This window comes from Rhododendron vialii, chromosome 3a, assembly GCF_030253575.1.
Source record: "Rhododendron vialii isolate Sample 1 chromosome 3a, ASM3025357v1".
Lineage (NCBI taxonomy): Eukaryota > Viridiplantae > Streptophyta > Magnoliopsida > Ericales > Ericaceae > Rhododendron > Rhododendron vialii.
The window spans coordinates 5,575,032-5,849,992 of record NC_080559.1 but is presented as its reverse complement, the minus strand read 5'-3'; the positions used below and the strand labels follow the sequence as shown (position 1 = coordinate 5,849,992).

Here is a 274,961-nt window from a genome sequence, read left to right as displayed (position 1 = left end):
CAAAAGTATTGATTTTGTTGTATCTTGATTTTAAGTCATAGTTTCATTTTCGCCTTCATCAAGTTGAAAGTGGAAAGCCAAACAAAAATATACATGTGTCTGTGTTTTCGCATTGGAGTTAATTTTTTTATTTAACTTAATTTTATATAGTACATAACACAAAGATGTAGGGCCCATACATACTTAAAAAATGACAAGTTGTTGCAATAGATGATTACTTTGATCCGATGGTTTAGACTCATTTTCGTCCTTTCAGTAAAATGCTCACACTTTTTGCACATATTACACAATTGCATGTGGGTTTATTTACTCCTAACAAGAAAAAAGAGAGAAGAATACCAAAACTTTTTAGATTATGTGCTAATTTGAAATATATATATATAGTGGAGCTTTCCGGGGACATAAAAAAAGACATTCCATCTCAACCATTGAAGCCAATGGCTGAGATTAGAAGTTTATAAATAATTACTCTTGGCAGCAAAGAATTACATTTGGCCGCAAAAAATTACTTCTGGCTGCGAAGAATTACTTTTAGTCGCAATGAATTACTTGTGGTCGCAAAGAATTACTCTTGGCTGAGAATTACTCTTGGACGTATCAAATTGCACTTGGCCACATCAAATTACACTTTACCACATCGAATTACTTTTGGCCACTTTGAATAGCGAGACCATAAAGTAATTCAATGCGGCCAAGTGCAATTCTATAAGGCCGAAAGAAATTTGATGCGGCCAAGAGTGATTCGTAGCGGCCAAGTGTAACTCAATGAGACCAAGTGCAATTCGATGAGGCCAAGTGTAATTCAACGCGGCCAAAAGCAATTCGTAGCAGCCAAATGCAATTCGATGCGGCTAAGAGTAATTCGATGCAGCCAAGTGCAATTCAATGCGGTCAAGTGCAATTCGATGCGACCAAAAGAAATTCGATGCGGCCAAGTGCAATTCTTTGCGGCCAAGAGCAATTATGTGCGGCCAAGAGTAATTCTTTCGCGGCCAAGAGTAATTTTTTATGGCTAGAAGTAATTCTTCGCGGCCAAGAGTACTTCTTTGTGGCAAGAGTAATTTTTCATGGCCAAGAGTAATGTTTTGCGGCCAGGAGTAATTCTTCGCGGCCAATAGTAATTCTTCGCATCAGATTCTTTTTCTTTTTAACTAATAGGTAAGAGAACAAAATTGTTGTTCAATACAACTTGAGCTATTGGTTTTAATGATTTGGAGTTTCATGATCTGTCTAGGATTGAAGATATATAGATTTTTTGTTAGAACTTTTTGGGTAGAGAGAGTCTCTACTCCTTACTTGGTTATATGTAATTTTGGAACTATTTTGCTTTTCTATTTTTCTAGGTGAGTTAAAGAAATAAGTGTGATAGGGTTGTCACTTTTGAGTGAGTGGACGTTTAAAAAATTGAATTCGAATGATCATACATTCTTAATATCTTCGATGATATCACATGCAACTAACAGAATTAAATAGATTTGGTAATATTTGTTGTGTTGGACTATTTATGAACTTAGTTAGAAGGACCATGTTTGAAGCTTATTTTTAAAATGAAAATTTTCGAAAAGTAGATTTTGTTGGGAGAAGAAATTTTTTTTCTAATTTACGATTATTTGTAATGCTCATCCCGCATGAGGTGGGACCATACACATATCTAAGACTCACCTCACGTGAAATTGCATTAAAAAGAACTATTGTATCTACACACAAAACTTCGAAAAAGTAGGATTTGAAACTTCATTTAAACTATATTTAAAAAGCATAGCGCCGTACCTAAAGGTACGGACAATTATTAGTTATTCATAAAGATAGAAACATAACAAGTTTCTTCTTTTATCTGAAAAAACATCTCAAGTCACAATTACTATACTTTGAAAGAAAAAGAATTTCCATATCAAAATAGTTTATGGGGTAAAAATGACATTGGGGCCCCCAAGAAAATTAGTTTTCAGGAAAATGATTTTTAAAATATTTATCTCAGATTACTATTCCAAATAATAATTAAAATTTGGACCACTTGAAAGATTTTTAGAAATTGTTTTGGACCTATTTCAGTTATTTTTGAACTTCAAATGGAAGTAGTACAAGCCCAATGAAGTCTAAAGAAGCCTAAAAGGCCCAACTCGAAAACCCAATTTCTGACCCAAAAGTTCGACATTGCATCCATGAGGTTGTACTTTGCGGCCGAAGTTAAAAGTTTGTGTCTCATGTGTAAAATTTTGCGGCCTTGACGTAAAAAGTTTGAGGTCGGAGTGCAAAAGTTTGCGGTCGGAAGGTAAAAGTTTGTGGCCAGTATTGCAAAACATTACGATCATGACATAAAAGTTTGCGGCCGTGACGCTCGAATTGGAATGATTCCTTCAAGAAGCTGCTATCATGATTCATGAAGCCACCGACACCACCTCCAATGGTTATGCATGCAATTCAACCTCTTTTTTTATAATCGGATGTCCGGGTCAACTTACACGCACCTCGATTCATTTTAGGACCTTGAAGTTAACGACAGGATAAACCCTCTAACGGCCCCACGGTGTGTATATGTTTGGCCTCTGTTGGATTCAAACATTCAACATCATGGAGGCCAATCACTTATTAGCTTTTTTACGTTCGCTTGTCAGAATCCCTTGAGATTAGTGTTATGTTTTTTGCAGCAAACACTATCAATTTTTACGAGAGTTTAATTATAATTTTACATCTGTAATAAGCACATTTATCCGCTTCTACTAGAATTCGTAATCTAAAACACAAAACAAAATTTAACCTTATAACTCAAAATTTGTTCCCACAATTATCGCAAACATCTCTATAATTAACTAATGGTTTTAATCAAAAAAAAATTTTGTTGCTATTTTTTAACCAAAGAAGGTGCTTGGTTTTGCTCCATGTGATGTACAGATGTAGTGTTAGATATGAAGAAATCACGTGCTGGTTTATTTTTGTCGAATTCGACTTCATGTTGAGAGTGAAAGACGGTGTTGTATATATTCGGATTGTCCGTCTCGATAACCAACGTTCTAGATTGCATGGTGCTGTGCGTAATCTCAACCGTCCATGCGCCTCGGCAATCCGAACCGTTGATTGTCGAGACGGACAGACCGGATGTGCACAACACCACCCCCAATCCAGGGGTGCATATAGAAGCTTCTTCTTTTCTTTTTTTTTTGGGAGCTAGTGGCATAAAGACGTTGATGTTGGAAAAAATAAATAATATTATTCTAATGTGCTCGTGCGCCCTAACTTGTTCAAAAAATATTCAATTCAATTGTTATTGGTAAAGTAATAGATTGCGTTCTTGCTAGTCAATTTATGCGATTTTACTTGGAAGCATCTAATTTTTCTATTGGGTATAGTAGTTTTCCAATATTATTTGGCAGGATTAAATCCCAACCATCCATTTTCTAAACTTTTTCCTGATGGGAAGGAAAACTTATTGTAGAGGAGTAGTCCCCTCTTAGATTATTTCAAGTTGTTAATTATTTGTAAAAAGGGGCTTATGATAAAGTAGAATTCCGTCGGTTCTGAATGTTTGGCGCCTGTATCTGAAATCGACACTTGTAGGGAAGTAGCGTAAAATTGTGTGAGAGATTTTTTTTAAATTTTTTTTGCCATTCATTAATCCTAATCTATTCAATCCTAGGGGACTTGGGGAGAGGGATATGTGCTTACGGGAAATTTTAATACGAGAGAAAGTTTGAAATTTTTTTTGACCTTTTTTATTTGACTTATGGTATAATCAATAATGTGAAGTGTAGAAAAGAACAAAAAAAATATTTATGAGAAAGTAGTCAAGGAAGTACTTTCTTTCTATCTACTCCAATAATACATACAATTATTTGTTATGTACATATTACATTGGGATGCGAGACAACTCTCCAGGTTTTCTTGCTTGAAAAATAATAGAAGATGAATTTCTTTCTACTTGTATGTGAAGAATTTTCCTCCTCCTTCTTTCATGGTTGATTTTTGTGAGATATCTCTAAGATTATGGGAGGAAGAATATTTTAAAATTCGGACCGGAGAGAATCCGCTCCCCACAAATCATTAAGGAGTGTACATGGATCAATTAACCGGTACGGCATGGCCACAAGATTATTACTAGTACTACTTATTGGTACTTAAATAAGAAGAGAAAAATTTCTTTACGGAGTAACCCGTAAATAAAGCTTACGGTGTTCAATTGCGCGAGTTTCAAAAGTATTTTGGACGGTTCGGATTTAAAAAAAAAACGATTCGCTAGAATAGTTAAACTCTTCTAGCAAAGTTTTTATAAAATTCGGACTATTAATTGCAAAAACGAACGACTGAAATTGCACGAAGAGGTGAAAAACTTATTCACGGTACCGTGAATAAGTTTCTCTCAAATAAAAACTCAAGCTAGGTTAGAAGAAACTTAAATCCTGTACATCACTTTCACACATTACTACTCTCTCCACCTAACATGCATGCATGGGTTGGGTCGGCATGTGAAATAAAAGCCACCTCCTTTTTTTTTTTTTTTTATTATCGGTAAAAGGAGGATTTTATTATAGTTATGATCATCATGAATAACCAGTTTCTCCATAGTTAAAAAAGGAAAAAAAAAAAAAGAGACAAGAAAACAATATTATAGTTAGGGGACCATGAAATTAAATTCACTACTTGGTACACCTAAGATCACCTAGACTGCGTTCTTGTAAACTTTTAATTTATTTATTTTTTGTTTTATGTGTTTTATTCGTCTTTGTTGAATTTTTGTTAGATTTGTGTTATATTTTTTGGATTAATCATCCGTCTCGACGAGAGGAATTTGATAAGTAAAAAATTATGACAAAAAAAGACGTCCACTAAAAACGAAAAAAGATCAAACAACTGTCTTTTTCGTCTAAGGTGCCATCTCATATGAACTTTTTTCAACATCGGTCCATAACTTTATGTTTTTCTGACTCTTCTTGTCGAAATGGACGATTAACCCCATAAATTACAACGAAAAGCTAAACAAAAAGGAGCAAAAAATAAAACATACCAAAATCAGTTCTGGACAAATAAATTTATAAGAATGCAATCTTATTGAGTCAAATGGGACACGTGGTGCATGTACAAGGCTTGCTGGGCGAACCTTTTATTGATGAATTATGATGGCCTAAGATTAAAGATATAAAATGTATGTCGAGGCTCTGCATGTGCATGTATGTAGTGCACTAGTGCGTATGTATATTCAAGAATTGTATCGTTAAGCATTCTATAATTAACCAATTGGGGTTAACTCAGTTGGTCAGAACTCTTGCATCTCACTAGGAGGCTCAGGACTTTCAGTCGTTCCACATGCGTGCAGTGTGGGTGTTCTTTCCTTTGTATTTTTTAAATATATGTATATCCTGTATATCTTTTCACTATTAATCTCGTCGTAAGGCCAAAAAAAAATAAAAAAATGTTGGCAATTAGCAATCGAAAAACTAGACAAATAGAAAGTCTACACACAGCAAATCTGTGCACATATTTTGTTGTGGGATCCACTACGGGTCCCACACAAATCATTCTAGCCGTTCATTAAATGTAAAATATTTTTTCAAGGGTCTCAATAAAAAATAAGCTTAATCCGATACCTATAGGTACTCGATCCAACCATATAACTTTTCATTATCCGGAAATTTGAGTGAAAAGTTAGATGATTGGATGAAACACCTATAGGTATCGGATTGAGCTTATTTTTTACGGAAACTCCTGAAAAAATGTTTTACATTTAATGAACGGCTCGGATGATTTGTGGCAGACCCGTGGTGGACCCTACAAAAAAATTTATGTACAATCTGTGCATAGATCTGCTGTGTGTAGGCCGTAGCAGGACTCCTAGACAAATGCTTTGCAAGCATGATTATTTCCCAATCACTTATGATCCCACTGCTTTCAATGCCATTCAAGTTTGGTCATGTCTTACAAAACCAATCAGTGCACCTCATCTCTCTCTCTCTCTCTCTCTCTCTCTCTCTCTCGTACCACAGACTCTCTCTTGTACCACAAATCAACATCTGTTCATTAATACAATAGAGAACGAAATGGGTTTTCTCACTACAAATTATGGCCTTCAAATTAGGCTCAAGCTCACATGGGCCATTTGTATGTGACGTGATAAATATCATTTGATCATTATTTCCTCATTGAAACTGACCTGTCCTATAAAAGCACCAGGGACCATATACTTCATTTCTAAAACAAATGAGAAAAACTTTTTTACGGAGAAAGAAGATTTACGGCGCTGCTAAATCTCGTGTGTTCAAAAGCTTTTTGGACGGTCCGAATTGAAAACCAATTTTGATCCGTTAAAATTGAAAACACATTTCAACTATTGATTGCGCGAATAAACGTGTAAGATTGAGCGAAGCCGTGAATAAATTTCTCTCAAAACAAATACTACAATAGACCAACTTATGCATATGGGGAACTCATTGATGATAACCTGTACTATACAATCCACTACGAGAAATACATCACTTACGAGAAAGAGAAACCACTTAGAATGCCTTCCTAGATCATTGCCATTGATAGAAGGCCACAACCCAGTGAAATTGAGAGCAGTAGTCCTTAGGAGGAAGAATATTTTAAAATTCGCACCGTCCAAAACACTTTTAGACAGTAAAATTGAGAACGGTGAATGAAGCGATCAATATTAAGCGGTGGGCGTAGACTCTTTGTATAAGCTTTCTAGAAACGATGCATGTGTTTGTAAAGCTAAAATTGTCCTCCTATCCCGAAAAGCTGATAAACCACTTATCTAAAGGAGAAAGGGTAACTGTTATAAAAGGAACAACTTGGTATGCTGTGACCCTTGGGACAAGCCGAAGTAACCACCGCCCTGAAGAGGAATCGAACCCTGCCCACTTCTAGGCAAAGCCCTTGCCCTTCCGCTGAGGCAAGCCCACGGGTGCCCTTCATATTTGGGAAAATATAAAATTAATCATGTGTCATAACAAATTATTCCCTTATTGTGATGTAATCGATAGAAAATTCGATAAAATCTGTCTGACATCATCAAATCTTAATTGCAGAGGACCACACTGTCCTTTTGTGGCTTGTGAAAATATCCTCTCACAGGCTAAAAAAAAAATAATTCGGTCCGATTTATGTAATTAGGATTTAACGATGAACCCAGTTTTTGTTCTGTGCATATAAAATCTGAGTCTAATCCAAAAACGAGGACAAAGTAGCCGAGCAAAAAAAAAAAAAAAACGAGAACAAGTAATTCTTCAGTTCATCATCTTCTCTCTCTCCCTCATTTATTTCGTTGGGATCCATCAGAGATCTGAACGACAGAAATATGTATCCCTCTGACTAGGACTGTTGAGCAAATGAATCGGAGTGTCCAATTCGCACCAAATCGAACCAAATCGAGGCATGCTATGGACAGATACGAATCTAAAAATATTAATTCTGACGGATCTAGATCGGTTTGGTTCGGTTTCGCTTAATCCGCCTAATCCGCAATATTCCTATTTCTTTTTCGAAGATTATGGATAATGTTGAGTAATTTGAACAAAATATCATAGGTAATAAAGTAACAAACATGTATTCTATGTTGTTTCTATGTTTTATGTTGAAAATGAATAACCTTCTATGTGTTTTTGGTACATTAGAATCTGAATCAAGTTCATGGTCTAGTCCAGCTCCAAGTTCGAGTGTTATTGACGTCTAATAGTTTATCTTTAAACTTAAGGGGGATAAAGGTAACTTAATTCTAAGTAATGTTAGTTTAGACTTTTTTGAATTTGTGGCGGATCGGACTTGATGTTTTGGGACTTTATTTTTTAATTTTTTGGTGCATATAAAAAAAATAAATTGCATTCTCAAATCCGCTAAAACTGCCCAAACCGATCCGCCGAAATCGCTTCCAAACTGAACCAACCAAAAAACACTACGGACGGTAGACGGATGGAGAAAACGACAATCTGCCGCGAACGGATCGAATTGGGAACCGAACCAATCCGTTTCAAACCGATCCGCGGACAACCCTACCTCTGACTCTTTGCTCGGCAAATTAACGAAAAATCGATTAATTATTGTACAGATGCCAAAACATTATTTCTTAAATGGGTGTCAAAAAATACTAAAAAATTATATATATATTGAAAATACTTTATTTTTTCTTAATAAAAAAGGGTCCTTCTATGCTCCGCTCAGGAGGCGGACGATTGGCGTGAGTTCCGTGGCATAATGGACAGTTTTTTTTAGAATAAAAGCTGAAGACTTCAACTAAGAAAGTAAATGACCAAAGTAGCCCTCCAACTTTACCCTGTATTGACCTCCTTTGTTTATATTTGTAAAACTTTCTTCTTCTTTACCACAAACCACTCGGTGCCGCCAGCCGGTGGCAGACCCCTCTCCTCTACGTCTTTCCCCTTTTGCCTTTCACTACAAGAACAAACCCTCTCTCTCCCATTAACCTTCTTTAAAAAAGAGTGAATATTGTCCTCTTTTTTATTGATTGAAATGATGTAGATCTCATTCATGGAATACACTTTTTAGTAAGTATGACATTTTTTTTGGTCAAACGAAATAGAAGCATACATTTCTTTGGGGTGAGATCCAACTTACATTTTTTACTTTTAGAAAAAATGTGCATTAATTTTTTTTTTTTACTTTTTTTGATTCGTCTCGTTGAGACAAATCAATAATCCTCAAAAAAATTGGCACAAAACTAACAAACATGAAAAAATTGAATAAGGACAAAACGTGCATTTTCTTTTTAAAAGTAGAACGATTCTTAGCTGGTTTTTTATAGAGATTTTTAAATAAATTCAGCGTCTCTGATCATTAGTGTGAGATCCCGATGTCACACAATAAATATTTTAAGCAAATAAGTCAAGTGACTTGTTTTTTTTGTCTTTATTTAATTTTTTTCGCATATGTTAGTTTTGCGTCATTTTTTTTACATTATTGGTTCGTTTTCCGAGAAGAATAAAACAAGTAAAACATTATAATTAAAACTCATAATTTTTTTCAATGAAGAAAAAAAATTGAGTCGAATCAGCAATTCATACAAAATTAATGCAAAATTAATAAATAGAAACGAATTTTGAATAAGCAAAGTGGTGGTTTTTTTTTCAGCGTCGCATGCCAAAACACCCCTTAGAGGGGATCTATCAATTACTTTGGAGTAATTTCCAAAAAAAACTACTTTGGAGAAATTCATATAGAGTTTTACTCTATGTTAATTGTGAATTCTGCAATAGAGCAATGTGATTGATCTATCAAAATTAGTCGAGAAACGTTTAAGCATGTTTGGATTTCTTCGTTCTCTTGAACTTAATTTAAACGTAACTTAAATTTGAAAATTGTCTTTAATTGAATTTTTTTTGCATTTGTTAATTTTGCGCCTAACTTTTGTGAATTATTGATTCGTTTTGACGAGGAGAATCAGAAAAGTAAAAAATTACTGTCTTTTTTTGTTTTTTTTGTTTCTTGTGCTGGCATCAGGTTTGACATCAGGTTTCACATCAGGGTTTGCGTTGCTGCCAAGTGCCAACTAGCAGCAGGATTATTTTATTCAGAAACAAACAAATCATTTGGAGCTGATCTATGGCTGCACGTCACTGTGCATGTCACGGCCGGAAACTTTTGTCGGCCTCTATGGCATTTTACTTGCTTAAACAAAAAAGCTACGAGTAGAGACAATTCGCAGAGACAAACGCGTTTGGCCTCATTTGGATTTCGAAAAAATCTAAAAAAATATTCATAAATTTTTGAGTATTATTTTATGGGGCTCTGTAAAAAATTAGCTCTAGCGGATATCGGTAAGTATTACTTTTGGATAAGTAGGGACAAAATTGCTCAGTTCGCCCCTACGAATCCAAAAGTAATACTTACTGATATCCGCCGCTGGAGTTGATTTTTTACAGGGCCCCATAAAATAATATTCAAAAATTTATGGATATTTTTCTAGATTTTTTCGGGATCCAAATGGGGCCAAACGCGTTTGTCTCTGCGGATTGTCCCAGCCTAGAATATCTATAAATTTTTAAATATTATTTTATGGGGCCCTGTAAAAAATCAGCTCCAGCGGATATTGGTAAGTATTACTTTTGGATTCGTAGTTTCGCCCTTACTTATCCAAAAGTAATACTTACCGATATCCGCTGGAGCTGATTTTTTACAGGGCCCCATAAAACAATATTCAAAAGTTTATGGATATTTTTCTAGATTTTTTCGGAATCCAAAATAGGGCCAAACGCGTTTATCTCTGTATGGTTCTCAGCGGATTGTCCTGCTGTTAGAATTTTTGTCAAACAATCTAGACGATGAGATATTTGATGATCACCTTTTCAAATCCTGCTTCTGACTCTTTAAAATATACTACTCCAGTAAATAAATGTAAAGACTTTTGAGATCATACTATTAAAAATTAATCAATAATGACTCGGGAGGTCCTTCGTATTATTAAGTGGTTATCCGTTCCACCCCAAGTAACATGGGACTGTATTTCTTCAACATCTACCTCACGTGCAATCGCGTTTGAGATGTGTCACATATAGCCTCATTTTGAATTTATTATCGAGTAACTTTTTTGCTAGTCTGTCATTATGGCCGGGATGTAGATTGTGAAAATTTAAAACGTGAGATAGAAATAAGCCCCGCTCTAATACCTTGTAGAAAACTTTATATTTGACTCAAAACCAATTAGCTATTAGTGGAGTTATATGTCTTTCATGGTACTAAATAACACATTCCATTCCTAAATAATGTGAGAATTTATTTTCTTAGCAAGCCATGCACTCGTTGGCAGCAACAAGATTTTCTTAGTAAGAGCTTGTTTGAGCACTTGTTTGAGCTCGACCAGTAAGTTAATAAACGAGATTGAACCAGAATTTTCTAGGCCCCGGCATTTTGTAATCGAGCCGAGCTCGAGTTAGCCATAACTTAGCTCGAGTAGGATCGTGAATACAAAATTGTCTTCACGACATTTTATTTTACAGTGTGTAGAAATTTACACTAGCTATTTCCTTATTTTTCTCAGAGATCGATCTCCAATTTGAGCTCGAGTTTAGCTCGTTTACCTTTCTTCGACTCGAGCTAGATATATCAGAGCTCAAATTTCACACACACTAACAACCTCGAGCTCCTCACCTAATATTAAACTAGTCGAGCCAGAACACTTGGAGGCCTACCAGTTGCATTCCCTTCCTTTTTCAATGCTTTATATTCTCGTACAAGAAAGCAAAATACACTCTGAATGGTCAATTCTTATAAATTTCTTTCCAACGATTCTTATTTAAGGAGAAAGATACGTATATTTGCGCAGATGCGAAAGCCTTCTTTTCCTTCTCTCTCTCTCTCTCTCTCTCTCTCTCTCTCTCTATTAAACACCACTAGTTGCTGGGTCAGGCTGCTCTCTCTCTCTATTAAACACCACTAGTGGCTGGGTAAGGCTGCTTCAGCCTTCTTTTTGTTTTCTCTGTTTCATTTTTTCCACCTCTTCTCTTCATCTCGTGTGAAGATCAAGACGATTGAATTACCAACAAAGAGAAACTATACACCTTAATATTACTATCAGCTTTCTTGTACGTAAGTCGCTCTCCTTTTTCTTCGCCACCATTTTTTTTTACTGTTTCTAGTACTCTATCTTCACGTACGTATGCCTGTTGATTCAACTTATAATTTGTGTTGTTCTGTACATTTTACGTTGGTGTTCTGTGCCTTTGGTGTTTGCATCTCCTTCTATTGGAGTTTTCGGTCGGCATCTTACCAACTTAGCTTGTTGGCAAGGCCGGCTTTGCGCTAAGCCGGACGAGACCGCCGACTTAAGTCCCGAACTTTGGCTCAAAATTAGGACCCCAGATAGAAATGCAATATATATTCAATATAGCGCTAATATAACAAATGACCACAAGGAAAAAGCTTAGTTTTGTTATCCAATAGGTACATGATTCAGGTCTTAGGGACCTTTTTTTTCCTTCCTTGTGAGAATACTTTTTTTCCCCCTCACAATTTCATCTTAGTCCTCGAGATATTAGAGTCGGCCCTACCTATTAGATTAGCTTTGGTGAGGTGGTGTGTCCTTTTTATGGACATATCTCTCATGCATTGTTGCTTTTACTTTCATCCTTTTTTCACATTGTATTTTTGCTTTGAGTTAATAAAATTTATTTTGCCGAGGAAAAAAAAACTTATCAAATGACATGAAAAATATGCAGAAAGTACCTTCATTTTACTCTATTAAGTTATCTTAATCTTGGGTTTGCACACAACTACCATAAGATTTGATTGTAGCAATAGCTATTTTCCATACAAGAACAGACCTACCAAAAATAAAGCTTGCGTTGCACATTGATTTTAATATTGTTAGAACATCTGTAAACATTAACTCTCACGTCAGATAAATAGATAAAAGCTTGTACCTTAATATAAAATTAGGTGACTCGTCGCTTGCAAGACTAGCCTTTTAAGCGAATATGAGTAATACATTAATGGGTCCAACTCCAAGTAATGCGGTAGACTTTCTCTCGTTACTCCCAAACAAATTTTGCCTTTGACCACGAGAGATTTTTCTTTGCCGGGTGGGTATATCCCACGTGGTACTCGCTCGGCACATCCGGGCCGTCCAAACCCTCTCTCTCCTCTCACACCAATATTTTCTCTCCCCAAATCTGAGCTGTCCAAAAACACAATGGATGGCTCGGCTCAAATGCGCTGAACGGGCACCACGTGATACCCACCCGACACTGAAATTTTTTCCCTTGACCACGCAATGAACAAGTATAAATTATTTCGAGCTGCAACCCACACAGACATTTTGCACACATATTGTGCATAAATCACTGTGGATCCCACACAAAATATCCGAACTGTTGATTAAATATAAAATCTTTCTCCCAGTGATCGGAGCACGATATGTGTTCAAAATGTTTGTGTCGGCCGACTTTCTGGAAATTATTTTGAAGAGTTTATTTTCATCCTTCTGGGTCCTCTCTTAATAGATTGGCAGCTCTTCTGGGTCCTCTCATTAATATATTGGCAGCATGTGGTCAATACCTAACAGAGGTCCCAAGCTGACTGTGCGGTTCCTAAATAGAAAGTCTACGCACAGCAGATCTAATCACAGATTGTGCACAGATTTTATTGTGGACCCACCACGGGTCTCACACAAATCATCCGAGCAATTCATTAAATGTAAAACATTTTTTCAAGGGTCTCAGTAAAAAATAAGCTCAATCCGATACTTATAGGTACTCGATCCAACCATATAACTTTTCATTATCCGAAAATCTGAATGAAAAGTTAGATGATTGAACGAAGCACCTATAGGTATCGGATTGAGCTTATTTTTTACGGGGACCCTTGAAAAATATATTTTAAATTTAATGAACAGCTCGGATGATTTATGTGGAACCCGTGGTGGGCCCCATAATGAAATCTGTGCACAATTTGTGCACAGATCTGTTGTGTGTAGCAGGACTGGTTTCTAAATAGGAGTAAACTGCAGACAGGGCAGATAAATTTCTTTCATTAGACTTTTTCTCTGAACAAAAACCCGTCTAAGAGCAACAACACCAGTCTCGGTATTCATGGAGTTTGAGTTACTTTAGCTATGGGAAACAACAAAACCATCTTGCACCAGATTCGGTATCAAGCTCGGTAGAGTTGCTCCAACAACTTCAGCTCGGTAACTGTGACGAGGAATTGTTCAGAAGGTATTCAATAGTTTATAATTTTTTGGCCAGGTGTCTCCTCTTTCTTTTTCGTTTGCTTTAGTTACATACAGAAAAATACTACTGTGTGTAATATATTATAATATAATTGGATAGAGAGAATAGGATGGAGAGACTGTTGTATGGTGGGACAAAAAAGTGGATACGTAAAATGCATTTTCTACCATTTTTAGTAGGTATTTTGACTATCTTTGATGTACATGCTCTAAGCTCTCCGTTGTAAAGTCTGTCTTTCCCATTTTCCCATGTTTCTTTTAAAACGAAACCCACATCTAAATCCACATTTATACAGTTTTTTTTTTTCATACCAATTAGGATTTTGATTGGTCACCCAAAAAAAATTGACTGACGTCTGTTTATTTTGCATTTTGGAAAGTAACAATTGCAATATAACTGTTCTGCTCCACAGCAGCTACAGTGTTCGTATTTATGTTGCAAGTGACAGACTGCCCCTTGTCGGCGTGCCTACCGATTTGTGTGGAGGTGAATAATTTCTCTGACTAGAAAAAGTTTTCAGGTCAGAAAATATCTTTTTGCGGGAAACTAAATAGTTGAGACATAACCCTCGGTTTGTAGTGTCTGCTTAAAGATATTGGAGCTAGCGAAATTTTAATACGAGGCCCTATACACATTTTTTAGCAAAAATTTGCACAAAAAAAAAATTCAATTGAGAATTCAAATTTCAGAGAAAAAGTCTAATGAAAGAAATTTTAGAAAAATTCAACGTCTTCTACTTCGGAATTCAACAAAATTTAGTGATAAGATATAGTTGAGTTAGTTGACACTTCAAAAATAAAAAGGGAAAAAGTTGCGCTTTCTGCACACTCTTCAACTCAGTCCATATTGATAGCAAGAAGGGGTCCTTTGCTGAAAAAGGTTGACAAAAGGGGCCGAGATTTGAACCGAGATCCTTAAGCAATGAAAGAGCTTCGACTGCCACATTGCCAAGTAGAAGTTATTTGAAGGATATCGGAACTCTTTACCATTTAATATTTTTAATAGTTTAGTATAAGCTATAGTTTTCAGGGCCCTCCCTTGGCTAAAAAATTGGGGACCCGAAGCGATTGTTTCTTTGGCTTCTCCTCTAAGTTGGCTCTATCGGTTTGGTTTGGTAAATAGTGGACTGGGGGGAGCTGCTGTCCCTTCAAGGGACAGCAGCGTGCTGTCCTGGCCGAGGGGGCCCCGCTCCGGTCTTGTTTCGACGATCGAAAACGTTCATTTCATAGAGCTCGTCGAGTTTAACAAGTATGCAAAAAATCAATTTGATCGGATATCATTAAGTGTTTCATCGGAACACATATAACTTGCCAATAATGGGTTCTAGTAGATTTGATCCAGTGTTTCTGATCCATTCTTTTCAAGACAAAAAGGTTTCGATTAGGCACTTAATGATATCCGATCGAGCTGATTTTTTCATACTTAAACTTGATGAGCTCTACGAAGTGAATGTTTCCGATCATTGGAGTGAGACCAGAGCATGGCCCCCTTGGCCGAGATAGCAGGCTGTTGTCCCTTAGAGGGACAGCAGCTCCCCCAACTCGGTAAATAGTAGTGCAGGTATGGTACTTGTCACCTCCACTAAGGGTATTGCCCCGTCACATCACACCCCAATAAATATAACCCTATCACAGCTATGTTGGGGCCGAAGCTAAAGTGGCATTATTAGCCCAATAAAGGGCTATGGGACTCCAACGACCTTGTCCAATTAGATTACACGTTTCCACCACTAGGCCAACACCTCATTTGGTGGGTAAGAAATTACTTAAGCTGTTTGATAGAGTCCATCAGGTGAGGAAGTTCTAAATCAATAGTGATTGTTGGATTGGTAGCTTTCTTTGAACAAATGTGATATTTGCTCAAGTAACTCAAGTTGTAGATTTCTTAGTTGCAAACAAATGCTAGTACAGCCGAAATAAGATCCTGGAGTGTGTGTGTTTTGTGTGATAGTAAAGGACAAACTTAAAAAGAAATGTCACATTAAATATAAGCTCTATTATTAGAACAGTACGATTGATGATTCAGATAGTCCGATTCGATTTGATACACCAAGTTGTCGGATTGAATCTACGGGGCGAATCACTAGAGCACGAAAATCATACGATTCCCGATATGCAACGAACAACGCGGTTCTAGACATCTAAAATTGATTCACTTTAGCAAGAGTTTGAGGAGTTCTTCGAGTATTTTACAACGTAATTCTTTAACAACTGATTTACAAGTTTCCAATAGTCGCCAATGGTGAAAAGACATCCGTTTGGTTGGATGAGACACCATGCATTCAAAACATTTAGATAGGTTCAGGGAAATGATCTGTTCACAACACACAAAGTTTTTCCCTGGACACCTGAGTGTCAGATTCAACGTTTAACTATCGAACATAAAACCTTCCAAAACACGCAACTGCAATGCCCATTGTTTTGATAAGCCTTAGGTAACCGTTGAGACATTTGGCCGACCAACATCCCTCTATGTAAATCCAATGGACATTCAAGCATTGGCCATCCCTCAGACGGAAACCATCTTTGCTCATTCTTTCTTATTTAGACACATAGTTCAATTCTAGCATGACTTAAGTACAAGCTCGTTCTCAATGTGCTTCTCTAATGAAAAATCCCAATGGAAGTTCAAAGTCAACGTAGAATTCTTTTTCAGTTTGTAGGAGCTGCTCTCTTCAAATGGTAACTCAGGAATTCTTCCTAGGTTCTATGTGCATTTTTTAATTTAGCTCAATCGCCTCGCGTCAAGAAATGGCAATAAGTTGATAAAGAGGACCTTGTATAGTATTACTCACTGCAAAATGATCGTGGGTTGTGCTAGTTTGATATTCATATCTTCTTTTTTGCAGCACGTTTGGAGGCACCAGAAGAATTGGAGTTTATCAAAATGGATCCTGATATTCATGAGAATCTATTGACGAATGGTAAAGGACAAAAGGGTGTTCCTAGTGAGGAAAAGCTGAAGGACAGGTTATGGAGTGAGAACAAGAAAATGTGGGTGGTGGCTGGTCCGGCTATATTCACTAGATGTTCAACCTTCGGTATTAATGTCATTAGCCAGGCATTTGTTGGGCACATTGGAGCTACAGAGCTTGCTGGATATGCTCTTGTTGCAACTGTCTTCCTGAGGTTTGCTAATGGTATCCTGGTATGTTGCAAGCGTAACCTTTCTCTAGTTTGTCATCTTTGAAGTGAAGTTTGTTTCTCAAAATAATTAAATACTCCCTCTGTCCTTAAATAAGTGTCCGATACGCAAACCTATGCCTTCAAAAAGATGCATTTATATCATTAAAAAAATCAAATTTTTTTCACAAATCAATAGATAGCAATGAGTTATATTAAATTGTGAAAAAAATTTAAATTTTTTAATAAAAAACATGCATATTTTGTAAGGCTTAGTTTTGCGCGCCAGACACTTATTTAGGGACGGAGGGAGTATCATGGTTTCCAGGGATTTAGCTTATTCAGGAAAGATTTCTAATCATGGAGGCTGCATCTTGGGGCCATATATGATGTCGTAAAGGACCCTCATCATTTCTCTTATGTAATTGGTTTACCAAAAGATAACAGAAAAGGCAAAACAACTATATAAATTTTGATAGTCAATGTTGTACACTCTTAACTTGGTTTATAAAGCTACGGTTTTTTTCCCTTTTCTGTGAATTTTCTAACAGTATGATGTTATAAGCTTAATCATAGACAATTTCACAACCTTAGTGTAAGCAATTTCTGTTTTGGTTTAACAATGTAGTAAATGTTAGAATTTTGATGTTTGGGGTTGAATCTCTAGTTGGGGGATTTTTCCAAGCAAAAAGTATCCAGGATAATGTTCAAATTCCATATATAGAATATGGAACACAGAAACGGGTGGTAATTTATTTGTTTTTGTTTCTTATGCGAAACGAGATGGAAAAATTTCAAAAAATGGGTTCATGTGGTTGTGCAGTTGGGAATGGCTAGTGGATTAGAGACTCTATGTGGGCAAGCGTATGGTGCAAATCAACTCCACATGCTAGGCGTGTATCTTCAAAGGTCCTGGATTGTCCTATTCACATGCTCGCTTTTCCTTGTCCCTTTGTTCTGCTTGACCACTCCGATTTTGAAAGCTTTAGGCCAAGATGAAGCCATTGCAGAAGAGGCAGGCGTAATTGCTCTCTGGTTTATCCCTGTGGTGTTCTCCTTCATTCCATCCTTCACCTGCCAGATGTTCCTACAGACTCAGAGCAAGAACATGATTATTTCATACTTGGCATTTTGTTCACTTTCAATCCATATCTTTCTCTCATGGCTTTTGACAGTGAGATACAAATTTGGTATTCCTGGGGCCATGATATCTACCATTTTAGCATATTGGCTTCCTAATATGGGCCAGCTTTCCTTTGTTTTGTGTGGAGGGTGCCGAGACACGTGGAAGGGTTTCTCATTCTTGGCTTTCAAGGATCTGTGGCCAGTCATCAAGCTTTCTTTATCATCTGGTGTCATGCTTTGGTAAGCCTTCTTCCATCCATTGCAAGTTAAGTTGAAAGCACTTAAATTGTATCCCAGTTGGTCTATAAGTAGTTGGAAGTTATTGATAACCTTTTTTGTTTCATATTGATGAGTTATGATGACCGGTCCAATAATGTTATGGAGGGAAAAAAAAACTTGGGCACCACTTACCTTACTTCTTGGTTTTTGACCCTACTTTGGGTTTCCATGATCTTCTTAACCTCTGGAGCTAATGACGGGCCATTTGATAACTTGCCTATTGGTGTCTCATTGCCTATTACTTAAGAAAAATTCGGAGTAAGAAAATTTGTTTGCTGCCAAGTGCTCATTTGCTTATTGGATTTTATGAATTAAAGTTGTTTTGCATTAATATGTCATAACCAATTTGGTAGCTGCCAAACAAACTCATTTGCTTATTGCATGCTTTTAAAATGAGCAAATAAGCGATGTGAACCAAACAAGCCTTGAATTGTATGGGTTTTTTTCCAGAGCTTGACTAGACCTCGAAACTAGGCTACTTATTTATTTTCACATACAGCGGTGAGTTGTGTCTCGAATTCTGCAGGCATAACGTTTTCGACCCTCAGACCCAATAGGCATGACCCGTATATTATTATTGCCTATTGGGTATTCTTTTTACCTAATCTGTATGCTGGTTTTCCTTTACAAAGGGGTATTTAGGGCAACAGTATTTCTGGGAGAGTGTAGGGTTACAGCCCTTGCAGTCTCATAGTGTTTCTTCTCTTTCATTGTGCGTAGGCCATAAGCCAAATCCTACAAATCCTTATGAATTTGTGTGCTTGCTCTTTTTTGAAGTTTCATTTTCATGATTTGTCATATTATGTGTATGAGTATCAGTACACTCACGAATGCAGAAGCTTTCTACTTTTCTCATAGTCTGGTTTGTTACTTATTTATTTGTCAATTTTCACAGTGGTAGCCATAAAGAAGTACACCACATCAATATCCTGTGGACCGTATACCATTTCACTTAAAGTAACGTATTGATATATATCATATTGCTTCTTTGAGATGACAAAACGGTGCAATTTAAACCTGTGATTTACCTGACAGTCTGGAACTATGGTACAACACAGTCCTGATTCTTCTAACGGGAAACATGGAGAATGCTGAGGTTGAAATAGATGCTCTCTCTATTTGGTAACACTCTTTTCCTGTCCTTCCATCGAGCTCTCTTCCCCTTTCCCCCTTGAATGTTCCAAAGCCTTTTATCATCCGACTGATCACATGCATCTTTCTGCAGCCTCAATATTAATGGTTGGGAAATGATGTTAGCTTTTGGTTTCATGGCTGCAGCTAGGTATGATCAGTAGTTTTATTGTACTGTGGTATTTGTTATTTGTTGTGAAGAATGCTGTTTTTGTTATTGCTTGTCATTTTTGTAGTCACATCTTGGTCCTTGGATGACCCTGAAGTCCAGCTCTTTTCCTTTTTATTCGCTTTACATTCTTTTTTCTCACCGTCAAGCATTATTGCACTTAGCCTTGTACCGCTTTTGTCTTTGGAAATTTCTAGCGTACGGGTCTCAAATGAACTTGGAAGAGGGAACTCAAAAGCTGCAAAATTCTCAATCGTGAACATAGTGCTAACATCATTTGTCATCGGATTCACGTTATTCATTTTCTTCCTGTTCTTTCGGGGCCGCCTAGCTTACATATTCACAGATAGCAGTGAGGTGGCTGCTGCAGTTGCAGAATTATCGCCTCTTTTGGCATGCTCCATTCTTATGAACAGTGTTCAGCCTGTTCTTTCTGGTATTCTTCTCCTTTCTGTACAGTAACTCTACCTATGGTTGTATCACGATGGCAACAAATATATATGAGAAAAGAGATCAATGAATGATGAGAAGCAGTATGTTTTGTTTTGTTTTTGGAAAAGGAGAAGTAGCATGTTATCGGGAGTAATATACTTACTTTTGTCCTGCATACCCACAAAACTTGCCTAGGATTTTACTTAGCTCTGATATCATGTTAAGCATCTAACTCAAAACCAATTGGCATTGAGATGAGAGGCCGCCCACGCTTATATACTAGTTTTCGAGGTGATAATTAACCGATGTGGGACAATTTCCAAAAGTGTCGACCAAATTCACTCTTCGAGTATGACCCACACTACACCACGTTTGAAGCCACCCTATGCACATCCATTTCTGGGTAAAATTTTGGGATACCTAAACTTTTCAGTTTTCTGGCCAAGGAAGAATTATTCACCTTTAATGAATGGTTGGTGCAATTTCAATTCATTCTACAGGTATTGCTATTGGGGCTGGCTGGCAAAGCATTGTCGCATATGTTAACATTACATGCTATTACCTAGTAGGGGTTCCAGTGGGAGTAGTGCTCGGTTATGTGTTCCATATGCAGGTCAAAGTGAGTTACGTATTTCATTCCTCATTTTTTATGTTGGAAAACGAAGTTATCAAATCTCATTTTACGTCCCTAGTGCTAATTATACTTACTAAAACCATGTTTTGGTCTTCTTGTTGTTGAAACATACTAAACAGTAAACAAAAGTAGGACAAACAAGAGAAGTAGATTTTTTTGATAACTACATTTGCTTCTCATTTGTCTAATGTCACTAAACAAAAGTAGGACAAACATCTTTTGCTTTAGTTTGTTTTTCTATCTTTTCGACTACTTATACCTTTTCCTCGCAAATCCATGATCCATGCGTAGTCATTAATGTGGTCGTTCAATACGCTGACAAGTGAAAATACACTTGCGATACTCTCCTTGATCTGTTTTCCGTTATTCTTAGTCCTTTCAATCCCTCTATATCACTCACAAAATGAGTAAGTTGTTTATTCAAGCAACTTATGCAGATTTGTTTTGTAGGGCGTCTGGATTGGTATGTTGTTTGGCACATTCGTTCAAACTATTGTGCTCATCATAATCACTTGCAAAACTGATTGGGATAATCAGGTAAGGGGGTTTTCATGGTTCTTGACTTCCGAAATTCTTTACTGTTTTTGATTCTATCCTAGCAGGCTGGCAGTGATTTTTTCTCGATTAACTAGAGTTCTCGTTAAAGTGTGTTTTTTTTTTTTTGCTTGTGCTTGGTACGTCTTAAAACAAGTCAACGAAGTACGTTTTTCTTCGAGGTCGATGGAAATGAGAGATTTTGATAGATAATGTTTCACTATAAAGAGAGGAAACATAATTTGTATTTTTTTGCAGGTATCCGTAGCTCTTAAACGAGTTAACAGGTGGTTTGTGGAAGCTGAGGAACCCAGTGCTAATCAACAAGGTGTTTGAGATGATATTTTCATTCTTTTGCATTAAAGCCCAAGATGTGGGTTGCAACTTCCTAGTAGGTAATGTTCATAGGCCCCATTGTTGTAACATCGAGATACGATTTGGATGAATGGACTCAGTATCTACAGGATTTGGGATCACTTATTCATCAAGACTGTTTGTTTTGGCGTAAGACATTTTGTTGTTTGATTTATGTGAAATCGTTTTGCGGAAAGTACTTTTTTCCGGTTTATTTTCTGGTGTTTGGCTGGCAATGGAAAACAATGTCCAGAATTTTTAGATAAAATTGTTTACAAAAAGAGCGCAATGAACCCGACTTCATCGTAAGGGGTACATAGAACTGTCTAAAATTGGCCACCTTGCAAGCCAGGTACCGCGACCTGTTATATCAGAATGGTGTAAACGCCCTGCTTGCGGGAGACCAATTGAAACCACCCAAGCCAGTAGTTCATGCAAATATCCTTCGAGCATTTTCTCTAGGATGTGAACCTCGCAAGACATTCATGCAAAGATTGTCTTCAGTGACTTGTGCTAGTGTTAATATAAGCAGTCTTTTCCTTCTCAGACTGAGTGTAAAATTCGAGAATTCGCTTAGTCTTCTTGGCGCCGAGATCCAAGCAGTGGCTGATTGAATAGAAATCTAAGCAGAGGTCTGTCGTTTCCAGGATTTCTTCTTTCTAAGAAAACCCAGTACCCAAAATCCCTTGAACAATGGACACAGATTTTCGAGTCTCCTAGACGTCATCGACTTGATGACCCTTTGAACCGTGCAAAACCGACCTCTGCCTGACGGAAAAATGATCTTATAAGTTCTTCAATCCGGTCGCCATTAGACTTCGCACCTGAAACATAATCAAGGCAAGAAGCCTAAAATATGGCAGAATGATTGAAATAGAGATAGGATCAACAAACGATGGGCACAAGTCAAAATGGAACCAATCTGGAACAATATTCATAACAAGCTAACAAAGCCTCGTACCAAGTGATAAGTGCCAAAATGTTCACATTTAGGCTATCCAACATCTTAAACAAGCTAACAAAGCCTCGTACCAAGCGATAAGTGCCGAAATGTTTTCATTTAGGCAATCCAACATGCCAAATAACCAAACCAAATGACAATGAAGCTTATACAAACCAATGATCAGTCTAAATGAAAACATTTTGGCACTCGTGTTAGTTAGGGATTGGAGGATGGCGGTATTGTGCACAACTGGACCGTCTGTCTCGACAATCAACGGTCCGGAGTGCACAGCACCATCACCCAATCCCTAACTAACATGAGTACTCTAAGGGCATACCTAAAAACATTTTGGTCATTCCAAAATTCAACCAAACATTATTAGGAACCATAACTATAGAGTACTACTATTGGTACCGATGGTACCATAGAGAAAATGCACCGACGGCCACCGGACGGCCGATCCGAGCCGTCCAAAAATTTTAAAAAACAAAACTGAGTGGGCCTTACGCAAGAATCAATAGCATCCGAGGTGTGTAGGGTACTTGATCCGAGCACCCCTTTCTCGTCTATATATGTATATACGTGTGTATACACGAAAAAGGGGTGCTTGGATCAAGTACCCTACACACCTCGGATGCCATTGATTCTCGCGAAAGCCCACTCGGTTTTATTTTTTAAAATTTTTGGACGGCTCGGATCGGCTGTTTGGTGGCCGTCAGTGCATTTTCCCTATGGTACCATCGGTACCAATAGGATTTTCGATAACTATACCTGGAATTGATAGGGTGCCGAACAAGTTGATTAGTAACTATTCAAGCTTAGTTTAAATTTAACGAGTTAAAAAAATATATATTGAAGCTTGATTTGCTAATCAGGCGAGCGATCTAAAACGAGCTTTAATCAAGTTAATCACCAACTGATCATGAGTAGCTTGATTTTTGTAATATACTATAAGCTGAACAAGCAAAGTAAAATGCAAGCTTGTTTTTTTTAGCGTAAGAGCATCTCCAACCCATTCATCTAAATTTTTACCATACATATCTTTTGGTGACCTATGTAGCATTTTGATGACTCATATTTATAGTTTTTGAAATTATGACTCCAACCCACTCCTCAAACTTTATTAGTTCATTCCTTTTAAAAAATCTTTTAGCTATTGCATTCTTGAATTGATCATTTGAGGAGTCACTATATCTGAAGAGAGAGAAAGTATCACCAGTTTTAATGCTCTTTTTTGATGTGTGGGTTGGAGAAGTTTTTTCAACATTGCTCCTCAAAAAACTTAAAATATAGTATTTGATGAGTGGGTTTGGAGATACTCTAACAAATCAATTTTGTTCGAATAAACTTTTGATGATCAAATACGAGTTAAAATATAGTATTTGATGAATGGGTTTTAAAATTTTTTTTTTTTGCTATTTTTTACCAAAGAAGGTGCTTGGTTCTGCTCCATGTGATGTAGTGTTAGATATGAGGAAATCACGTGCCAGGTTTATTTTTGTCGAATTCGACTGCATATTGAGAGTGAGGGATGGTGTTGTGCATATTCGGATTGTTCCTCTCGGCAATTAACGGTCCAGATTGCTTGGAGCTGTGCATAAATTATTTGGGTTCTTGCTAGTCAATTTATGCGATTTTACTTGGAAACATGCAATTTTTCTTTTGGGAATAGTAGTTTTCCAATATTATTTGGTAGGATTAAATCCCAACCATCCATTTTCTAAACTTTTCCTCTTGGGAAGGGAAACTTATTGTAGAGGAGTAGTCCCCTCTTATATTATTTCAAGTTGTTAATCATTTGTAAAAGGGGGCTTATGATCAAGTAGAATTCCATCGGTTCTGAGTGTTTGGCACCTCTATCTGAAATCGACACTTGAAGGGAGATAGCGTAAAATTGTGTGAGAGAATTTTTTTTATTTTTTTTCCATTCGTTAATTCTAATTTACTCAATCTTAGGGGACTTGGAGAGAGGGATTGGTGCTTACGGAAAATTTTAATAGGAGAGAGTTTGAAATTTATTTTGACCTTTTATATTTGACTTATGGTATAATCAATAATGTGAAGTGTAGAAAAGAACAAAAAATATTTATGAGAGAGTAGTCAAGGAAGTACTTTCTTTCTATCTACTCCAATAATACATACAATTATTTGTTATGTACATATTACATCGGGATGCGGGACAACTCTCTACGCTTTCTTGCTTGAAAAATACTGGAGTAGAAGATGAATTTCTTTCTAGTTGTGTGTGAAGAATTTTCCTCCTCCTTCATTCTTGATTGCTTTCTGTGAGATATCTCTAAGATTGTGGGAAGCAGATTTTCTCCGGTCCATGTTTGGGACAGGAAGAGACAGTTGCAATATGAACCTTTTTTTTTTTGTTTTGATAATCATAATATGAACCGTTCAATACTATACAATCAATGGTTCGGATCTGCTCAGAGACTCTTCGTTGGAAGAATTGAATTCTTCATGTGAAGATTCCCAGAAAAAATCCAAACTATTGAATTTCGTAGAGGATCCGACCCTTTTTGCTTAACGATTACGCCCGATTCAAAAGTATCCGATTCCGCGATACGTGGGTAACTACGAATCAGATGTGCTGTAGTGCACCCCAATGTAATGCGCGTGTAATATGGCACCCTAGTACACTACAGCACTCCGGATCCGGGTAATCTGGGTAACCAACCACCATGTGCAATTGTGCATCACATGTTGAGCCCAATTTCTCAAATACCCGAAACAGACCCCTCCTTTGGGTTCTACTCCACTAAAAATGCAGCCATATTTCCCTAAATGTGAACAGCTGATGTTTTAAAAAAAGGAGCAAAATTGAGGCTCACACATGCTTATAAGTTTCAGCCGTGCTCTGCTCAATATCTTACCATCTGTTTCGCCAATTAATGGTTTGGATTTTAAAATCTCTACCAAGAAAGAGTTTTTTAAAATTCGGACCATCCAAAGCATGTTTGGACAGTGAGATTGAGAGCGGTAGCCCTTGGGATGAAGAATATTTTAAAATTTGGACCATCCAAAATACTTTTAGACAGTAAGATTGAGAGCGATGAATGAAGCGATCAATATTAAACGGTGGGCGTAGACTCTTTGTATAAGCTTTCTAGAAACAATGCATGTGTTTATAAAGCTGAAATTGTCCTCCTATCCCGAAAAGCTGATAAACCACTTATCTAAAGGAGAAAGGGTAACTGTTACTGTATTAAAAGAAACAACTTGGTATGTTGTGACCATCCTGACAAGCTGAAGTAACCACAGCCCTGAAGAGGAATCGAACCCTGCTCACTTCTAGGCAAAGCCCTTCCCCTTCCGCTGAGGCAAGCCCACGGGTGCCCCTCATATTTGGGAAAATATAAAATTAATCATGTGTCATAACAAATTATTCCCTTGTTGTGATGTAATCGATAGAAAATTCGATAAAATCTGTCTGACATCATCAAATCTTAATCGCAAAGGACCACACTGGCCTTTTGTGGCTTGTGAAATTATCCTCTCACAAGCTAAAAATATATATATATATTTCAGTCCAAAGTAATTAGTATTTAATGATGAACCCAAACATATATGTCAATTTATGTACTACTAAGTTTCTGTGCATATAAAATCTGAGTCTAATCCAAAAACAAGGACAAAGTAATTCTTCAGCTCATCATCTTTTCTCTCCCTCATTTATTTCGTTGGGATCCATCAGAGATCTGAACGACAGAAATATGTATCCCTCTGACTACGGCTGTTCAGCAAATGAATCGAAGTGCCCAATTCGCACCAAACCGAATCAAATCACGACATGCTATGGACGGATACGAATCTAAAAATACTAATTCTGACGGATCCGATTCGGTTCGGTTTCGCTTAATCCGCCTAATCTGCAATATTCCTATTTCTTTTCCGAAGGTTATGGATGATGTTGAGTACTAATTTGAACAAAATATCATAGGTAATAAAGTAACAAACATGTATTCTATGTTGTTTTTATGTATTATGTTGAAAATATTAATAACCTTCTCTATGTTTTTGGTACATTAGAATCTGAATCAAGTTCATGGTCTAATCCAACTCCAAGTTCGAATGTTATTGACGTCTAATAGTTTATCTTTAAACTTAAGGTGGATAAATGTAACTTAATTCTAAGTAATGTTAATTTAGACTTTTTTGAATTTGTGGCGGACTTGAAGTTTTGGGACTTTATTTTTCAATTTTTTGGTGCATATAAAAAAAAAAATTGCATTCTCAAATCCGTTGAAACCGTCCAAACCGATCCGCCAAAATCGCATCTAAACCGAACCACCCAAACAACACTATGGGCCGTTGACAGATGGAGAAAACAACAATCCGCTGCGAGCGGATCGAATTAGGAGCCGAACCAATCTGCGGACAGCCTTGCCTCCCGAACCAATCTGCGGACAGCCTTGCCTCTGACTCTTTGCTCGGCAAATTAACGAAAAATCGATTAATTATTGTACAGATGCCAACTTTACCCGGTATGGACCTCCTTTGTTTATATTTGTAAAACTTTCGTCTTCTTTACCACAGACCACTCGGCGCCGCCCGCCGGTGGCGGACCCCTCTCCTTTACGTCTTTTCCCTTTTGCCTTTCACTACGAGAACAAATCCTCTCTCTCCTGTTAACCTTCTTTAAAAGAGAGTGAATATTACCTTCTTTTTTATTGATTGAAATGTTATAGATCCCACTCATGTAATACACTTTTTAATAAATACGACATTTTTTTTTGGTCAAACGAAATAGAAGCATACATTTCTTGTAGTGGGATCCAACTTACATTTTTTACTTTTAGAAAATATGCACATTTTTTTCTTAAGCAAGCGATAATCCAACTTACACCAAGTTCCACCCACACTTTTTTTACTTTTAGAAAAAATGCACATTTAAATTTTTTTTTTTACTTTTTTGATTTGTTTCGTTGAGACAAATCAATAATCCGCAAAAAAATTGGCAAAAGTTGAATAAGGACAAAACGTGCATTTCTTTCTAAAAGTAGAACGATTCTTAGTTGATTTTTTTATAGAGATTTTTAAACAAATTCAGCGTCTCTGATTAGTGTGAGATTCCAATGTCACACAACAAATATTTTAAGCAAATAAGCCAAGTGGCTTGTTTTATTGTCTTTATTTAATTTTTTTTCGCATACGTTAATTTTGCATCATTTTTTTTTACATTATTGGTTCGTTTTCCGAGAAAAATAAAAAAAGTAAAACATTATGATTAAAACTCATAATTTTTTTCAATAAAAACAAAAAATCGAGTCGAATCAATAATTCATACAAAATTAATAAATAGGAACAAATTTTGAATAAGCAAAGTGGTGTTTTTTTTTCGGCGTCGCATGCCAAAACACCCCTTAGAGTGCTATCTCAATTACTTTGGAGTAGTTTCTAAAAAAAAACTATTTTGGAGTAGTTTCTAAAAAAAAACTACTTTGGAGTAATCCATATAGAGTTTTTCTTTGTTTTAATTGCAAATCCTGTAATAGAGCGATGTGATTGATCTCACAGAATTAGTCGAGGAACGTGTAGCTCGGACTTTCCTGTTCTCTTCAACTTAACTCAAACTTAACTTAAATTTGAAAATTGTCTTTATTTGAATTTTTTTTCGCATTTGTTAATTTTGCATCAAACTTTTATGAATTATTAATTCGTAAGAGAAATCGGAAAAGTAAAAAATCATTGTCTTTTTTTTTTTTTGTTCTTGTGCTGGCATCAGGTTTTCACATCAGGGTTTGCGTTGCTGCCAAGTGCCAACTAGCAGCAGGATACAAACAAAGAGAGGCGAGCAAAGAGATTTGCCAAACAGATCACGTGGAGCTGATCTATGGCTGCACGTCACTCGGCATGTCACGGCCGGAAACTTTTGTCGGCCCGTATGGCATTTTACTTTATCGAGACGATGAGATATTTGATGGTCACCTTTTCAAATCCTGCTTCTCACTCTTTAAAATACTACTCCAGTAAATAAATGTAAAGACTTTTGAGAACATACTATTAAAAATCAATTAATAATGACTCGGGAGATCCCTCGTATTATCAAGAGGTTATCCATTCCATCCCAAGTAACGTGAGACTGTATTTCCTCAATATTTCTCTCACGTGCAGTCGCATTTGAGGTCTATCACATGTAGCCGCATTTTGAATTTATTATCGTGTAACTTTTTTGCTGGTCTGTTATTGTAGGGTGTAAATTGTGAAAATTTAAAACGTGAGATAGAAATGAGCCCCGCTCTAATACCATATATGTAGAAAACTTTATATTTGACTCAAAACCAATTAGCTATTAGTCGAGTTCTATATCCCTCATGGAACTAAACAACACATTCCATTCCCAAGTAATGTAAAAATTTATTTCCTTAGCAGGCCGTTCGTTGTCAGTAAGAGCTTGTTTGAGCACTTGTTTGAGCTTGACCAATAAGTTAAAAAACGAGATAGAACCAGAATTTTTTGAGACCGGCCATTTCGTAATCGAGCCGAGCTCGAGTTAGCCATAACTTAGCTCGAGTAGGATCGCGAATACGAAATTATCTTCATGACATTTTATTTTACAATGTGTAGTAATTTACACTATTTTCTTATTTTTCTCAGAGATCGATCTCAAATTTGAGCTCGAGTTCAGCTCGTTTACCTTTCTTCGACTGGAGCTAGATATATTAGAGCTCAAATTTCACACACACTAACAACCTCGAGCTCATCACCTAATATTAAACTAGTCGAGCCCGAACACTTGGAGGCCTACCAGTTGCATTCCCTTCCTTTTTCAATGAATATTCTCGTACAAGAAAGCAAAATACACTCTGAATGGTCAATTCTTCTAAATTCCTTTCAAACGATTCTTATTTAAGGAGAAAGATACGTATATTTGTGCAGATGCAAAAGCCTTCTTTTCCTTCTCTCTCTCTCTCTCTCTCTCTCTCTCTCTCTCTCGATTAAACACCACTAGTTGCTGGCACAGGCTGCTTCAGCCTTCTTTTTGTTTTCTCTGTTTCAGTTTTTCCACCTCTTCTCTTCATCTCGTGTGAAGATCAAGACGATTGAATTACCAACAAAGAGAAACTATACACCTTAATATTACTATCAGCTTTCTTGTACGTAAGTCACTCTCCTTTTTCTTCGCCACCATTTTTTTTTACTGTTTCTAGTACTCTATCTTCACGTACGTATGCCTGTTGATTCAACTTATAATTTGTGTTGTTCTGTACATTTTACGTTGGTGTTATGTGCCTTTGGTGTTTGCATCTCCTTCTATTGGTGTTTTCGGTCGGCATCTTACCAACTTAGCTTGTTGGCAGGGCCGGCTTTGCGCTAAGCCGGACGAGACCGCCGACTTAAGTCCCGAACTTTGGCTCAAAATTAGGGCCCTAGATAGAAATGCAATATATATTCAATATAGCCCTAATATAACAAATGACCACAAGGAAAAAGCTTAGTTTTGTTATCCAATAGGTACATGATTCAGGTCTTAGGGGCCTCTTTTTTTTTCCTTGTGAGAATACCTTTTTTTTCCCTCACAATTTTATCTTAGGCCTCGAGATCTTAAAGTCGGCCCAACCTGTTAGCTTAGCTTTGGTGAGGTGGTGTGTCCTTTTTATGGACATATCTCTCATGCATTATTGCTTTTGCTTTCATCCTTTTTTCTCAGAGTATTTTTGCTTTGAGTTAATAAAATTTATTTTGCCGAGGAAAAAAAAACTTGTCAAATGACATGAAAAATATGCAGAAAGTACCTTCATTTTACCCTATTAAGTTGTCTTAATCTTGGGTTTACACACAACTACCATAAGATTTGATTGTAGCAATAGCTATTTTCCATACAAGAACAGACCTACCTTATAAAAAAATAAAGCTTGCGTTGCACATTGATTTTAAAATTGTTAGAACATGTGTGAACATTAAGTCTCACATCAGATAAATAGATAAAAAGTTGGATCTTAATATACAATTAGGTAGGGGTGAGCATGGTTTAGATTGGTTCGGTTTTATAGTAAATTAATTAGAACCAAACCAATACATACGGATTGTGAATTTGAAAAACCAAACCAATTCATAGAATGCATAGAACCAAACCAATCCAAACTATAAAAAAATGGATCGGTTCCGGTTTGAACCACGGTTTGCCTAAAAACGGGATATCTATCTTCATAAACTATTTAAATTAGTATTGAGAGATATATTAAATCAGTCATTATTAGTATAAAAACCAGTTCTTTTCCTATTTAAGGAATATAGTAAAGAAAAAACTAATTAAGAGGAAAAATAGTGGCTAACAAAGAGTGCATATTACTGCCTAGGAAAGAAAGATATGGATGCAATTTGCCAATTTATGTTTATTACATTAGGTTTAAAAAGAATAGGAATATAGTTTCAACATAAAAATTTAGAGTATTAGATTAGGAAATTAATTGACTATGACTTAGACTAGTTTTATTTGGTATATCTAAATCGTGTATATATCAATAAATATACATACATATACACATACGTATACATACATGCATACGATTTGGATCGGATTGGAACTTGAACCGTTAACATAAACCCACAGACCAAACCATTGAACATGGTTTATAATTTTTTAAAACTGGAGCCAAACCACACTTCTAAAAAATCAGACCAAACTATGCGGTTTGGATTGGTTTGGACCGGATTTGCGGATCAATGGTTTTTTTGCTCACCCATACAATTAGGTGACTCGCCGTTTGACAATGCCTTGTTCTTTTTGCTACTTGAAAAGAATTTTTCAAAAGATTCCCTCTAGATTCCTTCTACTTCTAATATTTCTCTTTCTATCTCTCCCCACTTATTATCCCTACTATTTTTTAAAAAACTTTTCAAAACACAAACCAAACATAGCAGCATCTAAATCCACATTTTTACAGTTTTTTTTTTCCGTTCTACCAATTAGGATTTTGATTGGTCACCCAGAAAAAAATTGACTGACGTCTGTTTATTTTGCATTTTGGAAAGTAACAATTGCAATATAACTGTTCTGCTCCATAGCAGCTACCAAGTGTTTGTGTTTAGGTGCCAAGTGAAGTGACAGACTGCCCCTTTTCGGTGAGCCCACAGATTTGTGTGGAGGTGAATAATTTCTCTGACTTGAAAAAGTTTTCAGGTCAGAAAATATCTTTTTGTGGTACACTATTAATAATTGAGACATAAGCCTTTGTTTGTAGTGTCGGCTCAAAGATATTGGGGCTAGCGAAATTTTAATACGAGGCCCTATACACATCTTTGAGCGGAAATTTGCACACACAGAAAATTCAATCGAGAATTCAAATTTAAGAGAAAAAGTCTAACGAAAGAAATTTTAGAAAAATTCAACGTCTTCTACTTCGGAATTCAACAAAATTTAGTGACAAGATATAGTTGAGTTAGTTGACACTTCAAAAATAAAAAGGGACAAAGTTGCGCTTCCTGCGCACTCTTCAACTCAGTCCATATTGATTGCAAGAAGGGGTCCTTTGCTGAAAAAGGTTGAGAACAGGGGCCGAGATTTGAACCGAGATCCTTAAGAAATGAAAGAGCTTCTACTGCCACATTGCCAGGTAGAAGTTATTTGAAGGATATTGCAACTCTTCACTATTTAATATTTTTAATAGTTTAGTATAAGCTATATTTTTCGGGGCCCTCCCTGGGCCAAAAAATTAGGGCCCCGAAGCGATTGCATCTTTGGCTTCCCCTCTAAGATGGCTTTGTCGGTTTGGTTTGGTAAATAGTAGTGCAGGTATGGTACTTGTCACCTCCACTAAGGTATTGCCCCGTCACATCGCAACCCAATAAATAGAACCCTATCGCAGCTATGTTGGGGCAGAAGCTAAAGTGGTGTTAGCAGTGTGTTTAGCCCAATAAAGGGCTATGGGACTCCAACGACCTTGTCCAATTAGAATACGAGTTTCCACCAAAAGACCAGCACCTCATTTGGTGGGTAAGAAAATACTGAAGCTGTTTGATAGAGTCCATCAGGTGAGGAAGTTCTAAATCAATAGTGATTGTTGGATTGGTAGCTTTCTTTGAACAAATGTGATATTTGCTCAAGTTGTAGATTCCTTAGTTGCAAACAAATGCTAGTACAGCCGAAATAAGATCCTGGAGTGTGTGTTTTGTGTGATAGAAAAGGATAAACTTAAAAAGAAATGTCACATTAAATATAAGCTCTGTTATTAGAACAGTACGATTGATGATTCAGATCGTCTGATTCGATTTGATATACCGAGTTGTCGGATTGAATCTACGGGGCGAATCACTGGAGCACGAAAATCATACAATTCCCGATATGCAACAAACAACGTGGTTCTAGACATCTAAAATCGATTCACTTTATTGACATGCTTCGCCTGCAAAAGGATTTACTTGAAGTCATCTAGTGAGAAAAAAGTGTGGTGATTCCAGTGTCGAAAAAAGCCTTTTGATGTGAGTGTAGAGATATATAGTTCATCTTATTCGTGAATTCATGACCGAATAAGAGCAATTTCATGATTTGGAAAAGGACCATTTTGATTCACAGTTTGACAACTACGATTATAAGGCTCCATTTGGATAGATATGTATTCCCGTGAAGGGATTTGACATTACTGTTCAATGACTTTGTTTGAATCTATGTTCTATAGTCTGCACTTATCTTGAAACACTGCGTTTGAAAGCTTTATCATGATCTTGCGATGGATTTGAGTGAGTTATTTAATTTAGTAGAAGTGCGATGATTGTAATAAAACACATCTTTTCTACCTCAGCCATGTGCCACTCTAGCTTCTCCAGCCACCTATAGCTAAACTCTTGTATCTGTGTTCAAACTAGAGTAATGCCTTTTCCTTTGAAATCCACACATATCCATGCCAAATGGAGCCTAAATGTACTTGCACTTACACGGACGGAGCATAATTTCTGCCATTCAAAACATATCTTCCACTGCCCTCACTGTTTATCTTAGGTGGGCTGCGGAAGGAGTGCACTTGAGAAAGGGGGCTGTGGAATACGCTATGAATGTGAAAATAAAAGCTCCTTTGAAGAAATTATAGGAATATAGCATATCCAAGATATGTCCAAGGTGTTTTCTTTGAGATTTTAATGTATCCACTACAGATGCAGATGGAATCTTGGAAATCCAATCTAAGGATACATGACTTTTGTTAGGCTGTTCTGTTTAGCAGTCTTGACAAGATGACATGGAAACATGATGATACAACACTTCTGAGGGAAAAAGTGGTGAAATGAATAGACAAGAGTTTGAGGAGTTCTCTTCGAGTATTCTACAACATAATTCTTTAGTAACGCCAATGGTTAAAGACATCTGTTTGGTTGTGTGAGACACCATGCATTCAAAACATTTGGATAGGTTCAGGGAAATGATCTGTTCACAACACACCAAGTTTTTCCCTGGACACTTGAGTGTCAGATTCAACGTTTAACTATTGAACATAAAATCTTCCAAAGCACACAACTGCAATGCCCATTGTTTTGATAAGCCTTAGGTTACCGTTGAGACAGTTGGCTGAAATTGCACCCCATAAGAAATCCGACCAACATCCCTCTATGTAAATCCAATGGACATTCAAGCATTGGCCATCCTCAGACGGAAACCATCTTTGCTCTTTCTTTCTTATTTAGACACATAGTTCAATTCTAGCATGACTTAAGTACAAACGCGTACTCAATGTGCTTCTCTAATGAAGAATCCCAATGGAAGTTCAAAGTCAATGTAGAATTCTTTTTCAGTTTGTAGGAGCTGCTCTCTTCAAATGGTAACTCAGGAATCCTTCCTAGGTTCTACGTGCATTTTTTTAATTTAGCTCAATCGCCTTGCGTCAAGAAATGGCTATAAGTTGAGAAAGAGGACCCTGTATAGTATTACTCACAGCAAAATGATTGTGGGTTGTGCTAGTTTGATATTCATATCTTCTTTTCTGCAGCACGTTTGGAAGCACCAGAAGAATTGGAGTTCACCAAAATGGATCTTGATATTCATGAGAATCTATTGACGAATGGTAAAGGACAAAAGGGTGTTCCTAGTGAGGAAAAGCTGAAGGACAGGTTATGGAGTGAGACCAAGAAAATGTGGGTGGTGGCTGGTCCGGCTATATTCACTAGATGTTCAACCTTCGGTATTAGTATCATTAGCCAGGCATTTGTTGGGCACATTGGAGCTACAGAGCTTGCTGGATATGCTCTTGTTGCAACTGTCTTAGTGAGGTTTGCTAATGGTAGCCTGGTAAGTTGCAAGCGTAACCTTTCTATTGTTTGTCATCTTTGAAACTCTATTAATGAGTAGCAACGTAAGGAACAAGACCAGAAAACATACAGAAGTGAAGTTTGTTGTCCAAGGCAATTAAATATCTTGGTTTCCAGGGATTTAGGTTATTCAAGAAAGATTTCTAATCACGGAAGGCTGCATCTTGGGGCCATATATGATGTTGTAAACGACCCTCATCATTTCTCTTATGTAACTGGTTTACCAAAAGATAACAGAAAGGGCAAAACAACTATATAAATTTCGACAATCAATGTTGTACACTCTTAACTTGGTTTATAAAGCTACGGTTTTTCCCCTTTTCTGTGAATTTTCTAACAGTATGATGATATAAGCTTAATCATAGACAATTTCACAACCATGGTGTAAGCAATTTCTGTTTTGGTTTAACAATGTAAATGTTAGAATTTTAATGTTTGGAGTTGAATCTCTAGTTGGGGGATTTTTCCAAGCATAAGTATCCAGGATAATGTTCAAATTCCAACATGGAACTCAGAAACGGGTGGTAATAATTATTTGTTTTTGTTTCTTATGTGGAACGAGATGGAAAAATTTTCAAAAAAATGGGTTCATGTGGTTGTGCAGTTGGGAATGGCTAGTGGATTAGAGACTCTATGTGGGCAAGCGTATGGTGCAAATCAACACCACATGCTAGGCGTGTATCTTCAAAGGTCCTGGATTGTCCTATTCACATGCATGATTTTCCTTGTCCCTGTGTTCTGCTTGACCACTCCGATTTTGAAAGCTTTAGGCCAGGATGAAGCCATTGCAGAAGAGGCAGGCGTAATTGCTCTCTGGTTTATCCCTGTGGTGTTCTCCTTCATTCCATCCTTCACCTGCCAGATGTTCCTACAGACTCAGAGCAAGAACATGATTATTTCATACTTGGCATTTTGTTCGCTTTCAATCCATATCTTTCTCTCATGGCTTTTGACAGTGAGATACAAATTTGGTATTCCTGGGGCCATGATATCTACCATTTTAGTATATTGGCTTCCTAATATGGGCCAGCTTTCCTTTGTTATGTGTGGAGGGTGCCGAGACACGTGGACGGGTTTCTCATTCTTGGCTTTCAAGGATCTGTGGCCAGTCATCAAGCTTTCTTTATCATCTGGTGTCATGCTTTGGTAAGCCTTCTTCCATCCATTGCAAGTTAAGTTAAAAGCACTTAAATTGTATCCCAGTTGGTCTATATGTAGTTGGAAGTTGTTGATAACCTTTTTTGTTTCATATTGATGAGTTATGATGACCGGCCCAATAATGTTATGGAGGGAAAAAAAAAACTTTGGCACCACTTACCTTACTTCTTGGTTTTTGACCCTGCTTTGGGTTTCCATGTTCTTCTTAACCTCTTGAGCTAATGATGGGCCATTTGATAACTTGCCTATTGGTGTCTCATTGCCTATTACTTAAGAAAAATTCAAAGTAAGAAAATTCGTTTGCTGCCAATTGTTCATTTGCTTATTGGATTTTATGTATTAAGGTTGTTGTTTTGCATTAATATGTCATAACCAATTTGGTAGCTACCAAACAAACTCATTTGCTTATTGCATGCTTTTAAAATGAGCAAATAAGCGTTGTGAACCAAACAAGCCTTGAATTGTATGGAATTTTCCAGAGCCTGAATAGACCTCGAAACTAGGCTACTTATTTATTTTCACATACGGTGGTGAGTTGTGTCTCAAATTCTGCCGGCATTACGTTTTCGACCCACTGACCCAATAGGCATGACCCGTATATTATTATGGGAAAATTTCAGTTTGACCCCTTATGGTTTGGGCCGGGTGCAGACACACCCCTCCTGCTTTGAATATCATCACATAACACCCTGTGGTTTGTGGACTAATGTGCACAGTTAGAGTTTCTGTCCAATTTAACGGGAGGTGTGCAGGAGGTGTGCTTCACTCGCCTATTTTAAGAGTGACTATGAGTACGACTACAATTTATAACAAAATACCCTAATATATTCCCAAATTACAGAAATGCCATCTTCCTCCCACTTTCCCCAAATCGGCCCCTCCTATATCCTAATCTGCTCTACCCAGATCCGCTCCTCCTCTGTTGCATCCATCTTCCAAAGGTCAACAAACCCGCAATCATGGGCCACCGCACCACCAGCACCTCAACAAACCCACAATCATGGCCACCACACCCGCAGTGACTCCGCACCCACCATTCCTTCTAACCCACCACCACAACCCCGCCACCATAATGACGACACCGCAGCCGCCGCTGCCACTGAACCCATCGACCTCCCATGCCCTTTCGAAACTCTCGAAGGCCTCAAAACGCGCTTAATTACTACTCCGCCGCAGCAGTGGTGGAAGGCGGCGAAGACGGCGGCAGGATGGGGTCGCCGGTGAAAGGGTGGGGATGGCAGTGACAAGCAGGGTAAAGAGGGCATTGGGGCTGAAGATGTTACGACGGTCGCAGTGGCGGACGAGCTCGTTGGTGTTGGGCAGCCATGGTGGAATTCACTGAGGCTGCCGATTAGGATTTAGGGGCTACCGGAATTTATTTTGTGTGGTGGGGTGCAACGGTTATGGCCGGGTGGTGGCAGGTATGTGTATGGTGGTGGTGGTGGTGGTGGTGGTGTGAAATTTAGGGTTTTGATAGGAGTTTTGGGGAAGAAGACCTGGTGTTAAATTTCACAAGGGCATTAGAGTCATTTCGCAAGTTCTGTTAACAGAGTTGGATGTGCACATTAGTCCACAAACCACAGGGTGTTATGTGGTGATATTCAAAGCAGGAGGGGTGTGTCTGCACCCGGCCCAAACCATAAGGGGTCAAACTGAAATTTGCCCTATTATTATTGCCTATTGGGTATTCTTTTTACCTAATCTGTATGCTGGTTTTCCTTTACAATGGGATATTTGGGGCTACAGTATTTCTGGGAGAGTGTAGGGTTACAGACCTTGCCGTTTCATAGTGTTTCTTCTCTTTCATTGTGCGTAGGCCATAAGCCAAATCCTACAAATCCTTATGAATTTGTGTGCTTGCTCTTTTTTGTGGTTTAATTTTCATGATTTGTCATATTGTGTGGATGAGTATCAGTACACTCACGAGTGCAGAAGCTTTCTACTTCTCTCACAGTCGGGTTTGTTACCTATTTATTTGTCAATTTTCACGTTGGTAGCCATAAAGAAGTACACCACATCAATATCCTGTGGACCGTATACCATTTCACTTAAAGTAACGTACTGATATATATCATATTGCTTCTTTGAGATGACAAAACGCTTCAATTTAAATCTGTGATTTGCCTGACAGTCTGGAACTATGGTACAACACAGTCCTGATTCTTCTAACAGGAAACATGGAGAATGCTGAGATTGAAATAGATGCTCTCTCTATTTGGTAACACTCTTTTCCTGCCCTTCCATCGAACTCTCTTCCCCTTTCCGCCTTGAATGTTCCAAAGCGTTTTATCATTCGACTGATCACATGCATCTTTCTGCATGCAGCCTCAATATTAATGGTTGGGAAATGATGTTAGCTTTTGGTTTCATGGCTGCAGCTAGGTATGATCGGTACTTTTATTGTACTGCAGTATTTGTTATTTGTTGTGAAGAATGCTGTTTTTGTTATTGCTTTTCATTTTCGCAGTCACATCTTGGTCATTGGATGACCCTGAAGTCCAGCTCTTTTCCTTTTTATTCGCTTTACATTCCTTTTTCTCACCGTAAAGCATTTTTGCACTTAGCCTTGTACCACTTTTGTCTTTGGAAATTTCTAGCGTACGGGTCTCAAATGAACTTGGAAGAGGGAACTCAAAAGCTGCAAAATTCTCAATCGTGAACATAGTGCTAACATCATTTGCCATCGGATTCACGTTATTCATTTTCTTCCTGTTGTTCCGGGGCCGCCTAGCTTACATATTCACAGATAGCAGTGAGGTAGCTGTTGCAGTTGCAGATTTATCGCCTCTTTTGGCATGCTCCATTCTTATGAACAGTGTTCAGCCTGTTCTTTCTGGTAATCTTCTCCTTTCTGTACAGCAACTCTACCTATGGTTGTATCACGATGGCAACAAATATATATGAGAAAAGGGATCAATGAATGATGAGAAGCAACATGTTTTGTTTTGTTTTTGGAAAAGGAGAAGTAGCATGTTTTGTTTTGTTTTTTGAAAAGGATAATATACTTGCTCTTTTGTCCTGCATACCCACAAAACTTGCCCAGGATTTTACCTAGCTCGGATACCATGTTAAAGCATCCAACTCAAAATCAATTGACAATGGCCGCCTAGGCTCATATACTAGTTTTCGAGGTGATAATTAACCAATGTGAGACAATTTCCAACAGTGTGACCAAATTCACTCTTCGAGTATGACCCACACTACGCCATGTTTGAAGCCAACCTATGCACTTCCCTTTCTTTCTAAAATTTTGGGATACCCACACTTTTCAGTTTTCTCTGGCCAAGGAAGAATTATTCGCCTTTAGTGAATGATTGGTGCAATTTCAATTCATTCTGCAGGTGTTGCTGTTGGGGCTGGCTGGCAGAGCATTGTCGCCTATGTTAACATTGCTTGCTATTACCTAGTAGGGGTTCCAGTGGGAGTAGTGCTCGGTTATGTGTTCCATATGCAAGTCAAAGTGAGTTATTTCATTCCTCATTTTTCCCCCCTGCATACTACAATAACGAAAAATCTATGAGTACCGACCATTGGGGGAGAGAAAACGTACCGACGGCCGCCGGCGGGCCGTCTCCGGCCACCGGACGGCCGATCCGAGCCGTTCAAAAATTTTAAAAAATAAAACCGAGGGGGCCAGCGCGGGAATCAAGGGCATCCGAGGTGTTTAGGGTGCTTGATCAAAGCACCCTTTTTTCGTGTATATATGTGTGTGTACATATATACACGAAAAAAGGGTGCTTTGATCAAGCACCCTAAACACCTCGGATGCCCTTGATTCCCGCGTTGGCCCCCTCGGTTTTATTTTTTAAAATTTTTGAACGGCTCGGATCGGCCGTCTGGTGGCCGGAGACGGCCCGCCGGCGGCCGTCGGTACGTTTTCCCTCCCCGTGGTCGGTACATATAGCAACACTCCTACAATAATTGGGGTGGAGTTTAGAAATGGGATCTCAGTCTGAGTTCGCAGAAAACTTGAAATAATATTTCAGTTGGAAAACGAAGTTACTAACACCATGTTTTGGTCTTGTGGTTGTTGAAACATACTAAACAGTAAACAAAAGTAGGACAAATTAAACATCTTTTGCTTTAGTTTGTTTTTCTATCTTTCGACTGCTTATACCTTTTCCTCGCAAATCCATGATCCATGCGTAGTCATTAATGTGGTCGTTCAATACGCTGACAAGTGAAAATACACTTGCGATATTCTCTTTGATCTGTTTTCCGTTATTGTTAGTCCTTTCAATCCCTCTATATCCCTCACAAAATGAGTAAGTTGTTTATTCAAGCAACTTATGCAGATTTTTTTTGTAGGGTGTCTGGATTGGTATGTTGTTTGGCACATTCGTTCAAACTATTGTGCTCATCACAATCACTTGCAAAACTGATTGGGATAATCAGGTAAGGGGGGTTTTCATGGTTCCTGACTTCTGGAATTCTTTCCTGTTTTTGATACTATCCTAGCAGGCTGGCAGTGATTTTTTCTCGATTAACTAGAGTTCCCATTAAAGTGTGTTTTTTTTTTTTGCTTGTGCTTGGTACGTCTTAAAACAAGTCAACGAAGTACGTTTTTCTTCGAGGTGGATGGAAATGAGGGATTTTGATAGATAATGTTTCACTATAAAGAGAGGAAACATAATTTGTATTTTTTTGCAGGTATCCGTAGCTCGTAAACGAGTTAACAGGTGGTTTGTGGAAGCTGAGGAACCCAGTGCTAATCAACAAGGTGTTTGAGATGATATTTTCATTCTTTTGCATTAAAGCCCAAGATGTGGGTTGCAACTTCCTAGTAGGTAATGTTCATAGGCCCCATTGTTGTAACATCAAGATACGATCTGGATGAATGGACTCAGTATCTACCGGATTTGGGATCACTTATTCATCAAGACTGTTTGTTTTGGTGTAAGACATTTTGTTGTTTGATTTATGTGAATCATTTCGCGTAAAGTACATTTTCTCTTTTATTTTCTCGTGTTTGGCTGACAATGGAAAACAATGTCCAGAATTTCGAATAAAATAGTTTCCAAAAAGAGTTCAATGAACCCAACTTCATTATAAGGGGTACATAGAACTTTCTAAACGTGGCCACCTTGCAAGCCAGAATGGTGTAAAAGCCCTGCTTGCAGGAGACCAATTGAAACCACCCAATCCTGTACTTCGAGCCTATTCTCTAGGATGTGAACCTCGCAAGACATTCTTGTTGTCATGCTTGCTTGCTTGCGTTGTGCTCTCCCTGTATGCTATGCTCGAGTGTTCTCGAGAGTGACGGGAAGAAAGATCGTCTTCAGTGACTTGTGCTAGTGTTAATAAGGAGTCTTTTTCCTTCTCAGATTGAGTGTAAAATTCGAGAATTCGCTTAGTCCTCTTGGCACAGAGATCCAAGCAGTGGTTGATTGGATAGAAATCTAAGTAGAGGTCTGTCGTTTCCAGGATTTCTTCTTTCTAAGAAAACCCAGTACCCAAAATCCCTTGAACAATGGACACAGATTTTCGAGTATCCTAGAAGTCATCGACTTGATGACACCGCGCAAAACCGACCTCTGCCTGACGGAAAAATGATCTTATATGTTCTTCAATCCGGTCGCCATTAGACTTCGCACCTGAAACATAATCAACAAACGATGAGCACAAGTCAAAATGGAACCGATCTGGAACAATATTCATAACAAGCTAACGAAGCCTCGTACCAAGTGATGTGCCAAAATGTTCACATTTAGGCTATCCAACATCTTAAACAAGCTAACAAAGCCTCGTACCAAGCGATACGTGCCGAAATGTTTTCATTTAGGCAATCCAACATGCCAAATAACCAAACCAAATGACAATGAAGCTTATCCAAACCAATGATCAGTCTAAATGAAAACATTTTGGCACTCGTGTTAGTTAGGGATTGGAGGATGGTGTTGTGCACAATCGGACCATCTGTCTTGGCAATCAACGATTCGGAGTGCACAACATCATCACCCAATCCCTAACTAACATGAGTATTCTAAGGGCATACCTAAAAACATTTTAGTAATTCCAAAATCCAACCGAACATTATTAGGAACCATGATTAGTAACCGTTCAAGCTTAGTTTAAATTTAACAAGTTAAAAAAATATATATTGAAGCTTGATTTGCTAATCAGGGGAGCAATCTAAAATGAGCTTTAATCAAGTTAATCACCAACTGATCATGAGTTGCTTGATTTTATATACTATAAGTTGAACAAGCAGAGTAAAATGCAAGCTTCATTTTTTTAGTGTAAGAGCATCTCCAGCTCATTCATCTAAATTTTTTATCATACATATCTTTTGGTGACCTGTGTAGCATTTTGATGACTCATATTTATAGTTTTTGAAATTATGACTCCAACCCACTCCTCAAACTTTATTAGTTCATTCCTTTTAAAAAATCTTTTCGCTGTTGCATTCTTGAATTGATCATTTGAGGAGTCACTATATCTGAAGAGAAAGAAAGTATCACCAGTTTTAAACTTTTAATGCTCTCTTTTGATGTGTGGGTTGGAGAAGCTTTTTCAACATTGCTCCTCAAAAAACTTAAAATATAGTATTTGATGAGTGGGTTTGGAGATACTCTAACAAATCAATTTTGTTCGAATAAACTTTTGATGATCAAATGCGAGTTAAAATATAGTATTTGATGAGTGGATTGGAGAAGCTTTTTCAACATTGCTCCATGTGATGTAGTGTCAGATGTGAGGAAATCGCGTGCCAGGTTTATTTTTGTCGAATTCGACTGCATGTTGAGAGTGAGGGATGGTGTTGTGCATATTCGGACTGTTTGTCTTGGCAATCAACGGTCCAGATCGCATGGTGCTGTGCGTAAATTATTTGGGTTCTTGCTAGTCAATTTATGCGATTTTACTTGGAAACATGTAATTTTTCTTTTGGGAATAGTAGTTTTCCAGTATTATTTGGTAGGATTAAATCCCAACCATACATTTTCTAAACTTTTTCCTGAAGGGAAGGAAAACTTATTGTAGAGGAGTAGTCCCCTCTTATATTATTTCAAGTTGTTAATTACTTGTAAAAAAGGGGCTTATGATCAAGTAGAATTCCATCGGTTTTGAGTGTTTGGCACCTCTATCTGAAATCGACACTCGTAGGGAAATAGCATAAAATTGTGTGAGAGAATTTTTTATATTTTTTATTTGCCATTCGTTAATCCTAATCTACTCAATCTTAGGGGACTTGGGGAGAGAGATGAGTGCTTACGGCCTTTTATATTTGACTTATGGTATAATCAATAATGTGAAGTGTAGAAAAGAACAAAAAATATTTATGAGAGAGTAGTCAAGGAAGTACTTTCTTTCTATCTACTCCAATAATACATACAATTATTTGTTATGTACATATTACATTGGGATGCGAGACAACTCTCTAGGTTTTCTTGCTTGAAAAATAATAGAAGATGAATTTCTTTCTAGTTGTATGTGAAGAATTTTCCTCCTCCTTCATTCATGGTTGATTTTTGTGAGATATCTCTACGATTGTGGGAGGAAGAATATTTTAAAATCCGGACAGGAGAGAATCCGATCCCCACAATATTTAAATTTGGACTGGAGGGAATCCGCTCCCCACAACTATTGATTGGACAGTGAAATTGAGAGCGGTAGCCCTTGGGAGAAAGAATATTTTAAAATTCGGACCTTCCAAAACACTTTTGGACAGTAAAATTGAGAGCGGTGAAGGGAGCAATCAACGTTAAGCGGTGGGCATAGACTCTTTGTATAAGCTTTCTAGAAACAATGCATGTGTTTATAAAAGCTGAAATTGTCCTCCTATCCCAAAAAGCTGATAAACCACTCATCTAAAGGAGAAAGGGTAACTGTTATTAAAAGGAACAACATCAAAAGGAGAAAGGGTAACTGTAATTAAAAGGAACAACTTGGTATGCTGTGACCCTCCGGATAAGCCGTAGTAACCACCGTCCTGAAGAAGAATCGAACCCTGTCCACTTCTAGGCAAAGCCCTTGCCCTTCCGCTGAGGCAAGCCATGGGTGCCCCTCATATTTGAGAAAATATAAAATTAATCATGTGTCATAACAAATTATTCTCTTGTTGTGACGTAATCGATAAAAAATTCGACAAAATCTGTCTGACATCATCAAATCTTAATCGCAGAAGACCACATTGTCCTTTTGTGGCTTGTGAAAATACCCTCACAGGCTAAAAAAAATATAATTCGGTCCAAAGTAATTAGGATTTAATATTGATGAACGCAAAAATACATGTCAATTTATGTACTACTAAGTTTCTATGCATATAAAATCTGAGTCTAATCCAACAACGAGGACAAAGTATTCTTCAGTTCATCATGCTCTCTCTCTCCCTCATTTATTTCGTTGGGATCCATCAGAGATCTGACTGAACGACAGAAATATGTATCCCTCTGACTCTTTGCTCCGCAAATTAACGAAAAATCGTCTAATCATTGTACCGATGCCAAAACATTGAAATTTCTAATGGAAGCTGGTTTTTGTGCTCAAAAAAATCCTCAGGCGCTCAACCTTTTATCTTTATTAGGCAAACTTTCTGAATTACCCTCTCAATCTAAAATTTGTCGGTGAAAAAGTTCTTTCTTTTTCCTGGAAGAGTTCTTTATAGGTTTTCGCGCTCTACAAAACATCTCAAACGCTCCACCTTTTTACATATTCGTTCTTTTGGACTTAACTTAAATTTGAAAATTGTCCTTATTTGAATTTTTTTCGCATTTATCAGTTTTGCATCAAACTTTTGTGGGTTATTGATTCGTCTCGACGAGAGGAATCGGAAAAGTTTTTTTTTTTCACTTTTACCCAAGTATTTTGAGAAATAATCACTTTTTAGCATAAAAATGACATTTTTGCGCTAAAAAGTGGTTATTTCTCAAAATACTTGGGTAAAAGTGCCTAATTTTACTTTTCGGATTCCTCTTGTCAAGACGAATCAATAACCCAAAAAAGCTTGGTGCAAAACTAAAAAATACGAAAAAAATTCAAATAAAGACAAAATTTTCATATTTAAGTTAAGTTTAAGTTAAGGCCAAAAGAACGCTAAAGGATTTTTTTTGGGAAAAATTTTAGATTGAGAGGGTAATTCAAGAAGTTTTGTAACGCCCCGAATTTTGGGTACGTTAAAAAGACATTTTATTCATAAAATCAAATGGGGTCTGGGCGTTAAATAAGTAATTTTATTGAAAATAAACTGAGTCAAGCTCTTTATTACAACAGAAACTTAAAAGGAGTACTTTTATTACAAACGGAAGGGAACTAAGGTTCCTAACTACAGCTCCGCCTGCTCCTCCATCTGAGCCAGCTCTTCAGCTCCAAATGCCTCCAAGGTGTAAAGTTCACCCTGTTCATCTACAAAGTCTGACACATTATACCAGCGTCGCCACCGATATAATATGTCAGGGTCACCGAAAAGGCAACACCGTGTGCTACGAAAGCTCAATAGAAAAATCCTATACCCGCTAACCCATAACTAACAAACAACAGGTTATAACGTCACATCGATTTCCACATGATATGTGTATACACAGCTACAAAAGATAACATTAATAACACATCTGCAATTGCTATATAACTATCGTTGATGTCCAAGATTCTCCGAGTTTCTCCTACGCAACTCATCGTAGACCGTGTCAACATTTTCACATACCAATTTATCTTTTCAAAAACCATTTGTTTAACTCACACAATTTGCATTGGCTCCGTACCGCGGATAACCAAGCTACACACCCAACCTCGGTTCCGCCGTTCCGGACTCCCGAGTATCCTCACAATGGTTCCGCCGTCCCGGGTTCCCATTGGCACACAAAACTTGCATTGGCTCCTCTTCGCGGATAACCAAGCCATATTACCAATGAGGCTACCACGTCCGGCCGCATTGGAAATCTTCACAATGGGCTACCAAGTCCGGCCACATTACGAGTTTTTATACACACAACGGGCTACCAAGTCCGGCCACGTTGCGGTTTTCACAATCCACACGATGGGCTACCACGTCCGGTCACATCGCGGGTTTCCATACACACAATGGGCTACCAAGTCCGGCCACATTGCGGTTTCAAAACACATCTCATCATTATCCACACCCTAGGTGTCATGTCTCTACTTTCTTGATTCTCGTGTCACGTTATCATGCATAGACTCCGCGGTGAGACTTTTTCACATATGATATCATTCATTGTACTATTCAATCTAACAAGATCATCCATTTTAAAACTACTTGACATGCTTGAATCACTAATAACAAATATCATGCATTTCATATACTTTCAACAAAAGATAACATTATCTACTTTAAATGACATGATTAAAGTTTCTTCCTAATGAACTTATAATTGGGTACAAGACTATATTTGGAAAAATAGGTAAAAATAACTACTTGGGATGAAAGATAAGGATATCCTACCGTGCTTCTTGGCGGTAGTAGTCGGCTAAGAAGATTTGGTCGTCGGTTTTGGATTTCGGCGGCGTAACGGCGTCGGTTTTGCTTCGAAAGGAAAAGAGTTGTACTTTCTTTTCTTAGAAACAACTTCCTAACTTAACTAAGCTACTTTAAAAGATCTAAAGGTGGTTTTGAAAGTGGTTTGGTGGTTCCTCTCAAGAACACAAGAAAACTAGAACTTGGAAAGCAAGAACTTTTGGAATTTCTAGAGAGAAGTGAGAGCAATGGTTTGAGGTGTGAGTTTAAGCTTGGAGTGAGCTTCTATTTATAGGCAAAGGCTCTCCCTCTCTCCCTCTTGGCCGGCCCCTCTCTCTCTCTCTCTCTAAATCACACTTTATTTCACATGTCAAGGTTTGATTGAAAGGTTGGAAGCTAAATTGGTAGGCTTGCATGGCTATGTTAGTCCTTGGATGGGATTCTTGGAAGATATGTTGCAATGGAGGAGACATGGGTACAAGATTCTTGGTTTAAACAAATGAAATTGGTACAAAGGAGGACAATGGAGGAAGATATGGAAGATATACATCTTCAATCTTTGAAAAGATGAAGAATCACCAAGTACAAGTCCTATCTTTCTTCTCCTTCCTTCTTCTTTCCTTTCTCTTTCCCTCTCTCTCTCTCCCTCTCCCTCTCTCTCTCTCTCTCTCTCGGCCTCTCCTCTCTCCTCTCTCTCACGGCTCTCTCTCTCCTTTCTCCTCTCTCTCTCTCTCCCATGTACTAGCTATATATATATATATATATATATATATATATATATATATATATATATGTACTTCAATGCAAAAATACAAATAAACAATAGGTACTTTTGTACAAAAGGGCAATTTAGTCTTTAAAGGGTCAAGATTTTCTCAATAAACAATTAAAAGGTACGAGTACTTTAATTAATATAATAATGTACTTTTGTACTCCCGGGAATCTTAACAAAATATTATTTTAATGAAATAAGTACTTTGTTTGAAAGATGAGCCTATTACCCAATGGTTAATAGAATCCCTAATGGTTATTATCCAAAGGATAATAAGGTACGGGTACTTTAAATACTAAATTAAGTTTTTGGAAAAGACTACATGTCCTTTTTGAAAATACACACGTGATATATATATGTACTTACCAAATAAAATAAAGAAAAGGCTTTTGTCCAATGGGTAAAGATTACCCTAATGGTTATTATCCAATGGTCCATAGTTACTTGGGTACTTTTATTAGTAATTTAATCGAAAAGTACTTTTCAAAATAATTATAAATGTCAATTATAGTACTTTGTTTAAATCTTTCAAAAATCCTTTTAATATAAAGAAATGGGTTTCTTTTATTCAATGGGTAATAATTCCCCTAACATTTATCGTCCAATGGATAAAGAATAAAACTAAAACAATAAAAGAAAACAATTAAACCATTTCTAGTCTAGGGTTCAAAAGGTTCAAAAGGTTCAAGATGGGCAAAATGGTCCATCTTCGGTTAGGGAAACGTAACTAGGTGACTTCCTAGTTTGGTTACTCCATCGAGCCGGTTAGAAGCTAACTAGGCTTGCTAAGTAGAGCATATAAGTCAAGAAACGATCCTTGAGGGTCCAAAGTGCAATTAGGGTTTCTAGTCGAGAGTTAACTAACGACCAAAATCTAATTACGACGAAAATAAACAAGAAGTCATATAGCCATTCAAGAGAAAATAAGTAATTCAAATAAAATTCAAATTTTTAACGAAATTTTTATTGACCAAAATTCAGGGTCGTTACAAGTTTGTTTAATGAAGACAAAAGGTGGAGTGCCTTGGGCTTTTTTTGGAGCACGAAAATCATTCCCCATTCTAATTGGGTGTAAAAAATTCTAAAAAATTATAGATATACATGAAAATACTTTATTTTTCTTAACAGAATCCCCAAACAGAAAATTGGTGTAAAGTCCAAAAGTAGATATGCCTATTGGGCTATTTGGTACTGTACATGTTACCCGGCTTCGGATCCATTGATTTAAAGTCGTTAGAAACTAAGGTCCTTGATTTGACAAAAATGCCCCGTATCTATTCTCTTTCACGCGCGCCCCCCTCTCGCGCGAGCGGATCCTACTGAGACACTAGCGACTAGTAATTGTATGGGCTATACACACAGACAAAGCGGCACAGATCGTGCACAGATCTCGATATGGGGCTTACTATGGGTTCCACATAAATGATCCGAGCTGTTCATTAAATTTGAAAGATTTTTTTAAAGGCCCCCGCAAAAAATCAATTCAATTCAATACCTAGAAATACTCGATCTAATCATATAACTTTTCATTCAACTTTGAACCTGAATGAAAACTTATATGATTAGATCGAGTACTTATAGGTATTGGATCGAACTGATTTTTAATGGGAGCCTTTGAAAAAATGTTTTAAATCTAATGAACGGCTTGAATTTTTTATATAGGATCCATAATAAGCCCCATATTGAGATCTGTGTACGATCTGTGCACACTTTATCTGTGTCAACAGACTTACGCCTAATTGGGCCCCTGTGAATTCTCTGACTACTTTCTACTCCCATGTGTTCAACTTTATCTAAAAGCTACCACCATGTGTCCAACCTCAAAACAAAACAAAAAAAGCTACTGTTGTGCATGGTATCAAGACTGCTACCACGTGGTTCTGAAACACCTTTAAGAATTCAAATAAGTCTATAAATAAGTCTATAGTCACTGCACGCGAGCTGGTCCAATTTTGAATCCCGCATAAATGATTTGAGTAGCTTAATAATTTAAAAAAAAAATGAGTGGCTCCTGTGAAAAATCAGCTCGATTCGATATGTATAGGTGCTCGATTCAAACTTCAAAAAATATGACGATCCGAGCCATTCAAAAAAAAAAGATTAAATTGAAAAAAAAATTGATTGAAACTCATAATTTTCTGAATAAAGGCAAAACTAAGTAAAAAATAGTACATCTTTTCTTTTCTTATTTTTGTCTTTTAAGCAATTATGTCTAGTTAATAAGACCAACAAAAAAAAAGTGTGGGTCCATATTATGTTAACCTACTATGAATGATTATGCAGTGAAATTTAGCTTAATATTTGTTTAGCAAAATGAATTTTACCTCCTGATATGTTTGGTTTCCTAAAAAAAAATTTACCTCCACTTTTTTGAAACAGAAAATTGAGTCAAAAAATAATACACATATTGGTTTGAACAAATAATCATATCTATTGATTTTATTGTAATTATACAAAGTGCAAAATTCACAAAGATAACCAAATTTGTCTCTTTAAGTAATATACAAAATATAGATTTAGACAAATAACCATATCTGTTAGTTTTATAGCTATTATACAGAGAATATATTTTGCAAAGATAATCTTAGATTTTAGTCTTTTTGAAATAATACAATGCATAAACAAATTACCACATCTGTTGGTTTTAATTATAAAAAGCACATATTTCACAAAGATAACCCTAGCTATTTGTCGGTATTTTAAAATAATACAGAGTATAAATTTGTACAGATAACCACATCGATTGATTTTATTGTAATTAGGTACTAAATACAAGCCAAGTCAAGCAGTTGCTTGTGCTGATCAAAATATCTGCATACTAAGCAGACGATATTGCAAATCACTTACAGCAAAAGATTTGCTATACCATCCTGTAATGCTCTGATTTTATAAGGAATTTCGGGCGCATTACCCTTAAAATACGCTGAATTTACAAACTTTTAGGCTCCTATTTGTCCTTATACCAAAATTACAATCTCACAATAATACAAAAATCTACGTACAATTTTATTTATAAAAAAAAAAAACTCCAAAGCGACTCTAGTTTTGACATGGATTCCAAGTAATGTTGGCCCAGCGTCCGTTCCAGGGGTTGCACCTGTATCAACTGCTTCACTGTAGAATCCAGCATGCTATAACCAATTGATCGCCGAAGCAAACGATTGCCCAAGATACAAATGTATCCTGAATGATAATTCATTAAGCAGAAATCCTAAAATTCAATACCACAATTTACAATTTCAATGAAATAACACAAAATTATACAACAATCTTAACACGCAGTCACATGTAGCCTTTTATGAATTTATTTTGTATTTAACAGTTTCTACAATTCTCTTCCATCGAGAATTTTTTTCTCCCAATAATTTCCAACTATGACTGTCCCATGATTAAATTCCCTCTTGTTGTCCTGCAACATCACCAGTAGGGAAAACGAGTGAATTCCCAATCACTGTAGGATTGCATCAATGGGGGTCAGCATTAAGGAGGATATCCCATGGTGTATGATATTTGCAGATGACATTGTCCTCGTAGATAAAACCGCTAGAGGTGTTAATATGAAACTAAAAATTTGGAGGGAAACATTAAAGTCGAAGGGTTTTCGAATAAGTAGGAGTAAAACTGAGTATATGGTGTGCAAGTTTAGTGGTACCAGCAGTACGTACGAAGAAAGAGTGATGATCCAAGATCAGGAGATACCTAAGAGTGACTATTTTAGGTACTCAGGCTCAATCATTAGTAGAGATGGAGAGATTGTCGATGATGTGACTCATAGGATCCAAGTGTGGTGGCTCAAGTGGAGGAGCGCTATTGGTGTACTGTGTGACAAGAGGGTACCCATAAAATTGAAGGGAAAATTCTATGAAACTGCCATCAGACCAGCGATACTTTACGAGACAGAATATTGGCCTCTTAAGAAACAACAGGTGAACAAGATAAGTGTAGCAGAAATGAGAATGTTGAGGTGGAAGTGTGGTAAGACTAGAAGAAACAGAATTAGAAATGAAACGGTTCGTGAGATGGTAGGTATAGCACCCATAGAAGAGAAGTTAAGGAAAAATAGGCTAAGATGGTTTGGGCAAGTCTACTATAGACCAGGAGATGCAATAGTTAAGAGAGCAAATAGGATAGTTTTGGGTAGCAATGCTACGAGAAGGGGTAGACCTAAATTGATATTAGATGCTGTGGTGCGCAACGATATGAGTATAGTAGGTTTGTGTGAACAAGTGACCATTGACAGAACTCAATGGAGGAAAATGATTCATGTAGCCAACCCCAAGTGATTGGGACTTAAAGCTCGGTTTGATTTGGTTTGGTTTGTTGTCTTGCAACAGAGTCCCAAATGAGTGCATATAAGTTATTTACCTAGCAGACTTACTTATTACCATAGCAAGAGGTAAAGGTCCTACCGAAGTTAATTATGATTATCATAACCAGAAACCCAATCTCATATCCGATATCATCTCGTAACATCTCATCAACATCTCTTACATCAACTCATTCTCATGTACTATCTTTTGTATCAACTCATTCTTCCCCTTTAGGATATTGCACATACAGCACAATTCCTTTGGATGCACATACAGCGCATGAAGATGCACATACAGCAACACTCCTTAGAATGCACATACAGCGCATGAGGGTGCACATACAACAACACTCCTTGAGAACGCGCATCAACTCACGGGAATGCACATACAATACATTTCTCCCAAAATATCGCATACAGCGCACAATCTCTAATCATTGATCACTTTTCTGACAATTGCCTTATTAACGTCTATTCAGTTTCAATTCGGCCATGAATACCCCCAGGGTACCTATTGTTCAATTTCTACGTTCACGTAGCGATTCAAATTTCAATAATTCACGTAACAATTAACAGCATACAAAACTCACAAATACAATATCTGACATAACAATATTCTAATTTATTAAATATTAATTGACGAATAAGTCAAAATAAGTATACGGCGGTTTGAATAAAATCATTATCTTAAAAGATAATATGTTTTTCCTTTTTCTTTTACCAAACTGATAATATCAACTTATATAGTATTCTCGAAATCATTTATTCTACTTCTTCATTATCACAAAATAAATATTCAGTCAAACAGTTAATTACTACACTTAAAATTAAGTTTATTTCTCACATTTAGAATTTATAAAACATTTTCACTATTTTTCTATTTAAAATATTATCTTTAACTACGATATTATTATTCATAGATTTTACAAACTAATTTTTATTCGAAAGTGCATATTACTAAATTTAGTATTTACTTAAATTTATTTTTTTTAAAAACAAAATACGATAAATGTTTAATATTAGATCTTTATAATGAGGTGATATGAGACTAATATGGTCAATAATATATTTTGAGATTAGCTTATAAGTAGTAACTATTTTTTTTTTTTGCTAAAACAAAATATCTCCTCATTTACATTTTAAATCCAAATCCTTACGTATTTAATAATTAAATAATTACTACATAAACTACGATTATTCCGATAAATTTATTAATCGCACAATTCTTCACCTACACATGAATTTCAATACCACAATCCACCATAACTTCTCATCGACGCAATAATTAAACCATCCAATTTAATGCAGGGCTTGCCAAAAACTTTTCAATACAAATAGGACTAAATTTAATGAAAACAGGACTAAACATTAGTTAATAAATTAAATTCAGGTCACAATCTACATCAAACATTAAGTTTTGGTCCTATTTCCATTAAAATTGAGATTAAGGTTTCGGGTTTCCGGAAAACTATCTCTCTAACGCAATTCTAAGCTCGGGTAAGTGTTGCATGGTGTCCGTAGATCGCTGTGGTGGTTCCGAAATCTCGAGGCGGCATCCGGTGGGGCCCACAGCGGCGGCGTGGGTGTGAAACCCACTGTACGCGGCTTTTTTTTTTGTTTTTTAAACAAAGGAAAATAATATTGGCACTAGAAAAATTGATGGAGGCACTCCAAAAAATAAATGAAAGTGGCTTTGAAATTTCCCTGGTTTTGGAATGTTTGCATCAATTTTTGGAGTGCCAATATTATTTTCCTTAAAAAAACGCTGATGGAGTGAGTGAGTTGCTGGTGTTGTTCGCCAAGGCAAATCGATGGTACCGAAGATAGAGCACAAACGGTGAATTTTCCACGCACCCAAATCCGATTACCCGAAGCTCTCAGAACCACACCATGATCGCGAACAACACCAGCTGAATCGGAAGCAGGAGAGAGGAAGACAGAGGGCAAATCCCAGTTCGTTCGAGAGCACCAACCCTAGATCGTTTCCAGTTTACAAAGGGCAGAGCCACAGACGTGGGCATCCATCCAGAACACAGCGCACAATTACTACGTTTTCTGTTTTCCAGAGCAGAACCAAAACCCCTTTGCCTTTTTCTTTGTTCAGATTAAGCAAAACCCACTGACTTTTCTTTTTAGTGTCTTTACTTCCTTTGTTTGTCATTCTTTACTTCCTTTGTCAGTACAAAGGGGACACATGCAGAGCACTATAAAGTGCTTTTTCTTTTCCCAAACCTCCACTCAGGAGGGAACCCAACAGAGCCAAAGACGTTGCATCCATCCAGAACACAGTGGGAATCCTACGGCTTAGATAATGACTGCATTCAAAACCATGATTTTACGAAAATAACCCCAGCAGATAGCCTAGAGCCGCTCCAATCCGGAGACTTGATTGGAAAAATTAGGCAAAAATGGCCAAACCCTTTCAATGTTCTTTTATTACAAGGTTAGATACTCCAGTAAATAAAATGTAAAGACTTTGAGAACATACTATTATAAATTAATCGATAATGACCAGAGAGATCCTTTGTATTATTAAGTGATCACCCGTTCCATCTCAAGTAATGTGGAATTGTATTTCCTCACATCTGCCTCATGTGCAGTCGCGTTTGAGGTTCATCACATGTAGCCTCATTTTGGATTTATCAACGTGTAATCTTTTTGTTGGTCTGTTATTGTAGGGTGTAGATTGTGAAAATTTAAAACGTGAGACAGAAATGAGCCCCGCTCTAATATCATGTACGTACAAAACTTTATATTTGACTCAAAATTAATTAGGTATAAGTGGAGTTCTATGTCCCTCTTGGTATTAAGTACCAGCAATCTAACGTATTCCATTCCACAGTAATGTGAGAATTTATTTCCTTAACAAGCCGTTTGTTGGTAGCAACAAGATTTTCTCAGTAAGGGCTTGTTTGAGCTTGACCAGCAAGTTAATAAACAAGATTGAACCAGAATTTTTTAGGCTTGGCCATTTCGTAATCAAGCTAAGCTCGAGTTAGCCATAACTCAGCTCAATATGAAATTGTCTTCATGAAATTTCATTTTACAGTGTGTGTAGTAATTTACACTATTTTCTTAATTTTCTTGGAGATTGATCTCAAGTTTGAGCTCGAATTCAGCTCGTTTACATTTCTTCAACTCGAGCTAGATTTAACGGAGATCAAATTTCACACACACTAACAACCTCGAGCTCATCACCTAATATTAAAGGAGTCGAGCCCAAACGCTTGGAGGCCTACCAGTTGCATTCCCTTCCTTTTTCAATGCTTTATATTCTCTTACAAGAAAGCAAAATACACTCTGAATGGTCAATATATTCTTATAAATTCCTTTCAAACGATTCTTATTCCCTTCTTTTCCTTCTCTCTCTCTCTCTCTCTCTCTCTCTCTCGATTAAACACCACTAGTTGCTGGCTCAGGCTGCTTCAGCCTTCTTTTTTTGTTTTCTCTGTTTCATTTTTTTCCACCTCTTCTCTTCATCTCGTGTAAAGATCAAGACGATTGACCAACAAAGAGAAAGGTAAAGGGAAACTATACACCTAAATATTACTCTCAGCTTCCTTGTACGTAAGTCCCTCTCCTTTTTTCTTCGCCACCATTTTTTTACTGTTTCTAGTACTCTACCGTCACTTATGTATACATGCCTGTTGATTCAACTTATAACGTGGTGTTGTTCTGTACATTTTACGTTGGTGTTCTGTGCCTTTGGTGTTTGCATTTCCTTCTATTGGTGTTTTTGATCGGTTGGCATCTTACCAACTTAGCCTATTGGCAGGGTCGGCTTTGAGCTAAGCCAGACGAGGCTGCCGACTTAAGCTCCAAACTTTGGCTCAAACTTAGGGCCCCGTATAGAAATGCAATATATATTCAATATAACGTTAATATAACAAATGACCTAGTTAGCCCAGTGAAAAAGCTTAGTTTTGTTCACCAATAGGTACATGATTCAAGTCTTATGAGAATATTTATTTCCCCTTAGAATTTTCTCTTAGAAGAACAGACCTACCTTATAAAAAATAAAAAAGAAAAAGAAAAAGCTTGCGTTGCACATTGATTTTAATATTGTTAGAACATGTGATGAACTAAGTCCCACATTAGATAAATAGATAAAGGGTTAGACTTTAATATACAATTGCGTGACTCATCACTTGTAAGCTGGCTTAACCTTTTAAGTGGATATGAGTAACACATTGGGTCCAAGTGATGCGGTAGACTCTCTCCCGTTACTCCAAAACAAATTTTGCCTAAATTATTCTGAGCTGCTATCCACACAAACATTTTGCACACATATTGTGCATAGAGATCACTCTGGGTCCCACACAAAATATCTGAACCGTTCATTAAATGTAAAATCTTTTTTCAAGGCCCCCAGCTATCTGCGCACAACATGTGTGAAAAATGTCTATGTCAACATACTTTGCGTAAATTATTTTGAAGAGTTTCATTTTCATCCTTCTGGATCCTCTCTCATTAATATATTGGCAGCATGTGGTCAAAACCACCAAGATATTAAGAGAATAATACTATCTGGATGGATCCTCTCTCATTAATATATTGGCAGCATGTGGTCAAAACCACCAAGATATTAAGAGAATAATACTATCTGGACAGACGATCCAAATACCTAGCAGAGGTCCCAAGCTGACTGTGCAGTTCCTAAAGAGGAGTAAACTGCAGACAGGGCAGATAAAGTTGGCCAACTGGGACATGCAGCCCATCATGTGTATTCCTAATCCTAAATAATAAACCGTCACATGATGTACTACGACACCGTCACATGATGCCCAAATTTAGTTTCCCTCTCTATATTGAAGACACTCTCATTATGTACTACAAAACTGTCACATAATGCTCATATTCATTTTCGAGCATTCATTTGGTATGAGACCCAAAACAAGTGTATCAGAGGCCCCACACAGGAATTGAAAAAGAATCTAAAAAGCTTATCCCTAAGAGATACTCTCCCAGAGGATAAACATTTGGGAGAGTATCCCTTGGCCTTCTTCTTCTCTCCACTCCCTCCATGCACATCATCAACCAACAAAGAAGCAGCAGCAGGCTAGCGGCAACAAACACAACTGTGTTCGAAACCGTTAAATGTATGTGAATCAATGTGCATCTAACGGTTTCAGACACAATTATTTCCGGAGTTGTGTTATAAATGTGTATTTGTAGCATTGCTCGAGAGTGAGAGATACCACCGCAAAGTTCTGCACAAAAACCCGTCTTAGCTCTCCGTTGTAAGTCTGTCTTTCCCATTTCCCCCTGTTTCTTTTGAAATGAAACCCACATCTAAATCCACATTTTTACAGTTTTTTTTTTTTTTTTTTCCGTTCTACCAATTAGGATATTGATTGGTCACCCAGAAAAAATTGACTGACGTCTGTATATTTTTGCATTTTGGAAAGTAACAATTGCAATATACTTTCCGTTCTACCAATTAGGATTTTGATTGGTCACCAAGAAAAAATTGACTGACGTCTGTTTATTTTTGCATTTTGGAAAGTAACAATTGCAATATACTGTTCTGCTCCACAGTAGCTACCAAGTACCAAGTGTTTGTATTTGTGTGCCAAGTGACAGTCTGTCCCTTTTCGGTGTGCCCACAGATTTGTGTGGAGGTGAATTTGACTTGAAAAAGTTTTCAAGTCAGAAAATATCTTTTTGTGGTACACTAAATAATTGAGACATAAGCCTCGGTTTGAAATGCTTGCTCGAAGATATTGGATGCTAGCGAAATTCTAATATGAGGCTCTATACACATCTTTGAGCGAAAATTTGCACACAAAAAAAATTCAATCGAGAATTCAAATTTCAGAGAAGAAGTCTAATGAAAGAAATTTTAGAAAAATTCAACGTCTTCTACTTCGGAATTCAACAAAATTTAGTGACAAGATATAGTTGAGTTAGTTGACACTTCAAAAATAAAAAGGGAAAAACTTGCGCTTCCTGTGCACTCTTCAACTCAGTCCATATTGATTGCGAGAAGGGGTCCTTTGCTGAAAAAGGTTGAGAAATGGGGCCGAGATTTGAACCGAGATCCTTAAGCAATGAAAGAGCTTCAACTGCCACATTGCCAAGGAGTAGAAGTTATTTGAAGGATATCGAAACTCTTTACTATTTAATATTTTTAATAGTTTAGTATAAGCTATATTTTTCGGGGCCCTCCCCGGGCCAAAAAATTGGAGCCCCAAAGCGATTGCTTCTTTGGCTTCCCCTCTAAGCTGGTTCTGTCAATTTGGTTTGGTAAATAGTAGTGCATGTATGGTACTCGTCACTTCCACGAAGGGTATTGCCCCGTCACATCGCACCCCAATAAATAGAACCCTATCGCAGCTATGTTGGGGCCGAAGCTAAAGTAGCGTTAGAAGTATGTTTAACCCAATAAGGAGCTATGGGACTCCAACGACCTTGTCAAATTAGATTACGAGTTTCCACCACTAGACCAACACCTCATTTGGTGGGTAAGAAAATACTTAAGCTGTTTGATAGAGTCTATCAGGTGAGGAAGTTCTAAATCAATGGTGATTGTTGGATTGGTAGCTTTCTTTTCCGTAGTTGCAAACAAATGCTAGTACAGCTGAAATAAGATCCTGGAGTGTCTGTGTTTTGTGTGATAGTAAAGGATAAACTTAAAAAGAAAGGCACGTTAAATATTAGCTCTGTTATTAGAACAGTACGATTGATGATTCAGAGCATCCGATTCGAATTGATTTACCAAGTTGTCGGATTGAATCTACGTGGCAAATCACTGGAGCACGAAAATCATACGATTCCCGATATGCAACGAACAACGCGGTTCTAGACATCTAAAATCGATTCACTTTATCGCCATGTTTCGCCTGCAAAAGGATTTACTTGAAGTCATCTAGTGAGAAAAAAGTGTGGTGATTCCAGGGTTGAAAAAAGCCTTTTGATGTGAGTGTAGAGATATATAGTTCATCTTATTCGTGAATTCATGACCGAATAAGAGCAATTTCACGATTTGGAAAAGGACCATTTTGATTCACAGTGTGACAACTATGATTATAAGGCTACATTTGGATAGATATGTATTTCCGTGAAGGGATTTGACATTACTGTTCAATGACTTTGTTTAAATCTATGTTCTATAGTCTGCATTTATCTTGAAACACTGCGTTTGAAAGCTTTATCATGATCTTGCGATGGATTTGAGTGAGTTATTTAATTTAGTAGAAGTGCGATGATTGTAATAAAACACATCTTTTCTACCTCAGCCACGCGCCACTCTAGCTTCTCCAGCCACCTATAGCTAAACTCTTGTATCTGTGTTCAAACTAGAGTAATGCCTTTTCCTTTGAAATCCACACACATCCAAATGGAGCCTAAATGTACTTGTACTTACACGGACGGAGCTTAATTTCTGCCATTCAAAACATATCTTCCACTGACCTCACTGTGAATCTTAGGTGGGCTGCGGAAGGGGTGCACTTGAGAAAGGGGGCTGTGGAATACGCTATGAACGTTAATATAAAAGCTCCTTTGAAGAAGAAAAACTCACAAATTATAGGAATATAGCATATCCAAGATATGCCCAAGGTGTTTTCTTCAAGATTTTATTGTATCCACTACTGATGCAGATGGAATCTTGGAAATCCAATTTAAGGATACATGACTTTTGTTAGGCTGTTCTGTTTAGCAGTCTTGACAAGATGACATGGAAACATGATGATACAACACTTTTGAGGGAAAGAGTGGTGAAATGAATAGACAAGAGTTTGAGGAGTTCTTCGAGTATTCTACAACGTAAATCTTTAGTAACTGATTTACAAGTTTCCAATAGTCGCCAATGGTGAAAGACATCTGTTTGGTTGGATGAGACGCCATGCATTCCAAACATTTGGCTAGGTTCAGGGAAATGATCTGTTCACAATACACCAAGTTTTTCCCTGGACACCTTAGTGTCAGATTCAACGTTTAACTATAGAACATAAAACCTTCCAAAGCACGCAACTGCAATGCTCATTGTTTTGATAAGCCTTAGGTAACCGTTGAGACATTTGGCTGAAGTTGCACCCCAAAAGAAATCCGATCAACATCTCTATGTAAATCCAATGGACATTCAAGCATTGGCCATCCCTCAGACGGAAACCATCTTTGCTCTTTCTTTCTTATTTAGACACATAGTTCAATTCTAGCATGACTTAAGTTCAAGCTCGTTCTCAATGTGCTTCTATAATGAAGAATCCTAATGGAAGTTCAAAGTCAATGTAGAATTCTTTTTCAGTTTGTAGGAGTTGCTCTCTTCAAATGGTAACACTCAGGAATCCTTCCTAGGTTCTACGTGCATTTTTTAATTTAGCTCAATCGCCTCGCATCAAGAAATGGCAATAAGTTGAGAAAGAGGACCCTGTACTACGCCAAATTTTAGCATTAGCAGCATGAGAAAACTACCGTTAATAGTTCAAAAACCGCCGGAAATAAACAGCCGGGAAAACAATTGTCGGAAAAACAAAAGCGGCATTAGAAAACCGCCGGTAATACTAAAAATTGCGGTAAAGAACCGCCGGCAATAAAATCGGTGGTTAAATTTTTTTGCTTTCCCAGGAAACGAACCCGGAACCTTCGGATCCTATAGCGCGCGTGCTACCAACTAGGTTGACTCGCATATTGCGTCATGTAGGATACATAATATTATTTATATTATACGGGTCGGTATTATTATAAACGGTGGTAATAAACCGCCGGTATTAAAAAAATCGTATATTCAATTATTTCCGGCAGTATTTTAAAAAACTGCCGGTAAAAGTTTGTAAAAACGGCATTCTAAAAAAACCGCCGTTTTAGGTTGTTATTCCTGGCGGTTTTACTAATGCCGGTAAAAATTGCTTTTAACGGCAGTTTTTTTACCGCCGGTAAAAAAGATATTTGGCATAGTGATAGTATTACTCACTGCAAAATGATCGTGGATTGTGCTAGTTTGGTATTCATATCTTCTTTTCTGCAGCACGTTTGGAGGCACCAGAAGAATTGGAGTTCACCAAAATGGATCCTGATATTCATGAGAATCTATTGACGAATGGTAAAGTACGAAAGGGTGTTCCTAGTGAGGAAAAGCTGAAGGACAGGTTATGGAGTGAGACCAAGAAAATGTGGGTGGTGGCTGGTCCGGCTATATTCACTAGATGTTCAACCTTCGGTATTACTGTCATTAGCCATGCATTTGTTGGGCACATTGGAGCTACAGAGCTTGCTGGATATACTCTTGTTTCAACTGTCTTCCTGAGGTTTGCTAATGGTATCCTGGTACGTTGCAAGCGTAACCTTTCTCTAGGTTGTCATCTTTGAAACACTATTAATGAGTAGCAACGTAAAGAACAAGACCAGAAAACATACAAAAGTGGAGTTTGTTTTCCAAAGCAATTAAATATCATGGTTTCCAGGGATTTAGCTTATTCAAGAAGGATTTCTAATCATGGAAGGCTGCATCTTGGGGCCATATATGATGTTGTAAAGGACCCTCATCATTTCTCTTATGTAACTGGTTTACCAAAAGATAACAGAAAGGGCAAAACAGCTATATAAATTTTGACAATCAATGTTGTACACTCTTAACTTGGTTTATAAAGCTACGTTTATTTCCCTTTTCTGTGAATTTTCTAACAGTCTGATGATATAGGCTTAGTCGTAGACAATTTCACAACCTTGGTGTAAGCAATTTCTGTTTTGGTTTAATAATGTAAATGTTAGAATTTTGATGTTTGGAGTTGAATCTCTAGTTGGGGGATTTTTCCAGCAAAAGTATCCAGGATAATGTTCAAATTCCATATATAGAATATGGAACTCAGAAACGGGTAGTAATAATTTATTTGTTTTTGTTTCTTATGCGAAACGAGAAGGAAATTTTTTCAAAAAAATGGGTTCATGTGGTTGTGCAGTTGGGAATGGCTAGTGGGTTAGAGACTCTATGTGGGCAAGCATATGGTGCAAATCAACGCCACATGCTAGGCGTGTATCTTCAAAGGTCTTGGATTGTCCTATTCACCTGCATGATTTTCCTTGTCCCTTTGTTCTGCTTGACCACTCCAATTTTGAAAGCTTTAGGCCAGGATGAAGCCATTGTAGAAGAGGCAGGCATAATTGCTCTCTGGTTTATCCCTGCGGTGTTCTCCTTCATTCCATCCTACACCTGCCAGATGTTCCTACAGACTCAGAGCAAGAACATGATTATTTCATACTTGGCATTTTGTTCGCTTTCAATCCATATCTTTCTCTCATGGCTTTTGACAGTGAGATACAAATTTGGTATTCTTGGGGCCATTATATCTACCATTTTAGCATATTGGCTTCCTAATATGGGCCAGCTTTCCTTTGTTATGTGTGGAGGGTGCCGAGACACGTGGAAGGGTTTCTCATTCTTGGCTTTCAAGGATCTGTGGCCAGTCATCAAGCTTTCTTTATCATCTGGTGCCATGCTTTGGTAAGCCTTCTTCCATCCAATGCAAGTTAAGTTGTAAGCACTTAAATTGTATCCCAGTTGGTCTATAAGTAGTTGGAAGTTGTTGATAACCTTTTTTGTTTCATATTCATGAGTTATGATGACCAGTCCAATAATGTTATGGAGGGAAAAAAAAACTTAGGCACCACTTACCTTACTTCTTGGTTTTTTACCCAGCTTTGGGTTTCCATGTTATTCTTAACCTCTGGAGCTAATTATGGGCCATTTGATAACTTGCCTATTGGTGTCTCATTGCCTATCACTTAAGAAAAATTCAAAGTAAGAAAATTTGTTTGCTGCTAATTGCTCATTTGCTTATTGGATTTTATGTATTAAAGTTGTTGTTTAGCATTAATACGTCATAACCAATTTGGTAGCTGCCAAACAAACTCATTTGCTTATTGCATGCTTTTAAAATGAGCAAATAAGCATTGTGAACCAAACAAGCCTTGAATTGTATGGTTTTTTTTCCAGAGCCTGACTAGACCTCGAAACTAGGCTACTCATTTATTTTCACATACGGCGGTGAGTTGTGTCTCGAATTCTGTTGGCATTACGTTTTCGACCCACAGACCCAATAGGCATGACCCGTATATTATTATTGCCTATTGGGTATTCTTTTTACCTAATCTGTATGCTGGTTTTCCTTTACAAAGGGGTATTTGGGGCTACAGTATTTCTGGGAGAGTGTAGGGTTACAGACCTTGCCGTCTCATTGTGTTTCTTCTCTTTCATTGTGTGTAGGCCATAAGCCAAATCCTACAAATCCTTATGAATTTGTGTGCTTGCTCTTTTTTGTGGTTTCATTTTCATGATTTGTCATATTATGTGTATGAGTATCAGTACACTCATGAATGCGGAAGCTTTCTACTTTTCTCATAGTCTGGTTTGGTAACTATGTATTTGTCAATTTTCACAGCGGCAACTATAAAGAAGTACACCACATCAATATCGTTTGGACCATATACCATTTCACTTAAAGTAACATATTGATATATATCATATTGCTTCTTTGAGATTACAAAACGGTTCAATTTAAACCTGTGATTTGCCTGACAGTCTGGAACTATGGTACAACACAATCCTGATTCTTCTAACAGGAAACATGGAGAATGCTGAGGTTGAAATAGATGCTCTCTCTATTTGGTAACACTCTTTTCCCGCCCTTCCATCAAACTCTCTTCCCCTTTCCCCCTTGAATGTTCCGAAGCCTTTTATCATCCAACTTATTACATGCATCTTTCTGCAGCCTCAATATTAATGGTTGGGAAATGATGTTAGGTTTTGGTTTCTTGGCTGCAGCTAGGTATGAGTACTTTTATTGTAGCCATGCCTTCGACTAAGCAAGATGATTTTGAGCTGTGAAGGCTTCTGTACACACACACACACACACACACACACACATATATATATATATATATATATATATATATATATAGTGATGCATTTCAAAACTTCTGACTCTCTCTAAAAAGTGGAAATCTTTTTCTTCAGAGAATCATCCAACACAGTATGCGGTATTTGTTATTTGTTGTGAAGAATGTTGTTTTTGTTATTGCTTGTAATTTTCGCTGTCACATCATGGTCCTTGGATGACCCTGAAGTCCGGCTCTTTTCCTTTTTATTCGCTTTACATTCCTTTTTCTCACCATCAAGCATTTTTGCACTTAGCCTTGTACTGCTTTTGTCTTTGGAAATTTCTAGCGTACGGGTCTCAAATGAACTTGGAAGAGGGAACTCAAAAGCTGCAAAATTCTCAATCGTGAACATAGTGCTAACATCGTTTGCCATCGGAATCACGTTATTCATTTTCTTCCTGTTCTTTCGGGGCCGCCTAGCTTACATATTCACAGATAGCAGTGAGGTAGCTGCTGCAGTTGCAGATTTATCGCCTCTTTTGGCATGCTCCATTCTTATGAACTGTGTTCAGCCTGTTCTTTCTGGTAATCTTCCCCTTTCTATACAGCAACTCTACCTATAGTTGTATCACGATGGCAACAAATATATATGAGAAAAGGGATCAATGAATGATGAGAAGCAGCATGTTTTGTTTTGTTTTTGGAAAAGGAGAAGTAGCATGTTATCGGGAGTAATATACTCGCTCTTTTGTCATGCATACCCACAAAACTTGCCCAGGATTTTACCTAGCTCGGATACCATGTTAAAGCATCCAACTCAAAACCAATTGGCAATGGCCATCCAGGCTCATATACTAGTTTTTGAGGTGATAATTAACCAATTTGAGACAATTTCCAACAGTGTGACCAAATTCACTCTTCGAGTATGACCCACACTACGCCATGTTTGAAGCCAACCTATGCACTTCCCATTATGGGTAAAATTTTGGGATACCCACACTTTTCAGTTTTCTCTGGCCAAGGAAGAATTATTCGCCTTTAGTGAATGATTGGTGCAATTTCAATTCATTTTGCAGGTGTTGCTGTTGGGGCTGGCTGGCAGAGCATTGTCGCATATGTTAACATTGCTTGCTATTACCTAGTAGGGGTTCCAGTGGGAGTAGTGCTCGGTTATGTGTTCCATATGCAAGTCAAAGTAAGTTATTTCATTCCTCATTTTTTCCCCTGCATACTACAATAATTGGGGTGGAGTTTAGAAACGGGATCTCAGTCTGAGTTCGCAGAAAACTTGAAATAATATTTCAGTTGGAAAACGAAGTTATCAAATCTCATTTTACGTCCCTAGGGCCAATTATAGTTACTAACACCATGTTTTGGTCTTCTTGTTTTTGAAACATACTAAACAGTAAACAAAAGTAGGAAAAACAAGAGAAGTAGATTTTTTTGATAACTACATTTGCTTCTCATTTGTCTAATGTCAGTAAACAAAAGTAGGACAAACATCTTTTGCTTTAGTTTGTTTTTCTATCTTTTCGACTGCATATACCTTTTCCTTGCAAATCCATGATCCATGCGTAGTCATTAATGTGGTCGTTCAATACGCTGACAAGTGAAAATACACTTACGATATTCTCCTTGATCTGTTTTCCGTTATTGTTAGTCCTTTCAATCCCTCTATATCACTCACAAAGTGAGTAAGTTGTTTATTCAAGCAACTTATGCAGATTTGTTTTGTAGGGTGTTTGGATTGGTATGTTGTTTGGCACATTCGTTCAAACCATTGTGCTCATCATAATCACTTGCAAAACTGATTGGGATAATCAGGTAAGGGGGTTTTCATGGTTCTTGACTTCCGGAATTCTTCCTGTTTTTGATACCATCCTAGCAGGCTGGCAGTGGTTTTTCTCGATTAACTAGAGTTCCCATTGAAGTGTGTGTATGTATATATATATTTTTGCTTGTGCTTGGTACGTCTTAAAACAAGTCAATGAAGTACGTTTTTCTTCGAGGTCGATGGAAATGAGAGATTTTGGTAGCTAATGTTTCAATATAAAGAGAGGAAACATAATCTGTATTTTTTGCAGGTATCCATAGCTCGTAAACGAGTTAACAGGTGGTTTGTGGAAGCTGAGGAACCCAGTGATAATCAACAAGGTGTTTGAGATGATATTTTCATTCTTTTGCATTAAAGCCCAAGATGTGGGTTGCAACTTCCTAGTAGGTAATGTTCATAGGCCCCATTGTTGTAACATCGAGATACGATCTGGATGAATGGACTCAGTATCTACCGGATTTGGGATCACTTATTCATCAAGACTGTTTGTTTTGGTGTAAGACATTTTGTTGTTTGATTTATGTGAAATCATTTCGCGTAAAGTACATTTTCCCTTTTATTTTCTCCTGTTTGGCTCACAATGGAAAACAATGTCCAGAATTTCAAATAAAATAGTTTCCAAAAAGAGCACAATGAACCCGACTTCATAGTAAGGGGTACATAGAACTTTCTAAACGTGGCCACCTTGCAAGCCAGAATGGTGTAAAAGCCCTACTTGCAGGAGACCAATTGAAACCACCTTGCAAGCCATATGATTGACGGTGTTCAAGCGGAAGGCAGCGCTGGGGCTGAGGCTCAGATAGAAAACAGAGCAAAAAAAAGGAGACTGTGTCGCCATCTACTGCCACCACTTTTACCCGTCACCACCATCACCGCACGGAACCGCCAATAGGAGAAGAGAGGGATTTCCCATACCCAAAACCAGAGAGAGAGAGAGAGAGAGAAGTAGTGGACCGGGTTGTTCTTGTAGTCTTTGGGTTTTATCGTCGTCGTTGACAGCGACAACTTCAACATTGTAGGGGGATAGAGAGATAGACTGATTTTGTGGGGGCATATTAGTGATTTTACCTTGCCCTTTTCATGTGGACGGAATTACATTTTTCCTTCTCATAACAAGAACAATTTTATAAAAACCTCTCCACGACTTGGTTATTCTTTGCCCCTCCTTCAACTGTCCGGTGAATTCCCCTACGGCTTCGGGTTCATTGATAGGGCCCGATTGGATGCTGTTTTGGTTGGGTGTATTCCACAATACACCCGGTTTAGGAGTGATGGGACTTGTTTAGCTGGCTTTGGCAACCATTTTTTCACCTGTATTCAGCTCTCTCCCTTCTTCGCGTATACACCCCAATCCGGTGGGAGAGGTACTAAATTATTGCTACCACTGAGCCCTGCAATAGCTTCTCCGGCCTAATACACCCAAATTTTGACCATTTTACCCCTTATTATCCCCCTTCCCTAACGGCTCTCTCTCCCAGCGACAGTGAATCAAGAAGAAGAAGAACAACAACAACACACAGCGAATCAAGAAGAACAACAACAGATCACCACCACCACCACCACAAAACACACGAAATATGTATGTATATTTAGAGAGAGAGAGAGAGAGAGAGAGAGAGAGAGAGAGAGAGAGAGAGAGAGAGACCTGTTGTTATCGGAATTTTTGGGAGGAATTTCGTAGGAGAGAGGGAGGCACAATCGGATTTGTGGGAGAGAGAGAGGGAAGATCGTCGTCGTGTGAATAATTGAACGCCGCCGCCGTCGTCCATGGGAGAAGGCAAGAAGGTCAGAAGGTGGGTGGGCCGGTGGGGTGCAGTAAATGGTGGGTGTTCCTTTTCTTTTTTTTTGGGTGAACGTAAATGGTGGGTGTTCGGTGGTATAAACAAACAAAAAAGCTATAAAAAAAAAAATCAAACTTAATATTTTTATATATAAAAAACAGAAATGTCTAACGTTTTTTAATATTTTAAATTAAGTAATTAATTATTATACTAGTTAACTAATTTACTTTTGATCCTTTGTGAAAAAAATTATTAAAAGTTCAATTTCGTAATTAAATATTTAATCTAATCAATAATCTAATTTAACAATGCACAAGGACAAAAGAGTCATTTGACAGCTTTTAAATCATACACCCTCCCTTATACACCCATTTTATCTTTTATCCAAACCAAGTATTATTTTATCCTCTTTCCCTAATACATCATCCAAACCATCTACTTTTTAATACACCCTCTATAAATCTCACATCAATGTGGGTCCTCCCTTCTTAACTAATACTCCCGACTATCTTATCCACCCTTCATAAATAATACACCCAAAACTCATACCGCATCCAATCGGGCCCGTTGTTAGAAGCTAAGAGCATCTGCACCTCCCTCATTAAACGCCTCTTCTTGTTAAAGTAACAAGCAAATGTCCGAAATTGGCATAGCATCAGACTCGTTACTAATTACAATTGCTACAGTCACTCTTTGTTTGAAACGAGCTCCTATTCACTTGCTACCTATTTCTCTATTTCTTTAATATTTACTTTTTCATTTAAAAACTTCTCTGCCTATCATGACTCATGAGCTGCCACAATATCAATGTCTAGAGCTTATAAAGCCAACTGGGACGATTATTAAATAAAAAAATAATATTTTATTGAGATAGCTTCTGGATAAAGAATGTAATGTAGTAGACATTGTAAAAATGATTAGTTAAAGTATTAAAGTGAGTTTTTGATGTGTAATTTGGTTCAAAATTTGAAGAAACTAGTGCGAATGCTCTAAGGTCCTTGATTTGACAAAAATGCCCCGTCTCTATTCTCTTTCACGAGCGCCCCCCTCTCTTCTCTCGTGCGAGCGGACCCTACTGACACTAGCGACTAGTAATTGTATGGTACTAATTGGGCCCCAGTGAATTCTGTGACTACTACTATTCCCGTGTGTCCAACCTCAAAACAAAACAAAAAAGCTACTGTTGTACTTGGTATCAAGACATCTACCACGTGGTTCTGAAACATCTACTACTATAGTCACCGCACGCGTGTGGGACCAATTTTGGGTCCTGCACGAATGATTCGAATCGTTTAATAATTTAAAAAAAAATGAGTGATTCGGTGAAAAATCAGCTAAATTCGATATGTATAAGTGCTCGATTCAAACTTCAAAAAATACGATGATCCAAACCATTCAAAAAGGGAAGATTGAATCGAAAAAAAATTTGATTGAAACTCATACTCCTTCTATCTCTTATTTAGAATCCAGTATTCCATTTTGTGCTGTCCCTTAATAACTGTTTATTTTGTAAAGTTAGTGGATAAAAGTTGGTGCATTGTCTATTTTGTCCCTAAAAGTATATTCCATTTTAAAAAGTTAGTGAGTAAAAGTGTAATGATGATGGGTAAGTAAGAAAAATGAAGGAAAAAATTGATGTAAAAAGGTATAATGATGATGTCTTTTTTATAAGTTGGAGTTACGAAGTAGGACACTTAAAAATGGACGGATGGAGTAATAATTTTAAATAAAGACAAAAATAAGTAAAAAATAGTACTCCCTCCGTCCCGATTTATTTGTCCATTTTCACTATTTGGGAGCTCTTACAAAATTGTCCATATTTTTCAATTTATAATGTTTTTATATTCAATATGGATCTTATTTGATAGATTTCAATTAGATCTAAAATATGATGTTTTCGAAATTATATAAAATATTATAGATTGTGAGATATAGACAATTTTTTAAAAGACACGTATGTCGAAATTAGACAAACAAACTGGGACAGAGGGAGTACATCTTTTATTTACTACTTATATATTTTTGTCTTTTAAGCAATTATGTCCAGTTAATAAGACAAAAAAAAGTGTGGGTCCATATTATGTTAACTAACTATGAATGATTATGTTGTGAAATTTAGCTTAATAATTTTTTAGCAAAATGAATTTTACCTCCTGATATGTTTGGTTTCCTAAAATTTTTTTACCTCCACTGTTTTTCAAATAGAAAACTGAGTCAAAAAATGATGCACATATTTGAACAAATAATCATATCTGTTGATTTTATTGTAATTATACAAAGTGCAAAATTCACAAAGATAACCAAATTTGTCTCTTTCGGTAATATACAAAATATAGATATATTTTGCAAAGATAATCTTAGCTGTTAGTCTTTTTGAAATAATACAAAGTACTCCCATCGTCCCTAAATAAGTGTCCGGCGCGCAAAACTAGACCTTCAAAAAGATGCATTTGTTTGGTTAAAAAAATCAATTTTTTTTTACAAATCAATAGATAGCAATGAGTTCTATTAGATTGTGAAAAAAAATTAAAATTTTTAATAAAAAATATGCATATTTTGTAAAGCTTAGTTTTGCGTGCCAGACACTTATTTAGGGACGGAAGAAGTATAAACAAATAACCACATCTGTTGGTTTTAATTATAAAAAGCACATATTTAACAAAGATAACCCTATTTGTCGATATTTTAAAATAATACAAAGTATAAATTTGTACAGATAGCCACATCGATTGATTTTATTGTAATTATAAAGAGTACAAATTTTGCAATGATACTTTTATCTATTAATTTTTGGGGACAATATCTAGTATAAATATGAACAAATAACCATATCAACTGGAGAAAAATGATACAAATTGAGTTGTGTTTTAGTTTAGTGTCACACAAATAACACAGATAACTATATATGTTGCTTAATTTGGATAGAGAAAAAGATTTTATTGACAAAGATAATGACATCTATTACTTTTTTGGAAGTTATAGATAATAAATAAATACAAATAACTTGATCTGTATATATGTGTTTGAAAAATAAAGAGAATAAGTTTGTACATTTAATTTTTTCTATAGGTTTTTTCAAAAGATAAAAAAATATCTTTGCACATTATGTTATCTATTATTTAGAAAAATATATATGAAAGATAATTTTATACTATATTATTTTATTTTTAAAAATACAAAGAGTAGATTAGCACAAATAAGTTTATATTTTGTTTCATTTACTTTTTTCACATCTCACTTTGTCTGTCTCTTTTTTTAAAGCGCACATAGAATAGATCTTGAGAAAGACATTTATTGAGAGATTTGTTTGTGTTTTTTTGAAAAGGACAAAAATTGACAAGGTGCCAACCGACCATTAACAGCAATCAAAACTAAAAATCCAAGAACATTCATCCAGATAATTATTTCAGAGGTGCATTGGGACCCGAACGGTGATGAACATGGAAGGTATTATTGGAACGCGGGTGACGAAAAGTCCTGCCCGTGTAGTTGAAATAGTAGATGTCCTTATTATGGTTTTTAACCCTTTATTATGTCCTTGCGGCCAAAGCTCCCTTTTCTTAATAAAAAATCTCAGTCTTTCTTTTTTCTGTTTGTTTGTTTCTTGTGCTGGCATCAGGTTTGACATCAGGGTTTGCGTTGCTGCCAAGTGCCAATTAGCATAAGGATTATTATTCAGAAACAAACAAATCATGTGGAGATATTTGATGATCACCTTTTCAAATCCTGCTTCGATCTCACTCTTTAAAATATACTCCAAAAAATAAAATATAAAGACTTTTGAGAACATACTATTACTATAAATTAATCGATAATGACCAGAGAGATCCCTCGTATTATTAAGTGGTCATTCGTTTCATCCCAAGTAACGTGGGACTGTATTTCTTCACATCTGTCTCACGTGCAGTCGCGTTTGAGGTCTATCTCATGTAGCCTCATTTTGGATTTATTAACGTGGAACCTTTTTGTTGGTATGTTATTGTGGAGGTGTAGATTGTGAAAATTTAAAACGTGAGACAGAAATGTGCCCCGCTTTAATACCATGTACGTACAAAACTTTATATGGTATTTGACTCAAAATCATTTAGTTATGAGTGGAGTTCTATGTCCCTCATGGTATTAATTAAGTACCAACAACTAACATAGTCCATTCCAAAATAATGTGAGAATTTATTTCCTTAACAAACCGTTTGTCGGCAGCAACAAGATTTTCACAGTAAGAGCTTGTTTGAGCTCGACCAGTAAGTTAATAAACGAGATTGAACCAGAATTTTCTAGGCCCAGCCATTTCGTAATCGAACTGAGCACGAGTTAGCCATAACTCAGCTCAATATGAAATTGTTTTCATGAAATTTCATTTTATAGTGTGTGTAGTAATTTACACTATTTTCTTAATTTTCTTGGAGACTGATCTCAAATTTGAGCTCGAGTTCAGCTCGTTTGCATTTCTTCAACTCGAGCTAGATTTAACGGAGATCAAATTTCACACACACTGACAACCTCGAGCTCATCACCTAATATTAAACGAGTCGAGCCCAAAAGCTCGGAGGCCTACCAGTTGCATTCCCTTCCTTTTTCAATTTCTTTCAAACGATTCTTATTTAAGGAAGGATGTGTGTTTGTGCAGATGCAAAAGCCTTCTTTTCCTTCTCTCTCTCTCTCTCTCACACACACACTCTCTCTCTCTCTCTCTCTCTCTCTCTCTCTCTCTCTCTATTAAACACCACTAGTTGCTGGCTCAGGCTGCTTCAGCCTTCTTTTTGTTTTCTCTGTTTCCTTTTTTCCATCTCTTCTCTTCATCTCGTGTGAAGATCAAGACAATTGAATTACCAATAAAGAGAAACTATACACCTTAATATTACTCTCAGCTTCCTTGTACGTAAGTCCCTCTCCTTTTTTCATCGCCACCATTTTTTTTTTACTGTTTCTAATGCTCTACCTTCACGTACGTATGCCTGTTGATTCAACTTATAGGCTCCGTTTGTTTCGAAGTAAAATATTTTCCTCACAATTATTTTATACACTTTGTGGTGTTTGGTTGGATAACATCAAGTAAAACATTTTTGGGTGTAAAATGTTTTACCCCATCCGGTGCAAAATGTTTTACTTCTGAAATCCCCGTAAGTTGTTTTTGGAAAATTTATTCCCAGCTTCACGCTTGAATTGTGGGAATTGTATATGCCAGCATCTCTCTCTCTCTCTCTCTCTCTCTCTCTCTCTCTCTCTCTCTCTCTCTCTCTCTCTCTCTCTCTCTCTCTCGGAATGAACCAAATTGATTTCGAAAACCACAAGCAAGTTAATTACGTGAATAATCGGACACAATGTAACACAAAACTTGACCCAAATCTTGTTTGGAGTCCCACGCTAATAATCGGAGCCGTTTAATTGTTTAAAATATGTTTCTAAGAACTCTTATTACAAAATCAACTCACTCAGATATTAGTATTGGCTTGATCGATTTATTCAGTTTTTATTCTATCAAATTTTGGGACAAATATCTTAAAAATATGTTTTAAACAAATTGAACTACTCCGATCATTTGCATGTGACTTCAAAATAGGTCCCACACAAGATTTTGTGCCAAACGTTGTGTTATTTATTTTTTCCACGGAATCCGCCCCATATAAACATCTTTTTTGAAGTTTAAACCGATTCAAATTTTTGTTCTGAAAAGTAATTTCCAGATGTCAACCAAACACCGGAAAACAAAAGTAACGAAAATTATTTTAGCAAAATTATTTTACAAGGAACACATTTTTCATTGTAAAACATTTTACATCAAAACAAACGGAGCCATAATGTGGTGTTGCATGTTCTGTACATTTTACGTTGGTGTTCTGTGCCTTTGGTGTTTGCATTTCCTTCTATTGGTGTTTTCGATCGGTTGGCATCTTACCAACTTAGCCTGTTGGCAGGGCTGGCTTTGAGCTAAGCCAGAAGAGGCTGCCAACTTAAGCCCTGAACTTTGGCTCAAACTTAGGACCCCATATAGAAATGCAATATATATTCAATATAGCGTTAATATAACAAATGACCTATCTAGGCCAGTGAAAAAGCTTAGTATTGTTAACAAACAGGTACATGATTCAAGTCTTACGAGAATATTATGTCCCCTCACAATTTTGTCTTAGGTCTCGAGAATCTTAGAGCCGGTCTTGCCTGTTAGCTTAGCTTTGTGAGGCGGTGTGTCCTTTTTATGAACATATCTCTCATGCATTGTTGCTTTTGCTTTCATCCTTTTTTCACATTGTATTTTTGCTTTGAGTTAATAAAATTTATTTTGCCGAGGAAAAAAAAACTTATCAAATGACATGAAAAATATGCAGAAAGTACCTTCATTTTATTATCTTAATCTGGGGTTTATACACTACCACCATAAGATTTGATTGTAGCAATAGCTATTTTCCATACAAGAACAGACCTACCTTATAAAAAAAAATAAAGCTTGCGTTGCACATTGATTTTATTACTGTTAGAACATGTGATTAACATTAAGTTCCACATTAGATAAATAGATGAAGGATTGGACTTTAATATACAATTGCGTGACTCAGCACTTGTAAGCTGGCTTAACCTTTTAAGTGGATATGAGTAACACATTGAGTCCAAGTGATGCGGTAGACTCAGATCTCCCATTACTCCCAAACAAATTTTGCCTTGACCACGCAAGTGTAAATTATTCTGAGCTGCTACCCACACCGACATTTTGTACGCATATTGTGCATAGAGATCAACGTGGGTCCCACACAAAAGATTCCAACTATTCATTTTGTACGCATTTTGTATAAATTATTTAGAAGAGTTTCATTTTCATCCTTCTGGATCCTCTCTCATTAATATATTGGCAGCATGTGGTCAAAACCACCATGATATTAAGAGAATAATACTATCTGGACAGACGATCCAAATACCTAACAGAGGTCCCAAGCTGACTGTGCAGTTCCTAGAGAGGAGTAAACTGCAGACAGGGCAAATAAAGTTGGCCAACTGGGACATGCAGCCCATCGTGTGTATTCCTAATCCTAAACAAACCGTCACGTGATGTACTACGACACCGTCACATGATGACCAGATTTAGTTTCCCTCTCTATATTGAAGACCTTCTCATTATGTACTACAACACCGTCACATGATGCCCAAATTCATTTTTGAGCATACATTTGGTATGAGACCCAAACAAGTGTATCAGAGGCCCCAAACGGTAATTGAAAAAGAATCTAAAAGGCTTATCTCTAAGAGATACTCTTCCAGGGGATAAACATTTGGGAGAGTATCCCTTGGCCTTCTTCTTCTCTCCACTCCCTCCATGCACATCAACTAACAAAGAAGCAGCCGCAGGCTAGCGGCAGCAAAAACAACTCTGTCCAAAACCGTAAAATGTATGTAAATCAATGCGCATCTAATGGTTTCGGACACGATTATTTCTGGAGTTGTGTTTTAAATGTGTATTTGTAGCATTGCTCGAGAGTGAGAGATACCACCACAAAGTTCTGCACAAAAACCCGTCTTAGCTCTCCGTTGTAAGTCTGTCTTTCCCATTTCCCCCTGTTCCTTTTGAAATGAAACCCACATCTAAATCCACATTTTTACAGTTTTTTTTTTTTTTTCCGTTCTATCAATTAGGATTTTGATTTGTCACCCAGAAAAAATTGACTGACGCCTCTTTATTTTTGCATTTTGGAAAGTAACAATTGCAATATACTGTTCTGCTCCACAGTAGCTACCAAGTACCAAGTGTTTGTATTTATGTACCAAGTGTTTGTATTTATGTGTCAAGTGACGGACTGTCCCTTTTCGGTCTGCCCACAGATTTGTGTGGAGGTGAATAATTTCTCTTTGACTTGAAAAAGTTTTCAGGTCAGAAAATATCTTTTTGAGGTACACTAAATAATTGAGACATAAGCCTCGGTATGTAGTGTCGGCTCAAAAATATTGGGGGCTAGTGAAATTCTAATATGAGGCTCTATAAATATCTTTGAGCGAAAATTTGCAAAAAAAAAAAATTCAATCGAGAATTCAAATTTCAGAGAAAAAGTCTAATGAAAGAAATTTTAGAAAAATTCAACGTCTTCTACTTCGGAATTCAACAAAATTTAGTGACAAGATATAGTTGAGTTAGTTGACACTTCAAAAATAAAAAGGGAAAAGCTTGCACTTCCTATGCACTCTTCAACTCAGTCCATATTGATTGCGAGAAGGAGTCCTTTGCTGAAAAAGGTTGAGAAAAGGGGCCAAGATTTGAACCAAGATCCTTAAGCGATGAAAGAGCTTCAACGGCCACATTGCCAAGTAGAAGTTATTCGAAGGATATCGGAACTCTTTACTATTTAATATTTTTAATAGTTTAGTATAAGCTATATTTTTCGGGGCCCTCCCTTGGCCAAAAAATTGGGGCTCCAAAGCGATTGCTTCTTTGGCTTCCCCTCTAAGCTGGCTCCGTCAATTTGGTTTGGTAAATAGTAGTGCAGGTATAGTATTTGTCACCTCCACGAAGTGTTGGGGCCGAAGCTAAAGTAGCGTTAGAAGTATGTTTAGCCCATTAAGAGGCTATGGGACTCCGACGACCTTGTCCATTTAGATTACGAGTTTCCACCACTAGACCAACACCTCATTTGGTGGGTAAGAAAATACTTAAGCTGTTTGATAGAGTCCATCAGGTGAGGAAGTTCTAAATCAATAGTGATTGTTGGATTGGTAGCTTTCTTTGAACAAATGTGATATTTGCTCAAGTTGTAGATTCCTTAGTTGCAAGCAAATGCTAGTACAGCCGAAATAAGATCCTGTAGTGTGTGTGTTTTGTGTGATAGTAAAGGATAAACATAAAAAGAAATGTCACATTAAATATAAGCTCTGTTATTAGAAAGTACGATTGATGATTCAGATCGTCCGATTCGATTTGATACACCAAGTTGTCGGATTGAATCTACGGGGCGAATCACTGGAGCACGAAAATCATACGATTCCCGATATGCAACGAACAACGCGGTTCTAGACATCTAAAATCGATTCACTTTATCGACATGTTTTGCCTGCAGAAGAATTTATATGAAGTCATCTAGTGAGAAAAAAGTGTGGTGATTCCAGGGTTGAAAAAAGCCTTTTGATATGAGTGTAGAGATATATAGTTCATCTTATTCGTGAATTCATGACCGAATAAGAGCAATTTCACGATTTAGAAAAGGACCATTTGGATTCACAGTTTGACAACTATGATTATAAGGCTACATTTGGATAGATATGTATTTCCGTGAAGGGATTTGACATTACTGTTCAATGACTTTGTTTGAATCTATGTTCTATAGTCTGCACTTATCTTGAAACACTGCGTTTGAAAGCTTTATCATGATCTTGCGATGGGTTTGAGTGAGTTATTTAATTTAGTAGAAGTGCGATGATTGTAATAAAACACATCTTTTCTACCTCAGCCATGGAGCCTAAATGTACTTGCACTTACACGGACGGAGCTTAATTTCCGCCATTCAAAACATATCTTCCACTGACCTCACTGTGAATCTTAGGTGGGCTTCGGAAGGGGTGCCCTTGAGAAAGGGGGCTGTGGAATACGCTATGAACATGGATATAAAAGCTCCTTTGAAGAAGAAAAACTCAAAAATTATAGGAATATAGCGTATCCAAGATATGTCCAAGGTGTTTTCTTCGAGATTTTAATGTATCCACTACAGATGCAGATGGAGTCTTGGAAATCCAATCTAAGGATACATGACTTTTGTTAGGCTGTTCTGTTTAGCAGTCTTGACAAGATGACATGGAAACATGATGATACAATACTTCTGAGGGAAAAAGTGGTGAAATCAATAGACAAGAGTTTGAGGAGTTCTCTTCGAGTATTCTACAACATAATTCCTTAGTAACTGATTTACAAGTTTCCAATAGTCGCCAATGGTGAAAGACATCCGTTTGGTTGGATGAGACACCATGCATTCAAAACATTTGGATAGGTTCAGGAAAATCTGTTCACTGTTGGAATTTATTTATGTGGCTCACTTGTCACATCAATCCTATTTATATTTTATAGTATTTATGTTTATAACTAAAATATGGGTATTAGATTTAATTAAACTATTGCCTAAATAATTGGTAACTATTCACGAAAAGATTTGGTTACTATTTGTGAATAGATATGGTGACTATTTATGAATGGGTTTAGTGACCATTCATGTATAAAGTTGCAACTATCAATGAATAGGTGCCTTATTACTTCTTTGATGGTAAGAAGCACGAAGAGTTGTTTCCATTGGGAAAGTGTTCCGATCTATCTATATAAATGTCTGTGATTACCATCAGGTTACATGTGTGAAAAACATTTATATAGATTAGATTGGAAATCCTACCCATTGCTCTCCAAAATCAATTAGTGGGAGTTTGTGTCGGTGGAACATAATGGTTCAAGATCGAAATAGTTTCCGGATTTCTCAAGACTTAAATACCATGGCGAAGGTAAGTAATTTTCCGCTGCGTATTTATTTTGATTCTCCCACACAGGTTTTTCATTTGGTAGCAAAGCAAACCTTCTTTGTCATTTTGTTTAGTAGAGACGAATCGACTGGTAACATTAAATTTGTCGAAACCCATCCACTGCTACTGTACATGCTTTTAGGAGAAAAGATTTTTTGTTCAGTTTTGATCTTGGCCTTTGTGGGTTTTCCTAAAAATCACAGAAGCATTTGTTTTGTTTTCATGATAGTCAACGTTGTCGGCTTTTCCGCTAATTAATTGATCACTTACGTCTTTTCTGTTCTGGAATTGGATTTGGTGCTCTTCAAAATATAAAATCTGGCCAAGTTTAACTACTATGGCATGTTGGATCAACAGATTTTACTAGTGGTATTTGGAAATATTCAGCGTCGAGTACCGAAATTATGTTTCTGTTTTCACGAGAATCTGCTTGTGCAAAAGTTATTATTTTCACGGTTGGGTATTTCAGTCACTTTTATGCCTATTCATTTGTTTGAATTGAATGGAATAATTCGTGTTTGCCAATCTCGTCACAGTTTCGGGGCAAAACGGACTTGGATTTCCAATTACTTATAGTTGGACTGACTCTGAGAAGTCAGTAAGTAATTGGTGTGGTTTTAAAATTTCCAAATTGATTGTTTCTCTCTTTTCGAATTGCTAATTCTATTATCAGTGGGTTAATCGTTTGGCGTACTCATTGTGTTATAAACTGAGAAGGTCGTTTTGGTTGTGTATGCAACGCTTGGAAATCAATCCTTTAATTGGTAGTTATTACAGTTTGTTCTTGATTGCATAGCCACGGAAATCATTTGTGTTCATAAAATATTGTTTCGTGCGCATAAGATCAAAATTGGAAGATTTTTTTTTTTTTTTTTTTTGAAAATGTCAATCCATTACGAAATGGAGAAGCCCGAAGGCAGACAGATTACATCGCAAAATACAGGATTGAACCAAAACTAACACAAGCTAGACACGAGTACATGCTAACCAAACACTACTACTCTAGGCACCCCTGCCGAAGCAGGCCTGCAACTCGGTTGCCGGACTAGGAGCCCGTCTTCGAAAGTGATAGAGAAGATTCGAGAGAGAAGTCCCGAGGGACAACAGTCCAATCCCAAACTACGCTCATGATGCAATCTGGTCGGGGAAAATATCCAGAAAGCGCTCAAAACACCGGCACACCCATATCTGAAAGCTCAGCGACATTGGCGAACCACCACTGCCGACAACCCACTGACACGGGTAGACCACATCAATGCAAGCCTTGCTAACACTCCAGGCTGCGGCACACGTCCATCGGCAGCACGACGGGCTCGTGGAACTACAGCGGAGCAACCAGACACCACCCCCGAATACCAAAACCCTCAACTACAATCCAATCGCGCACCAAAATCGCCGGCACAACCCAGGCACACAACGGATGTCACTGCAGCTGAAAGCTCCGGTCAACAACAAACCCTAACCTAAAATTATTATCCCACCACCAACACCCACTGGATCTAAAAGCCTAGACCAGTACGGACCGGACCGGGGACACCGGCCGGTAGAAGACCAAGCCAAACGGCTGGTACAGAAGAAAATAAAAACAAAACCCTAACCCCAAAACTCACCTTATTGCCACATCAAATGCCCGCCGCTTACCGGACCACCACTCACCGCCTTCTAGCTCCGGTCCGAACCAGCATCGCCGGACAGCAAGGATGGAAAGCCCATCACGAGAGCCGGACCACCGGCCAGAAAAACGGAAGGAAGAGGAACAAAAGAGGGGGGGAAGCGGGGAGGAACGAAGACGGGAAAGCTGGGAGGTGGGGGGAGGGGAGAACGACGACGGGGGAGGAGGAGGCGGCGGCCCCCCTCCCCCGAATCTAGATCTGGTTAGACAAGTTTTCTAGAGAGAGAGAGAGGGGATTTCTAGATATAGTTAGGTATGTTAATCATCGCCAAAACACAATTGGAAGATCAGTCGGCTTTTTCGGGGTTTTGTGTGACTCTGGATGTTACGTGCCTCTATCTAATTGATGCTTGATCAAGGCACTGTTGTGGAATGTTAGGAACTTCCAATTGTGATAATTATGTTTAGTCATTTGATTATCTGCATTTCACATGGCGTTGAACAACAACAACATAACATAACACATCTAGTCCCCAATCATTGGGGGTATGGACGGAGATGATTGGACACAGACCTAACATTTGGCAATATATGTACAAAGTGGCTGCTCTCAGAATACCACTGAAACAGTAGGCTCCCCTAACCTCCAAGAACCGAGGAGCTACAGGGACGTTTTGTTGTAGAACCATGCCCCCAAATCAAAGCCAAATGGCATCAGAGAGGGCAGGCCTAGAGACCCAAATCAATTTATGTTCACATTACCATGCTTCATTCATTGGTAGTCCAGAGCATTCACATGGCGTTAATGGTTTATAATGAGGTGCACTTGATTTCTTCCTATTTTTCTGTTGATATTGGTGACATGCCTTTCGAGGTCGATTACGTGCCATTTAATTAGTTAAATGCAGTTTTGTCGGTTGCTGTTAGACCCTATCGGTGCATATATGGAAGTTTACGACAATGGGTTGTTTTTGGATCATAAACGGTTTCATGTGGAATGCGACTAGTGACTTTTCGAACAGTTTCCTTTGAAAAATTTGCGTTGGCAGTTTATTATGTTGAAACCGTTTCTCATTACCAGGGGCTATAATAAACATATGATTATCCCATTGAAGTATACTTGATGCCTTTTGAGGTGACTTGAACATCGTAATATTTTGAGATTAGCCACAACATCTTGACATATTATTGTGTTCCATATCAAGTTTAGTCACACACGGAATAGTCATTGGACTACGTGTTTGTGTTCTATGGCATTTAACATTATATTGAGTTTGAATTAGTAAAATTAATTATTTTTTCCCACAGGAGAATAATTAGTTCTATTAATTCGTTTGGGAAAATTTCTACGTTATCATGTTATGGAATTTTCATTTTGATGTTCGAAATTCGCTAGTCTTGTTGCAGTGAAGTAGATTCAGTGCATATTGAAGCCTTTGCCCACAGGGAGGTTTGAGTTTACTTTATTTCAAGTATAGATTAACATACAAAATTGCAGTTAATTCACATAAATAATAACTCGGTCTTGCGAGGAGATTCTTATTTTTGTGATTTAAGTTGAGTATGATAAACATTTAGAAGTCGAGAATAAACTTTTCCTATGCCCACAGGTATGAAGAATTTGTTCTCATTGTTTAGATTATTTACCTTATTCATAAAAGTGTTACATAAATTCATGCGTGATGCACCTCTACCCACATGAAGGTTAGAATTTACAAAATATTGAGAGTCATAATTTCTTGGTTATTGTAGCCATTCATGTTGTTTCTTAAAGTTGCTTCTTGTATTTCACTACCAGTTGTGAAAGTTTTATTGATTGCCTGAAAAGTACTCTAGTCAAGGATGCATGGATCATGTTTTTGCGTTATGAGGATAAAGCATCATACCCACATGATTAAGTTCACACGCTAGATAAAAGTTTGAACATTAATAGTGGGAGAATTAGTCCCTTATGTTTAATGTTCAAAGTAAGAGTATTTAGAGTTTCATTTATGCCGTTAATGCATTTATACGAAGATCCAATAAGGTCCCTTATGTTTAATGTTCAAAGTAAGAGTATTTGGAGTTCCATTTATGCTGTTAATGCATTTATACAAAGATCCAATACGGTTTCAAATGGCATCCAAAAGAAATTTGCAAAAAAACAGCCTTTTGTTTATAAGTAGATAGAGACAAAGGTACACTCCTTAAAGTTAATGGGAGTAAAAGCATTTTTCTGGACTATATGGATATTGGCTAAGGAATTACTGGATCAATATCCAAGTTAACATGGTATAGAAAGCTACAACTAAAGATTGTGAGGTACTTATAAAGAACCAAGAACTATATGTACATGCATGCTAATCAAGAGTAATTGACAGAGGTTAAGCTATAAATCTCTTGTCACGATGTTGCATCCAATTCAAAGTGATGTTTACTATGAAAGGCTGAATTAGTGGGAGCCATGTCTCATGTTGTCGATGTTATATTGAGACCATTTATTAAGTTTACTTTGGCTATAGTTTTGTTCTCTAAGATAAAGATGAAAGCCAAATAAAGAATATCGACGTAAATTACCTCATTAGGGGAGAGAAAGAGTTCATAAACACAATTCATGACCATTGAGCATAAAGTATTGAGCTAGTTATTGCTGGCAAAAAAAAAAGTTTATGTCATGTAATGAATTCATGGCTTTTAGCTTATTTCATATTTGTTTTCTCTCATATTGATACTCAATTAAAGTTTTGTTACACTATAAGTGTTCTTAGAGAATAAAGACGTATATGTGCACATAAGGTATGAAGTACGTATACAGTTATCCATTGGGATAAATAAAGCGGACCATAAGTGACTATTAGTTAGTCATGATTTACAGGTGATACCACATAAAGTTTTGAGAGATTTGCCATTGTAATACATGGAAAGAAATGCTTGCTTATATAGCATAACCGCCATGATTCATACTCAATATTTCTACTATAGACCATTATTTGGACAGTTGTTGTATAGCCATATACAATACTTAGTATCTTTTATCCAACAGTTTTTTGGTTGATTTGTCCAGTGAGCCAAGTGGGAGAATGTTGGAATTTATTTATGTGGCTCACATGCCACAACAATCATATTTATATTTTATAGTATTTATGTTTATAACTAAAATATGGATATTAGATTTAATTAAACTATTGCCTAAATAATTGGTGACTATTCACGAAAAGATTTGGTGACTATTTGTGAATAGATATGGTGACTATTCATGAATGGATTTAGTGACCATTCATGTATAAAGTTGCAACTATTAATGAATAGGTGCCTTATTACTTCTTTGATGGAAAGAAGTACGAAGAGTTGTGTCCATTGGAAAAGGGTCCCGATCTATTTATATAATGGCCTGTGATTACCATCAAGTTACATGTGTGAAAAACATTTATATAGATTAGATTGGAAATCCTACTCATTGCTCTTCAAAATCAATTAGTGGGAGTTTGTGTTTGTGGAACATATTGGTTCAAGATCGAAATAGTTTCCGAATTTCTCAAAACTTAAACACCATGGCAGAAGGTAAGTAATTTTCCGCTACGTATTTATTTTGATTCTCCCACACACGTTTTTCATTCACAACATGCAGTTTTTCCCTGGACACCTGAGTGTTAGATTCAACATTTAACTATCGAACATAAAACCTTCCAAAACACGCAACTGCAATGCCCATTGTTTTGATAAGCCTTAGGTAACCGTTGAGACATTTGGCTGAAATTGCACCCCAAAAGAAATCCGACCAACATCCCTCTATGTAAATCCAATTGACATTCAAGCATTGGCCATCCTTCAGACGGAAACCATCTTTGCTCTTTCTTTCTTATTTAGACACATGGTTAGATTCTAGCGTGACTTAAGTACAAGCTCATTCTCAATGTGCTTCTCTAATGAAGAATCCCAATGGAAGATCAAAGTCAATGTAGAATTCTTTTTCAGTTTGTAGGAGCTGCTTTCTTCAAATGGTAACTCAGGAATCCTTCCTAGGTTCTACGTGCATTTTTTAATTTAGCTCAATCGCCTCGCGTCAAGAAATGGCAATAAGTTGAGAAAGAGGACCCTGTATAGTATTACTCACTGCAAAATGATCGTGGGTTGTACTAGTTTGATATTCGTATCTTTTTTTCTGCAGCACGTTCGGAGCACCAGAAGAATTGGAGTTCACCAAAATGGATCCTGATATTCATGAGAATCTATTGACGAATGGTAAAGGACAAAAGGGTGTTCCTAGTGAGGAAAAGCTGAAGGACAGGTTATGGAGTGAGACCAAGAAAATGTGGGTGGTGGCTGGTCCGGCTATATTCACTAGATGTTCAACCTTCGGTATTACTGTCATTAGCCAGGCATTTATTGGGCACATTGGAGCTACAGAGCTTGCTGGATATGCTCTTGATTCAACTGTCTTCCTGAGGTTTGTTAATGGTATCGTGGTATGTTACAAGCCTAACCTTTCTCTAGTTTGTTTTCTTTGAAACACTATTAATGAGTAGAAACTTAAGGAACAAGACTAGAAAACATACAGAAGTGAAGTTTGTTGTCCAAAGCAATTAAATATCATGGTTTCCAGGGATTTAGCTTATTCAAGAAAGATTTCTAATCATGGAAGGCTGCATCTTGGGGCCATATATGATGTTGTAAAGGACCCTCATCATTTCTCTTATGTAATTGGTTTACCAAAAGATAACAGAAAGGGCAAAACAGCTATATAAATTTGACACTCACTGCTCTTAACTCGGTATATAAAGCTACGTTTTTTTCCCCTTTTCTGTGAATTTTCTAACAGTATGACGATATAAGCTTAATCGTAGACAATTTTACATCCTTGGTGTAAGCAATTTCTGTTTTGGTTTAATAATGTAAATGTTAGAATTTTGATGTTTGGAGTTGAATCTCTAGTTGGGGGATTTTTCCAAGCAAAAGTATCCAGGATAATGTTCAACTTCCATATATAGAATATGGAACTCAGAAATGGGTGGTAATAATTTATTTGTTTTTGTTTCTTATGCGAAACGAGATGGAAAATTTTTCAAAAAAATGGGTTCATGTGGTTGTGCAGTTGGGAATGGCTAGTGGATTAGAGACTCTGTGTGGGCAAGCGTATGGTGCAAATCAATACCACATGCTAGGCGTGTATCTTCAAAGGTCCTGGATGGTCCTATTCACATGCACGATTTTCCTTGTCCCTTTGTTCTGCTTGACCACTCCGATTTTGAAAGCTTTAGGCCAGGATGAAGCCATTGCAGAAGAGGCAGGCGTAATTGCTCTCTGGTTTATCCCCGTGGTGTTCTCCTTCATTCCATCCTTAACCTGCCAGATGTTCCTACAGACTCAGAGCAAGAACATGATTATTTCATACTTGGCATTTTGTTCGCTTTCACTCCATATCTTTCTCTCATGGCTTTTGACAGTGAGATACAAATTTGGTATTCCTGGGGCGATGATATCTACCATTTTAGCATATTGGCTTCCTAATATGGGCCAGCTTTCCTTTGTTATGTGTGGAGGGTGCCGAGACACGTGGAAGGGTTTCTCATTCTTGGCTTTCAAGGATCTGTGGCCAATCATCAAGCTTTCTTTATCATCTGGTGCCATGCTTTGGTAAGCCTTCTTCCATCCATTGCAAGTTAAGTTGAAAGCACTTAAATTGTATCCCAGTTGGTCTATAAGTAGTTGGAAGTTGTTGATAACCTTTTTTGTTTCATATTGGTGAGTTATGATGACCGGTCCAATAATGTTATGGAGGGAAAAAAAAACCATAGGCACCACTTACCTTACTTCTTGGTTTTTGACCCTGCTTTGGGTTTCCATGTCCATGTTCTTCTTAACCTCTGGAGCTAATGATGGGCCATTTGATAGCTTGCCTATTGGTGTCTGCCTATTACTTAAGAAAAATTCAAAGTAAGAAAATTCGTTTGCTGCCAATTGCTCATTTGCTTATTGGATTTTATGTATTAAGGTTGTTGTTTTGCATTAATATGTCATAACCAATTTGGTAGCTGCCAAACAAACTCATTTGCTTATTGCATGCTTTTAAAATGAGCAAATAAGTGTTGTGAACCAAACAAGCCTTGAATTATATGGTTTTTTTCCAGAGCCTGACTAGACCTCGAAACTGGGCTACTTATTTATTTTCACATACCGCGGTGAGTTGTGTCTCAAATTCTGCCGACATTACGTTTTCGACTCACAGACCCAATAGGCATGACCCGTATATTATTATTGCATATTGGGTATTCTTTTTACCTAATCTGTATGCTGGTTTTCCTTTACAAAGGGGTATTTGGGGCTACAGTATTCCTGGGAGAGTGTAGGGTTACAGACCTTGCCATCTCAGAGCGTTTCTTCTCTTTCATTGTGCGCAGGCCATAAGCTAAATCCTACAAATCCTTATGAATTTGTGTGCTTGCTCTTTTTTGTGGTTTCATTTTCATGATTTGTCATATTATTGTATGAGCATCAGTACACTTATGAATGCAGAAGCTTTCTACTTTTCTCATAGTCTGGTTTGTTACCTATTTATTTGTCAATTTTCACAGTGGAACCCATAAAGAAGTACACCACATCAATATCCTGTGAACCGTATACCATTTCACTTAAAGTAACGTATTGATATATATCATATTGCTTCTTTGAGATGACAAAACGGTTCAATTTAAACCTATGATTTGCCTGACAGTCTGGAACTATGGTACAACACAGTTTTGATTCTTCTAACGGGAAACATGGAGAATGCTGAGGTTGAAATAAATGCTCTCTCTATTTGGTAACACTCTTTTCCCGCCCTTCCGTCGAACTCTCTTCCCCTTTCCCCCTTGAACGTTCCAAAGCCTTTATCATCCAAATGATCACATGCATCTTTCTGCAGCCTCAACATTAATGGCTGGGAAATGATGTTAGCTTTTGGTTTCTTGGCTGCAGCTAGGTATGAGTACTTTTATTGTACTGCGGTATTTGTTATTTGTTGTGAAGAATGTTGTTTTTGTTATTGCTTGTCATTTTTGCAGTCACATCTTGGTCCTTGGATGACCCTGAAGTCCAGCTCTTTTCCTTTTTATTCGCTTTACATTCCTTTTTCTCACCGTCAAGCATTTTTGCACTTAGCCTTGTACCGCTTTTGTCTTTGGAAATTTCTAGCGTACGGGTCTCAAATGAACTTGGAAGAGGGAACTCAAAAGCTGCAAAATTCTCAATCGTGAACCTAGTGCTAACATCGTTTGCCATCGGATTCACGTTTTTCATTTTCTTCCTGTTCTTTCGGGGCCGCCTAGCTTACACATTCACAGATAGCAGTGAGGTAGCTGCTGCAGTTGCAGAATTATCGCCTCTTTTGGCATGCTCCATTCTTCTGAACAGTGTGCAGCCTGTTCTTTCTGGTAATCTTCTCCTTTCTATACAGCAACTCTACCTATGGTTGTATCACGATGGCAACAAATATATATGGGAAAAGAGATCAATGAATGATGAGAAGCAGCATGTTTTGTTTTGTTTTTGGAAAAGGAGAAGTAGAGCATGTTATCGGGAGTAATATACTTACTCTTTTGTCCTGCATACCCACAAAACTTGCCTAGGATTTTACCTAGCTCTGATACCATGTTAAAGCATCTAACTCAAAACCAATTGGCAATGAGATGAGAGGCCGCCCACACTTATATACTAGTTTTCGAGGTAATAATTAACCGATGTGGGACAATTTCCAAAAGTGTCGACCAAATTCACTCTTCCAGTATGACCCACACTGCACCACGTTTGAAGCCACCCTATGCACATCCCTTTATGGGTAAAATTTTGGGATACCTACACTTTTCAGTTTTTTGGCCGAGGAAGAATTATTCGCCTTTAGTGAATGGTTGGTGCAATTTCAATTCATTCTGCAGGTGTTGCTGTTGGGGCTGGCTGGCAAAGCATTGTCGCATATGTAAACATTACATGCTATTACCTAGTAGGGATTCCAGTGGGAGTAGTGCTCGGTTATGTGTTCCATATGCAGGTCAAAGTGAGTTACGTATTTCATTCCTCATTTTTTACGTTGGAAAACGAAGTTATCAAATCTCATTTTACGTCCCTAGTGCCAATTATACGTACTAAAACCATGTTTTGGTCTTCTTCTTGTTGAAACATACTACATTTGCTTCTCATTTGTCTAATGTCACTAAACAAAAGTAGGACAAACATCTTTTGCTTTAGTTTGTTTTTCTATCTTTTCAACTGCTTATACCTTTTCCTCGCAAATCCATGATCTATACATAGTCATTAATGTGGTCGTTCAATACGCTGACAAGTGAAAATACACTTGCGATATTCTCCTTGATCTGTTTTCCATTATTGTTAGTCCTTTCAATCCCTCTATATCACTCACAAAATGAGTAAGTTGTTTATTCAAACTACTTATGCAGATTTGTTTTGTAGGGTGTCTGGATTGGTATGTTGTTTGGCACATTCGTTCAAACTATTGTGCTCATCGTAATCACTTGCAAAACTGATTGGGATAATCAGGTAAGGGGGTTTTCATGGTTCTTGACTTCCGGAATTCTTTCCTATTTTTGATAATATCCTAGCAGGCTAGCAGTGATTTTTCTCGATTAACTAGAGTTCCCATTAAAGTGTGTTTTTTCTTCTTTTTTTTGCTTGTGCTTGGTACGTCTTAAAACAAATCAACGAAGCACGTTTTTCTTCGAGGTCGATGGAAATGAGGGATTTTGGTAGAAAATGTTTCAATATAAAGAGAGGAAACATAATATGTATTTTTTGCAGGTATCCATAGCTCGTAAACGAGTTAACAGGTGGTTTGTGGAAGCTGAGGAACCCAGTGCCAATCAACAAGGTGTTTGAGATGATATTTTCATTCTTTTGCATTAAAGCCCAAGATGTGGGTTGCTACTAGCCTGTAGTTCATGCAAATAGCCTTCCAACCCATTCTCTAGGATGCGAACCTCATGAGACATTCTTGTTGTCGTGCTTGCTTGCTTGCGTTGTGCTCACCTTGTATGCTCGAGCGTTCACGAGAGTGACGGGAAGAAAGATTGTCTTCAGTGACTTGTGCTAGTGTTAATAAGCAGTCTTTTCCTTCTCAGATTGAGTGTAAAATTCGAGAATTCGCATAGTCCTCTTGGCACCGAGATCCAAGCAGTGGTTGATTGAATAGAAATCTAAGCAGAGGGAAAGACTACAATACACACCCCTTATTTGGGTGTGTATCATATGCACCCTTCAAAATGTTATGAATTGTAGACAAAATGTTACGAATCGTAATGCTAAAAAGTTACGAAGTGTGTAAAGGTTACGAGATACACTAAAATGTTATGAATCAAAATGAAAATGTTACGAATCGTACTGTTGAAAGGTTATGAATTCAAGAACAAAAGTTACGAAACACACTAAAATGTTATGAATCAACCTTAAAATAGGTGCATATGGTACATCCTTTTAAGGGGTGTGTATTGTAGACTTTCCTCTAAGGCAGAGGTCTGTCGTTTCCAGGATTTATTAGGAACCATAACTATGCCTGGAATTGATAGGGTGCCGAACAATTTGATTAGTAACTGTTCAAGCTTAGTTTAAATTTAACGAGTTAAACAAAATATATATTGAAGGTTGATTTGCTAATTAGGCGAGCGATCTAAAACGAGCTTTAATCAAGTTAATCACCAGCTGATCATGAGTAGCTTGATTTTTGTAAGGATACTATTCGTCTTGGCCTTTATTCGCCTTATGACATCATTTTGTGGTGTGGTATTGTGCAAGGAAAGTTCATCAGGAGCCTTTATTTACTGACTATGCCGTCTTAGGTGATGATGTTATCATCGCCGATGAGGCTGTAGCCAAGGTTTACAAAGACACCCTTTCCGAGTTAGGTGTGAGCATTAGTCCTCAGAAATCGCTCATCTCTCGGGAAGGGGCGGGGGAGTTTGCCAAGCGGTATCGCGTCCGAGGAATGTCCGTGGACTTTAGTCCCGTATCTGCTAAGGCGTTGAACAATCAAGGCATGCGCCTAGCAGACAGATAGAATACATTCTTACCTGTTTTAGCTTACTACGGCGACGAAGAATCACGAGAAGCAAAGGACCCAGAGGTAGAAGATCGGGAGCCAGAAGCAGCAAGCACAGTAGCTGATATACGATAAGCTGAACAAGCAGAGTAAAATGCAGGCTTGATTTTTTTAGTGTAAGAGCATCTCCAGTCCATTCATCTAATTTTTTTATTATACATATCTTTTGGTGACCTATGTAGCATTTTGATGACTCATATTTATAGTTTTTGAAATTATGACTCCAACCCACTCCTCAAACTTTATTAGTTCACATTTGAGTAGTTTGGTTTGTTTATCACCTACCCCGGGGATGATGCTGTGCGGGTGGTACACAACACCGTGCACCATCCGAGCCTTCCGTCGGTAATCCAACGATTCAGATTTTATCTCAGTAAGGAACGGCTTGGATGCTACACAGTGAAATGAAGATGATTTGGACCATTAAATTACCAAACAGATGGCTCAAAATGATGCTCAGCATGATGCTATGCACCACCGACACAGCACCATCCCCGGTCTAATTCCTGATCCGGTACAATTTAACAGGTCGATGGCCCCTCATTCATAATACGAGCACCACGTGCTACTAACCAAACATCAATTACAGCATATTTTCCGGTTTAGATCTTTCTCGTTTTGCACCGACAAATTACTAATTAATTTATTAGACAATATCTACCCTTTCAATTTAAGTTTAGAGCGCTGCTATTCGCAGCTCTTTATTTTCTCTCATAACCCGTTAAAAATTTTCAATTATACTCAACAGTTAGTTACCGAAATTGAAATATATTTTCAGCATCCAATTATCGAAATATAATATTTTTTTCAACAGCTATTTTACCGAAAATGTATATTCGGCAGTTGTTTACCGAAAGTTAAACATATTTTCGACATGTAGTTACCAAAATATAATTTTATTTTCAACAGCTATTTACCGAAATGTTATGTATGATTTTCAATAACCATTTACCGAAATGTAGTAGGTTATGGGAGAAAATAAAGAGCTGCAAATAGCAGCGTCCTAAGTTTAATTGCGTCTTACGTTTTACAATAAAATATCGGAGTAATTAAAGACCTGATAACATCCTTACTCCATCGATAAAATAATATCCAAGGTTTAAATTTCCAAATGGAGTACAGTTGATGTCTCATTTATACTTTTATGTACATGGGCGGTATTAGATTCCTGTAAACACCCATGCTCCCTCCCCAAACCCCTTATGATAGAGTATATTATGATTAACGAATAAAAAAAGATTGTTGATTTTGTCACTCATTTTTTTGTTAACGTTACTCTTCTGTAAATGCATTTTTGCACCAAAAATATACTTGCAAGGGGAGTAGCGTTAGCAGAAAAAGAGAGCGGGCAAAATCGATTCTGAAAAGAGAAAGTTTCAAATTTGAAAGGCAACGTTAACTCACCTTTTACGTTGTCCACAGAAAAAGTGAACTATTGTTAGTATATTAATTATAGTTTAATGGGAGTAGTCTCTCTCTCTCTCTCTCTCTCTCACACACACAGCACATAAATAGTCAACTACTCCAGATTTGGGGAGTATCCTCTCTCTCTCTCTCTCTCTCTCTCTCTCTCTCTCCAGATTTGGTGACTTCTTTTCTTATCTCTTTCATTTTTCCTGCCTCCCTCCCCATCTGGAGAAGTTAGTTGAAGAAGACAATTATTCGAAGAGAGAAGAAGCGAAAGAGAAAATTGCGTAAAGTAGCAGACCCCCTACCATACACACACCTTATTACTCTCAAACTTTATTAATCCCTTGTAAGTCCCTCCCAATTCTCTTTTTCTTTCCTTAATAATTGGAGCACATATATGTTCTTCCTTTTTTTTGCAGTACTTCGAATCAGTAATACGTTTGCTTTTGAGTATCGATTGACTTGAATTAGATTGCTTATTTGTGTAACGAAATTAAATATCGTGATAAAAAAGTGTATTAATCCGATTGGTTTAATACTAGCTAGCGACACAATCGAGGTCCAACCCAATTGAGATGTTTGACCGCAGTAGCTCGCCGCTTGCCAACACCATACCTACTTCTTCGCTACTACCACAGCCACACCCACATATTTGCCGATCACCATTATTGCTCGCCAGTTGCCACCATAAATAATAGAACCCCAAACACTTCAACAGCCTACTGAATTCCTAAAAACCCAAATTCATTACCAAATTCAAAAATTTGGGCACACTTGACAAACAAGTTGACTTCCCCATTAATTATGCGGAAATAAAGGATGCTTACTGGTGAGCATGGACTATATGGGTCCATCACATGATTCACGTGCAATAATGCATCCACCTCACTAGTCACCATAACACATTACAGTTCGGCTATATAAGTCAACTGGTTTATTTTTTTGTCCTTAGTCAAATTTTTTTCGTATTTATTAGTTTTTCGTCAATTTTTTTGGAAATTATTGTATTGTCATAACAAAATGAATCTAAAAAGTAAAAAATTATGTTCGAAACCTAATTTTTTTTAAAAAAAACAAAACTAAGCTAATAAACCAATTTTTTCGTATTTATTCAAAAAAATTTAGATTTCAATAATAATTTAATACTTTTTAGATTCATTTCATCATGACGATGCAATAATTCCCAAAAAATTGACGAAAAACTAACAAATACGAAAAAAAATTGAATAAGGACAAAAAACTAAGCCAATTGGCTTATTTAGCCAAATGGAGCCAAAAAACTCGTTCAGCTAAATAAGCCAACTGACTTATTTTTTGTCTTTATTCAATTTTGTTTTTGTATTTGTTAGCTTTTCATCAACTTTTTGAGATTATTGCATCGTCATGATAAGAGGAATCTAAAAAGTAAAAAATTATGATCGAAATCTAATTTTTTTGAATAAAGAAAAAATAAGCCAATAAGTCAATTTTTTTGTCTTTATTCAAAAAAAATTGATTTCGGTCATAATGTTTTACTTTTTAGATTCCTCTCGTCATGACGATACAATAATCCTCCAAAATTTGACAAAAAACTAACAAATACGAAAAAAAATTGAATAAGGACAAAAAAATAAACCAGTTGGCTTATTTAGCCGAACGGAAAATGTGGAATATCTATTGCGCTTTGTCCTTGCTGAATACTCTCTTTGTCCACATTCTAATGTTCCTCGTCATATCATAATCGGCTAAAAAACTAATACTCCCTCCGTCCCTTTTTTTGTGTCCAGTATTTCATTTTGGGCTGTACCTTAATAAGTGTCCATTTTGTAAAGTTAAGAGGGTAAAAGTTGGTGTATTGTCTATTTTGTCCCTAAAAGTAGATTTTATTTTGAAAAGTTAGTGAGTAAAAGTGTAATGATGATGGGTAAGTAGGGAAAGTAGAGGAAAAAGTTGATGTGAAAGGTGTAATGATGATCGCTGTGTTTGGTTGGCCTTTTTGAGAGTAACTTTCAACTCTCGACACAGTTTTCAATAAATTTTTCTCTCTATCTCTCTCTACTCATTACCACTCCAACTCTCAAAAATAACTTTCTAAAAGCTCAACCAAACAAAGTGGATGTCTTTTTAATAAGTTGGAGTTACGAAGCAGGACACTTAAAAAGGGACGGAGGGAGTAACTTTTAATTGGTAATATCGAATATATGTAATATGGGTCTTATTTTATAGATCTCAATAAGTTTTTTTAAACAATGTTTTCAAAATTATCTAAAACATTATAGATTGCAAGATATAATCAATTGAAAAATGACACGGACTCCTAAAAGGGACAAAAGAATAGAGACGGAGGGAGTTATTTTTCGTCCCTCTTGGGGCACCGCGGTCCATGTCCCGATATTTTTATCCATCACCCATTTGGTGGAGATCAGACACTTAGTATTGAGCCACACAAACATGAGTGATGAATATGGGTGTGGGAGCATTACGCGACGGTACCCGAAGACAACCAAATTATTGGGCTTGGAGTGTCCCGTGGATTTGGTTACACAATGTCATTCCTTATGATCGCTCTAAAAACAGACTTGTGGGTGCGATGTCGAATGTCATAAACGACTTAATTGAAGCCTTCGCTAACACCAATTAATTTTAAAAGAGACGGTAGAAAAGCGATCCGACACAAATAATTTTTGGTCCTCGATAATGCATCTACCTCACTGGTCACTTTACACATTGCAAGTACACAGCTTGGTCATGTTTGTGACTTTGTGTAGTCTCGATTGTGATCTCGTCTACTTTTTCTTTTTTCCTTCTGAAGAATTCACTTGATTTCATTCTGTTAAAGTTTTCAATTTTCATGGTTGTCCTAATATCCATAAACATCTCCAATCATGACCCATTTTAAAATTAAAATTTAAAATTTGGACAAAAATAACAAAAATCTCTCTCCAATATTTTAACCAAACCCTTTTTTCATTTTAAATTTTACCCATTTTTTCCCTCAACAACCCAATCTAAACCTCTCTCCATTTTTCCAACGGCTATATGACTTCATTCTTTATTTACAATTAACATTTGTTGGATTACAGTCATAGACTGAAAACAGAGCACAACTCCTTTCTCTGATGCAATCCAGACTTGAGAGAAGAGGCCGGAGCAACCCACCCTCTTGATCTGTCGTCGAAGCAATGAAAACCCTTTAGATATGTCACCTGAGCCACCCACACCCTGTCCAACTTCTCCGAGCAAACCAAACCTTTCCGAGCCACTGTCACCTGTCGGAGTTTGCCGGGCTGCTGATCTTCTGTAACACCCATAAAATACATTCTGTATATTAGAGGAATCAAATAACTTTGACTGGAATTCTTTTAATGAGATAAAGATAAATTTCAAAACTTGTAGTATATGTGCATGTGTGTAGCAACATGTAGGCTGGACATAGAGCTAATAAAAACACTTAAAATCTGGTCATTTCATGGCTTGTACACGTGGTTTCAATAGGACAGAATTTGTACACTTGGACTTGGTTTGAGTAAGACTACCACTCTGTAGAAAGCTTTAGAGAAAGGAAACATAAGGGAGGCAGTGCGTGGGTTTACAGCAAAACAAGTTCAAGGCCATGGCTTTTGTTGAGAATCCAAAGATGAGGTGATCTCCGATTGAGCCAAGATGTGAGTCTGAGATATATGTTTTTTGTACAACATTAATGTTGGGTTCTTGTTGATTGTATTATGTGCGGTGACTATATGTCGTGGAACTGTTTGTTATGTGACGGGGTGATTAGGCTAATAAATTGTGTCAAAAGACAAGTTGGCCAATGGGCTATAGTGAGACTAGTGAGGTGGTACTTCATCCGTCATATACCGAGGAGGACCAGATATGTGGTTTCATTTATGTGAAATGTGTTATATTCGTAGTTGATGTTATACATGGTGGTTGATGTTGTGTAGTTATCTTAGTATTGATATTGTACACGTTATTATGTCTCACACACTCCTGGGGTCCTTTGGACTCCAACTTGCAGGTTAGTTAGCGGGGCAGGTGCTGGTGGTGCGAGCTTGTCTGAGTTGCTGCGAGAGTGAGTTATTGTTTATTTACTTTAGAGATAGTAGTAAATTGTAAAGTTTTTGAAATAAAAGACAGATTGTGGTCTTTTTAATATCTTAGTGCTTGAGGATCCGGGTTGTTACAGCTTCGCCGGGGCCGATCGTCTCCTTTCTCTTATTTACCTATATGCCATTGGATATTTTAAAAATAACAAATTTGGGTCAAAATAGGGTTTTGCTATTGGAGAGAGTTCTACCCAAAATGAGTTTTTCTAAAAATTTGACCCAAATTTGGAGGAGAGAAAGGGCAAGAGTGCAATTTTGTTCACACTTCGTAAAAGATGGTGCACACTTTTTGATGAATATGACGTCACTTTATGATGAAATTCACACCATTTTAACCAATAGGAAGGAGGATAATGTTCACCCTCTTAAGTAAAGAGTGAACAAAACTCAAATTGAAAGGGAAGACCCTGCATGTGGAGCTTCTTGCTTTGCAATTGGTGAATTCGATCCGGGATTTTCTGAGTTCGAGAAGAGGTGTGCGACCCTCTGCCCGTAATAAGGCTTTGGCTGCAAGTTGGAACCTTCCAAGGTGTATATTCTCGTAGTTTGAAGTGTATGATGGGTTTTTTTTTTTTGTAGGGCCTAGCTCTGTTTTGTTTGTCAATTGGTTGTTGTGTAGGCCTGTTAGAAAGGACTACGGAGGTTTTCTTTTCTTCTTGTTATACTGGGGTATGCCCCTTTGAGGTTGTATTTGTTTTGAGCTTCTAATGAAATTTTTTCTTATAAAAATAAAAAATAAAAAATAAAAAAAAGGGGATTGTGGCACACTGAACCTATATAGGAAACCCACTGGTTCTTTCTCTCCCTCACAGCTCTCTACATTTCTGCCGTTTCATTTCCCCAAACCAGACTAATAAGCGAACTGTGAGAGCCTGCCATTAATCAAAGGGAGGTGGTAGATAGAGGTTAGGAGGAGAGCTCCATTAATGAACCAGTTGGCAAAGAGGACATGGGAGGTTGGGCTGGCCCCGCCCCAATTAACTGAGCCATTCTCTACATGGCATTCGTTGCAAATGATTGCAGTTTGTGCTGCTTTGATATCCATTTCTTTTTCTTCTTTTTTTTCTTCTTTTTTTCTGTAGTACATTGGAGGCACAAGAACAGATTCTAGTTCACCAAAATGGATCCTGATATTGAAGAGAAGCTGTTGACGGATGTTGAAGGACGAGAGGGTGTTCCTGGCAAGGAAAAACTCAAGGACAGGTTATGGAGCGAGGCCAAGAAAATGTGGGTGGTGGCTGGTCCTGCTATATTCACTAAAATGTCGACCTTCGGTACTAATGTCATCAGCCAGGCATTTGTTGGGCACATTGGAGCTACAGAGCTGGCTGCTTATTCTCTTGTTTCAACAGTCTTCCTGAGGTTTGCTATGGGTATCCTGGTATGTTGTGAGCCTGACCTTTCTTTAGGTTGTCATCTTTGGACGCTACTGATAAATAGCAATACAAGCAACAAGACCGCAAAACATGGCTACATTGAGGAGTGAATTGGTACAAAATGGCACATATAGTAATGATACAAAAGTCTAGTTGTTTATAGCTCATTTCTTCTGCTTATGATGTTATGAGTGAAAGCCTCACTTTTGAACCGGTGAAACGCCAAGGAACAGATAGTGAAGTCAGTGTAGTATGCACCTAGAGGGGGGCTGAATAAGCAAATCACTAACAATTATTCTGATTAAAAATTACCAAACATTTAGTTGGACCAATTTCAGATTAATTGGCCTAGGCGCTAGGCGGTGCCCGGCTGCCCGACTAGCGCCTATAGAACCTTGATATAAACTCAGAAATGGGTGGTAACATTTTATTTGCTTTTGTTTCCTATAAATGTGCAGTTGGGAATGTCTAGTGCAGTAGCGACTCTATGTGGGCAAGCATATGGTGCCAATCAATACGACATGCTAGGCGTGTATCTTCAGAGGTCCTGGATTGTCCTATTCACATGCTCGCTTTTTCTTGTCCCTGTGTTCTGTTTGACCTCTCCGATATTGAAAGTTTTAGGCCAGGATGAAGCTATTGCAGAAGTGGCAGGAGTGATTGCTCTCTGGTTTATCCCCGTGTTGTTCTCCTTCGTTCCATCCTTCACCTGCCAACAGTTCCTACAGATTCAGAGCAAGAATATGATTATTTCGTACTTGGCATTTTTTTCGCTTTCAATCCACATCTTGCTCTCATGGCTTTTGGTGGTGAGATACAAATTAGGCATTCCTGGGGCCATGATGTCTACCATTTTGGCATATTGGTTCCCTAATCTGGGCCAGCTTTCTTTTGTTATATGTGGAGGGTGCCGAGAAACGTGGAAGGGTTTCTCATTCTTGGCTTTCAAGGATTTGTGGCCAATCGTCAAGGTTTCTTTATCATCTGGTGCCATGCTTTGGTAAGCCGTCTTCCATCCACTGCAAGTTAAGGCGAAAGCACTTAAATCGTATCCCGGTTGGTCCATAAGTTAAAGATTGTTCTAACTTGATTTTTGTTTGATATTGAGTAGTTATGATGACCTGTCCAGTAATGTTATGGAGGGAAAAACTTAGGCGCCATTTTTCTTACTTCTTGGGTTTTCACCCTTTTTGGGGTTTCCATGTTCTTCTTAACGTCTAGAGCTACCGAGGGGCCATTTGATAACATTCTTATTGGTGATTTATTGCTTAATTCTTAAGAAAAATCCAAAATAAGAACATTCGTTTGCTGCCGATGGCTCATTTGCTCATTGGATTCTATGTATCAAGGTGTTGTTTTGCTGCCGATGGCTCATTTGCTCATTGGATTCTATGTATCAAGGTGTTGTTTTGCATTCATATGTCGTAAGCACTTTGGTAGCTGCCAAACAAGCTCATTGGGTTAGTGCTTTTTAATTAAGTAATGAGCAAATAAGCGATGTAAACCAAACAAGCCTTGAATTGTGTGGTTTTCCAGAGCAAGACTAGTCCTCAAAACTAGGCTCTACTTATTCATTATTCACAAACGGCGGTGAGTGGTGTCTCAAATTCTACTGGCATTACATTGTTGACCCATAAGCACAATAGGCATCATCCATCTGTGATTACTGCGTATTCTTTTTACCCGATCTGTTTGTTGCTTTTCCTTTACAAAGGGGAATTGGGGCCCTACACTATTCTTGGGAGAGTGTAGAGCTACGGACATTGCCAACTCATAGTATTCTTCTATTTCATTGTGCGTAGGCCTTAAGCCAAATCTTACGAATGTAGAAGTTTCTATTTTCCTCATACCCTGGTTTGTTAACTACTCCTTATTTGTCAATTTTCTCAGTTGCAGGAAAAATTCAGTAAAAATCCAAACACAACATCAATATCCTATGGACTATGGAGCATATGACTATTTCAATTAAGAAGACTAGTTTATAGAGGAGATTATTGATATATCTTATATTTCTTCCTCAAGATTACAAAAAGCTTTAAATTTAGCTTTAAATTTTTGTAAAGGAACTCTGGTACAAAAAGGTTAATTTAAACGTGTGATTTCCGTGACAGTTTGGAACTCTGGTACAATACAGTCCTGATTCTCCTAACAGGATACATGGAGAATGCTGAGGTTGCCATAGATGCTCTCTCTATTTGGTAATACTCTTTTCCCACCCTTTCATTGGTCCCCTATATAGCACGATAAACACGGATACAGATACAACTGATCACATGCATATCTTTATGCAGCCTCAATATTAATGGCTGGGAAATGATGATATCTCTTGGTTTCTTGGCCGCAGCTAGGTACAAGTACTATTAGTGCACAGTATTTGCTTTTTTTCTTGAACAAAGCCATCTTTGTAGTCTGGATGACCACAAAGTGCAACATTTTCCTTTTTATTCGATTTACATTCGTTTTTCTCACCATCAAGAGTTTTTGCACTTAGCATTGCGCTGCTTTTATCTTTGGAAATTTCTAGTGTACGGGTCTCGAATGAACTTGGAAGAGGGGACTCAAAAGCTGCGAAATTCTCCATTGTGAACACAGTGCTTACATCACTTGCCATTGGATTCGTGTTATTCATTTTCTTCCTGTTCTTTCGGGGACACCTAGCTTACCTATTCACAGAGAGCAGTGAGGTGGCTGCTGCAGTTGCAGATTTATCACCTCTGTTGGCCTGCTCCATTCTTTTGAACAGCGTTCAACCCGTTCTCTCTGGTAAGCTTCTCCTTTCTGTACAGCGACTCAACCTGTGATTGTATCACTGCGGCAACAGATAGATATGAGAAAAGGGGTCAATGAATGATGAGAATCAACATGTTGTCGGGAGTAATATATTTGCTCTTTTGTCCTGCATACCCAGATAATGTGCCTAGGATTTTACCAGAATTGAATGACGTTGACCAAAATTCACTCTTTGAGTATGACCCAATCTACACAACGTTTGAAGCCACCCTGTGCACTTCCCTTTCTGGGAAAATTTTGGGATACCTACACTTGGAGTTATTCGCCCTTAGTGAATGGTTGGTGCAATTTCATTTCATTCCGCAGGTGTTGCTGTTGGGGCTGGCTGGCAGAGCATTGTAGCATATGTTAACATTGCATGCTATTACCTAGTAGGGGTTCCAGTGGGAGCAGTGCTCGGTTATGTGTTCGATTGGCAAGTCAAAGTAAGTTATTTTATTCCTCTCTTTTTTTTTCCTGCATACTACAATTATTGGGGCGGATTTTAGAAATGGGATTTTGGTGTGAGTCTGGAGACTGAAAACTTGAAATAATTCCACTGTTGGAAAACGAAGTTACCAAGTCGGCCACAATGGATCTGTTCAAGTTTAAGTCTTCCCAGACTGAAAGATCAAAACAATTTTCAGTTTAAAAACAAAGTTAATCAAATCGACCGAAATTGATCTGATCAAGTTTGAGGCCAAACTTAGTAACTTAAGCTATGTGCATTTAATAAAACCTTCAACGAAAAAGAGTGTCACAGGACTTAAGTCGAGTACTCAACCAACATATGGGATGCATTCCCTTAAAGATTCTTACAGGCAAAAAACCCCTTACCTTAGGAGCAGGATGAGAGATACATCCGACAAGCGCTGGTGAAGAACGCAAGCAAAGCTGGAGCTCGTGTATTGTTTTACTCCATCATGACGCATCCCAAGTCCCAAGCATACATATTTACACTATGTTTGGATCTTGCGGTTGTCGAAACAAACTAAACTGTAAGGGAAATAGAGATACTTGCATACATATGATAGTATGATAATGTGGATAGAAAATGAAAAGAAGTGGATTTTTTCAACAACTACATTTTCTTCTCATTTGTCTAATGTCACTAAACAAAAGTAGGGCAAAACATCTTCTACTTTGGTTTCTTTTTCTATCTTTTCAACTGCTTTCGCCTTTTCCTCGCAAATCCATGATCCATGCATTACATTATTGTGGTGGATCAATATGCTGACAAGTGAAAATATACTTGCGATATTCTCCTTGATTTGTTTTCCGTTATTGGTAGTCCTTTCAATCCCTCTGTATCACTCACAAAATGAGTAAGTTATTTCTTCAAGCAACTTATGCGGATTTGTTTTGTAGGGTGTCTGGATTGGTATGTTGTTTGGCACATTTGTTCAAACTATTGTTCTCATAATAATCACTTGCAAAACAGATTGGGATCAACAGGTAAGGGGGATTTCAGATTTTTGTGATTTCCGAAACTTTCCTCTCTTTGATGCTATCCTGGCAGTGATTTTACTCGATTTACTAGTTTTTTTGTGTGTGGTAGGTATCCATAGCTCAAAAACGAGTTAACAAGTGGTTTGTGGAAGCTGAGGAACCCAGTGCTAATCAATAAGGTGTTTGAGGTGATATTTTCATTCTTTTGAAGTTAAAGCCCAATATGTATGTTGCAACTTCGATCTAAGGTAATTCTCATAGCCCCATTGTTGTAATATTGAGATAGGATTTGGATTCATTAAGTGTTGGAAATACGGTTGCTGCAAATTCTGAACTGTTGGCGAAACCTCCACAAATGTTGAAATACGCTTCGAGTCACGACTATGTCACTTTCCTAAAGACAGTATTTGCCCCCACCAGATGGTATGCAAAGGGTTACAGCAAATCTGTCTTCAAGATAAATCGAAGCCTGAACTCGAAGTTCTTCCCCGTTTGCATTTGCACTAACGAAACGGACAGAATACCTACTGAACGAATATAAGAACCGAGAACCACTGAATTTTGCAGCAAAACAGAAACAGAATGCAGAATGAATGCTAGAAGATATAGAGAGAGATGTGGAAGAAATTCGGCATATGTGTGTACTGGATGCTATCAAGTGTTGGTCTATTTGTAGGCCACTACGCATCCATTGAGAACGGGTACACACCCGATCTATTCTGACCGTTGGATCAAATCCTACGGGTCTTGATCGACCAGTCACACCGAACTGGTGTACTGTTTCATTCACACCGAATCGGATTTGATCCAATCCGTTGGATCATGCCCATTCGTGGTCGACGGCTGCGATCGCGAAGAAATGGCGCCTACTAAGTGCAAAAGGCGCCGCTAAAGCGCCGCAATGCACCACAGCCCATGCCACACAACCCACGCTGTGCGCGCGGTAAGCACCATAGAGCTGCACCACATTAGATCATTGTTTAATCATATTAGGAATGTTTCCTAATATGTACTATTCCAACATCTCTCAACTAACCCATGTGGAACAAAGCTCAACTAACAAGCATTCTAAGGAAACAAGAAAATTTTACAAAACCAAAACGACGACTCTTTTATTTTGAAAATCTCTAACATTAAGATTGTTTCAGGGTAAAATAAGTAGTAGAATAGTAGATTTATGTAAAATCATTTTGCAGAAAATAGCTTTTCCCTTTCATTGTTGGTGTTTGGTTGACATTGGAAATCAATTTCCGGAAATTCAAATAGGATAATTTCCAGAAAAGGGTGACGATGAACCCAACGTCATGGTAAAGGCTACATAGAACATTTTATGATGTCCACCTCGCAAGCTAGGTACCGACTTGTTACATCAAAATGGTGTAAAAAGCCCTGCTTGCAGGAGACGAACTGAAACCTCACAAGCCTTTAGTTTATGAAAGTAGCCTTCGAACCCTATCCTCTAGGATAGGAACCTCACAAGGCATTCTTGATGTCATGCTTGCTTTCGTTGTGCTCCTCTTGTATGCTTGAGTGTTCTTGAGAGTGACGGGCAAATAGATTGTTGTTAGTGACTTGTGCTAGTGTCAATATGAGTCTATTCCTTCCCAGATTGCGCTTAAAATTTGAGAATTTACTGAGTCCTCTTGGCACCGAGATTCAATGAGTGGCTAGCTGTTTGAATAGAAACCTTAGCAGTGGTCCGTCATTTCCCAGAATCTCTTCTTTTAAAGAAAACCAAGTACCCAAAATCCCTTCAAAAATGGACAGAGATTTGAGTCTCCTAGATGTCATTGATTTGATGACCATCCTCCAAATTTCTGTCGCCAGTGGCAATCTTAATCCTCAAGCTCCCCAAGTACCTATTGCTCTAAGTTAATTCCCCAAAACCACCACTTATCGTTCACCTTTCGAACCTGTTGGTTGCGGGCTAGCATTCTGCCCATGCAGGTCGAACCGTGGCGCTTGGGACTTGCTACGCTTTGATATAAGGAAATAGAGTTGTGCCTTTACCACAACCTACGGTTTTTGGTAAGATGATAAGCGCTTGATCCTACAAGTGGTATCAGAGCCAAGGTCGTGGGTTCGACTCCCCTGAATGGCATGCTGTTTGTGGGCAGGTGCTGAGAGGGATTGTTGGTCCCAGGCCAGCATCCTGCCCATGCGGATCGAACCGTGGCGCTTGTGGCCTGCCATGCTTTGGTATAAGGAAATAGAGTTGCGCATTTACCACTATCTGCAGGTTTTTGTAAGATGGTAAGCGTTTGATCATACAGAACCCCACAAAACCTTTGCTTGATGGGAAGGTAATCTAAGCGCTTGATCCTACAAGTGGTATCAGAGCCAAGGTCGCGAGTTCAACTCCCCTGGATGGCATGTTGCTTGTGGGTAGGTGCTGGGGGGAATTGTTGGTTGCAAACTAGCATTCTGCCCATGCGGATAGAACCGTGGCGCTTGGGACCTGCTATGCTTTGATATAAGGAAATAGAGTTGTGCCTTTACCACTATCTGCGAGTTTTGATAAGATGGTAAGAGCTTGATCATACAGAACCCCACAAAACCTTTGCCTGGTGGGAAGGTGATCTATTTGTTCTTCGATCTAGTCGGCAGTCGCCATTGGACTTACTTTACACCTGAAAAATAAATTAACGCAAGAAGCGTAAAATACGTCTAGAATGCCTCCAATAAAGATCGGATCAACAACCGACGAGCACAAGTTAGAATGGAGTCAATCTGGAACAATTCTCATAACAACAAGCCAACAAAGTCTCGTACCTGACTGATAAGAGTGAAAATGTACGCACTTTACCCTATCCAACATGCACTTGTGATGTCTCTTTCAATGTTAGTTGTTGTGTTCTAAGGTGTTTACATGCCTGTAGGTTCCGCGAGCTGATTGCACAATGTTTGGAGCATTAGAAGTCTTCAGGAATGGCCAAAATGAAGTCCCAACAAGCGGAACATTCGGAGAGAATGGTCTTGGCAATTCCACCAAGTGCGCCCGGGGTGCAGCTTAATCGCACCTGAGGCGCATTACATCGTTATAGAAAACCCGAGTGTACATGGAGGCGCATGCAAATTGTTCTCGAGGCACATACGACGCCACAATTATTTGTTATTTCGATTTAAATGGTTTTTCAGCTCTAATCAGATATGAAGACTCTAAAAAGGCGAACCCTATACCGTTGTTATCGATGTTCCAGCGTTGGAGAGACACAAGTCGGGAAGAAGAAGAGACTCTGATATTTGAATCCGCGGAGATCTCAGTGAAGGCTTTGGATCTTAGTACTGCAAGCATGGGTAATCTTCCTCCATGTGATTCAGATGAAACTGTACCAAGTAACTGTTTGACATCCTAAATTTGATTGAGAGAAATTGAACAAGTTCTTTACAGCAGCAATCAATCGCGACCGTCCAAAAGTGTTGTCCGGATTTTAATGAAACTAGGAAAAGTTTCACTCTTGTCCGAAAAAATTTCATTAGCATTCCTTAACCGATGTTTGCTTCAAGGGCTTGGATTATCGATCCCTTTATAAATCCATTAGCCATTCACCAAGAGTTTTTTTCTTTCTTTTTCTTTTTTATTTTGCGAAAGTTAGCTTTGTTAGTCGTTTGTGAGATTTGAACCCCTGTTAAATGCATGAGAGTGCATAGTCCCTTGACCTCGGAGCGGGGACCCTACAGTGAGCAACCCTGTAACGCTCCCTATAGTGTACAATCCAAGCCGTTCATCTTGACAATCAATGATTCAGATAAGTTTGTTATATTTACCGGTAAAAGATAATTTTGACTGGTAAAAGTTAACAAAGAAACTGAACTATCGATTGGAGAAACGGACGATCTGAATGATCACTACACTCCTATAGTGACTTGCTCAGCATAGGATCTCCAGCTCTGCCTTGTTGCCCACCGCTCTACTAGCCATACACCTAAGAGTTTTACCATGCAAAGATTGCAATTTTAGTGGGACCGAGGCCCTCCAATCAATTTTATGAAGGATTTTTGGGGCTACATAAGTTACCCGAGGGTTTTCTGGATTTTTGGGTTTCTGTGGCTGGAACCTCAAGGCCTATTATGTTAAGGGGAAAAAAAAATACTTATTAAAAATAAGTACTTATTTTTTGTAAAGTGAAAAATAAATACTTAAAAAATAAGAACATTAGCGGAACGTGACCTTAGTAGTATTTGTTTTCTGTCAGGTCGTATGTTCGAATTTCACAGAAGCAAAACATTTCAAACTTTGGGTCCACTACTGGAAGGTTTGTTTGGTCGTTAACTTTAAGGCTTCGACATTGGTCGACGTGCACACAAACTCGTTCAGACATTCGGTCTTAAAAAAAAAAAACTCAAATAGAGAAAGATTTCAAAGGTGGACTTCGGCATTACACAAAGTCTAGGAGCACCGCATTTTTTTCCACTGCACGCCGTGTGGGACCCACTCCAGATCCCACAAAAATACAGAAAAATATCTATAAATTTTAAAATAATTATTCATGAGGCTCTGTAAAAAATCAGTTCTAACAGTTATCAGTAGGTATGTTTTCTGAATTTGTAAGAGCGAAACTATAAAACTGTTGCAGTTTTTTTTGTCAAACGAAATAGTTAAAACTATGGCAGTTTTGCTCCTACAACAAGCTGTCGAAGTTGGGAACTAGAAATGGTCTAGCACTTCTGTTGTCGTTATCTAGTACTAAAGTCTTCGTGCCAATGGTCTGCAAAACACGGGCTTGGATCCCAACTAGTTTGGTCTAGTTATGGACTGTTTGTGGGCTCTTTTCGGAACCACAATAATGATCGGAACCGTTCACTTTTTAGAGCTTGTCAAGAACATTGACCATACCAAAAATCACGTTGATCGGATACCGTTTGATAAGACGTTGAAATGCATTAAGTTCGTAAGAAAAAAAGTGTGTAATACTAGATTGCAACCTATTTGACATAATTATACGAAGATCAATGCCTTTCGATATCATATCAAACGGGATCCGATCAAATTGATTTTTGGCGTGGTCAACATTCTCGACGAGCTCTAAAAAGTGAACGATTTTGATCATTATTGTGAGCTCGAAAAAAGCCCATAAACGATCCATAACTGGACTAAACTGGTTGGAAACCCAACTGGTTAGGATACAAGCCCGCGAAACACATGTTTTGCTGTATCTTCGGTGCGTTTCCCACGTGAATTCAACAGAAGCTAGAAAAAAATAAGGCAAAGATTTGCCAACCTGTACAAATTAATCACGACAAGGAGACAAAATTAATAAAGGGCCATCCTGTTTTCCTCTCTCTCGACTACCTAGGTACCTACGGGGACAGGTGGTAGCCATTCTCTCTCTCTCTCTCTCCCTCCCTCTCTCACACACACAGGAATTGGATCCTCAATATGCCCCGTTCCACTTTTCACCTTTTTTTTTTAAAGGGAAAAGTAATTTCAAACTCAAAACGAAAATAAAAAAAATATTTTAATTTTTTGTACCGTTTAAAAGATCTCAATGAGATTTATCAAACAAGATTCATATTGATAAAAAAATTATTTACGTAAACACATAATTTTTAAACGTAAAATTACCTTCATTTTCTAAAAATTCTTTTTCAACAAACCGGAACGTCCTAATCATTTTAGGAAAAGTTACTTTAGAACATAGGAAAATGATATTGGCACTCCAAAAATTGATGCAGACACTCCAAAATCAGTGTAATTCCAAAGCCAAATTTTTTTATTTTTTGAAGTGTCTGCATCAATTTTTAGAGTGCTAATATCATTCTAGACATCATAAAAAACTGTAGGGTCAATAGACTCAATACTGCCCCAACGCTCTACAGCGGACAGACATTGGATTTAATCATTTTAGTGGCTTTAGGCATTGCCCCAGCACCATCAGCTGTGAAGCCTGTAATATATACTTGCTTTTTTGCCTTCTAGACTATTCATATCTGTCTCTCTCTCTCTCGCTCTCTCTCCAGAGGGAGGAACTTGAAGAAGGCGATCGATCATTAAGCCGAAGTTCCAGCTAGCTTCATTTGTAAGTTGTACTCCTTGCCATTTTCCCTGTTACTACTAGTACTACTAGTCTACTACTAATTAACAAACAGTCTAAACATGCATATCCTTTGAGTAATTGGGGGCTTGGCATTTCTTCCTTTCCCTTCTTCCTTTTTAGGGGTGACGAGGAACTCGCGCACCATGGAAAAAATTATCGGTGCTCTTGGATAAGGCTGTAAACGAACCGAGCCGAGCAGCTCGCGAGCTTAGTTCAGCTCGGTTCGTTAAAGCTCGTTTAGTAAACGAGCCAAGCTCAAGATTGAGTTTCAGCTTATTTAGTACATGAGCCGAGCCGAGCTTAGCTCGATTAAGGAGGCTCGCTAAGGGTGACTCTCGGCTCGCGAGCTTGGTTCAGCTCGGCTCTTTAAAGCTCGTTTAGTAAACGAGTCAAGCTTGAGATTGAGTTTTCGTCTTATTTAGTAAATAAACCGAGCTTAGCTTAGCTCGATTAAGGAGGCTCGCTAAGGGTGACTCTCGGCTCGCAAGCTTGGTTCAGCTCGGCTCATTAAAGCTCGTTTAGTAAACGAGCCAAGCTCGAGATTGAGTTTTCGGCTTATTTAGTAAATGAGCCGAGTCGAGCTTAGCTCGATTAAAGAGACTCGCTAAGGGTGACTCGGCTCGATTAAAGAGACTCGTTTAATAAATGACTCAGCTCAGCTTTATAAGACTCGAGCTGAGCTTAAGCTCAAATTTTTTGCTCGTTTACAGCCATACTCTTGGGGCACTCTCACATGGTGCCCCAAGCTTCTCCATCGCATATCTCTGATTACGTGACTGAGCCTTATATGAATATACGTACGTTACGTACGTACAAGAAGATATGGGTTAGAGGCCCTAAAACATCATGCGTGGTGCTCCACAGGGATTATGAAGTGGAGTAGTAGAAGAGATCGATATACTTATTTACGGAGGTGCTGTAAATAACATGTTTGCAGCACCAACCAATCAAAACCGTTCAAAAGTATTTTGAACGGTTCGGATTTTAATGAAATTTTTCCAGAGAGAGTAAACTCTTTTTCGGAAAAGTTTTATTAACATCCCGACCGTCCAAAAGTAAACTCTTCTTTGAAAAAGTTTCATTAACATTCCGACAGTCCAAAATACTTTTGGACAGTCACGATTGAGTATAAGATTTTCTCGTAGTAGAAATTTGTGTTATTATAAGCGAGGGAATCCCCTCTAGCCCTTGGACCGTCTGGTAGAATTTTTCATGATCACTACTCGGATTTATCTAAATTATTTGGACATGTTAGAATATTTCGTGTTCACAACTCGCATTTGTGTCGATCGATTATAAAAATTGTTTACTTTAAAAAGTTCGTCAATTATGAATTACTAAAAGATTATCTTGATCGGATATTAATAAGAACATTAGTCTTGAGATAGATTATTTTCAATTTATTGGGCGAACTAATTTCTTTTTTTTCCCTCAAAATAAATGATTTTAAAAAAAAATCATATTTATCTGAATTCGTTTATCGTAAAATTTGGCATGACTGATATGTTTTCGATAAGTTCTAAACATTAATTTTTTTTCATCAAGGTAGGTCTGGAATGAGAGACGATCTCGACCTAATTAAGTTACCTAATTAATTCTCATTCTACATTCTCACTTCAATCATTGCTCTCACTGATTTTAGCCCTGTTGATGTTTTTAAAAGAGCTCATGGATGCACATTATGTGACTTAGATCTCAACTCATAATTTAAATATTTCATTTTCTTTTTGAAAAAAAATTAAATTCAATGTCACGGTAATACATTAATGGAGTGGTATTTTTTTTTTCTTTGGGTGGGTGCATATATTTTCCCACCCCCATGTGTATAGTGTACCCAACACTACCTTACTAGTATGTTTATGGTCCGATCTCTTCTTTTTCAAAATTTTTAGTGCCTTCGTACCGATAAATTTTTCGACTGTTGAATTGTGTTACATTTTAAATCCAACGGCCGAAAATTCCTCGATACGGAGATACATGGATTTTCGGCATTGAAAATTGTGCCTCAATATTTTTCCTTGACAAATACGTAAAAGGGAAAAAACCTATAAAAGTAGGTAATTTTCACACTCTTTGCTTCAACAATACACATCATGGCAATAATAGCTGTTCAATTATTGCATGGATAAGAAAACGGTTGGAGTCTGAATCTAATTTTGTCTTTGTTTACATTAATGGCAATAATAGCTGTTCAATTATTGCATGGAACCATTTCTACCTAACCCTGTTTTCTATTTGACCAGACCTATCTATCAAATGTTTGTCCAGCGAATGTCTTTCGCTCCTTTCAGTTCATACGAAGAGTAAGCAGGAGTACTATGAACCGAATCGAACCGAACACAACCAAACCAAATCAAATTAATTAGAGTCGGCTACATGAATCATCTTTTTTCATTGAATTCTATTTAGGGGAGTACCTTTTCACTTAGATTTAGTAAGCCCAAGTTTTTCCATATCACGACATGCACAGCCAGGTTAGCAATTATGAGTGGTCAACAAAGTATAGAATGACACACACACACACACCCTCGGATAATTATTTTGATGATCTTGGATAGGGATGGCAATTTGAACCAAACCGATGGGTATCCGAACCGTAACCAAATTTTTCCCCCGAACCATAACCGAAAAATTCGTTTCTCTTCTCCCAGAAATATGTCCCCAACAGCCATTTTTTTGCTCTCTGTGGAAGAGGAACTTGTGTTCTGTAGAAAAACCAAAGGCATCTATGCCTAAGTGCTGATAGGAGATTCACCAAATGGAGTTTTGGTAGTTGTAAAGTGGAGTTTTGCTTTTCTTTGTTGTTGGTGTCGCATCGAAAGAAGAAAGCAATGAGAAAAGCATAATGCAGGTCCCTACTCCAGTACTCCTTGAAATCTCTCTAATTGGAGAGAGAATGTCAATAATGGAAGTCTCATGGAGCCTCACATGTTAGCTAGTAGTTAAGAAGAATAGATTGAATGCATAACTACACAAGCAAGTATCGTCGGCCTGATGAATTCGGACCACCGTTTTATTTAAGCTTTAAAATATCTTGTCCAAGCAAGGATTTGATGATGAATTTGGACTAAAGGACAGTATGGTCCATTGTGATTAGAATTTGACGATGTCAGACAAATTATATCGCATTTCCTCTATTGGCTACACAATGACAAGAGAGTAATTTGTTATAAGACAGGGTATTTTGCAATTCCCCAAACGTGAGGGGGCAATCTATAAGTTACACAATTCTCGGGGTGATTTTGGTAGTTTTTCTTTTCTTTTTTTTTTTGCTACCAAACTGGTTTTCGTTTTGTATGGTCTTGGGGCACTGCAACGTTGATCAGGATTGCAAAATGCAGTCCGGGCTCCCACTATGATCTTAATTGAACCATCCGACCACTTTCATATAACACAATGTCCACCGTATCTGTAAAGGTAATTATCTAAAAGTGCTAAGTACTTGATTTAAATTCATAATTTGTTTTTCGTGAGAAGGTTCTAATTCCGAAATAAATATATCTGGTGGAACTAATCCTTTCACATATCACGTGAGAAAACTTCAAATTGATAAATGTTTGTAGGTGGATTGTCCCCATAAGTGTCTTTGTAGACCAATAATAATAAATAATCAAAGTCGAAGGGAACCGAACTGGGAAAGAAATTTTGGTACAATGATTTTTCAAGATTAAATCCAGTTATTTGAGTTCTTAACTTGAAGATTTAATCTTGAGTATTGTTGCGATCGTATCATTAAACGACACTCCAGCATCCGTGTCATTCACCACAATTCATAGGGTGGATCTGAGAGAGTTCAAATTTTCAGTTCCTTTGTTGAGCCAATCTTTTAGCTTGTGAGATTTTCGCATTTGCGGATCAACGAATTGGATCCTTTCCTGTCTTGGATTTGGATTAGATCGGACAGTCAAACATATCGGTCGTCCATCTGAGTAATCAATGGTTTGGATTTGCTGATAGCATCTTACCGTACAGGTAAGATTGGTATCTAAGAAACCATTACCAATTTTAGATCATTGATAGTTTTCCTGGGAAATCGAACCGATAGCTTCCCTGCTAAACATTAGGTGCATATGAGACACAGGGCTAGCTATGAGTATTAATTTGCTTTGGAAGGTGAAAATAATAGCTCCTTCATCCATTACATATCAAGAACAATGCTATAACCATCTTCAATCTCAGCTTCAAATTTGGACGTGTCAATTTTTTTCAAAGATTCAGCCAGCAAATTGACATCTTCAAATTTGGCAGTGCAGAAGCCGCGCCAAATCCACCATGTGTATTTGGCAGATGGTTTGGACCACCTCAAGTCTTAAATTTTGACTGTTGCTGGTGCAACGAGGTAATTGACAGCTCCGGTTAGAGCTTCTCTTTCGCTGTAAATTACGATTTCTTGGGGAACGAATATACGACATGTATAAGGTAAATGAAGAAAAACGACGTAACAAAAGGAATGCAACATAACAGATTTCATTGGAAAACATGGGCTTTTTTCTTGAGTTGAGTTAGTTTGGTATATATCCCTCACTCTTGTTGCCTTTCTGCAGTATTTATTGAGGAGATCATAGTTGAACAAAATGAAGGGTGAAATCAATGAGAAGCTATTGACCAAAGAGGTCGACGCTAATGCCGGAGAGGAAAAACTCAAGGACAGGTTATGGATTGAGAACAAGAAAATGTGGGTCGTGGCGGGTCCGGCCATATTCACCAGGTTTTCGACTTTTGGAATCCATATCATTGGACAGGCATTTGTTGGTCACATTGGTTCTACGGAGCTTGCTGCCTATGCACTTGTTGTAACTGTCTTCCTCAGGTTTACCAGTGGCATCCTGGTATGTTCTATCCCCTAGCCTTTCTCTAGCATGTTTGGAAGTGTATTTTTTGAAGAGGAAAATGGTATAGTGTATGTCGGGTAGACTCTTCAAATTTTGTTGCTATACAAACTCGGCTTTTCGTAGTACGATTTGGTATTGTCGTATGCTAACAATACGAGAAATTTGAAGGGAAAGAGACATGAGTTTAAAGGATGGGTTGGTGTTTGAGATTTGACACTTGAAATATTTACAGGAGGTGCTCTTAACCGACGAGTTTTTCAACTAGTTTATCATTAGTTGAGGATTTCCTTTTGTTTCGAAAAGCTGAAGAAAAAGGAAAATTCTGAAACTTTTCGCTTCATTTTGATTCTTGACTGTGCAGCTGGGAATGGCTAGTGCATTGGAGACTCTCTGTGGGCAAGCATATGGAGCAAACCAATACCACATGCTTGGTATATATCTTCAAAGATCATGGCTTGTCTTGTTCATGACCTCACTTTTCCTAGTCCCCTTGTTCTTGTTTGCGACCCCGATCTTGGAAGCTCTAGGCCAAGACTCGGCTATTGCTGAAGTGGCAGGGACAATTTCTCTCTGGTTAATCCCGGCGATGTTCTCCTTCATTCCGTGCTTCACCTGCCAAATGTTCCTGCAGGCACAGAGCAAGAACACGATTATCGCATACTTGTCAGCACTTTCGCTTGCGCTCCACCTCTTCCTCTCATGGCTGTTGACGGTGAGATACAAGTTTGGTATTCCGGGGGCAATGGTGTCTACACTTGTGGCATATTGGCTTCCGAATATCGGCCAGCTTGCTTTTGTTATATGTGGAGGGTGCCAAGAAACATGGAAGGGTTTCTCGTCAGTGGCTTTCAAGGATCTGTGGCCAGTCGTCAAGCTCTCTTTATCCTCCGGTGCCATGCTTTGGTAAGCTAAGCCTTCTTTCATATATCGCAAGTCAATGTGTAAGCACTGAAATTGTTTTGGATTCGGTTCAGTTCGGTCTAGAAGTAGAAAGTTATTGCCAACTTCAGAATTAAGAGTTTGTTGTAAATTGACAAGCTATGAAGAACTGGCACAAGAATCGCTATGGAGGAACAAATTGTCTGCCATTTTACTGTATGATATGTTTGGTCAAGATGCATAATTTAACCTCAAATGTAGGTTAACTATTTAGTAGTAATCATAGATCAGGGAGCCATTGGTTCAGTGCTAAAAACGGAGCCCTGAGAATGTGCGTTCTATATAAGGGCAGCTACTTTGTGCATATGGTTCCAAAGGTTATATCAGCACCAAACATGAACCGATATTCAGGGGAACTACTATTTGGCATACTTTTTAACCGCCAACTTTTCTCATATTCTGGTTCTGTAGCACAAGGAAGATAATTTGTTTGTCTCAATTGCATGCGAAAAGAAGAGTAAGAACTCAACTACGTACCACTTCTTTATCTTATTCAGTATGGTTCCATTTGCTTAATAAAACAGTTCCGTAGGCGAAAATTTGGTATTGCTTCTTTTGGATGAAAAAGGGGTTCCCTCATGAATTTAAACGTGAGATGTCTTTGACAGTCTCGAACTCTGGTATAACACAGTGCTGATTCTACTAACGGGGAACATGGGAAACGCCGAGGTTGCTATAGATGCTCTCTCTATTTGGTAACAACTCTTTTTCCAACCCTTTCTTCACTTACTGTTTCCCTATCGAATTTTTACGACTGCTTTATCATCCAACTGATTGCAAGCATATGTGTTTTTTGCAGCCTCAATATCAATGGCTGGGAAATGATGATCTCTCTTGGTTTCTTGGCTGCAGCTAGGTACTAGAACTACAGCAATCATATCTTAATTGGCACTCGATGCGTATCTCATACCTCATCGAAATGTGCTTTTACATTTTACTCTTGTGGTGGTGTTTTTATCTTTGGAAACTTCCAGCGTTCGGGTCGCGAATGAACTTGGAAGAGGGAGCTCAAAAGCTGCGAAATTCTCCATTGTGAATATAGTGCTAACATCATTTTTGATCGGATTCGTGCTGTTTGTGTTCTTCCTGCTCTTTCGGGGGCGCCTAGCTTACATATTCACGGAGAATAGTGACATAGCTGCTGCAGTTGGAGATTTATCAAATCTGTTAGCCTGGTCCATTCTTTTGAACAGCGTTCAACCAGTTCTTTCCGGTAAACACTCTTCTGATTTACTTCTCCTGCAGTGCACACAGACACGAAGAGGGACTCGACTTAGACCTGGGCCATTAGCCCAGCAGTCAAATTCCGAGTAGCTAGAATTATAGTTTCTTACTGGAAACAAGGAGTACGGCAGCTACGACTGTATGAGTTCTTAACGGAACGTTTGGTACAACTTTCGTTTTTCGTTGTGCAGGTGTTGCTGTTGGTGCTGGCTGGCAGAGCATTGTGACTTACGTTAACATTGCGTGCTATTACCTAGTAGGGGTTCCGGTGGGAGTTGTACTCGGTTATGTGTTCGATTTCCAAGTCAAGGTGATTCATTTCATTCGTCGTTTTCCTGCATACTATGACTACCGGGAAGGATATGATTCATATGAGTTCAAACCCAGAAAACCACGGACACGAAGGCAATGAATCCAACACTAGAAAACCAAGCAAATGGATTTCTTTGACAAGTACTTGTTCTTCAAATTAAACAAGTGCTTACTTTTCTTTTCCCACATTTTTTTTCATTACGTTCGTGCATGTTTTCCTCCACAAATCCAAGATCCAAGCATAGCATTACCGTAACGTGTTTTTTTTTTTTTTGAATATGTACCGTAACGTGTTGAAATCATGACAATTGGCAAAAAAACTCGCATCACTACCTGCGATCTGTTTTCCTTGATCTTAGACCATTTTCCTGAGCCTATTAAATCGGATCCAGGAATACTGTAGTGCACCCCTTACTTATAAGTCAAGTTGGTTTCCTTCTTTGTAAACAATTGCTTCTGGGTATTGGTCCCTGTAGGGTGTCTGGATTGGAATGCTGTTCGGGACATTCATTCAAACCGTTGTGCTGGTCATAATCACTTGCAAAACTGATTGGGATAAACAGGTACGGATATGTTTCATGTATTCCAATATTCTTTCGTTTATTCGTGAGTTCAAACTTGGCAACCTTTTGGGCGAGGCCACAGGAGAGAAATCTCTTGTGAATCCCCTCCTAGGCTGAACGGGGATGACCTATCTCTGACTGAACCAGCAAGGGAAATAGTTGAGGTGCGCGTAAACTAACTCGAAATGGACGAACCAAGAAAAAAAATTCTATCTTCTCTTGTAATCTTGCCGGCAGTGCTTTTTCTTGAATGAACTCAGCTTGTCGGTAGCTTATGATCCATCCCTTTGTTGTTTGGATGATCGATTGAACCATCTATTTCGTAGGACCCAATGATTAGCATATCCACTCAAACTTGTTTTCAGAAAAATAATACTCCTAGACCGTCAAAATTCTAACTTTTCTGGTTTTTCAAGACAAATTTGACTGGATTAAGTACTTTTAATACTATCTGATAAACATATTTGCTTGTTTGAATGGCCCGGATCATCCAAGTCGGAACGTGACAGGATCCATGCACTTGGACCAAGGATTCGAATCCCGTACCGTACCATTGTCTGGTAACTTGAATTTTTTTATTTTTTGCAGGTATCAATTGCTCATAAACGAGTTAACAAGTGGTTTGTGGAGCCTGAACCACCCATTGTGAATCAGGAGAATGCATGAGAAAGATATTTTTTGATCTTATGGTTCTTGATTGATTGAAAGGTAATGCCTTTTTTGGATTCATGGACTTGATAAATAAATGAAAACGACGGATTTGGCATCACTATCCGATTTTTTATTTGAGGAGACTTCATGGAGGGATATTGGATTTGTGAGCATTAGGTTTGATGGATCTGAAATAGTTTTATTATTGTAGTAATAATGCATGTTTTGTTGTCGTATCGGTTGGATCATGTGGGATTGTCGAAACAAGAAAGTTTCTTGTCCCACGTTGCTTAGAAATGTACTCTTTATGTCAGTGGACATGTTTTCGGATATGGTTTTACCTTGACATGTAGTGTGCAAAAACTATGGCTTTTTTAATTACCAAAATATATAGTATGTCCAATATATCTTTTTGTACTAATAGAGACCCATTTTAGATCCCAAACAACCCATTTTACACTTGTGGGCCTGTGCCCAATTGCCTTACTTAGGCCCGTTCAATTGTCATGAAAGTACAAGAAATGATGAAAAAATTAATTTTTCCATAACTTTTGTAGTGTTCAGTTACCAAAGAAATAATAGGATCCACACTTCTAAGTTTTTCTGCATGACTTACTTTCCCACAAAACTGATCTGGTCATTTTGGCAAGATTTTCCGTAGTGGGAAAATGGATCTATGCCGCCAAAACACTTTTACTCACAAAAAATGGCAGCAGGACTTTTCGTTTTGGCTGCTTCTAGCTTTCCATTATTATAGTTGCAGCATCTTGGAATTCAATCATGCAAAACTCTCCATCTCAAGTCAAATTTTTTGGCTTTTAGCCTTTGTCTTTTTTTTCAAAGGAATTGTACGCAGGACACAATCTTGAGAGAGACAGAGGAGTAATTATTCAATATGAAAAATCCTAGCACGTCTAGGTATATAAATATTTGCTATGTTTTGACCTCTTTAATAAATCTACCCATCAATCAATAAATAAATCAGTCGCATGAAAGGAAACAATAAATCGATAATGTCAGGATATACGTGGAAAACCTCAAATACGGGTAAAAACCACGGGAAAGAATTAAATTACTACAATCATTATGCAGTTACAGATATACATATCCAAATGAAGTAAATCCTCACAACGTTCTAAGTATTACCTGCCGAGTCACATGTACATCGCACTCAGTGATTGACTGCCGCTGCCTTGAATCCTCAAGCCTTCCAATACTCTTCCAGAAATCCACCGAAAGCGAATCAAACTAAGTTGATTTGATAAAGTGAAAACTTCTTGGAGTTATCGTGGAGTATCAATGATCGAGAGATCCCATTTTGTACACCAAGACACAAAAATCAACAAAATCCTCTTCAACGCATATTCTTATAGCTCACGGCTTCCCCACCCAAGCATAAAGGAGGCCACCCTGTTTCTTTCTTGTTCTGTTCACCTTTTATTAGCAATGAAAGCACCACTCATTTTATAGCCTAAGAGCATGTACACTAATGAAAATGTAAAAATACTGATCAATAGTGCACTTTTTCATCTTACCTACTTATATCTCTCTCAATACTACACTAATACTATTTATTTACATATTCTTTATTAAAATATCAATTTTTTCCTCAACCAAGTCTTTCTAGTCTTTCTTCGTTGGAGAGAGAGAGGAGGAGGAGGAGGAGGAGAAAAACTAATTGTTTAATGGGTTGCTCATGAACAGTTGTTAGCAGAAGAAGCTAACAACTGTAGTTGAAGGGATTCTACCGTGGGTTTTAGCAACGCTGCTGCAGGTGAAAATTTCACTCTTTAGTTAGCTAGAGTAGCTTTTTCGGCTGTTTCCCTCAGCTGGTAAACTTGCTCTAAGAAGACACATGTCCTTGTATGGAAATAAACCTTTTAGGCCTTTGATTAATGCCATGGCTTCAAAGACCGACTTGCCGATCAAACCGTAAATTAATCTAAAAAAATCTTTTTCCTTTTCTCACCCCAGCAAATGATTTACCGATATATCAATTCAATGTGTAGCACATCATTTCTATGTGCATCAAATCCTTTCCATGAGCACGAAATTCTTTTTCCCAATACTTTCACAAACCGGCCCAGTAATAACTTGACTAACGTCTACCGCTCTCAAATACAAAATAATATTGATTTCCTTCCACTTTCTAAACAGACACTCTAATAATAAATAAAAAAATAAATTATAACTCGATATTATGGGATATACGCCAATATGTGTTTTGTCATGAAATTGCCAAATAAGACACACCACGAAATATGGACCTTACACAATAGTACAGGAGTACCGCCATGTGGTACTCCGAATCACTTTACAACCACACATTTTTGTGGGGTTCATACACTTAGTAATAGATTCTACTGGAATGTGTGGTTGTACGTACGGTGATCCAGAATATTACGTGGCGGTACTCCCGGATTAATCTATCTATATATCTATATATCTCTATTTTCTATACTATAGAAATGTAGTTGAAGCCTAAAGGTTCTAAACCCTCAATTTTAAATTTCTAGAATTTAAATTTTATTTTAAAAAAAAAAAGAAAGAAAAACGTGTGTGGTGGGAGAGGGAGAGGGACATAGGAAAAATTATTCTATGTCCCAGCAGGGGTACCATCACGTGGTACTCTAAATTCATTTTACATCACAAATGTCTTTCAATGCACAAAATGAGACTAATGCTAGCGTGCATCGAACATTGGACACAAAAAATATTTAATTATATTTTTTATCACTAGCATTGTGCCCGTTCGATGCATGGGGTCGAAAAAACCAATTTTATTTTTTTATCCCATGCATTGAATGGGTACAATATTTGATTTTTTGGTTAGATTTTTTTTTGAAGTAATTTAATTTGATTTAATATTTGTTGCAATCTGAGTCATCTATTGCCGAGTATGGACGACATGAATTGGCCCAACACTCATGTTGTTCATGAGAGACAGCACGCCACCCGGATTCATTTTCCATTAACTAGCGTCGTTTCTGTTCGATGAATGAGATAAAATATTTGTGTGGCTCCACTACAAAATATCAAGTTCACACAAAATTTCTTATTTGTTCCATGCATCGAACGAAAACGACACTAGTATTTAATTTTAAGAGAGAGAGGCGCCAGAATAATGTCAGGAGGAGCAAGAGAAAAGGGACGGGTGGATGGCAATTTTTGTAGTAGTACTTTTTTTATAAATAAATAAATAAATATATATATATATATATATATATATATATATAGTATTTTTTTTACACTTTAAACACCATTTTAAAAATATACTCCACTAACAATGTCAAATGTGTCACTTTTTCATTCTTTACCCAATAACTCTCTAACGCATAATTTTTGAACCCTACTCTTATCACTTTTTGTCATGTAACACACGAAATTTCAAGGAGTTAAATGCGGATGCTCTTACTTGCGCAGTCTCCAAACTCTCCGATCTCCACCCTGGATAAATAATCCAGTGTGGTGGGTGCATCAATAAGTTTGATGCATCTTTTTTTTTTCCCTTCCTCCATACTTAAATCTCTTCCTTTTTAGAAGAACACAATGAGAAAAAAGAGATCAATAAGATAATGAATTAGAGATAATGAGAGAAAACAAGATTAGAGATCAAGAGAGGCAATGAAGAAGTTGGAGATTCAAGAGATCATAATTAATCCTCAATTCATAAAAATTCGTCACAATCTTGGACTCACGGGTCCCAAACAAGCGCTGTGTGGAACTTCAAACACTCACGTAAATATGCATATAAACATGGGTGACTAAGGTTCAAGTCCAACGGAGAGCAAATTTGGGGTTTTCAGGGCTATGAATAGCCTCTAATTAAGCTCGTCGTTAACTAATATACTAACATTTCGCTAACTCCCATTGATATATATCGTCTCGCAAAAACACATGGGTGTGGTGGTAGATTAATTCTCCTGTGAGATACTTTATGGGATCCTAGCATTAGTGGATTAATGACTTTGTGCTTCACCTGCTCGTGTAACGAAAAAGCTAGGGAAGCCGACGGCCACGGGTTCACTTTGGGCTCCGTATGGATGATCTAAATTGTTCAATAATTTTAAAAAAAAATTTGAATAGGCCTGTGAAAAATCTGCTCAATCCGATATGTGTAGGTGTTCGATCCAATTTTCTATTTTTTTACGGATTTGAAATCTGAACGAAAAAATGAAAGATTAAATTGAACATCTACACATATCAGCCCGGAAGGCCGTCTGTGCACCTCGATTTCCGTAGCAGGACTGCTCGTGTAAATACTCCCTCCGTCCCTAAATGTTTGGCAATTTCATGTTTTTTATTCTCCCATATAATTTGTCCATTTTGAAAAGTCAAAAGCAAAATATGGTAAACTTCCCATGTTACCCTTTTCTTTTGGGCATAAAATTTCAAATTCAAATTTTCAAGTACTTTTCAAAGTACACTAGAAGGGTAAGATTGGACACTTAATTTTTGTACAATACAATAATATTTCTTTCTTAAAAATTAGAACTCCCAAAAGTGCCAAATATTTAGAGATGGAGGGAGTAATAAATACTCCTACAAGAATGGGATTCGTTTTCTTTCAAGAAACAAGCATAAAAGATGTTGCAGCTTTCCAGGCCATGTGGCTGCACCAAACTGCACCGTTCCCCGTGCGGCACAAACCCCGCGCGAGTTGAAAAATTACTCTATGGCTCTAGGCAACGTCACGTATGGTTGTAAACCTCTTCTCAAATACACATTTTTGTGGGGTTCGACAGAATCTAATTTTGACGTAATTTAAGTTTAATCGGCAACTCGTCTGTGATTATTAGTACTAAAATAGCTGTTAATACATGCATTAACTATTTCTACCTAAAATTCTACTACTAAATTTACGCCGTACAAAGCTATCTGTCTTTTCCACCTCTCAGTTCAAACGGAAGAGTACTAAAAGTGACGCCGTGGCCGCGAGGACTGGTTGGTGGGGCTGTTGCTTCTTGATGCTTTGCGTGTAGCGGCAACAGCTCTCCATGTCAGTAGGGGCTTATCTTGGAGTAGTGTCCTGTATTTGTGGTTGCGAGTCTGTGTGTCAGATCGACAGGTCCTGAACACGGCGGTGTGGCTCTTTAGGATGGCAGATTCGTGCTCTAAATTGTATATGTGCTTTCTAAGATTTGAACTGAGTGTACTTGTGGATTCTCTATTACCTTTTTCGTAATTGGTTCTTATGAACCGACGTTTTGTCGGGTCTGCACTTGTAGCAGGTGCCTGTGTCTAGACTTGGGTAGCTTTGATTCATTCCTTTACCTTCTGATAATTTCTACAGTTTTGATATATGATATTGACCAGTTCAAAAAAAACAAAAAAAAGAAAGGTAAAACTATGTACTACTCCCTCCGTTCCAATTTACTTGTCCCAGTTCTATTCTAACTGGATTAAAAAACTAGTTATATCTTTAAAGTGGTAATGAATTTTATATCCAATATGAATCTTATTTGATAGATCTCGATTTGTTCTATAATTCAATGTTTTCAAAATCACCTAAAACATTATAAATTACAAGATATAATTAATTGAAAAATAGCACAAATTTTCAAAAATGACAAATAAATTGGAACGGAAAGAATATATGCTTACATTTATATATGGGATCCACGCGCATTGATAGTACGTATTCATAGTCACATTCACGTGAGGGCCTACATGTATTGCACCATGCACGGATGAGTGATTCCCACGTGAATGCGATGATCGGACGTTATTTACTTTATTCAAATATACTACGTATTTGTCTTGAAAAAGAAAGTGTAGACCATAGAATTCTAAAAACTCATTTTTAAAGATAAATGCATTGGGATAAAGTATTTTAAGGATATTTAATCAACGAAATTATATAATAGTACTCCGTGAGTATAGCCACGTGTTGCTCTGGATTACTTTACAATTATCATACATTTCTATGGAATCTACCGTTAAGTGTATGAATCCCAAAGGAATGTGTGGTTGTAAAGTTGTCCGGAGTACCACATGACGGTACTCTCAGACTATTGTATAATTACTCATTTAATCAAAATGGAGAAAGATAGATATTGAAATTTATTGAGAATCTTGCAAGTGAACAAAGTTCACTATCAGACATCCCGTAAAGTATCACTGTATTTTGGGTCTGGATCCTCACCAGTTGAATGGTTTGTGGTTTGGACTGGACGAGACAGTTTAGATCGGGACCATCCATTGGCATAATCAATAGTTCAAAATTGTTCAAAAACTCTTCCAAGTAAGAGTTAACTTTTTCATGAAAGAGTTTTTAAACAAATCTCAATCATTAATTGCAGAAATAAACGGTCTATACATGGACTATCTTGTCTAGTCCGAATCTTTGAACCGGAGAGAATCCATTTTCCTAGACTGAGAGTCTGAGATCCAATACCGCAAATTTAAAATGAATCTGTGGCAGGCTATTTAAAACCTAAACCTATTTAAAACCTTAGCAAGGTACAGGAAGATACAAAAGGATAGAACAGTAGGCTTCCTTCCTTGGGTTGTGCTAGTTTTGTATACATATATCCCTAGCTCTTGTTTTCTTTCTGCAGTATTTATTGGCAGCAGCAGCAGCAGAAGAAGAAGAGGAGCTGAGCATAGTTGAACAAAATGGGGAACGAAATCACTGAGAACCTATTAACAAATGGCAAAGGACCAGAAGAAGAAGAGAAACTCAAGGACAAGTTATGGGTTGAGGCAAAGAAAATGTGGGTGGTCGCCGGCCCGGCTATATTCACAAGGTTTTCGAATTTCGGAACTCAGGTCATCGGACAGGCATTTATGGGGCACATTGGGTCGACAGAGCTTGCTGCCTATGCTCTTGTTACAACTGTCATCGTCAGGTTTTCTAATGGCATCCTGGTATGTTTCTAAAAGCCTCGTTGCCCATCTCTCTTGTTCATTCAAAAGTGCACTTTACAGAACATCTCCAATTCATCTCTAAAATTTCAAAATAAAGAATGAATGTGATATATTGGAAAAAAAATTTGTAATTTTTTTTTACTTTTTACACTTTTTGAAAGAATTTAGGAGGGACCTATCGTATTTTTTAAATATTTGGGTGTTCAAATTGCCTTTGGTTCTTCAAATATAGAGATTCTAATCCCATTTTGAAGACAAAATTTCTAAAACGTAAGATAGATTCCTTCTAGATTCTCTCATAATGTAATAAATTACAAAATCTTCCTCCAATATGTCACATTTATCATTCATTTTGAAGGTTGGAGATGCTTACCTCACTTTGCGATTCGAAGCTTGGAATGTCATAGTGTGTGTTGGGCCGCCTTTCCACCATCTCTCATAAAACCAATTGGTGGGATCCGGGGCTCTGCTGCCCGAGGGGCACAGGAGCCCCTATCCACACTCTGCAAAGGAGCCCCTACCCATACTCTGCAAACGCTGCCGTTTTGATTAAATAAAAAATCTCAACCACCAATTTGCAATCCTATGAAGCAGAAACGTGATTATGAGAGCCTTAGAGACAAAATTTGATTATGTCTCTTTAGAATAATATGATCAGAATAGTAAGATCTTCACACCCGTTCAAACAAATTAAAAATTGGACCACTTAATTTTTTAACCATATTTTTTAATATATAAACGGTCTCAAAAAATTAGTGCTCAAATTTTCACTCCGATTGAATCGGTGCAAAGATCTTGTTATTCTTATCATATTATTCTAAAGAGTCGTAATTTATTTTTATCTCTAGGGCTCACATAATCACACTTATGCTCCATAGGGTCCTAATAAAGAATATATACTTAATATGAGAGCCCTGAAGATAAAAATGAATTACGACCCTTTAGAATAATATGATAAGAATAATAAGAACTATGCACCGATTCAAATGGAGTGAAAATTTGAGCACTAATTTTTTGAGGCCGTTTATATATTAAAAAATATGGTTAAAAAATTAAGTGGTCCAATTTTTAATCTGTTTGAACGGGTGTGAAGATCGTACTATTCTGATCATATTATTCTAAAGAGACATAATCAAAATTTGTCTCTAAGCCTCTTATAATCACGTTTCTGCTCCATAAGATTGCAAATTGGTGGTTGAGATTTTTTATTTAATCAAAATGGCAGCGTTTGGAGAGTGTGGGTAGGGGCTCCTGTGCCCCTCGGGCAGCAGAGCCCTCGGGTCTCAATTGGTGTTAGGAAGGGTTTCAATTAAGCCTTCTATGACATTCGACATTGCACCTGTAAGTCTATTTTTAGAACGATCGCATGGAGTAGTATTGTGTAACCAAATCCATGGAAGCACGCCGGACCCAACAGTGTATCCCCCGGTAGACTCTTCGAAACTTATTGTTACATTACCAATTTCTTCAAGTTGTACGAGTTCCGTTTTGTAGAATGATTTGGTATTCGCTGTATGCCAACGATGTGCGAAATTTGAAGAGAACCAAAATGAAGTTTTTGAGGCAGAACCTTATAAAACCTTCATTAGTACACATGCTTCATAGTTGGTAGCAGAATTGGTTTGATACCTTAAATGGTTGCATTATATTCTCAGTTAAGGAATTTTCCATGAACGAGTCTGCAAGTGAAAGGTCAATTTGCATAATATCGGATATGGAACTTGCAATTGTATGGTAAAATTGAAAAATGCCTCTGGTTTCTTCTTTTTCATTTTTTTTGTGTGCCAAAAGGGAACGAAAAAATCATAATTTTCCCCTTAAATTTGATTCTTGATTGTGCAGCTGGGAATGGCTAGTGCATTAGAGACTCTGTGTGGGCAAGCATACGGTGCAAACCAATACCACATGCTTGGTGTATATCTTCAAAGATCATGGATTGTCTTGTCCATAACCTCCCTTTTCCTACTCCCCTTATTCTTGTTTACGACCCCGATTTTGGAAGCTCTAGGCCAAGATGCAGTTATTGCGGAAGTGGCCGGAACAATCTCTCTCTGGTTAATCCCCGCGATTTTCTCCTTCATTCCATGCTTCACCTGCCAAATGTTCCTGCAGGCACAAAGCAAGAACAAACTTATCACGTACTTGGCAGCATTTGCGCTTGCGCTCCAGCTATTCCTCTCGTGGCTGTTGGTGGTGAGGTACAAGCTTGGAATTCCTGGGGTAATGGTATCTTTAATTGTGGCGTATTGGCTTCCGAACGTCGGCCAGCTTGCTTTCATTATGTGTGGAGGGTGCCGAGAAACATGGAAGGGTTTCTCGTCGTTGGCTTTCAAGGATCTATGGCCAGTCATCAAGCTCTCTCTATCATCGGGTGTCATGCTTTGGTAAGCTAAGTCTTCTTTCATCCATTGCAAGTTAATGTGAAAGCACCGAGTAGTCTGCCACTTTGTGCGTATAATGTCAGATGTTGTATCTGAGCCAAATATAACCCTATATTCATAGGAACTAGTACTAAACTAGGCATACTAATCAAACACCAACTTTTATTGTATTATTCTGGTTTGGTGGCACAAGGAAGATAATTTGTCACCATTGCACCAAACAGAAAACCAAGTAAAATGTGAAAGAACTCAATTACCACTCGTTCAACCTATTCACTATAGTTCTATTTTGGTTAAGAAAACTGTTCTACAGAGTAATTTGTTGTTATGTTGCTTCCTTCGGCTGAAAAAGGGGTTTCCTCCATCTGAACAATGTCATTTCCTCGACAGTCTCGAACTCTGGTACAACACGGTACTGATTCTTCTAACAGGAAACATGGCGAACGCTGAGGTTGCCATAGATGCTCTCTCTATTTGGTAACTCTCTTTTGCCACCCTTTTCCCTCACTGAATTTTTGTTACAACTTTTATCATCCAACCGATCGATCACATGTATATGTTCTTTTTTGCAGCCTCAATATTAATGGCTGGGAAATGATGATATCTCTTGGTTTCTTGGCTGCAGCTAGGTAATTTTAGTGGTCATGTGTAAATTTGGCACTTGATGCGTATCTCATACCTCTTGACATGTGCATTTTACGTGTATTCTCGTGTGGTTTTTTTTTTTTTTTTTTGGGTCTTTGGAAACTTGTAGCGTACGGGTCTCGAATGAGCTTGGAAGAAGGAGCTCAAAAGCTGCGAAATTCGCAATTGTGAATACAGTGCTAACATCATTTCTCATCGGAGTCGTGTTGTTTGTATTGTGCCTGATCTTTCGGGGGAGCATAGCTTACATATTCACAGAGAACACTGAGGTGGTTGCTGCAGTCGAAAGTTTATCAGATCTTTTGGCCTGGTCCATTCTTTTGAACAGTGTTCAACCAGTCCTTTCTGGTAAGCTTCTCCCTTCTGATTTACTTCCTAGTACATAGCTATATGAAGGGGGACTCCACCCATGATTGTATCTAGGCCTTGGCCATTGGTCCACTGGTCGTGTAGCAACACGTTGTCCTGTGAGATTCGAGGTCTAGTTGATGGACCCGATTTGTTACCACAACACGTTGTCTTGTGAGATTCAAGGTCTAGTTGATGGACCCGATTTGTTACAGCAACACGTTGTCCTGTGAGATTCTAGGTCTAGTTGATGAACCCGATTTGTTACAGCAACACGTTATCCTGTGAGATTCTAGGTCTAGTCGATGGACCCGATGGTTGTGTAACAAATCGAATTGATATGAGGAAACTGTATTACCCGGATGAAAAGAAGGTGCACGTTAACAAACATAAGGTACTTTAGTTTCTCGGGGAAATGTACCTAGAATCAGAAATTCTTGGACCACATTCCCTCGCACTAGCTACATCGGATTTGAATCTACATCATACATTAATGATTTCTGGGTCGAATCCCGAGTAGTTGTTAGGGCTGGCTACTCGGGATTTAGTCGTTCATGAATGATCGGTACAACTTTCATTTTCCTTGTGCAGGCGTTGCTGTTGGAGCTGGCTGGCAGAGCATTGTGGCTTTTGTTAACCTCGGAAGCTATTACCTATTAGGGGTTCCTGTGGGAGCAGTACTCGGTTACGTATTCGATTTCCAAGTCAAAGTGAGTAATTTTATTCCTCGATTCCCTGCGTAGTATAAATATTTGGTCTTATTTTTAGAAACAAGTTTACGGCCCGAGTTCGCATAAGCCTCCAAATAATTCTTCAGTTTAAGAGCGAAGTTATACTGAAATCGGCCACGATTGGATCATCGTAAAGAACTCGAAAACTCAAAGGAAAAATAACTATGGACGCGAAACAACCAATGCACAACTATTATTATAGGTGCAAGGGATTAAGTTAGGTTTTATTGGATTGTTTCTTTCTTCAATGGATTAAGGGTAAATTACACGAATCGTCCCTCTAGTTTCTCACAAATCTCAATTTCTTCCTTCTAACATCGATAGGGAGTGTGGATTGGAATGCTGCTCGGGACATTCGTTCAAACTGTTGTGCTCCTCATAATCACTTGCAAAACTGATTGGGATAAACAGGTACACTTGGTTCTTGCACTTACAAAGCGCTCTCTCTCTCTCTCTCTCTCTCTCTCTCTCTCTCTCTCTCTCTCTCTCTCTCTCTCTCTCTCTCTCATTTGCCCGATCACCAGTGCTTTTGTCTCGATTGAACTCAACTGGTTGGCAGCTGATGATCTGAACCGCATCATGCAGTCCAGGAATGTGAATTCCATCCCGGGTTTTTGGATAATTTGAATTCATTCTGGTTCTGGATGATTTGAGCCGTCTATTTTATAAGACTCCGTTTTACCTAAACTACTTGATGAATTATGTCTACGTACTTTATCAACTCATCTTTACTTTGGAAAAACAGAAGATGGTCAAAATTACGACCTTTCAGGTTTTTCAAGACAAGTGCGAGTGGATCAAGTCCTTAGGGGCACTTTGGCCTAAACTATTGTTTTGATATTTTTGTTAGTTTTTCAGAATTTTTCTTAGATTCATGTCAAATTTTTTGGCAAATATATTTCACTTTCTGAGATGGATTTTTCCAAACTAAAGAGACGAAATCTTTTTCTTTTTCTTTTCCTGCAGGTATCCATTGCCCAGGAACGAGTTAACAAGTGGGTTGTGGAACCTGAACCACCCAGTGTTAATCAGGAAAATGTTTGAGATGATATTTTAAAGGAAAATTTTAAAATCAGCCCAATTGGCTGACAATAATAAGTGTGTGAATGTGCATTAAATGGTGTAAAAAGTACACAAAATATGTATTTTCAGGTTTTTCAAGACAAGTGCGAGTGGATCAAGTCCTTAGGAGCACTTTGGCCCAAACTATTTGTTTTGATATTTTTGTTAGTTTTTCAGAATTTTTCTTAGATTCATGTCAAATTTATTGGCAAATATATTTCACTTTCTGAGATGGATTTTTCTGAAGTAAAGAGACGAAATCTTTTCTTTTTTTTTTTTCTGCAGGTATCCGTTGCCCAAGAACGAGTTAACAAGTGGGTTGTGGAACCCGAACCACCCAATGTTAATCAGGAAAATGTTTGAGATGGAAAATTCTAAAATCAGCCCAATGGGCTGACAATAATAAGTGTGTGGATGTGCATTACATAGTGTAAAAAGTACACAAATTAAATATGTATTTTCATTGTATTCTAGTATACTTATTGTCAACCCAGTGGGCTGATAATAGTAAGACCGTATTTTAAAATCTTCAGGAAATTCCTAGCCGGCCCCAAATTTTACATGGGGTTCCATGCAAATCCTTTTTTAAAGTGTATCTCATCTAGATCATTTTTAAAGATGCTTTTACTATTTTTCTCCTATCACTTTTCATACCCCAAGAATTCACACCCCTAAGAATTCACACCTTTTTACAGAATTCACACCTCTAAGAATTCACACTCTCAAGAATTCACACCCCCAAAAATTCACACACACTTCCCAGAATTCACACCCCTAAGAATTCACATCTCTCAGAATTCACATCTCTAAGAATTCACACTCTCAAGAATTCATATCCCCAAGAATTCACACCCTCAAAAATTTACACCAAAAGAGGTGAGTGAATTCTTAAAATTGTGAATTTTAGGGGTGTGAATTCGAGCATAGTACACACCTTTTGCAGAATTCACACCCCATTTGCATTATTCTCCCAAAATTCACACCCAAAAAAAAAATTCTAGGACCACAAATAGTAGGGTGTGAATTTTTGGGAGTATATATTTACACCCTTTTGCAGAGTTCATATCCACAAAGAATTCATGCCCACAGAATTCACATAATGTTTGCACTATTCAAACAACTTTGCAGAACTCACACCCCATCTACACTATTCAACCTCTAGAATTCACACTACTTTACAAAATTAACACAACATCTGCACAATTCACATTTTCAAACCACATCCACACAATTCACCCCGCAAATTACCCTCACTGTTGCTAGGTGGATTGATACCAAATGAAAAGATAAAGCAATCACAGAAACCATAACACAGAAAGCAATTTAATTTCTAAAAATTGAACGCAAGAACCCCGCGAGTCCAATTAAACACCAAAAAAAAAAAAAAAACTGACAGGAAACAAGACTTTGACATGATACATGTCAGACCTCTCCTCTTCCTTCACCTTCGGCGGCACAACTTTAGTCTTTAGCACACTGTTTTTCATCTCGGCCGTGATCTGATCAGTCTTGTAAAGCTTCTCCGGATGATCAATCCTGCTGCTAAATCTCCGACCATGGTCGACTTGGACCGATGCTTGCATAAATCAGAGCGACGACGACCACGATCGCCACAAAAATCTTCATTCTGTCACTGTTCTTCGGATCCGTAAGCGTGTTTCGAACGTTGCCCCCTATCTCTGGCGGCGGGCCCATCGACTTGAGTTGCTGACGGATCAGATACAGCCGAGTCCGGTGCGGCGTTGGACTCTGGCACCAGCGAGAAGAAGGCGGTGCCATCACGGCCCAGGTTCAACAACTCATGATGGAGGTCGAGAGAGAGAGAGAGGGGGGGACGTTATTCAAGCGCCGGCAAATGTATTATTCCTTGTAGTGGACACGGACATACTGTGAAGAGAATTTTGAAGATCAGGTTGAAGAGGCAGCCGCAAATACTCTTTCAGGGGTATTTTCGATAGTTTATTTAAAACAAGTTAGGTGTAATGGAATTGACATACAGTGGGGTTGGACGGGTGTCTAATGACAAAACGGAGGCGGCCTGAAAGAACTCCTAAAATCTTTGGCCTTGTGGTAAAGTCCAACATGGTCTCCTTCCGGTTTTTTTTAATGTATTTTTGAATTGGTAGTGTTCTTTGTACCCGTTCTTTATTATTGACGCAATACTATTCTTTCAACGAATTAAAACATGAAGGGATACTAATAAATTTTGTTCTTTTTTATTGAAACAACTCTTCCAAATGATTAAAAAAAAAGAAGAAGTCATTTTAATTCAAAATAAGTGAGAGTTGATAGTTTTATATTACGTTTTATCAAAAAAAAAAAAGAGGGACAAAGGGAGTACTCAACAAAATGTATTGGATTGAGCTAATTTTTTACGGGTCTATTCAAATTTTTTTTTAAATTATTGAACCGTTCAGATCATCTGTGTCTGACTCAAAATGGGCCTCGCTTGCCAGTCGGTGGCTATGGTCTGTTTCTAGAGCAGGGTTCAAAAAATATAAAATTTATTGCCTAGAAGTTCAACTATTTTCAAATACAAAAAATAGGTTCCACTGGATTGATTTATCTAATCATCAAAATGTTATCGTCCTAGGTATATGAACAGTTTTGTTTTCTGTTTGTTTGTTCCTTGCTTTCGTGGCGCAATTAATGGCTGGCCGGGTTATTAGCCACGTGAACAACAATGTACTAACCACTACATTCGGAATGGTTAGTTCGGTTGGTTGGTGGATTTGATTTCCAAATAAAAGTATTTTCTCCGTTTCATTCAAAATGTCTCCTACAAAAATTCATGCATTTTTAAACCCAAAAAATTATTTTAATTTGGTGCAAGAAAATTAAAAAAAAGATAATATGTGGAAATATGTTTTTTTTTTGGGATTCGAAATTACACGAATTCTCGTAGAGGACATTTAAAGTTGAACGGAGGGAGTAATTTTCTGTGAATCCCATATTTCCATCGCGAATGACATACTTTTAACTGGACCGGAGAGAAGATTAGTCGAGGTCTGCGTAAGTTGACCCAAACACCCTAATAATCAAACTAAAAAATTAATAGTCACTACATACCTTTCTTTTTTTTTAGTCATTCGTTACTTCTAATTTACTCTATCCTAGGAGACTTGAGAAAAGTAATGAGTGCTTACGAGAATTGAATCCTACTCATGTTCATACAAGCATAAGGAAAGTACTAACTGCACTGCACTCCACTTGCCATTACGTTCCTTGGTTGGTAAGAATATCTATTGAAAGCTCATGCGATGGTCCCGCGGCATTCAAGTTAGGAACCATGCACAATTTTCACACTCTTGTGCAACTACTCACCCCCTCTACAACATACAATTCATGCCCTTACACAATAATTCACACCCATGCAACAAAAAACTCACACCCAAAAAATACGCAATTATTCACACCTCTTACGACAGACAATGTACGCCCCATGTTATACACAATTTCCACTCATACAACAATTCACTTGCATCCCCCGCAGCAGACAATATTTTTTTTTGATCCGGCAACAGACAATGCACACCCTGTGTTATACACTGTTATACACATTTCACATCCCCTATATCACACAATTTACACCCACAAAGAACACACAATTCACACATTTTTTAAATTCTTGTTGTACACAATTAGGGATGACCATTTCGTTCGTCCTGTCTGCATCCGATCCCTGCTCCAGACGGCTCTGTGATTTGGAGATGCGTTAGGAAATTGGGTATATGTTTGTGGACATAGATAAACTTTTACACGAATCCTCCGTGAAAACAAATTTTGCACCCACCAATGAACAAGTGACACATCATATAAAATACATTCTCATCAAACACTCACATAAGCACATACACCATCTGAGAGCCATACCTCTCCACAAGGCAACCGTACATCTTCCTCACATCATATACGCCGTGGTTGCTGGGGGAGGGGGTGGCGGCGGTTTACCGTCATCTGTCACGTGCTAAGTTAAGTTGAGTAAATGGGGAAGAGAGAGAGGATCAGGTGAGGGAGGGTGTATGTGGATGTTTGGTGGGGATATAATTTGTATGATGTGTCACTTATTCATTGGTTTCTACAAAATTTGTTTTCACGGAGGGTCCACGTAAAAGTTTATCCCTTGCGGACAACCCCGTCGTTGCAAATTTCTAGACTTGTCGCCGTACTTACACAAATGTTGACACAAATTTATAATCATCACACATCCTTCACCATCCATGTACTTGAGCATTTCGTACTCACATGATCAGTATTTGTACAAGCGGAGAAATTTATGGGTATTGGGTGGATACCACGTTGCCGTGCCCATGTGGTGTCCGAACAGCCCATTCGAGCCGTCAAAAGGTGTGTTAAACGGTCCAGATTGAAACTCTCTTATCTTCTCTCACCCCACCACTCTCTCCAAATATGAGCAATTCAAAACCGAAATGGACGGCCCGAATACGCCGAGCGAACACCACATGGTACCCATCCGACAGTGAAAATTTTCTCGTACGAGTGTGGATGTTGCAACCAGAAAGATATCCTGTCCACACACTCCAACTACCACAATGAGAGTCTCTCCACAGCAAGATATATTGGTCCCAACTAACAGTCAACGCTTGATAATCCCCCAGTTTTTCTTCTCTCTCCTTGTTGTGTTCTTTTATGCCGCACCATTAGGAAAGTCAAATAACCACCAGCCCTTTTTAAGTACCAAATCCTGAGTTGAACTCCGTTGATCTTTTGCTGCTCTGCCTATTTATTCCTTTAAGTTAAAATGAATTTTTGCAGCTACTGTATTTATTAATCTACCTACTTTCTTTTCCGAAAAAGGGTTTTATCTACCTGAAATTATACAATAGTGCGGGAATACCACTATGTGATATTTTGTATCACTTTACGGCTACACATTTCTGTCTACCACTAAATGTATGAACTCTACAAAAACGTGTAGTTCCGGAGTACCGCCAGTACCACGTGGCGGTACTCCCAAAGTATTTGAACAAATACTACTTATCTACCTACCTTTTTTTTTTTTGAACAGATATCTACCTACTTCAAAAATATGATATTTTTCGTAGGGAGACATTGCTTTTTGCACAATGTTTTGATGTGAGGTAGCCGATTTGCCACAACTCTCTGGATGATACACTTGAAATACGTAGACAACCAACAAGTTTCTCTCTCTCTCTCTCTCTCTCTCTCTCTCTCTCTCTCTCTCTCTCTCTCTCTCTCTTTAACTTTCGAAAAATGATATCAAAGCGATTAAATCCAACTAATTAATCGGTGCTTAGCATTTACGAGGTGTTCGAGTAAGCTTACGCGCCAATCGGTCCTAAATCTTACAATGGTATTTGTTTAACTTTTTTTAATGACACTTCTGTCTTTTAGTCATAATATTATGTACTCTCTCCGTTTCCTTTTTTGTGTCCAGTATTTCATTTTGGGCTGTCCCTTAATAAGTGTCCATTTTGTAAAGTTAGGGGGGTAAAAGTTGGTGTATTGTCTATTTTGTCCCTAAAAGTAGATTTTATTTTGAAAAGTTAGTGAGTAAAAGTGTAATGATGATGGGTAAGTAAGGAAAGTGGAGGAAAAAGTTAATGTGAAAGGTGTAATGATGATGTCTTTTTAATAAGTTGGAGTTACGAAGCAGAACACTTAAAAAGGGACGGAGGGAGTACATAAAAACAGTTTATTCCAAAATCATTATCTCCAAACTTCTGTGTACTTACAAAATCATATACTTTACATTATATACATGTTTATTTATAGCACAGAACATAGATATCACTTATCAGAACCACTCTAGCTCGCTCGTGAAGTCCCTCTTCTCTCTCTCTCTCTCTCTCTCTCTCTCTCTCGTGTTTGTGTGTCGAGAGAGAGAGAGCTTCCTAGTGAATCATACGGACTTGAGCAAACTCAATCCCGCCGACTCTGTTTTTCCTGGCAAGTCCCTTCTCTCTCTCTCTCTCTCTCTCTCGTGTGTGGAGAGAGAGAGCTTTCTTGTGGATCGTACGAACTTGATCAGCAAGCTCAATCCCAGAAGGCTGCCGACTCTGTTTTTCCTGGTAAGTCTCTGTTTCTCATCTATACATGTGTCCTTAAATTTTTCGCTGTCTCCAGTAATCCACTCGATCACATTCCATTTCTTGTTCGTACTTTTTAACTCCAAAAATATGCACTAAGAGTGCCTCTAATTGTAAACCGCACTTACATTACTTCTTACAAATTTGCACGACATGGTCAATCCAAGGGCGGAACCAGAAATTAATTCTACTCTGGGCGGACTTAAATCATATATATATCAATTATATTTTTAGCCATATTTTTATGAGAGTTCTAGGGACAAAATTTAATTATAACCATTTACTTATATGATCAGAATAACAATATCTTCGTACTGGTTCAAACAAATTGAAAATTAGAGCACTTCATTTTGTAAAACTGTTATATATTAAAAAAATATAGTTACAAAATTAAGTGCTCCAATTTTCAATCCGTTTGAACCGGTGTGAAGATATTATTTTGTTGATCATATTATTCTAAATGACCATAATTAAATTTTGTCTCTAAAGCTTTCATAATTAAGTTTCTGCTCTATAAGGTTCCAAGTAAAGAGCAGAAACTTAATTATGAGAGCCCTAGAGACAAAATTTAATTATGACTCTTGAGAATAATATGATCAGAATAATAAAATTTTCGTATTGATTAAAACGAATTAAAAATTGGAGAACTTAATTTTTTAATTATATTATACGAAACTCACTCATCTATCACTGTTATCAAACAAGGCCTAGATAATCATAGAATTCGCTAAAAAATCATCCTCCATTTTGATAGAAAGATCAATTTTCACATGCTTCATAACTAAACATGTTCTTTCTATAAAAAAAAATGGGTTGGACTAATAATTTTGGACCGAAATTTACATATAGTAATAATTTATTTTTTGGGGTTTTTTGAAGGTCCACCTGGGCTACAGCCCAAGGCAGCCCTTCACTGGTTCCGCCTTTGGATCAATCCCAACTCACGATTTGAGGCTATGAGCTTTGGCCTGGCTTTAAACAGAACCTTGCATGTGGACAGTGTGATTGGTCCACGAGACTAGTCTAGGTGCGCCGCGTGCATAAGTTGGTTCATACATGAGTTGAAAATTATAAAACAATCTCTCGCTTGTGTTTAGTGTTTAATAACTTCCTGCATACATCCATAGGTTTTTTTTTTAGAATTCATGCCAAGTTTTTATTTTTTGGGAGTGTTTTTGTGCTCCAACTAACAGTTGCGAGTTGACAACAATGTTGGTAGCTTGGGGAGGACTGTTTGTTTGTTTTTTTATTCTGTTTTCTTCCATTTTGTCTCTTCCTGGCGGTACTGGATATTCTAGCTAGCAAGAATCCAATTTTGTATCTCCCACTTGTCCAGCCAAATCTAAAGGAGATTGGACAACTTTTGTTGACCGGACAAAATTTACACATAACCATACTTTCATCTCACCGAAGGAATTGGTGTTCGTTTGTAATTCCTTGTATAATGTAACTTAGAAAAATGCCTAGTACTTTTGGAGTGTGTGTGTATAGACACACACACAAATATATGTACAGATAGAGGAATTTTGCAGTGTCGGGTAGGTATATCTCATGTGATATCCCGTACCCGCTCCGCACATTCGGGCCATCCAATATACTTTTGGAGGTTCGGATTGAAACCCTTTCTCTCCTCTTATTCTAACACTTTCCCTCCTTTTTTTTCGGTAGAAGAACGCTTCACAAATAATATAATTAAGAGTTTACAATTCTAGAGGGTATGAAACCCCAACCAAATCCGCAGGAAACAAACTAGAAATACAACTAGGCATATAAGGGTAGATGAGAAAATCTCCCACCAAGACCAAGACGTCATTTGCTAATGAATCGGCACACCATTAGCTTCACGGTAGACGTGCTTGATAGAGATCACTTCAAGATCTTGCATCAGGGACTTGCTATCAAATAAGATAGAATTAGGCTTGTCTGCAGTCCACACTGCAGAGATGTGGTTGGAAGGTGTTGAACCGTCGGATGGTGTTTTTAACGGTCGAAATTTTAAAAAAAAACTTTTTCGGGAAAAAGTTAAAACCGTTCATCTTTACATCCAATGGTCCATTTGATGAAAAGATAAACGGTTGAGATTGGACTACATGGATTGTCTGCAGTCCAACCGCAAAGAATCCGCTTCCATAAGATATTGCCAAATAAGATATTCCCTCTCTCCCCTCTTACAGATGCCATTTTTCACAAAACTATCTTCTTTTCTTTTAAGAATGAATTATTTGACCTTTCTGCAATGTTACTTCCTTTTAGTTTATATTAACTTTAAATGGGTCGTGTTACCAAAAAATACCCTCGAGAGAAGGAACAGAGGAGGAGTTAACAAATGCGTTTCTAAACACTGGTCAAGAAAATTAACTCTTTAATTTAGTATTAAGTACGCTTCTAAAAGTAAAAAATATGTTCAAAATAAAAGTCAAAGAATCTGTTAATTGGAGACTGGGAGTACATTAAATTTACTGTCTTTTCAGCTTGTTTTAAATAAAAGAGTATATAGCCCCCGAGTAAATCCGGTTGGTTGGTTGGCGGATTTGCTCCCTATGACCGAATTTGATTGTGAGGGGAAATTTTTCAGTGCCGGATACATATCACGTGATAAAATAAAATAAAAATTTTCCCTCTCTTTCCAACCTAGGCGCCGTACCTCACAGCTCACACCATGAAATCCCCTCCTAAAAATCACAACTTCGTGGGAAGCAAGGGATTTTGGTCGTACAATTACACATACTGTTGACAATATATCCGAATGTATACGAATAATCCTTCATATGGGTGCCCAATTGAGATAGAAAACATACACTTAAAGAACCACAGCTGCAATAACTCTAGGGTTGGCCTACTGGTATTGGCTAGGGATTTCGAGGTTTGCTTCCTTGGTGGTCTTGGCTTGGGATATTAGGGTTTGCTCCCTCCTAAGGTTTTGGGTTCAAGTGTGTGAAAAATAGTGCTGCTAATTGAACCAAGTTCGGATAAAAAATAAAAAATAAAAAATTGAACCAAGTTACTCTACTTCGAGCTCATGTTCGTTTGTTAAGAGCTTGTTCAAGATCGTTTTGTTTCATAAAGAAATCAAGCTTGGACATTTTTTTGAAGCTCGTTCAGGCTTCAAATCAAGCTTGAACAAATAACTACTCAGCTCGTTCGCCTTATGAAAGAATAAAAAATTCGAGCTACTCGAGATTAGCTTGGGTTTGGTTTGATTAAAGCTCGCTTGAGCTCGGCTCGTCTCGTCTCACAAGTAAGCTAAGCTCGAACATATTTTTGGAGCTCGCTAAGTTTTCAAGCCAAGCTTGATCAACCACTTGCTTGGCTCGTTTGGCTTGTTTATCACCTTTAGTGAAAAGGCTATGGGAGGGGCCGTAGGAATTAATCAGAGGTGCACGCAAGCTGGCCTAGGACACCCTGTATTACCAACAAAAATGAAAAAAAAAAAAAACCTCAGCTGCTATTTATCTGCCAAAAGGATGCTGATGACAGATCGTCTCCATTTTGTCTTAAATCCTGCTGATAATAACCAAGTGAAACTAAGGGTAAGTCCCACCTCAATCTCATTCTAGCTAATTTTGAGTACTTTCCTAACATTAAGCAGTACCTCCCCGGGGAATAGTTTAGTTGATGTGCGCATGAGCTGGCCCGGACACGCTTACTTACCGAAAGAATAAGAATTCGAGTTTAGGAACTTGGTATGTACTTGTGCAGTTTAAAGTTGAGACCTGTAAGGCCATATTTGATTGGTCGACTAATATTGAGGGGATGAGAATAGTGGGGAGATTCCATATCTGACAACTCATGATCTTGTACATCCATGTTTTGATTGTTGTTGATTGTCTAACAGATATAATGGGGATTATTTCAAGGGATAGGTACTACTACTAGTGTCTAACGTTTTCACTGTTATCTTCTTGTTTCGCAGGAATATGGATAATCGTGTAGAAGAGAGGCTACTTGGATCAGAAGAGGAAGGTCGTAGCGATCTAAAATGGAGGATTTGGGTTGAATCCAAAAAGATATGGAGGGTTGCAGCTCCTGGGATTTTAGCCAGAGTATCGTCATTTGGCCTTCTGGTGGTGACACAATGTTTCATCGGACATATAAGTGAATTGGATCTTGCAGCCTACGCACTTGTACAATCACTGACCGTGCGGTTTGTAAATGGGATACTAGTACGTTCTTACTCTTGTTTTCTATCTTGTTACTTAGTAAGTGGCATGGTTCAAATTGTCATATTAGATTTGAATTGCATCCACTTTCGGGTTCTATCAGTCTGATGGAAATCGATGTATATGTGCCGAGTACATATGTAGTTATGTCGTCACTACATGTGGTGACCAACCAGAAAAGGGAAGTGGTGAAAATTCATCGTAATAACTAACATAAATGGTTGTTTGTGTGAGTATTTTCTCTCTCATTTTTGTTTTAAAACATTTCTTGATGTCAAGCAAACATGCACTCGTAACACGTCTGTTCTTGGGAGATTTTTATCGATTTAGCTCACGTAGTATACACTAAGACTGCATCTATTTTTTCTACTTTCGGTTCTTATCTATGATTGTCTACTTGCGTGCAGTTGGGAATGTCGAGTGCAACTGAAACTCTTTGTGGGCAAGCATTTGGAGCAGAGCAATACCACATGATGGGCATATACTTGCAACGATCATGGATTGTTGATTTTGTCACCGCGACTATCTTGCTCCCTTTTTTCATCTTCACAACACAAATCTTTGAGCTACTTGGTGAAGAAACAGCGATCTCAGAAGTAGCCGAAACAATCTCCAGCTGGTTCATTCCCTTCATCTACAACTTTGTCTTCACCTTGACCATCCAAATGTATCTGCAAGCACAGCTGAAGAACATGGTCATAGCATGGCTTTCAGTTGGGTCATTCATTTTTCATTTGGCCCTGTCCTGGTTATTCGTGACGAAACTAAGCCTTGGAATACCTGGCGCAATGGGTGCATTGAACATATCTTCTTGGCTAGTGGCGTTCGGAGAGTTTGCGTACATTTTCGGAGGTTGGTGCCCTCTCTCATGGAAAGGATTCTCCAAAGCTGCCTTCTCTGATCTATGGCCTCTTATAAAGCTCTCAGTAGCCTCCGGCATAATGCTTTGGTAAATCTAGTTTTACTTTCTTCTAAATGTTAATTTCTAAACTACACATCATGTACAAATCTTCTTTCAAAAAAGGTTAAATATGGCATTGAGAGAGAGAGAGAGAGAGAGAGAGAGAGTTGTCAAAGACGTGCCTAGGTGCGAGGCGCAACGAGGCGTAGGGCTAGCGCCTTGACTGAGCCCAGGCGAGGCGCCTTGAATTATTAACTTTCTTATTAGTTCCGTTAAGCTCTTAATTTTTTTTCGCTCACTTTTCATGTTGCTACCCTGCAATTTTCATAATCCCTCATCTTTGATTTCGGTTTATGTTGTAGCCTAGAGTTGTGGTACAATTCCATTTTAGTTCTGATCGCCGGATACATGTCAAATGCAGAGGTTGCCATTTCTGCCTTCTCGATCTGGTACAATCATTCACTAGTTAATAATTTGCGTTATTCTACTCGTTACTTACTCGTAGAGATTTCTCTTTACTCTCTTTCTTTCCTTCTTATTTGGCAGCCTTAATGTCAGTGCTTGGCAGTTCATGGTGTGCCTCGGTTTCCTTGGTGCTTCATGGTATGTCATGGCCGTCTTCTTTTGTTTTGACAACCTTTTTTTTTTTGCGGTTCCTTTGCTAAATTTTGTTTCCTTTCTTATTTTTTCGGGTTGGCTGCAGTGTGCGTGTTGCAAATGAATTGGGAAGAGGTGATGCGAAAGCTGTGAAGTTTTCGATTATAGTTGTTCTGGCTACTTCAGTCCTGCTTGGGTTGGTGTTCTGCATCCTTTGTTTAATATTTGGCAGCAGCATCGGCTACATTTTCTCAAGCAATGAGGAAGTTATCGAAACTGTTGCAGACCTCTCCGTGTTACTTGCCGTCTCAATGCTATTCAATAGCATTCAGCCGGTGCTCACGGGTAATTGACCCCTTGGACAGTATGGTCATTCTGCCTTGTGTCGTCGTCGTTTGAAAATGATAATCCTACTTTTTTTCGTTATTTGTTTCCTCGCGCATTTTCTTTTATTCACTCTTGAGACGATGTTTTTCAGGGGTGGCCGTTGGTGCTGGTTTGCAGGGTACAGTGGCTGTTATAAACCTCTGTTGCTATTATGTGATTGGGATTCCAATAGGAGTTCTTCTTGCTTATGTTGCTGATCTTGAAGTTAAGGTAATAAGCCAATTGTCTAGGTCTTGAGTGTTCCAATTTTGAGGGGAAAATATTTGTCTAAATTCTGCGTATTGCTTTTAGATTTTGTGATCATAAGCTTTAGCAGCGTTATTCGCTGAAAGCAGACTTGCCTAAGACACAATTTCGGTACAGATTACGTTTATGTTATGTTTGTATCTTGGATTTGTCGAGGAGAAGGAAAATATGAAAGAAATGAAAATCACGGATACCTTTCACAATTTTTAATCCGAAAGAAAATAAAAATCGATTGTTACTAAACAAACTCCTGTTTATTTTCTTCTTGTTTACGCCAAAGAACCAAAAGAAAGAACCGAAATTTTCTTTTGCTTCTTTCTTTTCATTTTCCTTTCCTGTAATTTTCCCAAACCATTTAACTTCAGTTTAACATAACATGAACAGTTTCAAGGGACATGTTTTTTGTTGGAGTTTTGCTACTGATAGCCTAACATAAGCCTCTTATATGACCGGAAAAAAGTACGCGTTGATAGCTGCTGTTATTGGAAATGAAAAGTCTGTGCCTCTAGTTGCATCTTGTTTCCGTAACGCCTAACATATTGTGATTCGTAGGGAATATGGATCGGAATGCTTTCTGGGATCGCAATGCAAATCCTTGCACTAACCTTCATGGTATGGAGAACTGACTGGGAGTTGCAGGTAACTGAAACAGATGGATTATGTCGTAAAATCGTTTTGTCCCTCGAACTTTGCCTTGGACTTTCAATGTCATCCTTCGACCTTCGTTTCTTCTATAAAAGTCCTCTAACTATAGAAATTTAAAGCCGATTTAGTCGGTTAAAACTTTCACAGACATGAACAAAGTTGACACCATTTTGCTGATGCACACTAGTATAACATGGAATGAATCAATTAGGCTGACCTGGAGGACTTGTGTTATACCCGTCCTTAGTTCTCACATGTGATCGCGAGTTAAAAATAACCTAAGTGGAGAAGTCTATCGACTATCAGTTGTCGTGGTGAAAATGGAGTGTAAAGTGAAGAGTTTGCGTGAAATGAATCGATGAGTGATTGAACAGGCTGCTTTGTTGTAAATACCACAATTCTCAGTATTCGATATGATTTTTGAGATCACGTTCCAGTTTTTCCAATTCTCAACGTATTCACCTGGAGTAATTATACGTATTCAAACATATCTATGTTTGTTCTCGAATACTCGTGATCCATGTTGGTCCAATAGCTCGAGACCTCGTGAAGATGACTAGTTGTCTCGTGTTCGACTAAAGTGCCAGTCGACTTGGAAATTCTCTCCGATATTGGCTTTCTTCACCCTAGTAAACGGGACAGATATTTTTGTCAATTTGCTAACCCGGCCAAGGTCGATCGATGGACCATTTACATGTTAAGGTTGACTTAGAGAAAGATTTGAGTATCTAGACTTGGCGCCAGCGGACATGTATTTCCGACATTGATTAAATGGTCGCGGATGTTTCGTACCATTTTTTCCCCCTAACATTGCTGTCGGATGTTTCCTATTGCTTAAGCGGTGCTGATTTTTCGCGTTCTTCTAATCATTCTCTAGTCTTGGGCAATTTTGAAAGGACAATGAGATCTGAAGGACGCTAGTAATTTGTGCCGCGATAACTTTTTTCTTTCGTCCTGCAGGTGAGTAAGGCATCCGAACGGCTCGGCCGATGGTTTTTGAAACCCGAGGAACCAGATGAAAACCTCAATAATCATGCTTGATACTTGGGAGAGCTGGAGATTTCTCGAAGAACTATCTATATCAGTAGAAGGCATTTTCATGTTTCATTAATTTCTCCGAATTTTGATTGTTCTACTCCTAGAGGTTCCAAAACCACCATAGAAATTCGTCGGTTTTCGTTAGTTCGGCAATATGGGTAATCCAGACATGGGAGATTTGAGTTAAGCTAACTATGTTTTGCTAACAACTGTGAAATTGGGGCTCATAATTTTGCTACAGTTTGCAAGTACATACTGCCTGTGCTGCTTTTTGCTAAAGTTAAAGGTTTAGCAATGCTGTTTTATTTAATTTTGATTTTCTATTTTCTAATTTTTGAGAAGTCAATTCCCATTTCCCATCTAAAGAAAATAAGAAATCGATACGCATAAGCATCGAAAAATTGCACATTGACACAGGAAAATTGCACCATTGAGAAACCAAGTTTTCATCCGATGGGAAGGCGAAAGCCGCAAAATATAAATCCTATACGAGCAATTTTTACGGAGAAAAAATAACACATCTTTTGTAAAGATTTGCAAAACTATATAGAGACAATGACACAATGAAGAAAGAACAAACAACTAACACAATGACATTAGAAACACCACAAAATTTTAAGGAACCTACCTTCTTATTAATCCAACAATGAATGATTTTCGTAATAAACAGAATTTACAATTCTATACATGATCACATTGTTAGTTTTTTGCAATAACATTTAACAACAACACGTAACAAGTAAATTAAAACTTTGAGAATCGTTGTTGCAGCAGGTTGTAAGCCGGTAAATCTTTCACAAAGGATACATTCTCAAGCGCAAGCTCACGCTCTAGCTGTGTCCTCGTTGACTTCAGAACATCCTGAAGAAACAAAACAACAGCCCAAAACCCAAACACGTAAGATCAAACTTGACACAACATTGTCATTTTCAATACATAAATAATGCGGAATCGACAGACAAAATGGGTAATTGGGATGTCTTTTACATTAAATTCCATATATGAAGCCCGCTTTGCTAGCCACTGAGCGTCCATCATTTGAAAGGCAACACAGTAAAGGTTGTCAAATGCCATCTCATCTTCGATCAGTAACTCTAAGAACCGTACTCCTGCCAAAGAATTTGGCTTCCCTGCAAGAATCACACCACCCAACACGAGTTCGACTAAAAGACTAAGGTAGAGGGCACAAGTAGTTAAGTTATCGAGTTGATCCACCATGCAAAAATTAAGTCATTCTACGACATGAGTTCGTGGAGTTAGCAATACAATGATCGTCATTCTATGACACGATTTTGTGGAGTTAGCAATACAATGATGGTCATTCTACGGATACATATACGAACATGGACATGGGGGGACACAGACACAAATGCGAACACAACTACTCTTAAAACATAGGAACAAGGACAAGGCAGGGGACACGGTTCTAAAATAATTCTTTTGATTATGCAAACCTACATTGTAATTACTAAATATTTAAGTTAGTACTCCTCTCTAATGCATTGGTGAGGTGACTGATGGTGTACGCAGTATGCCTATGCACATAAACAAATGTTATATATAACACTTTTTGCTCAATACTTCTGAAATTATAAACATTTTACTGCGAAAAAGATTTTAAAATTTATAAAAATCACCCTGCCGTGTCCCATGTGTGTCCCCGACGTGTCCTCAACGTGTCCCTCCATAAAAAAATATTATTCCCTCCGTCCCATTTTGATAATTCCATATTCCATTTCGGGACTTCCCAAAATACATGTCTACTTCTCAAAACCAACCATAGAAACTTGGTAAAATTCCTTTGTTACCCTTATATTTTAATTGAAGTACTACTACCTGCATCAATCAAATCACTTTTTGATAGGTCATAATTGGTAAGTTACATACTTTTTGATGTAATCATTACAGTCCCTTAAAAAATGTAGGAATCCCCAAATGGGACAGAGGGAGTACAATTTAATTGACACGTCACGTGGCGTGTCCCATACATGTACCCGTGAGTCCCCGGCGTCACTTGTCCCCATAGGATCCAACATAGATATGGCGATCTCTAGAAGTGTCGGTGCTTTATAGCCGTCATTCTCCACAACTCCACCTAAGCATTTTAAACTTTGATACAATTTTTTTAACCATTGAACATCATCTCAAGTTGCAGATCTACATATGATGTCATCAACAATGAATGTACTAGTTATGCAACTCAACAACAAATAGGCCCCCCTCAATATAAGCTAATCAATTACCTGATTGCAGATCCAACATTTGTGCCAACATGAACGAAACATTGATGCCGGCTACAGCAAAGGGATACTCCCACTCAGCTCTGCTTCCATCTCTTTTGTGCAACAAGTTCTGAAATGCATCCTGTTAGAGGAGAAAAAGGTCATGAAAACTACTTCCACCCTGAAAAGAGATACAAACCAAAATCTCATCACATTTGTTCAAAACAAGCACAAAGTCGTGAAAACAGTAAGTAGGACATGCTTTTGAGAAGTACTATGCAAATTGAAACATAAAGCTTAGCAGAGTTAGTACCACTGACCAAAGGTACATTTGCAAGTGTGGCAGACAATTTCAGGAGTCAGTGTTACTTTATATTGGCGCATGTTATAAACATAGTTCTCAAGACTGCCAACTTATTGTAATCCCAAAATGAGTGCAAAACTTCCCTTAAAAAAAGAGGTTAACAAGTCTAGATCACCTTTTTTTTTTTTAACTGCAAGTCTATATGACTTAAACTTGCAATAAACACACATGTCCACATCCGCAAATCAAAGGGCATTATAGACCTTTTTCTTAGGGGCAAAACTTGATTTATTTGTTTTTTACACTTAGTTTCTCACAAGGCGTGGCATTCTGAGATAACTATGAAAATCAATCTTTCATCACTTGGATTAGTACTATTTCTGAACAACAAGTACACCATGCCTATGAAAATGCATAAATCGTTAGTACTATTTCTGAACAACAAGTACACCATGCCTATGAAAATGCATAAATCGTCTAAAAAAAGGTTTTATGAAAAGAAAAACAAAAACAAAAAAGTACAAGAAAGAATATAAATCATGCAAAATATCGTCTTCAATTATAAATTCAGACAAGCATGAATGAGAATGCAAATCAACTAAATTCCATATAGAAGGGATAAGGCACTAATAATTCAGTCATTTGATACATTGCAAATTATAGCAAAAAAAAAAAATCAATTATGTTAAACCAAGGGATAATCAATCACCAAGTATATACCCAATGAAAAGGAAAGTAAACAAACCGGGTACATCTTAGCATAAAAGATAAGATTCTCCAATGATATGTAACCGCCACCCCTGAAATAACATTAAAAAATTATATTGCACATTGACTAACACGAAAAATATCGTACAAACCTGCACCTACTTTACTTACCTGAAATCTGTTGAAGGATCAGATCCTTGCCAACCCATGTCCTTCCAAAGCTCTGACTTAAGGGGTGGGAGATCCCTGTCAGGGTAAGCTAATCTCCATAGCTGTTTAAGGGCATCCTGCAACGAGAATATCAGTTTCTGTTACAACCTTACAATTTGACGCTCATAATCATTGCTCATCTAACTAACCATTATAAATGAACTACGCATTGCATTGCGACTACATCAAACAAACTAGAAGGAAAATATGTTTTACCAAACAAATCAGTATGCGCATGAATCCATATAGATACTAATAGAAAAGCTAGGACCACACCTCCATGCCCCTATATCCTCATTCCTAGCTCACTTTATCAAACTGAATTATCCCTAAGCACTTTAACTCTTGGACATGAATGAAATAAAAAGCAAGCCCCTCCACATGAAAAGGCATTAGTATTGATACCAGCACACATTAACAACATGCCGCGAAATGATAAAGTACCATCGAATTGTATCTCGTTCTGGACTCTACTTCCAGTACAGATATACATATACTTTACCAATCTCAAATTTTAAGAAGAGTTTCATCACAGAACATTTTAGTCTACAATTATAAATTACCACGTAACCATATAGGATATTTGATGTCGGTTTCATTGTTCTCATTGTTTCCAGTTTTAATTTTCTATTTTTCCAAGTCGAAATGATTAAACCTACCTACTCCACATTACATCCTGAAAATAGCTACTTATCATAAAATTTTCTTAGTAAAAATCTTGGAAAAAGATACTACCAACTATATGGACATACAGTGTACATATAAGAAGCAGCAAAATTTTGAATTCATTGGGAGAATGCCAAAGACATCATAAAACCATTTTTAGGGTTACTTTTATGCTGCTGAACATATCTATTCACATGTTATTAGGGATCAATAGCCAAGGACTCTAGGGTAGCTTCAACTTATAATTTGTTATATGGACAATAATTATACTGACTTCCATTTTCTGCACTGTTATGCATACACCTTACACCTGTGATAATTGAGAGTTGAACAGGAGGTTCATTTTCATCCATGGCTGTCATCTTTGGTGTGAAACTGGCAGAATGAATGTTTTCTATCAGAAAAATAGAAAAAACAAAATGATTATGAACAGTATGAAGCAGAAGGAATGTTTGAAATCAGAAAATTGAAGGCTTACTTGATGTTCCACAAGAGAACCATCGAAGGGAACTTGAAGCCTTCGCTGGAGATTTTTGAGTCTTGCCTCCTAAAAGCATACCGTATACAGCATCAACAACAGGAAATGGAAAATGCATCTCTTCAACAAGATTGTGAGGCAGCATACACTCTTCAACTCATTAGTGCTAAAATAGCTATAACTATCTACTCCCTCCGTCCCTTTTTAAATGTCCTGCTTCGTAACTCCAACTTATTAAAAAGACATCATCATTACACCTTTCACATCAACTTTTTCCTCCACTTTCCCTACTTACCCATCATCATTACATTTTTACTCACTAACTTTTCAAAATAAAATATACTTTTAGGGACAAAATAGACAATACACCAACTTTTACCCCCCTAACTTTACAAAATGGACACTTATTAAGGGACAGCCCAAAATGGAATACTAGACACAAAAAAAGGGACGGAGGGAGTAATAAATAGAGGAAGTGCAAAACAACTTCTACTTTTGTCCCTCAGATAATAACACAAGCATATATACTATAATGAGGAAAAAAATAGCAACTGATGATGATTGGAAAATGCCACTGAATCAAATAGACAATGAAGACATAGGATATCGGCATATTGCGCGGTCACTAAACAATATCGAAATGGGGTTTTAAATTTGGCGGAAAGAATAAAGTGGTGGTACTCATCAGCTCTCCAAAAGCATAAGACGGTCTCTGCAGAAAAAAAAAAAAAAAAGAATTCAAAACAAACGACTTCAAACGTAAAAGCAAAGATTGATTATCCCTGCTTATCCCCTTTTTTTCAATCCGAAGACTATTTATTTAGTTTCAGGTCTCTCTTAGGGTGCTTATTAAAAGGCTTTAGAGCCAAAAATTCATTATGCTCATTTAAGATAAAATGATCAGAAAAATACGATTTTCGCACCAGTTCAAACGGATTAAAAATTGGAACACTTATTTTTTTACACCGTTTATATATTAAAAAATATAGTTAAAAATTAAATGTTTCAATTTTCAATCCATTTGAACTGGTGCGAAGATCTTAGTTTTCTGATCATTTTATCTTAAATGGTCATAATTAAATTTTGACTCTATGGCTCTCGTTGATTAGTCCGAAGATAACGCTAGGAGTAAAATTGATTTTTTTAAAATTGAAATTTAAAGTAAAGGTTGGGAGGTATTTTGAAATTTTCCCTTTTAACAAACTACTTAATTTTATGTTTTTATCTTTTACTTGCAGATTAACTAAATATTAACTCAGATGTAATTAGTTTTTCAATTTTTACACAATCCCCATTGTTTGATTCATGCCAGAATTGGGCTTGCGAGGTTGTTTGTCTATGATGTATTGATGACAAAGTTGCATGTATACGGACTCATGATTTATTGTGTTAACCAAATAAACTTGCAACAATTTTGGCCGCACGCAATAAGCCTCCTTTTCTCTGAGTTTTGTATGCAACTCACTATCGATAGTCGGAAAAATAAAAACAAAAAACTCGATTTACAACTTCAGAAATTTCTCGTATTTGAACTCTGCTAAATGGAGTCAAATTAATATCCCAAATTGCAGGGTTATTTAAGTGCTGGTTTTGTTTAGCAGAAATTCCATCCAACCATACCTAAAAACACCAATTACAAAAACGTATTTCAAAATCAAAATCATTGTTTCTTTCTTTGGACAAATAAATTAAAAGTAAATTATGCACCCACACATACAAATTATTTATATTTTCAGAGATTTGCTATACTGATTACAAATAATTAATAATTATACTACATTTTAATATTTTCAAATTTATGGAGGGGCTGAGCCCCCCACGGCCCCTATATACCTCTACCAATGCTCATTGTGATACCTTCATACTTTGAATTTTTTTAATCATTGTAAATTGGTTATAAAAAAAAGAATTCGTCGTAAACTTGTTTAATTCAATGCTAGTAATAAATTCCTTTCTTTTGCCGATTAAAAAACATTCAAACAATACTACATAATTTAACACAACTTGAAAATCAAACACAGAAAAATACAAACCACGCCCTAACAGAGGAACTACGTAGTACATGACTATAATTAATCTGAAGGGCCGGATTAGATTTCCTCCTTTATTCATACATATTTTAACTCAGCCGCCTATAATTTTAATTCCGTTCTTCTTCGTAACCGCCGACTCCGTATCCACCTTGGCCACCTCCATAACCGCCACCTCCATATCCACCTCCGTATCCGCTGCCACCATATCGACCTCCACATCCACCTCCGTAATATCCGCCACCATGATGATGATAATACTCGGAATCATCTACCGCATTAGTCTGTTGATCAGCTGCACAAATGATATATATATATATATATATATATATATATATATGCTTGATTAATAGTTCAGAGGTGATTAGAAACTTAAGCGTGAAAACAATTCTAGTATGAAAGAACATACTCCGTTAAAGACAAGGCAAGTGAGGTGGCTTGCATTGACTGGTCATAGTGTTAATTAAATTGTCTAGACCAATCAATATATTATTAACTAGTAGATCAGTCGTTTTGAAGTTACTTGTACTCCAAGTACTTGAATTCAAGCGGCAGGAACCCTAATTGTGCTATGCTAATAATGACTTTAAATCAACAAAAAAAAAAATAAATACATTCTTTTCTTTTTTCTTTTTAAAAAAACACCCTTAAAAAAGACCCTTAAAGTTGGTGTGGGACGCGCCCACCCACCACCCAACTCATAATATTTTTCCCCCTTCTCGGGCCAGTCCTCATTTCTATTCTCTCACTCCTCATCTCCCCCGTCCCCTGCTCCATGCTCTGCAAATATAACCAGAGCACTCACTTCAGAGGAAATGCTCAGGAAATCAAAACATAAAAAACAAAAACAGTGTAAGTGACTTCAAAGTATAAACCCCTGATATCATGACCGAGCAAATATAATCAAGAAAACAGAACAAAAAGCAGGGGATTGCTCTTCAAAGATTGAAGAGAAAATGACGGCTCAGAATGTGTTTTGATAATTAATACCCGCCAATGACAAGTTAAGAATATTTGTTAATGCTGAAAATATCTTTGACGGGTATTAATTATTGAAACACATCATTAGCCGTCATTTTTCCAAGATTGAAGGTATATTACAATTTGTTTCTATTCTCGCTTTCATCTTGCTCTTCAAGTATGTCTTTTTATACTATATTACAATCTTGTTGCTGCCCTCAAGTTCGCATAAAATCAGATCCACACGTTCACGTTTACCGTCCTAAACCAAACGTGAAACGTCAAAGAATGAATGGATCTCTATCCCAGAAGATAGTTGAATCTCTGTCCATTCATTTCTCCCATTTGGCGAATCTCTCATTTCTTCGACTCCAAATCCAGAAGATTGTTGCCGGAGTGATTTTGACGGAACTACTTAGAGATTGCAGAGAATTCGTGTTGGTTTTTGCAGAGATTTCAGTTTTGATGGGTTCCAAAATGAAAAAAACCCTTCAAACACATGGTCCCCGCACGGGAACCCGAGTCCCTGCAGTGGACCGTAATTTGCAGCCCCCCAAAACGACGTCGTTTTGGGGGCAACTTACACTCCACACACGCACAAGGCAGCGGATGAGGAAAACGTGATGGCGTGGAAAATTATTCAGTGCTTCGGCTGTCCAAATTGAATCCTGACCCTTAAATCAAATTCTCCCCTTCTCTCCTCTGCACTTCACCAGCAAAAATTATCCATATCCCCTTCTTTGCTTTGCTGCCAGTGACTATAATCCATCCTCAGTGCCATAGTCCTCACCCAACCTGCGTTGCGAAAGTCTCGTCGTCGTTCAATTTGGTATTTTTTATTTGGTTTTGACTTCATTTCTGAATCCCAGGGAGTGGGTTTCTTGATCTGTTGATTATGTTTTTTCTGTTTCATTTTCGATTTGATTTAGGAATCCCAAGGCGAACAAACCCAACATTCTATTTTATCACCGAACGGAGGGGAAGGGAATTTGGGAACACATAAAGCTGTGGTAGAGGAGTGATGTTGGCATGGGAAAGAGAGAGAGAGTCCGGTTGGGTGTGGATGGTGGCGCTGGGGATGGATTACAGTCGCCGGCGGCAAGCGGAGAAGGGCAAATGGAGGGATTTCCGATGGTGAAGTGCATTCTATGGGCTTGTAAGGATTTGGAACAACTATTTTTAGGGAGGCCAAAGCACTGAATAATTTTCCACGCCATTAGTTTTTCTCATCCGCTGCCTTGTCTGCGTGTGGTGTGCAAGTTGCCCACAAAACGACGCCGTTTTGTGGGGCTGCATATTACAGTCTTTTTTGCTCACTGCAGGGCTCGGGTTCCCCTTGCACGAAGAGGAGAGAAGAGAGGGTCTTTTAAGGATGGAGGGGTGGGGTCTTTTAAGGATGCGGGCGGGCGGGCGGGCGGGCGGGCGGGCGGGGGGGGAATAAAATGAGTGGGGTTGGGGGGGATTAAATGAGTTGGGTGGGTGGGTCCAACGAACTCCCCCTTGCACGAAGAGAAGGGTCTTTTAAGGATGTGGGGAAGGGTCTTTTAAGGATGTGGGGGGGGGGGGGGGGGAGGAAATTAAATGAGTTGTGGGGGGGGGGGGGGGGGGGGCGCATTAAATGAGTTGGGTGGGTGGGTCCAACGACGAACTTTTAAGGAGGCGGGGGAGGGGGGGAATTAAATGAGTTGGGTGGCTGGATCCAACGAACTTTAAGGGTCTTTTAAGGATTTTGTGGGGTGGTTGGGGGGAATTAAATGACTTTGGTGGGTCCAACGAATTTTAAGGGTCTTTTAATCCCCAGTTTTTCTTCTCTCTCTCCTTCTTGTGCTCTTTTATGCCGCACCATTGTACTAATTTAATAGGGAAGTCAAACAACCACCCCAGCCCTTTTCAACTTAACTACCAAATCCTGAGTTTAACTCTGTTGATCTTCTGCTGCTCTGCCTATTATTCCTTTAAGTTAAAATAAAATTTTGCAGCTACTGTATTTATTAATCTACCTACTTTCTTTCTTTCTTTTCTAAAAAGGGTTTTATCGACGTGAAATTATATAACAGTTCGGGAGTACGGCCACTTGATACTACGTATCATTTTATGACCACACATTCTTGTCTACCACCAAGTGTATGGACCCGACGGAAACGCGTGATTGTAAAATGGTCCGGAATACCACGTGGAGGTACTTCCAAAATATTTGAACAAATACTACTTCTTCTTTTTTTTGAACAGATATCTACCTACTTGAAAAAATATGATACACATGTTTATTTATTGCACAGAACATATGCATTACTTCAAAAATATGATATCACTTGTCAGTACCACTCTAGCTCGCTCGTGAAGTCCCTCTCTCTCTCTTTCTCTCGCTCTCTCTCATATCACTTATCAGTACCACTCTAGCTCACTCTTGAAGTCCCTCATCTCTCTCTCTCTCTCTCTCTCTCTCTCTCTCTTGTGTGTGTCGAGAGACCATTTACCGCAATTAAGAGAACAAACATAGCATCTCATCACACACAAAGTACGCACAGACAAAAGAAAAGAAAATCTAGCACAGATCTGTCAACTGAGAATTCGAAAAATCAGGGTGCCTTCGGACATATAGCTCATTCTTTTCTTTTTTCTAATTATCTCATGCTCACATGGCAAAATTACTCCACTTTTACCCGTGCCTATGGCACTTGCTAGCTAGTGGCTCAAACACTAAATCGATTCATTAGTATGTAGTATGTGATCCTCTTCTTAGTGGCACGAAAGAGAATTACTCGTGCTTACGGCACTCTCCCAACTAAATTTTTAAGTTAGCTACAAAGAACTGTCAATTTCCTTGTGGAAGCCAAACAAGTTTGGCTCAAAGTTTGTTTGGCTATACATACATATATGCAACAGTAAAATAAAGTAGATTGTGAAATTTTCAGTTAGCCAAACAAAGTTTCACCAACACAAAAGTAAGTGATGTAGATTGTGAAATTTTCCTTTCGATGTTCAAGTTCCAGTCATATACGCCGTTCAAACAGGGGGAAAAAAATCTACAGAAGCTCTCTACTTCACTACAAAGTCTCTGCAAATAGAAGAGAGTAAAGTTCCAGTCATATACGTTGTTCAAAAAGGAGAAAAAAAAAATCTGCAGAAGCCCTCTAGTTCACTACAAAGTCTCTACAAATAAAAGAGAGAGATGAATTTTGCAACATGCATTTTAACAAACACATGGTGGACAACAGAAAATACCTCTCATAAGCAAGTTGAAGCTGCAAAATCTCTGGCACTCTTTCTCCTCCACAAAGCCAATTTTTATTTCTGAACTATTTTTGTTTCTAAACCCAGAGTTTCTGTATTGGAACAATCAAACCCAACAAAGCAGTATGTGAAACTAATCTCCTATTCAACGAAACTTTCATGCCTTTAATGTCTCTTAGCAAGGCACCATCTCTTGGAGGCTTGAAAGATGAGTTTACTCCCCAAATCACATTACCCAAAAGCGGAGAGCATTGAGTAATCAGTATAATGCATCAATGCCCCAAATTAATCACTAAAGCACTCACTAAAGGGAACAAATTTAAGCACTCAGAATATTACAATGGGGTATGCAAACTGGCTATTTTGTCTACTATTTTGTTTATTCAACTCAGTTATTAGAACAAAGAGCGTTGGGTAATCACTATAGAAATTAAACCAAAAAATTTGGAGAGCGTTGAGTAATCACTTGCTACATGTTAAAGAAATTGAAACAAATTCAACCAAACTCCAAAATGGTTACCCATTACCTTTGCTTTCTTGGCCCAGCTCCCACCGTCCATGCAGCTGGCAGGCTTTCTTCGTCCAGCTTCCGACGGGACTCGAAACTCGAAAGATTCGAAAGATTTCGCTGGGTATCCTTATCTTACCTTCCCCGCAGGTTTCTTGGCCCAGCTTGGATTTGTCGTCGAGACCTCGGTGGAGATTGGAAAGAGCGGTGTAGAGAGACAGAGCGAGAGAGAGAGAAAGAAACCAAAATGACAACAGAAGTCGTTGTCTGAGAAAGATGAGAGAGAAAGCTGCGTATAGGGTTTTGGAATTGGGAGAGTGGCGTTTGCGCAATTATTACAAAAGAAACGTGAGCACTTACGTTACATTTACAAGTTCCTTCTTAATCTTTGAATCAAAACAATCTCAATTCTTGATTATAAATATGTATTAAAAAATTAAAAATCGACATAATGAAAATCACAAATTATCATAATTTAAACATACGATATATTTTATGTACTATAGCTTTTCTTATTGACAAAACTATCTTCTTTTCTTTTAAGAATGAATTATTTGACCATTCTGCAATGTTACTTCCTTTTAGTTTATATTAAACTTTAAAGGGGCCGTGTTACCAAAAAAATATCCCTCGAGAGAAGGAACAGAGGAGGAGTTAACAAATGCGTTTCTAAACTCTTTAATTTAGTTGTATTAAGTATGCTTGTAAAAGTAAAAAAAATATGTTCAAAATAAAAGTCAAAGAATCTGTTAATTGGAGACTGGGAGTACATTAAATTTACTGTCTTTTTCAGCTTGCTTTAATTTAAATAAAAGAGTATATAGCCCAAGTAAATACGATTGGTCAGTGGATGTACTTCCTATGACGAGTTTGATTGTGGGAGAAAAATTTTCAGTACCGGATAGATACCACGTAATAAAATAAAATAAAATATTTCTGTAACGATCCGGATTTTTGTCGTATTTTTTTTTAATACAAATTTGAAATGTTAAAACTAATTCAATAATTAGTTAAATTTATTAATTAAATTACATTATTGTGTGTATATTTGATATTACTAAAAAAAAAATTGTATTTGAAACATATTATACTTTAGAGATATACATTCATCCTTTATCCTTCGTATCTAAACGCTAATTAGAATTCTATTGAAACTATATCTCTCTCCTCCCAAATTCCACCACCTCTATACTTCTCCTCTATAAATACCTCTTTCCTCTCTCACAATACAACACTCCTAATAACAAAAAACAAAAAAACAAGAAAAGAGGGATCACACCCTTTCGATTTTCGTTCATATCACATCCCTCTATTCACGGCCTGTTTCCTCCTAGTTGCTGTCGTTTTTAGGCCTAAGTTTCTTCACGAAAGTTGTAGATGTCGTTTTTAGGCCTAAGTTTCTTCACGAAAGTTGTAGAGGGCGTCGAGAGCTTCGATTTCGACCCAAGAAACGTCCAAAACGGTCAAGAATTGATAGAGTTATCACCATTCAAAGTTAGGTAAAATTCTCGAATTCTGATTTCCAGGCAGATTTAGCGATCCTTCTAAACTTCCATTTTTCTACTACTTAGAGTGGTCTTCGCGAGAGACACAAGAATCATCCAAAACGGCAGATGTTTGGTCAAGTTATTCCAACCCTAAGTTGCTGCTAGAATATCAATCTTTCGCCACCAAACGAAAACCTACCGGACTCCACCGAATCGCCTTGTCCGAATTAAAGGTATTATAATCCATATCCTACCTTCTTCTAAGTATATTATCTGATTATGTATTGATTTTATGATTCGGAACGAAAAAAATCGATATTTATGTCGCGGTCGAGACTAGCTTCTTTTTTTTTCCTTTGTTTTCCTCGGCAGTGAACAGTAGACCACGAAGTAGGATTTGACATATTTTGTTAAAATAACACTTTGACCCCTGTAAGTATTTAGTTTTGGATTTGGCCCTAGACTATGTTTTGACTTGTTTCTTTTGCTACTGTTGTGACATAAAAATGTTGAGAATAATTGTATACTAACTGTTCGTGCTACATGTAAATTTTAATATGTTTAAAAAAACATTCACTGAACCTTACTATAGTAAAGTAATGATTATTTTAGAATGATGATTAATGAATTGTATTTTTATGATAAAACAAGGTACAAAATAAGTTACAATAATATTTATGTATTTTATTTTTTATCGAAAAATATGTTAGGCAATCCAGTGATACCTATAGACTATTATATTTCTAGAAGGGTAAAAAGTCTATGACGCCATTTTTTTTCTTTTAACTGTTGAACTTAAATTACTAAAATGAACCGTAGGTGCAAAATCATAAAAAAATCCAAAAGTAACAAATACTTTTTGTGAAATTCTTTTGTCTTTCGAACTATTAATAATTTATTGTTTCATTGACTCTTATGAATTGTTATTATTATCGATCAACTTGCAATTACTCTATTATGAAAACGTATCAAGATTGTTGTGAAGTTGGTTTGTACTTAAGCTAGCTATAGATAGGTGTACAGTGGTTCAGTTATCCTATGTGTGTGGTGATATCATGATCTGTTTACTCATCATATGAAATTACTACTTTGTCGATTAAACCGAGAATGTAGAAAGGACATTAGGGATATTGGATGACTTGTGGACTTAGAGAAATTATGTGGACGTTGTTCTAGTTAACGGAAAAAGGGAACAGATGAAAGGTTGTGGGCTAAGCAGGACCTCGGGGGTAGCTTGGCAGGACCTCAGGTATTGAGGATAGCCTAGCAGGACCTTGAGGGCAGCCTGATGGACCTTGAATTGAGGGTGGCCAAGCAGGACCTCAGGGGTAACCTGGCAAGACCTCAGGTATTGAGGGTAGCCTAGCAGGACCTTGAGGGCAGCCTGATGGACCTGAATTGAGTGGATAGTCTACTAATACCTCGTGATATTGAAGGTAGCAGGACATTTAAAATATGAGTTCGTAAGACGATGGATACTATGGTGCAGGTATAATTATGAAATGTGAGATTCAAAAGAAGGTAATTTAAAGGCTTGCTAATAGATTTACTTATTTAATGCTGGTCATTCTATTATTTCCATATGAATTGTGATAAGACTGCTTAGCTGTAAAGTAAGGGGTTGGTAGGGTTAGGATTATTCTACTGAGTGAATTATCACTCACGAATACGTTTGTATCCTGGTAAATCGGTTGCTTCGGCGATCAATTTGCCAGAGTATGCAGGATTCAATGATGGAGCAGTTTGACACAGGAAGAATACTAGGGGCAGAGATCGAGTATGCTTAGGATCTGTATCAAGACTAGAGTCGCTCTGAAGTTATTTCAATAAATTGCCAGATTTTATTAAGGTTAAATAAATATTTTTTTTGAGTCAGTATCTTCCATGAGAAGTCGGCTCAATGCTTGTCAGACCAATGTTTACTTTTGAATAAAAGTTTTGTATTTTTAATTTGAGTTGAAATAAAGAAATCCCTATGTTGATACTTCCGTATTTATTTGGTTGACTAAAGAAATCTTTTTGGAAAAATAATAATTTATGCTGCCGATATTCGTTTAAAATATCGGGGCGTTACAAATGGTATCTGAGCCTAGGTTCAACTCTCGGCCTTGGGTAGATGGGGTAGATCACTTCCAAGAACGTAAACTTGAGTTACTAATTGAAGTTGTTACCTATTTTAAGTCTAAACTATAAGTACAATTCAAGTTGTCTCCTGACCTAGATTTCGGGAGAGTACCGTGAGAAAACATAGGCTTTACTTGTTTGACTAGCAGCTAGGCTAATTGTAAATGGTATGTGTCCGGTCTATATGACGTTCCCTGTATTGATATGTGACTTGTTTGCTATTATTTATTTAATATTCCAAAAAAAAAAAAAGGGAGAAAAAGGGTGATATTTCATTATTATGATTATGAATGGTTAAAAATATGTATGCATAATAGTAATATTACTTATTCTTATAACTTCAAAATCTTTGTCTCAAAATTGATTTGTTAACATGATAATTAGAAACCCTCGAAACCCTAAACCTAACTTCGTGGGGGTAGTCGTTATAAGATTGGTACAAAAGGGTCAACGACGTCATTCTCTACCGTCATTTAGTCGACCTCAGCAGCAAGGACAATACGTGTAGCCCTGATGCCAATGACAACGTTGCCAACGTCAACAAGAATGCTTGCGCGAGTCCTTAGGTCATGCCAACGTTAACCCTCGCACAATATACTCCTGAAATCAACATAACCATTCAGCTACTACTAGCGATCGCCAACACGGCTTGTTGACACCCCTAACTCAAATTTATAAACTTTAGATGGAAGAGACGAGAAACAGTTCACACGAAAACGACAACCAGAATAATGGACAAAACGATGGACAAACCGGAGGCCCACAGCCGAACGGACAAATTGGAGTACAAGACCTGTTTCAACTCATGCAAACATTTATTACCGCCGCCACCGCCAATCCTCAACATCAACAACAGGACACATGTGTACCACCGCCAATGGGGATTATTTCAAGGGATAGGTACTACTACTAGTGTCTAACTTTTTCATTGTTATGCTCTTGTTTCCCAGGAATATGGATAATCGCGTAGAAGAGAGGCTACTTGGATCAGAAGAGGAAGGTCGTAGTGATCTAAAATGGAGGATTTGGGTTGAATCCAAAAAGATATGGAGGGTTGCAGCTCCTGGGATTTTAGCCAGAGTAACGTCATTTGGCCTCCTGGTGGTGACACAATCTTTCATCGGACATATAAGTGAATTGGATCTTGCAGCCTACGCACTTGTACAAACACTGACTGAGCGGTTTGTAATGGGGATACTAGTACGTTATTACTCTTGTTTTCTATCTTGTTACTTAGTAAGTGGCATGGTTCAAATTGTCATATTAGATTTGAATTGCATCCACTTTCGGGTTCTATTAGTCTGATGGAAATCAATGTATATGTGCCGAGTACATATGTAGTTATGTCGTCACTACATGTGGTGACCAACCAGAAAAAAGAAGTGATGAAAATTCTTCGTAATAACTAACATAAATGGTTGTTTGTGTGAGTATTTTCTCTCATTTTTGTGTTAAAACATTTCTTGATGTCAAGCAAACATGCACTCGTAACATGTCTGTTCTTGGGAGATTTTTATCGATTTAGCTCATGTAGTATACACTTAGACTGCATCTATTTTTTCTACTTTCGGTTTTTATCTACGATTGCCTACTTGCGTGCAGTTGGGAATGTCGAGTGCAACTGAAACTCTTTGTGGGCAAGCATTTGGAGCAGGGCAACACCACATGATGGGTATATACTTGCAACGATCCTGGATTGTTGATTTTGTCACTGCGACTATCTTGCTCCCTTTGTTCATCTTCGCAACACAAATCTTTGAGCTACTTGGTGAAGAAACAGTGATCTCAAAAGTAGCCGGAACAATCTCCATCTGGTTCATTCCCTACATCTACAACTTAGTCTGCTCCTTGACCATCCAAATGTATCTGCAAGCACAGCTGAAGAACATGGTCATAGGGTGGCTTTCAGCTGGGTCATTCATTTTACATTTGGTCCTGTCCTGGTTATTCGTGACGAAACTGAGCCTTGGATTACCTGGCGCAATGGGTGCATTGAACATATCTTATTGGCTAGCGGTGTTCGGAGAGTTTGCGTACATTTTCGGAGGTTGGTGCCCTCTCTCATGGAAAGGATTCTCCAAAGCTGCCTTCTCTGATCTATGGCCTCTTATAAAGCTCTCAGTAGCCTCCGGCGTAATGCTTTGGTAAATCTAGTTTTACTTTCTTCTAAATGTTAAATTCTAAACAACACATAATGTAAAAATCTTCTTTCAAGCGCAGGGCTAGTGCCTTGACTGAGCCCAGGCGAGGCGCCTTGAATTATTAACTTCCTTATTAGTTCAGTTAAGCTCTTAATTTTTTTCACTCACTTTTCATGTTGCTACCCTGCAATTTTCATAATCCCTCATCTTTGATTTCGTTTTATGTTGTAGCCTAGAGTTGTGGTACAATTCCATTTTAGTTCTGATCGCCGGATACATGTCAAATGCAGAGGTTGCCATTTCTGCCTTCTCGATCTGGTACAATCATTCACTAGTTAATAATTTGCGTTATTCTACTCGTTACTTACTCTTAGAGATTGCTCTTTACTCTCTTTCTTTTCTTCTTATTTGGCAGCCTTAATGTCAGTGCTTGGCAGTTCATGGTGTGCCTCGGTTTCCTTGGTGCTTCATGGTATGTCATGGCCGTCTTCTTTTGTTTTGACAACTTTTTTTTTTGCGGTTCCTTCACTAAATTTGGTTTCCTTTCTTATTTTTTCGGGTTGGCTGCAGTGTGCGTGTTGCAAATGAATTGGGAAGAGGTGATGCGAAAGCTGTGAAGTTTTCGATTATAGTTGTTCTGGCTACTTCAGTCCTGCTTGGGTTGGTGTTCTGCATCCTTTGTTTAATATTTGGCAGCAGCATCGGCTACATTTTCTCAAGCAATGAGGAAGTTATCGAAACTGTTGCAGACCTCTCCGTGTTACTTGCCGTCACAATGCTATTCAATAGCATTCAGCCGGTGCTCACGGGTAATTGACCCCTTGGACAGTATGGTCATTCTGCCTTGTGTCGTTGTCGTTTGAAAAATGATAATCCTACTTTTTTTCGTTTTTTGTTTCCTCGCGCATTTTCTTTTATTCACTCTTGAGACGATGTTTTTCAGGGGTGGCCATTGGTGCCGGTTTGCAGGGTACAGTGGCTGTTATAAACCTCTGTTGCTATTATGTAATTGGGATTCCAATAGGAGTTCTTCTTGCTTATGTTGCTGATCTTGAAGTTAAGGTAATAAGCCAATTGTCTAGGTCTTGAGTGTTCCAATTTTGAGGGGAAAATATTTGTCTAAATTCTGCATATTGCTTTTAGATTTTGTGATCATAAGCTTTAGCAGCGTTATTCGCTAAAAGCAGACTTGCGTAAAACACAATTTCGGTACATATTACGTTTATGCAATGTTTGAATCTTGGATTTGTCGAGGAGAAGGAAAATATGAAAGAAATGAAAATCACGGATGGCCTTTCACAATTTTTAATCCGAAAGAAAATAAAAATCGATTGTTACTAAACAAACTCCTGTTTATTTTCTTCTTGTTTACGCCGAAGAACCAAAAGAAAGAACCGAAATTTTCTTTTGCTTCTTTCTTTTCATTTTCCTTTCCTGTAATTTTCCCAAACCATTTAACTTCAGTTTAACATAACATGAACAGTTTCAAGGGACATGTTTTTTGTTGGAGTTTTGCTACTGATAGCCTGACATAGGCCTCTTATATGACCGGAAAAAAGTACGCGTTGATAGCTGTTGTTATTGGAAATGAAAAGTCTGTGCCTCTAGTTGCATCTTGTTTCCGTAACACCTAACATATTGTGATTCGTAGGGAATATGGATCGGAATGCTTTCTGGGATCGCAATGCAAATCCTTGCACTAGCCTTCATGGTATGGAGAACTGACTGGGAGTTGCAGGTAACTGAAACAGATAGATTATGTCGTAAAATCGTTTTAAGTCCCTAGAACTTTTCCTTGGACTTTCAATGTCATCCTTCGAGCTTCGTTTCTTCTATAAAAGTCCTCTAACTATAGAAATTTAAAGCCGATTTAGTCGGTTAAAACTTTCACAGACATTAACAAAGCTGACACCAATTTGCTGATGCACACTAGTATAACATGGAATGACTCAATTAGGCTGACCTGGGGGACTTGTGTTATACCCGTCCTTAGTTCTCACATATGATCGCGAGTTAAAAATAACCTAAGTGGAGAGGTCTATCGACTATCAGTTGTCGTGGTGAAAATGGAGTGTAAAGTGAAGAGTTTGCGTGAAATGAATCGATGAGTTTGCTTTGTTGCTTGATTGAACAGGCTGCTTTGTTGTAAATACCACAATTCTCAGTAATCGATCTAATTTTTAAGATCACGTTCCAGTTTTTCCAATTCTCAATGTATTCACCTGGAGTAATTATACGTATTCAAACATATCTATGTTTGTTCGCGAATACTCTTAATCCATGTTGGTCCAACAGCTCGAGACCTCGTGAAGATGACTAGTTGTCTCGTGTTCGACTAAAGTGCTAGTCGACCTAGAAATTCTCTCCGATATTGGCTTTCTTTCACCCTAGTAAACGGGACAGATATTTTTGCAATTTGCTAACCCCGCCAAGGTTGATCGATGGAGCAGTTACATGTTAAGGTTGACTTAGAGAAAGATTTGAGTCTCTAGACTTGGCGCCGGAGGACATGTATTTCTGACATTGATTAAATGGTCGCGGATGTTTCGTACAATTTTTTCCCCCTAACATTGCTGTCGGATGTTTCCTATTGCTTAAGCGGTGCTGATTTTTCGCGTTCTTCTAATCATCCTCTAGTCTTGGGCAATTTTGAAAGGACAAGAAGATCTGAAAGACGCTAGTAATTTGTGCCGCGATAAATTTTTTCTTTCATCCTGCAGGTGAGTAAGGCATCCGAACGGCTCGGTCGATGGTTTTTGAAACCCGAGGAACCAGATGAAAACCTCAATAGTCATGCTTGATACTTGGGAGAACTGGAGATTTCTCAATGAAATATCTATATCAGTAGACGGCATTTTCATGTTTCGTTAATTTCTCCGAATTTTGATTGTCCTACTCCTAGAGGTTCCAAAACTACCGTAGAAATTCGTCGGTTTTCGTTAGTTCGGCAATATGGGTAATCCAGACATCGGAGATTTGAGTTAAGCTAACTATGTTTTGCTAATAACTGTGAAATTGGGGCTCATAATTTTGCTACAGTTTGCAAGTACATACTGCCTGTGCTGCTTTTTGCTCAAGTTAAAGGTTTAGCAATGCTGTTTTATTTAATTTTGATTTTCTATTTTCTAATTTTTGAGAAGTCAATTCCCATTTCCCATCTAAAGAAAATAAGAAATCGATACGCATAAGCATCGAAAAATTGCACATTGACACAGGAAAATTGCACCATTGAGAAACCAAGTTTTCATCCGATGGGAAGGCGAAAGCCGCGAAATACAAATCCTATACGAGCAATTTTTACGGAGAAAAAATAACACATCTTTTGTAAAGATTTGTAAAAATATATAGAGACAATGACACAATGAAGAAAGAAGAACAAACAACTAACACAATGACATTAGAAACACCACAAAATTTTAAGGAACCTACCTTCTTATTAATCCAACAATGAATGATTTTCGAAATAAACAGAATTTACAATTCTATACATGATATAACATCTGATCGCATTGTTTTTTGCAATAACATTTAACAACACGTAACAAGTAAATTAAAACTTTGAGAATCGTTGTTGCAGCAGGTTGTAAGCCGGTAAATCTTTCACAAAGGATACATCCTCAAGCGCAAGCTCACGCTCTAGCTGTGTCCTCGTTGACTTCAGAACATCCTGAAGAAACAAAACAACAGCCCAAAACCCTAACACGTAAGATCAAACTTGACACAACATTGTCATTTTCAATACATAAATAATGCGGAATCAACAGACAAAATGGGTAATTGGGATGTCTTTTACATTAAATTCCATATATGAAGCCCGCTTTGCTAGCCACTGAGCGTCCATCATTTGAAAGGCAACACAGTAAAGGTTGTCAAATGCCATCTCATCTTCGATCAGTAACTCTAAGAACCGTACTCCTGCCAAAGAATTTGGCTTCCCTGCAAGAATCACACCACTCAACACGAGTTCGACTAAAAGACTAAGGTAGAGGGCACAGGTAGATAAGTCATCGAGTTGATCCACCATGCAAAAATTAAGTCATTCTATGACATGAGTTCGTGGAGTTAGCAATACAATGATGGTCATTCTACATTTCTACGGATACATATACGAATATGGACATGGGGGGACACGGACACAAATGTGAACACGACTACTCTCAAAACATAAACATAGGAACAAGGACAAGGCAGGGGACATGGTTCTAAAATAATTCTTTTTATTATGCAAACCTACATTGTAATTACTAAATATTTAAGTTAATACTCCTATCTAATGCATTGGTGAGGTGACTGATGGTGTATGCAGTATGCCTATGCACATAAACAAATGTTATATATAACACTTTTCGCTCAATACTTCTGAAATTATAAACATTTTACAGCAAAAAAGCTTTTAAAATTTATAAAAATCACCCTGCCGTGTCCCATGTGTGTCCCCAACGTGTCCTCAACGTGTCCCACCATACAGAAATATTATTCCCTCCGTCCCATTTTGACAATCCCATATTCCATTTCAGGACTTCCCAAAATACATGTCTACTTCTCAAAATCAACCATAGAAACTTGGTAAAATTCCATTGTTACCCTTATATTTTAATTGAAGTACTATTACCTGCATCAATCAAATCACTTTTTGATAGGTCATAATTGGTAAGTTACATACTTTTTGATGTAATCATTACGCTCCCTTAAAAAATGTAGGAATCCCCAAATGGGACTATCAAATGGGACAGATGGAGTACAATTTAATTGACACGTCACGTGGCGTGTCCCATACGTGTACCCGTGAGTCCCCGGCGCCACTTGTCCCCAGAGGTTCCGACATAGATACAGCAATCTCTAGAAGTGTCGGTGCTTTATAGCCGTCATTCTCCACAACTCCACCTAAGCTTTTAAACTTTGATACAATTTTTTTAACCATTGAACATCATCTCAAGTTGCAGATCTACATATGATGTCATCAACAATGAATGCACTAGTTATGCAACTCAACAACAAATAGGCCCCCCTCAATATAAGCTAATCAATTACCTGATTGCAGATCCAACATTTGTGCCAACATGAATGAAACATTGATGCCGGCTACAGCAAAGGGATACTCCCACTCAGCTCTGCTTCCATCTCTTTTGTGCAACAAGTTCTGAAATGCATCCTGTTAGAGGAGAAAAAGGTCATGAAAACTACTTCCACCCTGAAAAGAGATAAAAACCAAAATCTCATCACATTTGTTCAAAACAAGCACAAAGTCGTGAATACAGTAAGTAGGACGTGCTTTTGAGAAGTACTATGCAAATTGAAACATAAAGCTTAGCAGAGTACCACTGTCCAAAGGTACATTTGCAAGTGTGGCAGATAATTTCAGGTGTCAGTGTTACTTTATACTGGCACATGTTATAAACATAGTTCTCAAGACTGCCAACTAATTGTAATCCCAAAATGAGTGCAAAACTTCCCTTAAAAAAAGAGGTTAACAAGTCTAGATCACCTTCTTTTTTTTTAACTGCAAGTCTATATCACTTAAACTTGCAATAAACACACATGTCCACATCAGCAAATCATAAGGCATTATAGACCCTTTTCTTAGGGGCAAAACTTAAATCATTGTTTTTTACACTTAGTTTCTTACAAGGCGTGGCGTTCTGAGATAGATAGGAAAATCAATCTTTCATCACTTGGATTAGTACTATTTCTTAACAACAAGTACACCATGCCTATGAAAATGCATAAATCGTCAAAAAAAAAAAAAAAAAAAGGTTTTATGAAAACAAAAACAAAAAAGTACAAAAAAGAATATAAATCATGCAAAATATTGTCTTCAATTATAAATTCAGACACGCATGAATGAGAATGCAGATCAACTAAATTCCATATAGAAAGGATAAGCACTAATAATTCGGTCATTTGATACATTGCAAATTATAGCAAAAAAAAAAAATCAATTCTGTGAAACCAAGGTATAATCAATCACCAAGTATATACCCAACGAAAAGGAAAGTAAACAAACCGGGTACATCTTAGCAAAAAAGATAAGATTCTCCAATGATATGTAACCGCCACCCCTGAAATAACATTAAAAAATTATATTGCACAGTGACTAACACGATTTATATCGTACAAACCTGCACCTACTTTACTTACCTGAAATCTGTTGAAGGATCAGATCCTTGCCAACCCATGTCCTTCCAAAGCTCTGACTTAAGGGGTGGGAGATCCCTGTCAGGGTAAGCTAATCTCCATAGCTGTTTAAGTGCATCCTGCAACGAGAATATCAGTTTCTGTTACAACCTTACAATTTGACACTCAAAATCATTGCTCATCTAACTAACCATTATAAATGAACTACGCATTGCATTGCGACTACATCAAACAAACTAGAAGGAAAATATGTTTTACCAAACAAATCAGTGTGCTCATGAATCCATATAGATACTAAGAGAAAAGCTAGGACCACACCTCTATGCCCCTATATCCTCATTCCTCACTTTATCAAACTGAATTATCCCTAAACACTTTAACTCTTGGACATGAATGAAATAAAAGGCAAGCCCCTCCATATGAAAAGGCATTAGTATTGATACCAGCACACATTAACAACATGCCGCGAAATGATAAAGTACCATCAAATTGTATCTCATTCTGGACTCTACTTCCAGTACAGATAGATATACTTTACCAATCTCAAATTTTAAGAAGAGTTCCAACACAGAACATTTTAGTTTACAATTATAAATGACCACGTAACCATATAGGATATTTGATGTCGGTTTCATTGTTCTCATTGTTTCCAGTTTTAATTTTCTATTTTTCCAAGTCAAAATGATTAAACCTACCTACTCCACATTACATCCTGAAAATAGCCACTTATCATAAAATTTTCTTAGTAACAATCTTGGAAAAAGATACTACCAACCATATGGACATACAGTGTACATATAACTGTATAAGCAGCAAAATTTGAATTCACTGGGAGAATGCCAAAGACATCATATAACCACTTTTAGGGTTACTTTTATGCTGCTGAACATATCTATTCACATGTTATTAGAGATCACGAGCCAAGGACTCTAGGGTAGCTTCAACTTATAATTTTGTTATATGGACAATAATTATATTGACTTCCATTTTCTGCATTGTTATGCATACACCTTACACCTATGATAATAGAGAGTTGAATAGGAGGTTCATTTTCATCCATGGCTGTCATCTTTGGTGTGAAACTGGCAGAATGAATGTTTTCTATCAGAAAAATAGAAAAACAAAATGATTATGAACAGTTTGAAGCAGAAGGAATGTTTGCAATCAGAAAAATAGAAAATTGAAGGCTTACTTGATGTTCCACAAGAGAACCATCGAAGGGAACTTGAAGCCTTTGCTGGAGATTTTTGAGTCTTGCCTCCTAAAAGCATACCGTATACAGCATCAACAACAGGAAATGGAAAATGCATTCAGAAAGAACATAAAACACAAATACACTCTTCAACAAGATTGTGAAGCATCACTCTTCAACTCGTTAATGCTAAAATAGCTATAACTATCTAATAAATAGAGGAAGTGCAAAACAACTTCTACTTTTGTCCCTCAGATAATAACACAAGCATACTATAATGAGGAAAATTCTAGCAATTGATGATTGGAAAATGCCACTGAATCAAATAGAGAATGAAGACATAGGATATCGGTAACTAAACAGTATCAAAATGGGGTTTTATAGTTGGCGGAAAGAATAAAGTGGTGGTACTCATCGGCTCTCCAAAAGCATAAGACGGTCTCTGCAGAAAAAAAGAATACAAAACAAAAGACTTCAAACATAAAAGCAAAGATAAGAGTTCAATTTGTTGCAATAACTAGAATGTATGATCACGCAGCAACTGGTGGAAGCAATGGGATGTAATATTGATTCCAATCACAATAAGGTCATATTAACATTTGCATACACCGCAAATATCACTAGATTGGTTATAGACCAACTTGTAAGGGATTAATAGAGGTCCAAGGGATGTATCCAATTTGACGAACATATATTTCCTAGGAACAACAACGTATTTTTGCAGGAGGGCTTGATGACATACATGTGTTTGATGTTCTAGAGTCCTAGACAGCATCCCTTCCTATCACCTGCTCTGGGGAAGGACTTGGTTGCATAAATATATAAATATGACGCTATCCGTCCTCCTTTCACCCATGTGCCAAGTTTTGGAGAGGCAAATAACTGTTTGGTAGCCACTAAGGAGCTAGCCTTTTGCCAAATAGGAAGCACGCTATGCTTATGCACAGAAATTCTTTTCAATCAGTTTATATAGCCGGACAATTAAGACTAGGGTCCTATTTTAATGATCAACCAGAACATGAGTGTGATACTTTATATAAACTCCCAAAATAGGTAGAATTATGATATAATCCGGATAGAGGAATAAGAAATGTAGCAGAGAAGATAATAAGAATGTTAATTACACCCTTGCAGTATTACTAGAAACCTAAGTTCACAAGGCGTAAAAAGATACACGTTAAACCCTTTTCAAATATCGGGCAGGTGTATTTTACAGCCAAAAATATTTTTGCATAAAATATTTGTTTTGTGAACATATTGAGCATCCATTTCGTTTCCAATAACTGGAAAGCACAACAATACCAAAAAATTCAGTCGCTCAATACATGGTGGTCTTTCTGTTACCTGTAAAGGACTAAGGGAAGGCACAAGAAACCTCTTGGTATGTCCATCTTGAGCGCCAGAATGAAAGGGCAAAAGCCGTCCAATAAGTGCGCCAGATCCAACAACAAAATTTGCTATGAGAAACAAAAGAAAAAAATTTCAAAATCAATACATTTGAACCTTCAGACACTCTGCAGACTCTAGAACCTTTTTCAACCTGCCTTCTATACCAATTTATCAAATGTCATTAGATAACGGCAAGAGGTAAGTGAGAAAAATTGTGCCAGAGAAACAAGCAGAACAATATTTATCTACTCTTAGTGGTACTGCGAATCGGTCAGAACTGTATTGATTTGTAGTCAACTTACAATAATGTACCTCATGACCATAACAAAATGTATTTTAAGTAAACTAAATAATATTTAGCTCAAAAATACATAGCTTCAGTCCCTAGAAACTATGGTGACTTGGTGAGTCAAAAGAACAGAGATTTATTTCTTCATTCAGTAGAGCCATGGGTATAATATCAACAGCAGATGGAAACCAAAGAAAAGAACTTCATTTCAAAGATGGGGTCAATGGGGCTCACCAGATCAGTTTCAACTTTTCAATATCTATAACTCGCTCTAAAGTCTTCAAAATATATAACTTTGTTTGGTTTGGAGTTTTGAGAAATTTTTTTGATGTAAGGAGTGGTAATGAGTAGAGAGAGATGAAGAAACTTATTGAGAATCATGCAGAGAGTAAAAAAAAATTCAAAACTTGTAAGTAAACAAAGTGAATATGTTTGACATCTACCTTTGCATTCAAGGGTACACGAACAAAAAAAGGAATGAAGAGTTCAACTACAATTGGGCGGGTTGATAACAACTTGCCCATAGTTGAAATAGGGGAATGCCAAAAAGAATTTCTTCCCAAATACAATTACAATAGCATATGAATTCCTGAAAATTTTAATTCTACATTAGTAATAACTGTATGCAAGTAGCTCCATGTTGAGAGCACAAGTGCAAAACCATACCCAAATTACTTGAAATGGTATAAATAACACATCCAAATCCAATGCAGATTTATTTCCCAATGAAAATAAATAAGTTTACATTTGGTTCAAGTGTATACCTGTCAATATATTTTAGCACCATAGTGGTCTGACTGTAGAACCAGTTAATATCAAAGAAAAAAAGGTGAACAGCTGACAAAATTAATGATCATTCCACAGGCTATTGAGTAATTCTAGTAGAGTCCAGCTAATGGATCTCATTTTCTTTTCCATGGATGGTTTAAATAGCAATAATGTTAAAAAAGAAAATCACATACCTAACCACTGTGTCCACTGGGTAATTATCTGGGAAAATAAAAGCGTCCAATGGAAGTGTTCCTTCTTTCGTTCATCATCCCAAATATCTGCAAGTGTGTCTCCCTATAGCAGAGATAGATAACAATAAATAACACACATTTACATGTACGGTACTTCCATCCCAGTAACCAAAAAACCAAGCAGAAACACAATAGGATAAAAGAAAGCAAGAGAGACAATCGGACAACAGATAAACAAAAACTCACTTCTGAGTGCCCGCTTTCATGTTCACAATTCCCAAGTAACGGTTCATCCAAACCTTCCAGCCCTGACGTCTCCAAATATTCATTTCTTTTCCCATTAACATCCCCATGGTGAAGTCTTCTCCTCAAAGTTTGTGATGTCATGTGTTTAGCTGGACTGTTGGATCATTCCAGACTAGTGTTAGCTTAACATGGAACCAAATGCCACTGCAGTTTAACAACCAATACAAACTTCACCCTTTGTTACTCCAGCTTTGTCTGAAAAGTGATAACAATCTACTGGATGAAATTATCTTCTCATAACAACTCCTGACAGACTATAATTTCATGGTCCATCTTGCAATATTAACTCAAAAGAAACAAATATTACAAGGTGCATACGATATTCAACTCCCACATTAAGCTGTTTGATCTTAATAAATGAATTTGAGCTATTTATTTGGTCCATAACAAGCAGCACTTGGGTATTGCCAACGACGACTTTTTGGTCATAACAAAAGACAATCGCTATGAGCCATAACCAACCAACAAAACTGGGATTCAAAATGAAACACTTGGTTCCTAACCCACTTCGATTGAGGTGGTCCCACACCATTTCACCCACTAACAACACCACATCCGAGCATATAAGAACACTGCTAAGGTCATAACCGGACATATGGTACACATGGAAAAAGGGATTGCACTATTGTATTCTCTACACATCAGCAATTTCGTCTGGAATGCTCCTTAATTATTTCATATAATATTGTCTTCCATCACAAGTCCCAAGTACATGCCCGGAGGGTACTCCTAATGAGTGACAGTCGACTCCCATATTTAACGCATAAGAGGACCATTATTCCTGACTGTCACTAAAAAGATAAATAGAACACATAAAAGGGAGAAAACACATCTTATAATCTAAGTACTAAGTATCATGACCAAATTTTCTGAGACATTATATAATGCATGAAAACTGAATGGGGTCTCCAGGCCTGCCCTCTCTTATGACTTCCGACTTCGATTTAGAGGTATGGTTTCATGGCGTAACGTCTCTTGAGTTCCTTGGTTTTTGGAGGTATAGGGGGGCCACTATTTCACTAGTATTCAAATTTTCTAAGAGCAAGCACTTTGTGCTACATTGCCCAAGGTTATGTTTGCCTGCAGCCCTCCCTTGCCCATACCCCATCGACTAGGGATTACAAGGTCACTGTTATAGTTGAATTATATAATGCATGAAGTGAAATGAAAATATAATCATATTAGTGCCCATCAAGAAAGAGTACAAGTTGTTATATCAATCAGAAGAAGAAATAAAGAGAAGAAAGAACAAAACTGCACCAAAAATTACTAGACAATGGAATCTCCTTTAAAGCAGGAAATGCTGAATCCAAAAAGTTGTCTTACTCCTTAAAGCCTGAAAGTCAACATCAATCTTAGCTCTTTAATTCAAGGAAACGTCGAGGAATCGTTTCCCCCTTCGTTCAGATTCATTTTAGCTCTTTAAATCCACAAAACAAAAAGTTGTCAAACATGGTTTAAACAAGCAATGCCACCATACAAAGAGGATCAAACATGGTCTTGGAAGTACGTAACACAAAAGCCCTCAATAACACCAATCAGTTTTAGAAAGCCAAAAGATTGTGAAAGTGCTGTGAATATGGCCAAATCAACAAATACACATCAAGCACAGATAATCAAGAACAGACAACAGAAACGCAAGACAGATTTTACTTGGATCCGATCAGCGTGTTGATTTCCACTGCTCACACCAGTTCTACTATGTAATTCGAATGAAGATAGTGCAAGATACATCGAGTACTGCATAAAGCAAGTATTTATATCCTAAGATCTTCATCACCAATTACCCCAATACCTCTGTTTAGGATTTGGGGGAAGGGCACTGCCCCCTGGGCCCCCACGACCTGACCGGGCAGGACGAATTCAGAACCATCAGCAAAGCACAACCCAAATCGAATCAGGCTTCACAAACCCAACAGAAAGGTGGTATGAGAGTGCAAGGTCGCGCGTTTTAGACTCGCAAGGGTGGATTTCTGGAGAAGGGGTAGTGGTCAATTGCTGGATTGTTAGGGTAACAAGCAATCCAATCCTTTCTCCGAGGACCTCCCCAAGGGCTCAAAGGCCTGGGGGATAACATTGACCATCAACTGCAATGGAGCTTGAAACCAAGCCCCAATCCCTTCCCAGCACCAATTGGTTTTTCAGGAGATATTGCGGAAGAAAGAGTTCACCGAGTCGGAGACTCCAAAATCAATCATAATATTGAGAGACAGACAGTCCAGCTAAAAAATTGCGTCACACGCAAAGGGCAACAAAGAGAGCAAAAAATCAAACTTGTTGCACTAAATTGCAACAAATTTTTATGCATAACAGAACACGAATCGCGGATACAATAGGATACATACCCTAGAACAACCAATTGTAAATTAAGAACAACTTTATGACGTAGACAATTGAAAAGCATAAGAATTAGAGGAATGCTCGACATGAATAATTTCTTAGCCCAACAACAGAGCCTTTCAATTCAAAACCCTACGATCCAATTACGTCAATACAAGTTTGTGCATACAATATATATATATAGGTATGATGTTGAGAATAATCTGTATTGGAGGTGCTCACCAGAGATTAGAAGAGGCTGGGATCTGTGAGTGTCTAGAAGAGATCGTTCGAATACGAGGTGAAATCTAACAATCTATGAGACGAAAACTAGAGAGAGAGAGAGAGAGAGACGTATCTGGGTAGGTTTAACGGCAGGGCTGACTTTCCAAAGCCGACGACGCACGGAAGGAAAAAACGCTAATGCGCCTGGACGGAATGCCTGGATTTGACTGATTTGACTTAATTATGTTACCCTCTCTTTTTTTTATTTAATCGCGACGCCTTTTTTTTTTTTTTTCCTTCGTGAGACGTTAGGAACTTACTAGGATTTATGGAGTACTAGATTACTACGATTGTCAACTTCCTGTCAAGTTGAACTCCAAATTTCACGATTTTAACTTTTTTATAGCGTTTACACGCAAATTGCACCAAACCCCAATGTCGCGACTTTTCTTTTCATCTCGGATTTGAATTTACAAGAATTTATGATAGGTTGAAAAGAAAAATACATCCCCTCATATTTGGTGGACTTTACTGGATTTAGCGTACATATTTTTTCTTTTGACAATTTTTCTCGTTATGATGTATAAAAAATGAAACAAAAATATATCATATGTGAAACAAGTCAACATAGGAAATTGATATTCACACTCCTTTTTTGTTATTCATACTTTTTATTTTTATTTTTTAGTGTTAAAAGTATATGTATATTTTTGTTAAAAGACAAAAAGAGGTGTGGATAACAAAAAAAAGATGTAAGTATCAATTCCCTTCAAAATAAGCACAAAATAAGTGAACTTGTAGCTTAGACCAAAGGAAGGCCACCATTGGTTAGCAGAGAATCGAAAAGAGAAAGGGAAAAGGCATTTTTGTTTGATTGTAAGAAGGGCAAGAGGAGGAAACTTCAATTCTATCGATCCTTTTCACTTTATGCCTCACCTAAGCAAGAAAAAGAAGTGGAAAACCCCAATGTTTTTGGCTAAGTAGCATGAGAAAATTAATAAGTGTTTATCTTCTATGAGGATGTATGTTCGAATTTTACGAAGAACAATCATTTCAAGTCTCCAGCTCATTAGAGGGTTTGCTCGGTCATTAATTTTAAGGCTCTGAAATTAGCTAGTTGAGATGTGCACAAGCGGGCATAGATATATATAGTATATGACTTGAAAAATACTTTCGTCGAAACAACCAATACCTAAATGCGAGAAACAGCTATTAGACTATCTTCAGGTCATGTTGCAAGCCAAAAAATACACTATCGAATTCTTTGGACACATATAATTAGGAGCTCATAGCAAATAAATAATCTCACACTCTGCATCTGCTGCTCTCTTTTTTCCCCCCAATAGAGAAGACATTATTTGTAAACCAAAGAGGAAGGATTTGTCATAGTTGCAGTTCACTTCTTGGTTTTCACTTTGCCAGCCAAATCATCCATTTGATTTGTACCATCTGCTCTTGGAGCTTGTCGGATTAACTTGCGCGCGCCACTTGCTTCCGACATGTATTGACCATTTGCATGGTGTTGGACAAGGCATTTCTCGGAAAGTTACGCAAGACACATGAGAGGTACGTATATATATAGCATCACATTCGATATCGGCGCAATGGTAGGGCCAGAGTTTTGGGTTCATTTCAACTTCACAAACATCGCAATAAAAAGTACTCTTCTTAATTAAGTATTGAGATCTCAAGTGAGTGCGAGAGGATCTGAAAAGAACTCGATTGTGCAGGTGGTTATGGGACTTGAAGTCTTGAACAACAGAATAAAGTTGTCAATTTTCAAAAGTGATTGTAACCAGGGAAAAATTTAAAATACCCCCAACCTTTACTTCAAATTTCAAGACTCCCAACATTTGAAAAAAATCAATATTACTCCCAATGTTATCTTCTGTTAATCAAAACACCCCTCCCGTCCAAATGACTGACGGATTTCGTTAAAGGCTCCGTTAAATAGCGTCCCGGTCGAATTTTGATGATCTGAGTCACTCAATGTGTTAAAAATGTGATTTTATGGGTACCCGCGAAATATCAACAAAATAAAATGACCGGGAAGAGCTTGATTTGAGCAGTTTTTTATTGAACTGTTCAATAAAAAACTGTTCAAATGAAGCCCTTCCCGGTTATTTTTTTTGCTGATTTCTCGCGGGTATCCTAAAATCACGTTCTGAACACATTGAGCAGCTCGGATCATCGAAATTCGATAGGAAAGGGGAGGTGAGACCGAAGCAAAATCCGGACGTCCTGACTTGAACAAAATCCGGATCGGTCCGCACCTCCCGTTTACCGATTGAATTTGATTAACAGAAGACAAAGCTGGGAGTAAAATTGATTTTTTTAAAAGGTTGAGAGTCTAATTGAAATTTACAGTAAAGGTTGGGGGGTATTTTGAAATTTTTCCTTTTAACAAACTAATTAATTTTTTGTTTTTATCTTTACTTGCAGATTAACTAAATATTAACTTGGATGTAATTAGTTTTTCAATTTTTACACAATCCCCATTGTTTGATTCATGCCAAAATCTTTGTAGTTTCTATAGAATTGGCCTTGTATTAAAATACAAGGTTGTTTGTCTATGATGTACTGATGACAAAATTGCACATACGTAGACTCATTTATCGTGTTAACCAAATAAACTTGCAACAATTTTGGCCGTGCGCAATAAGCCTCCTATTCCCTGAGTTTTGTATGCAACTCACTATCGATATATAGTCGGAAAAATAAAAACAAAAAACTCGATTTACAACTTCAGAAATTTCTCATATTAATTTGAACTCTGCTAAATGGAGTCAAATTAATATCCCAAATTGCAGGGTTATTTAAGAGCTGGTTTTGTTTAGCAGATACTCCATCCAACCATACCTAAAAACTCCAATTACGAAAACGTATTTCAAAATCAAATCATTGTTTCTTTCTTTGGACAAATAAATTAAAAGTAAATTATGCACCTACAGATAAAAATTATTTATATTTTCAGAGATTTTCTATACTAATTACAAATAATTAATAATCTTACTACATGTTAATATTTTCAAATTTATGGAGGGGTCGAGCCCCCCACAGGCCCCTATATACCTCCACCAATGCTCATTGTGATACTTTCATACTTTGGATTTTTTTAATCGTTGTAAATTGGTTATAAAAAAAAAAAAAAACATTCGTCGTAAACTTGTTTAATTCAATGCTAGTAATAAATTCCTTTCTTTTGCCGATTAAAAAACATTCAAACAATACTACATAATTAAACACAACTTGAAAATCAAACACAGAAAAATACAAGCCATGCCCTAACAGAGGAACTACGTACTACATGACTATAATTGATCTGAAGGGCCGGATTAGATTTCCACCTTTATTCATACATATTTTAACTCAACCGCCTATAATTTAATTCCCTTCTTCTTCGTAACCGCCTCCTCCATATCCACCTCGGCCACCTCCATAACCGCCACCTCCATATCCACCTCCGTAACCGCCACCTCCATATCCACCTCCGTATCCGCCACCTCCATATCGTCCTCCGTATCCGCCGCCTCCATAACGGCCTCCATATCCACCTCCGTATCCGCCGCCACCATATCCACCTCCGTATCCGCCTCCGTAATATCCACCACCATGATGATGATAATACTTGGAATCATCTACTGCATTAGTCTGTTGATCAGCTGCACAAATGATATATATATGCTTGATTAATAGTTCAGAGGTGATTAGAAACAAGCGTGAAAACAATTCTAGTATGAATGAACATACTCCATTAAAGACAAGGCAAGTGAGGTGGCTTGCATTGACAGGTCATAGTGTTAATTATTAAATTGTCCAGACCAATCAATATATTATTAACTAGTAGATCAGTCGTTTTGAAGTTACTTGTACTCCAAGTACTTGAATTCAAGTGGCAGGAACCCTAATTGTGCTATACTAATAATGACTTTAAACCAAAAAAAAAATTGCATTTTTTTTTTCTTTTTAGAAGAGATCAATCCAAATTAAGAAGATGAGGTACGAAGATTATCCTGCAAGTATATATACATGAGGATGCTATTGCCCTATAATCGTGTGGTGTTTAGCATGTTAAAATTAAAACTTAATTCAGCTTTCTAAAAGAGCTTTAAATAGTGATCCATTGTTTTACCACACTACGCTAGCATTCTTGAATCCGTGAAGTTGTAGGATATATACGAGTTAATGACGTGATCAATCTCGGAAACTAATTAATATCAGAATAACTAAAACACCTCTACGTGAATCTTTTTCTTAAGGGACAGAATCAAGATTTCATTGCATGTGTTGTGCCATGAAGAGAGAGGAAAATCAATGAATTCAGTTATAAAATAAACTCACTAGGCATAGGAGTAGCAGAAGTGGTAGTAGTCTCGGCCAAATCCCTGGCTGTCACCTCCGAGGTGAAGAGAACAACAACGGCCATAAAAAGGCCCAGGAAAACAATTGCTTTCGAACCCATTTCCCTCTTTAGTTTCTTTTGGTATTTCCCTCTTTCGTTGGTTGGATGGAATGAAATTGAAGTTCGATTTCGATGTCCATTTATAGGCTCGATCGGAGAGATTCATGTGGCTGTGTGCACACACTAAAGAGAGTGTTTGACAAATTCAGTAACTTGTTCTTCTTTGAAATTTGACAAAGTCAATGAATTTTCTTTTTAATTGGTAACTTGACAAATTCTCCTGGTTTTCTTGCAAGCTATCAGCAAATTTAAAGAAACTGCAATAGATAAAATGCTGGGTCCAGTTGGTCTGCACCATGTTAATCTTGTCATCGATCAAAACCCCCTAGCTTATCCCTTCATTATTCAACAAACTGGAGTATAATTTTTTCGGCCCCATCTCGGGCTCTCAAAAGACGATTAATTTGAATCGATCAGATATTGATAGCTATGTAAACAAATTTATACTTTGCTTCATTTCATGATACGTGGTGAAAGCTTTTAAACTAAATTCGTTTACTTTGAACTACTCCCTCCCTCCCTCCCCATTTACTGGTCCCATTTGCACAAAAGCTCGTTAGATAACTACTTCTAGAACTTTCTATGCTTAAGCATTCATCGCTAAATTACTCTCAATCATGGATGACCCTGTCAGAGTTTCATTTTGTGAAAGTGTTTCACGATGGTCTCATTAGCAATTCGGTAAAAAAAAAAAAAAAACTCTCCATGTGTACTACCACCTTTCATACAATGATTAGTCACTCTCTTTTTTGCCTACTTTCTCACTTTAGGGGGAAAAAAACCTCCTGAAATTGAGTTGAGATACGTGACCCCGGTGAGTGTAAGTCCGTAGCTAATCACTATGTTGGTAGCTCATCACATAGTATCAAAAGTTAAAGAGGTAGCTGCAAAATTTTATTTAAATTTGTTGCGCTACATTATCTACTTACTCAAAAATTAAAGTGAATTTTCTTTTACTTTGCCTACACATGAATAATTCAGTACTGATACTATGAAAAAAAAAATTGAATTACATGAAAAAAAAATCGAAAACATATGTAAAAATACAAAATTTTAGTACATATTTGAGCCAAAATGTCCGCTTGAACCCTTAACCTATCGTGCAGCCACCCCTGCAAAATATAATCATTGAATATGATTAAACTCTATAAGCTGGTAATGTCTTTTTTAATTCAGGAGTGCGACGTATTCGAAAAAAAAAAAAACCTATCCATGCATACACGTCGGTTGGTGCGGGACCTTTGCCCGAAAATCTTGATCAAATGCACATCCTGTCGGCTCGCAAGGTTCAACCAGGGGTGTGTTTTTTGGGCATACTGGACAAAAGAGAGAGTCTACGACACACAACTTTTAAAAGTGCATATCATATATACTTATTCATATATACTTATTGTATAATTCGTTCATAATATTTTTGTGTGTTTTGCAGGTTGTGGTGGTGATTCGTTGCTGGTGAAGGGTGGTGTTGGTGGATGTGGGTGGGTTGTGGTGGGGTGGTCAGGTCGTTCTCCGGGGTAACAATAGGGGCTTGTTCCTCAGGCTCCGGGGACGGTGGTGGCAGTGGCCCATCTCACTCCAGGTGGCCGTTGTTGGTGGCGGGTAAGGTTGCTGTTTAGGCTGGCCTATGTTGTCTATGAGTTGGTCTCCGGCTAGGCCTATGTTATCTATGGGTTATGCCTTTTAGTTTTTTAGGTTACGGTTTTGGTGTTTTGGACTTAGTTGTTCTATTTGGGTTTTAGGTTTCTTGTGAGCTTTATTGTTATAAGGGAAAATGACGGTCCATGACGTGTTTTGATAATTAATACCCTCCAAGAACATGCTAAGAACAATTGTTAATACTGAAAATGTCCTTGACAGATATTAAATATCAAAACATATCCTTGGCCGTCATTTTCCCTTGTTATATTTATACCTATTTAGACTTCTTTGGTGATCTGGGCTGGGCCCATTAGGTGCTCTGTTGGTCTCCGGCTAGGCCTATGTTATCTATGGGTTATGCCTTTTAGTTTTTTAGGTTACGGTTCTGGTGTTTTGGACTTAGTTATTCTATTTGGGTTTTAGGTTTCTTGTGAGCTTTATTGTTATAAGGGAAAATGACGGTCCATGACGTATTTTGATAATTAATACCCTCCAAGAACATAATAAGAACAATTGTTAATATTGAAAATGTCCTTGACAGATATTAAATATCAAAACATATCCTTGGCCGTCATTTTCCCTTGTTATATTTATACCTATTTAGACTTCTTTGGTGATCTGGGCTGGGCCCATTAGGTGCTCTGTTGGTCTCCGGCTAGGCCTATGTTATTTATGGATTATGCCTTTTAGTTTTTTAGGTTACGGTTCTGGTGTTTTGGACTTAGTTGTTCTATTTGGGTTTTAGGTTTCTTGTGAGCTTTATTGTTATAAGGGAAAATGACGGTCCATGACGTGTTTTGATAATTAATACCCTCCAAGAACATGCTAAGAACAATTGTTAATACTGAAAATGTCATTGACAGATATTAAATATCAAAACATGTCCTTGGCCGTCATTTTCCCTTGTTATATTTATACCTATTTAGACTTCTTTGGTGATATGGGCTGGGCCCATTAGGTGTTCTGTTGGTTTCTTGCCAACTTGAGCTTTTCTTTGTAATCCTTTTTCTAATCAATAACATTTTTGCTTCGCTGTTCAAAAAATAATAATAATATTTTTGTGTGTTTTGTAAGTATTGTTCTAAAACTTATAATTTTTCAGCATTATGATTCATAACATTTTCACTATAATTCATAATATTTTGGTACATCTCGTAACTTTTATACTAAAAAATCGTAACTTTTCAGCAATGAAATTCGTAACGTTCTCACTCAATCATATTGTAAAAAAATTAATATCTTGGCTACGAAAGTGCATGTGTACATTAATCGACTTGTAGTTAAACGAGGAATCTACCGATCAAAAGCTATAAAGTAGATATGTGTATATATATTGAAAAAGCAAAATATTATAGATTTGATGATCGTTTATTTAGTGGGGAATTGATTTTGGTACTCCCCAAATTTATAACAATACTTCCCAGTTTCCAAATTGATTTTGGCACTCCCCTTTGAGAGTGCGGTTATCAATTTGAGAAGTGTAAAATCACTCCCCTATTTATTTTGTCCCTCGTGAACTAAAGTTAATGTTTAGGTATATACTAGAAGCCAGCCAACAGTATCACCAAGATGTTATCTCTATGTACAAGTATTTGGAGTTCCTCACTCAAAACTTAGGTTTAAGTTTCCACAGCTGCGCGCTTGTTGGGGTTATACACACTCTTGCATGCCCGTAGAACGGGGTTATACTTATTCTTTTGTGCCAGTAGAACACGATGGGATCTTGGGGTTATACACGATGGGCTCTTGGCTTCAACCTCAACACAGTCGCATGCAATGAGATCACCTCGGGAACGAATTAGTGGAGTAATGCACATGTTTTTCTGCATGTTATTATTTTTAAATAAACACGAAAGAAGCAGTCCACCTACTTAATTGATCGATACAAGAAAGAATTAAGAATCAAGTAGTCCACATAGAGTCTTTTTTTTTTATCATTGTCCCTGCAGTACCAAGTCTACCCCTGACTTTTTAATTAAGACTTACGTACTCATGCAAATGCATGAGCATGTAGTTGACCACGTCTCTTGGACCTGCGTAACTCTCACAATATAATTGAAAGTCTAATTAATCTATTTATGATTGCACAAAACAACGCGGTGTGTCTGGACGCTCTTACAGAATACTTATCGATTTATGTCCTAATCGTCCGGACAGATATAGGCCTCTGTCCAGACTATATTTCCACTTTCCTAGTATAAGACTTGAATGGTCTTTGATAATGGAACGGTGGCATGTCAACTGTGTTTGCCCTCATCATTGAAAGATCTGGTCTTTTGTGGTTTGACAGGCCGGAGAGGCTCCCGCTGTGTTTCCGCTGTTGGGCGGTTTTCGCCTACCAGCAGAGTTGAGCTCCCACGGCAGATCTATTCCTGTTGGGTTCCGTGCAGCTCCCACAGCAAATCTGTTGCATGGTGGTGGTGGGTGTGATCTGTTTTGATTTTGGTGGATGATGGTGATCTACAACTGTGATCGAAGTTTCTCAAATGTAAAGGGTTAGGTTTGGGTTTTCTTTTGGACTGAGCTTTGTTGTTTATTTTACTTTAGGCCTTTTTTTATGTGCTTTGATTGTATTATCAGGGTTTTAGACCCATGAATATTTTGGACTTTGTCTTACTAGGTGTGTTTGGACTTTGTTCCCAACTGGCCGGATGTATGTTCCAACTTTTGGTTGGAATTCCCTTCCCCTTTCCCCCTTAATAAAATATTTTTGTTCAAAAAAAAAGTATGCCACTCTGGAGAAACATATCTGGGGATCTTATTTTTTTGCAACCATTTGGTCTCTTTGGCTAGCGAGGAATGGCTATATCTTCAACAATGTAATAACAAGGGTGTGTGAACTGACGAAGGTTTTTTTTTTTTTTATCAGCAAAAGAAATTTCATTAATCTTAGAAACGAAGTTATAAAGATTAAAAGGAAACAAGAAACAGTATCACAACTAAAAACCTACATCCAAACTAAGTTGGCACCTAAGCTAAGGATATGTGAGGGTGGGGGGAGGTTGGCGAGAAACCAACACGACAGGGGAAAAACCAGATTACACAGGAAAATACATCAAACTACACAGAGTAGAAGCAGTTTGAACATAGGACTAGCTGCACTTGTATCCCAATCCATATAATGCTTGGTTGGGAACTGGCGGAGTTGATCTAGACAAGAGTAACAACGTGGATTAAAGCAAAATTCGACATCAAGATCTACTCGGTGGAAGACTTCAGGGGCTATCTCGACAGAATTTGAAAGTTGAAAATTTAGAACGGGATTTAGGCGTGTCTCAACATCCAATTTTTTGTTGGATGTTTTTTCTTCTTGTCTTTTATTTATTTATGTATCGTCTTTCCTTGGTTAAGCAATTTTGCTTGTACCATCTCCTCCCTCTCGATGTACCCCTATCGAGATCCATAAATTTTTCTTTGCCGAGCAAAAAAAAAAACCATGCATCCGGACAGATGCAACCACCGTCTGGAGTTCTGGACAGGAGATGCTGAAATGCTTGAAACCTGAAAATCAAGCCCAAACTTCTCTGACAGCGTCCCATGTGTTTGCAGTTATATAATTTCATCAATATCTCATATTGTTCGGGGAGGGATAGCAGCACACTCGTTGTGCCTCATCTCATTAATTTGAATCAGTCTTGTTTAAAGTCAAAAAACCATCTCGTTAATTTGAATCATCTCATTAATTAGGGGTCCCTGCCACTACAATTGAAGTTGAAGTACAAGTAAACTCAAAAACCACTGATCAAGTTGAATAATACAGCTATAAATATCTGATCAATCTAATTTTTAATATATAAATTCTTGTATCCGGGACATGCTAAATGATTGATTCAAATCGTCTTTTAGAACTCGAGATGGGGCCAAAAAAAAAAAAAATAGTTTGTTGAATTATTAAGGATTAGGGTATGATGACAAGCTTAACATGGTGCAGGCCAACTGGACCCAACATTTATCTATTTCAGTTTCTTCTCCTGATACAGCGGGCAAGAAAACCAGGAGAAGTATTAATAGTTACTGACTTTGTCAAGTTACCAATTAAAAAGAAAATTTATTGACTTTGTCAAATTACAAAGAAGAACAAGTTAGTGAATTTGTCAAACAGTACTCTTTTTCAGTGTGTACTCACAGCCACTGGAATATCTCTCCGAGCCTATAAATGGACATCGAAATCGAACTTCGATTTCATTCCAAACCAGTCTATCCAACCAACTAAAGAGAGCAAAAGAAAAACTAAAGAGGGAAATGGGTTCGAAAGCAATTGTTTTCCTTGGCCTTTTTCTGGCCGTTGCTCTTCTCATCTCCTCGGAGGTGACAGCCAGGGATTTGGCTGAGACTACTACCACTTCTACTACCCCTAGTACTACTACCCCTAGTAAGTTCATCTTTTTAGCTGAATATTTGATTGATGATTTCGTACCTCTAGCTTTTTTCCTCTCTTCATGGCACAACATGCAATAAAATCTTGGTTCTGTCTCTTAAGTACGAGGTCCGCTTAGAGCTGTTTTAGTTATTCTGCAATTACTTTCCGAGATTGCGCATGTCATAAATCCTATATATCCTACAAATTCACGGATTCAGGAGTGATGGTGTAGTGGGGTAAAGGTAAACCAATCGATCTATATTTAAAGCTTTTTTAGAAAGCTGAATTAAGTTTCGATTTAAACAGGCTAAACCAATGTAAAACCTTATTCAACTCCAAATTATTTTAGATGGGGACAATACTACATTATTTTGCAGCACCACACGATCGTAGGGCAATAGCATCCCCATGTATACTTGCAGGATAATCTTCTTAATTTGAGATGATCTCTTCTGAAAAGAAAAAATAAAAAAATGTAATTTTTTTTTTTTATATTTAAAGTCGTTTTTAGTATAGCACAATTAGGGTTCCTGCCACTGTAATTCAAGTTGGAGTACAAGTAACTTCAAAACGACTGATCTACTAGTTTATAATATATTGATTGGTCTAGACAATTTAATATTACACTATGACCACTCAGTTCCAATTTTCTTTTTTTGAAATTTCGCTTTAATATGTTCGTTCATACTAGAATTGTTTTCACGCTTGTTTCTAATCACCTCTGTACTAGTAATCAAGCATGTATATCATTTGTGCAGCTGATCAACAGACTAATGCGGTAGATGATTCAAAGTATTATCGTCATCATGATGGTGGATATTACGGAGGTGGCGGTTATTACGGGGGTGGATATGGAGGCCGATATGGAGGCGGCGGATACGGAGGTGGATATGGAGGTCGATATGGAGGTGGCGGATACGGAGGTGGATATGGAGGTGGCGGATACGGGGGTGGATATGGAGGCCGATACGGAGGTGGCGGTTACGGAGGCGGCGGTTACGAAGAAGAAGGGAATTAAACTTATAGGAGGCCAAGTTAAAATATGTATGAATAATGGAGGAAATCTGATCAGGCCCTTTAGATTAATTACAGTCATCTAGTAGTTCATCTGTTAGGGCATGGTTTGTATTTTCCTGTGTTTGATTTATTTTCCTGTGTATGATTTTCAAGTTGTGTTAATTAAATTACATTGTATTAATGTTGTGTGTGTGTGTGTGTGTTTTGAAGCACAAGGAGCTATACGTTGAATGTTTATTAATCTGCAAAAGAAAGAAATTTATTAGTAATTTGAAACAAGTTTGCAACGATTTTTTTTATGACCAATTTACAACGATTAAAAGGATCCAAAGTATGACAGTATCACAATGACCATTGGTGGAGGTATATAAGAGCCCATGCGGGCTCGGCCCCTCCTGAAATTTGAAAATATTAACATGTAGTATGATTATTAATTATTTATAATTAGTATAGATTATTAATTATTTGTAATTAGTATAGCCAATCTATGAAAATATTAAATATTTTTTATTTGATCTAACCAAGAATTAAAGTTATTTTACATCGCCATAGGAATTTCTCAATTTCTTCCATAGACAAGAATAATAACACATGTGTGTTGCAACTATCTAACAATAAAAAAAAAAAATTTCATATACAATATATATATATATACACACACACACATACACACACACACACACATGATATGTTAATATACTACAAAAGCTACACCTTATATTGAGTACATTTTTGCATGAAAATACTTCTCCTTAGTTGGCCCCCCTCGGGCCAAATCCTAGCTCCACCACTGACAACAATGAAAAACTGATATCCCAACTATGCCTGACACCCTAGCCTCCGATAATCATATGCCACTTTAGAATCGCAGAAAAATTGATGATCGGAAGCCAACCTAAATATACATGAGGTAATCAAGAGCATAAAGAAAAATAGAATCAGGAGAAAAAGAATTCTCAGTCAAATCTGAATATGACAAATGGGAAGATTCACAACACCACCAAAATCCTCTACTATACTTATTCAATCTGGAAAAAAGCTCAGCCCTCCTAAGATTGAGTTCTTTGTTTGGCAAGCCACTCAACAAAGAATTGCTACAAGGTCTGCTTTGATTAATTTCAAGAGGATTAATTAGGAGCTCAAAGTAATACTCCCCCAGTCCCAAAAAGGATGACAATTTTTAAAACTCGTGTCATTTTCATCGCTTATATATTTTAATCTATAATTTCTTTTATCAATTTAAAATTTTTGTATAATAGAACTAATCGAGAACTTGTATAATAGAACTAATCGAGAACTATCAAACAAGATCCAGGATGTGATCGATATTCCAATGTTGGGCAGGAAGTTTACGTGGACCAATTACCAGAACTCCGCCATCCGTAGCCGCTTGGATAGATTTCTGTTGTCCCAACCTTTTCTTGATAAGTTTAGGGTCTTGCAATGGGGTCTTCCTAGGCCAATTTCAGACCATTGCCCTATCATGCTTTTGGATGATGATAGAGATTGGGGTCCAAAACCTTTCAGGTTTTTGGACATATGGCTGTCCGATCCTAATTGTTTGAAGGTAGCTAAAGAGGCTTGGGATGAGGTTCAGGTGAGTGGCTGGGCCGGCTTTGTCATTGTGCAAAAATTAAAAGCAATAAAGGTCAGATTGAAGGCTTGGAATAAAGAGGATTTTGGTGACATCAATTGTGCTTTTCAGGACTCTGAAGCTAAACTCCATCACTTCGACATTTTATCTGAAGTTAGGCAACTGAACGACGAGGAAAAAAGCGATGAGATGTTCTGTCAAGTCAGATTATTGGAGGCTTTCAAATCTGTTGGAATCTTTTTGGAAACAGAAATCTAGAATCAAGTGGCTGAAATTGGGAGATAGAAACACCAGGTTTTTTCAAATCTCAGCTAACAACCGATTCAAGAGGAACTTGGTGGGTTCAATAAAGATGAATGGGTGTCTGGTGGTGGATCCGGACCAGATCAAAGAAGCCGCTACAGAATTTGCTCGGAATAATTTTAAGACAAAAGGATCAGACCAGTGTTGGGGGGATTTTTCTCTAGAAAGATAGAACCAGAGATAGCTTTGCAACTTGAGAAGCAATTTGAGGAGAAGGAAATTGTGGCTGCCTTGCATGGATGTAGCAGTCTCAAAGCTCCTGGGCCCGACGGCTTTAACTTTTCTTTTGTTAAGAAAAGTTGGGATTTTATGAAAGAGACGGTCCTCCAATTTTTCTCTGAGTTCCATGCCAATGGGAAGCTTACTAAAGGTATCAATTCTACTTCTGTCTCTTTGATTCTTAAGGTAGCTTGTCCGGTTTCTTTTAAAGAGTATAGACCCATTAGTTTGGTGGGGTGGGTCTATAAGATTCTTTCTAAAGTATTGGCGAATAGAATTAAAGAGCATATGCGATCAGTTATTGGGGAGTCCCAAGCTGCCTTTGTTTGTGGGAAACAAATTTTGGATGGTGTCCTTATAGCTAATGAGGCCATTCACAGCTGAAAAATTAGGTCGCATGGGGGCCTTATTTTAAAGCTAGACTTTGAAAGAGCGTACGATTGTGTTGACTAGAGCTTTTTGAACAACATGCTATTGAGGATGGGATTTAGGGACAGGTGGAGAGGCTGGATTATGGAGTGCTGCTCATCGGTCTCTATGTCAATATTGATCAATGGTTTAGTTTCTCAAGAATTTAGCACGCAGAAGGGGCTTAGACAGGGGGATCCCCTATCTTTGTTCCTCTTTAATATTATTGTGGAAGCCCTTAACATAATGCTAGAACGAGCAAAGGAAAGGAATATTATCTCAAGAACTAAATTGGGGAGCAATGGGGTTTCATTATCTCATCTATAATTTGCTGATGATACTATTCTTTTTTTGCAACAATGACTCGGAGGAGATGGCAAACATTAAAAGAATTTTAAGGTGCTTCCAACTGATGTCTGGTTTGAGAATTAACTTCTCAAAAAGCTCTCTTTGTGGAGTGAATGTTCCACCGGAAGCGATAAATTCATTGGCTCATATCATGGGGTGTAAGGTGGAAAAGATACCAATCAAATACCTTGGTTTGCCTTTAGGTGCAAACCCAAGTAGGATTAAGACTTGGAATCCCGTAATTGAAAGGATTGAGAAGGTCTTGAGTGTTCGGAGATCCTAGTGTATTTCGACTAGGGGAAGGATTACTCTTATCAAATCCAACACTGCAAACGGGCCCATCTACTTTATGTCCTTGTTTAAAATGCCAGTAGCAGTTGCGAGAAAACTGGAGAAAATGCAAAGACAGTTCTTTTAGGGTGACACTAGTGATAAACAGAAGATTCACTTGGTAAAATGGGATGAGATAACAAGGAAGAAATCTGACGGAGGTTTGGGGGTGAAAAAGATGCTCCAACAGAATCTAGCTCTTTTGGCCAAATGGTGGTGGAGATTTGGAAAAGATAGAGAGTCTCTTTGGGTGAAAGCCATTAGAGGTAAATATAGACTGGATAGAAATTGCTGGCTCCCTTATGGTCATGGTTCCGGTTCAACCTCAAGAATTTGGGCGAATATCTGCTCACTCGAGAATTCTTCATTTGGGATATTCTATTCGAGAGAGCTTCAGAGCACAGGTAAATTCAAGTAATGCTACTGTGTTTTGGGAACATGTTTGGTTGGGTGAGTTACCTTTGAAAGAAGTATACCCTAGACTGTTTTCATTATCTACTCAAAAGGAGGAACTGATCAGCAATTTGAGGGGAAACATTGTTGGGGGATCTTGGGACCTTCTGTTCAGGAGAGACATGTTTGGGCAGGAGAAGCGAGAGATGGATAACCTGAGGCAGCAACTACAACGGGTGACGTTAAACCAATCGAAGCCTAATGCTTTGATGTGGCACTGGACAGGGGATGGTATTTTCACAGTGAAATTGGCATATGGTCATTGGGAGTTGCTATCCCATTCAAGCAATGCTCCCTTGGGTTCTCTTTGGAAGAACGTAAGCCCTCCAAAGGTGGAAATTTTTGCTTGGTTGGCTGTCAAGGAAAAAACTCTTACCAGGTCAAAACTTCTAAGTAGAAATGTGATAGTTGAGATTCATTTTGCTTTGTGTCCTCTATGATCAATGCATCTTGAAACACACCAACACTTATTTCTTCATTGCCATTTCTCTTGGAGTGTTTGGTCAATAATTTTAGACTGGTGGAATATGAAATGGGTGTGCCCAGTCTCGGTTCCGAAATTAGCAAATTGGTGGTTTGCAAATGGGTTTTCCAATTTGGAGAAACTTATTTGGGAAGCTTGTTTCTATTGCAATGCTATGGTCCCTTTGGTTGGTGAGGAATGACTATATTTTCAACAACTCAACAAAACAGGCCTGGGAAGTGGGAGATGTAGTTAAAACAAGGGTTGCGATGTGAATGAAGGCCAAGTTCGACATCAAGGTCTACATTGTGGAAGAGTTCAAGGTATTTTTAGATGGTATCCGAAAATTGAAATTGTAATCTTTTTTGAGGTGTGTTATCCAACTTTCGGTTGGATGTGTTTGTGTTTTTAGGTGTCTCTAAGCTCTGTAAGCTTGGATGTTTTCCCTCGATGTAACCCCTTCGAGTTCTATAAAATGTTTCGTTTACCGAGCACAAAAAAAAAAAAACAAGATCCATATTTTGAAAGATATAAGAAATTGAATTTGGCACGGATATCAAAAATTGACATCCAATTTGGGACAGAGGGAGTACTATGAATGCAAGGCTTGGTTGCTTTCTGTATTGCAGAATTGAAGACACCTAATCACTTGCTTTTACACTGCCCGTTTACGAGAATCATTTGGGCTAGCTAGTATTCTTGAATGGTGGGGCATTTCATGGGTTTATCCTTCAGACATCCGGCCATGTTCGTTTTGGGTTTTAAGTTTTTTTGGGTAATGAGTGGTCAGTAGAGAGAGATAGATAGAGAAATTAGAGTAATAATTAGAGAGAAAATTTTATGGAGACTGTGAACAGAAAGAAAAGTTTGGGTCTAGAGACCCGAAACGAACATGGTCAAGCTTTGGTGAGCATGTGGTTTGCAAACAATTACTCCAACCAGGAAAATTTTTGCTGGGAAGCAGCCCTTTATGCATGCAGGGTCGAGCTCTGGTCTATCTGGCTTGCTAGGAATAATCTCATCTTTAACAACTCTATTCCATGCAAGAATGGGCCGCTGGCAGGGAAAGTCTCATTCAAGCTCCGCCTAGAAGAAAGTGATGGTGTAGATCTCTGATTGTAACGCTTTTTCAAGCCGTTGGTAGAAAAAGTGCCGTGAGATCTAGAATTTCTTGTAGTGTACGTACCACTGATCAAGTGAGGTCATTTGATTATTGTTTTTAATCTTATTAGTTTAATTAATTTGTTCCAAGTGTGCCTTGATTGTCGGATAGCATTGATAAATAAATGGGAAGAAATGAGGCTATCACAATTACGGGTCCATGGCTCTATAGTTGAAGTACAAGTAAACTTAAAAACGACTGATCAAGTATATAGAATTTCTAGGAAAGATAAAGTCCAGAGAAATGGCAGGCACGTTTGTGATGTGGAAAAATATACATTATATATATAGACACACATCCACATTATACTATGACTAAGGCCGTAAACGAGCAGAGTCGAGTTTGGTCGAGCTCGACTTGAGCCTTTCCGAGCCCTTAACGAACCGAGCCTAGTCATTTAGTAAATGAGCCTTTTTATCGAGCCGAACTTTCCTTAACAAGCGGAGTTTTTGTGGAACGAGCCGAGCCGAGCTCGCGAACTATTCGGTTCGTTTACATCCCTAACCATGACACAGTTATTCAATAAATAGAGCGATTTTTATGTAGAACTTCTAGTGATTGGGTATTGAGCTCTTTTCCAGGTTCTCTCGATGCTTTTATTTTCTTATCGTACTGATTTTTTTTTTAATCGTTTTGATGAATGAAATTTCTTTGTCGATAAAATAAAAAAAAAAAAACTCCGGCAGATGAGCCGAACAAAAATTCCGGATGTGTTCTTTTGGAATTAACTCATTCGGAAAGAAGCTGTACTAGAGGTGTTAGCCTTCAAAATTAAAGCTCGTTACTCTTTGATATGCGTTACTCTTTTGAGTATAGAGTAGCTCATATCAAAGAGTAACAAGCTTTTTTTTTTGTCAATCGATAAAAGAGATTATTTTTACATCAGATATGAAGTACAAAGTACAAACTCGGGACACTATATTAATTATAAGAGTTCACGAGATAACCAAACCCAACAACTCAACCAATACAAGAAATAAGTCCATTATAGGGAATAAACAAAGAAAGAAAGGAAAAGCCCGCTAAGGGAAGAACACTCACACGCAGGTGGGGAAACTCGAACTTCTGATCTCTTAGTGAAATGCAAGAGTCCTGGTCAACTGCGCTAGCCCCAATTGGTAGTAACGAGCTTGAATATGTTAGAAACTTCGTATACTTTTTCTGTTACTGTGATCATAATACCAAGCATCTCACTTGATATATAGCGATTCATGCTTCATAGTTAGCTAGATTCATGCTTCCAGCGATTCACTGTATATATATGAAGCGATTGCTTGGTGTATCACTGTATCGTATCGACTCAGGCAATACGGTAACTCTTCTGTCCTCGATGTACCCTTTGTCGAGTTTTAATAAAATCTTGTTGTGCCTATAAAAAATTAATACGGTAACTCCTCTGGAAGAAAAGATATTTGTCATTGCCTTTAGAATGACGGTTGAATCAATTCACGGGGGGTTTGGCTCCTTATTTTGCTTCTAGCTCAGAGCATTCTTCAACTTCAAAATCATATCAAATGGTGTTCAATCAACTTGATTTTCGACGTGATCAATATTTTCGGCAAGCTATAAAAAGTGACCGGTTTCGAACATTATTGTGAGCCCGGAAAGAGCCCACGAACAGCCCAAACAGAACTGAAAAACTGGATGGAGAGAGACTGGATGGGAGCCGACCCCAGAAAGAAGAGCCCCCGGTTGAACCTCCACCTCCGACAGAATGAGCATTTGATCAAGATTTTCGGGCAAAGGCCCCGCATTGACAGACGTGCATGGGTAGGTTTTCATCTCTCCAATATATATATATATATATATATATATATATATAGCACTCTGAAATTAAAAAAGACATTACCAAATACATAGGGTAATCATATTTAATAAATATATTCGCACTCTAGGTTGAGGGTTAAAGCAGATGCACTAAAAATTTGTACCTTTCCCAAATGGGGCATTTGGATAGTCACGTATCTCAATTTAATTTCAGGTGGTTTTTCCTTTAAGGCTATGTCTGGATGACCAGAATCTTGAGCGGAAATAGGAATATCATTGCTGGGAATTAAATTTTTGAGAATTTTCTTGAGTAGAATAGGAATATGATTACTATGAATCAATTTCCTAAAAATTTAATACGGATTAATTTCATTTCATCTCTGGTGTTTGAATTAACTCAATAATCTTGTTCAGGTGATAATTATTTTGAAAATTTATCAAAGTTAACATTTTCTTAATTTTCTTAATGAATGAGCAGGAATTTCATATTACCATGGGGTAAGGATGGGATTAGATTCTCACTTAATCTGGGAATGTGATTCCTGAATGAATATGATATTAAGAATCTCATTCATATTCTTGTCTCTTCCAAACATAGGAATCATAGAAGTATGACATCACATTTCCGTTCCCGTCTCCTCCAAACGTTGGAATCATGGAAACAAGACATCACATTCTCATTAATCCTCCTCAAAATTCCTCCAATCCAAACTAAGGGTTGTTTCCAGTAGTGAAAAATTTGTAGATTTTTATTTGTGGTTGAAAATTTATTAGATGTTTCCGGTAGTGAATAAGTTGTTAAGAAATGTCAAGTTATTTCCGGCTGTAGTGAAATTTTTTTTGCTGAATATGTGAGTGAAAAAATTGAGTTGGTAATAACTTTTTTGTTTGTGAAAACTAGTTAGTAAAATACGTTAAGTTTTTAGTATTTTTTGTCAGTGAAAAAAATGCGTTAAGTAATTTGTTTTTTTAGCTGGTAGAAACGGGCCTAGAGCCTAAGTGAGAAAGTAAGCCAAAGTGTACTCGCAGCGTCGCTGTTGTCCAGTCCAGGAGAAGTAGTACTCCGTAAGTAATTGACTTTGCTCAAGTTACCACAAAGAAGTTACTGACTTTGTTACGCACCGAAAAGAAAATAGCTGGCTCCAATCTCTGCTAGCTCCGAGCCTATAAATAGGGATACGGACTTCAAATTTACACCTCAATTTCATACCATCCTATTCTATTAATTCAACCAACTAAAGAGGGAAATGGGTTCGAAAGCAATTGTTTTCCTTGGCCTTTTTCTGGCTGTTGTTGTTCTCTTCACCTCGGAGGTGACAGCTAGGGATTTGGCTGAGACTACTAGTACTACTTCTACCACTCCCGGTAAGTTAATACAGAAAAAATTTATTTACGGATCTTTCCGTGTATTTGCGTTTACGGAGTTAAATCGTGTGCGTCCAAAGTGTATTGGACGGTCCGGATTGTAAGAAAATTATTCGCGCGAAGAGTTAAACTCTTCCAGCGAATAGTTTTCTTAAAATCTGGACCGTCCAATGCCGAAACGGACGGCTGTGATTATTCACGGAGCCTCCGTGAAAAAGTTTATCGCAAGTTAATAACTCGATTAAAAGGCCTGGATTTTCCTTCTTTTCATTCTCTGTCATTTTTCTTCTCTTCATGGCACGTGCAATAAAAAATCTTGGTTCTGTTCCTTAAGAAAAAATTCCACTTAGAGGTGTTTTAGTTATTCTGATATTACATTCCGAGAGTCATTATTCCTATATAGTTTACAAGTTCAAGGATTCAGGAATGCTAGTATAGTGCGGTAAAACAATTTTGTAACTCAAATTTCATTTTCCACAAATAAAATTTTTTGCTTCGCCGTCAAAAAAAAAAAAAAATCATTAGTCTGGCACAACTGGGTTCATGCCACTGTAATTCAAGGTGGAGTACAAGTAATTTAAAAACGACTGATCAAGTAGTTAATAATATATTGATTGGTCTGGGCCATTTACTTAACGCACTGACCAATCAATGCAAGCCACCTCAATTGCCCTTGTATTCATTGAGTTTCAATTTTCAACCTTACCTAATTTTGATTTATTATGTTCGTTCATATATAGAATTGTTGCCACGCTTGTTTCTAATCACCTCTAAATTATTAATCAAGAATATATATATCGTTTGTGCAGCTGAACAACAGACTAATGGGGTAGATGATGCCAAGCATCATCATGATGGCGGCTACTACGGAGGCGGTGGCGGCTATTACGGGGGCCGTGGCGGCTATTACTGGGGTGGTCGTGGTGGCGGATACGGAGGCTATTACGGAGGCGGTCATGACGGTGGGTATGGAGGTGGCGGTTATTACGAAGGCCCTGGAGGCAGATATAGATGGGGTTATGGAGGCCGCGGAAACGATGGTGGCGGTTACGTAGGTGGCACAGGTGGATATGGAGGCTGGGGTTACGGAGGTGGCGGCGGTTACAAAGAAGGAGGGAATTAACACTATATGTGCTATTTAAAATATCCATGCATGGAGGAGTTAAAATATGTGTGAGATTAATAAGTTTTCTTTTTTCACTGTTCAAAAAATTTATGAATAATGGAGGAATCTGATCAGGCCGTTCAGATTAATAATCATGTATCCTCTGTTAGGACATGGTTTGTTTTTCCCTGTATTTACCTATATTTGTTTTTCAGACATAGCAGATAAATAAATTAATGTAAATCACGTTTGTATTAGTGATATGTTATATAATTTGAATGTTTCATAGCATTCTCTATTTTTTTCATCCTTCGCCAACTACAACCTGCCTAGCCGGAATTGTGAGACCTACATCGGCTTATGTGCAACTTACGCAACATAATAAACTGGATTACGTACTTTAACTCTAAAAATGGTAATCTCGCCCGAATTGATAGATACCCGGATAGATCGATCTTTACCAGTAAGCTAGGGTAGTGTAATATTACTCGATTTAATTTTTTTAATCGCCATGCCAGTTCTCTGTTGTCTTTTGTAATTTGAAAACCCTATAAAAGGTTGTAGTTCTGATTTTTCTTAATCGCCAGTTCGCACCCACTCCATCGATTAACAGTCATCCATCATAGCACTTCATCATCGAGCCACCTTGCTTCATCAAGAGTCAGTTGGGATACCCACTCCATCGATACAGAGCCATCCAATATATCTAGCGAACTTGCTTCATCAATCGGGGGTCACCTTGAATTTTTTCAGCTCCATTGAGTGCTCCGTGCAAGCCCATTCAATGGCGTGATAAGAGTCTTTCCATAAATTGTCAGCCATCAGACTTGTTGGGAGTTTGTACAAAGCATCGACCCGTTACAGCGTGCTCAAGGCCCAATTCATATAAGAGTAACAGCAGAGAGTCCACCACATCACTTGAATATGGGAGTATCCTACATCAAAATGATAATTTGATGAATGAAATACTCCCAATTTGTTTGTCAATCCAGTCCATAGAGTAGCCTCCCTACTTACCCGACGCTTGGAAGAAGCTCAAAACCTGCTCTTGCTCGCACAAGACGAGGTAGTTCAAGTGACAACTTCCTTTAGAACAATTTAATTTGTCCACTCACTTTTTTTTTTGAATGCCAAAAAATTTATTAATTTTTTGAAACAAATTACAAAGATTAAAGGGATCCAAAACAGCTTCAAGCTAGAAAAGAGAAAACCCACGAGGGGAAACAACAGCTCCAGCAGTCACAAGCCAACTCAGATCCAAGAGGAGAGAATAACAAACCATGGTTGGCAAGAAACCAACAAAAAAACCCACACTCCCAAGAGACACCTAACACCTAAGACCCAAAACAAAAACCCAAAGGAGATACACCCAACCAGGCAAACCTCAACCAAAACAAAACAACAAATAACAATGACAACTCCCAAACAGACACCTAAGAGTCAATCCTTATGTTGAAGATCATGCGCTTCAGCCCTTTCCTCATCTTTGGCTTCCATAATCGCGATTCAACGAATAAGCTCCTTTTCATCACTCGAATAACTAAGACCCATGATCTTGTTAACGGTCCAGATAGCCTGAGCCTCATTTAGATGAGTCCTATTGATGCCTTCAGAAGAAATTGGTAACGCCGCAGCAACAACAGCTGATCTAAACAAAGCACCACTTTCCTTCTTATTTCCACTTTTCTTCTTGGATTTAGGAATGCCCAACATACTTTTTATCGACTTCTGCTTCTATTTTCCTTTCCTCATATCCTTTGCCTTCTCAATTGGGTTAAGATCCACAACTAGTTGAATGTCCTCAACTTCTTTGTCATTTAAAAAGCCTACTTCTGAAAGGTTATAAAAGCCTACATCAGATTCCACTGTTTCAGTAACTGGGACTTTTTCCACTGTGCCATCTTCTAAGCAAGAAAGATTTTTCCCTGCAATAATTGCTCCAACGTCACCCAAGGGTTGGGTTGTATCCTTCGAAGCAATTTCGGCGCCATCAGGTTCAGAGTCGGCCACTAACTGATTATCCCCATCAAGATTAGCCTCCTTGAGCATAGAATCATCCCCACCACTTACTGAAACACAATGAATTCCACTCCCTTGTCGAACTAACAGCTCCGCACCCAAAGACGACCCATTAGTTTCACTTCCAGACACCAAAATATCCGCCTCATCATCCTCGTCCTCCTCCTCTTCCTTTGATTCTTCATCAGAATGTGAGGGAGAATCAAGATTTACTCTAGGGATTTGTTTCTCTGCTTCATGTGGCTGGTCGCACGAATCTTCCATCACCTTAACTTTGTAACTCTTATCTTCAACCTCAACAGTAATCCACTCATCAATTTCCTTGAAAATATTAGTGGCGATTAAAATCTTAGCATCAGCAAAAGAAGACATCTTTAACGTTGATTCATCTGTAGATATGAAGGAATCCCATAACTCTCCAATAGATTTGAAAGAAGTATTGCTCCATCCATTGAGTGGCATTCCATAACAGCACAACCATACAAATCTTTCAGCGCACGCCGCTTGTCCATCCCATGGTTTGTAATCAGAAAACCACCTTTGAAGGCATTTTTCTTTGATCATTTTCTCCATTCCCTCTCTACTTGTACAAGTTAAAATCACGAACCTTTCACCCATCGCCTTTATATCAATATTGTCTAGTCTCATCCCTGTCATCTGGACCTTTAAATCATTGATTGAGATTAACTTGTGTAATTTTGCCACCGCGCTGCGGTATAGCCACCCATTACCAATGGATTTTAAAGATACCCTTCGGCCCACTTGATCGATCGCTACTTTCCAAAACCTTCTCTGTCTCCTTCGCAAGATTATCGCCATTGTTAGCATCACCTGAAACCATTTGGGCAAAAGATTTTCCAAGGTTGAAATTTTTTGTCCACTTAATCCGATATTGAAGTGAGAACCTTGAATTCCAGAAAGCCCTTGCGATCTATTTCCCACAACAGGGCGTTGGAAAATGGGAATCTTCAAATGTGATTTGTTCATATACTGATCAGAAGTTGCTTCTTTGACAAAAAGCTTCTTGTCGCTGATAGGCGAGTAAATGTTCATATTAACGCCTTCTAATTTATCTTTGTTAAGTCCCATTTATAATATTATTCGGAACTTTATGCTTTATTTTTGTATTGTAGGTATTTAGAGGGTTTGATACAAAAAGTGCAAAGTTGGAATATTAAATGGTGCTTGAAGATTGGGCTGTTCGAGTTTAATTTGATTAGCAATATAAAGTCTAACAGTTTAACACTAATTGCCCAAGGAATGGATGTTCACCGAAAGTAAACAAAGAATTGGGCTTGAATTTATTCCATTACATGATGGACCCAATAGTTAAATGGTGGACCAAGGCTAGGCCCAAGTGAATGATATCTCACAAGGGTTTATACAAGAAGTCGGCAGCAACAGCTTTAAAGAGGATTCTTCCCACTGACGAAAGGATGGATTTTTACTTGGGGGACTGCGGCAGCTTGGAAAAAGGGGATTAATTCTCCCACGGAAAAGAAGGAAGAATTGGGGCTGCCGTGATTCTTCTTGGGATCACGCAACCGACGGGCTGCGGCACATATTGGTTTTACAGTAATGTTTTCTTTTTCTTTCAAGTTTTGAAGTTTTGTTCAATTTCTCGCACACTAGTAACTCATTTCAGTTTTTGTTCTTTAATAAAGTTGTTCTTTGGTATTTGTTTGATTCGTATCTTTTGTTTATTTCGTATTTAGAAGCATGTTTCAAGTTAGGGTTTCTTTTATTTTATGCGCAATGTTTCAAAACAACAAAGGGTGGCTACCTAAGAGCCAGTTTAATTAGTAACAACCCGAGTTTTTAGTTAGCACACATCACTGTCTTTGTGGATTCGACTCCGGTCTTACCGGATATTATGCTGCGTCGGTCTCCGCCCTACGCTTGGGGCAACCCATTAATTTAGGTCTAGGAATCGGTCAAGCAGTCGCTAACCCACAACCCATTGGATAGTGTTTACAGAGGTCAATCTCGGTCGTCCAAAAGTATTTTGGACGATTCGAATTAAAAATAATCTATTAATAGTAATAGATAAATAATCTATTAACAGTAATAAATTATCTATTACTGTTAATAGGTGTTTTGGTTGGCATATTGCCTTCCTTCGGTCTCGGGTAACTTTTTGCCGGTGTGCCCTTGATCCATTTAATCTTTGTAATCTTTATAAAGATTGATAAATTTCTTTTGCTAAGCAAAAAAAATTATTTTTAATCCGAGCCGTCCAATGCCGAAATGGACAGCTAAGATTGCTCAGTTCCGTAAAGAGCCGATTTGCAGTGGCTCCGTAAATAAGTTTGTCTCTTGCTTATAAAAAAACATGAGACGAGTCCATTTAGAGCAACGAATTTTTCTGAAAGAATTAATAACCGAACAAGATCATCAAGCTCTTCTTTTTTCTTTTTTTTTGGTACGTCGGAATTTCATTCAAAGACTAGAAACGCAAGTTCTTTCGAGATTGTTGTTCTTCAAGATTGTTGTTGGTGATATTGTTTTTTTTTTTTGCTCAACGAAGAAAATCTTATTGGCTCGAAAAGGGTACATCAAGAGAGAAACTCACTAAGCACACACGCTTACTGAGAGAGGAAAACAAAGCGGGAAAACAGGAAAAAAATAGAGGACCATTCAACAGAAAATTGGATCGCCCCCACCTCCTCAACACTTTCTCTTCTTGTTGTTGCTTGGGTGTTTTTCGATCTGGTTTTATTTTTGTTGTTGGTTATGTTGTTGAGGTGGGCCTTTGATGCTGTTTCTTTTCTCCATCCAACCGTTGGTTAGATGTCCCAGCCCTTCCTCTTTAACTTGGTGTATCCTATCGAGTTCTCCTTAATAAATATTTTTTGCGGATCAAAAAAAATCAAATACAACAAAATGGGGATTTAGGGGCACTTTTGTAAGGGCATTTTTCAAAAAATGCCTGATCAAGTTGTTAACGCGGCACCATCCTCTAAAATGCCTCATTTGATTCTCCCTATTGCGGCACTCAGTTTTGACCTCAAATTTAATATATTTAATTTATTTATGGTAGTTTGATAGGGCAGTGAAAATTGCCTCGAAAAGATGTATTTAATAGGGCACTTACTTAGAGATACAAAACTATAACGTTTTTGTAATCGATCTTTTTTTTTAAGTGAACTCGAGAATTTTGGAGCAATTTTTAAAGGGCATTTTTACAAAACTGCCTCATCAAGTAATTAACGAGGCACTTTTAAGAACCACATTTGGTTAACCCGTAAAAACTGCAAGCGCGCCAAGAGTAGTGAAAAATTTGAACCTGAAAATTTTCTAGCGCTATCTTTTCTCATTCAACTTTCATTCCCCTCTCTCACAACTTTCCCAATTGTTTTCCCATACTTCTATTCCGTTCTCGCCCTAGCAAACCAGTCTCCATATCCCTTTTCTCTCTCTCTCGTTCACACACACAGACTACCGAGAACGACGCCATCAAAACCCGTCGCCGCCATCAAAAGGGCGCTGAATTTTTTTTTTCTCGATTGAAATCCTGTTCCCCCCAATATCTGCAATTTCGGTTCAAAATCCTCCAACTAGTTTCATCCATGGGATCGGTGGCTCCACTAGAGATTTTGCCAAAACAGGTCTAGCCGTACGCCAATTGAAAGACTTCATCGGAAAGAGCTCGCCACTCTTGTTTTTTTAAGTTGGGTAAGAGACAATCGATGTACCTTATTAATTTCTTATTCTAGGGTTTTGATTTGTGCGTTGGAATTTGGGGTTTATGATTCTTGGTTCTAGAAATTTATTTGGGGTTTAAACTTCACAAATTTGTGTGGCAAGAGTTCTCTTGTTTATGTCGACGTAGTCCAAGAATTTTGCGAATCATCTCCTTGATTTTAAGCAAACTGGTGTTGAGCAAATTACGCTATTGGGGAAGAAGCTTCAGCTTTAGCTTTAATAGTTGAGAGAATACTGTGCTTCTATACGTGTTCAATATGTTTGGAAGATAAACTAGGTTTACATTGGTTATTTACGGCAATGACTATTTGTGCATCTTTCAGATCAAAATAGGGCTTAAGGTCGTTGGTTCCATTTTGTTTTTTTTTTTTTTGGCAGTTTACCAGGTATTGTACCATTTGACATATCCCCTTTTTAACATAGCACATATATTCTGATATGGAAAGGGAGAACCCTTTTTGGTGCCCTCTTTTTTTGAGATTGTGTATATTTTGCTATTCTAACTCTGTCTAATAAACACTGTAATGTAATCTTTCAGAGAGCAATTGGTTTTCATAACTATAAGACTAAACTTCAATTTTCAAACCCATCCATGTTTTGTGAACAAAATGGTAACTGCTTCAGTTCATAATTGTAGTTGTTTCTTTTCCGAAACATCTAATCTCTTACGTAGGTGATCTACTTTTTGTAATTGCTTCAGTTCATAACTCGAGCAATTGATTAAATTTTCAATTTTCTTTGTTCGCAACTGTAGAACAATGTCAAAGCATGATCAAAATGGCAAAGGCACAGCTTGCACCATCAACCTTGGCTTTAGGCGAGGGAGAAACGGCAAAAAATACTAAGGGGATTAGAACAAGGTACATACGGTCTCCGTACATATAGTGTGCTATAGACAAGCATATAGTCATGACATGCAGAAAGTATATTCTTCTTTTTCTTTCTTTTCTATTTTCTGCATGTTGTTTGCAGTAAGTGATAAACATATTGTTGACATACTTTCTTTTCCATCAGTTCTGGCATGTTTATAAGTGCATCCGAAGACAAAACATGTACCTTGGATCTCATTGAGGAGAAAATTGCAAGGCTACCACGATTCCCAGGAGCCATGGTGAGGTAATTCCACTCTAACTTGAATCATTATCATTGTTCCCTTCCTCCTACTTTTAGTTTGAAGGATATGCTTATTTACTTTGGTAGAAATAAAAATGAAAATGTTTCTCATTAGGTGGCATGGAAACTATGGATGTTCTTGTTGATATTTGTTATAGAGTATCCATGAGCACCTGAATTTTATAAGTTATCTAGCCAAACCATAGTTTTAAATAGCGGCCGATACGGTACGTATCGGCCGGTTCGTACCGGAATTTTCGACTCCCGGTTCGGATATAGGCCGATATATCGGTGAGATTGAAATTCACAGGCGTATCGGCCGGTTCCCGATACGTATCGGTCTATAACCGATTTTTGGACCGGTACGGCTGTTACGGCCGGTACGTATCGGTTCTGAAAAAAAAAAAAAACAGAAAAAACCAAAAAACAGAGCTAAAAAAAAAACAGAAAAAATCAAAAAACAGAGCTCCTTCCACACATATATATATATATTTGCTTCCACGTCATTCATGTACGTATCGGTACCTCCATGTCATTCATTCTGGCATTGAAGTTGTATTAGCAAAATTATGTTTGACTTAAAAGCTATGAGCTTGAAACTAGTTGTGCCTAGCGATTATGTAATGTAAAACCTCTATGGTGTGTTTATTTTAATGTCTTCATCTTATTTTTGCTATTTATGTCAATTATATCGAAACTTATAATGTTGCATTTTTCTCATATTTGTAAAATCTTATTGAATTGCGAGTTTTGATAAATTATCGGATATTTCACATGAAGAGAATGGGCTATTACATGTCTTAAACTAATTAAAATGTGATAATTTAAGCCAATGTTTGGGGCAACAGTATATTTTTCAAGTTTTATACATGTTGCTGATGATTTTTAAAAATTCACGACCGCGACACCCGATTCCCGCGACGTATCACCGATATGTCCCGATACCGATATACAGCGACCGATACCGCGACGGCGACCGATACCGCGATTTAAAACTATGAGCCAAACCAAAACACATGCTTGAAGAATATTCTCAAGCGCCTGGTCATTGTGTGCATGCAGTCATTTGAAAAAGAAAAACAAACTGAAAAGATAATTAAGAGCATTATGAGTGATTTTCTAGGTTTCGGTTCGACTGTTTTGGACTAAAACCCAGATTATGAACTCAAATGTCTGTTTCTCTAATCAACTGGATTGGTGAGAGAGTAGGAAGAGCAAGTAGTTTATTTAGTTTGTCATTTGAATAGATGATTGCAGTAGCTAGTGAGATTGTTCTAATTGCGTGCTCATAAAAACTTCATTTTTGCTGCATGTATGTATCTATCTTCCTTTGCATTTGTATATAAGGAGATGAGTTTTGTAATGTATCTTGTTTAGGAACAACCACAAGTGAAAGGACGTAGAACTATTAACTTTCTGCAACAATAAGCTACAAGTGAAAGGACGTAGAACTATTAACTTTCTGCAACAATAAGCTACTGGAGAATGAAGATTCAGATTTGGCCTTTGATGATCTTTAGGAGCTGTCACGGTGGTGAGATGTTCCTAGTTAATCTCCGTTCGGTCGACTGTATTAAAGCTTCTTAGTTAATCTCAATGGTAGTGTTAGGGTCTATTTTTTCTTTTGTTCTGGCTACGCCTAGGAATATTGAATTAATGTTGTGTCTGCACATTAGCTCTTTCTTGTAATGAGATCTTATAGAATACCAAAATATACCATCATTATTTTGTGCGCAATTGTTGGATGCGTGAATGTGTAATTTAGCACTATTTGGTGGATGCTTGAATGGGTAATTTAGCACTAATTCAGCAGGTCATTAATTTTTTTTTTTTTTTGCAACTTGAAAGCCTTTTGGGGCAATTTTAAGTGGCACAATACGCAACATGTCGAGGCATTTGTAATTGCCTTGTCAATAAGCTATTGGGGCACTTATAAATGCGTCAATATCTGTTAACCGTGGTTACTTTGGTTAATTTGAAACTCTGTGGTGGCACCAAAAAATGCCTTGATAAGTAATATATGAGGCACTTACAAGTGCAGCGAGAAAGAACTCTTGAAGCTTCTTAAAGTGCCTCAAGAAAGAGTTCTTGAGGCACTTTAAGGTGCCTCATAAAAAGTGTCGCGTTACATCTATAGCTGCATCGATACATGCGGCACTAAGGCATAGTGCCTCAATAGGCAAACTGCTCCAACAGGTCTCCTGTTGATCGCAGTTATGACTGCCCTAACAAGTCATTTTTGTTGTAGTCCTTTGCTGCTCTAAGCTAGAACGACATTTTATCATGTATGTTTTGGATCTTGGGTATAAAAAAAATTAAAACTATTTACACAAAATTCGTATGAGTCACCAAAACACAAGAATCATGAAATTTCACATCATTTTTTTTTTCCCCTTTCTTGTTTTCTATCTTCACAAACAATAACCAAATTAGCATCAATAGAATCAACATTTTCAAAATATCAAAACAATAACAAGCGGTATCCCGTGCAATGCACACGGACAAGTGATTATATTTTATCTCTTTCTAAAGACGTTCGAAATTACATATTCAAATTCTAAAAAAATTTGTTTTGGAATTTTTTGAGAATTGCAAGAGTTGAACTTATTTTTATAATTTTTCTATGGAAGTACCGGCTCTTTTCCCGTCCACTTCTGGATTGGACCGTCTGATTTTATTTGTCTTGCTGTAGGGTTTTATTTGATTTGAAAAGGAACCGTGGGGTGTTTTTATTTGTGGAAGGAAGAATATATTTTTGTAATTGTATACTTATCTTCTTATTTTCCCGAAATCTCATACCTAATTCATATATACATATACTTCCTTATTTAAAAGGTCCATGAGAGGAGAGAGAGAGAGAATGGCAGCAAAGGAAATTATTCAATGCCTCGGAGCACGGCCACCTGGGTGTCCGAGCTACAGTTCTTTATTACCAGACGTTTACATGGACCCCAAACTAAGTGTATTGGTCTCAAGTGAATTTGTGACTGTAAAACGCTATGGGTCTCCACGCGGCAGTGTTGCAAGGCCACTGAATGATTACTCCGTCGATGTTGATAACTCGGAATTTATTTAAAATCTAAAAACTCTAATTGGCAACTTACAGAATTATCATAATAGATTGAAGTAAAACGTGTTCATTCTGAGGTTTTTTTTTACTTTCTTGGTAACCCTATATAGCGCCGATAGAACAAAACAGCAGACCGGAAAGTCGACCACGGAGAGAGCGAGAGAGAATGGCAGCAAAGGAAATTGCATGGTACGGAATGGAGAAGAATCCCGACGAATATACCGACGACGAAATGCACGCCATGTCTTTGGTACCCTCTCTCTCTCTCCTAGGAAACAGAAGGGAATATTTGATCAGCAACGTTACGGTGAATACCATTTTTTGGAAACCGTGTGAGATGCATCTCTCCCACCTATAGGAAACATTAGGGAATATTTGAGCAACGCTACAGTGAATACCTTTTTTTTTTGAAAATCGTGTGAGATGTCACCATTACATTGATAGTTACAGGATGTGCTCCACTTAGCCTTTTCGTAATTATCAAGCCTTTCATCAATTGGGCAATTTGCATTTGAGCTCGATAGCGGGATTGAGTTGCTCCAGAACATTACTGCGAGGTTATGAAAAGAGAATGCGAGGAATGATCGAATGATTGCAAGGAAATACAAAGTAATGTTCTGAATATCGTACCGGCGAGGGTATCGATTTTTTCACTGGTATGGTACATACCGGTACTGGTACCGGTCAAGTACCAGGTACCGTTTCGAATTTACTGTAATTACAATTATATATAATATTAACTCAAAAAATTTCTCCGTATTATACAATTCATCATAAAATAAATATTCATAAGACAATAAAGTTCACATAATTCACTTCAAACTAACAAGAAAACATACACAAAGTTGACAAAAGGGACTTAATAAGTCAATAGTAGAGTATAAAAAAAAAAACAGAACTTTGGTTTTTCCGCTGGAATTTCACTTTCCCCTTTTTTTTTAGCCTTTTCCCCTTTTTATCTCTCTCTCTCTCTCTCTTCTCTCTCTGTCTCTACGCACCCACGATTGCAAGCAGTTGAAGCAGAGCAGAGCACCGTCACCCATTGAACCACCGGCGATAGAGCACGGCGAAGCCAGCTGCAATGTGACGATCTCTTCGACCTCCATCATAGTAGTGTAGAACAACAAGGCAATCAGTATCTCTCGCGCGGGCATGTCTCTCCTTACCCCAAATCGACATGTGTTTGGATCTAGGTTTGGATTTTGCTTTTGTTTTTATCTCTCTCTCCTCCCTTCGACTTTCATATCTGTTCTGGTCCTGTTTTGCAAAATTTCGGACGAAATCTCCGGTACCAATATCTCGTCCGGTATTGTCCGAGATGACCGGTACCGACTAGTAAGCGCCGGTATTTAGGCCGGAACGGTATTATAGAAGAACTAGGGTACCGTTTTTTCACCAAACCGGTACATACCGGCCGGTACGGAACGGTATTCACAACATTGATACAAAGAGAATGAGAGGCTCCAGGCGGAGATTGAGAGGCACCAGGTAGAAAAGGAGAGGGCCGAGGCAGAGACTGAGAGGGTCCAGGCAGAAATTGAGAGGATCAAGCTAGGCAGAGACAGCGCACAAGTTTTAAAGTACTCATCTCGGGCGGAATTGGAAAAGGTGGGATAACGGACAGGGATAAAGGACATATGTGGAGTCCACCTGTCCACGAGATAATGAATAAAGAGAAATACTTATTATTATTGGAAAAAAAAAAAACCTTCACCGTCTCATTTTATTTGATTTTATTTGGGGTTTATTTAATTTGAAACGGAACAGAGGGGCGTTTTTATTTTTGGAAGGAAGAATATATCTTGTAATTGTATACTTATCTTCTTCTTTTTCCAAAATCTCATACCGAATTCATACATATCCTTCCTTATTTAAAAGCTCCGTGGGAGAGAGAGAGAGGGGCAGCAAAGGAAATTATTTAATGCCTTCGGAGCACGGTCACGTAGGTTCAATTCCTTTGATTCTCAATAGAAGATTAAGGCACAACATGTTTTTGTTGTAGTGTTTGTTGGGCTTTGTTATATTGTTTGCGGATTGCACGGATGGGACTAAATTTTATCGTTTGAAATGTCCAATTCTAGCTATATAACTCAATGGTATTTGTACTCATTACCGATTGATAATAAACAAAATTTTAGTTTAATTCTACTACTGAAAAGTCATGAGGTTTTAATATCAAAGTTCGAGATGAAAGTACCAAAATGTTATGATTCCTAGTGAAAATGTTTTGATATTGCTGAAAATTATAAGGTTTGGTTAGGTTTTGCTCAATCTTTTGTTGTTTTGGTTGGTGTCTTGTCATCCTTTTTCGGTGGTCTGAGGTGACTTATACAGGTGTGAAATTGTTCCGTTTAATCTTCGTAATCATTTATAAAGATTAATAAAATCTTTTTGCTTGGCAAAAAAAATAAAATAAAATTACGAGGTTTGGTATAAAAGTTGCAACACATTACCGAAATTTAAAAAATAATGTATTTCATCAGATAATATTTTAATTTTTTTGCACCGTTCAAAAGATCGATCTCATGGAGATCTATAAATAATAATGTACTTTTAGTTTTTTTCGTCTATATTTGTATCCTCGGAGACCCAAGATCCAAAGCATACGTGTTACATGAGATGTCGTTCTAGCTTGGAGGAGCAAAGAGCTTGATTTTGTTCGGTTATTAATTACGTATTTTCAGGAAGATTAATTCGTTGCTCTAAATTAAATTAATGGACTCGTCTCATGTTTTAATTAGTTACCAATCGAAGAGGCGAGTTTAATTGGTTTATTAATTAAGCTCACTCACCTACTTAATTATCAAGGGACTGAACAAAGTTGTTTTGAAAACATTCAAACATCTCACTGATACAAAAGTGATTTAACACTATTTGAAAATACAAACCATGCTTTTACAGAGGAACTACAACATCACTATTAATCTGAAGGGCCTGATAGGATATCCTTCTTTATTCATACATAATATTTTAACTACTCGGTGCACAGATAGCTCAAATAGCACCTATGATGTTAATTCCCTTCTTCTTCATAACCGCCACCTCCATATCCACCTTGGCCACCACCGTAACTGCCGCCACCTCTGTAATACGGGCCCCAATGGTAAGGGCCTCGGTGATAATATTCGCCACCGTGATAATACTTGGCATCATCAACCCCATTAGTTTGTTGATCAGCTGCACAATTGATCGATATATATGCTTGATTAAGTAGTTTAATTAGAGGTGATTAGAAACAAGTGTGGTAACATTAGTTCTACCTTCGTAACCGCCGCCTCCGTATCCGCCGCCACGACCGCCTCCATAATAACCGCCACCTCCGTAATATCCGCCACCTCGGTGATAACCGCCGCCATGATAATACTTGGCATCATCAGCCCCATTAGTCTGTTGATCAGCTGCACAATTGATATATGCTTGATTAATAGTTATGTCAAGGTGATTAGAACATATTAAAGCGAAATTAGGTTAGGTTGAAAATTGAAACTCAACGAAGACAAGGCAAGTGAGGTGGCTTGCATTGATTAACGACGTGAGCAATCTTGGAAAGTAATATCAAAATAACTAAAACATCTTTAAGTGGACCCTTTTATCTAAGGGACATAACCAAGATTTTATTGCATGTTGTGCCATGAAGTGAGAATTTGAAATCATCAATCAAATATTCAGCTATAAAGATCAACTTACTAGGGGTAGTAGTGCTAGGGGTAGTAGAAGTGGTAGTAGTCTCAGCCAAATCCCTGGCTGTCACCTCCGAGGTGAAGAGAAGAACTACGGCCAGAAAAAGGCCAAGGAGGACAATTGCTTTCGAACCCATTTCCCTCTTTAGTTTTTCTTTTGCTCTCTTTTGTTGGTTGGATAGACTAGTTTGGAATGAAATTGAAGTTGGATTTGGATGTCCATTTATGGGCTCGGAGAGATTCCAGTGGCTGTGAGTACACACTGAAAGAGTACTGTTTGACAAATTCACTAACTTTTTCTTTTGGGTAATTTGACAAGGTCAATAAATTTTCTTTTTAATTGGTAACTTGACAAAGTCAGTAACTTTGCTACTGCTTCTCCTGGACTAGACCGAACAATGATTAACTAGTCATACTCTAGGGGGGAAAAAACTCCTGAAAGTGAGTTGAGAAACATGACTCCACATGCCCCAAGTGCAAGTCCGTCGTAACTTACGGACATTGATAGCTAATCACAGAGTATTCAAAATTAAAAGGGGTGGCTTCGAGATTTTAGTTCAGCGGTGCCACAAGCGTTAGTGAATTTTCTGTTGCTTTGGCTATGTATGAACAGTTTAGTGCCAAGAGTATAAAACAACAAAATTTTTAGTGCATTTTTAATACACCCTTCTTTCATGCTACTTTTATAAATTTGCCCCATTAAAATTGTAATCTCATCCCGAGCTCTCTTTGATATGTGTATTCGACTTTTTATCAACAAAAAGATATTAACGCACGCAGTACACTCATATTAATTTTTTTAGACAAAACAATAAATTAGAAGCAGTCCACCTAGTTGATAGATACAACTACAAGAAAGAATTAAGAATCAAGTAGTCCACATCGATCGATCGAGTCTTTTTGTTGATCATTGTCCCTACAGTACCAAGTCTACCCCTCACTATTTAATTAAGACTTACGTACGTAAAATGCATGTGCATGCATTTAGTTGACCACGTCTTTTGTACGTACCAACTCTCAAATACTTATCGATTTATGTTCTAATCGTCCAGACAGATATTGGCCTGATCTGGCCAGACTCGATTTTCAGTTGCCTCTAAGTATAAGACTTGAACTAGACTGACGCGATCGACCACTGTCTGGACGGGATATGCTAAAACGCTTGAAACCAGAAAATCGAGCCCAAACTTCTACAACAGCCCATGCATGTGTTTGCAATCAATTTCATCAATATATCTCATATTGTACAGGCCTGGAGGGCGCATCGCATTTATTTGAATCGATCTCTTCTAAAAACCGGAAAAGAAAAAAGCTCTTATCAGTTTTTTTTTAAAAGTCATTAGTATATTAGGGGTCCCTTCCGCTATAATTGAAGTTGAAGTACTGCACAAGTAAACTTAAAAACCACTGATCAAGTGGTTCATATGGATTGGTCGCAAATTTTGATTAATCTTAATATTACTTTGAATTGATCTCTTCCAAAAACCGAAAAAAATAATCTCATCAGTTATGTTTAAAATCGTTAGTATAGCACAATTACGAGTCCCTGCCTCTATTGAAGTTGAAATACAAGTAAACTTAAAAATTGACTAATCAAGTGTGGTTCATAGTTTTCCGACCGTAAATCTCTCTCTCTGCCTAGTTTTTCAGCCGTAACTCTCTCTCTCTGTCTCTCTCTCTCGCTCTCTCTCTCTCTCCCCGTTTGTTACATATCCATATGGAGAGATGAAGAGAGAAAGACACCTCACAGGATTTGTGAGGGCAAAATCGTCCCAAAACACCCGGATTAGCCAACGATAGGGGTAACCTCATCATTACCAAATACACCTTCAGGTGGATTACAAATCCAGCTCGAGCCTAATCCGGGAGCAAATCTGAGTGGGGGTTTTTGCAGCCAACCACCAGAGATGGGGAGGTGGGGGAGATGAAATTATGGTGCTTGGCAAATTCGGCATCCAAACAAGCGAATAGGTGATTATGTATTGTAGTTCTCTATAAAAACTTTATATCCATCTCAAAATCAATTGATAATGAGTTAAGTGATCACTCATTCCACTCCCAAGTAATATGGGATTCATTTCTTTAACATCGCCTCTTACGTATAGCCGCATTTGAGCTCTGTTACGTGTGACCATTTTTTTGGGTCCTATCATCGTGCAGTCGTTTCTGTTGGTCTCTCATCGTGGGGTATAGATTGTAAATTTTGATAAAATGTGAGGTAAAACGGATCCCGCTCTGATACCATATAAAAACTTTATATCCATCTCAAAATTAATTGGCAATGAGTTGAGAGATCACAAATGTTATTAAGTGATTACACTCTCAAGCAATAACGTGTGATTCATTTCCTTAACATTCTCCAACAATTTATTGAGTACATGAAAAAAGTATACAAATGGCTCTTGATAGAGCTCAATGGAAGAAAAGAATTTATGTAGCCGACCCCAAGTGATTGAAACTTAAGGCTCGATTTGGTTTGGTTTGGTTTGATATGAAAAAAGTATACAAGCTACATCATGTTGTTGCTGTGTATTAACAACTAGGGCCAATTGGATGGAGGTAAAGCACCCCTCCAAAACTTATCCTCTCGGATTAGGGCTGGAAGTGACAGTTTTGGCTTCCTATGGATGCCAATTCTTTCCCCTCCATAATTCATCACCTTGATTAGTTTTTCCTCTTATCCGGCTAATGGGCCATAAATCACTACAAGAAAAATTCAATTGGGTGACGAATGAAAATCGTCACAAATTACATGTTTTTCGTCACAAATAATATAGGTGACGAAAAAAAATTTGTCGACTAAAGGTTGTCGAGAATTCCTACCTGGTGACGAAATCTATTTTTCGTCACCTATAGTGTCTTTTGATGACGAAATATTTCGTCACCAAAAAGTGAATAATTGATGACGAAATTTTTTTCCTCACTTATTGTGCTTTTTGACGACGAAAAAATTCGTCCCCGATGGGTCACATTGGTGACGAAATTTTTTGTCACTAATATAAGAAATCGGTGACGAAATTTTTCGTTGCGAAAGATGTTTTCATATGGGAAAAGAAATCCATCTTTCTTGCTCCTGCTGGGTTTCGAACCCGAGTCCCTTGAGTTTTTCGTGCAAGCTCCAACCAACTGCACTACACACACTTTTCAGTAAATATTTGAAATATCTAATATATAACACATATGTTTAACATGAAAATATATTTCGAATGTAATTTTGGACCTTTAAACATTAAAATTAGCAATTTTGATAAACATGAAAGTTGTAGGCAATTGAGTTATTGTTCAAACCCAATTTGAATTATCTCAATCGGAGATTTTAGTAAAGAGTTATGTCCGAAATACATTTAGTGACAAAGCGCAATTCATAAATTTCGTCACGAAAGGTACCCATTTGACAACGAAATATATTTTTTGTCGCTGAAAGCGTTAAAATGGTGACGAAATTATTTTTCGTCACCAAAGTTAAGCATTTGGTGACGAAAAAAATATTTCGTTACTAAATTGCTCACATTTGGCGACGAAATATATTTTTTGTCACCAAATGATTATCTTTGGCGACAGAAAATAATTTTGTCACCTTTTTTAAGCTTTCGGCGACGAAAAATGTATTTTATCGCCAAATGGGTACCTTTAGTGACGAAAATATTTTTTTCGTCGCTAAACAGGCATAATTGGTGACGAAATTATTTCGTCACGAAAGTTATCAAAATAGTGACGAATTTATTTTTTCGTCGCCAAATATACTCATTTAGTGACAAAATTAAATTTCGTCGCCACTTTTTCGTCACTAATTTTCATTTTTCTTGTAGTGAATTATGGGTGGGTCTTGAGGTGGGAAAAACTAATTCGGGATAATCCACCTGTTTTGTGACGAATTTGCCCCTCCTCATCCACCGTCTTCATCTCTCTCATCACACACAATCACACCGATCGGGACTCCTAAAACCCAATTTCCAGAAAATCTGAAAATTTTAAAAACATAACCCCTTCAAAATTTTGGAACCCTTACCATAGGTCCTCAACAAACACCCACCGCCGTTGCTACTGTTCATCGCTGCCGCCGTCAGGAGAGAGCCAAGAGAGGTGGAAGGCGAGCATGTGAGGAGGAGAGAACGTCTTCATCTTCAACGTCGTGGTTTTGCCCTCTTGGTCGGAATCACAGAATATCTTCGTCTTCATCTCCGGCGCAAGAGAGAGAGGCTCAGGTGGTGTTCCAACTAAACAAAAGGAAGATTTTGAAAAAAGAAGTTAATTTCAAGCTCAAAAATCATCTGTTTACGCAAATAATTTTTCTACCAATATGGATCTTGTTTGATAGATTTTATTGAGATCTTTTATACGGTGCGAGAAAAATCAAAAATTATTTTTCATTTTCATTATATTTGAATTTGAAAATTGAAGAAAAAAAAGTTTTAAAAAAAGAATGTTACCTGGAACATCCCCTCAGAGTTGGGTCTGAGAGAACCGTTTCTCATTCCCTGAGAACCCATGGTTTTGATTTACCACTAGTCCTTTTTTCTTTTTCTTCTAGGCTACCAATGTGGTAGTCAAACTTTCGAATACCACGTGGCGTTGCTCCGAGGCATTGAATAGTTTCATTTGCTGCCTCTCTCTCCCATATTCTTTTTAAACAACCTCTCTCTCTCCCATATTCTTTTTAAACAACGAAGGATATGTACGGATTAGGTATGAGATTTCGAAAAAGAAGAAAAAAATTCTACAAATAAGTTCAACTCTTACAATTCTCAGAAAATTCCAAAGAAATTTTTTTGTATTTGAAAATGTTTCAACTCTTACAATTCTCAGAAAATTCTAAATAAATTTTTTAGTATTTGAATATGTATTTAATTTTTTAGTATTTGAATATGTAAATACATATTCAAATACTAAAAAATTTCTTTGGAATTTTCTGAGAATTGTAAACATTCAATCTCCATTGAATGTAATTTTCCTTTATTTTGTTTTACCTTAGGCCTATACAGCTCCTCTTTCTCAGTGGTCTGTATTTGGTCTTTTTTCGATGTACTCTTTGTCGAGTTTTAATAAAATCTTTTGCCTATAAAAAATATATATATATATATATATATATAATTTTGAACATCTTTATAAAGGGATAAAGTATAATCACTTGTCCGTACATTGCACGGGATACCGCTTGTTATTTTGAAAATGTTGGTTCTATTGATGCTAATTTGGTTATGTTTGTGACAATAAATAACAAGAAAGGGAAAAACTGATGGGAAAAAGTTTTTTTTCCCTTGATTGGAAGAAAACTGATTAAAAAAGAAAAGAATACCGAATTGGTTCCAGTATTTGTTTATGGTGACTCATATCAATTCCGTGTAAATAAATTTAATTTTTTTCGTCTATTTTTGTATCCTCGGAGACCCAAGATCCAAAGCATTGAGTATTTCATTAATCAAATTATTATTTTGATGCGAACATTTTGTTAAAACTGAACCCGAACTGCAACTTGTTAGGTTTTCCAAATTAAAAATGACAGCAGATTAATTGGAAGTAAAAAAAATCAAGTACAATTAAACTGCCCTGATAAGTGAGGATCTATTCGGATATCCATCGGTTCGGGTGAGATTACCAATTCCAAGAGTTAAGTAGTCCAGTTTGGTATGTTGCATAAGTTGCACATAAGCGCTAGCTGATGCGAGTCTTGCAATTCTGACTATGTAGATTGTAGTTGGCCAAGGATGAAAAAAAGAGGGAATTTGCTATAAAACATTCAAACATCTCACAGATACAAAAGTGACTTAACACAATTTGAAAATCAAACACACGAAAACACAAACCATGCCGTAACAGAGGAACTACTACATGACTATTAATGTGAAGGGCCTGATAAGGCAGCCTTCATTATTCATACATATTTTAACTCGGTGCACGGATAGCTTAAATAACACATATAATGTTAATTCCCTTCTTCGTTATATCCGCCGCGTCCATATCCACCTCCATAACCGCCACCGCCTCCGTAATAACAGCCACAATGGCGATAACAGTAGCCACCTCCGTAATAACCACCGCCGTCGCCGCCATAATAATACTTGGCATCATCAATCCCTTTAGTCTGTTGATCAACTGCACAATTGATATGTATGCTTGATTAATATACTACTCCCTCAGTCCCGATTTATTTGTCCCTTTTTTTAGTTATACATATCCCAAATCAGGACGGAGGGAGTATAGTTTAGATCAAGGTGATTAGTACATATTAAAGCGCAATTAGATTGGGTTGAAAATTGAAACTCAACGAAGGCAAGGCAAGTGAGGTGGCTTGCATTGATTTGAGATCAGAGTGTTAATTAAATGGCCTAGACCAATCAATGGAACTCTTCTAACCTTTGGCAAATAAAAAATAAAAAATAAAAAAACGTAGTATTATCTCCATCTAAATTAATTTGGAGTTGAATTAGGTTTACATCATCAGCACTTAAAAAGAAAAAATGGGTTAATTACATTGGTTTAGCTTGTTAAAACTAAACCTTAATTTAGCTTTTTAGCTATAAAAGCTTTAAATAGAGATCGATTGCTTTAACCACACAACACAAGCATTCCTGAATCCGTGAATCTGTAGGACATAGAGGAATAATAATGACGTGAACAATCTCGAAAAGTAACATCAGAATAACTATAACTCCTCTAAGTGGACCTTTTCCTTAATGAACAGAATCAAGATTTTATTCAATGTTGTGCAAGAAGAGAATAAAAAAAAACTAGAGGAATAAAATCAATTAATTCAGTTAAAATAAAAGACTCACCAGTAGTAGGAGTAGTAGAAGTGGTAGTCTCAGCCAAATCCCTGGCAGTCACCTCCGAGGAGATGAGAAGAGCAACGGCCAGAAAAAGGCCAAGGAAAACAAATGCTTTCGAACCCATTTCCCTCTTTAGTTTCTTTTGGTACTTCCCTCTTTAGTTGGTTGGAGATAGACTAGTTTGGAATGAAATTGAAGTGCAATCTTGATGACCATTTATAGGCTCGATCGGAGAGATTCAAGTGGCTCTGAGTGCAAATCAATTAAAGAGTGTAATTTGACAAAGTCAAAAACATTTCTTTTAGGCAACTTGACAGAGTGATCAGTAAAATTTACGTAGTACTACTCTGGACCGAAAACCTCCTGATAATGAGTTGAGAAACGTGACTCCAAATGACCCATGTAAGTGTAAACCCCACTACGTTGATAGCTCATCACATAGTATCTCCAAAAAAAAGAGGTGACTCTTAGGTGTTGGGCTTCGATCCTTGAGAGTTTCTTTTTGGTTGGCATTTTGCTAGTTAGGGATCTGGGTCTCGAACAAACACGTGTTACCTTTCTCCTTGCCCGTTTTAGTCTTTATAATCACTCAAAGATTAATAAAAAAAAATTGTGTTCGCAAAAAAAAAAAAAAGAAGAAGAAGAAGGGGTGGCTCTTAGATTTTACTTCAGCAGTGACAAAAACGTAAATCAAAAGTTTTGTACCCAGAACAATATATAAATGAACATATTTATTTCGGTTGAAATAAATTAAGCTTGATTTATTTGAGCTATATCATCTACTTATTCGCAAATTAAAATGAATTTTTTTTCAACATGTGAATAGTTCATGCCGACGATATAAATTTTTTTTTTTTGAATGACATGAAAGAAAAGAAAAAATCAAATCATACATAAAAGTACAAAATTTTATAGCATTTTTGAGCCCAAGGTGTCCGCTCAAACCCTCAACCAATTAAAGTGCAGCTACCTCGGCAAAATATAATCATCAATAATACGATTACCCGATCTATTGGTAATGTTTTGTTTAATTTCGGAGTGCTGACATGTGGGATAGTTAAAAACCTATCCATGCACGTCGCACTACAAGAAAGTCGGGCTATGCCAGCGGCCAAAAGCATTGTTGAATGATTTGCAAAGCGCTGGTATAGCCCCACACGACCTATACCAACGCTTGGGCGATGCGCTGGAGTAGAGGCGCTACTATAGCTCTATGCCGGTGCTTTTTGTGGGCGCTGGAATAAATTTATTTTTACCAACGCTTTCTTTCCCAGCGGTTTTAAGCGCTGGTATGACATAGTTTTTACCAACACTATGTTCCCCAGCGGTTGCAAGCGCTGGTGTAGACCTGAATGCACCTGGCCACCTCCACACTTTTACCAATGCCTAAAAACGTTATTGTAGGTTCAATTTTTTTTTCCATAAATAAAGAATTACTACTCTAATTTTCAGCTACACCGTAACTATAATAAATTATACTAGCCACTTTCCCATCAAATAACGGTTCACTAACTTTTTCCAAATAACTCAAAAACCAAAATAATTCATTTTTCATTGAAGAAACTAATACTCCATAACATTGTCAACATTCAAAAGTAGATCAAACATGCCAAAATATTACAATTCAACTACACTACAGAAACTACGTGGAATAAATAATTAATCAAAAGTCGACGATGCCATCCTTAACAAGATCTTTCCGAGAGAGCTTTCAAAATGATAAGTTGAAATCATGGTTTTTGCTAGAACGTCACATTACCTGCAATGCAAATGACGAAGAATAAGAACCAAGTTTATCTTTTAACTCCCATAACAATTCATTCAAGTAAAAAAGTTGGATAACCACAACTAAGTTGATGTAAAGAAAGTATTGTTCCTGGTAAACACAAATTTAGAGTTCATATCTAAGGAAACTAAGTTGCGTCCCAAAGCCTATCAAATACTATCTATGGAAATGAAAAATCTTTTAAGGGTCGATTCAAGTTCCTTTTCATGATTCTTTCAAAATTCACAACATGTTTCAGTAGACAACAGCTTCAATATAGAGCAAAAACTAGCAATATAGTTGAAACATCAACACTCAAAATCAACATACGACATCATATGGATAGCAGAACCGGAAAATGAAAGCACCAACAAATCTCATGAGTAGCAACAATAGCCGTACACTTGATAAAATATGTAGCATAAATAAAATATAGCAATTGAAACACCAATTCCAACAAATCTAGCAGGCCCTATGAAGCACCGACACTCCAAAAAGGTGTTGTGTCCACGTATTGGACACAAGGACACAGTGGGGATACGATCAAATACGTATTGGACACACTGGCAACTAATTTTCAGTTTTCAACAATATGAACTCGAATCCCAATTCTTACAGCCATATATATTCTAGGCAAATCATATCACTTTTCAGCCATTAGAGTTCAATTTCAGCACCTACAAAGATGATTTATGCCTCTAAACAACATTTCCAGCACGGATGATATGAGTCGTTCAACAATTTTAAAAAAAAATTGAGTGGTAGTTGTAGAAAATCAGTTTGATCCAATGTGTAAATTGTTGGGTGGAGGAGTATTGATCACACACTTATAATGTATGAAACTCACAAGAGAATTGCACAAACACACTCACATATATTGAACTCATTCAATCTGAAAATAACATACAAAGAGGAGGAATTTCTCTCTCTGTAACTCTCTTATTCTCTTACTCCACTCACACTTTCTCTCTCAATACAACCTGTATTTTATAGAGGAACTCATACAATTGTTCATAGCCATGCGAGGCTTCCAAGTCTTCAAGCGTGGGCTGCCAATTCCACGAATTCGGCTGAGCCAAGTCTTCAAGCGTGGGCTGCCAATTCCACGAATTCGGCTGAGCCTCATCCATTCCACAAAGTCCACAAAGGCTGCCAATAATTAAGATTAAATCCACAAACCCAATCAAGCTTACTGTTTATTTCAACATCCCCCCTTAAGCTTGATTCTCAGAGATTCTTCATTCCAAGCATTGTCTTCATTTTGACGAAAGCTTCATGTTTGAGGGGCTTCGTAAAAATATCTGCTGTTTGATCATATGTCCTGCAAGAAACTAACTCCACTTCCTTTGCTTTTACATGCTCTCTGATGAAGTGGTAGCGGGTATCGATGTGCTTGCTTCTTTCATGATGAGTCGGGTTCTTTGCAAGCGCAACTGCAGAGCGGTTGTCGACATAGATCTCTGTGGGCAATTTTTGCAGAAAGCCCAAGTGCTTCAGCACATTCCTTAACCATATAGCATGACAGACAGCTGAGTTAGCGGCAACATACTCAGCTTCACAAGATGACAATGTCACAACCGCTTGCTTCTTGGATGTCCAAGTGAAGGCAGTATCTCCAATGAAGAAAACGAACCCTGTTGTGCTCTTCCTTTCATCCAAGTCTCTTCCCCAATCGCTATCTGAATAGCCGGAAAGATTCAGGTCACCGCCTGACTGATAGAATAGTCCGTCATTATGAGTTCCTTTGATGTAGCGGAGAATCCGCTTTGCTGCGAACAAGTGTAACTGATCTGGCGTCTCCATGTATCGACTGACTAGCCCAACACCATAGAGTATGTCTGGCCTAGTACAGGTTAGATATCGCAGACTTCCAACCAAGCTTTTGAAATAGGTTGGATCAACATTCCCAGTATCACTTTTCTTCAGTTCCAGTCCACTGTTGACTGGAGTCGTCACAGGATTGCATGTCTCCATCCCGTACTTCTTCAGTATCTCCATGGCATACCTGCTTTGGGAGATAAAAATTCCTTCGTCACTTTGCGTCACTTCAATGCCTAGGAAGTGAGCCATAAGTCCGATGTCCGTCATTTCGAACTCTTGAAACATTGTCTTCTTGAATGCTTCAAACATGGCTGGATTGTTGCCTGTAAAAATCAAGTCATCAACGTAGAGGCATACATACAGCTGGCTTCCATCAGTCTCCTTCTTCATATAGAGTGCATGTTCATAGGGGCACTTCTCGAATCCATTCTCCTGGAAGTACTTATCAATTCTGGTATTCCATGCACGAGGCGCTTGCTTCAGCCCGTATAGCGCCTTCGTCAATTTGTACACTTTGTCTTCATGACCTTTCTTCACATATCCAAGTGGCTGCTCAATATAGATTTCTTCTTTTAGAAATCCATTCAGGAATGCTGTCTTGACATCCAACTGGTAGATCTTCCATCTCTTCTGAGCAGCTAATGCGATCATTAGCCTGATTGTCTCCATCCTGGCAACAGGGGCGAATACTTCGCCATAGTCGATGCCTTCTCTTTGCTTGTATCCTTTTGCTACAAGCCTTGCCTTGTATCTCTGAACCTCTCCTTGAGCGTTCTTCTTAGCTTTGTAGATCCACTTTACTCCAATTGCCTTGTGACCATTTGGGAGGTTAGTCAGCTCCCAAGTCTTGTTCTTCTCTATGGACTGAATCTCTTCATCCATAGCCTTCCTCCATTTTCCTTCTTGGGTAGCTTCCTCGAAACTAACTGGATCACAACTGATTTGCAAACAGAACATGGTAAAATCTGCATCCATCTGATCTGTATTCTGATACAGATCATTCAAGTTCCGAATTCCTCTGGGCCTCATGTCTGAAATTTCTCGTTCAACTGGTGAGGATGGTTCACCTTGTTGTGGTGAAGAGAAACCACGGGAAGATGCTGGTTGATCTTCTGGTCTACCAGGTACATCTTTGGTTTGTACCTGTTCTTCATCTTCAAGTGTTAGCTCCATATTCTTGGTAGCTTCTATTTGACCCCAGCTCCAGGATTCATTTTCCTCGAAAATGACATCTCTGCTGAAAATCACTTTCTGAGTGATGGGATTATACAACCTGTATCCCATCGTTCTGTCACCATATCCAACAAGGATACACTTAACTCCTTTGTCTTCGAGTTTGGTTCTGTTAGCCTCCGGAACTTTAGCATAGGCAATACAACCAAACACTCTGAGATGACCCACACCTGGCTTGTGAGTGGACCATGCTTCTTGTGGTGTCTTCGACTGCACATTCTTCGTAGGACACCTGTTCAGTAGATAAACTGCACACTGAACTGCTTCGGCCCAAAATCTCTTGGGCATGTCTTTATCTTTCAACATGCTTCTAGCCATGTTGAGAATGGTGCGATTCTTCCTCTCAGCTACACCGTTTAGTTGAGGAGTATAGGCAGGTGTGCACTGGTGTCTGATTCCTTGTTGCCTAAGGAATCCCTCAAATTGATCTCCAGTGTACTCTCCTCCTTGGTCTGACCGCAATGTCTTAATGTGGTAGCCGCTTCCTTTCTCAACAAGAGCTTTGAACTCTTTAAACTTTTCAAATACTTCTGACTTCAATTTCAGAAAGTATACCCACGTCTTTCTGCTATAGTCGTCGATAAACGTGAGGAAGTATCTGTTCTGACCGTTTGAGATTGGCTTTAATGGACCACAAACATCTGTGTGTACTAGCTCGAGAGGCATAGATGCTTTCCAATCAACTTGCTTTCCAAAGTTATTGCGGTGTTGTTTGCCAAGAATGCAGCTTTCGCATACCTCATTTGGACGTTGAATATGAGGTAAGCCCTTAACCATCTTCCTATTCGCCAACAGCTTCAAGCTTTCAAAGTTGAGGTGCCCATATCTGAGATGCCATATCCAATCTTTGTCATTGATAATGGCATTGAGGCACTTTGGCGTGTCATGAAGAACAGTTAGCGGAAACATCCTGTTCTTCGCCATCATTACTCGAGTTATCAGCTTCCCTCGAGCATCCGCAACCGTCAGCTGCATATCCTTCAGGCTAATTTGATAGCCTTTCTCAAGGAATTGTCCAAGACTAAGAATATTAGTCTTCATGTCTGGAACATAGTAGACGTTAGAGATGAATGCATGATCTCCATTTTTCCTTTTGATTATAATATCACCTCTCCCTCGAACTGGTACTTTAGAGAGGTCACCAAAAGAAATATCTCCCTGAACCTTTTCATCAAGTTCAGTAAAAAGCTGCCTTGAGCCAGTCATATGATTACTGGCTCCAGAATCAAGAAACCATGTACCTTGATCCTGCTCGATTGGGTTGTGTGCCATGAGACTCATTGAATCTCCTCCTGATGGCTCCTTGTCTGCATAGTTGGCTATTTCGCCAACTTGATCTGATGCTGATCTTCCCCGGCACTCGTTGCTATAGTGGCCATACTTTTCGCAATTGTAACACTGAACGTTACTTTTGTCAACGTTCGAACGATTGTTGTAACTGCCTCTTCTGCCTTGTCCTCCTCCTCGTGGATTATGACCTTGTTGTCCTCGTCCACCTCCTCTTGGAGCATAATTTTGTTGTCCTCGACCACCTCCTCTTGGAGCATGATTTTGATTCCCTCCTCTGGAGAATCCTCTGCCACCTCTGCTTCTGGAATTTGAATTTCTAGAGCCTCTTCCATGGGAACCATAGCCTCGTCCCCTCTGAGATGTCCCCCCTTGCTCGTACCTTCCTTCGTTGAGGGATAACTTCATTTGTAGAGCTTGTTCCGGGGCTCTATCATCGTCTCTGTGCAACTTCTGTTCGTGGGCTTGCAGCGAACCCACGAGCTCTTCAATAGACATGGTTGAAACGTCTTTAAGTTCTTCTAACGTAACAACGATGAAGTCGAATCTGCGATCCAAAGATCGCAAGATCTTTTCTATAACTCTCGTGTCGGTGAGAGTTTCGCCATTTCTCCTCATTTGATTTGAAACCACCATAATTCGAGCATAATACTCAGAAATAGATTCTGAGGATTTCATTCGTAAAGACTCGAATTCACCTCGTAGTGTTTGAAGGCGAATCCTCTTTACTTTGTCAGCACCTCTGTAGGTCTTCTGCAGCTTCTCCCAAATTTCTTTGGAAGTTTTGGCGGAAGCGATGATCTCGAATGTGGCTTCGTCAAGTCCTTGATAGATGATGGACTTGGCTTTGCAATCCTTCTTTCGCTCGGCACGAAGTGTTGTCTTCTGTTCCTCCTTTAAAGCTGTTTCAGCTTCTTTTGAGGCGGGTTCATCGTAACCTTCTTCTACCATCTCCATAACATCTTGAGCACCCAGCAGTGCTCTCATTTGGATGGACCAATTATCATAATTGTCCTTGGTGAGCTTTGGAATAACAGCTTGGGATGTTCCATTAGCCATCGAAACTAGAAATGATGGAATCTAGTTTACTGGGGTCAAAGTGAAATCTTTGCAACTTTTGAACTTTGACTAGATAACTTCAAAAGTACAGGAGTTAGACTGCAATTGAACCTTCGGTGGACCAGCTTTTATGGAAAGTAGCTCGGTAGGAGTAATGGGATCAGACAACCAACTACCTCTTTGGTTTGTAATAATTGAGATCCCAATCAACCACCTCTTTTTCCCTTTATCACTTTTCTGTTTCTTCCGTCTTCTTCTCAAGGAAAAAACAGAGACGCGTGTTTGCCGCAACTCCGTCGAACGGCAATTGCAACCTCTGTACACCTCCGTTCAAGATGGGTCTTGCACAAATCTCTTCGTATCGTCGAGATGCACGAGACTCAGGTATCAATTTGAGTCTTGGATAAGATTTTTGTTTCTGCAATTTTGGATAACAGCTCTTCGAGCAGCGCGTGAGGGCCACACCGGAATTTTTTCGGCGACGGAAAAATCCCTGGTGAACTTCTGAGTCCAAAGAACTCGTTTATGTGTCAAAACAAGTTTTCGATTAATTCGAAATTTTGGCCTTCAACCCAGTGGTTGTTTCGACTGGACAAGAGGCGGCTCGTTTTTGTTGCTGGATTTTATGGCGACCGACTGGTGTGGCTGAGACGATCTTGAACTCAAAAATATGATTTTGAGTGAATTGCTTTCTGGGCGGGCTACACAAGCAGTAGAATACCGAAGGTATTTTCTTTTGTGAGAGATTTTTTTTTTTACGGATGAGCCTGGGGCTCTGATACCACTTTGTTGGGTGGAGGAGTATTGATCACACACTTGTAATGTATGAAACTCACAAGAGAATTGCACAAACACACTCACATATATTGAACTCATTCAATCTGAAAATAACATACAAAGAGGAGGAATTTCTCTCTCTGTAACTCTCTTATTCTCTTACTCCACTCACACTTTCTCTCTCAATACAACCTGTATTTTATAGAGGAACTCATACAATTGTTCATAGCCATGCGAGGCTTCCAAGTCTTCAAGCGTGGGCTGCCAATTCCACGAATTCGGCTGAGCCAAGTCTTCAAGCGTGGGCTGCCAATTCCACGAATTCGGCTGAGCCTCATCCATTCCACAAAGTCCACAAAGGCTGCCAATAATTAAGATTAAATCCACAAACCCAATCAAGCTTACTGTTTATTTCAACATAAATGCTCGGATCAAGCTTCTCATCATTCTGTGCACTTAAAAACCAATCTTTCCATTTTTTTCGATTTTCCAAAAATGAGAAGTTTGATCTGAGCATCTATACATATCGGATCGAGTTGATTTTTTGCATCGCCCACTTGATTTTAAAAAAAAAAATTATTGAATGTCTTAGATCATCCGTGCGGAGCCCGAAGTAAGCCCCACACAGTGTGCAGTGGCCGGCCAGTGCGGTGGCTATACAGACTCTCCGAACTTTTCAAGTATTTTGGGGAATTATGGCAAAATAGTTAAGCGCCCCGTATCGAGCAATACGAACATATTCCAAACTTAATAAGCCAACTATATTTTAATAGTGGTCAATCTGAACCATTGTAATTTTACGTCTTACTAATTTCATCGTTATCGCCAATATCGAAGATCATCGGATAATGGTGACCACTTGATCAGACAACATTTAATATATCCCAAAGCATTAAAGTATTACATTGCAATACCTGCCCCCACTTGAGTCTTTTTTTCTTGATCGGAATCATCCATCTTTTACATATCATAGAGTGCATCATTCGCATAAAAAACGAAGTTAATCGAGTATCGCTACACACTTGATTGGCCCATACAAACTCATTTTGTTAACAAAATTGTGTCTCGATAAAGAAGCTTTTTAAACCCGATCGAGTCAATTTTTTACGAGAATGCTATAATCAACAAGGAAAATAAAAGCAACAGTCTGGATCATCTTAATTGTGTCGTTGTCGAATAGCTACCGTGCGTTCAAATACAATACAAGATTTAATTCATTAACAATTACATTGAACATATATAATTCAAAGGCAATTACCAACTCAATTTTTACCGTGGTCGATCTGAACATTAGGATTTCACGTCTCACTAATTTCATCGTTGTCACAAAAAACGGAGATCATCGGATATCAGTGACCGCTTGATCTGACAACATTTGATGCATCCCGAGGTATTAAAGTATTAGATTGCAAAACCCGACCCTGCTAAAGTCTTTATATTTCGATCTGAACCATTTATCTTTTGCATATATTTGAATTTATCTTTCGTACCAAGAATTAAGTTGATCATGTATCTTTACACATTTAATCGGACGATAACTATTATCCAAAAAATAAATTGCGTCCCAATCAAGGAGCTTTGTAAACCCGATCAAACCAAATTTTTATGATATTGATTTAATCAATAAGCACAACGATGATCAACGGCCTCGACTATTAAAATAGTTTTATTTTGTTGAGATCTGCTAAATAATCGTATCAAATGGTATTAAAAATGTATAACATGTAGTAATATTATTTTTATTTTATTTTTTTGATCCGGTGTAGTAATATTATTAGATATAGTTTTGTTTGTTCATATGGTCTATCCCAGCGCTTCTTTTGGGCTGCTGGGAAAGGGGGTGTTTGTTCCAACGCTTTTAGTAGGCGCTAGTAAATGGGGATTCTATTCCAGCGCTTTTGCTTGGGCGATAGGAATTGATCTACCTATTCCAGCGCTTTTGCTTAAGGCGCTGGGACAGCCTCATTCTAGCTGCGGCTAAAAAAAGCGCTAGTGTATACCTCTTATTGTAGCGCTTTTTGCAAGCGCTACAATAAAAGGTATCAAACTTTCTTTTTTTTTAGAAAAATGTTAATTAAGGTCCATGAATATTCAAAAAGCGCTACAATAAGAGGTATCAAACTTTCTTTTTTTTTAGAAAAATGTTAATTAAGGTCCATGAATATTATCCATGATAGTGTTCATGAAACTATCATGGATAATATTCATGGAGTGTATCGAACTTTCTTTCTTTTTTAATCAATTGGGTGACCGACCGATCAAGAGGGTCATGTAAATTACGTATTAAAGGCGATTAGGAGCAAATGATTATGTAATCAATATGAACACTTGATCGGTCGTGTGCGAGTTTACTTGTACTTCAACTATAGAACCAAGGATTCCTATTTGTGTTCATATCTGGCCACTCCAATCCCTCTTCACGAATGTGATCGACGGGTCCGACATCTGCGTCTTGATTTCAGGCGGCTTTTCTTTTTTATTTTCTTTCTCCTATATAATATCTGGAATGATCTGGTTTGTCAAAAAATGTGCTATGTATTAATGACTTTAAACCAAACTGATGAGATTATTTTTTGGGTTTTTGGAAGAGACCAATTCAAAGTAATAAGATGAGGCATGCACAAAGATTACGTCCAATAAATAATAATCAATGCGAACCACTTGATCAGTGGTGTCCAACTGCTCTTAAAAAAAATATATCACAGGTTTCCAACTTATATTTGGACGAAAATAAAAAATACAGTAGATAATAAAGCACTTTAAAAATGAATTTTTAATTTTTTAATATTATGAAATTATTTAATTTATTAGTAAAACTAATTATTATGGCTTAAATGTGAAAAATTAATTATATTTGCATTTACATAAATAAGTTTGAGACTGAATAAGGGCAAATTTGTCATTCAACAGTTTCTTACATCATCCGCCCTTTCTTATCCTCTCATTTTATCCTCCTTTCATAAAAGTTACATCAATATAGGCCCACCCTCCATAACTAATCCCCTTACTATTTTATCCTTCCTCCATAAATAATTCCTTAAAAATTATACCCGCATCCAATTGGGCCCCTACAGTATTTATATTCTGAGGTTTACTTCACTGATTACTATAATCTAATACCTCTGTTGAATCCCAAACTTAGTGAAGTACGACCCAAATCGAATCAGGCTTCCCTCGCCCAACAAAACAACCTAGACCAAATCAATATGAACCACTCGTTTAGTCAACTTTAAGTTTACTTCAACTATAGAGGCAGGGACTGCTTTTTGTGCTATACTAACGATTTTAAACATAACTGATGAGATTATTTTTTTGGGTTTTTGGAAGAGATCAATTCAAAGTAATATTAAGATTAATCAAAATTTGCGACCAATCAATATGAACCCCTTGATCAGTGGTTTTTAAGTTTACTTGTGGAGTGCTTCAACTTCAATTATAGCGGAAGGGACCCCTAATATACTTGTGACTTTAAACAAAACTGGTGAGAGGTTTTTTTTTTTTTTTTTTTCCCGGATTTTAGAAGAGATCAGTTCAAATAAATGCGATGAGGCACAAAGAATGTCCTGCTATTCCTCTCGGCCCGTACAATATGAGATATTGAAGAAAATAACTGCAAACAGATGGAATGCTAGCTGTCCTAGAAGTTTGAGCTCGATTTTTCAGGTTTCGAGCGTTTCATCATATCTCGTTCAGATAGTGGTCGCCCTCATCTATCCGGATACCAGATGCATGGTTCAAGTCATATACTTAGAGGCAACCGAAAATCGAGTCTGGCCAGAGGCCTTGCAATATCTGTCCGGACGATTAGGACATAAATCGATAAGTATTTGAGAGTTGGTACAAAAGACGTGGTCAACTACATGCATGCAACACATGCATTTGAGTACGTAAGTCTTAATTAAATAGTGAGGGGTAGACTTGGTACTGCTGGGACAATGATCAACAAAAAGACTCGATCGATGTGGACTACTTGATTCTTAATTCTCTCTTGTATCTATCAAGTACGTAGAGGTGGACTGCTTCTTTCTTGTTTTTTTGTCTAAAAAAATTAATATGTGCGTACGTTACTCCACTAATTCGTTCCCGATCAAGGTGATCTCATCGCGTCTGTGTCGAGGTTGAAGCCGACAACCCATCGTGCTCTACGGGCACGAAAGAGAGTATGAATAACCCCAAGATCCCATCGTGTTCTACGGGCGCGGAAGAGTATGTTTAATCCCAACAAGCGGCTATTGTAACTTGAACCTAATTAGTTTTGATCGAGGAACTCCATTTACTTGTACATAGATGATAGAACTAACATCTTGGTGATGCTGGTGGTTGGCTTCTACTAGTATGTACGTAAACATAACTTCAGTTCACGAGGGATAAAATGAATAAACGATCATCAAATCTATAATATTTTTTGCTTTTAACGTTTTCATTTTTGAAAGTACTGCACAATAGCCCTATATTGTAATTAGTCATCGATATTTCTTTTTCAATATACACAGATCAACGGGTAGGGTATGGATACCTGCCCCGCTCCTATGGTGGCGGGAAATGGAGATGGTGAAGGACCCTCCAATTGGAGATCGGCTTAGTATATATAGAATAGAGTCCATCGATCCATATATACCCTACCAGTTACCATCCCTAATCACAACTAGATAAAAGCATCCCAAAGAGATTGTCACCATACCTCCCGACAATCCTACGCCACCCGTTTAAATTTGGATACTTTGTGATGAGCTATCAACGTACGTAGTGGTTACGACGGACTTGCACATATGATGGGGCATGTGGAGTCATGTTTCTCAACTTAATTTCAGGAGGCTTTTCCCCCAAGAGTGACTAATTAATCATTGTTCGGTCTAGTCCTGGAGAACTAGGACTGACTTTGTCAAGTTACCAATCCAGAAAAGTTATCGACTTTGTCAAATTACCAAAAAGAAAAAGTTAGTGAATTTGTCAAACACTCTTTAATTTGCATGTACTCACAGCCACTGGAATCTCTCTCCGAGCCTATAAATGGACATCAAAATTGAACTTCAATTTCATTCCAAACTAGTCTATCCAACCAACTAAAGAGGGCAGGAAAAAAAAAACTAAAGAAGGAAATGGGTTCGAAAGCAATTGTTTTCCTGGGCCTTTTTCTGGCCGTTGTTCTTCTCTTCGCCTCGGAGGTGACAGCCAGGGATTTGGCTGAGACGACTACCACTTCTACTACCCCTAGTACTACTACCCCTAGTAAGTTTATCTTTTTAGCTGAATATTTGATTGATGATTTCATACCTCTAGTTTTTTTCCTATCTTCATGGCATAACATGCAATAAAATCCTGGTTCTGTCCCTCAGATAAAAGGGTTCACTTAAAGATGTTTTAGTTATTCTGATATTACTTTCTAAGATTGTTCACGTCATTAATCAATGCGAGCCTCTTCACTTGCCTTGTCTTCGTTGAGTTTCAATTTTCAACCCGACCTAATTTCGCTTTAATATGTTCTAATCACCTTGACATAACTATTAATCAAGCATATATCAATTGTGCATGCAGCTGATCAACAAACTAATGGGGCTGATGATGCCAAGTATTATCATGGCGGTGGTTATCACCGAGGTGGTGGATATTACGGAGGTGGCGGTTATCACCGAGGTGGTGGATATTACGGAGGTGGCGGTTATTATGGAGGCGGTCGTGGCGGCGGATACGGAGGTGGATACGGAGGCGGCGGTTACGAAGGTACAACTAATTAATGTTACCACGCTTGTTTCTAATCAACTCTAATTAAACTACTTAATCAAGCATATATATCAATTGTGCAGCTGATCAACAGACTAATGGGGTTGATGATGCCAAGTATTATCATGGCGGCGAATATTATCACCGAGGCCCTTACCACAGGGGCCCGTATTACAAAGGTGGCGGCAGTTACAGAGGTGGCCAAGGTGGATATGGGGGCGGCGGTTATGAAGAAGAAAGGAATTAACGTCGTTGGTGCTATTTGAGCTATCTGTGCGCCGAATAGTTAAAATATGTATGAATAAAGAAGGATATCCTATCAGGCCCTTCAGATTAATAGTGATGTAGTTCCTCAGTTATGGCATGATTTGTATTTTCCAGTGTTTGTATTTTCAAATAGTGTTAAATCACTTTTGTATCAGTGAGATGTTAGAATGTTTTCAGAACAACTGTGTTCAGTCCCTTGATAAGTAGGGGTGAGTGAGCTTAATAAACCAATTAAACTCGCCTCTTCGATTGGTAATTAATTAAAACATGAGGCGAGTCCATTTAATTTAGAGCAACGAATTAATTAATCTTCCTGAAAATAATTAATAACCGACAAAATCAAGCTCTCTGCTCCTCTAAACTCGAATGACATCTCATGTCACACGTATGCTTTGGATCTTGGGTCTCGGAGGATACAAATATAGACGAAAAAAACTAGAAGTATATTATTTTTTATAGATCTCCATTAGATTTTTTGAACGGTGCAAAAAAATCAAATTATTATTTGACTAAATACATTATTTTTTAAATTTCGGTAATGTGTGTAACTTTTATACCAAACCTCATTATTTTATTTTATTTTTTTTGCCAAGCAAAAAGATTTTATTAATCTTTATAAACGATTACGAAAATTAAACGGAACAATGTCACTCCTGTATAAGTCACCTAAGACTACCGAAAAAGGACAGCAAAACAGCAAAAGACTGAGGAAAACCTAACCAAACCTCATAATTTTTCAACAATATCAAAACATTTTCACTAGGAATCATAACAGTTTGGTACATTCATCTTGAACTTTTGTATTAAAACCTCGCGACTTTTCAGCAGTAGAATTCATAACATTCTCATGAGTTATCATTACATTTTGGTACCTCTTGTAATTTCTTACTAAAAACTCGTAACTATTCAGTCATAAATTTCCTAATATTTTCATTATGAATCATACCATTTTGGTATATCTTGTAACTTTTATTTTGCTCAGCATAAAGTAGTTGAAGTAACAAGATGTATGCCGAGCAAAATATATAAAAGTTACAAGACGTATATGTTGCAGTACCTCAATCTCCGTAGCCTGTTATTGGTCTTCCCCTCGATATACCTTTTGTCGAGTTTCTCATAAAATTTTGTTGCCTATCAAAAAAAACTTCTACTAACTTCAACTACTTAAAAGAATCGGTACTTTAAACCATATATAGAAGCAAAATTGCAAGCCAGCTCCGTACCCACCTCCACTTGGACCACTTCGCCACCACCGCATCGCATCCACCCGCCACCACCAATTCCATATATACTTGGCGGCATTGGCGTCATCTGCCCAATTATTCTGTTCAGCTCAAACAAAGTTTGATTTATATGCTCAAACAAGTGCGGCAATTACGTACCATAAGAACACATTCAACCGAAAGGTCGGGTTGCAATTGAAACCCAATTGTGACAAGGCAAGTGAGGTGACTCGTAGTGTCGACTGTGTTGAGAATATGGCCAAACCAAGGAAAACACAATGCGCAAAGAATAATAAGATCAAGAACAGGAAAAAAAAAAATACGCAAGACACATAGGTAATTATGTAGCTCTCCAACAATTTGTTGAGTACATCCCACGACTCACACCAGATTCCTTATGTATCGAACAAAAATTAAAAGTACACAAGTTACATCAATTGCTGAGTTTTACTTTACTAGCTAGTTACCGTAATACCTCTGTTGTGTCCCAACTCAACGAAGCATGACCCAAATCGAATTAGGCTTCCTTAGCCCAACAAAATAACCTATACCAAACCAATATGAACCACTTGATTAGTCAATTTTAAGTTTACTTGTGCACTTCAAGTTCAACTATAGATCGAGCCAGGGACTCCTAACTGTGCTATACTAACGACTTATAATTTAAACTACTGCTGAGATATTTTGTCCGGTTTTTGGAAGAGATCAAATCAAAGTAATGAGATGAGCTGAGGCACAAAAGTTGCGACCAATAATTAATCAAATGACCTAGACCGATCAATATGAACCACTTGATCAGTGGTTTTTAAGTTTACTTGGGGAGTACTTCAACTTCAATTATAGCGGAAGGGACCCCTAATATACTAATGACTTTAAAAAAAACTGATTAGAGTTTTTTTCTTTTCCGGTTTTAGAAGAGATCAATTCAAATAAATACGAGGCACATACAATATGAGATATTGATGAAATTGACTGCAAACACATGCATGGGTTGTCGTAGAAGTTTGGGCTCGATTTTCAAGTTTCAAGCGTTTCAGCATATCCCGTCCAGACAGTGGTCGATCGCATCAGTCCGGTTCAAGTCTTATACTTAGAGGCAGCTGAAAATCGAGTCTGTCCAGAGGCCAATATCTGTCCGGACGATTAGGACATAAATCGATAAATATTCTGAGAGTTGGTACAAATGACGTGGTCAACTACATGCATGCAACACATGCATTTGAGTACGTAAGTCTTAATTAAATAGTGAGGGGTAGACTTGGTACTGCAGCGACAATGATCAACAAAAAGAGACTCGATCGATGTGGACTACTTGATACTTAATTCTCTCTTGTAGTTGTATCTATCAAGTTTGTGGACTGCTTCTAATTTCTTGTTTGTCTAAAAAGATTAATATGTACGTACGTTACTTCACTAATTCGTAACCGAGGTGATCTTATCGCATATGAGTCGAGGTTGAAGCCAAGAACCCATCTTGCTCTATGGGCATACGTAAGGGTTATATTTTGCGGGGGCGGCTGCACGATAGGTTGAGGATTCAAGCGGACACCTTGGGATTAAAAATGCATTAAAAATATCATTGTTTTACATATAATTTGATTTTTCTTTCATGTAATTCAACTTTTATCATACTCTCGGCACTGAATTGTTCATACATAGCCAAAGCAACATTCGCTTACGTTTTTGGCATCGCTGAACTCAAATCTCGAAGTGGTTACGACGGACTTGCACTTATGATGGGGCATGTGGAGTCATGTTTCTCTACTCAATTAATCATTGTTCGGTCTAGTCCTGGAGAAGTAGTAGAACTGACTTTGTCAAGTTACCAATCCAGAAAAGTTATCGACTATGTCAAATTACCAAAAAGAAAAAGTTAGTGAATTTGTCAAACACTCTCTCACAGCCACTGGAATCTCTCTCCGAGCCTATAAATGGACATCGATATTGAACTTCAATTTCATTCGAAACAAGTCTGCTTGACCGATTCCTAGACCTAAAAATTGGGTTGCCCCAAGCGTAGGGCTGAGACCGATGTAGCACAATACCCGGTAAGACCGGAGTCGAATCCACTAAGAACGGTGAAATGTGTGCTGTGAAACCTCGGGTTGTAGAATTAAAATTAGCTCTTAGGTAGCCACCCCTAATCTTTTAGTTGATTGATTAACTAATGCTACTGATAGATTGCTTGAAAGAATAAAAAGAGAGGGGCGGTCGTAGGGAATGTGGCGCATGCTACCAAATTAGAATCGCTCGCTTTTCATAATTCTAAAAAAAATGATTAAATTTAGGGAGAATTGGAAACCCCGAAGAATGTGAATCCTAAGGTTGCCGGTCCCATACACAGCGGCGAACAGGTTTTGGTCCCCCGTTCCCGCTCACATGAGCCCTGGCAATGCCTCGGATCGTCCAACGGACATAGTTTTCACCAACTAAATTTATTTAATTGAATTAATGTGCAGAAAATTGCGAGACGAATCCTAATTGGGTTGCGGCGCGCCTTTACCCAGCGACCAAACCTTAGAAAAACTACTCACTCATTATTAAAAATAAAAATAAAGAAAAATAAACCTTAACTTCCATCATGTTTGAAATCTAATTTAAACAAGATATTAAAACTAAATTAAGATCCACGAGAAACTTTAATTAAGAACGAAACATAAAATAAGTTACCGGAAGATGTGTTTTTGAACAAAACTTCAAAAGTAAAGAGCTCTGGAAAGAAAGAACGTGAAAAGAAAGCTGCTAATCAAAAGTACGAATCCTAAAAACAAAGTCTGTGGAGATATTTATATTAATCCCCAAAGTCTAGAATTAAAAATAATTAAAATACAATTTTTTCTGTTAAAACCTTCGGTAGCCCTACAAAGAATAGCTGTACGGCTACGGGTTTCTCTGTTCCCCAGCTAATGCACTCTGTAGGGCTACACTTCTGAGCTGTAGCCCTACTGCCTACTTTAGTGAGAATTTTGTGCTTGCATGCACTTTTTGGCACCCGACGCGTCCATCACGTCACCCGACGCCTCACGCCTCCGTCACGACTTCCCATGGCGATGTCCGACACAGCCTCAAGGCCTCGCAATCCAAACTTGGCGCAAGAACCGCCTTATTTTCTGCGAAACTAACAAAGACACAAAAACAAGACAAAGCACGACTTCAAGTGGAAAATGGAATAAACCGCGCCTCTAACACGCTAATATGCCCTACTTAGGCGCTTATATCTACGATATCACGCGCCTATCAAAGTCTATCCAACCAACCAAAGAGAGCAAAAGAAAAACTAAAGAGGGAAATGGGTTCGAAAGCAATTGTTTTCCTTGGCCTTTTCCTGGCCGTTGTTCTTCTCTTCACCTCGGAGGTGACAGCCAAGGATTCGGCTGAGACTACCACTTCTACTACTTCAGGTGAGTCCTTTACTTCTAAAATTCAAAAAAAAAAAAGTCATTTGATAGTCATTAGCATAGCACAATGGGTTCCCACAGTAACTCAAGTAGTTCATATTGATTGGTCTAGCCCATTAATTTAATTAACACTCTGACTAATCAATGCATGCCACCTCACTTGCCTTGTCTTCGTTGAGTTTCAATTTTCAACCCGACCTAATTTCGCTTTAATATATTCTAATCACCTCAATATAACTATTAATCAAGCATATATCAATTGTGCAGCTGATCAACAGACTAATGGGGTTGATGATGCCAAGTATTATCATGGCGGCGGTTATCACCATGGTGGTGGTTATTACAGAGGTGGTGGTTATCACCAAGGTGGTGGATATTACGGAGGTGGCGGTTATGGCAGCGGATACGGAGGTGGTTACGAAGGTAGAACTAATTAATTAATGTTGCCACACTTGTTTAATTCTAATCACCTCTAAACTATTAATCAAGCATATATCAATTGTGCAGCTGATCAACAGACCAATAGGGTTGATGATGCCAAGTATTATCGTGGCGGCAGTTATCACCGAGGCCCTTATCACAGGGGCCCTTATTACAGAGGTGGCGACAGTTATGGAGGTGGCCGAGGTGGATATGGAGGCGGCGGTTATGAAGAAGATGGGAATTAACATCATAGGTGCTATTTTAAGCTATCCATGCACCGAGTAATTAAAATATGTATGAATAAAGAAGGATATCTTATCAGGCCCTTCAAATTAATAGTCATGTAGTAGTTTCTCTGTTAGGGCATGGTTTGTATTTTCCTATGTTTGATTTCAAATTGTGTTAAGTCACTTTTGTATTAGCTACGTAAGATGTTTTGAATGTTTCAAAACAATTTTGTTCAGTCACTTGATAAGTAGGTAAGTGAGCATATACTCTGAGGTTTACTTCTTTATTTAATTACCGTAATACCTCTGTTGAATCCCGAACTCAACGAAGCATGACGCAAATCATACCGAACAAAATAACCTAGACCAAATCAATATGAACCACTTGATTAGTCAATTTTAAGTTTACTTGTACTTCAACTTCAACTTTAGAGCCGGGGACTCCTAATTGTGCTGTACTAACGACTTTAAACATAACTGATCGATGAGATTTTTTTTTCGGTTTTTGGAAGAGATCAAATCAAAGTAATGTCTCTGCCTTCTCTCTACAAACATCTGGTAGGGTTTTCTGGTAGGGGGGTTGGGGTTGGGGCTGCCGCCTCACCCCACCCCACCCCTCAATCATCAGCCGTCCACTCCCTACTATGACGGGTTGTTGGGCCGCTTGGTGAGATCCTCCGGCAAATAAGCCTCCAGAACGGGAGCGGCGGTTTGTTCGGTGACATGATTACGGTCGGGGTTCTTTTTCCTCCTCCTCTCCTCTCTCTCCAGATCTGTCCCTCCCTAAGTTTGGTGCTCCCCGTTGATGGCGCCAATCGTCCAAGTGCAGTCCACCTATGTGCGCTCTTTTCCAATCTTCCTTACCGTGCGAGTTTTATCGGCTTTATCAGGCCGGCCCGGCCTTATCGTTTGGATGTCGCTTGTTCGAGCCTTGACAAGGTTGTTGTTGTGGGACAGAGATAACTGTTGGTGTTGCTGGATGGTGGAGTGTGTTGGCTGCAGTGATCTACTGTCTCGGTGACCGGATTTAGGAATGTAAATCTGTTTCTGTAGGTTTTGGTTTGTTTTTCTCTGTTGCGTTTGTTTTTTTCAATTTCCGACACCTGATGGGGCTGTTTCCTCCCCTTCGGGGGTTTCTATTGGCTTGGTTGTGCAATTTTTTTGCGGTAAATGTTGTGCCCAGAAAATTTGTGTGTGGGAGTGGGGTGTTTTTTTACTGGCCTCTTCCTTGCGCTTGATTCGCCCCGTTGTGTTGTGGGGATCTTGCTCTTCTTGATGTATTGTTTCTCCTATCAATGGAACCTCCTAACATTTTGACAAAAAAAAAAAAAATCAGAGTAACGAGATGAGGCACAAAAATTGCGACCAATAATTAATCAAATGACGACCAATCAATATGAAACACTTTTATTTCTTTGGCCAATCGATAGGAGAGATCATTACATTATGTATGAAGTACAAAGTACAAATCACAGGACACTACGTACATTCATTGTATGAGAGTTCACGAGATAACCAAACCCAACAACTAAATCAACAATCACTATAAGCCAACTCAACTACAAGTCTTCATTAAGGAGAGAAATAACCGTAACAAATACAAAGGAAAGAGCATCCACATGATGAAATCAAAGAGAGCTCGATTATCAGGTTTCGAGCGTTTCAGGAATATCCCGTCTAGACGGTGCTCACGTTGTTCGGAGGCATGACTCATTTAGTCATATTCCCAGAGGCAACTGGAAATCGCGTCAGGACGGAGACCCATTTCTGTCCGCACCGTTTGGACAAAAATCGATAAGTATTCTGTAAGGACGTCTGGACGCAGCCCGTTGTTTTGTGCGATCATAAATACCATCCTTAGGGGGAAAAATTCAGTACCGAGTGAGTACCACGTGGTGCCCGCTCACACATCTGAACCATCAATTCCGTGTTTGAACGGCTCATATTTAGAGAGAAAAAAAGGAGAAAGAAAGTGTCAGGGTAAGAGGAGAGAGAGGGTTTCAATCCGATCTGTCCAAAAGTGTATCAGATGGCTCGGACGCACCGAGCGGGTACCACGTAGGATATACCCGCTCAGCACTGAAAAATCTCTCCATCCTTAGAGTTAATACACAATACTTGTTATATTAGTAATATATAACTTGGGTATAATGGGGCAACAAAGTATTTTTGAGGATGTGAACATAAGTATTCAAAATCACTAAGATGAACACCTAAATAAGTCTTCTAAATAGGATGCTTATTTAATTTCTTCTTTTAATTATTTTGGGGGAGTTACACAATTGTTTGAGCCATGTGAGATTTGAGAGTGCTTTGAGGATGGCTTCTTTTTTTTTTTTTTTTTAGTTCTTCGACGTCTGTGCTTCGTATAGTGAAACCCTTTATCGTTTGCAGGGCCGGCTCTGAGATTTTGGGGGCCTAAGACGGACGCAGACAATGAGGCCCTTAATAAAATTTATGACAATAAAATAACAAGTAGTTAAATGATTTTTTCAAAGCCAAATGCATGTATTCGACAAGGAAAAAACCCATACAAATACTAATTTCTGATCCTGTTTTCTCTTCTTTGATCTCTAATTCATCTTTTTCCATTTTATTGTGTGTTTAGGAGATTAGAACTGTTAAGGGTAGAATATGCATAAAACTTATATAGGAATCCACCACATTGGATCATTTTCCAAGGGGCTCTACATGAAGACAGCCGCCCGTGATCTGCATTTTCTTTTTCCTTTTTTGTTTCCTTTGATTGAGCAAGTCAGGTTGGGCCCAACCATTGGGTCTATGTCTCTTAACCGTAAAATAGGTGGTTTGGGTATTAAAATGGGCCTCTAGTGTTGCTATACCCAAAAAGATTGAACATATATAATGGGTACCCAAAATAATAGAAGGCCCTAGTTTTTACACATTCTTAGGGGCTTAAGGCGCCGGCCTCTTGAGCCTTAGCCCAAAGCTGGCCCTAATCGTTCCCGATGATGTGTGTTAATCCGCAGGCGAAGCGTACGGCACACATGTCCAAAACACTGGTCAATAATCCATGCTCATGCATGAGTAAATCTTAAATAGTCAATGGTAGACTTGGTACCAGCTAGGAAAAAAAAAGAGACTCGATGTGGACTGCTTGATCTTTGATGAGGGTGGCCTGCTTAATTCTTTGGTGTTTATCTATCAAGTTGGTGTACTGCTTCTTTCGAGTTTGAAAATAATACGCAGGTAAGTACGTATACGTACGTTAATCCACTAATTTGTTCACAAATTTAATTTTCAAGAATTATTGTTCTCAATACTCTGAGACCATACACGCAACGAGGGTTGTACGTGGTCTTCACTCGAATCGACACATGTCCGCAAGAACGATAAAGAGAAGCTACAAACAAGAGTCACCCTAAATAGGCTGTTTATACATGATCACACAAAACAAATTATGCAGTACGTCTGGACGCCCTTATAAAGTATGTATCGATCTTTGTCCCGACCGTCCGAACAGAAATAGGCCTCCATCCAACGCGATTTCCAGTTGTCTCCGGGGGGGAATAAGACTTGAGCCATGCATCTGGACAAACGCGACCACCGTCTAGATTGGGATATCCTGAAGCACTCGAAACCTCAAAATCGAGCCCAAACTTCTACAACAGCATCGATCCCATGTGCTTGTATAGTTAATTTCATCAATATCTCATATTTTGTACGGGGAGGGATAGCATGATATTCTTTGTGCCTCATCTCATTTATTTGATTTGATCTCTTCTGAAAACCAGAAAGAAGAAAAAAAACTCTCGTCAGTCTTGTTTAAAGTCACCACTTCGGTGGTAGCCTAGTAGGTAGGGTGTCCTTCATGCCTAGGTAAGACTCGATTTCGAGTCTTGCCAGCGGCAAGGGGGTGTGGGGGTAAATACTTATGCCCACTTGTACCTAGGTGGTGCTGTGGTGACGACTTGTCCTCTCGAACAATAACTATGGCTCGAACCGAACATTCTACAGCGGATAGGGAGCTCCTATAGTCACGCCCAAAGGGGTTACTACGTTGGTCGCTCCTCTCACCGTTTTCGACAGTTCAATAAAAAAAAAGTCTTGTTTAAAGTCATTAGAATATTAATTAGGGGTCCCTGGCCACTATAATTGAAGTTGAAGTACTCCATAAGTAAACTTAAAAACCACTGATCATGTGGTTCGCATTGATTATTATTTATTGGTCGTAATCTTTGTGCATGCCTCATCTTATTACTTTGAATTGGTCTCTTCCAAAAACCCAAAAAATAATCTCATCAGTTTTGTTTAAAGTCATTAGTATATAGCACAATTTTTGACAAATTAGATCATTCCAGATATTATATATAAGAAAAATACAATACAATAAAAGCGGACATTATCGGTCCAAACAAAAACAAAAAACAACAAACAAAAACAAAAGACAACAACAAACAAACAAAAGAAAGAAAAGCCGCCTGAAACCAAGACGCCGAAGTCGGACCCATTGATCACACTCGTGAAGAAGGGTTGGAGTGGCAAAGTATGAATGCAATTAGGGGTCCCTGGTTCATATTGATTACATAACCATTTGCTCCTAATTGCCTTTAACACTTAATTTACATGACCCTCTTGATCGGCCGGTTACCTAATTGATTAAATAAAGAGGCTTAATATACTCCATGAATATTATTCATGATAGTGTTCATGAAACATAAATGAGCAGTTCATATGAATGTTATGAGCGAACTATTCATTTATGTTTCATGAACACTATCATCTGAACCGTTTATTTATGTTTCATGAACACTATCATGAATAAATATTCATGGACCTTAACATTTTTCTAAAAAAAATCCCTCTCTCTCTCTCTCTCTCTCTCTCTCTCTCTCTCTCTCTCTCTCTCTCTCTCTCTCTCTCTCTCTCTCTCTCTCTCTCTCTCTCTCTCTCTCTCTCTCTCTCTCTCTCTCTCTCTGTCTCTCTGGGCAACCAAGATTTTTTGGCAAAGGTCCCGCATTGACCGACGTGCATGGATAGGTTTTTAACTATCACATATGTCGCACTACGAAAATAAAGAAAACATTACCACTTGAGAGGATAATCATATTTATTGAATATTATATTTTGTCGACGTGGCTGCACTCCAAGTTGAGGGTTTGAGCGGACACCTTGGGCTAAAAAATGCTACAAAATTTTGTACTTTTATATATGATTTGATTTTTTCTTTTCTTTCATATCATTCAAAAAAAAAATTATATTGTCGCCATGAACTATACCTCGAAAAAAAATTCAATTCAATTTGCAAATAAGTAGAGAATATAGCTCAAATAATTTAAGCTTAATTTATTTCAACCAAAATAAATATGTTCATTTATGTATTGTTCTGTGTACAAAACTTTTGATTTATGTTTTTGTCACCACTGAAGTAAAATCTAAGAGCCACCCCTTTTTTTTTGTGAACAGCAAATTTTTTTTATTAATTTTTGAGTGATTATGAAGACTAAAAAAAGCAAGAAGAAAGGCAACACGTGTCCATCCGAAACCCAGATCCTTAATTGGCAAGATGCCAACCCAAAAAAAACTCCCAAAGACCGAAGCCCAACACCTAAAAGTCGCCCCTTTAATTTTGGATACTATGTGATGAGCTATCAACGCGGTGGGGTTTGCGCCAGACTTACACTTACATGGGGCATCTGGAGTCACGTTTCTCAACTCATTAACCAGAGTACGTAGTAAGTTTACTGACTCTGTCAAGTTACCCTAAAAGAAATGTTTTTGACTCTGTCAAACACTCTTTAATTAATTTGCACTCACAGCCACTTGAATCTCTCCGATCGAGCCTATAAATGGACATCAAGATTGAACTTCAATTTCATTCCAAACTAGTCTATCCAACCAACTAAAGGGGGAAATACCAAAAGAGGGAAATGGGTTCAAAAGCAATTGTTTTCCTTGGCCTTTTTCTGGCCGTTGCTCTTCTCATCTCCTCGGAGGTGACAGCCAGGGATTTGGCTGAGACTACCACCACTCCTACTACTGGTGAGTTTTATTTTAACTGAATTGATTGATTTTATTCCTCTAGTTTTTTTACTCTCTTCTTGGACAACGTTCAATAAAATCTTGATTTTGTTCATTAAGGAAAAGGTTCACTTAGAAGATTGAGTTGTAGTTATTCTGATGTTACTTTTCGAGATTGTTCAATCACATCATTATTATTCCTTTATGTCCTTTGATTGACGGATTCAGGAATGCTAGTGTAGTGTGGTTAAAACAATTGATCTCTATTTAAAGCTTTTATAGCTTGAGAGCTAAATTAAGTTTTAGTTTTAACAAGCTAAACCCTTTTTCTTTTAAGTACTGATGTAAACCTAATTCAACTCCGAATTAATTTAGATGGGGATAATACTACGGGTTTTTTTTGTTTTTTTTTTTTTGCCAAAGGTTAGAAGAGTTCCATTGATTGGTCTAGGCCATTTAATTAACACAAATCAATGCAAGCCACCTCACTTGCCTTGTCTTCGTTGAGTTTCAATTTTCAACCCGACCTAATTGCGCTTTAATATGTTCTAATCACCTTGATCTAAACTATACACCCTCCGTCCCGATTTGGGACATGTATAAATCAAAAATGGGGACAAATAAATCTGGACAGAAAGAGTAGTATATTAATCAAGCATATATATCAATTGTGCAGCTGATCAACAGACTAATGGGATTGATGATGCCAAGTATGGCGGCGGCGGCGGTTATCACCGCGGTGGCGGTCATTACGGAGGCGGTGGCGGTCATTATGGAGGCGGCGGTCATTACGGAGGTGGCGGCGGTCATTACGGAGGTGGCGGTCATTACGGAGGCGGTGGCGGTCATTAAGAAGGGAATTAACGTTACATGTGTTATTTAAGCTATCCGTGCACCGAGTTAAAATATGTATGAATAATGAAGGATGCCTTATCAGGCCCTTCAGATTAATAATCATGTAGTAGTTCCTCTGTTACGGCATGGTTTGTGTTTTTGTGTGTTTGATTTTCAAATTGTGTTAAGTCACTTTTGTATTTGTGAGATGTTTAAATGTTTTATAGCATATTCCCTCTCTTTTTTATTCTTGGCCAACTACAACCTACATAAGTCGGAATAGCGAGACTCGCATCGGCTTATGTGCAACTTATGCAACATAACAAACTGGACTACTTAACTCTTGGAATTGGTAATCTCACCCGAACCAATGGATATCCAAATTGATCCTCACCTATCAGGGCAGTTTAATTGTACTTGATTTTTTTTATTTCCAATTAATCTGCTGTCATTTTTAATTTGGAAAACCTAACAAGTTGCAGTTCGGGTTCAGTTTTAACAAAATATTCGCATCAAAATAATAATTTGATTAATGAAATACTCCCAATTTGAATGCTTTTGATCTTGGGTCTCCGAGGATACAAAAATAGACAAAAAAAATTTAAATTTATTTACACGGAATTGATATGAGTCACCAGAAATCAATTACAGGAACCAAATAGGTATTCTTCTCTTTTCTTTTCTTTTCTTTTATCATTTTTCTTCCAATCAAGGGGGGGGAAATTCACATCAATTGAACCAACATTTTCAAAATGACAAGCGGTATCCCGTGCAATGTACGGACAAGTGATTATACTTTATCCCTTTATAAAGATGTTCAAAATTACATATTTAAATACTAAGTAATTTCTTTGGAATTTTCTGAGAATTGTAAGAGTTGAACTTATTTGTCGGATTTTTTTCTTCTTCTTTTTCGAAATCTCATACCTAATTCATACATATCCTTCATTATTTAAAAACAATATGAGAGAGAGAGAGAGAGAGAGAGAGAGAGAGTGAGCAAAGGAAACTATTAAATGCCTTTGGGGCAACGCCACGTGGTGTTCGAAAGTTTGACTACCGCACATTTACATGGACCACTTGACGAACCAATCCTAGAGCAGCGCCAATTGATGTCATACCACCACTACAATAATGCCTAAAGATGACACTTCAGTTTATAAGCGTGATAAAAAGATGTCCAATATTGTTGCTAAGGGATGAACTATGCCAATTTGGGAGCTTTTTGTCTCAGTTTGTTGGCCAGGGTGGTCATGTCTTGTCTCTCTTTGTCCTGGTTTGTGTCTGGAGTCAGTCTTGGGTGGGTGGGGTTTCTTGCTTGTTGTGTATCCTGGGGTGTGTCTGGTTTTGGGTTGGTAGATTGGTAGCTTAATTTGGGTCTGTTATGCTTTGGGGTCTTATTGTTGGTCAGTTTTGTGGTTTCACTCCTGGTTTGTGTCTGTCTTGGATCCCTCTTTTTCAGGTGTGAGGGTCCTCTTCTGGGTATCTAGCCCCTGTTTTTTTTGTGCCTCTTCCTGGATTATCTTTTGAATCTTTCTCTTTAGTGCCCTAGGGTAAAGCTTAGGGATTTTGCCATGGATGCAACTTGCTGCTCTTTTCAACTCCAAATTTTTGGAGGGCTAAGAGCTTAATTGGTGTGTTGTGCCTGATGACTCTTGGTGTGTCTGCTCTCTCCGAATTGGAGGTCTGTTTTGACTCTCCTTTCTGCTGCAAACTACTACTTTGCCATGTCACTCCTCTGAAGTTAAGATGTTCCTCTGCTAATATTATGCTAGGGTAATTCTGGAATGTATGATGATGATTTTGGTCCTCTTTGATGGTCATGGTTCCAATAGTGCCATGGCCTATATATGGAAGTGTGGAATGTTGCTGTTGCTATGTTGCTGGTGCAGCTGTTATATTGTCTGGAAGGGTTCTTCAATGCGGATTTTTATCATTAATGACTTGTTGGAGATAATGCTTTGCTATTGCTCATGGTCTGATGCTGCTAATGATCCTAAGCTCTTATATTTTGATGCTTCTCAACTGTTCCTGTTGATCACCATGGAGTTATCTGGTGCAAGATGTTTTTGGAAAGTGATCCTGCTATTCTTTTGACCATGTATTGATTAATGGTTCGAGAGGAGTCCTATGTGTGAAAGTTGGTATATCGCTTTTTCTTGAGAGTTGGATGATTCCTCCTTTCTTCTTGGGGCTTCATTCAATACTTGGGGCTTCATTCAATTTCCTATTGAATGTATCTTTTTTCTTTTTCCCTTTTTTTTTTGGCCATTCTCTATGATTCAAGTTCTTCTTTACATCCAGAGTTTTGGCCGCCTCGATGTACCATTTGTTAAGTATTAGTAAAATTTTGTTGCCTATAAAAAAAAGAAAAAAAGATGTCAAGTATTGATATAAAGAAATCTTCATCCCTCAATCTCCCCCAATATTTTTTTCAGTTTTAGTTTTCACACGCAGTTCTTAGACAAGATGAAACCCTATTTTCGCCTGCTCTCTCACAGCCACCATTAGCGATCGAAAAACACGCCCCAAACTGTCATCAAAGCGTATCTTTATAGATAGATATTAATCACGGTTCTAAATTGTCATCAAAGATATCTGACTTTTAATCACACTTTTTTTTTTTTGAATGGCGTAAAAGAAATTTTATTAATAATTAGAATGAAGTACAGCATATAAGGGCCGGGCAAGAGAGGATAGCATCACAACGCATGAGTCACATCCCAACTAGGTCGGCAGCCTACCCCGCAACAATCATATACTATTCAAGCCCAAGGATTGACAAGGAATCAACCTAAACTAGAGACAAAATAAAAACACCCAAAGTGCTAAATAAGCATACAAGTAAATAAAGAATCATAGAGCTTCACCAAAGTTTTTCCCAATCAGCATCAAAATTCAGAATTGTTATGGCAGAGCAGATATGACATAGACCTGTTATGACCAGCCATCCAATGCCCAGAAATTCCTTGGTTTTGATAATGGCATAATCCAAAATAGCAGCATTGTTAAAGCAGAATCTAGATGGATAATCACGAGCCAATGGATCAGAATAAGAGTCAGTACGTTACCAATATGGCAGTAAGAAGTAGCAACATCAGGTTTGACAGCAGAAGCAGATCACCATAAATGGAAGTAAACAACATTCACCATAGTAGCAGAATCCATCCCATATAGCAGCAGTAGTAATCAACATAGGGCAGCAAAAATTCAGTCTACTGCAAATGTAGTTTGGCAGTAATCCCAACAAACCAAGCAAAACTTGAAGAGGACACAAAACCCCCCAAAATCCCACACCAAAAAACAACAACAAAAGACCCCAAGAGAGACAAAACCCAACCCCAAAAAAAACTCCACAGCCAACCACCCGAATAACCCCCAAGAAGCATAGCCACCCCATAATTATGAGGCTTGGAAAATGCTTCTCAAACTGAAAATGAAGTCATTGATGGAGTACTCACAGAACACACTTTTTAACTGTCATCTTTAATTAACTATTACTCCATTGTAGTAGTGTTCGCCTTCAATGTGGAAAACCATTGTTTTCAACCTTCCGCGGTATTATGAGGATTGATAATACGACTGTCACAGTCTTTTGCATACTATTTTGCATAGCAGTGTTCGCTATCCTTCGGTATGACAGATTTTTCCAAAAGATTTGACCTTGTCAAAAAGCCACATCTGCAAGAGAAGAGAAGAAATCATGCGATAATGGAACCTGGAGAGAAAACAATCCAATGAAGCAAAGAAAACCAACAGTCAAGAGTCTTAGCCAATACCTGAAGCAATAACGTGCTACCAGCAAAAAAAGTTGAACCGTTGGAATGAACTTTGTCCAATCCTAGAAGAGTCTCTGCCAGTACCATTGGAACAAAATCCTTGTGCAACAACATCGATCTACCAAGTCCATGCTAACCTTATCATCAGTTGAGACCAAGATAAACCAAGCCAATAAACAGATACATAAGGCAACTCGATACTTGCTTTGAGATACCTCGTCAAGGCTATCACCCGTGGGCCGAAATAGGTCTATAAGGCTCAAAATATTAACTTCACCACCTTTTACCAAATCTTTTGATTTTTTTCCAACTCAATCCTAATAGCTCCATAAGTAATTTTGAAGGGCTTTTCTGCTACTGCATGGGGATGACGACTATTCTTTTTATTGATCCAAAACTACTTATCCAAATAGTTTATAGAACAATCATAAAGGAGCACATTCTTTCTTTTTATAGTCATCACATTTTCTCAAGGAACGATTAGGATTATTTTCATCAAACGTCGACTCACATTCTCCTTTTGGAATCTTCCTAGAAGACATATTTCCTTCTTCACATATTCACAATATTGCAGAACTCTCCACAAGTCATTTATACAGTAGAGTTTTCTACAACCTTGAAAAATATTCCAGAATCTTCTAGAACTTTTCATAACTCTCTAACTTCCTTCTAGGACCTTACATAATTAAAGATATAAAACATTATTCAACATTTTAGACCGTTCGAGAATAGTTTAGATTATTCTTCATTCTTCTAGGGAGTTCTCCACCGTTCTACAATACTCTACCACTTTTAAACCTTTCGAACTTTTTTAGGATTCTCTAATTTACTATTGATGATTCTAGATCTATGGAGAGTCAAATGTTGACTTTCATTAAGAGGTAAACATTGCAAAAAAATGCACTAAAAAAATAATCAAAGATATTTTCGATCAACCTATGTAGTTATAAATGTGTAGACATGCAATCCAAATATTAGCATGCTTTAACTAGGTCTTGTTTGCTATGATTGTCGCGGAGTAAGGTGTCAACATTGTTGGGATGCTACCTTTGCGTTGTGATGCTTTCTTCACTCTTGCCCTCTAACTGTCAAACTTCTTTTTATTTCAATAAAATTATTTTCTTTCACCGTTCAAAAAAAATAAATGTGTAGACATGTATAATTGTAGATGGGTATTGCGTACAACATTGTATCCTTTAGCTATTTCAAAAGATAAAATATTAAACCCAATATTAATGGTTTTTATATATGGATACAATCTTAAAAGGATGCTTATAAAAATTTTGAAAAAAATCTTGAACACGTTGGGCGAGCAAACTAAGTATAATTTTAACGGTTTTAAGACAAAAACTACTATAATTCTAAAAGAAATTTAAAACTTGGGTTGGACGGTCGCCTAGTCTCATCCACCCTTCGATTCGTCATTGCCACCAACACCACTTTATTTCATGACATAGCTTTAAATTGACTAAATTAAAATCAAAATTTTGAAATTTCGATGTGCATAGATATGGTAGTAGTAATTTTTGTAGAGGATCTCTCTTGCTTGAACTAGATAATCAAAATGTCTACACGGCTACCATTAGTTGTATTTGGTTTTGTCCAGTCCTAGTTTTGCGCCATTTAGTATTTGCGATCTTCCATGTGTCAGCTTTGGTGGTTCTGGTATGTTGGGTCCTGGTGGATTGCATCTTTGGATTATTTATGCAATTTGAGTTTCTCAGTCGGGTTTCCATTCCCGAGCATGAACGGTCTAAACCGGACCAACACACTCATAGTGTCCCATCGGGACAATAGAGTCCCACATTTCTTCATGATGTTTACATGTATCAGTGGCTCGCTCACAATAGGCCTCTCCTCAATTGAAAAAAAAATAAAAAATCAATGCAAGCTTCCTCTAGCTTGGGCATCTCTTTCCAAGGAGATGAGCAAGACCAACCTCTCCAAAAATTAATTGATGGCATTTGAAGGCATATATGGAGGGGATCATATGAGCAAAAGTCAAGCAGAAAAGCAGACGCAAAATCTCTTTGTTCATAAGAAATATTACAAAATGAACATGTTAAATAAGCATATGTGCTATATGTATGATGTATAACATGCTTCACGATGAGGACAAAGTCTTAGCAATCCTAGACATAGAGAGTTAGGATCTAAGTCACATAATACGCGTGTAGATGCGAGAGCGCGAGTGCGAAAACAACTTTCAAAAACCTCCCAAACCACTACAATTCATGAGTACAGAAATTGGGAGCGCGTGCGCATAGACAAGATTGAGAGTGGTATCAAAGCCCATTTTGAATGATTACGTGACTAATGTTAAGATAGCGGATGGCAAGCCCAAAGGGGGATTGACCAAGTGAATTAAACACATGAGTCAGCCCCAACCTATACCGTTCCCTCCACCACAGGTCAGGCCCAACCTCGGTATTTGCTTTTGCGCGAGAATTACATTGAGGCCCATCCACCAAAAATCAGGCTCAACTTATGTGAGTAAAATACTTGCTCACAGTCAACAACCAAAAAAAAAAACCCTCACCTAGTTGCTCTCCTACTCCAAAAAAACATTCACTAGAAACATCTATGTAAGTTTTCTTTGGGAAATGATTTTGTCGCTCTCTTTATGCAGTAGCGGCCCAATATTTCGTGAAGTCACGCACCGAAGAAAAATAGGATGAGTGATTTTATTGGGTCATTAGACACTAGGAGCTTTTAGCAAGAAGCAAAAAAAAATGCATAGGCATTTTAGAATGATACAATCTTAGATTGTCTTCCAGTAAAAGATAAAAATGTTTCGATTAGGCATTTAATGATATTCGATTGAGCTGATTTTTTTTTTTGGTAGCTGATCTACTCGACGAGCTTTATGAAGTGAACATTTCCAATTATCAAAGTGAGACCAGAGCAAACCTTGCTCGCCTGAGACAACAGTCACAACACGGTATTGTACCAACCCCAGTTTTGTACTCCTATGAAACAATACTCTGGATCCAGAAAAAAGTAATGATGACCCTCATTCCTCCTCATGAAGCCCATTCCCCACTTGTACCAAATCTATGTATTAAATACGAGAAAGTTCACATAATCTCTCCACAAACCATGGTCTTACTTTTCTTTATTTTGAACATAGCCATGGTCTTACTCCATCACAACAATATTAGTTGTTTGATGTTAATAGAATAATACTTCCAGTCCTTATCTTTTCCACCATGGGAATTCCGGTCCCTAAATATGTTATTGCTTAATGTCAAATCCACCGGCCAAGATTGAGGATGACATGGGAAAACAATGGCACTACAAACACTATGGAAAAACAGAAAAGGTGGAAAGAGAGAGAGCAACTTTTTTTCCTTTTTCTTATTCAATTTTTTCTCCCTTTCGGTACCGCCCTACCTCATACTCTTCCATCCCTTTCTGTAGAATTCAAATGTGAATACACACAACAGAATTACTAGCTGTCTCTGTGGCGAAAAAGTAAAACAAGAAAGTGCAAAGCAGATGATTCTAAAGTGCAAAGTTGATTTATTCTTTCTTGCTTTCTTGGTAAGTAATTCCTGCAAGAACCCTCCAAGATATTCTCCTTTCATTCATTCCTTTCTTGTTTCCAGGTTCTGAATTGATTGTCATCTGATCCTCTTTTGATTCCTCATTTTTGTGTAGGTTTTCTGTGGTGGGTTTGTGCTCAAATTTTCCAATATCTTTTCCATCTCTATTTTCTTGGAAACTGATTTGGGTTTGATCTAGTTGAATTGGGTAATCCCTATATCCGATTGATATGGGCCGGATTGTGGGTGATAAGGTTTATAGGATGGGAAAGAAAGAGAGAGATATGGGTGTTGAGATGTTGGAGATTGGAGCTCAAATCAAGAAAGTTGCGATCTTTTCAATCAGGGCCTGTTACAGATCAGTTTTGAATCATCCATTCCTTGTGGGTATGGTTCTTTTCCTTTTCTTCATGCACAGATCATTTCCTTTCCTGTTTTCCCTATTTGTATCTGCTTCCCCGGTCCTTGTTTGCACTGCTGTTTTGCTTGGAACTCTCTTGAGTTTCGGGCAGCCTAACATACCCGAAATTGAAAAGGAAGAGACGACGAATCATGAGATCATGTCCCTCAAAACTGGGATTCAGGTAGATTCCACTGTTGTTGAGAGGGGTGAGAGCTTTGTAGTGGAGAGGCACACTGCGAAGAGAAGCGATGCAGTATTAGATGAGTCAATTGCAGAAGCAAGTTCTGTAGCCTCTGAAGATGAACAAAATGATTGTAGTTTGGTCCATAGTGAACCACAGATCGGGGAGAGTTCCCGAGAAATTCAATTTGAGAAGCGTTTGAGTGAGGGTGAAGAGAGGGAATTACATGACTCGGGTTTTGAAATAAAGACTGAAACGAAGGAAGAGAAAGTTAAAGATTCAGTATTTCTTGAGAGCCAGTACTCTCGGATTGAAGAGGCGGAGGATGAAAATGCTGAAGTGCACGGTGGTAAATCACCGGCAGAATTCATCAACACTTCTCCGATTTCAACATGGAAACCGGTGGGGGAGGAAGAGGAGGGAGTGGACGATATTGAAGATTCTGAAAGTGGGTCAGATGGGGCTGAGAGTTCCTCTCCTGATGCTTCAATGGCCGATATCATTCCGATGCTAGATGAGCTTCACCCTCTTTTAGATGAAGATGTTCCTCAACCTGCTCATATGTCCCATGACGGCTCTGATGCCGGTTCAGAGCTGTCTCAGAAATCTAGCGATGGCACGAATGAATCTGATGATGAGGAGAGTGAACACCGAGAAGAGGAAGTTGGTGATGATGATGAGAATGATGATGAGGACGAAGAGGAGGAAGAAACAGTTGGTAGCAAAGAGGCAGCACTTAAGTCTGCAATCAAATGGACGGAGGACGACCAAAAGAATCTCATGGATTTGGGGACTTCTGAGCTGGAAAGGAATCAGAGATTGGAGAATCTTATTGCCCGAAGAAGGGCACGTAGGATTATGGCTGAGAAGAACTTGATCGACTTTGAAAGTTCTGATCTCCCCTTCAATATTCCACCTATTTCAACTATACGCCACAACCCTTTTGATCTGCCTTACGATTCAAATGACAATATCACAGGGTTACCCCCCATTCCTGGATCTGCTCCCTCTATCTTATTACCGAGGCATAACCCTTTTGATATTCCTTATGATCCAAATGAAGAGAAACCCGATCTCAAGGGAGATGGTTTTCAACAGGAGTTCATGCCGTTTGTTCCGAAGGAGACGTTCTTCCGTAGGCATGAGAGTTTTAACGTGGGACCTTCATTCTTTGGTCCTCCCAAGCACGAGAAGCAAGATATCAAGTTCAGCCCTTTTTTTGTACCGGATCGCTTGGGTTCAGAAGGGACTAGCTATTCCTCCTTACATAGGCAATCAAGTGAGCTTAGCGACTCCAAGGTGAGTTCTGTTCCTGAAACGGAGTCTGTCTGTTCAGATGGGGACCACGATGATAAGAAGCTTATTGAAGAAGATTTGTCTCAGGACGTAGACCTGATCTCTGATGCTGGGCATCCTTCTGAGCACATTGGGCATGGAAGTGTATCCTCGGAAGATACAGAAAGTGAGGAGTTGGGACAAGCTGAGAAGAGCCACATTGAGCATGATGAGGTTGAAATTGAAATGGGGGATGAGGAAATACATTCTGAAATGGTTTCGAGCTTTTCTGAAAGCAGAGATGTAGCTATTCCTGGGGAACACGACATGGGTACAATTCATCTTAACAAAAGAGCAGATGAAGTTAACTACAGTAGTAGATCCGACTCATCATCATCTTCAGAGGTACATGAAAGGATCTTTGATGAGAAAGAAGAAGTGTCGTCAAGTTTGCGGCCAACAAAAGAAGAGAATGTTATTGAGGAGCCTTCATTGGAAGAATCCGACATCAATAATACGATGGAGTTGGTGGCTGACAGTCAACACAAGGAGCCTGTTTATGATTCAAGCCCAACAGCAGTTCATAAGAATCTCTCTTCCTCCTCTATTTCCTCGGACTCACAAATAGAAACATCTGAAGTGGGTTTCTCCCCAGTGATGGTTAAAAGAGTTGTATCTTTTGAAGATAGTGTTACTGAAGTGACTGATCTGGGCATAGGAAGGGATGCTCCTAGTAATGAACAGATTTTTGCAGACTCGTCCAATGTTGATTCAGTAAATGAGAATGGAATGATAACAAGTGGAGTTGCAGAGAAGGCTGAGCATATTCTTTTAAGTCATGAGTTATCAGGTGCTGACAAACAATTAGACAGTGGCAGAGAATCAAGAGTGCCTGAATTCGCTACGCATATCGAGGATGCGGCCGACCAAGTTGTGATTGACGACGCGGCTCCTGTGGCTTCTTATTCTGAAAATAAGTCTTCTGAAGATTTGGATTTAAGTGCTTTGAAGAAGGAACAGCCTTCAGTGGTGGTTTTTGAGCAAGTTTCAGGCAGCCCTGCTGCATCTTCTTATGAAAGTGAAGCAGTAGAAGAGCTTCCACTTGAGAAAGAAGTCACTGTTGAAATTAAGCAAGATCAAGTCCACACATCAGGTCCTCATGCAAATTTCCATGAAGGCATTGACCAAGAGGGATATGAGGAGCTGTCGTCTCCAGATTCAGAATGTGAAGAAAAGCCCATATATGAGTTGAAGAAACAGCTGCCCGTGTCAGACAAAGCTATGGTAGAATCATCTTCTGAGAATCGTGAAGAATTGGTTGTAAGTCATGATAATATTCACCTTGGTTTATTTTCTGAGCATTAGCATTCTGTACCTCTGTTCCCTTTTTCCACTTGTATCATTGTATGTGATGTTGGATTACTGTCTTAGAAGCACTCTAGTCGAGAAAATTTTCTTCTGTAACACTTTAAATTGTGGACTTCTGGTTGTTTGCCTGTGCAACTGAAGTGATGACTTGATAGTTTACTAGTTTACTTCCGGATAAGACATCAAAGCATGATGTGTCAAGTGAGAGAAAGCATCTCGAAGTAGTGTCATACAGTTATGATTGATAAATTACTGCACATGCTTAACATTTTTTCTTAACGCAGTTGTTATTGAACTTGCAAACATGACATGAAAATGCTGAATTTAGTGAGAATTATCCATATGTAATATCCTAATTATCATCCCATGTTTGGATATGTTTGCTGCTTTCTTTGTCTGGTCCCATAATAGTTGCACAAAGGTCTGGTTGAACGGTAGAAGAGTCTTGGATAGGGATGGACGTCGGTGTAAAGATATAGGAAAATGCTGACCAAAGGTTGTGGATAATGTATAAGAAGTGCATTGATATCCATGAAAACTATATTGAAATCTGTGATACGTATAATTGTGTATATTTTCATGTCTTTTGATTGTTACTATATGCATGCATATAGAGAGAAATTTTCCCCCTTAAGGATGTTATGTAAGTTAAACATCAATGACTATTGGAGATTGATATCACCGGAAATTTTGGTCAAGTGAGTGTCAAAAAAATAGGAATGACAGTAATAGATTTGAGTATATTGGGTTTCTATAATGTGTAAAACCAATTGTTGGTAGAAGATCTGGTTTTCACTCCGCTTTTCTCTTCTTGAAAGTTGAAGTGTTCTCGGTATATTTTAACCACTCTAAAAGATATGTGATTAGTGCATTGTCCAAAGTGAATTATATTGTCACTCATAAACATCGTTTCAAATGTATCAATGGAGTTCCTCATGTTTGGGCTTTACAACAGCAATCCCACATCAAAGAAGCATGAGTTTCAGTTTGTGAAATCTTGTTGCATGCTTTGCATTACTTGAATCCCACAGCAGGCAAATATAAAACCACATGTATGTTATGTGTGACCTTAAGAAGTTAGTTCAGTCATTTAGTAATATTTTGTATGCATATTTGGGTTGTTTAGGCCCAGAACCAAATATCCAGATTTTTTGTGGACCGGCCAGCTCATGTGAACGGTAAACGATGTTTGTGGGCTCACGGGCCAACCGCTTTTTTACTTGAATCTAACAATAGAATTCAGTTTAAGGAATAGTTTGTCAAGACGGGAATTAAGACCGCTAGACGGTTCAAACAGTTGAACATGCTGGTCCAGTCCAATTTTTTCAAAATATTGTCTTTCCACATTATCATCAATCACAACTTTTAAGATGGTTTAATTGTTAATTAAATAGGCTAGACTGAAATCGTAGCGACTCCCGAGGCTCAGCGGCCTGCCTTGGCTTTAGTGTTCATCATGTCCCAAACCCATTTGCCTTCCACATCCCCAGTGAATGGGAAACTTCTATTGATGTTCTTAAACATGCAATACCATGCCATTCCCTAACCCAAAGAGCAAATTCAGCAACCAAATATTATATCATGTCACCTCAACTAGTTGTGTTGGCCTTAGATGTCCCTGTACTATGGAGTTGAAAAGGGACTCATACGTGTTTACATGGCTGTGCTACTCGTGAACTCCAGGTGGGAATGGTTCTATGCACATGTAATTATGGAGAAGTGTCCTGAATGTTCCCAATATCAATACGTGTGCTTGTGTTAGACATAGAATGTTGGTCCCATATATGACGTGCTTTTGAAGGCCCCTTCTTGTTTATCTATGATTGGCCAAAATCGCGGTTTTTTGTCATTCTATTTGTGGTGACATTGGTACTTTTAGATGGATCAAATTGAAGTATATGTCTACTTATGTTGAATGAACAATTTTAACTGTCACTACTTTGTTAATCAACCAGGTGCCACAAGTGGAGTCTGTTACGGACGTCAATGCTACCAGCAAATTGGACACATCAGAATTCCAACCCAAAAATGACGAACTTACAGCTTTGGCAGACTTGAACGACAATGCCCTTGATGAAGTTGAAAATCCAGATCACATTCCAGTTCAATCCTTCAACTTTCAAATGGAAGCGAGTGGTTCTCAGGTTCATGACCACGATATCATTGAAGAGGCGGATGAGATTAAGGAGATAGATGAAGGGCTGCTAATGGAGTTAGATGCTGTTGGCGACTTTAGTGTGGAGGAATTTGGATCAAACTTGCATAAGATTGAAAACCGGGTTTCTGGAGAAGAGATGAATTCAGAGATGCCTTCTGTTGAGGCACGATCAATCGAAGAAATTGATTCAAATTTTGAGAAAACAGAACCTTTGGCAATGAAAGCTGAAGTTGAGATAAGAGAGGTTGAGATACCACAACAGAGTCAAATAAAGGAAGAGATCATTGAGTCTGGGATGCCAGTATTTGAAGCACGATCAACCGAAGATCTGGATAAAGATTTTAGGCAAATGAGTGAAGAGGAAATTAAAATGCCTGTTGTCATCAAGTCAGTTCATTCGAAGATGGTACCAGAAGAAACAAGAGCTGGGCATTCCGAGTATGAGATTTCCCACGAAGATTCAAGTCTCACAGAGACCAAGATGGAGTTACCAGTTGTTGAGGCAACATCAATTGAAGATCTTGATTTGGCGTTTAAACAGCTTAACAGCAGTTCTGGTTCGCTTGTGGATGTTCTCGACAGTATAGGGTCCACCGATCCAGTGGAAATCGATTCAGACTTGCACGTGGAGAGACAAAATAAGCAGAATTCACTCTATGACAGGCTTGATGGTTTGGAATCCGACAATGCAGCAGAAACCACTTCAGAACCGCATCTTACTGAACCAAGATCAGTTGAAGATACTGACATGACTCTGAAGTCTGATTTTGAAGAACCATCAGGAAAAAACGAGTCAATAGAAGTGGGTTCTTTTGAGGAGATTGAAACAGGCACAAAAGAGCACAGTATATGGCCAGAAACTAGCACAAGTGGTGTTGAACAACCGGATCATGGAGTGAAAAATCTGACAAGTTAGGTTCTAGCATTACTGATGGCAAAGGCAAGAAGAAAAAGTCTGGCAAGTTGAGTTCTAGTGCAAGCTCCAGTTCTAGCTCCAGCTCTAGTGACTCCGAGTAGAGAGTAAAATGCAGGAGGGAAAAAAAATAGAGAAGAAGAAAGAATTTGGTTTTTGAGTTTTCTTCTTTAGTGTGAGTTTTGGTCTTATAGTTTGGTTACTATTTGTGTTTTGGTCTTCTAGTTTGGTTACTATTTGGTGTTTATTGGCTTCAGGTAAGTCCTTAAGTTATTTATTCCTTCAAGAATGAGTTTTGGTTTGATTTCTTGAAGCATGAAATTTTCTTGGTCATCTGCCGATCGGAACCCGATTTGGGAAGCTTGTTTGGGGAAAATATTGTTTCTCATCTTGTATTGTAAATGAACAATGTTGCAAGTTTCTATAAAACATTGTGCAGTTTTTCTTCTTATTTTTCGTCAGAATATTCCTCGTATTTGAATCTTTTGGGATGTGTTTTGGATCAAGGATTTCTTGATGGATTTATGGAAAAGAGGAGGAAAAAAAATAGAAGATGAGAAATAATGAAGTAATTTATGCACCTATAATTTTACAAGGGGAGTCCTCACCTAAAGACACCTAAAGACTCCTTTCTTCAAAATTAATAAAGAAATTCTTTTTCTTGGAGCATATAAAGTGAGCAACCCAAATTGCACGAGCATCTCCAACCATGGCTTCAAATTTGATGATGTCAAATTTTTTTGAAGACTTGCGTGGCAATTTAACATGTTAAAATTTGACATCTTCAAGGTACTCATTCCAACCAATATGTCAAATTTATTATTTTAGGAATTTTGAAGTGAAATAATGAGAGAAAAGATGTCAAATGACACATAAATATTTGACATCTTGGTTGAAGTTGTTTCACATGTCAATTCTTCCACTTGGCATGCCATGTCAAATTTAACATTCTTGATTGGAGATGTTCTTAGAGCATCTCCAATCTTTGATTTCAAATTGGGGATGCCAAATTTTTTTTTGAAGGCTGATGTGGCATTTTAGCATCTCCAATTTGACATCAAAACCTCCTCTCCAACCCTTATGTCAAATTATATTTATTTGACATCAAATTATCCCTCTCCAACCCTTATGTCAAAATACAAATGGTCATTTTTTGAAATTTGGCATGGAGGAAGGTGGTTTTCAAAGTTGGCATGAGAAGGTTTGCTTCAAATCCACGTGTATTTGGCATCAAAGAAAGTTGTTAGGTTGGATTGAATTTTAGTGTCAATTTTTACCGTTAAAATGTCCACGTAGGAATTGACGTCTCCCATTGGAGATGCTCTTGACCCTGTACCCATGACTCAAAATTTTTTTGCCAGAGCTACATTAAACAGATTTCCGAATGTGAAATTATTGCTAATTTCCCAAAGTGATAAGCAAAAATATTCTGATAAATGAATAATACAACCCAGAATCTAATATAATATCGTCTAATCAACCGAAATATTTCTTAGGGTGAAACCTATTCGGTTTGATTCAGTTATTTTCCACAATTGTATGTGTAATATCGATTTGAAAATATTAAAATCATAATCGAACCAAAATAGTTCGATTTTGGTTTCAATAATTTTTATATCGTCCAATTTATTTGTTTTTGGAATTTGAACCACAAAAAGACCCGTTATTTCAAATAAATATCAACAGACAACATAACTCAGCCTAACCAATGTAAGCCAATCCATGGACATAATAATACTATCAAAGTAACAACAAAAAATGTCCAACAAGAATTCAAACAAATAATAGCACAACAAACTCAAAACTAATGTCAAGAAATACTTCAAAGCGGATCCGGGGGTGCTGTAGCACACCCGTGTAGTGCACGTGTAGGACAGCACATAGCCGTCGATCTCATCAATCAATGGTCCACATTAAAAATCAATTATAACCGGTAATAAATTATCTTTACCGGTCATAAAAATCATATTTCAACCATTCATTGTCAAGGTCGATGGCTCATATGTGCCCTACAAAGTGCCTTGCAGGGCCTTGCACTACATGATTTTCCAATCCCTTCCAAGCATGCCACATGAGATCTCACTCGCATGATTGTATGACTACAAGTCGATAGTTTGCTCCCCCCTCTCTCTCTCTCATCCAAGGAAAGAGAGAGAGAGAGAGAGAATTCACAATTGTACTTCGTTATTTCCTGCGGATCTCTCGTCTCGTTACTTTTCTCTAATTGTTATTTCCCACATGCCGCAGGAAAACAAAGAAGAACCAGGCTAGGCGACTCCTGTGAGATCTACCATCAAACAAAACCTTTCCCGATCGTCACCTTAAATTGCAAGTGCAAAGTCTTTTTCAGACTCAAATGACAATGACAAACTAACTTTGCATGAATCTATTCCAGAAATATTTTCCATACAAAAGAGTTATCATCACAATATTCATACAAGTCTGAAAGAGATGTAAGAAGTAAAACGACTTAATCTTCTTCATCAATCTTAACCTCAACTTTTCGCATTCGATCCACATAGCCAATAAACCCGTGCTGGCATGCGCCCGATGAGATTCCCGCTTCCTCCACATCTTCAACCGATGCCGTTGTCGTTTAGATACAATTTTTTGCTCGACTTCCTAGCAAATAAAACTTTTTCAACTTCTCCCGTAAAGCTGACGCGACCCTCGTCCACAACACTATTACTAATGTTATCACCAATACAAAGTTAAACCATGCTAAAGCACAACAACTACAGCTCATCCCATTCGCCAACCTTTCATCATCGCTACGTTACAATCCTTCTGACTAACCATATGGAGACAAGGATATTCTTTGTCCTCCTTTGCCATCAAAGTTCTCAGTTGAGAACTGAAAGTTGATCGTTGTCTTCAAAGTGCGTTTATGGGAAAACCCGACTCCCAAAAAAATAAGCACTGGAAAACAAAAATCGGGTTAGCTCCAATCCCAAAGCCGAGAGTAATAGTTCAGAATACAACGAATAACGTACAAGAAAAAATAACTCAACAAATAGTTCAGGGCATGCTTGATGTGAAGTCAATATTGGGCCCACCCCGGGCTCTGTAATTCGACCGTTCGTTTTCTTTCTCTCGCTGAGAAAGCGACCCACGTAAATATTCAAGTCAATCGGATATCGATCACTGTGTGATTGAAACATATTTTTCTTGGGAGAAAACCCCAGTTAAAATGAACAGTGATGCAAATGTGCTTCAATCACATAATCTCAGATGTCCCATCAAACTGAAATTTTACAGAGGTCACCTACTCGACAAGACAAAGAAACTGAACGGTTCAGATCAACTAACCAGCTCGGGTGGGCTCGATATTAGCAGCAGAGCATGCATGCATGCATGTCCAAGGGCACAACAGACCCCTGCCCCTGTTTCTGGTTTGCTCCTGGCCCGAGCAAACCATTGTTCCAACACTAAAATTGGGACCGAATCAAGTCATTGCCCTTTACAGCATTCAAAATCATGTATACAAATTGTTATCACAAAACGAAATGCCATAATAGGCACCTGCTTCCCGGCCTTACATGACTAAGATGATCACTGCCTTGGTTTCTTGTGCAAGGGCCCTGTAGAAGATCCAACCTGGCCGAAGGAGAAAAGAACATTCAAGAAAAAGGCACACAATACTCTACCATTACTCAGAAAACAATCTCCTTTCTTCTAAGATGGCATGTGACGGTAAATTTTCAGTATGTACAGAAGATAAGATGAGAGAAAATAGATGGTTTGGACATTTCTACCATAGATTAAGTGTTGTAATTAGAGGAGTGACACGGCCACAGTAGAATTGTAGAACTAAGAGGAGGGTATACCAAAATTGGCCTTAGAGGCGGTAGTTCAAAAGAATCTAGGTTTGTTGGATATCATTGAACGTGATGCCCTCAACAGAGCTCAATGAAGAAGACGGATTTATGCAGTCGACCCTAGTTAATAGGCACTTAAATGCTTGGTATGGTTTTGTTTGGTTTATCCATATAGTCTCATATTCTCAGCCTCTTCCTCTCCAAATCTATGCACAGATGGATAAAAGAATACTTTTAGAGATGTCTTTCTATCTCCCTCCAACTCTTTCTCAATTTGTCCCCTTTTGTTTCTTAAGACGATCAAAGAGTTGACCTGCTTATTGAATGATGAACAATATTGCAGTCTTTGACCTGTTTCAGTTGTCCCAATATTTGATGCGGTGGAGAATCAATTTTTTGATAAGTACATATTTGCATGTATTCCCAGTATACAGATGTACAATACGTATTGCTAATATAAACTAACCGCTCTTTATAACCAGAATCAGATTTTGAGAAAGTTATGCATACTGATCTTAGAGACCTAACCATGGGCAGGATTGTTTCTTCCTAAACATAATGCATAAAACATTCATCTAAAATATCAAGCAAACCTCATTTCTGTAACTTATAAGAGTAGGCATGATAAGTCGCTGAAATATATTCATCAAGCTCTGACATAGTATGAGCCACAAACCGAAGTGCAGCGTGTGCACGACATATTCCCTGTATGTACTGTTTATTTGGACAGAAGCATTTGGAGGGCAAAAAGTGACAAGTAATGTGGAAGATGGACTGTGGAAAACCGACATTTAGCTATATAAATCGACTAAATGACTACAAAAAGGGGTTTAAGACAAAACTAGGGATCTCTTGTATTCTAGTTATCCTCTAGTGTTCCCAGAATACCAAAATTAGGAATTGCCATGGGAAAAATATCACTTTTTGTGCTTTATTAACCAGTATTCATATTTCCCCTTTCAATTGAATCCTCATTATTACCCCTTCTCTCCCAGTTTTACACCTACTCAAACAAACATTATTTATGTTCTTACCAAAGTACCCAAACTTATAAATTTCAACGGAAAGGTCAAACAAACATTATTTATGTTCTTACCAAAGTACCCAAACTTATAAATTTCAACGGAAAGGAGCATGCTTACAAGGCTGGATAATTGTTCACTGATGTATGTCATTGATCGTAACATAGCTTCAAGGGTATCTCTAGTGAGCTGAAACTTCACCTCCGTCTCTCCAGAAGGAGAGTTGGTATAATCTTGCAGCTGGAATGTAGAAGAAAAAGAAATGAGAGAGTTGAGAAGGGGGAAAACAAGAAGGGTCTATCACCTGCAGAAGACAAAACAGCATTACGAATTCTTTGTTGAGACTTCTACACTCCACAAATACAAGCACGGTAAACCCTCCACTACATCAAACACTTCACCCCAAGCTTCAAGACATGCACCTCAAAAATAACATCCAGAAAAGCACTAGAAGACAATCCAGCAATGGGATCTCCAACGTCCACCCTCTCTCTTTAATAAATGCCAAAAGGATAGTTCTACGACAGTTTGCCATAGAACTTGTGAAATTGGGGGAAAAAGGAGAGCCCTACTAAATTAGGTTTCTCTCTCTCACACTTTGTATATATATGGACAAAGGTACAAGTACAGATATACCCCTATGTAAAAGATACATAACAAAAAAAACCCTAACAATTTAACACTCCCCCTCAAGTTGGTGCAAAGATATCTATCAAACCCAACTTGAACACAATGGGATGCAAAATCTTACTCCCTCCGTTCCAAATTGAGAGTCCCTTTTGGGGATTCCAACTATTTAAGGAGACATGCAATGATTACACCTACCATGCTTATTATTTCCATCATTACCCATATATTCTACCTACTTTATAACACTTATATTCACCTTTGAGGGACACTTTTGGAAAATCACCAAATTTTTCCTTCCATTTTTGGAAAAGGGCCATCATTTTGGAACAACCCAAATAGAATAATAGACTCTCAATTTGGAACAGAGGGAGTACTACTAAGCCCTTTCATAAATATATTAGTTAACTGGTCCTCAAACCTTTCAAACGACACACATATCAAACCCTTGCTCAACTTTTCCTTGATGAAATGCCTATCAATCTCGATATGCTTCGTTCTGTCATGTTGCATAGGATTATAAGCAATATTTATAGCCGCTTTGTTGTCACAATAAAGTTTTATAGAACCATCGTCAAAGAGTCCCAAATCCTTCAACAAGGTTTGGAACCACAAAAGCTCACACACGCCGTGAGCCATAACCCTATATTCAGCTTCTACGCTGGATCTAGCTACCACTGACTATTTCTTACTGCGCCAAGTAACCAAATCCCCACCAAAAAAGGTGCAGTAACCAGAAGTGGAGCGCCTATCATCCGCTGAACCAGCCCAACCTGCATCAGTAAATGCTTCCAACCTCAAGTGACCATGATTGGAAAACAAAATTTCTTTACCTGGAGCTAATTTGAGATATCTCAAAATACGATAAACTGCATCCAGATGCACAGTACATGGCGCATGCATAAATTGGCTGACAACTCCAACGGCATATGTAATATCTGGTCTAGGGTGAGATAAGTATATCAGGCGGCCCACAAGCCTCTGATATCTTTCCTTATATGTATGCTCCCCAACAGCTCCACTGAGATGATGATTAGCCTCAATAGGTCAGTCTGCAGGTTTGCACCCCAACATCCTTATTTCTTCCAAGAGATCAAGAATATACTTCCTTTGCGAGATAAAGATACCTTTATCAGATCTTGCCACCTACATCCCAAGAAAATATCTCAATGACCCCAAGTCCTTAATCTCAAACTCTTGAGCAAGAAGAGCCTTAAGATGAAGTATTTCTTTTGCATCATTGCCAGTCATAATTATGTCATCCACATAGACAATGAGGATAGCAATCTTGCCATTATCTCCCTTGATGAACATAGTATGATCTGCCTGACTCTGGCGGTAACCAAATCTCAACATTGCTTTAAGAAATCTGTCAAACCAAGCTCTCGGTGACTGCTTCAATCCATAAAGGGCCTTTCTCAATCTACACACCTTCCCTTCGGTTGCAAGGGAAGAGAAACCTGGTGGTATATCCATGTACACTTCTTCTAAATTACCGTGAAGAAATGCATTTTTAACATCGAATTGTTGAAGAGGCCAATTTAAAATAGCAGCACAAGAGAGTAAGGTTCAAATAGATTTCATCTTTGCTACTAGAGCAAAGGTATCCTCATAGTCAATTCCGTATGTCTGAGTATAGCCCTTGGCAACAAGTCTCGCCTTGTATCTTTCAACTGTCCCATCTGCCTTATGTTTTACTGTGAACACCCATTTACAACCCACTAGTTTCTTTCCCTCCGGAGGAGACACTAGTTCCTAGGTGCCATTCTTTTTCAAAGTCGTCATCTCCTCTACCATAGCTTCTTTCCACTTAGGTATTATGAATGCTTCCTTCCAACTCTGTGGGATAGATATGGAAGAAAGAGAGAGAGGAAACAAATGCACGATAGGAAGGAGATAAACAATCATATGAAACAAACTGTGAGATGGGATGTTGAGTACACTATCTAACTCCTTTTCTATAAGCAATAGGAGCATCAAGATTATCAAGAAGGGATGGTTCATCAGCCGAAGAATCAGAAACTGGACTTGAAACCAGAGTAGGTGATAGTGATTGGCAAGGTGGTATCGCACAGGCCGGCTGTCCCTTTTTCTGTCGAGAAAACTTCTGCAAGTTAGGCAACCTATACGGGTAAAGCCTATCATTGTCAACATCTCGGCCACTCATGTCATGTTCTGCTCTTGCTTCAGATATGGGTTTTTCCCTAGAGTTTTCCTTCTCCCCCTCACCATAACAAGGTATTGGGAAGTAAGACCGTGACTCCTGAGTATGTGATGTCAATATCTCTTCCTCCATATTATTCTCCCCCTGAAGAGATGTAGCGGAGAGAGGGTAAAAAGTTGTTTCCCAAAAAATGACATCCATAGGAACAAAATGTTTATGGGAGTGAGGGTCATAGCATTTATATGCCTTCTGGGTAGGGAAATAGCCAAGGAAAACACATTTACGAGCCTTGGGATCTAACTTGCCACCAGGATGTTTAGGAGCATGTTTAGGAGTATGGACAAAACACACGCAACCAAAAACTTTGGGTGGAACGGAAGAAACCGAAGAACTACGAGGGAGAAACTCAAGAGGAATTTTAAGTTGAAAAACACTGGATGGCATGCGATTGATAAGGTAAGATGCAGTAAGAACAGCTTCGCCCCAATAAAATTTTGGGACATTCATGGTGAACAAGAGAGAACGGGCTACCTCAGCAAAGTGACGATTTTTACGTTCAGCAACCTCATTCTGCTGTGGAGTGCTAACACAAGTTGTTTGAAAAAGAACGCCATACTCACTAAGATATCATTAAGATATGCCCGAAATTGCCCATCAAGGTACTCAGTCCTATCACTACAAAGGATTTTAATGTTGGTCTCAAATTAAGTACGAACCATCTGATGAAAAAATTTAAAGCACGAAAACACTTCATTTTTGGACCAAAGTAAATACACCCAAGTGACATGAGAATAACAGTCACTAAAAGTGACAAACCATTGATAACCAGAAATAGAAGTAATCGGGGAAGGACCCCAAACATGAGAATGAATAACCGTAAAAGGAGAATCACTTCTTTGATTAAGAGGAGCATAAAAAGAGCGTTTGTATTTAGCGAGCTCACACGCTTCATAAAAAAACTAACTCCTACTACATTGCTTAGTTAAAGTCGGAAAAAGTTTTTCTAAAATCACAAAAGATGGATGACCAAATCTACGATGCCATTGATGCAACAAAGGAAGAGCTGAACTCGTATCTGCTGCAAGAGCTTGACTCAATGACAGGAGTGTAAGAGATGGACGAGGTGCAGACTCCAAAAAATATAGACCACCATGAGCTTTACCACTACCAATCATTCTCTCCGTATTCAGCTCCTAAAAGACACATTGTGTAGGAAAAAATGTCACGGAGCAATTCAATGAGTGGGTAAGACTACTAACAGAAAGAAGGTTAGTTGAAAATTTTGGAACATGGAGAACTGAAGAAAGAGAAATGGTTGGAGAATAGCGGATGGAACCTTTCCCTGAAATAGCAAATAGGGAACCATCAGCTACTCTGACCTTATCCTTACCGGAACATGTAGAGTAGAAGTCAAAAAAGGATGAACAACCTGTCATATGACCGGTGGCACCAGAATCTATTATCTAAGGAAGAGAGGAAAAAGCAGTAGATGCACTAGCTGGGATACCTGTGTGAGCAAAGTACGAAGATGTAGTGGAAGTAGAAGCTATGGAAGATGGAGAATCAAGCCTGGCCATTAGGCGCCTGAGAGTCTGTAACTCCCCCTGAGAAAAAGGACCACCACTTTGGGAAGTACTAGGCACGAGAGCTTGCAAATGAGGACCAATAGAGCCAGGCAACATGTCCATAGTAGACTCCAAAACATGTGCATGAGAACGCACAGGACCGCCACCCTTCCCACTACCTTTCCCACGAGAGGGACGGCCATTTAACTTCCAACAGAATTCCCTCGTATGCCTGGTTTTATTGCAATAGTCACACCGGAGCAAGTCTTAATCAACAAGACCACTCTTATCACCAAGCTGACCCTAGGTAGACTTACCATCCCGTGGAGGAGGAATAGCAACAAAGGCAGAGCGATCCGGAATTGGAGCGTATAAGGTCAACGAGAGTCGTACGGCGTCGAAAAATGGTTGTAGGTGTTCGGCGAGCACTTCATCATCTAGCCTTATCAACGAGATAAATGCTGATCGTCAAGAATCTCCAGGTATCGGCTCTGGCTCTGATACCATGTGAAATTGGGGGAAATAGGAGAGCCCTACCAAATTAGGTTTCTCTCTCTCATACTTTGTATATATATGGACAAAGGTACAAGTACAAATATACCCCTATGTAAAAGATACATAACCAAAAAAACCCTAACAATTTTACAGAACTCCAAGTATGTACAGGCACGCAATACCTGTAACTCGAATATAAAAATCATACAACCTCTAATCGATGCAGTTGTACAATTGGAATGGTAGAACACGGACAATGTCTTCTCATAATATTCACACCTTGAGGGATATTCCACCAAAACTGCTAGAATTTAGCATCTCACCAATATATTGGTCATCCTAAGGATTATGTCCAAGTTCTATTCAGCAAAGTACAATAAACAAGCTATCAACTGATATCAACCAAGGGAAGGCAACATCTCAACTGATGTCACACTATTGGGTTCAATGAGTGTGACTATGGCAATAATTCTCTTTGGTCTTCATTTTCTTTGAGGTCACAAGGCTTGGATGACAATTTTTTTGAAGACACGAGGCACCGTGGTTGCATGAGTAGGTCTGCAAACAAGCAGAGCTTTGAAGTGTTCGAGTGTTCAACATTAGCCGAAATAATCCAGCTTGAGCTCGGCTCGTTTTTACTAAATGAGCCTCTATATACGAGCCAAGTTACAAGTAACTTGAGCTCAGTTCATTTACTACACAAGCTTAAAACTCAAGCTCAAGCTTCGAGCTGCTCGTGAACAGCTCAATTCGTTTTCAACCCTATACGTGAGGCAGAGGGGTGGCTGAGCCACAGAGGGAAGAGTAGGGACAGCTTCGTCTACAGGCGTGGTGGCTTTGGAAGAGGGAGGCTTTACGCCATGTCATCACTAGCGCAAGTAGTTCTCTGGGATAAGTGGGGCGATTGCCAATTAGGTTGAAATGTCGAAAACTTATTTTGCTAAAATCTATCCATAAATATAACGAACCATTAAATGGACCATATTGACTCCAAATGAAGTACATTAAGGACTCTATTGACCAAATGGAAAGAATAAGGACGTAATGACAGTTAGTGCATTCTTAAGTAACTAGTATCCAATCTTACCATCTTGAAATATGTAAGACTACACGAAGTTACACATTAAGAAAGAGGTAAAAGTTACTTTGACATTAATTATACATATTAGATCTGTTGTTGCGATGCCAGCTATATTGTTTCAACTCAATCTATGCTGCTGCATTTTCCATAAACAATTTTCCCATTGTGCATTCTCTTACATGAATACATGTATTAATTCAAAACAATCTTGGTATTGCAACTAATATTTTTAGTCTCAAGGATTGTTTCAGGTCCTGCCAGCGTTCCACAAATAAGCTGATCTAAAGTTACACTCAAGTCATACTTCAAATATACATGAGACAAAGTTCTGTCACTCAGAAAAACATCTCAGTGTGTTGGGTCAAAAAGAGATACTAGGCACTTCACTATTTGAACTTTTGTAAATCTGATTACCTTAAGACTAATGACAGCCACTCTCTTGGTTGGTGTTTTTTTCCGAATCTCTAATGTCCATGTCATTGACTTGAGCCGTGGTAGAATTCCCTGCAGCAAAAGAAAAATAATACTCGAGATAAGGAGCTCTAGTGAGCCTGGACATAACCATTCCTCAATGTGTTAACAAGCAAGTAACAGTTTCAAACTGGGAGAACTATATAGTCCCAAACAAATAAATACAAAAGAAAATTAATCATAGTCGTGAAGTTGCAAAGTCTAGTTTACCGTCTAGGTATCAAAATAATGAAATAACTTGGATCTTGTGCGAATTACAAATAGGAATATAGAGTTGCTAGCTGTCCACTAATAGATGCATTATACCCCGTAATGAAGTTTTAATCAAGGATCTTGCTGCACAAGCAGACCTTAGGTTTATTGACACTCATAACAATGAAAAAAAACCTTTAATTCATTAAGCAACTGATTTTAGCATTAGATCCATAAATATAGAGAAAGAATGATTTAATTCATGCAAATCAACCAGGTTTCATAACCACATTCTGGCGTTGCCGCTAGTCTTTTGCAATTCTGGATAAATCACCCAGTATCCAGGACGTATGGTTGCATAACCAAAATATAACATTACCAGGACAAGCTAGGAGAAACTAGCATAAAAGCACTAAACTGAACATCACGCAAGAATATGAGGAAAAAATGAAGTTGTCACTTTTTCATACCAGATTGTCAGTAGGACCAACATCACGTTGAAGCGGGATGGAAATCGCATGTGACGCATTAGTTTCAGCAGTAAGTCGTGTTGAAGCCCCAATATCATTTTGACTAAATCGATTAAAGGGCACATCCTGCCGAGGCCACAAAGACGCAAAAGTTTCTGACGAGAGGAATGATCCAACAGAAGGTAGCAAGCCCGCATTGACCTGGTGGGAGATGCTAGTTCTTGGCAATAGATGCTGCCAGAGCCGCACAAGGACATTGAAATAATAAGAGACCATTAGGAAAAAAAATAGTCAACTAATAACAACCTCATATTCAAGAAATGCAAAGATAACTTAGAAAGGGATGGAGGAGCAGGCACAATGGTGAGATTTCAAAAGCCACTACAAAATTACTGCCCAACCAGACTAACTTATCTTCCAAGATTATCCTACATAAAAACATCAATTGTTTACCCAAGTTAGGCAGTTCAATAAAAGTAGGACTCTAAAAAACAGCAGAGCTATTAGCTTGAACACAATGTATGATCAGCTGTGTAGCACTTCAGTATCATTTACTCCCTCCTTCCCATATTGTTAATCCACTATTCTATTCTTGGATGCCCTAAAACACAAAGTCCTCTTTGAAAAGTCAAAACCATTTCGTATGTCCAACCCGGATAAATAAATTAAAAAAAAACCAAATGATATTTTCATATAAAACCCAAAGGCACTGAACAAACATCCATGGCAACTTTGACTCAAGCGCAACTTCTAAAAATTGCATTAGACCTCCAAACATGTCCACAAGTTGTCCTACCGAATCCCAAGCATGTTCGACTGAGATAATATAACAGAAAGGATATATTTACACGTTTCTGACACTGGTCCAGGCAGGGCGCAGCGTGTCATGTAGGTATCCCAAGCATGTCCGACAGGAATATATGAGAGCAGTAGATGTGTCAATACTTCTTAGTGAATGAGGATAAACGTTTCCCTTAAACATAACAGAATACAGTGGACTTTAGGTTGTTTAGTACCAAAAAGTGAGATAAACTTGTCAGGTACTTTGGCAATTCTCATTATATTCTTGTTCAGTCAAGACTTTTCACTAAGGTAAAGTTTCAACAGCTTGATCGTTGGAAAACCAAGTGATCCATGGAGCCTAGCTGAATCAACTCAAATAACATAACAAGCTGAGTCCGAATACAAATGCTGACCTCGCAACCCTAAATATGGCTTTGCTCTGTTCATTTGCATCACCATATTCATTGTCTCAACCCATGTTTGATGTTTGCGACTGTTTCATTTGGTTCCAAGTTTTTTAATGATTCTAGAATGCATTTTACCTTGTTCTCAGAATCTGAGAACTATTTGAAAGATCGTTTGAGATTGTGTCAGACTCAAGTATGCTACATATGCTACATATGCCACATATGCATCTGCCACAAACACAAAATGTCGTGCCTATTCATCAAAAACAAGTTCGAAAGTCACCTGCTCTCCAGACATTTCCTCTTTCCACTGATTCTGATATTTTTGGAATAACAGAATAAGATTGCTTTGCAGATCAAGAGACAGATCCGGAGGAAATAGCTTCAAAATATCACCATCAGTGAAGTTCTCATGTACGCATTTTCTCATAAGCGAACGTAGGCAAGCCAAAACCTACAATCAGAATATGCATAGCTTTAAATATGCCAAAGCTGGTAAAAAAGGTCAAAAGCAAGAAAGTTGCTAAATGGACTACAGAGCTTGGAAGAAAAAACAAGAATATAAGGAAAACTAGCAAAACTTGCTAAGTAACCCATGCCCTGAATTTTCCAGTTGAAATTTAACAATATACGGCACCTGGTGCAACCCAAGTATACAGACATTGTACAAACATAATAACAGAAGAAATTCAAAGCGACCTGATCATTCCAAAAATTTCCTTCTTTTCTTATTGGTCTAAAGTTTGTATGTGTGTGTCCAATGTTAGCCTGAATAAAGCGGGTAGCTGCCCCACTGCCCATGAAACTCCCAACCCCAGTAACAGAGAGATTAAATCCCAAGCCTATGGAATTACTACTAAGAGACTACCAGCTAAAGTAGGTAACATCTTCTCCATAACGCTATTCATCAAAAGGAAAAAGAGAATTTATGTACGAGGGAAAACATGTTACAAAAGAACTCAGCAAAACCATTGACACGAAACTACAACCCATAAACACCGTCCCCTTCCCTGGAACAATATATGCAAGGAGGCAGTAAAGCCTTAACATGTAACCAGATAATTTCACACCTTCAACAAACCTCCTTTCCTTTTCTGCCCAGATGCACAAAAACAGGATGAAAGGAACCAGATACCAATAGGGTTTCGCTTCCTAGCAAGGCACATTATAAAAATTCTTATGCTTTCCTCAAAGCCTTAGGAAAACCCACCGTATATTAAATACAAAAGAAGAACAACTCCATGTCTCTTTTTCTTTTTTCTTATAACTCAGGTGTCAAGGTCAGTTTATACACACCTCAACTAATCTAGGGGGACTAATCCCACTGTCCACTAGCGGAGAGCCCACTTAAAGCCAGAGTAAAACCCATATGGACAGGCTCCAAAGGAGTTGATAGAACCTGAGAGGTTTCGAACATGATGTCTTAGGAGGGAGCAAACCCCTAAGCCTCAGTCTTGACCACCAAGCCAACCCTTTGGGGTTACGAGTCATATGTCTCCACAGCTGGTAATGTGAAATTTGGTTTACCGTCTCTTAACTTTGTACACATCTATCAACAACTTTTAACAATTAATTCTTTCTCCGCTATATTTTATTGTTTTCAAGCGAAGGAGAAAAAACAAACACTTGCCTTCGGCGAAAAAGCACCATTTTTTGAGGCCAATCACCAAAAGCCATCCTCCCTTATCTTCGGAGAACAAACCAAAGCACTGGATATCTCCAACTTGTCCAACTTTCCATATTGCACCAGCACACCGAAGTGATCCATAGTTCCATACTAAAACCTCAGATCAACACATAAGATCACCAAATAGAAATCTTGCCTACCCCAAGACCAAATGCTCCAAAGTACATTTGAGCATCCCCGTATCATATTTCATGCCAAAACCAAAGTAGTTGACCATGCCCTGGTGATAATGACTCCTTTTATCTTTCTTTCCTAATGGGTAGGAGGCGGAGAATACACATGCATTCAGCGACAACTAACACATATTTCTGAACTATCTTCACCCTTAAATCTAGAGCTCTTAGCTTTTACAGTAAACGCACAAAGTGGCTGCTCTCACAAAGTTTTACCTCTAAAATAGTACCTCCAAACATTGAAAGCACAAAGTCATTGCTCTCAGAAAGTTTTACCACTAAAATAGTACCTCCAAACATTGAAGAACTCAGATGTGGCTCTCAGCCCATCTGATTGTACGCCTTGCCTTGCAAGGGGAAGGTCTGGGTTCAAGTCAATGGAGAGACATCAAACCCCTTTGGTTGTTAACACACCAATTCACCGCTAACCCCCGATGTACATGCGGCCATGCCCCAAAATCAAAGCCGGAAGGCATCAGAGACACGGCATCCTTAGAGACCAATTCAGTTTATTTGCTCATTACCTTACTTCCTAATACCCAAACATTACCCAAAACCAAAAGCCACCAAATCATACAATAAAATCAAATCCAGATATTATCGCCATTGTAATAACAACGTACGAGTGAAGTACATACATACAGAGAAATGTATTTAGAGATGGGGAGAGAGAGAGAGAGAGATGATGGGTATTTTACAGGGTCGACTTCACCGGGGGATGGAAGATTGAGCAGAGACTGAAGGGAGGACTTGAGGTGGGGAGGGAGGCCGGTTTTACGTGTTTTCCATAGGGAGGTTAGGAGGTTTTCGAGGTCTTCTTGGGACTTGATGGCTGATAGCTTGTGCAGTTGCAGGTACAGCACAGTGTCTCCCTCCATTTTCCTCCGCTCTTTGTTTCTCTGTTACTGCCGCTGCCAAAGGGTTTGTCAAGAAAATAATAGTAAGCAAAGAAGAAAGTTTTAATGCTGTAGCATGGGAAAACGAGGGGAGAAAAAGAGAGAGTACAAAAAAAATCCCTTCTTTATTTGGTTTGATGAGATAGAAAATAAGAGCACATCCTTTTCGGATCAAAAATAAGAAAGAGAAAATGATAAAATACGGTGGAAATTTATAATGTTACCCTCAAATTTATAATGTCATTTTCAAAAAAAAAAAAGTGCGATTATCAATTTAGAGAGTGACATTATCAGTCTTATATCGAATTGATTTTACCACCCCAGTAGATTGGCATTATCAATAGTCAATACAATTCTAAGCGTTGTGGAAAAATTCCTTTCTTTTCTCACATTTTCCTTTCCTTTGCTCACCTTTCACAAGTTTCAAACAAAACATATTTTTCCATTCATCTGTTTGGTTTTAGAGGGGGAAAAAAAAAACACAAAACAAAGTACTCATGATAGCACTGAAATTTCCTCTTTATCTGTCACATGTGTTTTTTCGTTATTCATTTGTTCTCGCCTTCCACGAGTTTCAGACAGAACGTAAAAGAAAAATCCTCCTCCATGGTTTGGTTTGAGAAGACATAAAGGATAAATAAAAGTAATAATGGCTTTTGTTGAGCGGACAAGAGTTTACGTAAATAATGAAGATTGAATAAGAGTGGAGATGAAATGCATGTATGAGTTATGATAGGGATTAGCTTATGAGGTTTCCTGCTAAACGCAACATATTGCACCACAATGTGCCCGACATACTCATGCATCAGTGTTCCATTGGTTGGTTAATGAAATGCTATTTTACTAACAATCAATAAAACGATGACACGTTATCATGTTGTATATATTGTTTTATTAATAGATTTATTCTTAGCTTGTACTTAGCTAGGGTACAGTTGATATGACCGGATAAATGCGAGTGGGTAAAAATAGAAAATGTTATAAATTACTTGGTTACTTTTGTTGAATCATTGTCTTGAAAAAACAAAAATTTAGCTAATACTATAACTTGGGATATTAGCTAAGACCACTCCAAGGGAATAAGTACTTTTTTTTTTAAAAAAAATCATCGAAAAGGGTGGGAGGGGGCGACTAGCGTAGCAACTCCTCCCTGAGCATGACCATATGGGTAACGACCCGAATTTTTGCCCTATTTTTTTTTAATACAAATTTGAAATGTTAAAACTAATTCAATAATTAGTTAGATTTATTAATTAAATTACAGTATTATGTGTATATTTGATATTACAAAAAAATCGTATTCGAAACATATTATATTTTAGAGATATACATTCATCCATTGTCTTTCGTATCTAAACGCTAATTAGAATTCTATTGAAACTATATCTTTCTCTCCTCCCGAATTCCACCACCTCTATACTTCTCCTCTATAAATACCTCTCTCCTCTCTCACAATACAATACTCGTAGTCCTCTACAAAAACAAAAACAAAAAAGAAAAGAGGGATTCGATTTTCGTCCATATAACGTCCCTCTATTCACGGCCTGTTTCCTCGTAGTTGCTGTCGTTTTTAGGCCTAAGTTTCTTCAAGAAAGTTGTAGAGGGCGCGAGAGCTTCGATTTCGACCCAAGAATCGCCCAAAACGGTCAAGAATTGATAGAGTTATCGCCATTCAAAGTTAGGTAAAATTCTCGGATTCTGATTTCCAGGCAGATTTAGCGATCATTCTAAACTTCCATTTTTCTACTACTTAGAGTGGTTTTCGGGCTTAGACTTCTTCATGAAAGTCGTAGAGCGTTTCAAGATCTTCGCGAGAGATACAAGAATCATCCAAAACGGCAGATGTTTGGTCAAGTTATTACAGCCCTAAGTTGCTGCTAGAATATCAATCTTTCGCCACCAAACGAAAACCCATCGGACTCCACCGAATTGCTTTGTCCGGATTAAAGGTATTATAATCCCTCCCCTGCCTTCCCTGAGTATATTGAGGTACTATGATGTTAGTTTTTATGATTAGAATCGAAAAGAATCGAAATTGGAATCGAACGAATATAATCCAGTTTTTTCGAGAATGCACTGTTCACTGTTCACGGGCGTGAACACTGTTCACGTTTTTTTGGGCTTACTGTTCATACCCGCTGGAAGTAAAAAAATGGCAAAACAATTACAGTTATCCCCCTGGACTTCTTGAATTTATAATTTTGGCCACATGAGATGTGTTTGGGTGGTTTTAACTTACGTGTTATATATGAACGATAATGAAAATAAATGAGTTGCCTTGGTTTAGTGTTAATTGAATATGATTCTTATAATAAATAAATAGAATGATGAAGGATTATTAGTTAAATTATTTGTTTGATAAAATTTCTCATTTATTTAATAAATTAAGGGCATTGGCCCAATCATAAGACTCTACGTGCTTTACTTACTCGCACAGTACCAATTGCTATGTTTGCTTTCCCATTAAAATATATCATGTTTACTGATTATGTTATTATGGATTCATGATTATTGTATTGTTGAGTCGGACTTAGATTCGTTTGGTGATTTCAATGAGAAATTAGTAGACGTTGTTATAGTTAATGAAAAAGGAAAAATAGATGAAAGTTGTGGGCTTAGCAGGACCTCTGGGGTAGCCTAGCAGGACCTCAGGTATTGAGGGTAGCCTGATAGGACCTTGAGGGTAGCCTGAAAGACCCGGTGTAGCTAGGGTGGCCAAGCAGGACCTTAAGGGTAGCCTGACAGGACCTCAGGTATTGAGGGTAGCCTAGCAGGACCTTGAGGGCAGCCTGATGGACCTAGAATTGTGAGGGTGGCCAAGCAGGACCTTAGAGGTAGCCTGACAGGACCTCAGGTATTGAGGGTAGCCTAGCAGGACCTTGAGGGCAGCCTGATGGACCTAGAATTGTGAGGATGGCCAAGCAGGACCTCAGGGGTAGCCTGGCAGGACCTCAGGTATTGAGGGTAGCCTAGCAGGACCTTGAGGGCAGCCTGATGGACCAAGAATTGTGTGGATAGTCTACTAATACCTCGTGATATTGAAGGTAGCAGAACATTTGAAATATGTTCAATAGAATTTTGAGTTTGAAAAAGTGATGGATACTATGGTGCAGGTAAGATTATGAAATGTGAGATTCAAAAGAAGTTAAATTAAAGGCTTGCTAATGGATTTATTTATTTAATGCTTGTCGTTCTATTATGAAATTTTCATACGAATTGTGATAAAGCTGCTTAGCTGTAAAGTAAGGGGTTGGTAAGGTTGGGCTTTTATTCTACTGAGTGAATTATCACTCACGGATACGTTTGTATCCTGGTAAATCGGTTGCTTCGGCGATCAATTTGCCAGAGTATGTAGGATTCAATGGTGGAGCAGTTTGACACAGGAAGAATACTAGGGGCGGAGACCGAGTATGCTTGGGATCTGTATCAAGACTAGAGTCGCTCTGAAGTTATTTCAATAAATTGCCAGGTTTTATTAAAGTTAAATAAATATTTTTTTTTTTGAGTCAGTATATTCAATGAGAAGTCGGCTCAATGCTTGTCAAACTAATGTTTACCTTTGAATAAAAGTTTTGTATTTTCAATTTGAGTTGAAATAAAAAAATCCCTATACTGATACTTCCGTGTGTATTTGGTTGACTAAAGAAATCTTTTTCGAAAAATAATAATTTATGCTGCCGATATTCGTTTAAAATATCGGGGCGTTACAATATGGGCTCCTGACCCTCCATAGAATGTCCGGTTCGAGCCATAGCTACCGTCCAGGAGAACGAGCCGTCACCACGGCACCACCTAGTGCACAACAGGGAGAAATCCCCCTCTTCGGTCCAACTACGGGTTCGAATCAAAGCCTATTAATGGCACTACCAAGTACATGCACATATGTGCCTCCCGAGACTCGAACCTGCACAACTGTTAAAGAGAGGTGGTGACTCCCACCAACTGGGCTACCACCTCGGTGGTTAGAGAATAAGTACTTCCCTCCTCCTTTCTCCACCTTCCATGTCTCACTATAAAAAATCTTCTTCCTTATAACAATCTCTTCCTTCTCTCATTCTTTTCCTTCTCCCCCTAACATACGGGACCTAAAGTATTTGGCACAGTAACAAATAACAAAAAAAAAAAAATTACTTATACTTTTCTCTTATTTTCTTTCTTAGTATATTTTCTTTCATTTTCAAACACAAAGCAAAATTTATTCCGAACATAATTCAAACGACAACACAACCGCTTGTCTTCAATCTATTTAAGTGTCATATTTTCACTTACACGAATTAGTTAACAAAATTTCCTTTCGATTGCACTATTTTTGAAAATTTAAAAAGGTTTTTTTGTACAATCCAAATTAGTGTTACTAGCTAAATGTGTTTTGTTTATAGTGGGGAAAAAAAAGTTATAGAGAGAAAAAGGAGATAGAGATTGATAGAGAGTAAAATAAAAGAGAGAAGAAAGATTGCATGCCACAAACATGCACAAAAGTGTAAGAGAGAGAAGAGGAATGAGAGAAGAGGTAACAGATAACTAGCGTGAATGAGTTCGTTTTATTTTTTATTGTGTAGTAATTATTGATTTATGAATATAGTAAAGTGTTTGGATGTTATGTACATAATAGAATTACTATGACATAGAAGTGTTTCAATACTCCATTCCATTAGCAACTTTTAGGACTTTTTTCAATTTTGTTCTTATTTGAATTTTTTTTCGTGTTTCTGAATTTTATGCCTCACTTTTTTGATGAATCAGAAAAGTAAAAAAGTGAGACGTAAAACTCAGAAACGGAACAACACAACAAGGTACAATCTCAAATTCATTTGAACTTTTTTCTCGAATTGTGTCTCTATCATTCATTGAATTGTGTCTCTAGCATTCATTGAAAATGAATAATGATAGAAAGCATTTTACTTAAGGGGAAATCTATGGTACACATGGTATACCGTATGTCTAAATTACGACAATTTGTGATTTTCATTATGCCGATTTTTGATTTTCTAATGCATATTTATGGTGCTAGTTACGACTTGTACTTTAAAATTTACCTGTTGAACAGGTCATTAGCAGGTTATCCATAATTAAAAAATATTTTTATTATGTAACCATAATTATTGATACCAAAATTCATAATACTTGTATCCCAACCAAATATATGCGTACAATATCAAAAATTAAATAATGCTACCCATAAATGTTATGAAAAACACCATAAATTGGCATTATCTTACCACATTGAATTGTACAAAAAATTCTTTGATTCATATGATATTTCGTAACAAAATCAAAAATTGTCGTACCAAAATCAACAGTTGTTATATCCAAGCCAAAAATATTTGTAAAATACCACAAATTTTATAAAATAACCACAATTGTTATGACAACACCTAAAATTGTCATTTTCTTACCACAACGTGTTGTATCAAAAGAAAACAAATAATGTAAATACCACAAATTATGTAACAAATCACAAATGTTATGACAATACCATAAATTGACGTTTTCTTACCACAATGTGTCGTACCAAAGGAAATTGATTAAAATATTCCATAATAAGACATGTCTAAAATACCACAAATTCAGTAATATAACCAAATTTGTTATGACAACACCATAAATTGACGTTTTCATACCCACAACGTGTCGTATAAAAAAAATTCAATTAGCTTGTTCAGTTAACGATAGTTATAATCGGTAAAATACCATACCATAATTAAATAATATAACCACAATTGTTATAATAAAATCATAAAGTGGCGATACCTTAACACAACCTGTCGTATATTTTTTTTTGTGATGATATATTCCATAACAAAATAAAAATGTCGTAAAAAATCCACAATAGTCATACCGAAGCAAAATATATACGTAAATTAAATACCAAATATTGAATAAAATAATCACAAATATTATAACAATACCATAGATTGTCGTTACCTTAGCACAATGTGTTGTACGAAATTTAACCTAATTTTTTTCAATTCCCACCACATAATTTTTTCAAAATTTGAAAATTTCCACCATATTATCTTAATTTTCAATTCCCTCCACACTATTTTTTCAAATTTTAATTTTTCCTACACAATACCTCAATAATTTAAACTAAAAATGAAGTTCTCGCACAAAATTTTCATCAAAGAAAATCACCAAAAAATAAGTACTATATCCAAATTTTCAAAAACAACTACAATTTCCTCTCAAAATATTAGTCTAAATCAGATTCTTTTTCTACAAAATTTAATTAAAAAAATTAAATTCCTTCGTGGAAAAATGAGATGTCACTAAAAATAATAATTATCCAACTGTCTCAAATACATTCAATTTCGACCCTAAAATGGAGTACAAAAAAATAAGTGTGAATATAAAAAAATAGAATGTGAAAATTACTCACCTTTTTGTAATTGGTGAAATTAATTATATTATTACCCAATCTTATCAATATTCAGGGCGGTGCACTTAACAATTGGCACTATATATTTGACACGTGGATCGGTGCCAAACCTCCACGCTATGCATACCAATCCAAATTTAATGGTGGTCCCTAGAACTAGGTCATGAAAGTACAATTTAAATAATTTTGTAAATTTATTGTCATTGTACTTTCTTTCAAAAAAATTATAGTCGACATGTTGATTTACACCAATGACATAGGTTATAATATGATCTACAGGTGCAAACCCAGCTCTAAGACGGAGGCATTTGAGGCCACTGTCTTCTCAAATTTTCAATTGGAAAATAAGGCCCATACGAACAAGAAAATATTATATAATTAATAACTTTTAGAATTACAAATTCTCAATTGTATACCATAGTGATAAGGTGTTGGAGTTTGGACATTTATTTAAAGTATCTAGGGTTCAAGTCTTGCACCCTTCATTCCTATTTTTTTTAAAAGAATGTTGTTATTTTTTAAGATAAATTACATAGTTAGTCATTGAAGTTTCATATTTTAACAAATCTCGTCGTTCAATTTCAATACAACATTAAAATCTAATAATGCACTATCTGAGTCCCACGTAAGGTGTTTTTTTTTTATAATCAAAATCTTCTATCTTTTACAATTTACATAATATCAATTAGATCATTCGTACTAAAAATGAAGTTGATGGCTTATAACTAGACACTTAATTAAATAGAAAATATTATTCTATTATTCAATCTGTATGTCGATGATGGAGCTTCCTAAACCTGATCGAGGCAAAAATTTACGTAGGTGACTTAATCAACAAACATAAAAAATTCAACGGATTTAATTGTCATTATTGTGTCACGATTGCATGACTACCTTACATTCAATTACAACAGAGGACTAGGTTTCATATCAAATATAAATTGAATGTACAATCTAAATGTCGTTAGTGAGTGTATTTTTAGAATGATCGATCAGGGCTGTTAGGATGTCAAGTTATACGATATTTAATTTGTAATATTTTAGACATGTATCTTGCTTGAGTATAATCATTATTGATTGTGCTACGACATATTTTGGTTTTGTATCTAGTATCTTTTGATCGATTTCTTTTGGTACGACACATTGTGAAAAAAAATGTCAATTTTTTGTGTTGTCATAACAATTGTAGTTATATTATATAATTTAGAGTATTTTACATATGAGGGAGAGGGAGAGAAAGTCAAGGAGGAGAGAACAAC

At 37.8% G+C, this 274,961-nt stretch overlaps 18 protein-coding genes, 3 long non-coding RNA genes and 1 other non-coding gene across 62 annotated transcripts; 14 read left to right on the top strand and 8 right to left on the bottom strand.

Annotated features, from left to right (window-relative positions):
* The first annotated feature begins 11,195 nt into the window (after positions 1 to 11,195).
* LOC131321411 (protein DETOXIFICATION 21-like) lies at positions 11,196 to 21,646 on the top strand. Of its 6 annotated transcripts, none has more exons than XM_058352409.1 (10): positions 11,360 to 11,525; positions 13,551 to 13,655; positions 16,519 to 16,817; positions 17,616 to 18,157; positions 19,232 to 19,318; positions 19,422 to 19,478; positions 19,694 to 19,932; positions 20,429 to 20,547; positions 21,013 to 21,099; positions 21,355 to 21,646. In XM_058352409.1, the coding sequence occupies exons 3-10, from the start codon at positions 16,557 to 16,559 to the stop codon at positions 21,430 to 21,432; spliced, it is 1,470 nt and encodes a 489-aa protein (XP_058208392.1). In that variant the 5' UTR covers positions 11,360 to 11,525; positions 13,551 to 13,655; positions 16,519 to 16,556; the 3' UTR covers positions 21,433 to 21,646. The 6 variants fall into 6 exon arrangements, with proteins under 6 accessions (XP_058208389.1, XP_058208390.1, XP_058208392.1 ...); XM_058352408.1 differs by having other exon boundaries at positions 13,505 to 13,655; XM_058352406.1 differs by lacking the exon at positions 13,551 to 13,655 and having other exon boundaries at positions 11,196 to 11,525.
* A 7,709-nt stretch (positions 21,647 to 29,355) lies between these two features.
* On the top strand, positions 29,356 to 40,738 carry LOC131321412 (protein DETOXIFICATION 21-like). 3 transcript variants are annotated; one of them, XM_058352412.1, is made up of 9 exons: positions 29,356 to 29,499; positions 34,321 to 34,619; positions 35,244 to 35,785; positions 37,929 to 38,015; positions 38,123 to 38,179; positions 38,395 to 38,633; positions 39,139 to 39,257; positions 40,106 to 40,192; positions 40,448 to 40,738. In XM_058352412.1, the coding sequence occupies exons 2-9, from the start codon at positions 34,359 to 34,361 to the stop codon at positions 40,523 to 40,525; spliced, it is 1,470 nt and encodes a 489-aa protein (XP_058208395.1). In that variant the 5' UTR covers positions 29,356 to 29,499; positions 34,321 to 34,358; the 3' UTR covers positions 40,526 to 40,738. The 3 variants fall into 3 exon arrangements, with proteins under 3 accessions (XP_058208395.1, XP_058208394.1, XP_058208396.1); XM_058352411.1 differs by having other exon boundaries at positions 29,359 to 29,503; XM_058352413.1 differs by lacking the exon at positions 29,356 to 29,499 and adding an exon at positions 33,887 to 34,152.
* On the top strand, positions 29,364 to 65,479 carry LOC131321414 (protein DETOXIFICATION 21-like). 9 transcript variants are annotated; one of them, XM_058352422.1, is made up of 10 exons: positions 54,642 to 54,853; positions 60,255 to 60,553; positions 61,186 to 61,727; positions 62,805 to 62,891; positions 62,995 to 63,051; positions 63,450 to 63,688; positions 64,180 to 64,298; positions 64,841 to 64,927; positions 65,188 to 65,302; positions 65,385 to 65,479. In XM_058352422.1, exons 2-9 carry the CDS (start codon positions 60,293 to 60,295, stop codon positions 65,263 to 65,265), a joined length of 1,470 nt encoding a protein of 489 aa, XP_058208405.1. In that variant the 5' UTR covers positions 54,642 to 54,853; positions 60,255 to 60,292; the 3' UTR covers positions 65,266 to 65,302; positions 65,385 to 65,479. The 9 variants fall into 9 exon arrangements, with proteins under 9 accessions (XP_058208402.1, XP_058208401.1, XP_058208398.1 ...); XM_058352419.1 differs by lacking the exon at positions 54,642 to 54,853 and adding an exon at positions 29,364 to 29,499 and having other exon boundaries at positions 65,188 to 65,479; XM_058352418.1 differs by lacking the exon at positions 54,642 to 54,853 and adding an exon at positions 29,364 to 29,503 and having other exon boundaries at positions 65,188 to 65,479.
* A 5,886-nt stretch (positions 65,480 to 71,365) lies between these two features.
* On the bottom strand, positions 71,366 to 71,630 carry LOC131321420 (uncharacterized). The gene is made up of 2 exons (XR_009198471.1): positions 71,443 to 71,630; positions 71,366 to 71,405 (listed from the first exon to the last, which is right to left on the bottom strand). It is a non-coding gene; the product is annotated as an uncharacterized LOC131321420 (long non-coding RNA).
* Positions 71,631 to 79,476: 7,846 nt separating this feature from the next.
* LOC131321451 (small nucleolar RNA snoR100) lies at positions 79,477 to 79,584 on the bottom strand. Its single transcript, XR_009198498.1, has one exon. It is a non-coding gene; the product is annotated as a small nucleolar RNA snoR100 (small nucleolar RNA).
* Positions 79,585 to 82,954: 3,370 nt separating this feature from the next.
* On the top strand, positions 82,955 to 87,891 carry LOC131321416 (protein DETOXIFICATION 21-like). Of its 2 annotated transcripts, none has more exons than XM_058352425.1 (8): positions 82,955 to 83,251; positions 83,878 to 84,419; positions 85,498 to 85,584; positions 85,687 to 85,743; positions 86,112 to 86,194; positions 86,696 to 86,814; positions 87,228 to 87,314; positions 87,573 to 87,891. In XM_058352425.1, the coding sequence occupies exons 1-8, from the start codon at positions 82,991 to 82,993 to the stop codon at positions 87,648 to 87,650; spliced, it is 1,314 nt and encodes a 437-aa protein (XP_058208408.1). In that variant the 5' UTR covers positions 82,955 to 82,990; the 3' UTR covers positions 87,651 to 87,891. The 2 variants fall into 2 exon arrangements, with proteins under 2 accessions (XP_058208408.1, XP_058208407.1); XM_058352424.1 differs by having other exon boundaries at positions 85,956 to 86,194.
* A 2,477-nt stretch (positions 87,892 to 90,368) lies between these two features.
* LOC131321419 (protein DETOXIFICATION 21-like) lies at positions 90,369 to 103,372 on the top strand. Of its 5 annotated transcripts, XM_058352428.1 has the most exons (10): positions 90,409 to 90,622; positions 94,274 to 94,327; positions 95,444 to 95,742; positions 96,196 to 96,737; positions 97,849 to 97,935; positions 98,029 to 98,085; positions 98,262 to 98,500; positions 98,834 to 98,952; positions 99,875 to 99,961; positions 100,065 to 100,300. In XM_058352428.1, exons 3-10 carry the CDS (start codon positions 95,482 to 95,484, stop codon positions 100,131 to 100,133), a joined length of 1,461 nt encoding a protein of 486 aa, XP_058208411.1. In that variant the 5' UTR covers positions 90,409 to 90,622; positions 94,274 to 94,327; positions 95,444 to 95,481; the 3' UTR covers positions 100,134 to 100,300. The 5 variants fall into 5 exon arrangements, with proteins under 5 accessions (XP_058208412.1, XP_058208411.1, XP_058208414.1 ...); XM_058352429.1 differs by lacking the exon at positions 94,274 to 94,327 and having other exon boundaries at positions 90,369 to 90,622; XM_058352431.1 differs by lacking the exons at positions 90,409 to 90,622; positions 94,274 to 94,327 and adding an exon at positions 94,726 to 94,890.
* A 2,510-nt stretch (positions 103,373 to 105,882) lies between these two features.
* Positions 105,883 to 114,877, top strand: LOC131321418 (protein DETOXIFICATION 21-like). 2 transcript variants are annotated; one of them, XM_058352426.1, is made up of 9 exons: positions 105,883 to 105,975; positions 110,538 to 110,822; positions 111,187 to 111,728; positions 112,373 to 112,459; positions 112,564 to 112,620; positions 112,739 to 112,977; positions 113,180 to 113,298; positions 113,777 to 113,863; positions 114,452 to 114,877. In XM_058352426.1, exons 2-9 carry the CDS (start codon positions 110,568 to 110,570, stop codon positions 114,527 to 114,529), a joined length of 1,464 nt encoding a protein of 487 aa, XP_058208409.1. In that variant the 5' UTR covers positions 105,883 to 105,975; positions 110,538 to 110,567; the 3' UTR covers positions 114,530 to 114,877. The 2 variants fall into 2 exon arrangements, with proteins under 2 accessions (XP_058208409.1, XP_058208410.1); XM_058352427.1 differs by lacking the exon at positions 105,883 to 105,975 and adding an exon at positions 110,165 to 110,332.
* A 6,034-nt stretch (positions 114,878 to 120,911) lies between these two features.
* Positions 120,912 to 126,799, top strand: LOC131319494 (protein DETOXIFICATION 21-like). The gene is made up of 8 exons (XM_058349755.1): positions 120,912 to 121,384; positions 123,227 to 123,768; positions 124,156 to 124,242; positions 124,338 to 124,394; positions 124,520 to 124,758; positions 125,350 to 125,468; positions 125,814 to 125,900; positions 126,456 to 126,799. The coding sequence occupies exons 1-8, from the start codon at positions 121,133 to 121,135 to the stop codon at positions 126,531 to 126,533; spliced, it is 1,461 nt and encodes a 486-aa protein (XP_058205738.1). The 5' UTR covers positions 120,912 to 121,132; the 3' UTR covers positions 126,534 to 126,799.
* A 5,502-nt stretch (positions 126,800 to 132,301) lies between these two features.
* LOC131319080 (protein DETOXIFICATION 24-like) lies at positions 132,302 to 140,906 on the top strand. The gene is made up of 9 exons (XM_058349187.1): positions 132,302 to 132,604; positions 136,536 to 136,785; positions 137,190 to 137,731; positions 138,046 to 138,132; positions 138,230 to 138,286; positions 138,387 to 138,625; positions 138,759 to 138,877; positions 139,466 to 139,552; positions 140,519 to 140,906. Exons 2-9 carry the CDS (start codon positions 136,540 to 136,542, stop codon positions 140,597 to 140,599), a joined length of 1,458 nt encoding a protein of 485 aa, XP_058205170.1. The 5' UTR covers positions 132,302 to 132,604; positions 136,536 to 136,539; the 3' UTR covers positions 140,600 to 140,906.
* LOC131319081 (protein DETOXIFICATION 24-like) lies at positions 133,361 to 160,789 on the top strand. Its single transcript, XM_058349188.1, has 9 exons — positions 133,361 to 136,152; positions 156,478 to 156,727; positions 157,130 to 157,671; positions 157,900 to 157,986; positions 158,084 to 158,140; positions 158,239 to 158,477; positions 158,612 to 158,730; positions 159,320 to 159,406; positions 160,389 to 160,789. Exons 2-9 carry the CDS (start codon positions 156,482 to 156,484, stop codon positions 160,467 to 160,469), a joined length of 1,458 nt encoding a protein of 485 aa, XP_058205171.1. The 5' UTR covers positions 133,361 to 136,152; positions 156,478 to 156,481; the 3' UTR covers positions 160,470 to 160,789.
* LOC131321071 (uncharacterized) lies at positions 141,210 to 147,047 on the bottom strand. Its single transcript, XM_058352087.1, has 9 exons — positions 147,042 to 147,047; positions 146,691 to 146,804; positions 145,816 to 145,896; positions 145,185 to 145,253; positions 144,002 to 144,117; positions 143,868 to 143,922; positions 142,840 to 142,960; positions 141,584 to 141,726; positions 141,210 to 141,457 (listed from the first exon to the last, which is right to left on the bottom strand). The coding sequence occupies exons 1-9, from the start codon at positions 147,045 to 147,047 to the stop codon at positions 141,341 to 141,343; spliced, it is 822 nt and encodes a 273-aa protein (XP_058208070.1). The 3' UTR covers positions 141,210 to 141,340.
* On the bottom strand, positions 147,122 to 175,059 carry LOC131319085 (cold and drought-regulated protein CORA-like). Of its 2 annotated transcripts, XM_058349200.1 has the most exons (3): positions 174,827 to 175,059; positions 173,911 to 174,147; positions 147,122 to 147,401 (listed from the first exon to the last, which is right to left on the bottom strand). In XM_058349200.1, the coding sequence occupies exons 1-3, from the start codon at positions 174,945 to 174,947 to the stop codon at positions 147,325 to 147,327; spliced, it is 435 nt and encodes a 144-aa protein (XP_058205183.1). In that variant the 5' UTR covers positions 174,948 to 175,059; the 3' UTR covers positions 147,122 to 147,324. The 2 variants fall into 2 exon arrangements, with proteins under 2 accessions (XP_058205183.1, XP_058205184.1); XM_058349201.1 differs by lacking the exon at positions 147,122 to 147,401 and having other exon boundaries at positions 173,655 to 174,147.
* On the bottom strand, positions 150,178 to 152,253 carry LOC131319091 (uncharacterized). Its single transcript, XR_009197884.1, has 2 exons — positions 151,936 to 152,253; positions 150,178 to 151,500 (listed from the first exon to the last, which is right to left on the bottom strand). It is a non-coding gene; the product is annotated as an uncharacterized LOC131319091 (long non-coding RNA).
* On the bottom strand, positions 161,083 to 170,693 carry LOC131319082 (uncharacterized). Of its 3 annotated transcripts, none has more exons than XM_058349190.1 (10): positions 170,504 to 170,693; positions 167,882 to 168,136; positions 167,636 to 167,738; positions 166,340 to 166,452; positions 164,996 to 165,064; positions 163,807 to 163,922; positions 163,673 to 163,727; positions 162,700 to 162,820; positions 161,462 to 161,604; positions 161,083 to 161,335 (listed from the first exon to the last, which is right to left on the bottom strand). In XM_058349190.1, the coding sequence occupies exons 2-10, from the start codon at positions 168,020 to 168,022 to the stop codon at positions 161,219 to 161,221; spliced, it is 978 nt and encodes a 325-aa protein (XP_058205173.1). In that variant the 5' UTR covers positions 168,023 to 168,136; positions 170,504 to 170,693; the 3' UTR covers positions 161,083 to 161,218. The 3 variants fall into 3 exon arrangements, with proteins under 3 accessions (XP_058205173.1, XP_058205174.1, XP_058205172.1); XM_058349191.1 differs by having other exon boundaries at positions 167,882 to 168,085; XM_058349189.1 differs by having other exon boundaries at positions 167,882 to 168,035.
* Positions 175,060 to 180,686: 5,627 nt separating the features above from the next.
* Positions 180,687 to 182,143, top strand: LOC131319087 (abscisic acid and environmental stress-inducible protein-like). Of its 2 annotated transcripts, none has more exons than XM_058349203.1 (2): positions 180,687 to 180,957; positions 181,704 to 182,143. In XM_058349203.1, the coding sequence occupies exons 1-2, from the start codon at positions 180,828 to 180,830 to the stop codon at positions 181,961 to 181,963; spliced, it is 390 nt and encodes a 129-aa protein (XP_058205186.1). In that variant the 5' UTR covers positions 180,687 to 180,827; the 3' UTR covers positions 181,964 to 182,143. The 2 variants fall into 2 exon arrangements, with proteins under 2 accessions (XP_058205186.1, XP_058205187.1); XM_058349204.1 differs by having other exon boundaries at positions 180,694 to 180,942.
* A 7,964-nt stretch (positions 182,144 to 190,107) lies between these two features.
* Positions 190,108 to 191,770, top strand: LOC131319086 (abscisic acid and environmental stress-inducible protein-like). Its single transcript, XM_058349202.1, has 2 exons — positions 190,108 to 190,374; positions 191,184 to 191,770. Exons 1-2 carry the CDS (start codon positions 190,257 to 190,259, stop codon positions 191,495 to 191,497), a joined length of 432 nt encoding a protein of 143 aa, XP_058205185.1. The 5' UTR covers positions 190,108 to 190,256; the 3' UTR covers positions 191,498 to 191,770.
* Positions 191,771 to 197,048: 5,278 nt separating this feature from the next.
* LOC131319090 (uncharacterized) lies at positions 197,049 to 198,348 on the top strand. The gene is made up of 3 exons (XR_009197882.1): positions 197,049 to 197,173; positions 197,958 to 198,063; positions 198,218 to 198,348. It is a non-coding gene; the product is annotated as an uncharacterized LOC131319090 (long non-coding RNA).
* A 5,947-nt stretch (positions 198,349 to 204,295) lies between these two features.
* Positions 204,296 to 212,208, bottom strand: LOC131319088 (cold and drought-regulated protein CORA-like). Of its 5 annotated transcripts, XM_058349210.1 has the most exons (3): positions 211,840 to 212,040; positions 211,088 to 211,159; positions 210,773 to 211,048 (listed from the first exon to the last, which is right to left on the bottom strand). In XM_058349210.1, exons 1-3 carry the CDS (start codon positions 211,955 to 211,957, stop codon positions 210,990 to 210,992), a joined length of 249 nt encoding a protein of 82 aa, XP_058205193.1. In that variant the 5' UTR covers positions 211,958 to 212,040; the 3' UTR covers positions 210,773 to 210,989. The 5 variants fall into 5 exon arrangements, with proteins under 5 accessions (XP_058205192.1, XP_058205190.1, XP_058205188.1 ...); XM_058349209.1 differs by lacking the exons at positions 210,773 to 211,048; positions 211,088 to 211,159 and adding an exon at positions 204,296 to 204,563 and having other exon boundaries at positions 211,840 to 212,060; XM_058349207.1 differs by lacking the exons at positions 210,773 to 211,048; positions 211,088 to 211,159 and adding an exon at positions 204,585 to 204,784 and having other exon boundaries at positions 211,840 to 212,064.
* Positions 212,209 to 224,756: 12,548 nt separating this feature from the next.
* LOC131319083 (dormancy-associated protein 2-like) lies at positions 224,757 to 238,079 on the top strand. 8 transcript variants are annotated; one of them, XM_058349199.1, is made up of 3 exons: positions 224,757 to 225,004; positions 230,652 to 230,702; positions 237,774 to 238,079. In XM_058349199.1, the coding sequence occupies exons 1-3, from the start codon at positions 224,875 to 224,877 to the stop codon at positions 237,866 to 237,868; spliced, it is 276 nt and encodes a 91-aa protein (XP_058205182.1). In that variant the 5' UTR covers positions 224,757 to 224,874; the 3' UTR covers positions 237,869 to 238,079. The 8 variants fall into 8 exon arrangements, with proteins under 8 accessions (XP_058205182.1, XP_058205178.1, XP_058205177.1 ...); XM_058349195.1 differs by lacking the exons at positions 230,652 to 230,702; positions 237,774 to 238,079 and adding exons at positions 225,311 to 225,496; positions 230,892 to 231,226 and having other exon boundaries at positions 224,757 to 224,989; XM_058349194.1 differs by lacking the exons at positions 230,652 to 230,702; positions 237,774 to 238,079 and adding exons at positions 225,311 to 225,496; positions 230,892 to 231,226.
* Positions 238,080 to 244,870: 6,791 nt separating this feature from the next.
* On the top strand, positions 244,871 to 251,923 carry LOC131318445 (uncharacterized). The gene is made up of 3 exons (XM_058348226.1): positions 244,871 to 245,172; positions 245,290 to 248,353; positions 250,357 to 251,923. The coding sequence occupies exons 2-3, from the start codon at positions 245,405 to 245,407 to the stop codon at positions 251,473 to 251,475; spliced, it is 4,068 nt and encodes a 1,355-aa protein (XP_058204209.1). The 5' UTR covers positions 244,871 to 245,172; positions 245,290 to 245,404; the 3' UTR covers positions 251,476 to 251,923.
* Positions 251,924 to 253,835: 1,912 nt separating this feature from the next.
* On the bottom strand, positions 253,836 to 267,416 carry LOC131319314 (uncharacterized). 5 transcript variants are annotated; one of them, XM_058349516.1, is made up of 7 exons: positions 267,126 to 267,416; positions 264,851 to 265,021; positions 263,378 to 263,611; positions 262,659 to 262,748; positions 256,433 to 256,552; positions 254,995 to 255,069; positions 253,836 to 254,391 (listed from the first exon to the last, which is right to left on the bottom strand). In XM_058349516.1, exons 1-6 carry the CDS (start codon positions 267,303 to 267,305, stop codon positions 255,025 to 255,027), a joined length of 840 nt encoding a protein of 279 aa, XP_058205499.1. In that variant the 5' UTR covers positions 267,306 to 267,416; the 3' UTR covers positions 253,836 to 254,391; positions 254,995 to 255,024. The 5 variants fall into 5 exon arrangements, with proteins under 5 accessions (XP_058205499.1, XP_058205498.1, XP_058205500.1 ...); XM_058349515.1 differs by having other exon boundaries at positions 255,012 to 255,069; XM_058349517.1 differs by lacking the exon at positions 254,995 to 255,069.
* Between the last annotated feature and the right edge of the window lie 7,545 nt (positions 267,417 to 274,961).

What these genes read in the sequence shown, in the direction of transcription:
- LOC131321419 (XM_058352432.1), top strand. Translation starts at nt 95,482, where the DNA reads ATGGATCCTGATATTGAAGAGAAGCTGTTGACGGATGTTGAAGGACGA. An exon ending in GGTTTGCTATGGGTATCCTG is followed by an intron (nt 95,743 to 96,195) that starts GTATGTTGTGAG and finishes ATAAATGTGCAG; the next exon opens with TTGGGAATGTCTAGTGCAGT. An exon ending in GGTTTCTTGGCCGCAGCTAG is followed by an intron (nt 98,086 to 98,261) that starts GTACAAGTACTA and finishes GGAAATTTCTAG; the next exon opens with TGTACGGGTCTCGAATGAAC.
- LOC131318445 (XM_058348226.1), top strand. Translation starts at nt 245,405, where the DNA reads ATGGGCCGGATTGTGGGTGATAAGGTTTATAGGATGGGAAAGAAAGAG. An exon ending in AGAATCGTGAAGAATTGGTT is followed by an intron (nt 248,354 to 250,356) that starts GTAAGTCATGAT and finishes TTAATCAACCAG; the next exon opens with GTGCCACAAGTGGAGTCTGT.
- LOC131319088 (XM_058349205.1), bottom strand. Translation starts at nt 205,203, where the DNA reads ATGGGTTCGAAAGCAATTGTCCTCCTTGGCCTTTTTCTGGCCGTAGTT. An exon ending in CCCTAGCACTACTACCCCTA is followed by an intron (nt 204,785 to 205,073) that starts GTAAGTTGATCT and finishes TCAATTGTGCAG; the next exon opens with CTGATCAACAGACTAATGGG.
- LOC131319494 (XM_058349755.1), top strand. Translation starts at nt 121,133, where the DNA reads ATGGGGAACGAAATCACTGAGAACCTATTAACAAATGGCAAAGGACCA. An exon ending in TCATCGGGTGTCATGCTTTG is followed by an intron (nt 123,769 to 124,155) that starts GTAAGCTAAGTC and finishes TTTCCTCGACAG; the next exon opens with TCTCGAACTCTGGTACAACA. An exon ending in TATTCGATTTCCAAGTCAAA is followed by an intron (nt 125,469 to 125,813) that starts GTGAGTAATTTT and finishes TAACATCGATAG; the next exon opens with GGAGTGTGGATTGGAATGCT.
- LOC131319082 (XM_058349190.1), bottom strand. Translation starts at nt 168,022, where the DNA reads ATGACATCACAAACTTTGAGGAGAAGACTTCACCATGGGGATGTTAAT. An exon ending in CTTCCCTTAGTCCTTTACAG is followed by an intron (nt 165,065 to 166,339) that starts GTAACAGAAAGA and finishes GTATGCTTTTAG; the next exon opens with GAGGCAAGACTCAAAAATCT. An exon ending in CTTCATATATGGAATTTAAT is followed by an intron (nt 161,336 to 161,461) that starts GTAAAAGACATC and finishes TTGTTTCTTCAG; the next exon opens with GATGTTCTGAAGTCAACGAG.
- LOC131321418 (XM_058352426.1), top strand. Translation starts at nt 110,568, where the DNA reads ATGAAGGGTGAAATCAATGAGAAGCTATTGACCAAAGAGGTCGACGCT. An exon ending in GGTTTACCAGTGGCATCCTG is followed by an intron (nt 110,823 to 111,186) that starts GTATGTTCTATC and finishes TTGACTGTGCAG; the next exon opens with CTGGGAATGGCTAGTGCATT. An exon ending in ATAGATGCTCTCTCTATTTG is followed by an intron (nt 112,460 to 112,563) that starts GTAACAACTCTT and finishes TGTTTTTTGCAG; the next exon opens with CCTCAATATCAATGGCTGGG.
- LOC131321416 (XM_058352424.1), top strand. Translation starts at nt 82,991, where the DNA reads ATGGATCCTGATATTCATGAGAATCTATTGACGAATGGTAAAGGACAA. An exon ending in ATAAATGCTCTCTCTATTTG is followed by an intron (nt 85,585 to 85,686) that starts GTAACACTCTTT and finishes ATCTTTCTGCAG; the next exon opens with CCTCAACATTAATGGCTGGG. An exon ending in TGTTCCATATGCAGGTCAAA is followed by an intron (nt 86,815 to 87,227) that starts GTGAGTTACGTA and finishes TTTGTTTTGTAG; the next exon opens with GGTGTCTGGATTGGTATGTT.
- LOC131319083 (XM_058349192.1), top strand. Translation starts at nt 224,875, where the DNA reads ATGGGTTCGAAAGCAATTGTTTTCCTGGGCCTTTTTCTGGCCGTTGTT. An exon ending in CCCTAGTACTACTACCCCTA is followed by an intron (nt 225,005 to 225,310) that starts GTAAGTTTATCT and finishes TTGTGCATGCAG; the next exon opens with CTGATCAACAAACTAATGGG. An exon ending in CGGAGGCGGCGGTTACGAAG is followed by an intron (nt 225,497 to 225,579) that starts GTACAACTAATT and finishes TCAATTGTGCAG; the next exon opens with CTGATCAACAGACTAATGGG.
- LOC131319085 (XM_058349200.1), bottom strand. Translation starts at nt 174,947, where the DNA reads ATGGGTTCGAAAGCAATTGTTTTCCTGGGCCTTTTTATGGCCGTTGTT. An exon ending in TTCTGCTACTCCTATGCCTA is followed by an intron (nt 174,148 to 174,826) that starts GTGAGTTTATTT and finishes TCATTTGTGCAG; the next exon opens with CTGATCAACAGACTAATGCA. An exon ending in CGGTTATGGAGGTGGCCGAG is followed by an intron (nt 147,402 to 173,910) that starts GTGGATATGGAG and finishes GCGGATACGGAG; the next exon opens with GTGGATATGGAGGTGGCGGT.
- LOC131319314 (XM_058349516.1), bottom strand. Translation starts at nt 267,305, where the DNA reads ATGGAGGGAGACACTGTGCTGTACCTGCAACTGCACAAGCTATCAGCC. An exon ending in AGGAAATGTCTGGAGAGCAG is followed by an intron (nt 263,612 to 264,850) that starts GTGACTTTCGAA and finishes CGGCTCTGGCAG; the next exon opens with CATCTATTGCCAAGAACTAG. An exon ending in TGGCTGTCATTAGTCTTAAG is followed by an intron (nt 256,553 to 262,658) that starts GTAATCAGATTT and finishes TCTACATTCCAG; the next exon opens with CTGCAAGATTATACCAACTC.
- LOC131321412 (XM_058352412.1), top strand. Translation starts at nt 34,359, where the DNA reads ATGGATCTTGATATTCATGAGAATCTATTGACGAATGGTAAAGGACAA. An exon ending in TGTTCAGCCTGTTCTTTCTG is followed by an intron (nt 38,634 to 39,138) that starts GTAATCTTCTCC and finishes TTCATTCTGCAG; the next exon opens with GTGTTGCTGTTGGGGCTGGC. An exon ending in TGTTCCATATGCAAGTCAAA is followed by an intron (nt 39,258 to 40,105) that starts GTGAGTTATTTC and finishes TTTTTTTTGTAG; the next exon opens with GGTGTCTGGATTGGTATGTT.
- LOC131321411 (XM_058352406.1), top strand. Translation starts at nt 16,557, where the DNA reads ATGGATCCTGATATTCATGAGAATCTATTGACGAATGGTAAAGGACAA. An exon ending in TGTTCCATATGCAGGTCAAA is followed by an intron (nt 20,548 to 21,012) that starts GTGAGTTACGTA and finishes TTTGTTTTGTAG; the next exon opens with GGCGTCTGGATTGGTATGTT. An exon ending in AAACTGATTGGGATAATCAG is followed by an intron (nt 21,100 to 21,354) that starts GTAAGGGGGTTT and finishes ATTTTTTTGCAG; the next exon opens with GTATCCGTAGCTCTTAAACG.
- LOC131319086 (XM_058349202.1), top strand. Translation starts at nt 190,257, where the DNA reads ATGGGTTCGAAAGCAATTGTTTTCCTTGGCCTTTTTCTGGCTGTTGTT. An exon ending in TACTACTTCTACCACTCCCG is followed by an intron (nt 190,375 to 191,183) that starts GTAAGTTAATAC and finishes TCGTTTGTGCAG; the next exon opens with CTGAACAACAGACTAATGGG.
- LOC131321414 (XM_058352419.1), top strand. Translation starts at nt 60,293, where the DNA reads ATGGATCCTGATATTCATGAGAATCTATTGACGAATGGTAAAGTACGA. An exon ending in TCATCTGGTGCCATGCTTTG is followed by an intron (nt 61,728 to 62,804) that starts GTAAGCCTTCTT and finishes TTTGCCTGACAG; the next exon opens with TCTGGAACTATGGTACAACA. An exon ending in ATAGATGCTCTCTCTATTTG is followed by an intron (nt 62,892 to 62,994) that starts GTAACACTCTTT and finishes ATCTTTCTGCAG; the next exon opens with CCTCAATATTAATGGTTGGG.
- LOC131319080 (XM_058349187.1), top strand. Translation starts at nt 136,540, where the DNA reads ATGGATAATCGTGTAGAAGAGAGGCTACTTGGATCAGAAGAGGAAGGT. An exon ending in GGTTTCCTTGGTGCTTCATG is followed by an intron (nt 138,287 to 138,386) that starts GTATGTCATGGC and finishes GGTTGGCTGCAG; the next exon opens with TGTGCGTGTTGCAAATGAAT. An exon ending in TTGCTGATCTTGAAGTTAAG is followed by an intron (nt 138,878 to 139,465) that starts GTAATAAGCCAA and finishes TGTGATTCGTAG; the next exon opens with GGAATATGGATCGGAATGCT.
- LOC131321071 (XM_058352087.1), bottom strand. An exon ending in TTTATGCTAAGATGTACCCG is followed by an intron (nt 142,961 to 143,867) that starts GTTTGTTTACTT and finishes CTCCTCTAACAG; the next exon opens with GATGCATTTCAGAACTTGTT. An exon ending in AATGTTGGATCTGCAATCAG is followed by an intron (nt 141,727 to 142,839) that starts GTAATTGATTAG and finishes TGATTCTTGCAG; the next exon opens with GGAAGCCAAATTCTTTGGCA.
- LOC131319087 (XM_058349203.1), top strand. Translation starts at nt 180,828, where the DNA reads ATGGGTTCGAAAGCAATTGTTTTCCTTGGCCTTTTTCTGGCCGTTGCT. An exon ending in CCCTAGTACTACTACCCCTA is followed by an intron (nt 180,958 to 181,703) that starts GTAAGTTCATCT and finishes TCATTTGTGCAG; the next exon opens with CTGATCAACAGACTAATGCG.
- LOC131319081 (XM_058349188.1), top strand. Translation starts at nt 156,482, where the DNA reads ATGGATAATCGCGTAGAAGAGAGGCTACTTGGATCAGAAGAGGAAGGT. An exon ending in CATTCAGCCGGTGCTCACGG is followed by an intron (nt 158,478 to 158,611) that starts GTAATTGACCCC and finishes GATGTTTTTCAG; the next exon opens with GGGTGGCCATTGGTGCCGGT. An exon ending in GAACTGACTGGGAGTTGCAG is followed by an intron (nt 159,407 to 160,388) that starts GTAACTGAAACA and finishes TTCATCCTGCAG; the next exon opens with GTGAGTAAGGCATCCGAACG.